Source organism: Oryctolagus cuniculus, chromosome 16 (assembly GCF_964237555.1).
Source record: "Oryctolagus cuniculus chromosome 16, mOryCun1.1, whole genome shotgun sequence".
Lineage (NCBI taxonomy): Eukaryota > Metazoa > Chordata > Mammalia > Lagomorpha > Leporidae > Oryctolagus > Oryctolagus cuniculus.
In genome coordinates, this window is record NC_091447.1 from 17,833,506 (window position 1) to 18,115,986 (window position 282,481).

Sequence of the window (282,481 nt, forward strand, 5' to 3'; positions counted from 1 at the left end):
GGAACTGGAGTGCCACATGAGAGCCTAGAGCGCCACTCTGACCCCACAGTCCCAGCATCCCACCTGCCCCTGCCACAACACCCCAGTCCCAGCATCCCACCTGCCCGAGCCACACTGACCACATACACAGCAATGGGTGTTGTCTTCCTTTTCTAACTTCTTTCTCCTCATTCAGCACAAATACTTATTGAGCACCTACTGAATACCCAGGAACTCGGTTACCAAAGTGAAAGGTTCCTTCGATTCCCAGGGGTCTTCCGTTTTCCGTGTGAGGTCCAGCTTGTTTTTCTGTTTTCATTTTGATAATAATCTTTTTCACATTTATATTCTGCCATATAATTTAGGGTTTACCTCTGTTTTCGTGAATACATTCCCACCATGATGTTATGATGAACGATGAAGGGTCCAAAACAATTTAAATGGATCCCCATTTTGGAATCCAGGTATTCTGATCTCCAAGTTCAAAGGAACCCAGCAGCAGGAAGAACCTCATTCTCTTCCCATTCGGGACCCCATTTTGTGCCTGCCAGCTTGCTGAATTCATTTACTGTGAATGTTGCAATCCACAAACAATGAAGAACTTCTCTGTTCCTCCTTCCAGCGATTAAGCAATTAGACACTCAATGCCGATTTCCAGGATGTGGCAATGCTAACTTCACTTTGAATGAACAAGACAGCCCCACGAGTTATCAAGTGACATTCATTAAAACTGGCATTTCAGGCACTCCCTGTCTCCCTGGTGATGCCCTGCACTGCCTGGGGACCCGGCGGCAGGAGAGCCATCGCCAGACACAGCCCCTCAACTCTGGCCCAGATTCTGAGCCAAAGCAACCTCATTTCTTGGTAACTCTTTAAAAATGGCATTTCAGGCATAAGGAAGCTTTAATGAATGGCGAGGTCTGATTTTTCTGAAATAGCAAACAAAACCAGGAAAGCAGGAGTCCTCTGCAATAGCCATGGCGTCAGACAGAACACAGTAAAGAGAGAACAGAGCTGAGACCACACTGGACCAGCTGGTACTCAGCTGGTACTCAGCTCTGGTACTGCAGCGCCATCCGTCGGTGGAATAACATGGGGGGCTGGGTGTCGAGTGCACAGCGTGACGCCTGCAGCCCTTAGCAGAGCACCTGTTTGAGTCCCGGCGACTTCGCCTCCGATCCAGCTCCCTGTTAATGTGCCTGGGAAGCAGCAGATCGTGGCTCAAACACTTGGATCTCTGGGTGGGGTTTCTGGCTCCTGGCTTTGGCCTGGCCCAGCCCCACCCACTGAGGAAATTTGGAGAGTAAAGCAGTGGATAGAAGATCTCTCTCTGTCTCTGTCTCTCACTCTGCCTTTCAAAATAAGTAAGTAGGCGGTTCCAAGATGGCGAAGTAGGGAGGGTGGTTACTGCTCTAGCCAAGGAGAAGATTGTTTAAAAAAAAGTGGAGCTAGTGTAGTCTCAGGGAAGAGTGAGAAACGGCAGAGGAAACTCTACCGAAATTAGAGGGACACGGTGGACCTACGTGGAGGGCGTGGGTGCCCACGATTTGGGACTCCAACAGCAGAGAGCCTATGCACGAGTGCTGGAAAATGAGGAAATTTTTAAAAGATGTTTGTTTTGATGCAAAATATTTTGAAATCCAGACATAATTTTTTCATAATGCACATTTTTAATAAACTTTAATAAGTAAATCTCCTTAAAAAAACTAATACTCTTCCTTGAATCATACTGGTTTTACAGTTTTATTTGGCTTTGTTCATATATTGGCTTTTTTTTTTTTTTTTTTTTTTTTGACAGGCAGAGTGGATAGTGAGAGAGAGAGAGAAAGGTCTTCCTTTAGTGTTGGTTCACCCTCCAATGGCTGTTGCGGCCAGCACACCGCGCTGATCCGAAGCCAGGAGCCAGGTGCTTCTCCTGATCTCCCATGCGGGTGCAGGGCCCAAGGACCTCCACTGCACTCCCTGGCCACAGCAGAGAGCTGGCCTGGAAGAGGAGCAACCGAACAGGACAGAATCCGGCACTCCGACCGGGACTAGAACCCGGTGTGCCAGCGCCGCAGGTGGAGGATTAGCCTATTGAACCATGGCGCCAGCCCCATATATTGGCTTTTTCAATGATACAATTACTTCTGTTAATTTAGCACTTGCTACATCCCATACACTGTGCTAAGCATTTTTCATGGATTAACTGTCTAACCTTCATGACTGCCCTATAAGTACGTACTGTTAACCTGTGCCTTACAGTAAGGAAACTGAGGGGCACAGAGAGATGAACTTACTTGAGGTGGTGAATCTACGATTTGTTGTTTGTTTTAAGAGTCATTTATTTATTTGAAAGGCAGAGTTACAGAGAGGCAGAGGCAGAAAGAGAGAGGTCTTTCATCCACTGGTTCACACCCCAGATGGCCGCAACGGCCAGAGCTGTGCCAATCCGAAGCCAGGAGCCAGGAGCTTCTTCCTGGTCTCCCAACGAGTGCTGGCGCCCAAGCACTTGAGCCATCTTCTGCTGCTTTCCTAGGCCATAGCAGAGAGCTGGATCTGAAGAGGAGCAGCTGGGACTGGAACCGACGTGCATATGGGATGCCGGCACTGCAGGTGGCGGTCTTATCTACCACGCCACAGCAGCCCCTGATCTAGGATTTGAACACAAGTGGGTCTGGCTCCAGAACCTGGACTCTCAACACAAAACTACTGGTTCTCATGCAGTGACTCTCTGTGAACTCCCTGCTGTTAGGTCAACTCTCCCAGTGTGAACTGAAGCCAGAGTCGCTGCTGACATTGGGGTCTTTGAACCCGGTCCATGGTTCGTCCTAGTCCTGCCACCTGCAGGGCGGGTGAGCTCCGCCACTCTCTCCCAGAGCTAACACCTGCCTGTAGGTTCTCAGCCTGAACCAGCTTCCCCGTGCCCCTCCTCCTCTGCTTCCTGCCTGCCAGAGCCTGTCACTAGGGTTCAGATGCGCCCGTGCGGCTCAGTTGGAGGCCAACAGTGTGCTGACAGCATTGCCAGAGTCTCAGGTTCCCCAGGCCACATCACACACACAAGCACGCCGTTAAAGCTGCACGTCGTGGAGTCCACAAGGTGCAAGCAGCAAACGATTCCATTCTGCCGGAGGCCAGTCCCTCGTCTTCACAGTCACAGAAAACGGGGCGCAGCGCCACAAGCCCGTGAAACTGACCTCTGCACGTGACTGGAGAAGCACGACATTACAGAGCTGGATCAGTCAGCTACAAGTTGCCTCACCTGGTGACAAATGCAAGCACTTTTACAAGTAGCCAGGTTTTCAACCTTGCAAATGGAATCTGCCCACCGCCCCGTCTCCTGCATCTTGTGTTTTCAGCGACAGCCAAGTGCCTTCCTGGACCCTGCTCAGAGCTGGCACTTTGTGTGCTTAGTCCTTCTGATGGCCTACTCATACTCTGCCTTCTTGCAGAGGGGTGGGGGTGGGGGTGGCTCCCAGCAGGTGGGCTAGGGAGGGCCTTCCAGAAGCCATTCCTGCGGCCTGGAACCTGCTTCTCTAACCTGGTGTTGGCCTTAAAAAAAAAAATCTGAGCTTCCCCTAACGTCTTGGGAGAAAGGGTTTATAGAGTAAGCCAGTTGGAGAGTTAATCTGAGATGCTATAGCTGTAGATGAGGGAGAGGAATAAAGAGAAAAATGCCTTCATTTATTTTGCCTTGGAAAAATCTTTAGATAAAGACGTAAAAATATTAAGGCATTTGAAACACTCAGGTACACTCTTGGTCCCTTTTCGGTTACTGTACCAACATCTGAGACAGGGTAATTTACAAGAAGATCTTGGCTCACGGTGTTGTAGGTTGGGAAAGGAAACATCCTGGTGTTGGCATCCCCTTGGCTTCTGGTGAGGGCCTCATGCTGCTTCAACTCATGGTGGAAAGCAGAGGGCCAAGCAGGCAGGTGTCAAGGAGTGACAACACGAGGGGCACCCTTGCTGTGTACCCGTCAGCTCACTCTCACGGAAATGGGTCCAGCATGGCCAGAGCGAGAGCTCCATCTGTCCTGAGATAGGCATTAATCTCTCTTCATGTCATCACCACCGTGGCCACTGAATTTCAGAGTGAGTTTCAGAGTGAGCTTCAGAAGGGACAAATCACATTCAAACCTAGTAGGTTCGTCCTGAAACAAATCCCTGAAATCCAACCACAGATCTCTAGGGCGTGGAGGAATCTACCCGGTGCCCAGAGAGAGCACTGTGGTTTGGGGGCCTGGGCACCAGGGCTCCTGTTCGTCAGAGGAGCAGGCTGGTCCAGGGCATTGGTAAGGCCTTTTCCCTTGTAGACAGCAGGGACCCACGAGTGTGACGTGCACATCACCAGGGCCGGCAGGGCTCAGCCAGGGACCCCCTGCCATCCTCGCTGTGGGGGTGTGGGGTGAGGTGGGCTCACCCTGCACTTGGCCCTGTGGCTCCTCATCTTCTTTCACCCCACCTCCCCGCCAGGCATTCTGAGGCAGTGCATAGGATGTTTTAAATGTTCATGTCTTACATCTTCATGTTTCCTGAGTAGCCATCAGGGTCCATCTGGGCTCTTTCTTTCTTTCGATTTGTTCTATTTATTTGAAAGGCAGGGATACAGAGTGAGAAGGAGAGAGACAGAGAAAGAAAGAGATATCTCCCGGCCGGCGCCGCGGCTCACTAGGCTAATCCTCCGCCTTGCGGCGCTGGCACACCGCCGGTCGGGGTGCCGGATTCTGTCCCGGTTGCCCCTCTTCCAGGCCAGCTCTCTGCTGTGGCCAGGGAGTGCAGTGGAGGATGGCCCAAGTGCTTGGGCCCTGCACCCCATGGGAGACCAGGAGAAGCACCTGGCTCCTGCCATCGGATCAGCGCGGTGCGCCGGCCGCGGAGGCCATTGGAGGGTGAACCAACGGCAAAAGGAAGACCTGTCTCTCTGTCTCTCTCTCTCTCTCTCACTGTCCACTCTGCCTGTCAAAAAAATAAAAAATAAATAAATAAAAATAAAATAAAGAGATATCTCCCATCTGCTAGTTCATTCCCAAATAGTCACAACAGCCAGAACTGGGCCAGAAGCCAGGAACTCCACCCGCGTCGCCCATGTGGGTGACACAGTGGGTTAAGCCACCACTTGGGATGCCCATGTCCATATCAGAGTGTCTGAGTTCAAGTCCCACCTCCACTTCCAATCCAACTTCCTGTTAACGCAAATCCTGGGAGACAACAGATGGCGGCTTGAGTGCCTGCCACCCACATGGAAGACCCAGGGAATTTCTGGCTCCTAGCTTTGGCTTGGCCCAGCCCCAGCTATTGTGGGCATTTGAGGAGTAAACAGTAGATGAAAGATCTCTCTCTCTCTCTCTCCTTGCCCTTCAAATAAATAATTAAAAAAAAAAAAAAAAAACTCTATTGAGACCCGCCTTCCAAGGTCAAACCCCCAGTTACCTAAAGACTTCCCACTGGTCCCACCTCCCAGCTGCCAAAACTAGAACAAGTCTGCCTCATCCATCAACCATTAGCATAAACCCATTGACCATGAAGGAAAGACTCTGGGTTTGAACCGTTGCATGAGTTTGGGCAGCCAAGTCCTACTCAGTCCACAGCAATAAGTAATCTCCCAACTGTCAATAATCTCCCATCTGATCTGAACAAGGTCTAGGCAGACCTCAGCATCCTGTTCTGAAGATGCCCCCTTCCCAAAGGGCGCCGTGCAGGAAGGAAAGGAGGGTGCACCCCAGCAGGGGCCAGCCTCCCAGACGTCAGCAAAGCAGCAAAGTGATTTATCACCAGCCCGGAGGATGCCGGCACCACCTCCACCCGTGCAGATAAAGTCATACCCTGAAAAGAGGCAGACATATAAGAACCCCTGGGCGTTAGTTCTTCTCTTAGAATAGGAAGAAAGGCTTTCGAGAGGGTTGGGTCTTGCCTGATATGCCGGGTAATTAATGAGCAGAGACCAGGGCTGTTTACCATATTAGCCGAGAGAGAAAACACACAGAGGAGTGAAAGGCGCTCCAGCAATGGCGACCAATCAGATTTCTGAGAGTCTAACGTGATCTGGACATGCAGAGGGCGTTTTCTAAAGCTTTCGCCAAGTTGCTGAACAACTGTCTCGTGCAAAAAATAACTTGCAGCAGCCAAGGGAAGAGCTGGGCCTGGCCTCAGGACACGCGGGGCGGCTCGCAGCAGGTGATAAATGAGCAGCAGGACGGGCGCGCTGATATAAACCCTGACGTGGTGGCGGCCACTCACGGGGGGCTGCAGAGCGGGATCCCGCTGTGGTGGATTTCACGCTCCGAGCTGCCCGCAGCTTTGCTGAGGGGAAAGTCCCATTCACGTGCCTGGCAGCACACAGGAGCACTGCTGGATGGTAATTACTGGCCAGTCCTGCTACCTGTGACCTTGAGCTTGGGCACTCACCTTCTCCACACCAGGACATTAAAGGGAAACAAGAAAATGCTTTTCCTCTTTTCCTATCAAAGTCTCAAAAGTGATTTTTTTCTACTGTCCTTTTAAAATCTTTTTTAAATGGGAGAATGTGTTGGCGACATTTAGAAGATATTTGGGGAAACCCATGAACCTCCCAACTGTTCCACCGAGGATGCCTGATCCATCTGTGCCCCTTCTCTTTCTTTCTTTCTTTCTTTCTTTTTTTTTTTTTTTTTTTTTTTTTTTTTTTGACAGGCAGAGTGGACAGTGAGAGAAAGAGAGAGAAAGGTCTTCCTTTGCCGTTGGTTCACCTTCCAATGGCCGCCGCTGCAGCCGGCGCACCGCGCTAATCCGATGGCAGGAGCCAGATGCTTCCTCCTGGTCTCCCATGGGGTGCAGGGCCCAAGCACTTGGGCCATCCTCCACTGCACTCCCTGGGCCACAGCAGAGAGCTGGCCTGGAAGAGGGGCAACCGAGACAGAATCCGGCGCCTCGACCGGGACTGGAATCCGGTGTGCCAGCGCCACAAGGTGGAGGATTAGCCTAATGAGCCGTGGCGCCGGCCACCCCTTCTCTTTCTGAGAAGCCAGGGGCATAACGGATCCGTGATCTGTTTCTTGGCCCTCTCCGTGTAGCACCAGGGCAGGACTTCTCCTGTCACAAGTTTCATAATCACAACTTTTGTAAAGATTTATTTATTTATTTGAAAGCTACAGTAACACAGAGATGGAGAGAGACGGAGAGAGAGATCTTCCATCCCCTGCACATAGGCCCCTGCACCCATGTGGGGGGCCCAGAAGAAACTCCTGGATCCTGGCTTCAGTTTGGCCCAGTTCCAGCCACTGTGGCCATTTGGGGAGTGAACCAGCAAATGGAAGACCTCTCTCTCTCTCTCCCTCTGTCTCTGTCTTTCTGTAACTCTGCCTTTCAAATAAATAAAATAACTTGAATCGTTACATTTTTTGTTGTCATTTTCCTTCAGGAAAAAAAAAAAGAAATGCAAGCATTCAGAAAGGAAGATGGGGGTGGGGGAGCTGGCATTGTGGTGCAGTGGGCTAAAGCCCTGGCCAGCAGTGCCAACATCCCATATGGGCACCAATTCGAGTCCTGGCTGCTCTGCTTCTGATCCAGCTCTGCTATGGCCTGGGAAATCGGTAGAAGAAGACCAATGAGCTTGGGCCCCTGCACCTGCGTGGGAGACCTGGAAGAAACTCCTGGTTCCTGGCTTCGGATCAGCTCAGCTCTGGCCATTGCAGCCATTTGGGAGTGAACCAGCAGATGGAAGACCTCTCTCTATGGCTCTACCTGTCTCTGTAACTCTTTCAAATACATTAAAAAAAAAATCTTAAAAAAAAATCTAGGGACCAGAGTTGTGGTAAAGCTGCTACCTGCAACCCCTATGGGAGATGCCGATGAAGCTCCTGGCTCCTAGCTTTGGCTTGACCCAGCCACCGGGGGAGACGACCAGTGGATGGAAGATCTCTCTCTCTCTCTCTCTCTCTCTCTCTCTCTCTCTCTGTAACTCTTTCAAATAGACAATAAATCTTAAAAAAAAAAAAAAAATCCTACAGAGTAGATTATCTCACGGCCTGGGCCTCAATCCCTCACCAAGATGCAATCACTGGCTACTAGTGGATTACGTGTCCTTCTAGAACTTATTTCTGTATAAACATACATATTTATGTATGCCTGCCGCTTTTTGTTGACCCAAGTGAGAACATGCGCTGTGTTTCACTGGCTGCTCCCCCAGGTCTCAGATGATCTATCGGGGCATGCATAATCTACTTCATTATCTTTTTTTTTTTTTTTTTTTTTTTTTTGACAGGCAGAGTGGACAGTGAGAGAGAGAGACAGAGAGAAAGGTCTTCCTTTTTGCCGTTGGTTCACCCTCCAATGGCCGCCGCAGCCGGTGCACCATGCTGATCCGATGGCAGGAGCCGGGTGCTTCTCCTGGTCTCCCATGGGGTGCAGGGCCCAAGGACTTGAGCCATCCTCCACTGCACTCCCGGGCCACAGCAGAGAGCTGGCCTGGAAGAGGGGCAACCGGGACAGAATCCAGCGCCCCAACTGGGACTAGAACCTGGTGTGCCGGTGCCGCAAGGTGGAGGATTAGCCTATTGAGCCGCGGCGCCGGCCTTCATTATCTTCTAAAGAGCTGCATAGCTTTCCTCTGTGTGGAAGTGGCATAATTTATTTAACCACTCCTGGATGCAGAGAATAGGAAATGAGATTAAAAGACAAATGGAGGGGCCACCATTGTCGTGCAACAGGGTGAGCGGCCACCTGCAATGCTAGCATCCATCTGAGCACCTGTTCGACTCCCGGCTGCTCCACTTCCAATCCAGCTCCCTGCTAATGCACCTGGGAAAGCAGCGGCAGGTGATCCCAGTGTTCATGTCCTGCACCCATGTGGGAGATCCAGATGAAGCTCCCGGCTCTTGGCTTTTACCTGTCCCAGCCCCCGCTGTTCCAGCCATCTGGGGAGTGAACCAGCAGATAGAAGATCTCGCCTTCTCTGTCTCTCCTTCTCTCCCTCTCTCTCTGTAACTCTTCCTTTCAAATAAATAAATAAATCTTTTAAAAAAAATAAAAATCAAGAAATACAAGTGTATTTGGGTGCAAAAAAACTTTGAAAACCATGCACATTTTTTTCATAATTATGCATTCTTCATAAACTTTTTGAAGACCTTTTGTAGAGATATTAAAACTAGAAATAAGGAGACCAAATCATTCTTATCTGTGGACGATTATATAACTTGAAAACATGCAAAGAAAATCAACTTGGAAACAGTAAGAGTGTACGTGGCCCTGGTGTGTGGGGAATCGCACTACCTACCACAATCCACAGATCCAACCATCTCCCGCCCAGAAATCTACCCTTCAGGTAGGGGCCCTCTGAGTTCAAAACACAGGTACCCTTGCAAGTTCAGGTACCATGCGCAGACCCGGGTCTGTTAGCACGTTCTTCATAACAGCGAAAACGCCTGGAACAACTGTTTGTAAGGCGAGCCCCAGCTGCTGTGTGTACAGCCTAGGATATGATACGGGCATGAAACAACCATTTTACAAAGAAACCAGTCTCAGTGAGAACAAGGAGCAAAACTCAGGAAAAAATCAGGAACTTTCCTTTCTGTCAGAAGCCTTTTGTACTTTTAGACTTTTCCAGGCACCCCCAAAATGCATGCCTAAGATATGATTTACTTTATGGGCCACGAGGAAGGCCATGTTTTCTAACAAACAAATTAATTTTCATAAAGTCCTTGATCATACCAGGAGGCTGATTTTTAGTTCAAAATGGATGATTTTTTTTAAAAAAGATTTATTTATTTATTTACTTGAAAGGCAGAGTTACAGAGAAGCAGAGAGAGAGAGAGGTCTTCTATCTGCTGGTTCACTCCCCAGATGGCAGCAACGAACAGCTATGCCAATCTGAAGCCAGAAGCCAGGAGCTTCTTCCCGGTCTCCCATGTGGCCGCAGGGGCCCAAGGATTTGGGCCACCTTCCACTGCTCTCCCAGGCCACAGCAGAGAGCTGGATCAGAAGTGGAGCAGCCAGGCCTCGATCCAACGCCCATATATGGGATTCTGGCACTTGCGGCAGCTTTACCCGCTACACCACAGCGCCGGCCCCTAAAATGGATGATCTTTGTTGAGCAAAGAAAAGCCTTTTCGTTGACATCTAGGGGAAAGAAATAGCACCTTGGGATTTTTACTTTTCTTTCCTGAGATGCCAGTGTCCCAAATGATGGCTTAACCCTCTGTGCCACTCACCGGCCCTTTTCCTTTTGTTTTAGGGGTACCGTTGCGGTTGCCTTTTTTTGTCACCATGCTAGCTTTGCAATGGTACAACCGGGTCTCTACCAATCATTAGTAGGTTAGTGCTTTTCCAGTCCTGTGGTCAGGTACTGATTCCCAATGCCACACATGGGGAATTCTGGGGGGCTCATGGCCTAGGGCCAAGTTACCTGGGGGTCATCAGAGACCCAGTGAAATGGCGTGACCCTGACCCAAGGAGCTCGATCCAGGCCGGGCTGGCAGGAGGTGGAGAGAGAACCTCACCCAGTGGCTGCTCTGCTTGCTCCCCTGGTCAGTATGTTGCTCCAAACCTCCTTCCTCCCGCGTGTTCACGGGAACGAGAGCTTGGGCAATTCCAGTGGGTGCGAGGATGAGAAGCGAGGACATGTGTCCTGGCCACAGAAAATCCTGCATCTAATGGCAACAGCTCTTTCCCTTAAGATTCCCTGAGTCTAAACCGGACTGGTCAGCCACCGACACAGGGGCAGCTGCTTCACCTCATCACTGGCAAGCGTCTTTGAATGAAAGAACCCGAGACTGCACCCCTCGACTTTCTGCTGCATTCACTGGACCGGTGCAGGACCTGGGATCCCTTAGGGTCAGAAAGAGAGAGACAGAGAGAGCTCATGCTCCCATCTGCCAGTCCACCATGTCACCAGTCACCCATGGTGACTGGGTCTGGACTGGGCCAAGGCATGGATGCCAGGTGCCCAGGCTGGGTCGCCCATGTGGGTACCAGGGACACAGTCACTTGAGCCATCCCCACTGCCTCCCAGAGTCTGTTCCAGCTGAGCTGTAATCGGGCGCTGGACCTGGGAGTGGAGCTCAGGCACTCCAGTGTGGGACGCTGGTTTCTTAACTGCTAACCCCACAGCCTGCTGTGATGGGCAACCAGGCTTGACACATACAGGCATAAATTATTCAGTTACACGAAAATTATTGTGAGTCATCTAACAGCCTCATACATTTGGCTGTGACCCTTTGGGGAAAAGACTCCCAGGAAAAAATTGCTATCATAAAGGAATTAAATTAATCCTCAAGGGTGAGTAAATTAATCCCAGTAAACACATTATGGTCACTGCATTAAGTAAAAATTTTGTCTGCCTAATCAATAATGAAATAGGCAGAGAGAGGACATTTTAAAGCTTATAATTCCAGCACTAGCCTAGGTTTGATAAATATTTTATAGACAATCAATTTTATTCCACTCTGCTTGAGAAATGAGTAAAGGCCCACATTGCTATTTGGCAACATTGAGTGTTTTTGAGTTGAACTGGAATCTCGTGGTGTTGATCAGTGTAATTTCTCCCTCAAGGTAAGAGCAAGCGCGTAGCTAACAGACAACAAGTCCTTTCTCTCCTCGGTGTACACGCCTGTGCTTTGGTCTTTTGGCTCTGGCTCTGGAGTCCAGCGTGGTGAGCCGGCCTGAAGGAGCGTGGTCCTACACCATGCACCTGTTGTCTGAGAAGGGCCAGATCTGTGCATCTCTGGCACCCCCAGCTTCCTCCTGCTCAGAACCCGGCAAGTCCCCACTACACAGAGGGAACGAGGAGAAGGGGGTTCTTTCATTTACCAGTTTCTAGGACCCTACTGAAATAAGGATCTGCCAGGCCTGAAGCCCAAAGCTCCATCCAGGTCTCCCGTGTGGATGGCAGAGACCAAAGAACTTGAGCCATCTGCCTCCAGGACGTTTCAGTAAAAAGCTGGATCAGAGACAGAGCAGCCGTGACTTGAACTGCCACGCCACCAATGGGATGTGGGCGTACCAAGCAGTGACTTTACCTGCTGGGCCACAAAACCAGCCCTGGTCATTTGTCTTCTTCTTCTTCTTTTTTTAGTTAATTAATTTATTTGAAAGCCAGAGTTACAAGGGCTAGAGCTGTGTGTTAACGCCCTGGCCTGAAGCGCTGGCATCCCATATGGGCACCAGTTTGAGTCAAGGCTGCTCCACTTCCAATCCAGCTCTTTGCTATGGCCTGGGAAAGCAGTAGAAGATGGCCCAAGTCCTTGGGCCCCTTCACCCATGTGGGAGACCTGGAAGAAGCTCCTGGCTCCTGGCTTCAGATCAGTGCAGCTCCAGCCGTTGTGGCCAATTGGAGAGTGAACCAGTGGATGGAAGACCTCTCTCTCTGTCTCTCTCTCTCTCTCTCTGCCTCTCCTTCTCTCTCTGTGTAACTCTGCCTTTCAAATAAATGAATAAATTAAAAAAAAAGAAGAAGAAGAAGAAAGGAAGGAAGGAAGCCAGAGTTAGAGAGAGAGAGAGATCTTACTTCTGCTGGTTCACTCCCAAGATGGCTGCAACGTCCAGGACTGGGTCAGGCCAAAGCCAGGAGGATCATCCAGGTCTCCCATGAGGGTGGCAGGAGTCCAAGCACTTGGGCCATCTTCCACTGCCTTTCCAAGGCCATTAGCAGGGAGCCAGATAGGAATTGGGGCAGCAGGGACACGAACCCACATGGGATGCCAGCATCACAGGATATGGCTTTACCCACTATGCCTCAATACAAGACTGGTGATTGTTCTTATTAAAGAGCCAAGGCCTTGAATTTTGATACAAGTCTCATGTGAATTCTCACATAATTCTTTAAGAATCATTTGCTCTCTGCCAGATTTAGCCAATCCTATGTCCCTGTGTGTCATAAATACAGAAATAGGAGAAATTCATTGGCAAAGTATACCTACTCTTATCTCCAACACACACCACCACCACGGAGGGACAATGGAGGGCGCAGAAGACTGTAGTAAAGACACAGATGCTGGGTGCTAACGGCAGCCGTTTCCGTAGGCGGCCGGCGCCTGGCTCCTCCTGGGTGCACGCGCGGCGCTGAGGTCATCACCAAGGCTCTGCTTCACGACTGTGGGATCCTCTTGCTTCGAGACCTTGTCTTCCCACCCCAGCGTAGAAAGGCATCCTCTCCCTCTCCCAGCCAGCGCCTCGGCCCGCAGTGCAGGTCCGTGCACAGGCAGGTGCTCAGGGCTTCCCGAAGCCGCAGTGGGCGTGGCCTGACACCCAGTGCAGCAGTCTCCGCCATCCTCTTTGGTATTGGAATAAAGCACACAGCTTTCGCGTTCCCCATAGCGTGGTTTCGTGTCTTCGGGGCCTCTGTCACCAAAAGCGTGGCTTTCAAGGGTCTTCACCTCGTGCTCTGAGGGTTGGCTCCTGCCTTTTCCTCCTGGACGTCCCAGGTCTGTCACACAGCGCAAAATGCAGGCAGCGCCAAATGCAGGCTGCAGTGTACGCCATCGGCTGCAAATCGGGCGAGGGAAGTGGAGAAAGGGTCCTGCCTGCTGTCTGCCTTTGAGACAGTAAAACACTCACGTGACGATTAAAGATCAATATGGGGCAGAACGTAACGGGACCCTAAATGGTGCGGGTGTGGACTGAGGTCAGAACGGTGCTCTAGAGAAAGAAGACGCCATCAGGAGGGGACGTCCGACAGCAGGGAAGGGTCCCATAGCCAAAGCCGGGCTTCGCTGAGTTCTGAAAAGCATCAGGTTAGACGTTTATGGGAATGGGGGCAGCAGACGATTGTCAGAGGAAAATACCAGGGGAAGTACAAAGGTCAGGCAGAGCAGAGCTGCGTGCGGGACAGTGAGACGCCTGCCTGAGCCCTGGGAGAAATTCTCCATCACTTTGCGTAACTCCAGCAATGCCTGGACCTCACTTTCCTAAACCAGCAGGCCAAGGCCATGCGACAGGGCAGTCACATTACCGGATCACAGTCCTCGATCAACCCACCACCAGTGCCTCTCCATCATCACTGTGATCTCGCGGTAAAGAAAACAGATGTCAAGCACCCACATAGGCAGGTTAACCGAGGGACCAAAGACAGACCTCCCCTACAGGGAAACTTGACACCTGGGAGAGGTGCCCCCCAAAAAAGGAAGGTGCCAGAACACCCATGAAGCCACTATGGAGGGGTGAGGCTGGACCACCTGCTGTCCTCCAAGCAAAACTGACCCAACTGAATTGGAGACTCCATGTGAAGAGCAAAACTGTGGAAAGTAAAAAATGATTGAATAATCACAATACTAATTACAGAAATAAAATTAAGGCCTTGATAAGACGGTAATTTTAAAGCCATTAAATTGGCAAAAAATGAGACACCTGATGAGATTTGTTTTGGCAAAGATGTGGCTCAATAGGAACTCTTAACACACTCTTGATAGGTATTTGTATTAGCCAATCACTGTAGAAAGAAGTTTGACAGTAGCTAGTAAATCACGCTATAGTTATACTGCAGAATATCACATGCAGTAAACAATGAATGAACTGGTACAGCCACCATGGAAAACAGTATGATCCTTCCTCAAAAAAATTAAACAAGGAGACTGTGCTGTGGTGCAGCTGGCTAAGTGTCCACCTGTGATGCTGGCATCCCACATGGGCACCGGCTCGAGGCCTGGCTGCTCCACTTCTGATCCAGCTCCCAGCTAGTGTGCCTGGGAGGGCAGTGGAAAGTGGTCCAAGTACTCAGGTCCCCTGTCACCCACGTGGGAGACCTGGATGGTGTTCCTGGTTCCTGGCTTCAGCCTGGCCCAGCCCTGGCTGGTGTGGCCATTTGAGGAGTGAACCAGCAGATGGGAGACCTCTCCCCGTCCTCCCACCATCTGTATCTCTGCTAAATAAATAACTGCTTTTAAAAAAAGTTAAACATAGAATTACCATACAAGGGCCAGTGTTTGTCACTGTGAGTTAAGCCATCACTTGCGGTGTAGCCACCCCAGCTCTAAGCACCAGCTTGAATCCTGGCTGCTCCACTTCTGACCCAGATCCCTGCTAATGTGCCGGGAAAGCTGTGGGCGATGGCCCAGGTGCTTACCTTGTTAGAAACAATGTATGGCAGTGAAAGAATCAGAAAAGGGGGGAGGCAACTCAACAGCTAGGCCAGGTTTATTAGAGACTAAACCTGAGAGGGCTCTTCAGTCACAGAGCTTGGGTGGAGTCCTAGGCTCTGGCCTAACCCAACCCTGGCTATTTCAGCCCTTTGGGAGAAATGAATCAGCTGATGGACGATATCGCTCTCTATGTCACTCTACCTTTCAAATAAATAAATACATACATAAATAAATAAATAATTTTTTTAATTACTATAGAATTATACTTCCAGGTATATAATCCAAAAAAGCAAAAACAGGGATTTGAACAGGTATTTGTACACCTGTATCAAAGCAACACAACTGACAATATTCAAAAGGTGGAAGTGAACCTAGTGTCTATCCAGCAATGAATAGCTGAAGTGTGGTGTGTGTGCACCCGTGCGTGCACGCATGCTGAAATGTTATTCAGTCTTAAAAAGATAAACGGATGAACCTGAGGACCTTATGCCAAGTTGACTAATCCAATCCCAAAAGGGCAAACATCATGATTCCACCCATGGTCCTATAAGAAACTTAGAACAGGCAGAGCTACAGAGACGGGAGCAGAATTGGGTTGCGAGGACGGAGGGAAGAGAAGAAGGGGCGTTGTTATTTAAAGGGTCCAAAGTTTCAGCTGGGGAAGATAAAAACGTTCTGGGGATGGATGATGGTGACAGCTGCCCGACACTGTAAATGTATTTAATGCCGTTGAACGTCACAGTTAATAATCACTAAAATGGTAGATTCTACATTGGGCATATTTTACCACAATAAAAAAAGAAACAGCAAATGAGTGATATATTTACTCATTCTCCTGCCAGTGGGTGTTTGGGCTATTTCCAGTTCTGTTTGTTCATCGGACTGCTTTTGTCACTATTGCTACTGTGACTATTCATTTGCATGTCTCCTGATACTTATTTGCAAGTGAGTCTGCAGAGAAGGTTCCTAAAAATGGAACTGCTGGGTCAATGTTACTATGCCAGACTGCTTTCCAAAGGGACTGCACTGAAGCACAATAATGGAAATCCTAGAAATAATAGTTTGTAAAAGATGCTCAGGAGAAGTTAAAGTACAGCCAAAAGAAGGCAGGTGAACCGCTCAGCTTGCCCACCACCTGCTCTATTTCATTTCTTAGCTGGGCATCCGCTCTCAGGCCGCTGGCTATGGATGCCCACCCCTGTAGGACCCGGGGACGTGAGGAGCGGGTTCACTGTGCAGTGATTTCCGATGCGTCTGTGTCTGCTGAGACAGAACGTCCAGACACGAGTTACATGAAGGGGGCTGTTACCTACAGATAGGCATCGAAGAACAGACGCTCAGGATCCATTGCAAACCGGTCCCCAGGGCTCAGGCAGGCTGCCTGGAGTGATCAGAGTCCTGGCCATGCCTTCCACCTTTGCACCACAGCTGAAAGCAGCCTGTGTTTGCATCTCTGGTAACCTGAATTGCTGGGCTGAAGCTTTGAAGGGACACTCTGTTCTTAGGGACTGGGTGGTCCTAGCCAGTGCCCGCACATTCTACAGTTCTAAAACGTGTACGTAGGGAAGGGAGGAGAACTGAGCAAGTCTCAGGCCACCTAGACAGCTGTCATCCCAGACCATGAAAAAGCTGGGGTCTGTCAGGGAGGAGAGGCCGGAGGAACTGCCGGTGCAGCTCGGGAACCGTGCACCTGAGGGACTTGTGGAGAGTCCAGCTCAGAACCACAGCAGCTGCCATTTCCTTGGCTAAAGCGCTGTTCTCTCTGGGAAGTTCACCCTCTGGGATTGAGTAAGCATCTTTGGAAGGAGCCAGAGTCTCAGAATCAACCAGGGAAGGGAAAAAAGCAAGTTAGGGGACACCGGAGACCCAACTTCAATTATTACAAAAGCTGTCCTATAGAAGTGAGATTCACTCTCTGTGAGAGGTCACAGCAAAACTTCATGAACTTCGAGCTGGGCGATCTGCCTGTGAGGCCTGGGACATGCTCATGCGCACAGATTGGGAAAGAGTCAGCTCCAGGGCTGGAGGTTGGAGACGCTGGACGAGAAGACAGCTGAGGTCCTTGTCCAGTCCGTGATGATGATTCAAATGCATCCAAATGCTAGACACCGCACCTGCCATAAACAGCTCTCAGCCTTAGAACCAGTCAGTGCACACCTATCTTGAACTGGGTCCTCTAATTACAGTCCTGAGTCTCTTGATGGGGACACGTTCTGAAAAACATGTCGTTAGGCGATTTTGTCACTATGCAAACATCACAGAGGGCACTTTCACACACCAAGATGCTATGTTCTTAGCATCACGAGGTGATGTAATCTTTATGGGACCACCCATCTGAGTCATTACATCACTGTGTCGACGTTGATGACGTCATTACATCTCTAGGTGATGTAATCTTATGGGACCACCATCAAATGTACAGTCAGTAGTCTGTCAGTCAAACCCTCGCTGCAAGGCACATCACTGCGCTCTACAACTCATTTTGATCTTCCCATGAACAAAATTATCCCTTTGTGCATGGGTGCGGTCCCTAAAGTGCTAAAAACACTACCTGGGCTTAGCCTTTCCTGTTTATAAAGTAGGGCGTGTGAAGCCGACGCTGTGGCTAGCAGGTAAAGCTGCCACCTACGGAGCCGGCATCCCACATGGCCACCTGTTCGAGTCCTGGCTGTTCCACTTCCGATCCGGATCTCTGCTATGGCCTGGGAAAGCAGCAGATTTTGTTCCAATTACTTGATCTCCTGCACCCACATGGGAGACCCTGAACAAACTCCTGGCTCCTGTCTTCCAATCGGCCCAGTTCTGGCTGTTGCAGCCGTTTGGGGAGTGAACCAGCGGATGAAAGATTCTCTCCCTCTCCCTCTCCCTCTCCCTCTCCCTCTCCCTCTCCCTCTCCCTCTCCCTCTCCCTCTCTCTCTCTCTGCCTCTGCCTCTCTTTAACTGTGTTTCAAATAAATAAATCTTAAAAAAAAGCATGCATCCAACTAATAGAAAGTTGCTGAGAGCAGAAGCACACTTTCTGTTTTTCTGTTTCCCAGACAGATCATAGTTTGCTACCTCTCCCATAAACAGTCCACAGTGTTGCAAGATTCCCTCCCACAAGCACTTAAAAGCCCTTCCATATTCTACAAACCAAAGTTCTTCAATTACTTTTTATGGAAGCCCACAAGATACTGAACTTTAAGATGTTTATAAACCAGCACAGGCGAATCTCTTTTGATACCGTCCAAGTGCATCACCGGGAAGGAGACACCACAAAATAAGTCAGCTAATTACATGCCACTTTAAAACCATCGGGTGTAGACGAAAGTCTGCAGGGACGTTTTGATCCATGCCAACTCCTCCCTGAACACTGGGTGTGATGTGATGTCTTATGCTCCTGCCTTTCCCTCGACACCCAGATCTGGCAACGTCTTTTCTCAGCAGTAATTCCATCCGTGACATTGCACATCATCGTGTGGGAGGCTCAGAACTTTGCAGTGGAAATCGTGATGCCAAAACCCTCTGAAGCGCTTTAGAAATCGGCAAATCTTGAATGTGAGGGAGGTCAGTGCTAATTTAATTTGCAAGCTACTCCAGGGCAGCTGCATGGATGGCAGCCCCAGCCTTCCCTGCCATTAGCAGAAAGCCTTCAGGAAGTCTGATAAGGAATGGCAGGACCCAGCACGGTCTCTCTCCCGTTCTCTGACACCAGTGGGGTTACATCACCACAGGAGATCCTGCTTCTGCGGCCGGCACCCGCATCCTGGCACATATTGGTTGAAGACTTCCATATGTGCCGATGTAGAACAGGTGCAAGAATGGGGCAAACTGCTCGGCAGCTACATTTGAATATTTCAGCTCATGAGCAGGTTGACCCAAGCATACTTCCTCCTTTCTTCAGTCTTTTTTTTTTCCTCCCAATCCAGGAGCAGCTGGCTTCCTTTATGCCTTAATAACTGGTTGCTTCACCAAAAGTGGACAGCACCGTTAAAGTTCTCCTTTCATTCTTTTCTTAAAGATTTACTTATTTAGTTGAAAGGCAGAGTGACAGAGAAAGAGGGAGAGAGTGGGGGAGAGAGAGAGAGAGAGAGAGAGAGAGAGATCTATCTTCCATTCACTGGTTTATTCTACAAATGCCTGCAACAGCCAGGCTGGGCCAGATCAAAGCAGGAGCCAAGAATTCCATCTGGGTCTCCTCGTGTGGGTAGCAGAAACTCCAGTACCTAGGCCACCATCACTGCCTCCCAGGCGCATTAGCGGGAAGCTGGATTGAAAGTGCAGAGTAGCTAGGGCTTGAAAGATCCTTTGGTGAGGGCCACGTGTGGATGGCGACCCAACAGGGCCACGTGGCAAGAATTGGAGGAGCCAGGCCTGCTGTTTCTTGGTAACTAGGTTTGAAACTAACAACTAGTTCTTGGAACTAACCGAGTCCTTTGAGAACCACATTAACCCCCTCTGGGAGTGGTGCTCCCAGGGTCTAATCATCTGTTAAAGGCTCCACATATCAACGTGGTCGCCCTGGGGGCCAAGCTTTTTCCAGCACACAGCACTTTGGGGGAACAAATCAGACTCAAGCGAGAGCTCCTCGCTCAGAGAGCCAAGCCCAGAGAGGCTCACACCTCAGGGAACTGAGTTGGGCGGGGACATAACACGCTGACCCAGAGTCACCAAGGCCTCGGCAACAAGGAGTGAGAACTTCAGCTTCTGCTCCCCAAGGGAGCTGCACCAAGGATGGACCTACTTTCTACAATGCTTTTTCTTCTTGTTACTTATTTTTTGGGGGGAGACACACACACACACACACACACACAGAGAGAGAGAGCTCCCATCCAGTAGTTGGCTCCCCAAATCCTTGCTACAGCTCAGGCTGGGCCAGGATGGAAACCAGAGCTGAGGACTCAGTACCAGATGGGTGGCAGGGACTCAGCTACTTGAGCCATCACTGTTGCCCGTCAGGGTCTGCATGAGCAGGAAGCTGGAGTTAGGAGCAGAGCCGTGTACCAACCCCAGGCACTCGGACGGGGGAGGCTGATGCAGTGTTTATGAACTGGGGGTGGATCTCAGAGCGACACAGTCATTCCCCAGTGACGGCCGATCAGAGTGCAGAAGCAGCCTCTGACTGACGTCATGTAGACTGTAAGACGATTAGGAGAGACGGGAGATGGAAACCCAGATTTTACTACTCACAGGCCCTGAGGTTCACAGCATGCCTGGAGCCCACACACTTGGAGTTCAGGGGCACAGACATTAGGGGGTTGGAGAGGGGTCTCAGTCTACAGGGAGGAGGGTGGGAAGTGGGACTCCATGGGGACAACCGGGGAGGTTAGGGCTACTTTTCCCATAGGTGTGACGTTGGGATCCAGATGGTCCACACTGAGGAGCTGGGGGGAAGTGCAGAACTGGAAATTGTCATGGGTGACAGAGCCCTGATTCTAGTGTAAAAAAAGTTAAACTTAGCTTTAAGGAGGATGCCATGGGGCTGGCACTGTGGCACAGGGAGTTAAAGCACTGGCCTGAAGCGCCGGCATCCCATGTAGGCGCTGGTTCTAGTCCTGGCTGCTCCTCTTCCGATCCAGCTCTCTGCTGTGGCCTGGGATAGCAGTGGAAGATGGCCCAAATCCTTGGGCCCCTTCACCCATGTGGAAGACCCGGAAGAAGCTCCTGGCTCCTGGCTTCGGATCGCCACAGCTCTGGCTGTTGTGGCCATCTGGGAAGTGAACCAATGGATGGAAGACCTCTCACTCTGTCTCTACCTCTCTCTGTAACTCTGCCTTTCAAATAAATAAATAAATCTTTTAAAAAATAAATAAATAAAGTAGATGCCACAGCAACAGGAAATTGTCAAAACCCACTACAATGAGAAACAGAGGTTTGCTTTAAACACACCAAGCTACCTTTAAACACGTCAAGCTGACTTGCCACCTTGCAACAGCCGTCACTGAGCCAGGGGCTGCAACTCATGCCACGCTGGGCCTAGGGGTCCCAAGGTGGCACTGGGGGAAGCCAGGGGGACAGAACCAGAGGCAAGAGGCAGGCACAACCAGACACACAGGGGCCAGGACGTTCGGCAGCACGTAGAGGAGGAACAGCCTGGAGAAGGCACAGCAGAGGTGAGGAAGGAGAAGCAGGAGGGTAGTGTTGGCACAAGGTCGAGAGGAAGGTGAAGGCATTGACCTCAAAAACAACCTAGCAGGAATCAGAAGTATTTCTGGAGCCCAAAGTAGAAAGGACCAGATTCTTCGAAACAAAACTGGCAGCTGGTGAGTTCAGGAAGGGAACAAAAATGACATTAGCCAATTCTATAACAACATAAAGAGGTCCCTGCTGGGGGTGAGCCCTGGACCCTGCAGGCCAGGGCCTGTTTCCTTCCTGGAAAAGCAGGGCACTCAAAGCCATGAGTGGGAAAGGCCATGAGTGGGAACTTTACAATGGGTGGGTTGGGCAGAGCCCCTCACCCCCAGCAATCCTGGAATCACAAAGAGAGAGGCGGGACCCAGGATGTGCCCCCTGATGGGACAGGGCTGGAAGCTTCCGCCCCTCCTGATTCTACCTCCAGGGCTCCCTACAGGATACCTGCAGCAAAACCCCAAAAGAGGGACAATTGACCAGCGTTCATCAACAAGTGAATAACAACAAATCCTCTGAAAAGAAAGGGGGGGGTGTGCTAAAAATCAGATTTTAAGAGTCACAAGATCTACCAGGAGACAACTGGGAAATGTGACTGCTAAATGGACTTTTGGGATAACGAGGAATTCACGTTACATTTCTGGATGTGATGTTGGCGATGCGGTAAGGCAAAAGGGAATATTCTATTTTTAGAGAGACATACTTCAGTATTCATGGATGAAAATATATGTCTGAGATTTTCCTTAAAATAAGTTTGTGCGAGGAAAGGAAAATGAGTGCCAATAAGGAAGAAGTAAGATTGGCCTCAAAGTCCTAATTGCTTGGAGCTGGGTGTTAAGTCTGATTTTGTGTTAACTTTGAAAATGTTTGTAATGAGCATTTTAAAAAAAATACACTGCTCAGCAGGGAAATATGAGGAAGAACCTGAAGTCTTGGACACAGGGACTTAATTTCCTAAGAATCAAATGTCTTCCAGACCTAGGGTGTTTAAATTAGACCTAAAGTTTATAAGATCTAGATTTATATTTTTAAAAATTTTTGTTTTTAATAGATTTGTTTATTTGAAATGCAGAATTTTATATAGAGAGGAAGGTACTGTTCATTCTCCAGATGTCCACAGTGGTGGGGGATGCACTAGGCTGAAGCCGGAGCCTGGAGTTCCGTCCAGGTCTCCATGTGGATGCAGCGGCCCAAGCACTTGGGGCATCTTTTGCTGCTTTCCCAGGCACATTATCAGCGCTGCAATGCTAGCCCCTATTTTTATTTTATTTGAAAGGCAGAAACACAGAGAGAGCCAGACACATAGAGATCTTCCATTTGCTGGTTCACTCCACAAATGCCTTCAACAGCCAGGGCTGGGCCATGCTTAACCAGGAGCCAGGAACTGCACCTCCCACAGGGGTGGCAGGGGAGCAAGCACTGGAGCCATCACCTGCTGTCTGCCAGGGTGTGCGTTAGCAGGAAGATGGATCAGAAGTGGAGCCAGGACTTGAACCCAGGCATTCTGCTATGGAGTGCAGGCATCCCCAGTGTCTCAACCACTGTGTCAAACACCCACCTGGATTTTTATATTTCATCCATCCTCTCTGTCATATTTTAGAAAGGAAAACACCATTTTTACAAAGTAGAATGGAGAGCTCCTTTGGAGTCAGGGAAAGTAAAAATAAAAACTAGGATCTTTTGAGTATTTCCTATGCAATGTATTGTGTTTGCAGGTATTAACTTCTTACTCAAAATTCTCTAGTAGCTCTCCTCCTACTCAGAGTAAAATAAAAATTCTTCACCATGGCCTGTGAAGTCCAGTATGATGTGGTACCTGACACTGCTTTCTTTCTCTCACACTGGCCTCCCCACTGCTCCTCAAACATGGTTGGTGCACTCCTGCCTCAGGGTGTTAGCACTTGCTACTCTCACTGCCTGGATACTCTTTCCCCCAGACAAGTGTGGCTTCCTCCCTGTTCAAGTCAGACGTGCCCTGTCCACCTCCCTGTGTAACACATGTGGGGGCTCCCAAGTACACACTACTACATAACACACCTATGCGCACCCATGAGCATGGCGTCACTATGTACACACATGTGTGTACTATGTACATGTCATCGCTATGTAACACACATGTGGGCTCCCAAGCACACACCACCACTATGTAACACACATATGTGCACCCATGAGCATGTGTGTACTATGCACATGCCCTCACTATGTAACACACGTGAGGGCTCCCAAGCACACACTATCACTAGGTAACACACATATGTGCACCCATGAGCATGTCGTCACTCTGTAACACACATGTGTGTACTACGCACATGCCCTCACTATGTAACACACGTGAGGGCTCCCAAGCACACACTATCACTAGGTAACACATACGGGGGCTGTGTGCACATGCCAGCCCTCTCTCCTTCATCCTTTTCCCATTGCTTTATTTTTCTTTTTAGCACTAATTATCCCCTGACAAATCATTTGCATATTGGCTGTCTCTCCTCTGGAACGCAAGCTCTATAATATCTGGGGCTTTGGTTTCTTCACAGAACAATATTCTCAGAACAATGTCAACATGCAGTAGGTTCTCATAAAACGTCTATTGATGGGGCCAACGCTGTGGCACCAGCATTCCATATGAGTGCTGGTTCTAGTCCCCGCTGCTCCACTTCCGATCCAGCTCTCTGCTGTGGCTTGGGAAAGCAGTAGAGGATGGCCCAAGTCCTTGGGCTCCTGCACCCTTGAGGGAGATCAGAGGAAGCTCCTGGCTCCTGGCTTTGGATCAGGGCAGCTCCGGCCATTGCTGCCATCTGGGGAGTGAACCAGCAGATAGAAGACCTCTCTGTCTCTCTCTCTCTCTGCCACTGCTCCTCTGTAACTCTGCCTTTTGGGTGAATAAATAAATCTTTTTTAAAATGTCTATCAAATAACTTAATTTAACCCATATTAAAAAGCACACATCTGTGGGAACGGAGATGATGATGTGTTTCTGCAGCAGCCAAGATCTTCCTGCATTTGCTGGATCTTGGAAAGAAACTTGGGAGGAATGCCACAGATGGATGGGCGCACCGGGGCTCACAGAACGCCGCAGTCAGGCGCACAGACGGCTCGAGGTTCCCAGATTAATTAACTGTTTTCGGGAGGGAGCTGAAAAATAGACAGCTGGATTAGAACTTTCATGGCAAACACCCCCAGAGCAGCACAGCACAGGAAGAGGACTGGGCCCTGACGGCTGCCGAATATATCCAGAAGAATTTCAGTCTTACCCAAGGTGATCTTTTTTTTTTTTTTTTTTTTTGACAGGCAGAGTTAGACAGTGAGAGAGAGAGACACAGAGAGAAAGGTCTTCCTTTTTCTGTTGGTTCACCCCCAAGATGGCCACTACAGCCGGCACGCTGCGCTGATCCAAAGCCAGGAGCCAGGTGCCTCCCCAGGGTCTCCCATGCGGGTGCAGGACCCAAGGACTTGGGCCATCCTCCATTGAACTCCCAGGCCACAGCAGAGAGCTGGACTGGAAGAGGAACAACTGGGACAGAATCCAGTGCCCCAACTGGGACTAGAACCCAGGGAGTCGGTGCTGTAGGCGGAGGATTAGCCTAGTGAGCCGCAGCGCCGGCCCCAAGGTGATCTCTTTAATCTCTTTTAAGGTTCAAAGGGAACAGTTTTCGTCAAAGGGATCCAGGTAGCCAAGCCCTGCCTCCCTGACCACACTCAATGCCTGTTAGACAAGCTTGCTATTGATGACGAAGATGAGGTGCGAGTGTAGACCTGGGGACTTGGGGACTGCGACCCTGCTGTGCTGCAGTCTGTGTGTCGGGCTTCAACCTAAACCTGCAACAGCACTGAGTTCCCGTTCGTGATGGAGGGGAGCAGTGAGCTCCTCCGCTTCAGAGGCTGCATGGCTGAAACCCTGAGCGGGCCTCGGACCTCCCCTTATCAGCGGCACACTTCCTGCAAAGCTGCAGCCAAGTAATCGTCGTCAGTAATCTGAGTGTTTAAATCAACTAGGCGATGCTGCTGATAAAGAGCTCCAAAGGAAAGAACCCCTAATTTTTATATATATATTTATTTATTTATTTATTTATTTGAGAGGCAGAGTTACTGAAAGAGGGAGAGAGTTCTTCTATCCATTGGTTCACTCCCCAATTGGTGTAACAGCTAGAACTGTGCCGATCTGAAGCCAGGAGCTTCTTCAGGTCTCCCATGTGGGTGCAGGGGTCCAAGGACTTGGGACATTTTCCACTGCTTTCCCAGGCCACAGCAGAGAGCTGGATTGGAAGTGGAGCAGCCGGGACTTTAACCAACACTCATATGGAATGCTGGTGCCACAGGCGGAGGCTTAAACAGTTACACCATAGCACAATCTACAATTTATAGTTTCAAAGACAGTGGTGGGGGGACATTTAGGTGCAAGGAATTAATCCCTGCCTTGGGACACCCACATCCCATATTAGAATGCCTGATTTGGATCCCAGCTTATCCATGCATCTGACCCAGGTTCTTGCTAATGTGCCCAGGAAGCAGCAGATGATGGCTTAGGCAGTGAGGCTCCGGCCATCCATGTAGGAGATCTGGATGGAATTCTCAACTTCCACCTGGCCCAGCACCCCTCATTCTTGCACGCATTTGCAGACTGAACCAGCAGACTGAAGATCTCTCTTTCTCTTTCTCTATTTCCAGTTTTTACTGAGCAAAGCACCTCTTTTCATAGAGCAGTATCTGACCATAAGCTACCTTGCAGGATTGGAATGTCAGCTGTGCCAAGTAATCATCTCTTGTCTCTGAAAAGCTTTTCAGCGGGCCCTCAAAGTCAAAGAGAGATGGCATTCAGCTGGGAGCACTCCCAGCTCTTTGTTTTAACAAGGATTGACACTTTCTTAGGAAACAGATCCAGGTCCTGTTTCTTCCTAACCCATGTTGGCAGTCCTGAAGATTTTAGTGGATACAGTGCAATGGAATCGTGGAAGTGCACTTGGCATTGAATTACAAAAACGCACAAACCAAGAGAGCAATGTTCACGGTTCACTGAAGCTTATAAAGTCACAAAGCCACCCTCCCTTCAGAACTGCAACGGGACAGAAATGGAGAGAAGAAAACTGCTCTCTAGGGGATGACATTGGGCCTAGCAGTTAATGGCTCTGGTCAAGGTGCCCACATCCCCCAGGGGAGTGCCTACAATGCCTGGCCTCCCTTCCTGATCCCAGCTTCCTGCTAATGCAGACCCTGGGAGGTGGCAGGCAATGGCTCAAGAAGTCGCATCTCTGCCATTCACGTAGGAGACCCGGACTGAGTTCTTAGGCCCTGGCCTTGGCCTAGCCCATTCTCCCACTATTGCAGGCGTCTGGGGGAGTGAACCATTAGACCATTGGATGGGAGATCTGTCTTTCTCTCTCTGCCTCTCAAATAAAAAGAAAGGAAGAAGTATGCTCTCCAGAATTATTCAAATTACTATATGCAAAAAAAAATTCAAAGATCCTTTCTGGTTTAGAGATTAATAACAGCAAGGTTAGTTTTACTCAGAAAATTGGAGAATATTACTGTAATTCTGAATTAGGATACACTGGTTTTGTGTGTGTGTGTGTTTTAAGATTTATTTATTTGAGAGGTAGTTTCAGAGAGTAAAAGGGAGACAGAAAGAAAGGTCTTCCATCCACTGGTTCATTTCCCAAATGGCTGCAACGGCTGGAGCTGCGCTGATCTGAAGCCAAAGCAGGGAGCTTCTTCCAGGTCTCCCATGCAGGTGCAGGGGCCCAAGCACCTGAGCACCTGGGCCATCTTCTACTGCTTCCCCAGGCCATAGCAGAGAGCTGGGTCTTAAGTGGAGCAGCCGGGATGCAAACTGGTGCCCATATGAGTTGTCACAGGCAGCGGCTTAACCCACTGTGTGGCAATGCCACCCCCACAGTTTATAATAGTGAAAAAAATGATGATCTAAACGTTTAGCAGTAGCAAACTGTTAACCAAGGTGTAGGCTGGTTACGGGATACTTTGCCATGACAAAAATGAGCGTGGAGCAATATCTTTATACAGAAAGTGATCTTGATGTGTTTTTAAAGCAGTTACCAGGCCGACGCTGCGGCTCACTAGGCTAATCCTCCGCCTTGCGGCGCCAGCACACCGGGTTCTAGTCCCGGTCGGGGCGCCGGTTCTGTCCCGGTTGCCCCTCTTACAGGCCAGCTCTCTGCTGTGGCCAGGGAGTGGGGTGGAGGATGGCCCAAGTACTTGGGCCCTGCACCCCATGGGAGACCAGGATGAGTACCTGGCTCCTGCCATTGGATCAGCGTGGTGCGCCGGCCGCAGCACGCCGGCCACGGCGGCCATTGGAGGGTGAACCAACAGCAAAGGAAGACCTTTCTCTCTGTCTCTCTCTCTCACTGTCCACTCTACCTGTCAAAAAAAAAAAAAAAAAAAAAAAAAAGCAGTTACCAAAAAAACTGTTACAAGAACAAATTACTCTGTTTATAAAATCATATAACATGTAATATAAATTATGATAAAATTATTTTAGAAAGTAATTTTTTAAAGAAAGCTTTTATTTAATGAATACAAATTTCATAGGTACACCTTTAGGAATATAGCGGTCCCCCCATACACACCCTCCCACCCCCTACTCCTTCTCCCCTCCCATTCTTAAGATTTGTTTTTAATTAACTTTATATGTGGAAGACCAACTCTATACTGATCTCAGCAATTTTAACCCTCCCCCCCACAAAGTATAAAGCACTGTTTGAAAACAAGTTTTACGGTTAATTCTCATCGTACAACTCATAAAGGACGGAGGTCTTACATGGGAGCAAGTGCACAGTGACTCCTGTTGTTGATTTAACAATTGACACTCTTATTTATGACATCAGTGATCACCTGAGGCTCTTGACATGAGCTGCCACAGCTATGGAAGCCTTTTGTGTCCACGGACTCTGTCAGTATCTAGACAGGGCCATAAGCAAAGTGGGAGTTCTCTCCTCCCTTCAGAGAAAAGTACCTCTTTCTTTGATGGCCCCTTCTTAGAAAGTAATTTCTATCATATAGAAAAGAGTTATAAGCAGGTAATAGAATTTGAATACCTGTTCATTTTGGCAGATCACTTTAAAAAAAAGATTTATTTATTTATTTGAAAGTCAGAGTTACACAGAGAGAGGAGAGTTCGTGCTTTCCTTGCTGAGATGGGGAGGGGGAGGTGAAAGGTCAGGCAGGGGTGAAGCAGAGGCAGAATCCAGGACCTCTGCCGCCCCTGTGTCCCCCAGGGCTCACCTGGGGGAGAAGAGCTCCCTTTTCTTTCTCCAGCTTTGTGCAGCGTAATTAACAGAGAAAACTGCTACACACTCAAGGCACAGACTGTGAGGATGTGATAAGTACACACAGCCAGTTGCCATTTGTGCAGGGAGGAGAGACTTCTATTGACCCAGTTTGAAAAGTTCAAGTAAACACATAGTATTATATTTTCATGCAGGTTTTTCTCATGTTTATTTTTTTTTAGCTTTTATTCATTGGAGAGATAATGAGAAAGATATGACAGAGAGAGCTCCCATCTGCTGTTCACTCCTCAAATACTCACAATGACCAGAGCTGAGACCGAGGCCAAAGCCAGGAACCAGGAACTCAATCCAGCACTCCCATGGGGGTGGCAGGAACCCAAACACCTCACGGCAGCCTCCTAAGGTCTGTATTAGCAGGAAGCTGGAGTCCAGAGCAGAGCTGGGTATCGAACCCAGGCCCTCTCAAGTGGGACGTGACGTTTTACCCACCGGACTAAGTGGCAGTCAACCCACCCCACCGTCACAGTATTGTTTACTGCAGTCGTCACACTGGAGAGTGGCTCCCCGGAACTAACTCCTCTTGTGACGAAGCTTACACCCTTTGACCAACATCTCCCCATTTTCCACCCACGCACGAGTGAGATCATAGCACAGTGGTCTTTGTGTGCCTGGCTGATTCCACTTGGCATGAAGTCCTCCAGATTCACCCACGTCATGGCAAATGACAGGATTTCATTCGTTTTCATGGCTGAATAATATTACAGGAAAAATCACTGTGGAAGAACAAAATAAAAATGGAAAGAAAATAAAACCATATTGGTATCAGATTCCTAGAAATACCATAATGACCACAAACATGGCAGCTTAGGGCAACAAACAGCAATGTGTTCTTTCACAGTCCAGAAGTGTGAAACCAAGGTGCTGGCAGCTCAGGCTCCCTCAGAAAGCTCTAGAGGAGGGTTCTTCCTGGTTTCTTCTGGTCTCGATGGCTCCTAGCATCCCTCGGCTTGCGGCAGCATCTTTCCAGTCTCTGTCCCCAGCTTCTCATCTTCTCTGCATCGTGCGTGTCCTGCTCCGTCTGTTCTAAGATGTCCTCCCTGCATTCAGCATGCTCGCCCCTCCACCCGTAACTTAGCTACAGCCGCAAAGACCCTCTCGCCAGATCACGTCACCTGCTGAGGTTTGAGTGAACATGAACTTTGGGGGGACACTATTCAACCCATGACACTTTCATACACACCTTTGCTCAGCCAATGAAAGCTGTGGCCAGTACCATCTTTTTAGAAGTAGGCAGGGGGCCAGTGCTGTGGCCCAGTAGGTTAATCCCAGCATCCCATACGGGTGCCAGTTCGAGTCCCAGCTGCTCCACTTCCAATCCAGCTCTCTGCTATGGCCTGGGAAAGCAGTGGAAGATGGTCCAAGTCCTTGGGCCCCTGCACCTGGGTGGGAGACCCAGAAGAAGCTCCTGGCTTCTGGTTTTGGATCGGTTCAGCGCTGGTTGTTGCGGCCATTTGGGGAGTGAACCAGTGGGTGGAAGACCTTTTCCTCTGTCTCTCCCTCTCATTGTCTGTAACTTTACCTCTCAAATAAATAAATAAAATCTTAAAAAAAAAAAAAAAAGTAGGTAGAAGCCATGTAGAGTGGGAGGAAGGAGATTCGGGCATGGACCTTGATGACAGGAATCCCACCTTCTGCTCTGCTGTTACAGGTTGGCAATCAGAGAGCTGCTCTCCAGGATACCGGGATTCAGTTTCCTGCTCTGGCTCCTGACCCCAGCTTCCTGCCAAAGCAGACCCTGGAAGGCCACAGAGATGGCTCAAGCGCCTGGATTCCTGCCACCCACATGGAAGACCGGGGTTGTGTCCCTGGCTCCCAGCTTTAGTCCTGGTCCAGTCCAGCCCTAGCGTTTGCAGACATTTGGGGAGTGAACCAGTGGATGGAATCTCTCCCTCCCCCTCTCCTTCTCCCTCTCAAATAGTAATAATTTTTTTTCAAAAGAAAGCTGCTATCAAGTTAAGAGCAAGTACATATTTTAGAATACAGGACAATAAAACTAGGAATTAGAGAAAAAGACCAAAGACAGAGAAGTAGAAAGAGGAATTGTTTTACTGACTTAATTAGTAAAGGGAGTATTACAACTGCCACAAAGAATACACATGTACTTGAGGAAATGATTACACAAATAAAAGAATTCAAGTACTAAATTAGGGGCGGTGTTGTGGCTTAGTGGGTAAAGCTGCCACCTGCGATGCCAACTTCCCATGTGGGCACCAGTTCATGTGCCGGCTGCTCCACTTCTGATCCAGCTCCTTGCTAATGGCTGGGGAAAAGCACCAGCAGATGGCCCAAGTGTTTTGCCCCTGCCACCCATGTGGAACCCAAATGAAGCTCCTGGCTCCTGGCTTTGGCTTAGTCCATCTCAGGCCATTGTGGCCTTTCAGAAGTAAACCAGCACGTGGAAAATCGCTCTTTCTCTTTTTCTCTCTCAAACTCTTTCAAAATAGATAAATAAATCTTTAAAAAAAAAAAAAAAAGAAAGGCAGAGGGAAAATGCTGTGGTATAGCTTGTAAAGCCACTGTCTGCAGTGCTGGCATCCCATATATTCATTGGTTTTTGTCTCAGCTTATCTACTTCCAATCCAGCTCCTTGCTAATGTGCCTGGGAAGGCAGTGGAGGATGGCCCAAGTGCTTGGGCCCCTGCACACACGTGAGAGACCTGGAAGAAGCTCCTAGCTCGTGCCTTCAGATCAGCCCAGCTCTGGCCTTTGCAGCCATTTAGGGAGTGAACCAATGGATGGAAGATCTCTCTGTCTTTCTCTTTTTCTCTCTGTAACTCTGCCTCTCAAATAAATAAATAAAATCTTTTAAAAATAAAATAGAGGGACAGGCGGTGGCATAGTGGGTAAAGTCGCAGCTTGCAGTGCTGGCATCCCATAAGGGCACCAGTTCGAGTCCCAGCTGCTCCACTTCCGATCCAGCTCTCTGCTGTGGCCTGGGAAAGCAGAAGATGGCCCAAGTCCTTGGGCCCTTACACCGGGGTGGGAGATCCAGAAGCAGCTCCTGGCTCCTGGCTCAGGATTAGCCCAGCTCCAGCTGTCGTGGTCATATGCGGAATGAACCAGCAGATGGAAGACTTTCTCTCTCTCTCTCTCTCTCTGCCTCTGCCTCTCTGTAACTCTGACTTTCAAATAAATAAATAATCTTAAAAAAAAATATATATATATATAAAGCAAGTACTAAATTAATTGTCAGATCAGATAATAAAAACTTTCAACTTTATTGAATAATGACGAAGGTCATTGCCTCAAAACTAATCTTTAAAAATATATATATTTAACATTTTTTAAAATTTATTTGAGAGGTACAGTAACAGACAGAGATATGGAAAAACAGAGAGAAAGCTCTTCTCTCCATTGGTTCACTCCCCAGATGGCTGCAACAGTCTGAGGTGAGCTAATCCAAAGCCAGGAGCCAGGAGCTTCCTCTGAGTCTCCCATGCAGTTACAGGGCCCCAAGGACTAGGGGCATTTTCCATTGCTTTTCCAGGCCATAACAGGAAGCTGGATTGGAAGAGGAGCTCCTGGACGCAAACCTATGTTCATATGGCATGCCTGTGCCACTGGCAGATGTGTGGCCCACTTCACCACAGCACTGACCCCTAAAAATATATTTTTATTTTATTTGAAAGGTAGAGTGATAAAGAGAGAGAAAAAGTCAACGAGACCTTCCATTCACTGGTTCACTCCTCAAATGCCTGCAACAGCCAGGGCTGGGCCAGGCCTAAGCCAGGAGCCCACAATTCCATGAGTCTCCTTCATGGAAGGCAGAGGCCCAAGCAGTTGGGCAATTTTCTGCAGCTTTCCTAGGTGCATTAGCAGGGAGCTGGGTTGAAAGCAGAACAGCTCGGACTCAGACTGGCACTCTGATATGAAACATCAGCATCAGAGGGCATGGCTTGACCCACTGTGCCATAAAAGTGGTCCCTATTTTTATTTGTTTGAAAGGCAGAGAGAAACAGAGAGTGGGGCAAACAAATAGAGGAGAGAGATGTTCCATTGTTGTTTCACTCTGCAGATGTCCACAACAGCCAGGGCTGGGCCAGGCTGAAGCCAGGAGCCAGGAGCACAACTCAGATCTCGCACATAGGTGGTAGGGAGTGCTGGGGTCATCATCTGCTGCCTGCTGGGTGCACATTAGCAGGAAGCTGGAGTTGGGAGCCAAGACTTGAACTCAGGCACTCTGAAGTGGGATGCAGGTGACCTAAGCCATGGCTTCACCTCTGGGTCAACACTCACCTCTGTGGGTTTGAATTGTGATCGCCCTTTACCGAGAGCAGTCCTGGGGTGGAGGGTGAGCCTTGGTGTCTCCATCTAGACTGTGTGTGGAGAGAGCAGGGCAGGCACTGCGGTGCAGCAGGTTAGGCCACTGCTTGTGACACTGGCATTTCACATCAGAGCACTGACTTCGAGTCCAAGCTGCTCAGCTTCTGGTCCGACTCCATGCCAATGTGCCTGGAAAAACAGCAGAAGATGGCCTGAGTGCAGAAGATGGCCTGAGTGCTTGGACTCCCGCCACCCATGTGGGAGACCAGGATGGAGTTCCTGGCTCCTGGCTTCAGCTCCAGACCTGGCTATCATGGCCATTTGGGGAGAGACACAGCAGATAAAAAAAAAAAAAAAACCTCTCTTCTCTCTGTTGCTCTGCCTTTCTAATAAGTAAATCTTTTTAAAAAATAAAATGGCAATAACATCTGCTTCACACAGCTGATGTGAGGAGTAAATGAGATTATGCAAGAAAACAGCCCAGGACAGAGCAGGACTCAGTACATTACAAGTCCTATAAGGAGTCTGCAGAGAGCTCACGGAAGATGTGCATCATGGATTTCAATAATGTTGAACTCAAAATTATCTTTTAATTATATTTTCTACAAACTTGAACATGTTTGTTTATTTGAGGGTCAGAGACAGATAGACAGGATTCCTATCCACTAGTTCCTTCCCCAGATGCCTGGGAGCTGGAGACCCACTCCATGGGAACCCAATCTCATGTGGGTGACATGGACCTGCTGCCTAAGCCTCCACCTGCTGCCTTTCGGGGTCCACCTTAGCAGGAGGCTGGAGTCAAGAGCCAGGTATTGAACCCGTGCCCTCCAATGTGGGATGTGAGTGTCTTGCTCGACATCTTAACCTCTGTGTGGAACACCTGTCCCTGACAAACTTTTTGGAAGTCTTTTCTGATAGTGAATGCTTTGTGTGAGCACACGGCTGGTGATCATCATCATGTCTACCGCAACGTCAAAGTCAAATTTTCAGAAGATCACAGACTAGCAAGAGAAAAAGCATCAACTCTTCCTTCTTAAACATCGGTTGACTCATCATCCCCCAGATGGGTGCTAGATAGCAAATCAGGCCACTCAAAGCCCTTTCTCCTTTGCAAAAGCCTTGGGCAAAATGTCTCAACCACTGTAGTCATTTAAATTCTAGTGACGCTGCCAGTTTTGAACCTAGCCTTGATGAATTCTTCCTCCTAGAGAATACAACTTACATCCTAATTTTATGACTGGGACTTTGGTAGGCTACTTTGCTAGTCCCAAGATTTCTACCACAAATTTAAATTTCCCAAGGACGAGGTTTGGACCTGCCTTCTTTCTTGCTGGTTTTGAAGAGATGCTGTGATATTAGGACATAATAAGAAATACTTCTTTTGTCTTTGTCCCTGCTCCTGGCCAGAGCGCCTAAAACCCTTGTCACTTCCTAAGTGCTGAGTGATGGCAGCGTATTTTGAGATATTTGATTTTTTGACCCTGGCCCCCTCCTGAAATAGCTGTAGGGCAATCAAGGTGAAAGGAACATCTTCTGTCATTCACAATAAGCCCATCCATCACACCTGAACTTGGATCCTGAAGCCCCTAGCCAGAGAGGGTGAACCCAGCCATGAGCAGAGGGTTGAACTTGTAGCCCCAGCCCAGTCTGCTACTCCCACACACCTCCAACTTCCCAGGAGGGGGAAAGGTAGTGCTCAATCACCAGGGCTCATGACCTCAGCCATCCCGCCTACAGAATGACAAGGGGTAGAAAGCTGATGGGTTGGGGAACAGCAGGAGGTGCTGGGCGGGTAGTGCACCTGGGTAGGGCGTGGAGCTTCCACACCTTGTCCCAGGCATCTCTTCTGCTTCCTGTATCCTCGGTACTAAACTTGCAAACAAGAGTAAACATTTTGTGAGCCATTCTAGAAAATTATCACACCTGAGGAGAAGTCAGGACAGTCAGAAGTCTGGCAAGCACAGACTTGAGATTGGCATCTGAAGTGGGGACAGTCTGGTTCAACTGAGCCTTAGCCTCCAGGGGCTGACGCTAACTCCAGCTCCATGGCTCCGTGGAGTCAGACCTGAATAGGCTGGTAGGACAGACAATCTGTGTCCGCAAAGAAGTGGAGAATTGCTTGGTATGGAGAACCCACAACTCTGCTGTAGGAAGAGATGTGTGAGAATGCAGAGGAATTCTTCCAAGTTAGATGTTATTTATAAGAAACCACTACAGGGGCCAGTGCCATGACTCACTTGGCTAATCCTCCGCCTGCGGCACCGGCATCCCATATGGGCACTGGTTCTAGTCCTGGTTGCTCCTCGTCCAGTCCAGCTCTCTGCTGTGGCCCGGGGGGAGGGGGGGAGCAGTGGAGGATGGCCCAAGTGCTTGGGCACCTGCACCTGCGTGGGAGACTGGGGGAGGCACCTGGTTCCTGGCCTCGGATCGGCGCAGCGCGCCAGCCGTGGCAGCCATTTGGGGGTGAACCAATGGAAGGAAGACCTTTCTCTCTGTCTCTCTCTCTCACTGTCTAACTCTACCTGTCAAGTAAATAAAAAAAAAGAAAGAAAGAAAGAAAGAAAAGAAAAGAAAAGAAAAGAAAAGAAAAGAAAAGAAAAGAAAAGAAAAGAAAAGAAACGAAACCACTATAGTGTGCTCACCGGAGGTGGCTGTGCCTCATGCCTATGTCTTAGGTATAACTATCTCTTGTGCCGAGTTATAATTTTACATTTAAAGGGTAAAGCCCAATAATCACATCTAGAGACCAGAGTGGACTGATGTTTTTCTACCGCATCGTGACAAATTATTCATTGAATTGATCAGTTCTGTCTCCTCTGAGGACACTTTAAAAACCTCCCGGAAGATGGATCATCTATCCGTACAAAGGTCTTCAAAAACTTCATGAAAAATGTGTTATGAAAAATTAATCAAGGCTAGGTTCAAATCTAGACATAGATTTCATAGATTTTTGCACCAAAATCAACATGTTTTTTAAAAGTGTTCAGGGACACCAGTGCCCTGCCTCACTCCGTGGCAGCTGCCTTTCCCCACAGGGAGGGCTTCAAGAGGGCATGATCTCTCTTTCATTTCCCCCTCCCCAGAACTCTTTCAAATGAATAAAATAAATCTTAAGAACAACAACAACATGGATCGTGTTGCAATGATGTCTAATTACTATCAAGATTTCTCAACACTCTAAGTTCCATCATAGTCAGCCCTCCACATCCACCAGCTCCACATCTGAGGATTCAACCAACCAGGGACCACGAATGGAGCGAGGTCTACAATGGCTGCACCTGTTCTGAGCTTGTGCAGACTTGTTTTTCTTGACAGTCCCTAAACAACGCAGTATAGCAACTATTTACATAGCACTTATATTGCAGTAGATATTTTTCTCTCGCTTTTTAAAGATTTATTTATTTGAAAGGTAGTTACCGAGAGAAAGAGATCTTCCATTTGCTGGTTCATTCCCCAGACAGGCACAACTGCTGGGGCTGGGCCAGAGCCAGGAACTCCACCTGGGTTTCCCATGTAAGTGACAGGGACTCAAGTACTTAGGCCATTTCTGCTGCTCTCCCAGGCGCGTCAGCAGGGAGCTGAGTCAGAAGTGGAGCTGCAAAGACCAACTGGTGCTTTGGCACGCAATGCTGGTGTTGCAGGTGACAGTTTAACCTGCTGTGCTACAATGCCAGCCCCCTCTCAGAATTGGGACTCAAACCCAGAGTGTCTTGAGCAGCAACTTAGCCATTGTGCCAAACACAGGCCCCTGTGTTAGATATTAGAAGTAATCTAGGGACCAGTGGTGTGGGGTGGCAGGTTAAGCCTCCTGCTGTGGTGCCTGCAGCCTACATGGGTGCCAGTTCAAGTCCTGGCTACTCCACTTCCTATCCTTCCCTGCTAATGTGCCTGGGAAAGCAGTGGAAGATGGACCAGGTCCTTGAGCCCTACATGCAAGTGGGAGACCGGGAAGAAGCTCTGTACGCCTGGCTTCAGATTGGCCCAGCTCTGGCCATTGCAACCACTTGAGGAGTGAACCAATGGATGGAAGACCTCTCTCTCTCTCTCTGCCTCTGTCCCTCTGTAATTCTGCCTTTCAAATAAATAAATAAATAGGAAGAGAAGAGGGAGGAGGAAGAGAAGTATTAGCAGTAGTGTTACCAGAGAATGGCAGGGTTCTTGTCTTCACGAAAGAAAGAATTCAGGGCAGGCGCCACGGCTCACTAGGCTAATCCTCCGCCTTGCAGCGCCGGCACACCGGGTTCTAGTCCCGGTCAGGGCACCGGATTCTGTCCCGGTTGCCCCTCTTCCAGGCCAGCTCTCTGCTGTGGCCAGGGAGTGCAGTGGAGGATGGCCCAAGTCCTTGGGCCCTGCACCCCATGGGAGACCAGGATAAGTACCTGTCTCCTGCCATCGGATCGGTGCGGTGCGCTGGTTGCAGCGCGCCGGCCGCGGCGGCCATTGGAGGGTGAACCAACGGCAAAGGAAGACCTTTCTCTCTGTCTCTCTCTCTCACTGTCCACTCCTGCCTGTCAAAAAAAAAAAAAAAAAAGAATTCAGGCGTGAGACAGAGTAGTGGAAAGTAAAAAGTAGCAAAGTTTATTAGGGGAAAAGGACATCTGTAAGAACAGATGGGCACCTCTCCAGACAGAGCCTGAGACTGAGAGAGTGCCCAGTCGCTTGGACAGGGGGGAAGGAGCGAGGTTACATGGTTGAGTGGAGAGATTACACCTGGCCAGACCAGGCGGGCGGCTCAGCAGAGAGGCAGAGGGCCGAGCGCTCAGTCCAGTTGAGGCTGGGGGTTTTTAAGGAGATTGGTCTCTGTCTTCACACATTTCCTCCTGAAACAAAGGATTTTATGGATGGAAACATTAAGAAGCTCCTACCTGAGTTTTCCGTTGAAGGTATCAGACAGGAAGAAGCCTAGCTGGCGCCATCCTGGGTTTAGAGGAAAGGTGAGCAGGACCCCCTAGAGAATCGGGATCTGGAGCAGGGTGTTTGAAATGCAGATACTGGGCTGCATCTGGGAGATTGTGGAAGGTTTGTCAGGCAGAAGGGGCGGGGACCCCAACCTGGCAGGTTAACAGGTAGAAGGGGGCAGGGCAGGATGCGAATACCAGGCTGCCCCTGAAACATTTTATCAGGATGACTTTGAGATGCAGATTTATAAGCTGGACATAGATGTCTTCTCTTTAGGCCTGTTACATATACATAAGCTCATATCTGACTTCCTACCTAACAGTAGTAGTAATAATCTAGGGGCTTTCACTGTGGCATAGTAGGTAAAGCTGTCGCCTGCAGTGTTGACATCCCTTATGGGTGCCAGATCGAATCCTAGCTGCTCTACTTTTGATCTAGCACCCTGCTAATGCACCTGGAAAAGCATCAGAGGACAGCCTAAGTGCTTGGGGCCCCTGCACCCACCATGGGAGATCCAGAAGGAGCTCCTGGCTTTTGGCTTCGGGTTGGCCCAGCCCTGACCAGTGCAGCCATTTGGGGAGTGAACCAGCAGATGGAAGACCTCTCTCTTTCTCTCTAACTCTACCTTTCAAATAAATAAATAAATCTTTAAAAAAAGTAATCTAGAATATACTGGAGAATACATATTGGTTTGATGCCAATTCTATACTATTTTATATAAGGGACTTGAGCATCCATGGATTTTGGTATCCACAGAGGATCCTGAAACCAATCCTCAAATATTGACAGACAACTGGACCTGCCTCATCTGGCCCAGAAACAGTTTGCAGACTGACAACCATTTCAGAGCACCCTGGAGCAAATGCAGATGCCTTTCCAAGTCCTTTACAAGACAATGGCTCAGACTTCTCACTTGGCTCTTAGGTCATCCTAGGAATGGAACCATTTGGGGTTGGCATTATGGCACAGTGGGTTCAGCCACTACCTGGCATGCCTGCATCCCATATCTGAGTGCCTATTTGGGATGCTAGTGGGTGATAGCCCAAGTACTCGGGTCCCTGCCACCCACATGGGAGACCCAAATGGACTTCCTGGCTGTTGGTTTCAGCTTGGCCCAGCCCCAGCTGTTGTGGTCATCTGGAAAGTGAACAGTAGATGGAAGATCTCTCTCTCTCTTTCTCTCTCTCTCAGTTCTCTTTCTGGCTACCCTCCCCCACACCGTCACTCTGCCTTTCAAATATTTTGCAATAAGGGATCAGCCGGCTGTATAGCTAACATTACCATGGAACATCTTACTTGTTCCTAGTCAAATCTGATCCCTGTAACACATTTCAAGTGTAACCTCTTTAATTGAAAAAAAAAATTTGGGGGTGGGGGGCTGGCGCTATGGCACAGCAGGTTAAAGCCCTGGCCTGGAGCGCCAGCATCCCAAATGGGCACCGGTTGCAGTCCCAGCTGCTCCTCTCCTCTTCCGATCTAGCTCTCTGATAGGGCCTGGAAAAGCAGTAGAAGATGGCCCAAGTCCTTGGACCCCTGCAACCACGTATGAGATCCAGAAGAAGCTCCTGGCTCCTGGCTTTGGATCAGCCCAGCTCTGGCCATTGCGGCCATTTGGGCAGTGAACTAGTGGTTGGAAGACCTTTCTCTCTGTCTCTACCTCTCTCTCCTCTCTCTGTAACTCTTTTTTTTTTTTTTTTTTTTGACAGGCAGAGTGGACAGTGAGAGAGAGAGACAGAGAGAAAGGTCTTCCTTTACCGTTGGTTCACCCTCCAATGACCGCTGCGGCTGGCGCACCACGCTGATCCGAAGCCAGGAGCCAGGTGCTTCTCCTGGTCTCCCATGCGGGTGCAGGGCCCAAGCACTTGGGCCATCCTCCACTGCACTCCCAGGCCACAGCAGAGAGCTGGCCTGGAAGAGGGGCAACCGGGACAGAACCCGGCACCCCGACCAGGGCTAGAACCCGGTGTGCCGGCGCCGCAAGGCGGAGGATTAGTCTATTGAGCCGCGGCACCAGCCGTAACTCTGTCTTTAAAATAAATAAAATAAAATACTAAAAAAAAAAGAAAAGAAAAGAAATTTTGAGTATCAGCTGTGTAGATTCTAGAAGATTCCACCCTGAAGACGGCATCACCTCTGCTCTCACCTGGATTAATGCAATTCACACGCAGATCATGAAGCCATCTACATCACAGGACTCTGGCATTTGAGTACATTCTTTCTCTGCTTTCCAGTGTTTCACAGATTTATATCCAATCTCTCAGAAAAAAAAAAAAAACACCATAAATTTGCTGAACAAAAGTCCTCCCTTTCATGGCCTCCACTGTCTCCAGGCCAGCTTCAGGCAGTTAGCAGCTTCTGGGCAGAAAACTGAATACAGCATTCACTGAGCCAAGACCTTGAATTCCCCATCAAGTGCCAAACAGGGCTTCCCTCCCAAGTCCTGCTAACCTAGTGAGCACCTCTCCTCATCCTCACTCTCACTCCTTACCCATCCTCCAAGGCCCAAAGCTGAAGCAACTCTAAGAAGTCCACTTCTGGCACAGGCATTTGGCTCAACAGTTAAGACTGCACTTAAGACGTGTGCATCCCCTATAGGAGTCTATAGGTTTGAGTGCTGGTCTGTTTCTGATTTCAGCTTCCTGCTAATGCACACCCTGGGAGGCAGCTCCAGGAGCCAAGTCCCTGCCCACTATGTGGGAGACTGGATTGAGTCCTGGGCTCCCAGCTTCAGCCTGTCCCAGCCCTGGCTGTTGCAGGCAGATAGGGAGTGAACCATTGGATGGACTATCTTTCCCTGTCTCTCTCTGCCTTCAAATAAAAAGAAAAAAAAATCTTTGCTTCTCTGCCCCCCACCAGGCAATCTGAAATCTCTTATCACACAAGTCCCAGGGGAGAGAAGAGAAAACCAGGTAGGGGAGGAAGACACCTTTTACAGCAAGTCTTACTCTAGCTCACCCAACTGCCAGCCGGGTGTCCCTCTTTTCCCCCAGGGAAAGGAGTCCGGGTTTGTGAATTTGCACTTGCAAGGTCTGGTCCTGGGGTAGGTGCTGTGTGTGCATAAAGGTGAATCAAACAGGTCCCAGCCCTCCAGACCCTGCGCCGGGAAAAGCAGACCAAGTTTAACTACTGTGCAGCACCAAGAGTGGAAAGGACCCGGTACTTCACGGTTGGTGCACAGAGAAGTCTTGTAAGTGAATGAACACATCGGGGAGAGATTACTTCCCACTGGCCAAAAATCCCAGGGATGGAGCTTTAGTGCTAACACCTTGCAGACGGGAAACACAAAGGAAGGATGAGCCGGTGCTCTAGCCGGCGAGGGGGTCGGCGTTCACAGGAGCTCTTTGGGGCTCACACACGGTCTGTTGGGGAGGTGCTGTTATTGTCTCACTTTACACTGGGGAGATGGGGGCACAATGAGCCAGCGACTTGTCCAAGGTCTAGCCCAGGAAGCGGCGGCGGGGGATCTGGACGCACACGAGTACCGGTACAGCTGGTGTTATGCCCTCACTGCAGGTGCACTGTGCAACACGCAGGCAAGCCCAGGGGCTAGTGAGGGTCTGTGACGCTGGGACCCCTAGGGCAGCTGCAGGGCGTATATATCAGATTCTGGGTCTTAACAACTGTTCATCCAATCTCACCACACCTCACCTGTTCCACAGGTGTGTAAGTAACTCATACAAGATCACCCAACCGGCAGGCGGTGGAGCTAAGATCTCAGTCCAGGGGGTCGGACTTCAGAGCCTCCCCCAGTGTCCCCAGTTACCTTCCAAGACAATGCATCCTGTCCCTTCCCACCCACCTAACCTCCGTGCGGTTCTACCTCCAGCCTTCACCTGGAGCTCTGAGCTAGGTTGGCCCAGTTCACGTCACGGGAATGCCGGGGACCACCCGGTGTCCAGTGCAATTCTGCTCCCAGAAAACTTTGCGCCCCCTCCCCATATAAAGAGCCTCCGAGCTCCGGGAGACCCGCCCTTCGCTCCCCTCCCACGGGCGTGTTCCGGGCGGCGGCGCCCGCGGCCCAGGGCGGAGCCTGGCTGCGGCGCGCAGGTGGCTCCTCCTCCGCCTCTCCCCAGCCCCGGCCGCGCCAGGCAAGGTGCCGGTTGCCGAGGGAGTGCCTTTGTGCCCGGCTCAGGAAACCCGCGACGACCGCTGTGTCCTCGGCTCCGTTGTTTCGGCCCTCGGTGCGCTCGCTGCAGGTGCGGGCGTGCGCGGCGGCGGGAGCGCTGAGGGCCCCGGCGCAGGCGGGAGATGAAGCTCCTGAAGCCGTGGGGAAAGGCTGGCGGCGGCCTCCTGCACCTCACGGTGCTGTTGAGCTTGGCGGGGCTCCGCCTGGACCTGGACCTGGGTCTGGACCTGGATTTGCTCCTGCCGCCGCCCGCCGCGCTCCGGGATGAGCTGCTACTGCTGCTGCTGCTGGGCGGCTCCGGCCGCTCAGCCTACGCACTCAGCCCCTTCCCGGCCTGGGGTAGCTGGGGGCGCGCCCGGCAGCTGCACCCCAAGAGCCGGGAGCACGACCCTGCGGTGCCGCCCGAGGGCCACCTGCTCCGGGAGGTGCGCGCGCTCGGGGCGCCCTTCATCCGCCGCACCCGGGTGGATGCCTGGCTGGTGCACAGCGTGGCGGACGGGGACGCGGACGGGGCCCCGGGGCTGTTCGGCGCCGCCTCGGCGGGAGGGGTCGGCGCCAGTGTGGACGGCGACAGCCATGCCGCGCCCGGGGGTGGCGGGGACCTGCGACTGGCCCGGAGTAGCCCAGTGGCGGCCGGGGAGGAGGAGAAGGCGCCCGCGGAACCGACGGCCCAGGTGCCGGACGCTGGTGGAGGCGCGAGCCAGGTAATCCGAGAACGGGACGCGGGCGCGGTGCGGCGTCTACGCCGCGGTGGGCCAGGGAGGGGGGCGGCCTGGTCGGGAGCCCTGGAGGGTGACGACAGACCTAGGCAGCGTCACACCCGCACGCTCCTTGGGCCCTAAGTCTCTGGGCGGTTGTAGGTTCGCCGCGTGTTTGTAGATCCGAAGTAAAGCTTGTTAGTAGGGTCACTGTGGATTTTAGGTTTTAGCGGGGAGAGAAGGCACCTGTGCTTGTGTTTGATGGTTGTAGAGGGTGCGGGAAAAGGGATCATGTTCGTTTTCTTGCCCACTGACTTTGGCCAGGGTCTCGTGGACGCTGAGGTGTCCTTCCGTGGGCCCCGTGCCCGGCCCGAGGTAGCCTGGGCGGCTGAAGAGCCATGCTCGGCCTGGTTTTATCCCAGCTGCAGTTCTTCACTGCTTGCCCTGCCATAAGGAGCGGTGATCAGTGGCCCCTTGGCTGCCAGCTGGAAGCCGGTCTGTGAACCTCCCCCCACCCATCCCGCAATCTTCCCTCCCTGGACCTGGTGTGAACCCTTCATTAGCATAAAGGAAACAGGTGTGTGAACCTCCAGCGGTGAATACGTTTCCCTCTGGTTTTGGGTGCAGAGCTTTCTGCACTGTGATTTCTTTTGGAAAGGAAGAGCCCAGAGATCAGTGATTTAAGTGCCTTGCGCTCCCCTGGCCGCTTCGAGTTCAAGGATACTTCTAGCTCCTCAAAAACCCAGCTTATCCAAGGCTCCTTGCCAGGGACCTTTGAAATGAATCCCGGCCCACACCTTGGTGTTGACACCTGGTGTCGATCCCCGAGTGCTCCGTGGGTGCTGTTTTGTGAAGTGCCGTCCTCTGCACAACAGCCGCTGGGGCCAAGCTGGTTGGTTTGCTGCTCTGGGTGTGTAGGCAGTTGCCAGACGAGCTGCTCCGCCCTCCGCCGGAGGGGTCATTGTGTCACAGTGCTCAGTGATTCACTGTGATGCCCATGTGATGCCTTCCTCTTCTTGGGGATCGCCACTCCTGGGGTGGGCTACGTGAGATGTTTGGTGGGCTCCTGTTATTTAGAACGAGCCGTGGAAGGCTCTTGTCCGCAGCTGAGTCGTCTTATCCGGACCTGTGGGTCCTCCACCCGCTGCTGAGTGGCACCTGCCACTCTGCTCCCTTTCCTGAGCCTGTGACCTGTGGATTCCGACCCAAAGCCCCCTCTCACAGATGAATGCCAGTCCCCCTGCGAAGTGTGCAGGGTTCTGGAGGGAGCCTGGCTGTTTGCTTTTCAAAGGCCTCTCTCCCCGCCTCAGCTGGGTGATACTTGGGTATCAGGTCATCCTTGGAGGCAGTTCAAGAGGGCCTTGGCCCAGCTCCCCTAAAGGAGAGGGTGAAGTTCATTCGGGGCCAGTCCCCTGGCAGTGCCCTCGCCGGCTGGGCTGGCAGGTGCACAGGTCACACACTTCCATGTCCGGTTTATGTTTTGAAGAACACAGCAGCACAGACAGGTCAAGGGCCTGGTGAAAGCCACACATTGATTAACAGCAGAAGTAGGACTAGAACCCGAGTCGACTCCCAGGTGGCATGTTAATGAAACTCCTGCTCTGTGCCCAGGCTCTCTGGACAGGCTTGCATGTGGGCTGGGGTGACTCAGCCATCTCCTAGTCCCCAGGACGACTGCTCTGTGATGCTGGCTTGACTTTTAAAAGCAAGCAGAGGTTACAATTTGGAGCTCTGCCTTTGGAAGAAAATGGGTCAGGCAAGCAGCAGTGGTGTCTGCAATCAGCTGGACTTGAATCTGGGAACTTCGCTTCCACCTGTGTTGTGCCCGCCCACAGGTTTCTTAAATCCCTTGCAAGCCTTCCTGCCACCCAAACTGTGGGAGAGCAGCGTTTGCCCCAGAGGGTCTCCTGCTGATTCCGTGGGGAAAGCCTTTGTGCAGGGCTGGCAGGGGCCTGGAGGGGGCGCTCTCCTTTGCCCTCCTTCCTCAGCCTACCCTCGGGCACCTGTCCCCACTCTGCTTCTGTGGGCTTGCTTACGTGGCTGGCCGGCTTGGTTGATTGTTGAGTGTGGGATGTGTGGGAGCCAGACTGCCTGGTTTTGAGTCCTAGCTCTGCCGGCTGCAGCTCTGTGACCTTGCACAGCTTTCTTCGCCTTTCTGTGTTTTACTCTGCTGACCTGCACGATGGGACTCAGAAAAGATATAGAAATATCTCATAGGGTTCATGTGGAGATTAAAAAGTTGCTTCCTGGGGCCAGCGCTGTGGCATAGCGGGTAAAGCCATTGCCTGCCTTGCTGGCATCCCATGTGGGCAATGGTTCGAGTCCTTGCTGCTCCACTTCTGATCCAGCTCCCTGCTAATTCCCCTGGAAAAGCAGCAGAGTGCTTGGGTCCCTGGCACCCATGTGGGAGACCCAGAAGGAGCTCCTGGCTTCTGGATTGGCCTAGCTGTGGCCGTTACAGCCATCTGGGGAGTGAACCAGGGGATGGAAGATCCTTCTCTATCTGCCTCTCCCTCCTCCTTTTTCTCTAACTCTGCCTTTCAAATGATTTAAGTTACTTCCATATAAAGGGCCTAGAACTGTGTGTATGAAGTCTCAGTGTTGACTTCAAAGAGGGAGCATAATGTCCTATAGGAAAATCGTCGTTGTTGCTTTTTTTTTGTCTTTTAAAGATTTAGTATTTATTTGAAAGGCAGTCTGACAGGGGAGAGAGGGAGAGACAGTGACAGAAAGAGAGCTTTCATTTGCTGGTTCACAAAATCCAGGAGCCAGGAATTCCATCCCAGTCTCCCACAAGGATGGCAGGGGCCCAAGGACTTGGGCCATCTTCTGCTGCTTTCCCAGGCACATTGCAGGGAGCTGGATCAGAAGTGGAGGAGCCAGGACTCCAACCGATGCCCTTATGGGATGCCGGCGTCACAGGTGGACGTGTAACCTGCTGTGTAACCACCCCTGTTGCTGGCTTTTAATAGATCATTCCTGTGGCTTGCGTTTGTGTCATGGGATATTCTCATTTTACGGTGTACTTTTCCATGCCTTTTATACATGTGCAGAAATACTTTGGAGTAGGGGATTTTCCAGGTGGCTGAAGAAGTGCCGCTGTGGTTTCGCTTCTGAGTGGGACTAATCCCTGTCTGAATGGACTCGGGTTCCCCAGGTGACTGCCTCAGCAGACCACAGCCATTCAGCGTGTTCCCCAAAGTCACACGCGGTCACACCAAGAAGCCAGTATGTGAACGCACCTCGGTGGCTGCCTACTGCCAGCCTCAGGATTTCAGAGCTCTGGTGTTGCACTTTGAAATCCACAGGACCTGTGGGCGTCTGATATGGTTCATGCTCTGCGACCGTGGCCTCTGCTGGCTGAGGGAGCCTGTTCCTCCTGATTTAGTGCCCACTGGGCTGGTTTTGTCAGGTCCCAGAACAAAACCCAGTGCTGTTAATGTGGAATTCTGAATGTAAAGGAAAGAGGTCCTTGTTGACTTGTTAAAGGAATTTTTTTTAAATCAAAGTCCCTTAATGCCTGGGCAATTGGACAGAGATGAAATTTCAGACACCTGCCTGTTTTTAATTCACAGCTATAGTCTTGTAATTACACTTATCACATGATGACCCAAGCTGCCAGCAGGCTTTCTTTTTTTTTTTTTTTTTTAAGATTTTATTTATTTATTTTAAAGTCAGAGTTACATAGGAGAGGCAGAGAAAGAGTCTTCCATCCTCTGGTTCACTCCCCAATTGGCCACAATGGCCGGAGCTGTGCCAATCCGAAGCCAGGAGCTTCCTCCAGGTCTCCCACAAGGGTGCAGGGGCCCAAGGAGGACTTGGGCCATCTTCTACTGCTTTCCCAGGCCATAGCAGAGAGCTGGATAGGGAGTGGAGCAGCCGGGTCTCGAACCGGTGTCCATATGGGATGCTGGCACGGCAAGTGGCAGCTTTACCCGCTATGCCACAGTGCTGGCCCTGGTTGTTTGCTTCTGAGGACTGCGGGAGAGTCTGTCCCACCACTCTGGCCTGCCTTTTGCTTTGCTGGCCGTCTTCCGTCTTCCTTGGCCTCTGCTGTGTTGCCCCCATCTCTGCTGGATCTTCCCATGTCCTTGCCCCTGCCCGTTTCCCCTTTTCGCATCAGCCAAGTCCTATATGGGTGCATGGGCTTCCACCTTAACCCACATCTGCAATGACCATTTCCTAATAAGATTACACTCTGCGTTCCTGGGGGCTAGGACTTCGGATGTGAATTGGAGGGTGGGCAGGCGGGCCCACATTAAATCTGCAATAGTCTCAGTCTTCCTGTCAGTTCTTGGGGGTGCTGAGCAAGTGGGTTCCAGCCATTGAAAGTGGTCAGCTGTTTCGGGAAGTGGCTGGCCTGCGAGTATGATCGTGTAGCCAGGGCTTGGGGTACACTCACGAAAATATCTGGGGTTTTGCTGACTTGCTGTGCAACCCTGGGGAACCTTAGTTCAACCCATCTTTTTCCAGTTAGTGCTTCACTTTGATTGGCAGCTGGCAGGGAAATTATCTCTGCAATATTTCCTTCCTCCTCCTGCTCCCTGCCCCCATCCTGATTTCTTCTCTTTCATTCTCCCTGCTTTTCTTTTCTTTTTTTTTTTTTTTTTAATTATTTATTAATTAAAGGCAGACAGTGTCAGAGAAAGGTAGTGTCAGAGAGAGCGAGCTTCCACCTGCTGGTTCACTCTCCAGATGGCTGCAACAGCCCAGGGCTGGGCCACACTGAAGCAGAAGCTCCATCAGGGTCTCTCACACGGGTGGTAGGGATCAAAGCACCTGGGCCATCCTCTGCTGCCTCCCCAGGCATATCAGCAGGGGGCTAGATTGGAAGTGGAGCAGCCAGGACTCCAACCGGACGCTGAGGGCTCACTCTGCTGCGTCATGGTGCCTGCCTGCTTCTGAGCTCAGGCAGTGGGCTCCTGAGACCCAGGCCCACCCTGGAGGCCGGCACGTAGAAGGCCTGCTGGGCCAATCTCTGCTCCACCGCTGGCTGGCTGTGTGATCTGCGGCACACTTCTTAACTTCTTGGGTAAGCTTGGGTTCCTGGTCTGTAAAACGAGGTGATGGGGCCAGCATTGTGGCACAGTGGCCTGAACCTCCACCTGCAGCACTGGCTTCCCATAGTGCCACCTATTCATGTCCTGGCTGCTCCTCTTCTGATCCAGCTCCCTGCTGATGGCCTGGGAAAGCACTGGAAGATGGCCCAAGTGCTTAGACCCCTGTACCCATGTGGGAGACCTGGAAAAATCTTCCGGCTCCTGGTTTTGGATTAGCACAGCTCTGGCTGTTGCAGCCATTTGGGGAGTGAACCAGCAAATGCAAGAGGTCTCTCTGTCTCTCCTTCTCTCTGTCTGTAACTCTACCTCTCAAATAAATAAATAAATAAAATCTTAAAAACAAACAAAATCCTGAGTGATTAAGCGAGGCTTAGGCAGTTGTTGGGAGAGCACTGGGATCCAGTCCAAGGAAAATTTAGCAGGGGTGGTATAAGGTGAGCCCTGTTAATTGAAATGAGGTTCTGTAACACCCCTCCTCAATTTACTCCTGTCCTTTCTGTTGCTAGAGGCAGGTTTCCAAAGTGTGCCTTGGTTCATGTCTCCACGTTCTTGGAGTCTGCACTAGCTCACCATTTCTTACTAAGTCACTATGTTGTCATCTAAGAGTCTACCTGTGGCCAGTGTGACCGACCCCTGGCTGGGCTTGCTGAGCTGTCACCTGCTTGCTTTCTTATTTTTTTTTTAAGATTTTATTTATTTTAAAGACAGAGTTAGAGAGGTAGAGCCTGAGACAGAGGTCTTCCTTCCACTGGTTCACTCCCCAGATGGCTGCAATGGCCAGAGCTAAGCTGATCAGGAGCCAGGAGTTTCTTCCAGGTCTCTCATGTGGGTGCAGGGGCCCAAGGACTTGGGCCATCTTCTGCTTTCGCAGACCATAGCAGAGAGCTGGATTGGAAGTGGAGCAGCCGGGTCTCAAACCAGCACCCATGTGGGATGCTGGCGCTGCAGGCCATGACTTTAACCTGTTGTGCCACAGCACTGGCCCCATCGCCTACTTTCTAACTAAATCCTCTCTCCCTTCCCACTCCTCTAGGAACCCCATGCTTTTCTGCCCCTTGACTTGGGCACTTTGGCCCGGAACGCCTTGCTTTCAGTCCTGCCCGCTCTCCTACTACTCAGTTCTCAGACACAGCTCCCTTTTCACCTCATCTACAGAACCGTTCCCGCCCTTTCCTCCCAGCCCTGCCTGCCCCCTGCAGCCTCTCTCCTGTAGAACATGGTGGCCTCTGCTGGGAGCTGCAGTGTCTCCAGCATGCACTGGGTCTCAGCTTTGACCTGCGGCAGCACCCAGGGACAGCTCAGCCCATGTCCATTGTGCACGCGCCATCCATACAGGCTTTGCATGGTACACAAGTGTGACTGTGTCTTGGAGCCTTCAAGGCCAGACTCCCAGCTAGCAAGGAGGTCAGACCTGAAGTCCTAAGGGGCCGTCTGACCATTGATGCCAGCTGTTTGAGGAGATGGGGATAGTGGAAAGCCAGCTCTCAGACTGGCACCATCACTAATCAGTGGGGAAACTTGGGTTAGTGACCTTGCCTGGAAAAGAACAGATCACTGTTTTTATTTTTCTTTTAAAGATTTATTTATTTGTTTACTTGAGAGGCAGAGTTACAGAGAAAAGCAGAGACAGAGAGAAAGGTCTTCCATTCGCTGGTTCACTCCCCACATGGCCAGAGCTGTGCTGATCTGAAGCCAGGAGCTTCTTCTGGATCTCCAATGTGGGTGCAGGAGCCCAACCACTTGGGCCATATTCTAGTGTTTCCCAGGCCATCAGCAGGGAGCTGGATCAGAAGTGGAGCAGCTGGGACTCGAACCGGCACCCGGATGGGATGCCGGTGCCACAGGTGGATGCTTAAGTCACTATGCCACAGCACCAGCCCCAAGTCACTTTTTTTTGTTTTGGTTTTGGTTTTTTGGTTTTTTTTAATTTGACAGAGTTAGAGAGAAAGGTCTTCCTTCCGTTGGTTCACCCCACAAATGGCTGCTACAGCTGGTGCTGCACCAATCCGAAGCTAGGAGCCAGGTGCCTCCTCCTGGTCTCCCATGCGGGTGCAGGGCCCAAGCACTTGGGCCATCCTCCACTGCACTCCCGGGCCATAGCAGAGAGCTGGCCTGGAAGAGGAGCAACCGGCACTAGAACCGGCGCCTATATGGGATGCTGGCATGGCAGGCGGAGGATTAACTAAGTGAGCCATGGTGCCGGCCCCAGGTTCTTAAGCACTAAGTAAACCACCCCTCCTGCCCATTGCAAGCCTTCAGCCATAAACACAAAGCCTCGCCATGGATGGCAGCCTGGTGGTAGCAATAGTTTATCCTCAAAATACAGTGCTTGGGGATCTGTGTTCATCTTCGCATACGTGTCTGGGCCGCTAGCACTTGCTGAGGCCTGTGCCTGGGGTTGTTTCTGGTTACATTGTAGGTGGCAGAGGATGGATGTGGCTTAGAGGCCGCACGTGCCCTGTGTAAGCTGGAAAGAACTGGGATCCCATCTGTGTCAGTCAGGCTCCTTCAGGAAAACCGGAAAGGCACAAGGTGAATAAATGCACACGCAGCTTTAACCTGGGAAGCTGGCCAGTCCGCACTGGGGAGAGCAGCCAGGGAGCCGAGCAGGGCACTCAGCAGGGCCTGGGACGTGCAGGCTTGAGGCCGACTCTCCTCTTCCTCTTCCGGGAAACCTCAGCTTTGCTCTTGCAGCCCCTCCGCGGATTGCATGGGCACAGCCCGTTCTTGAAGACAAGCTCCTGGTTGATGGTGGATGCTGCCCACTGCAGCAAAATGCCAGCGCGGCAACCCCAGGGTTAGGGTTTCACTGGACAACTGGGCCCGTAGCCTAGCCTGTTGACCTACGTAAGGAACCGTCGCACCATCCCAACCCTGGAGCTCCCTGGCAGCCTCCGTTAACCGTGGTTTCCCCGTTGGCAACCTTCTGGGAGAACTGCTCAACCTTTCTCTAGTTTCCTCAAAGGCAGGCCAATGACTGCATCCGAGTTGCCTGGAGCAGGGCCAGTGGAGCTTTTTAAGATGCAGATGGCCAGGCCCACCCCAGATTTGCTGAACAAGAACCTCAGGACACCCCCCATACCAACATGCCCCAAGGGGTTCTTGTGCTGGTCCAGGCGTGAGACTCTTGCCATAGCCTCTTGCTCAGGGCTTCCCAGAGTCCCGCAACCCCTGGATGCAGGGAGCGCCTGGCCCAAAGCCCTTCTGTGCATCTAGGCCCAAATAGCTAAAGGCCAGGGACAAAGTGACCTGCTTGGGCCCAGGTGTTTTGAACTGAACCCCGGGGGTCGGGGGTTGGGGGCTAGCGTTGTGGTGTAGCAGGTTAAGCCACTGCTTGCGGCACCAGCATCCCGTATCGGAGCACTGGTTTGAGATCTGGCTGTTCTGCTTCCAATCTGGCTCCCTGCTGATGCGTCTGGGAAAGCACAGAGGATGGCCCCAGTGCTTGACCCCTGCCACCAATGTGGGAGATCCAGATGGAGCTCCCGGCTTCAGCCTGGCCCAGCCCTGGCTGTTGCAGCCATTTGAAGAGTCAGAGGATGAAAAATCAGCCTCTCCCTTCTCTTCCTCCCTCCATCCTTCCCTCTATCTCTCTCTCCTCTCTCTGTCTGCTTTTCAAACAACTAAGTAAATCTTTTAAAAAAAAGTTGAAACCCAATTTCTCTAGCTCTTTTTATCATTTTCTCTGAACGAGGGTGGGGTTGGGTTAGGGGATGTAAAGTAGCTTGCAGAAAAAATCCAGCAGTGAGTGCTCAGCTGGCTTGCAGTTAAATGCAGTTTCAAACTCCTGCTGCAGTCCTGGGGCAGGCAAAGCTATGGTGCAACCGCCCACAGGAGAGAACTTCCTGCAGTGTCCGTGTCATGCTTAGAGCCCGAGTGACTACAGGGCCTCCATGTGAACTAGTGCAGCTGCGGTTTCTGCATTTTTGCGTGTATCTGCCCCAAAACCTGTGACGGGATAATTAAGGGAGGGTTCCAAGGTCCTGGTGATGGAAGAATGCGGAGAGCTGTTGAAACTGGGAGTCACTGTGGTCCTCTATGCATGGGTTGAAATTGAAATTTTCCATAATAAGAAAAATAGAAGAACATCATGCATCTGTCCTGCCTGCTGGGCCACTCTAACATGAAATAAATGAATCATAAAAAAATTTTCCCCCACCCCCTCTGCCTCCCGGGAAGGTTACTTGGTAGCAGGTAGAGTGCTCCATTTAATGGCTGAACCTGTGGGTCAGTGTCCGTGGCCTTGTGTCAGGGTGGCTGAGGCTTCCATTTGGAACCACACTGGTTATTTTGAATTCAATTGGGGTTTCAATCCTTGGAGGACATCTGCCTTTTTTTTTTTTTAAGTTTTATTTATTTATTTATTTGAAAGGCAGAGTTACAGAGAGGTAGAGAGAAAGAGAGAGGTCTTCCATCCACTGGTTGGTTCACTCCTCAGATGGCTGCAACAGCCAGAGCTGGGCCGATCCAAAGCCAGGAGTCTCTTCGGGGTCTCCCAAGTGGGTGCAGGGGCCCAAGGACCTGAGCCATCTTCTGCTGCTTTCCCACGCCATAGCAGAGAGCTGGATTGGAAGTGGAGCAGCCGGGACTCAAACCAGCGTCCATATGAGATGCCGGCGGCAGCATTACCCGCTATACCACAGCGCTGGCCCCTGTGGTTTTTTTTTTTTTTTTTTTTTTTTTTTTGCCTCCTCTGGGGGTCCTCTGGCGAGTTTTGCCTCTATCATGTTTTTCTAGGGAAATGTCAAGCTGGTATGGCAAGTGGGGAGAACGGACACTGGGTAATGAATCCCTGTCCCTGTCCTTCCAGCTCCAGCAATTACCAGCTCCTGCCCAGTCTTGGTTCCTCTGTAGCTCCTGATGCTTTCCCTCTATTATTTTGAAACACCCCAGACATCATTGCTTGTGATTCTCATGCCAGCTCTTCGCAGGGACTTAGCCAGAAGGAAAGAGCCCAGCTTGGTTCCTGTCTGCCTCTTCCCTCTCCTTTGGTGACTTGGAAAGCATGTAACGATTTCCGCATAGACCCCTAAATCCTAAGGACCCCCCTGCACATAACCGCAGTGCCATCAGCGCATGGCTGCAGGTTGTTGGGTCCAGATGTCTTGTGTATGGAGTTGAAGCATTGGTTTGGATCAGAAGCCAAATGAGATCCGAGCCTTGCCACGTATGATCCGGACAGGCGCTGACTCCTGCTGGCAGGCATGTGGCCTGGGGGAATATGGGGGTGCCCGCGTGAACAATGTGGCGGCAGGAAGCAGAATTCAACCTAGATGGCCCAAATGGGCAGATGGACCTGAAAAACTTCTTGCAGCCACGTGGACAGGAGCAGACAGGGTGTTGTCTGGAGACTCCCCCCGCCTCCCCCAGTAGGCAGGGAATTCTGCACAGAGGGGACTGTCATTGTGATTCTGGGGCGAGAAGTGTGAACCCCTCCTTTGCCCACCCTCAGATCCCAGCCAGCATCTGCAGTGGTCAGCTGCGTCTAGGGGCTCGCATATGGACAGTGGCTCACAGGTGGCTGTGAAGTGGCCAGATCCCGCTTCTATCACTCACTCTCACTAGCTGTGTGACTGAAAGCAAGTTGCTTAACCTCTCTGTGGTCTGTAAGAGGGGACAACAGCAGTGTGTGCCTTGCAGGGATGCTGAGCCACTTATACAAGGTACATGGTGGCTGGCCCGACCACGAGCGCCCCATGAGCACCAGCTGTCATTATCAGAAACTGCTAGTACAGCTCCCCAGGGCTCCCCATCTCTCTAGCTTGATGACTGCAGCTTGCCTCCTGCTGGACAGCTCCTCCCCCAGTGCCTCTTCCTGGGAAGTGCGCTCTCTCCCCACCCCCATCCACCGAGTGGGGGTCCTCCTGTCTCACAGACCCCAGGGCTGGGTTTGCTGTAGGGACTTCCCCATTCTATCTAACGGAACCGTTGCTGGAGTTTTCTCTTTCCTACTGGTTGACCAGCTTGCCTCCTGCTCCAAGGCCGCCTCACTGCCCCTCCCCATGACCCCACCCACAGACCCCACGCTATTGTCTTTGAAGCTTCTCCAGCCCTAAAGGTCAGAGCAGGTCTCGGTGCCTCCTCCTGGGGTGAAGACATCAAAGGACCAGCTGAGCTGCTGGCTGCCGGTCTCGGAGCCTGTCTCGGAGCCGTCTTCCCCAGCTGGCTTGGCTCGCTCTCCACTCCGGCCAGGTCCCGGCGTGTGGCTGGCGATGGGGCCTCAGACTTCACCAGGAGGAGAGCCAGGCTTTGTGCCGCCTTTGCCCTTCCCACTGCCATGACTGACTCTGGAAATCTTCCTGCAAGCCCCTGTCCTGCCCTGCTCCCTCCTGGACTGGGGAGGGGTTGTGGCGGAGAGCAGGTGCTGTAAGATGACAACCAGTAGGAAAGAGAAACTCCAGCAACGGTTCCGTTAGATAGAATGGGGAAGTCCCTACAGCAAACCCAGCCCTGGGGTCTGTGAGACAGGAGGACCCCAGCTGCAGAGGATGGGGGTGGGGAGAGCACACTTCCCAGGAGGAGGCAGTGGGGGAGGAGCTGTCCAGCAGGTGCTGGGGCTGTCCGAGTGGCTGGGGTTTCAGTTGTGATCAGGTGTCCAGCTCTGATGGCTTCCTGTGGACACTTCTTAAATTGGTCTCAGCCCTGTGAGGGTAAAAATCACCTACACACAAATCAAAAATGACTTAATGATGGGTTTAGCTTACCCATTCTCTAAATTCAGGGCATGGACCATAAGTCTCCAGTACAGTTTTACAGCAGTGCTTGTAAAACACATGGACTCCATCTTCGCTCCACGCCACTGAGTTGGGAAAAACAGGAAGAGGAGACAGCAGGTGGTAATTACTGGCTACCAGGGCCGGGTCGCCTTCTCTTCAAAGTTAGTCATTAATTGAACTTCAGAATGAAAAAGGAGTGGTAATGAGTGCTTATGGAGCATCTTACAGTGTATGAAGGGGCTTTTTCCAGTGAATGAGCCAAAGTTGTCCTCTCCTTTCACAGGTGGGGAAACCACGGATCAGAGAGGTTTACAACTGGCCTGGGTTACAGAGCCACTGGGATAGGACAGGCCTTTGGCATCAGCCTTTGGAACCTGGCCCTCTGCCTGCTCTGCGTTTGGGGACCCTTTCTGCTCTGAAGATACAAATATCATTGCGAGGCCTCTATCCCTCCATGCCTTGGTTCCAGTCTCTCCTGCCTCCCCAACCCTGCTCAGGCCCCATGACTGTCACACGTGGGTGCTCCGGGGAGCAGGCGGAGAGTGGGTCAGTGCACAGCTTGATCCAGGAGAGCTGGGGGGGGGGGGGGGATGAGGCTGTGGCATGAGACAGAAGTCATGCCGTGACTCAGGCTAATGAGGCCAGGTGCTCTGGCACTGAGCCAGGATGACCAGGGCACGCCCCCGCCCCCATCATCCTCACCAGATCATTCGTGGGATGTGGGTGCCTGGGACTGGCGTGACCTTAGGTGAGGTGGCTCCTGTGGCTGCTTGCACCATCACGCACCCCTCCTCCCCCGGGGGACGTTCTGCCCAAGCCTTGCTGCTTATTGTGTGGGCTTCTGTGAGTTTCCTAATAGGCTACACACGAGAGGAGAGTGAACACGTGAAGGCTTATCTGAGAAGATGCTTGGTAACTACCTAAGGCTGTGCAGGTTAAAGTATTTTTCTATCCGAGTCTGGAACTGGTTAGCGCGCGTCAGCTGGCTGTCAGGATGCAGGCTGGCATGTGGCTCCTCTCTTCCCTGTGGCTCAGACAGTCCTGGTTTGTGCTCGTTATCCAGCTTAATTTTTTTTTTTTTATTTGAAAGCCAGAGACAGCATGTTCCCATCTGCTCATCCACTCCCCGACATGCCTGCAATGACTGGACTTGGGCCTGACCAGGCCAAAGCCGGGAGCTGGAAACTCAATCCAGGTGTCTCACATGGGTGGCAGGGACCCAGTGACTTCAGCCATCACCTGCTGGGTCCTAGGGTGCGCGTCAGCGGGAGCTGGAGTTGGCCACTCCCACGTGGGATGTGGGCGTCTTGAACACTAGGCTAGACGTCTGCTCCCTTCCCGCATCGTTGTTAATAACCCTCCCCCAGGCGTGCTGGCTTGGCAGTGAAGTGTGGCTGCTTGGAGTGTCAACCGCACAGGGCCCTCCCAGGAGACCGGGTTTCCAGCACTGAAGTGACCCCCTTGACATCTGCCCCCTGCCTCTCTCCACCTGGCCAAAGAGGAAGCGAAGCATAAATCCCTCCTGCGGCTGCCACTTTGCACTCTCCCTGGCTCCCGCATGTCCTCATCTTTAAGATGAGAGGGCAGTCAGAGCGGCTGCTTCTATCCTCATCTTCTTGCACAAGTTGACATCTGCAGGATGGTAGCTGCCGACGAACTGAGCCTTTATCCTTTGAGTAGTCAATACTAAGGAAGGAAGGAGGGTGGGCGCTTGGCCTAGTGTTAAGACTCTGGGATGCCTGAGTACAAGGACTGCTTCCACTTTTTATTTTCAGAGGAGAGTGCTTCCACCAGCTGGTTTACTTCCCCAGATGGCCACAGCAGCCTCTGGGCCAGGCCGAAACCAGGAGCCTGGGGCTCCATCCCATGCTGCCATCCAGTCTCCCACAAGGCTGGCAGGGGCCCAAGCACTTGGGCCGTTCTCCACTGCCTGCCCAGGTGCATAAGCGGGGAGCTGGATTCCCAGCCGAGCAGCTGGTGTCACAAGCTGCTTAACCTGCTGGGATGACTTGGCCCCCGTTCCTGCTTCCGAAAAACAGCCTTCAAAATAGGGAGCAGTGGAGCTTCTGACTTGTCTTCAGAATGTATTCGAGGATTTGCTAACAGGAAGATCCATCTGTTCTTATTTTCTGCAGTGTCTTTGCTCTTCTGCTCTTTAGCTTGAAAGTTCGTGGGGACATGGAATTGACGCCTCAGTCGCCCCCTTTCAAAGTCTGCCTGCCGCTGGCCCTTGCCAGGCCGTGCCGCGGTGCCCAGGACGGACCCTGCTCTGCAGCCAGCTCTCCTCCTCAGTCATGGCCTTACAGATGCCCTGGTGCCAGCCTTTATCGAGATGCGCCATCCACGACTTTGCTCGCTCTCACTCTCCAGTTTGTCAGCTCCCACTGCAGTCTTCAACACGGTCTCATTGGCTTCTCGCCTGCACGGACTTTCCCAAGTCCAGCAATGGCTGCCTTTGCCGCCGCAGCAGGGGAACACTTTGTGCCCTCATCCGGTGCAGCTTCGGAGCAGCGGTTCCACACGATGCTCCCTCCTCTTGGAGTCCAAGACACCACTGTCCCCGGGGTCCCAGACCTCACCGCCTGCTCACCTCGGCGGCTTTGCTGGCTTCTCTGCTTGATCGCTGCAATTGCCCCTGGCTGGGAATCTCATCAGTTCCCATGACCTTGATTTTTGTAAATCTTCTGTTTTTAAAGATTGATTTGAAAGAGTTATGGAGAGGGAGAGAAAGATCTTCCGTCCTCTGGTTCGCTCCCCAGATGGCTGCAATGTCCAGGGCTGGGCCGGGCTGAAGGCAGGAGCTTCATCCGGGTCTCCCACATGGGTGGCAGGGGCCCAAGCACTTGGACCATTTTCCTCTGCTTTCCCAGGATATTAGCAGGGAGCTTGATAGGAAGTAGAGCAGCTGGGACTTGAGCTGGTGCCCATGTGGGATCCCAGTGTCACAGGTGGTGGGCTTACCTGCTCTGTCACATGTGATCCCTTTAAAAAAAAGAAAAATTTTTTTTGAAATGTTCCCAGTAAACACCTCCGGTTCAGACCTTGCCTGAAAATTCTGGAATCTGACCTCAGCAGTGTAATTGGTATGTCCACCTGACTTTTCTCATCTTAAACCTAAAATAGCCCATGGCATCCTTATTGTTGAGACATTAAAAGCATTCCCATAGAATTCACAAGCAGACAGGACAGCATTGTGGCACAGTGGGTTAAGCTGCCGCCTGCAGCACCAACACTGGCATCCCATCTGAGCACCTGTTGAAATCCAGCTCTCTGCTAACGCAGGTGGGAAAGCAGCAGCAGATTGTCCAAGTACTTGAGCCCTTGCACCCACGCGGGAGACCCAGATAGAGTTCCGGGCTCTTGGCTTTGGCCTGGCCCAGCCCCAGCTATTTTAGCCATTTGGGGACTGAACCAGTAAATGGAAACTCTCTCTCTCTGTAACTCTGCCTTTCAAATTAATTTTTAAAAAATTCATGAGCAGAAATAATCGTCCCTATTTTTTTTTTTTTTTTGACAGGCAGAGTGGACAGTGAGAGAGAGAGACAGAGAGAAAGGTCTTCCTTTACCGTTGGTTCACCCTCCAATGGCCGCCGCGGCCGGCGCGCTGCGGCCGGCGCACTGCGCTGATCCGATGGCAGGAGCCAGGAGCCAGGTGCTTTTCCTGGTCTCCCATGGGGTGCAGGGCCCAAGCACCTGGGCCATCCTCCACTGCACTCCCTGGCCACAGCAGAGAGCTGGCCTGGAAGAGGGGCAACCGGGACAGAATCCGGCGCCCCGACTGGGACTAGAACCCGGTGTGCCGGCGCCGCTAGGCGGAGGATTAGCCTAGTGAGCCGCGGCGCCGGCCTAATCGTCCCTATTATTTAATGGTATTTTCTAAGTATAACCAAAGCAATCAGAAAAGAAAAAGAAATAGGAAACTTAAATGTTGAATAGAAAGAGATGAAAATAATTCTTAGATTGATATGTCCATACATTTTGGGAGAAAGAATATGATTAATGGGCAATTTAATGGCAGGAATTTCTAGGTTAACTCTGCTGTTGCCTTGGCCACAGTGACTTTGCTATGTAAGGATTTGTAGGGTAACCTTTTAGTTAAAATTAATTTAAAACTTAAAACAAATTGGAAGAATAGCATATATTCTTTAGTAAGATTTACCTGTTATTTACATTTTTCCCATTTTATATTAATAACATTGCAATTAAAATAATTATACCTATCTGGAAGCTGGCCTTTAGCTTAGTGATTAAGAGGCCTGAACCTTGGAGCTGCTGTTATGTATAACAAGTTAAGATGCTGCCTGCAGTGCCAGCATCCTATCTGGGCACTGGTTCATGTCCCAGCTGCTCGACTTCTAATCCATCTCCCTGCCGATGCGCCTGGGAAAGCAGCTTGGGCCCCGTCACCCATGTGTGAGACCTGGATGGAGCACTTGGCTTCTGCCTGGCTCAGCCCTGGCTGTTGCAGCCATTTTGGGAGAGAACCAGCAGATGGAAAACCTCTCTCTGTCTCTCCCTCTCTCTGTAACTGTGCCTTGCAGATAAATAAAGTAAAATATTAAAAAAAGCCTGACTCCCATGTTGGAGTGCCTGGGTTCAATTCCCAACTCTGGCTTCTGCCAGTGTAGACCCTAGGAGGCAGCAGTGATGACTCAAGTAATTGAGCCCCTGCCATCCACATGGAAGCCCTGGGTTGCATTCCTGTCACCAGCCCCGCCAACCTTGGCCGTAGCGGGCATTTTGGGAGTGAACCAGTGGATGAGAGCTTCCTGTTGTGTTCACTCTCTCTGCCAGATAAACTTGAAAATTATACCTATTCTCTCTATATATATAGCTATAGATCATCTTTTTGTTCTGAAACATTTAATGGTGAAGTCACTGCATCAGTATATACAAGACTTTAGTGTCTTATTTCCTAAGAGCAATGGTTTTCTTTTATTTGACCAGTTACCAAAATCAGAAAATTTGACATGAAACAGACTTTTTGAAGTGGTCTTATATGTGTGTCCTGTGTGTTCTATTTACCCACATATTACAGATGAACTAAGAAGGCCTGGCTTCATGGTTCTAAAATCATGAGATTTAAATTTTAAAAGTTCCTCTGACTACCAACAGCGAATTAGCTGCCACAGGAATCCAGCTTTGAACTTGATTATCTTTCTCGCCTAGGCAAGAGATGAGCGGTCATGACTGGTGAGCTGAGAGAGGTCACCTTTTCCCTCCTTCCCACACGTGGATGGGAATCGGCATTGTCACTGCAGGGAAGAACATTCTGTCGGTAGGATCCTCACTGAAGTGTTAGGAGGTGCGGTGCAAGGGTTGAGCCATTCACCAAGTAGCTGCTCAGGATCTGTTATGTGCCAGCCTCTGGGCACACAGCAGGAACCAGGCAGAGTCCCTGCCTTCAAAAGAGTTGCACTCTAGTGCGACAGCAAACAAATATGGTAAGAGATCTGCTGACACTCTATGGAAAAAAACAAAGCCAGCCAAAGCCGATAGGTAGGGAGAGGGGCTCTGCTCCACAGGAGCGATTAGGAGAGAAAAGCAGGGTGGTGATATTTGAAGAGGATGCTGGAGGAAGCCGCAGGGGCAGGAGCAACCAGTCCAGCCACAAGTGGGGAGCTCAGGTGGGGCTGGGGAGCAAGCCCTGGGGCATGGCTGTGTTTAGAGATGGGGGAGGTGAGGGATCGATCGGCAAGGGGAAGTCCACTCTGACCCCAGCCGGAAAAGCTGCAGCCAGGAGGCTGCTGGACCCCATGGGCTGAAGCTGGAGAACCCATGGATCTGAGAGACTTCTGGGCCATGGGCCGTGGAGCGGTGGGAATAAAGTCCACATTGGAGCAAGGTCGAGAGGGGACACCCTGAGTCCTGGCAACTCCTGGGAGGGTTTTGTTCAGAGAGCGAGCGGGAAAATGCAGGGGGATCTAATGAGCATGTGGAGTGGGGAAGCAGGCAGTGGTCTGTGTGGGTAGGCTAGTGGGGACTGTGCGGCAGACAGGAAGCAGCCACTCACACAGGTTGGGGAAGGATCGGGTGGCACAGAGCCACTGAGAGCCACAGGCAAGGCAGAGCCTCCTAGGCTGCTTTTTCCGCTCCTTGCTTCTGACAACTTTTAATTTCTGTTCCTTTAACTTCCACTTTTTTTTTTTTTTTTTTTAAGATGAACATATCTGTGGTTTGGGTGGGGACAGGGTGCTGTCCTTGAGTGAGTCCACGGTGCCACGTTTCTGGAAGTCAGAAATGAAAAATGGACCCTTCAGAAGTTTGCAATGTTGTGAAGTTAGCGGGGAAGAGTAACACACAGACAGCTTTTAAAGCCAGGGCAGGGTGAGGCCCACACACAATCCTGGGGTTGGGCCCTTCCAAGGCGACCTCAGGTGGGCTTCAAATTCAAAAAATTCTATAACAGGCTCCTTTCAAAGCTGATCATTCTGTATAGCCTGCGAATGGTGTTATAAATACCCAGATGACCCTGGGCAGAAAAATGGTTGCCGGTCCTGAAACAGCATGTGCTGAATGGTCATGATTTGCGTGTTTTAATTACTTAAGTCTATTTAATTCAAAAAAGTGGGGGGCCGGCGCTGTGGCACAGTGGGTTAACGCCCTGGCCTGAAGTGCCAGCATCCCATATGGGTTCAAGACCCGGCAGCTCCACTTCCTGTCCAGCTCTGTGCTATGGCCTGGGAAGGCAGTAGAAGATGGTCCAAGTCCTTGGGCCCCTGCACCCATGTGGGAGACCCAGAAGAAGATCCTGGCTCCTGGCTTTGGATCGGCGCAGCTGTGGCTGTTGCGGCCATCTGGGGAGTGAACCATCGGATAGGAAGACCTCTCTCTCTCTGTGTAACTCTGACTTTCAAATAAATAAATAAATCTATTAAAAAAAAGAAAAGTGGAAGGACTCAGCTGGGTACACAAGCAGAGTTGAAGACATCTACTGAGAGGCAAACCTTTGGCCTACCGGTTCAGACACTCATTAAGACACCCATATTCCAGGCGTCTGGCTTCTGTTCTGATTCCAGCTTCCTTTTTTTTTTTTTTAGATTTATTTTATTTATTTGAAAGCATTACAGAGAGAGGTAGAGCCTGAGAGAGAGTAGGTCTTCCATCCACTGGTTCACTCCCCAGATGGCCGCCTTGGCCGGAGCTGCGCCGATCCGAAGCCAAGAGCCGGGAACTTCTTCCGGGTCTTCCACGTGGATTTTCCAGATCTGAGAAGAATGTCTTTGGTATTTTGATTGATATTGCATTGAATCTATAAATTTCTTTTGGGAAAATGGACATTTTGATGATATTGATTCTTCCAACCCATAAACATGTAAGATTTTTCCAATTTTTTGGTATCCTCTTCTATTTAAGATTTTGTAACTATCATAGAGATCTTTGATGTCCTTGGTTTATTCCAAGGTATTTGTTTTTGTAGCTATTGTGAATGGGATTGATCTTAGCAGTTCTTTCTCAGCCGTGGCATTGCCTGTGTATACAAAGGCTGTTGATTTTTGTGCATTGATTTTATATCCTGCTACTTTGCCAAACTCTTCTATGAGTTCCAGTAGTCTCTTAGTAGAGTTCTTTGGATCCCCTAAATAAAGACTCATATCATCTGCAAAGAGGGACTTTTTCCTTCCCAATTTGTATCCCTTTAATTTTTCTTGCCTAATGGCTCTGGCTAAAACTTCCAGTACTATATTGAATAGCCATCTTCTACTGCTATCCCAGGCCATAGCAGAGAGCTGGATCAGAAGAGGAGCAGCCAAGACTAGAACCGGCGCCCATATGGGATGCTGGCGCTTAAGGCCAAGGCGTTAACCCACTGCACCACAGCGCCGGCCCCTCCAGCTTCTTTCTAATGCAGATCCTAGGCGGCAGCAGTGATGGCTGAAGTAGTTCAGTTTCTACCACTCACGTGGGAGATTTGGATTAGTTCTGGCCTACTGGCTCAGGCCTCAGCCAGGCCCCAGCCCCTGCAGGCATTTGGGGGAATTTTATTTAACATTAAATTTTTTAAAAAAGATTAATTCTTTGAAAGGCAGAGATGGGGAGAGAGATCTTCCATCTGCTGGTTTACTCTCCAAATGGCTGCAACAGCCGGGGCTGGGCCAGGCTGAAGCCTGGAGCTTCATCCAGGTCTCCCAAGTGGGCGCAGGGGCCAGAGCACTTGGGCCATCTTCCACCACTTTCTCTCCTCTCACTAGGAGGGAGCTGGATCAGAAGTGGAACATCCAGGACTCAATATGGGATGCTGGCAGCTTAACCTTCTGTGCCACAGTTCTGGCCCCCACGTTAGCCTTCACTTTAGCTGTTTGATCTGTTTTCAACAGAGACAGCATAAATAAAACCTGCCTACTGGTGTCTTGATTTCTAATTCTAATTTGCAAACCTTTTGAATTCTAGAGCTTGGGAAATGCATATGCAGTAGTTTAAATTCTACAGATTAGAACAGCCTGTCTCAGAGTGAGTAGTTAAGCACAGGACAGAAAGCTGACCTTTGTTTCAGAATTAAGTGTGTGTTTGATAGTGAAATGCCAGCCTTGGAGGTTTTCATGACCACAGAATGGTGTTATAAAGCCACTCGGCTTCTCTGTGAAACTGGGGTTTCTCCTAAGCCCATTTTTGGTTACTTTGACAGGAGAACGACTTGCTAAGAGAGAAGGGTGAAGCTGTGGATTGCGGCTCTCAGCACCAGGAAGATGAGGCAAAGGCGTCAGCCCAGGAGAGGCCACGCCAGCAAAAGACTGCAGATGGCAACAGAGCAGCAGCTAAAGCTGCCTGGGAGGCAGAGGCAGGCAGTGGCTCTGGAAGTGAGGTAAGCTCAGAGCATCTCCCAGCCTTGCCGCCTAGGGTCAGGTGCACTTTGTGGTGTCGACGATCGTCTTGAGAATGGAGTTGACACCTAAAACTATTCTATTGGCAGATCTGATAGGTGAAACACAGGATTTTTTTTTTTTTAAGCGCATTAGCCTTTTTTGATTTACAGAAGATGATATTATCAGCCCATGGGTTAAACTCGATTTTGTCTGTGTCCACCCACACCTCGGGGACTTGCCCACGGAGTTTGCTGGTTATGTTTGCCAAGACAAGGGAAGGCGAGATGGCTGGCTTTGTCCTCCTAGGCATGACCCTCCCACGAGGTGGTGTCTGCCTCAGCCCATCCCTGTGGCCTGGGCCACCTAACGTCACATCAAACATCACATCAAACATCACTTGACTTGGAGTGAAATCAGAAACCAGTTTTGTCCTCTGCCTGGCCCACCGCTCCCCTGGCCGCTGCAGGTGCTCAGGGCAGGCCCTCTGGTCATGCAGGTGCAGCAACCGCCAATATTGCTGATGCAATTTAAACGCTGAACTAAGGTCAACTTCTGCCCTCTTCCTGTCTCAGCTGCTGCAGCCACCAGGTCCGGCTGGGGTGGAAAAGGGGGTGTGCGGCTGCTCCAGGGCCCCACTTTGCCCCCTGCTGTCATGGAGGCCGCTCTTCTCGGGTGGGGAAAACCCAGGGAAGGATCACTTTGGGGAGACAGTGCCAGGTCAGTAATGGTCCCCTCAACTCCAGGACACATCTCCAATTTTGCTGTTGGGTGGGCACTGTTGCTTCCCAGAGCCCTTCCCTGGGTAAGGGCAGCTGCAGCTCCATCTTCAGCCCATCCTGCAGGATTCTTTCCATAGGCCCCAGCATCACTCCCAGGTCACCTGGCCTGGGAAGCACACTTCTCATCCCCAGGGTGCAGCCTTCGCTTGGCCCGCTGCCTCCTGTTCCTTGCCGCCTCCAGCCACAGGGCACATGGAGACCAAGTTGCGGGGAGCATCCCCCAGGGGTTCTTCCTGCCACTGTGTAGGAGGCGAGAGCCAGGGGCACAGGACTCCCCACAACGAGCCCTCCCATCTCCACCTCCTGAGCCAGCCTCCACCCCATGACAGCCTTCAGTCACAGCCTAGCAGTCTGTAAATGCACAGGTGTTCCACACCTACCTGGGTCCTCCCAGCTCCACTCTGTGAACCCCTACCCCGGGCAGGACACTGGAAGAACCACATCTGCTTCCAGACGCTCACTTTCTCAGTGCCTCCTGGCCATCTTTTAGGGACAGGATGTCTCCCAGTGCCTCTGCCACCTGTTGAACACCCCATTGCCCATCCCCTTACACTACTGGGTGCTTTTTCTACCTTTGCCCTCACTTGGCCTTCCAGAAAAGCAGTGTGTTCTGCCTCACTGTAGCAACCAGTTCCCCCCCGGACGTGTGGGGCACTCAGAAGCTGCTAACCGAGATGCAGGAGGGAGCACCCTTGGGAGGAGTTAACATGCACTTTGACATAGGACACGCATCAGTTTGGACACAACTTTACAGAAGCACATTAGTCATTCAAAGCAAGGCATGTGTGCCTTAGTTCTTAGCAGGCTTGGCGCCTGTGTACCCCATGTTCCTAGCATTTGCATCCCATCTCTGCTTGGCAGACAGTAGTTGTCAGAGCAGCTCTGGCAGTGTATTTGCTCCTTTCCTGAGATGTTACTTCGCTGCTTTCCCTGGCTGTTGAAGAAAACAAGGGCGTTGGTCAGGGCATTTGCATCCCAGGTGACCACCCTGGAAGAATACTTAGGACATTCGGTGTACGTGCTTAACTCAGACAGTGACTTCTTTCCAGCCCCTCTCCTGGACCCACAGGCTGTTAATGGAGAGAAGCCCTCCTTTCTCTAAAGAGAAGTTGAACTTCATGTTTTAAAAGAGAACTCTTGGAGCCGGCGTTGTGGTATAGCAGGTTAAGCTGCCTCCCACGATGCCGGCATCCCCTCTGGGTGCTGGTTCATGTCGTGGTTGCTCCACTTCTGAGTCAGCTCTTTGCTAATGAAATGTGTGTGAAAGCAGTGATGGCTCAAGTGTTTGGGCCACAGCCACCCACGTGGGAAACCCAGATGAGGCCCTTGGCTTTGACCTGGCCCAGTCATTGTGGCCATTTGAGGAGTGAACCAGCAGATAGAATTACAAGAGAGACAGAGGGAGCTTCTGTCTTTCAAATAAATAAATCTTAGAAAAAGAAACCCTCTTACACATATCCACTATGTTCTTTGAATATCCTAGTTTTCCGAAATGCAAGGAATTCTTGGACTAAAATAAAACTGTCATGTGCACTTAATTAATTTTTAAAATTTATTTGAAAGGCAGTGACAGATCTCCCATCTTCTGGTTCACTCCCCAAATGGCCTCAACAGTATGAATGTTCCAGGCTGAAGCCAGGAGCCAAGAACGCCACCTGGGGTCTCCCACATGGGTGGCAGGGCCCCAAACTCTTGGAACATCAACTGCAGCTTCTCAGGTACATTAGCAGCAAGCTGGACTGGAGAGCAGAGTAGCTGGCACTTGACTGGGCACTCCAGCATGGGATGTGGGTGCCGAGAGCTGTGGTTTAACCAGCTGCATGGAAACAGAGCTCCTCGGTGCTGCTTCGCTCTCCTAATGCCTGTGGCCAGGGCTGGGGCCTAAGCCCGAAGTCAGTGTACATCTCCCATCTGAGTGGCAGAAACCCAATTGCTTGAGCTATCACTTGCTGCCCCCCAAGGCTTGCATTAGCAGAAAGCCTGAGTCAGGAGCCACAGCTGGGACGCAAACCCAGGCACTCTGATGTAGGATGTGGGTGTCCTGTTAGGAAGAATAACAAAAATCTGGCTTAATTTCCTGGGAATTTGGATTAAACTCCCAGCAGAGAATAAAGCTTTGGGATTAATTTTGAGGGATGATTAAAAATAGAGATGAGGGCGTGCTTAAGCAAAAGGCCAAGGAATAGGAAGGCCCCACCAACTACCAACAATCACTGCCACTGAGATAAGGAGTCTTGGGGGTGGGGGAGTCGTGAGAGCTGGGAAGCTCAAGATCAGCAAGAGCTGTTGTCTCTAAGGGAAGCTGTCCTCTCACAGCCTCCCATCTCACCTGTTTGGACCATCACCCAACCTGACGGGGGAGGAGTTAGCCCCTCAGATAATGACATTCATTTTAAGCAGAATGCTCTTCATACCCATGCTTCTATGTTCCAAGTATTAAGGCTTCCTTTCTGCACATAACAGGTTTTACCCACCATTAAGGATTGGTTTTGTAGATCTGTGTTTGTCACCCTTTCTCAGCAAAGCTTGATCCGTGAGGTCATAAATAAGTAATAGAACACTTCTGAAAGCTGACAAGTGAGGAATCATTTTCCAGCTAAAGAACGAGAAACTTACTGACAAATTTAACTAAAAGTCAATAAAGCATCCACAGAAAACTCACACAGAAAGCCTAATGTATTATGGACCCTGAAAGCATGGCTTCACAGAGCCCAAGTACTTGGCAAAAATGGAAACAAAGTATCTGTACACACACACACACACACAATCCAACATAGGGGACGGAAGTGACAGAGTGGGCAAATTTGATAATCAGGCACCGCAGCCCAAGACTCCGAAGAGGAATCAGAACAAGTCAGGAGGGAAACATGGGTTGAGTGGTTGGGAGAATAGGGCAGTAAGGTTCCCATTTAAAGCTCAGAATTCTTGAAGGGTTTTCCAGGAAACAGGGACTGGAACAACTTTATTCATCCTTTAGAAATCAGGACACCGAGAATAATTCCAGGGTCTGAACCCACACTGGTGCCACCACCAGGAAATCCTAGTGTAAAACCGTCTCAATAACTGTTGGTGTGTGGGCTTCCTATAAAAACAGCTCCCAACAAAGCTGAGCTCACCTTTTAAAAATGACAGATGACACGAAGAAACAGCCAGCATGCACGAAAAATGTCAAGATCATGTTATGAAAACAACTCTGTAAAACCAAGACATTTATTCAAGATGGAATCGAAGAACAGACTAGCATAAAGTGTGAAGATGCCAGATGAAGTTCTATATACAAGAAATGTAGTCTTTTTAAAAAATTCAGTAAAGGGGTAAATTGGGAGTAAAAGTAATTAATGTATTACAGAAGGATGCCAAATACAAAAAGTGAGACAATGATAAAGTGAAAGAAATTTTTTTCTAATGGTAGTTCCAGAAGCTAAGAGATATTTAAATGTTTATGGCAAATTATTTCTGGAATTAAAATGGTCCTCACATTAAGAGGATCTGGAGCACTAAGCACTGCAAGACAAACTAAGGCTGGTGCTCTGGCGTAGCGGGTAAAGCTGCTGGTTGCAGTGCCAGCATCCCATATGGGTGCAGGTTCAAGTCCCAGTTGCTCCACTTCCGATCCAGCTCTCTGCTGTGGCCCGGGAAGGCAGTGGAGGATGGTCCAAGTGCTTGGGCCCTGCACCCACATGGGAGACCAGGAAGAAGCTCCTGGCTTTGGATCGGTGCAGCTCCAGCTGTTGTGGCCAAGTGGGGGAGTGAACCAGAGGATGGGAGACCTCTCTCTTGCTTTCAAATAAAATTTTTTTTTTCTTAAAGTTGATAGGCATATATTGCTGTCGATAGATTTGCTAAGACAAAATCCTGAGGGGAAACATTAAGCCTGATATTTTAATCAGTTAATAGTTCTAGGTATAGAAACTTAGCCACTCTAAAAAGAGCAAAAGCACATGAATTCTCAAAAACAATCTAAACCCTGAAGGCAGGAAGGAGAGAGGAAGCAATAGGCTGGTAAAACACTTGGGTATACATGACTATTAAAAAGTACATAACCCTCTAAACAATTGAGGGCTGCCTATGGTAGGACACACTAAGCTGGAACAAAAATATACCAGACAGAAATTATATGGGCAGGAATGGTGAAATGGCTTTGTTTAGCAAAGACATAGACACTAGCTTTTGCCTTTAACTGGAGTAGAGGTGGGCATTGTGGAACAGGAAGGTGCTGTTTGGCTACACCTGCTTTTGCCTTTCATTTCAGTGCCTGGTCTGAGTCCTAGCTATTCTTGGGTTCCTAAGAGCCCAGGGATGTGCCTGGGAAGACAGCAGAAGATGGCCCTAGTACTTGGCTCCATTATCAAGACCTCTCTTTCAAATAAATGATATATTTAAAACAGAAAATATCATAGTAGAAGGACACAGAAAGTTCAACAAACAAGAGATTGACCTGGTTGTCCTTAGGGCCTTAAATACCAGGCAACTTACGTATCTTACCAGAACAATGATGTACATTTTTTGTTTTCTACAGATACAGCTAAATGGAGCAGACACTTCTCTCTCTCTGGAGGACTTATTTCAGTTGCTTTCCTCACAGCCAGAATATTCACTGGAGGTAACTGGAATCTTGGCTTTCCCTTTTCAGGAACATAGGGGCACCGACATCTGAACAACTCTTACTTGGATGACACAGCAATGAAAACTCACTCGCATTTAATTTCAAGTGCATTGTTTTTTGAGATTTTGTTATAGAAATACCTAGAAATTACCTAAATATGTATGCTGTTCTTTTGTTGCAAAAGGATAAACCTATCTAATACTTCACACTGAAACAAAATAGAATATTTGATAAACTTAGGTATAAGCTTAAATTTTTTTTTTTTTTAAGTCATTGTAATGGTAAGATCTTTTGCCTCAAGATAGCTTATTAAGCTATGGACCAGTAGCTGAGAGTTGCATACTATGTAGTGGTTAAGTTACAAGATGAGAATTACTGCTTCTGGGTTTTCAAGTAATTTTCTCCCCAAGTAGAACATATTCTGATTTTGGGCTCCTTTCTCACGCTGTAGGGAATTAACCCACTAGAATATAAAAACTGCCTAAAACGGGAGGTTTTGGAACACATATTCAAGGTGACTTTTCCCCTTCTTTTTCAGGGCACCTCATTAGAGGATATTTCTCTTCAAGATAACATCAGTGATGGCATGAATTCTCCAGCACATATAGACTTCAGCCAGGCTCTGAGTCACGATGTGAATCTTCATGAGGCCATGCTACTGTACCCTAACAGTACATTTCGAAGAGATCCCACGTCAAGGACTTCCCAGGCACAAGAACCATTTCTTCAGTTTTCTCCTCCCACCAATCCTGAGCAAACCTTCCATGGAACTAATCTCACAAGACTTCTACCTGTTGACAATCAGATGAGGAATCTCACAAGCCAAGACCTACTACATGACCTTGATATAACCATGTTTGATGAGATAAACTTAACATCACTGGCCATAGAAGAAGGGTTTAATCCAGTAGAAATTTCCCAGCTTTTTGAAGAACCTGATTCTGATCTTTCCTTAAATTCAAGTCACAACAGCACCTCTGTTAGCAAGTCTAGTTCTTCTCATTCTGTGTGTGAAGGTGCTACAGGTTCTAACAGTGACCTTGAACCTCTTTCTTGTGATTTAGAAGGGGCTGTAGGAGGCTACTACCCAGAACCTAGTAAGTTTCACCACACAGACCACGGGGATCTTGCATTTCAACATGTATTGCACAACCATACTTACCACTTCCAGCCATGTGCACCAGAATCCACTTCTGTGCCTTTTTCATGGTCTGGGACATCACAGAAGATGAGTAAGTGCACTGATGACACAGACAGAAACTTGAGCCGTGATGAACGGTGTGCTAAAGCTCTGCGTATCCCTTTTTCTGTAGATGAAATTGTCCGCATGCCTGTCGATTCCTTCAACAGCATGTTAAGTAGGCACTATCTGACAGATTTACAAGTCTCACTCATCCGTGACATCAGACGAAGAGGAAAAAATAAAGTTGCCGCTCAGAACTGCCGTAAACGCAAATTAGACATAATTTTGAATTTAGAAGATGATGTATGTAACTTACAAGCCAAGAAGGAAACCCTTGAGAGCGAGCGAGCCCAATGTAGCAAAGCCATTAACATGATGAGGCAGAAACTACATGACCTTTATCACGATGTTTTTAGTAGGCTGAGAGATGATCAAGGTAGGCCAGTCAATCCAAACCAGTTTGCTCTTCAGTGTAGCCATGATGGAAGTGTTTTGATTGTACCCAAAGAACTGGCAGCCTCAGGCCACAAAAAGGAAAACCAAAAGGGAAAAAGAAAAAAGTGAAAGAAATCAAAGATGGTCTCCCCTTATTATGTGAATGCACACACAGTAATTTTCAAAAACTGATTACTTTGGTCACAACCCAAAAAGGTTTGGTTCTTGCTTGTAAACTTGGGACTTTATTCAAGTGTGTGAGTTGGTCACTCAACTTGAACCTGATAGAACTGCCCATCAGACTTGCAGGAATTCAGGGGAAGGTACAACTCAAGTCCTCCTGCTGCATATACCTGATTCCAGCTGTATGCAAGAAGCATTAAGACACTACTCACTTTGGCAGCTTTTGGAAGATGACCTTTCTAAAATGCAAAGCAGGCTTAACTTTTTTTAAGTGTTAGCATTATAGTGAGCTCCTCAAAAGCTGATTTTTATGACTTTTCTGTGAAAATAAATTCTTATTTGTTGGAATTTTCAGTTGTTTCCCTATTTCTGTCAGCCATAATATGCACATTCATGAAAACCTAACTTCAAATTTTTATGCAAACTGAACTCTAATTGCAATTACAGTATGCTGATATAAATCCACCCAAACCCAACAGAGACTACCAAAGGAAGGAGAGCTTTGAAGTGCGTTGGTTTAATAAGCTTGGAAAAATACCCAGAGGCTCCTCCTAGCCTGGGGTTCCTGGCATTGGCGAAGTGAGCCTGTAGTTGTGTGCCTCGTAACATCCTGCAACCGAGATGCTTTAACATGGTAAACCACACAGAAAAACAGCAGGGCAGCCATTTTAGGACCAAAGAACTGGAAATGCTGAGGCTACTGAAAGACTAACACTTGCAAATTCCTAAACATGGCTATGGCTCACCCCATAGGGAATATCAATACTACAGTGTAACCATGCTGGCCTCCCACACCAAGTGTCTGATGTTATTTCTGCCATAGGAACCACTGCCTCCCAGTGTAAGGTACTTGAGATCAGATCAGTTGGCAGTTTAGTCCTGAACTTTTGTCACCAAATGACTGAATAATGCATCTTCCTTCCTTCTTTTAAAAACCCTCTTCAAATGGCACTGCTTGTTGGTGGCATTCTAGCCCCACCCCTTCAATTACTATGAACGTGAAGGTACATTGTGGCTGGAGTCAAACATGTTTTGGTGCTGTGCTCTGAAGTTTCCTAATACAAAGTTTACCCCTCCTAAATTCTCAGCAGAGCCTCAACCTCTCACTTCTGTAGCTAGAAATTCATAGTACAGTCCTCTTACAATGCTGGCCATCCATGTCTCTTCCTGTTATAGCTTCTGAGTTAACCAGGCCAAGTTGAATAACAGTGAGAATACATTTTATCCAAGCTGTATGTTTAATGCCATTCTGCTATTGAGGTCCCTTCAAGGTTGGCTTCAGCTCAGCACTATCAGCCTACTGTAGCTACTTAAGCACATTAAATGTTTTTAAAGACATCAAAGTAGCTAAATTTACACAAACACACCATCTTCAACACATTATACTTGTTTTGGTAATTCACTTACCTCAAGAACTTGACAGATTTTTAAGGGGCATATTAACCATGTGAACATGCCTGCATTTTTGATAAATGCCAAGCTCAGGCTGACCAGTTGTATTTTCTCCCTTCAAGAGCCAAACTTCCTTGAGAACCATCAGCAGTGACCCTAGAATTGATTCCTTCACAACTTCCCCTACGTTAAGCTCCCAGTATTTGAAATATACTTTCATGCTCAGATAAAATTGCTTTGTGTAGATGTGCCAAACTGAGCTGCTGAAAATGCCTTGTGTACATGTTTCACTGCATCAGAAGCACTTCTGTTAGCCAGCTTTAAATGTGGTTCCCAAGGACCCTTAACCTCTTATACATCCATGGCACTGCAAACAACCACTCACCACCACCCCCTGTTGCCATGTCAACAGCATGTTAAGAACATATGACTTCTAGGGTGAATTATTTGGCAACTTCTTTCCTTTGTTCTTTAGGACCACCAGTCTGGAGGACGGTTAATAGCGTATCAAGATTTCAGCCCCTGTTGGTAGGCCATTCTGCATGTGAATCTTCTAACTTGTCAGGTTTGTGAGCCAAAAATCATACAGCTAATCACAGATGAGATCAGTTGCTCTAAGTGTCAACATAATGTTATGTAGCAATAAGACTACCTTAATTTAACCTTCAAATGAAACTGCTCCATACACAATATGCATAAAGGAAAAACAGATCAAATATTCAACATTACCTTTTAGGAAACTATCTTTGTAAACTGGTTCACGTCAACATATCATGCATCACCTTCTCCCCTGTTTGACTATTTCCCCTGACTAAATATTTTTAGTTTGCATATTCTGATTTTGTTAACTTCTTCAAAGTACTTTATCTCTGTCGAGTCCAACATTTTTTACAATTCCAAAGTCAATTTTCTAATGCATTTGAAGCCAAGTTTATACTCAAATACCCCATGGTTGAGTATAGCTACTATTTCAGGTATAAGACCACTCATTAATACTTGCTAGCCATCATCAGTTCAACTTACCTGTGACATAAACTCATTCAAAATACAGACTTGGCCATTGCTGGATAAATGTCCAATTATTCTATTTTGTAAACTCAACATTTTAATTATAATCATGGTCACTAAGTAAAAATGCAACAGAACTGACATTTGACAGACTAGTATGACAGAGTTTACATCTCAATTTTTGCCATCAGTCATATGACCACTCTAGCTGGATGAAACCCAAGGTTTCAAAACCACTACCATCAATTAAAAGCCAGAAAACTGTAGCCATATTCAAACGCTGAGTACAGTGGGTAAACAGCATTTTATTAGGGACAGCCAATAATGCCCACAATGCTTTTCTGAAATGTGTCTAATATTGAAAAATAAAATGGAAATATGCATACCTTTGTTTAACTGCTTTAAAAATTTAGGGGATGGTAATCTTTTAGACAACTAAACGTTTATATAACAAGATTCACACATTTTATGTGTAAACATTACACCACGTGTTTGGGTACAAAAGTATTTATTTTATAAACTTTGTATTTAAAATAGAACTTTAATCTCTCTACTCACAAAACCTAATTAAAAACATGACACATTTATCTCTGGCTAATTTGAGAATGTTAGTTTTACAAACAACATTCATTTTTAATTTTTAAAATGAAGAACCTGTACTAAATGAAGATTTTGTTTTTATCAGAAAACATTTCCCTTTTATCTTAAGAGTGCTTCTTAAATGAAGGCACCAACAAGAACTACTTTCAGATGGTACAGAATTTCTTATTTCTTGAAGACTCTGTGGTTGACCACTTCTTCATTAGTTACCTGCAGCAAGACACCTTCCTGCCAAAGGAAAAAAAAAGTATCTGAAGAAGTTTATCATGTTTGTCCAAAGAACCTAAATAACTTCAGTGGTGGTCTTAGATCAAAGAAGCCTCACTGGTGCATATAGAATAGGCTGTGACTATCACAATCCTGAAAAGGCAATAAAGCCAGGCAATCAAACTGATGAATAATTTAAGGCTTGAATTTTAGCAGCCAACCTACATCTTTCTGTAGGGTAGGTCATTGGGAAACAATTACATTTTAACCCAATTACCTTGTACTGGACAGAATTTACCACTATGCAGTCACTTTACACATATGCATAAAACTATTATCTGAAAACAGATTCAATCATTTACCCTACCTTCTCTTTCAGCCTTATCCTGACAAGCATGTAATAAAGCTAGAACCATAAAGTTACAGAAAAAAAAATCCTTTATTTTAACAATAAATTTTAAAAACCCTAGTTCTTTTAAACGCTCGATCCAAGAAATGTGAATACAGAGGGTGTAATGATGGGAAATTTCATGATTTATTGAACTTGCAGCCTAACTTTTACCTACCATTTTACTACCAACACCACTGAAGGAACCAAGAAAAGCTTTATTAATGATCACTTGGCTTGCCTCAGCTGTTGAAATGAAGCACTTTACAGTCTTTGTGGCAGCAGAATATACTTGTCCATGGTTCATATCAATGCTAAAATTCCAGCAGGGAAAAAAATGATATGTTAAGCACCTGAATCTTCATGGAGGGAGAGGGGATGGGAAAGAAGGAAAAAAAAGGGAAAACAACCAAAATAATTTAAGTAAATGACAGATTGGAAAACAGGGTTCATAAAAATTATTCTCTCAAGTTGAGTTTATAAATTGTTAAACTCAATTTATAGCTATGTTACACTACATAAGAACCACTATACTGAAAGACCATTGAAGAGTATTAGTTTATCTTTTAGGGAGGAAAATTAAGAAAGGAAAAGTAAATAAGATCTTACCTAAAGAAGTTTAACTGAAGCTTAGAACTATTTTGCTCTACACCCTCAGCTTTCGTTGGCATCCTTATAAACTACTGTAGTTAAAGCTTTGTAGAAACAGCACAGTTTTTTAAGACTGGCTGAACTTAGTAGCCGTCAAGAGTTCTCTTGTACTAGACCTGTGTCCCTGAAGAGTACCTCGCTGGGGTTATTTCCTTTCCTTGCATTGAAGAAGCAGCATCTAAAAGATCTAAAAAGGTGTTTCTCCTTGCAGAGATATCCCTTAAGTCATCTAGATAATTTAATCCTGATGAATCGCAGACAACACACTTACATCTGACCAGCATTTATCTTACACAAATATAACAACAGCTTTGCAATGGACCTTATTTATACTACCCCCTCCTTAACTTATTTAAAATAAAAAGTCTATAATTACACAATTTCCTTTAGAATTTATTTTATTAAATCATAAATGTACAACAGCTTCTTAACTCTACACACGCACTTAAATTTTTTTAAAGGAAAAACGTTATGTCTTATTACACCATGATCCTGGCTAATAGCTTTTCAAAACTTTGAGAAAAATCTTAAAAAAGGTTTCACATGTCACCTGAAACTTACAAATTTAACATTATCAAAGGAATGCTTCTACACTCTTACAAAGACCACTAGAAAGAAACAACAATTAAAAAGCTAAGAAACTGTCTCAAAGGCATTTTTTTTTTACAATCCTTCCTCCACAGTAAGGTAATGTTATTAAATATCCAATCCATTCACAAAATGGCTCTCTGCATCTGCTCTGGTGTCTTCTGCCATATCACTGCATATTTATGCATGACTGAGATAAGAGTTTCCTTAACATTTGTTATTTCGATAACCTGAAGCTGTTCTGTTACCTCTGGGCTCTCATCCTCTCCTATTTATACAGTGAAGCCTGTTTCAACAGAAGTAAAGAGTAAAAAAAAAATAGGTTATGAAATTATCCATCTACCCAGATTTTAAGGAAAGATAACATGATCCTAAAAAGCTTTTACTCCTGCAGCTAGGTCTCCCAAGATAATAATAATTCTAAAACTCAAAAGCTACTTACCCAAGGCAAAGAGAAGAAGCTCAATATCGGCTCCTCCCACCATAACCCCCACTTCCTCCACTGCCTCCTGGACCATAGTTTCCTAACAAACAGCAAGAGAAAGCAAACTTACTTTGATTTCCCATGATTAGCTACCGTAAGGCTGTGGTTAGTTAACTTTATCTTTTAAAGGGTCTTCTGACACCATCTAGATTGTTTACTACTCACAGGAGACAGGAAATCTCTGTAGCCCCACTAAAAACTTCCTCAATGAGAGGAACACTGGTTCGAATACAGGTTTAGAATTTAATTTTCAAAGGGGCTCTTACAAACCTGTGTCATTTGCCATGTACTCAGTATCTATCTTAAATAATTAAGCAAAGAAAACAGCATCCCCAACCCAAATATCATTCTTTACAGTACTGAACTAGAATTCTACCTCCATTGCCTGAATCACCAATGCTGATGTTATGATTTTCTGAAGTAATTGTGACAATTTCTGCACAATTTCTCAGTAACCTTGCATATGGAAACATTACTCAAATGTAAACATAATTAATGTTATCTTCACTACTGTTATCAAAGACTATATCACTAAAGAATCTATAAACAATCTCAATTTTTAGTTATAAATTACCTCCACCATATGGTCCCCCCATGTTTCTGCTACCACCAAAGTTTCCACTCTTCATTGGACCGTAGTTAGAGGGTTGCTGGTTGTAATTTCCAAAATCATTATAATTTCCACTTCCGTAATTTCCTGTTAACAAAATTGAATACTAACAAACTGGAATACTAACATAGTGGGCTGCAGAACATTAAACCGTTGACACATACTTGATATCTAGGACAAAGCCCTCACAGAAACAAATTAGAATACAAATCACCTATCTAAAACTACAATTTTTAAAGGTATCTATTGACAACATTGAAATATTAAAGGGCATTCATTCCGATCCAAATTCCCATATAAAGGTTGCAGGTGAATTTATTACCTCCTCCATAGTTGTCATAACCACCTCCGTAGCCCCCACCCTGGTTGCCATATCCAGGTCCTCCACCACCATATCCTCCTCTTCCTCCTCCATAACCAGGGCTACCTCCAAAATTGCCACCTATTATAAAATAAGCCTTTAAGTCATTACTTAGTATTTTCAATGCCATTTGAACGGTCTTATCATACCCATTTCCAGCTTTCCAATACACATACTTTGAAGTAAAAAATTAGTTCTGTGGTATCTCCTCTAGAACAGCTTCAAGTGGAAAACAATTTGCAAGAAGCATTAAGGTACTTACCATAGCCAACAGAATGAAGCTATTTATAAAAACGAAAGCTAATAATGATCCCTCCTCTGGAAGGTATGGTAAAATACTGGTTGTGCATTTTGGACAAGAGTTGTGGGGCCAGGTTAGTCATGATATTCTGATTGATGGAAAGAGCCATATCCTTCTACTGGCCCAAAAGATTAAGTTCTCAAGGAAACAGGAACTGAGAACTCCATCTTTGAATTATGAAATGCTATATCACATTCTTAATATGCTCACCACCTTCACTAGAAATGGGAGACGATCAGGAATGAAACACTCATGTTATTCTGAACTCCTTGAAACTGGTCCAAGAAGTCTCCAATTACTGGCATTAAATACAAACTTAGCACTTCTAAACGCAGGAATAAGGTCTACTACTAGAGCTCAGTTTTAAACACCAACCTCTTTCTGTACTCAAAGCAACAAGTGAAATCTAACACTCAACATGTGTCAACCTTATCTGTACCCAGGAACACACTTGTATACTTTGGACAAATTCCCTAAGTGACTCTTGGGAGTTATCATAGGGGACCTATTTTCTACTTGGAAGACTAAACAACCGCTCTTACATAGGTGATTCCTTCAGTGTGGATTACACAAAAACTGCATGGATTTCAACATTTTTACCCCAAAGTACACTAACTAGTTTTAATGACATTTCCCATGAACCTTCATACACTCCCCTTGTATTTAGTCAGGTTCAATGGTCTCCCCATCAGAAAAACACAGTAACTATCAGATCACATTTAGGCTCCCCTTTTTGCTTGAGATACAATGATAGCATCTTCAGATTCTTTTGTAAAATCCACCCATGTTTTCACACTATATTAACCCCTATATGTTTCTGTTAAACTACTAATAGCTGAGATGCAAACCTAGTAATAAGAGAAAAGCCAAACCCACTGTACCACTATGACCTATTAAGTAGAAACAAAAAAAAAAATCAAAAATTGCAATATATACATATCAGGAACATATATAGTGTCATTCGAACTTAGTAACATAAATGAGAAAAAAAATCTCACCTCCAGGTCCTCCTCCATACCCATTATAGCCATCTCCAAATCCACGTCCACTTCCATATCCATCTGTTAGGGGACACAAGAGTTCATGGGTATTACATCTCAGTTCTTATTCAATATTAAGACCCATTTCCCCCACATCCTCACTAATGCCTCAGGATTCAATCAAAAACCTTACAACAAGGAGATAATTTATGCTTCTCAGATAACTGTTTAACTTTTGGGATAGTGCTCAGCAAGCCTGAACTTAAGAAACACACTATTTTTAAGCTTCGGCAATGACATTTTGCTTTTTGTAAGGCACTATGGTTATGCTATATTACAGCAGATTATGCTGTAAGCCGCTAATATGGCTTGCCAGCCACATCAGAACTCACTTATGCCATTGATATTTCTTTTATTTCTACAAACAAGGTTCCAAAACATTAATCTAGGTTTTATGCCCTCCTTCCAATAAGAAGCCAATCATAGTATTTTAAAATTAAACTTATTTCAACACTTACCAGATCCTCTAAAATTACTTCCTGGCCCTGGTCCAAAATTCCCACCACCACCACGTGAATCTCCAAAACCAAAGTTACCTATAATAAATGGCCTTGTTATTAAAGAGCACTTAGATAAATAAAAAGAAATGAGAAAAGGGAATTATGATTACCTCCTCTTCCACTCCTAGAACTCTGGACTTCTTGCATTTCTTGTCTAGACAAAGCCTTTCTTACTTCTGCATTATGACCATTGATGGTGTGGTACTTTTGCACTGTAATAAAAAAAAAAAAACCCAAACTATTAAATCAATACCTTTCAATATTAATCAATTAGAAATTTACCTTTAATGACTGTTTACTCCAAGAACCACACACCTACTGCTTAGATACTTACATACAATTTTATCCACAGGATCATGGTCATCAAAAGTAACAAAGCCAAAGCCTCTTTTCTTCCCAGACTGCCTATCAGTAATTATTTCAATGGTATCAATTTTTCCATATTCTTCAAAGTAATCTCTAAGGTGATGTTCCTCAGTATCTTCTTTAATTCCACCAACAAACAGCTTCTTCACAGTTACATGAGCCCCAGGTTTTCCAGATTCCTACAATGGGGGAAAAACCATACAAGACTGAAGGCGGACTTCACACTATACCTGCTTACGTTCATCCCATGATAAAGCGCCAGGTTAATCAAGAGCTTCATCTTTTCAAAGATCAACCTCAACTTAGCAGGGTGAGATTCTCATGTTCCACACATCAGAGGATCCAAGGTCCAAATTCCAGCTTCCTAAGGCAGACCTTGGGAGGCTTCCATGATTGTTCAAGTAGTTTGTTCCCACCTGGGAGATCTAGACTGTTTTTGGTTCCTAACAAAAAACCCCTACCAAGGGGCTGGTGCTGTGGCACAGTGGGTTAAAGCCCTAGCCTGGGGCACCAACATCCCATATGGGTGCTGGTTCTAGTCCTGGCTGCTCCTCTTCTGATCCAGCTCTCTGCTACGGCCTGGGAAAGCTGTAGAAGATGACTGCCTGAGCCCCTGGGCCCCTGCACCAGCATGGGAGACCTAGAGGAAGCTCCTGGCTCCTGATCGGTGCAACTCTGGTCGTTGCAGCCATCTGGGGAGTGAACCAGGGGATGGAAGAACTCTGTCTCTACCTCTCTAACTCTTTCAAATAAATAAAGTAAATCTCAAAAAACAAAATACTCCTACCATCAACAAAAAAACTTTTTGAGCTTGACTTTAACTCTTTCATAAATCACTTTCTAAACTTTAACAGGATAGTTTTTTTTTTTAATTGCACAATAAAGGGTCATGTTTTGCTTACTTCTCTTGCTACAGCACGCTTTGGCTCAACCACTCTCCCATCAATTGAGTGAGGTCTTGCAGCCATGGCAGCATCAACCTCAGCCATGGATGAGAAAGTAACAAAACCAAATCCTCTTGATCTTTTGCTTGCAGGATCCCTCATCACCTTGAAAACCAAAGGGGAAATATTTGCATTAAACATCATTTTTTATTAAATACCATATTGTAATATTTTTAAGCTTCACAACACTGACAAACTATAGTCTGCGTGATTCACTTAACATTTTGAACAGAATACTGGGCGTCTGAAGTCAGACATCCAGCTAACGTACCACACAATCTGTAAGTTTTCCCCATTGTTCGTAGTAGTTCCTCAAACTTTCTTCTGTGGTTTCAAAGCTTAAGCCCCCAATAAAGAGTTTACGGAACTGTTCCTTTTCTCTCTGTAAAGGAAAACATCATTTCAACTTTTATTTACATTTTCCTCTTTGTATGCAGGAAATTAAATTCTTAAATATGAGGTGACCTGCTGGCAGAGTACCTTTTTCCTCTCCAAAGGAACAGTTTCTAAAGTTTTCTGGGGGGGAAAAAAAAAACTTACATCAAATTTAAACCATATGTTAAACTGCATATTAGTTGTGTTATACCAAAAAACTGCCTAACTGCTATTAAACTATTTGCTTCAAAATCATTAACGCTTAATCTAAATGCACACATTAAATTAACTTAAAAACAAACAGTATTACTTTTTAAAAACATTGAGAAAGGAACAATCTTTTCTGTGGTCCCTGAATGATTACTAAAGGTTTCTTATCAAATTTCCACAAATTACGTAACTTAAACCTACAAGTTATTTACTCAGTTTATATAACATAAAACTTCTGGTTCTTTACTTAAGACCCAATTTCCATAAGCTGCCCCTCACCCCCACCATGGTGATTCTAAGTATCTCCACCAAAAACACTACAAGATGATTCAAATTTCCAAACATTACAATTCTCAATTTAGAAAAAACTTATACATTCAAAATATGCATAAAAGGAACTCTAATCTGTGCTGTAACATGGCAAATTTTATTTTTGAGCAGCATGTAAACCTTACAAGTTTAAAAACAATTTTTGGTTGGCAGCACTATTTCATATCTGAAATTCTCAGCTAACCATCATCTATACATAAAAAGCATTCAACTGAAATAGTTCCACATTTTAGTTATATACATACTCTAACACTAGCCTTTATTCCCCCACAATCCATTAAAGATGGCAAAAGCTCAGCTTATTGAACTTGGTGGCCTATTCGATAAGTAAAACACATTAAATCACAAATTTTACAGGGCAGAAAGAAAAAAATCTGAGCTGTACTCCTACCATCTGCAAACTAGTAAAGAAATGTGTTGTATTAAGCAGCTCTTTATCTTAGCAGTTATCAGAGTGGTTCATTAAACCTGTTTTTTTACAAGTAAAAAAAAAAAAAAAAAGCCTTGTTCTTAGTAAGCTGCATTACGATCTCAATCCCAGTTTTGAGGCTGTCAACGCACTCAAAGAGAACAGACGTGAAAGCCAACTCAGATTTTTCTCCCTACACAGTTAAGAGCTCCCTGGATTCTGCCCAAACTGGGAGGGGAAAACTCTTGAAATTATCAAACTACTCCTAGGAGCCATGCAGATAAGTATCTAGCAAGATCGGCAGTTGCATTTTCCAGCTAATTTTACTCTAAATATCCAGCAAAAAAGGCTTCTCTATGAGATATATATCTATCTACAACAATCCTTACCAATCTCTATAAAAAAGCAAAAACTCATTACTTACCTCATAGTTTTTTCCAACTTACCTGATGTGCACTATCGATTATAAACAAAGTTATTGTACAAACGTGCTTAGGGCCAAACAAAAAACCAGGTAGAACCCCTTCGCTCGAGCCCTTACGCTTATCAATGTAATCATCAACCACGATTGCAAACATAAATGAGAAAGGCAAGTGACAAAGTTCAAATACCCCGCGGCCCAGGCGGTGAATATCGTAGAGCACGCGCTGGGGGACTGAGTCATGTTTTTAACCAAAGCACAGCTACGCATGAAGTCCTTTCCAGTTCACCGGCCTCCCAGCTTCTGCCTTCGCCCCTGGTAAGGGACGAAGCGTGGTCTAGCCCGGGAGAGGTTACACTTCCCAGGAAAAGCATTGAAAACACGGCCGAGTTCTGCCTTTCCAACCACCCTGCTCGACACTCCTTCCTCTGCCCCTCCCGCAGCCGCCACCGTCCGCGCTGCCACGCTCGTACACGGCTCCCGTTTGCTCTCCTCCTAGTTCCCTGCAATTCCACGGCCTTCTCCATCCCTGCAGACCCCGAGGAGGCCGTAATTCCAAGAAACGAGGCTGGAAGGCGCCACAGCTTCTTAAGAGGCGAGCCGGCTCGTGTGAAAACCGGCCCAGGGCTGGGGGCCTGCGCCTCCCCGGACCGGCGCCCGTCGGCCCCGCAGAGCCACCCCCCTGCTCCGCGGCTCCGGGACGCCGTGGCGCCATTTCAGCGAGGGCAAGGCACGGAGCCTGTAATCAAGTGCGCAGGACCTGCAAGAGCCAAGCTCACAAGACACTCGCCACCCACTTCGAGACGACGGCCACCCGGCGCGAGGGCAGAGCCCAGGGGTTCAAGCCCGGATGCGCTTTCCAGGGGGGCCCCGCGCCGCGCGGACCGGGGGTGTTTTAAAAGAAAAACAACGCCGCGAGCAAAGAGAACCACGAAAATGGCGGCCGCCAAATCCGGTTCCCGGGAGAGGGGGAGGGGAGGCTCCGCAACCGCGATCACGAGGGCCCGCCGAAACGCGACGACGCGTGGCCGCCGCCCCCCAACCCCATCCGCGTGCTCCCCGAGGTGGGCGCCAATGCCCGCCCCGGCGCCCACCTTCGCCGAAGCGGGGCGGCGTCCGCCCGCGGGCGCGCCCATCCCCCACCCGCGGCCCAGGGAAATGGCGCCGGGAGGCTGGCGCGGAGGAGGCGCTCGCGCACCCGACCGCCGTGCACCCCGCTCCCGACCACCCGTACCCCCACGCCGCCGCCGCCGCCGCCCGCAGCGGCCCCGGGCCCCGCCGCTCTCCCGCGCACGCAGCGGGCCGACCGCCGCCGAAGGAGCCGATCGCCTGGCCATGCCCTTGCCAAGAACTCATTGATTTCAAACCCGTTACCTCCATCGCGGACTCAGTCGCCTCAGCCCGATTTCCCGCAGCCGAGCGAGATGAGAGAGATCTCCGCGGACGAACGCGAGCCGGACTCGTCCTGGCGCCGGGCTGAGCACTGCCGCAGCTCGAGAAACAACACCGCCTGCGAGCACCTCCGCCCGGGGCCCGGCGCTGCTGCCGCTGCTGCCACTGCCGCTGCTGCTGGAGCCGCTGCCGCCGCTTTTCTAGAACCTTCCCCCGACCAACGCGTCTTCCTCTACGTCAGGCCGCTGCGTAAACGCCCTAACTGGCGCCAATGGCGGGAAGGCTCTCCGCCCCTCTCACGCCAAGTGCGCAGTCCCCGCCCTTGCCGCCTGCGGCCGTGCCCGACGCCAGCGGCGTAGACGGGCTCCGGGAATGGCGGGAGGCTGCAGGCCTGCGCGTTACGCCCTCTCCGGATCGGGGCCAGCCCTCGCGTTAGCGCAGGGCAGGTGAGAAACGGTCACGCAGTTTGAAATGAAGGCTGCCGGGCGGAGCCTACCCCGCGGCGGCGCTCCCTGCGGCTACGCTTCCGACGATGCCATCCCCCTGCGGCCGCCTTGGACCCTTCGTGTCCCCCAGCCCCTTTCCCGGCTCGGAGGACTGGCTCAGCCTCTTCCGGAAACACCTGCCGGGACTTCAACTCGGCAAATTACTGTGAACGCTGTACCCGCCCAGTCCTGGCCCACATCACGCCCGGACCTCAGCAGCGAGCTTTCCTGAAGGGGGTCCTCGGCTCTCCGGCGCCCCCTCCGCCCAGCTCGGAGGCACCCACCCCTAGGGGCACGGAAGTGGGCGGAGCCTCGTTTTGGCGCCAGTCGCTGCAGCCGCGAGGCAGAAACGCTTCCGTCGAGCCCAGTCCAGTGATCCGTCCTAGCCCCTCCTCCCCGCAGGGACCGAGAAGCGCCACGGCACGAACGGTGAGCGCCGCTGCCCCGCGCTCCCGGCGGCCCCTCTGCCGGCGCGCGCGGCCGCAGCTCCGCCCTCTCGGCCGCCCGGCGTGGGCGGGGCCAGCCCCCCTCCGCGGCCCCGCGCGCCGCTCCCCAGCCCCCTCCCCCTCGGATGTGGCTGGAGCTTGAGGCGCGCAGGGCCGGAGACGCTGCAGCCCCGCGACCCGGAGCAGCTCGGAGCGGTGAAGTCGGTGGCTTTCTTTCTCTTTCACGCTCACTGGGTGGCGGTGCTTTAGAGTGCCCCCTGCACCCCGGGGACCCCGTAGTTCCCCGGCTCCCTGCCCGCCGGACCCCGCGTCCGCAGCTGCCGGGAGCAGTGCGAGGCGAGCGGAGGCCCCGCGGCGGGCCCGGCCGTGGGCCCGCGCCTTTAGGCAGTAGGGGCAGCTCAGGACCCGGCGAGGGTGGCGCGTGGGGGCGACGGGCGCCTGGTCTGCAGACAAAGCGTGCCTGTCCCCTCCCCCACCCGGCGGGCTGGGAGAGCGGGGCCTCCGGGGAGGGCGGTGCATTCCCTCGCATCCGCGAGGCCTGGCGGTGCGCGCGGCCCGCGGGCTGCTGCGGGCGCCCCGTTACGCGGCCGCCGCTCGCGGGCCCGGCGTGGGCCTGAGGTGCAGTGCCCTGGAGCCCCCCGCGCCGCGGCCTTTGTTTCTCCCCGCGGATGCGCTGACCACGAGGCCCGCGCTCCCGGGTGGGGGCGGGGGCCTGCGGCGTGGTTTCGCCCTCGAAGCGTCACGGCGCGGGGCCGCGGCCGCCGGGGGCTTTCCTCTCGCTTGTGGAGCGTCTGGGGGAAGGGGGAGGGTCCCTGAGCTGGGCTGCGGGAGAATTTCGTGGTCGCTTCGTGTTAGGTGTTTGTGTCATTGTACCCGGGCGTGAGCCGAGCGGTTTGTCCTTTAAAAATAAAAAGCCGAACGTGGAGGGACGAGTGGGACTTGCAGCGGGGAGCGGGTGCCGGTGTGGCTCGGCGAGGTCTCCCTGGCCTCCGCCGGGTGGAATACTGCTAGACTCAAGCATGCGTCACTAATGGGCGAGGCAGGCGCTCGGATCCGCTGCTCCGAAATGGGTACCACTCCGTGGGGGTTGAAATCCAAGCCCAAGTTGTGTTTAGGTGTCCTTCGTCGTGCAAACTTTAACTGTCATGCATTTTTCTAGTAATAGCTCTTCAAGTCTGCAATAAAAAATGGCCTCCAATAAAACTACATTGGTAAGTTAACGAAAACCTACAGTGTGTAAGCATCTAACTCGTGTGTTTTCCCCCAGAGTTGTAACTTTGCAGTTCTGTGGTTGAGCAATTGACGTCCTCATTTCCCAACTGTCCCAGTGTGGGAGAAAAACGAAATTGGTTCATCGAGGTGTTCGCTGACTTGTCTTAATAGTGCCTGAATTCTTTAAAAAGACACCCAATCTTAGGACAGCACCATATGAATTTTGTTGAGTGTTTTTGTCTTGAAGCAAAGATGAAAAAAATGCAACGTGTGTAGACAAGCAGTAAAGGCACTGTTGGTCCGCATATTCCTTAGTCTACTGAATTCTAGATTTCTGTTAAGAATGCCCAGCCTGAAGAACAGGTACTTTGTGTACCTAGAGAAGAACAAAAGTCACTGGATCTTCCAAATTACTTTCGTCACTCTGTGTTGTTTGTACTTCTTTCTGTAAAATACGAAACCTTAACTCCTTGAACTGTCTTGACGCAAAATGAACAAAATCAAGTATATCCAAGGAGTAGATCTTCTCTCTCTTCTGAGCAGTATTTTCTCTCTAGCAGTCTTAAATCCAAGGTTTGCATTCTTGGGTTTCCTATTGAGCTATACAAAATGTGAAGTTTGAGAAAAGAGAGCATTGCAATATTCACATTAAAGTCATACAAAATTCAGAGTTTTGGTTCCCATGGAATTTAATTCTAGCACGGTGTGTTAATTGTTAATGATAAGCATATGAAGATTGAAGATGAGTGTTAAACTTTTTTTAAAGATTTATTTTTTTATTTATTTGAAAGGCAGAGTTACAGGGAGAGACGGAGAAAGAGGTCTTCCATCCACTGGTTCACTCCCCAAATGGCTGCAACGGCTGGGGCTGGCCAGGCCAAAGCCAGGTGCTTCTTTCCAGTCTCCCATGTAGGTGCAGCCAAGCATTTTGGCTATCCCCTGCTGCTTTCCCAGGCACGTTAGCAGGGGACTAGGATAGGAAGTGGAGCAGGCCCGACATGAACCAGTGCCCTTAATGGGATGCCAGCATTGCAGACTGCTGCTTTACCTGCTACGCCACAATCCCACCCTGCATGTTAACACTTAAGTATTTTGATGCCCTTGAGTTTCACACTTAAAAAGGCCGAGTTGACTTATAACTTGTGCCATCATTAGATTGCACATTGTCGTGTACCTTGGAATACATTTATACACAAAATGTAGACTGTAGATGTAATAGTTCCCATATACAGGTTAAAAGGCATCAGTAATAAAAGCAGGCGGCATCTTGTTTCTCAGGATTAAGCTGACCCTGATCCATAACCAGTAAACACAAAGCATAAATAATTGAATTAGCTTTACCCTTGTCCTTCGCTTATTGGCTGGGGGGAAAAAGCTATGAAGCTTTGAGGATGAATATAGAGGCAGAGGGCAGACAAGCTGATGTTCCCAATAACTGAAATTGCTTTGGGGCAGGCTTTAGTGTCTAGAATTTATTGGCATTTAAGTATTTCCTCCTCTTGTACAGGATCACACATTGACTACCTTGGAAGTTACTGAACTTTATTTTAAAATAATTTAGTTAGTGTTCTAAGATAACACATAATAAAATTTAAGTGGGAAGCTGAGTGGATTTCTTTTAAATAATGAGAAATTTTTTTTGGCTAGAAAATTTACCTCATACATGGAAAACTGGTGACTTGAACCAGCATTTTAAACAAGAAAGGAGCACTTGAATTCATCCTTATGAAAGTCAGAGTAATAAAGATGCTGGGGGGGGGCGGTATGTCTTTAATCATAATGTGTTCCTTTAACATTTCTGAGTTTCTGAGCTCCTCTTGTTGCCTGCTCACTTCATGCACAGTACTGTTTAGATTTTCATTTAGGGTTAGTTTCCTATAAACCCATGTCTATTTCAGTTTCTCTTTTTCCTCCTATCATCATTCTTACCTCCTTTATACTGTACAGAGGCAGAAAGCTGTTTGAGTAGGCCCAGCACTTAACGTATCTTGTTTAATGACAGTAGTAAAGCCTGCCTGGAAAAGGCATCCAACAAAGTCAAATGTTTTAAATCAAGCTGCAGAAATATTTAGAGATATTCCAGTCTTCCATCCTCTGGTTCGCTCCCCAGAAGGCAGCAACGACTGGGGCTGGGCCAGGCCGAAGCCAAGAGCGCCATCCCAGTCTCCCAGTGACCCAACCAATTGGACTCTTCTGCCCATTTTCCCAGGCACATCACCAGGGAAATGGCTCAGAAGTGGAGCAGTCCGGACATGACCCAGCACCCATATGGAATGTTGTCACAGGCAGGAGCTTTACCTGCTGCGCTGCCAGCCCCAGTTTATCTTTCTTATATATAGGAGGGTACTTCAAGAAGTTTGTAGGAGAAAGTGGAATTACAAGTTTGTTTTGGTACAAAAATATGTGGAATCCATACGTAGTGTTTCAGAATGCACATCTTCTGTGACCTTCCTGAAATACCCTCTTTTCTGTGTGTGTGCGCCCCATATGCTTATGGAGCTTTAGTTGTCCTTTTGCAGTTTTGAGGGGTTTATTTTTTTAATTCTTAGGTAGTTGGGTTTTACATCCCTGTATCTGCATAGCTTTAATTCTCCACTTGCAGTTTTTAAGATTATTTATTTATTTGAAAGACACATAAGTGGATAAAGAGGGAGAGAGAGACATCTTCCCATCTGCTTATTCATTGTTCCAGGGTTGGGCCGGACCAAAGCCGGGGCCCAGGTACTTGGGCCATTTAACATTGTCTTCCTGGCACGTTAGCAGGGAGCTGGATCAGAAACGGCCCAGTCAGGATTTGAACCAGCAGCATTTGCTGAGCCACGACTACAGCCGCTGCTATAACTTTTTTTATTTATCTGAAACAGATCTTCAGTCTACTGGGTTCACTCCCAAAATGCGTGCAGCAGCCAGGGCTGGGTCAGGCCAGAATCAGGAACTCTGTACAGACCTTCCATGTTGGTGGCATATCTGAATACTTAGGCTGTCATATGCAGCCTTCCCAAGTGCATTAGCAGGAAGCTGGATCAGAAGCTGAGTGGCTAGAATATGAGACATGGGCATTCTCAGTGGTGGCTTAACCTGCACTACAGCACCTGACCAAGATGGGTTGGTTTTAAAATGCACATTACATTATGGATATTCCCCCTCAACATCTTACTATTTACTATTGCAGTTTTAAATATTGTGGATTTTTTTTAACCTCCCTCTTTAAATTTGGTTGGCCACCAGTTTGGATTTCAAAGAAACCATAAAGGTTTATCATTTTAGAGAATTAAAACCATCTGACATTTTGGCCTCTTGAAGTGGCAGCATTCTAAATTTGTTCCAAGTGTTCAGGAATATTATCTCCAGATAATAGTTAATTTACTCGTGGTCTCCATAGTCAACTCTGCAGTTGATACTAGGGTTCTGAACCATGCTCTCATTCTGCAGTTAACTGTTCTCTGTGTCACTGACACTTTGAATGTTGCTGTTTGGGTTAGTTAAGATCTCTCTACTACTACTCTGCTACTTAGTCTGTTGTCTTTATCATCCTATACTACTTCCTGGTCGATTGTTGCTGTTTTGTGGTTAAAATGAGTGGAAATTCTAATTAAATTGAGTCTTATAGGCTACCTAGAGATAGAACTGGGGGTTTTGATTGTGTCATTTGCAGGATGGTGGGTCAATATAAGCAATTAAGCCTTTAAAGCATACTCAAGAGAATCTTAACTTCCCTTTTGCTTTGTTTTAGCAAAAAATGGGAAAGAAACAGAATGGAAAGAGTAAAAAGGTCGAAGAGGCAGAGCCTGAAGAATTTGTGGTGGAGAAAGTATTGGACCGACGTGTAGTGAATGGGAAGGTGGAGTATTTCCTGAAGTGGAAGGGATTTACAGAGTAAGAAATCTTAGTGCTTCTTTATTGTGCATTTAATTGCACTTAAATGGCTTTAAATTTTATTTTTAGCCTGAGTCTGTTACCAATTTTTCCATAGGTCTCTTTAAACTTAAAGACACCTTAATTCTAGGGTCTCTTATTTGAAGTCTGCTTAGAAAGAGTCCTTAGCCTACTGTTGAAACTCAGCAGATCAGGTGGAGACTGATTTATTACCCTGGAGAGTCAAATTTATAAAATCACAGAGTGTAGTTTACTATGTAATTCATTTTGTTGTAGTTGGATATTGTACTGACTAGCATATCTAATCTACTCCTTTCAAACAAAGGGTACTAAAAATTCTTGAAGCTATTTGGTACAGACTGATACTCAGAATTTGCATCAGGACTGAAGTTTACTGTGTCCTAATCTCTAAGAGCTAGAGCCTGTGTTCCTTGTTAGGAGTTGCTCTCATAATCACTTTGTGAGCTGTTTTCTGAATAACTTAAACATGTAGAAATTACACTCTTCACACATGTTTATTGTACTAATCTACATGGATTCTTCTGCCTTAGACGACAGAAACAAGCTAAAGCTCCATGGGCAATACAGGTAAAAAAGGTAGATAGGTGGAAAGCAATAATTTCCTGAGCATGGTAGAGATGGGGACATGATATTGAGATGGTTAGGCCTCAGTAATTCTCACTACACTTTCTTCCACTGCCCACGTATAAAGCTGCCTCCATAGCAGTTGGGAATTAGGAGTTGAATGGAAGATTTAGGCTTCCCTGTTTTGCTATTCAGTATGCTTAGGTGAGCCTAAGTATATATCACAAATCCAGATTTTCACTAAAAATATTTCCTGCCCATCAGATACCAGAACCAAACAAAACAAGTCTGTGAACTTAAAATTGGATTTAGCCAGTTTGCTAGAATCGATTGCTTTCACAAGATGGACAGTTTTTCTTGGAATCATGTTTTACCCATCAAAACATTAGAAAATGAATGGATCCCTCCCTCCTTTTCTTCCCAAACCTGAGGTCACAGTATGATTGAAAACCTGCATGTGCAGTATATAGGTAATGTAGAAGTTTATGATGAAAATAACACTACAGAATGGAGACTTCCTAGTCAACCTGTGTGCTAATTTTGGAGCCTCAGGATATCAACAGAGCAAGTTAGTAAATGCCAGAGCCAATAGCATCTTTCCTATCAGTTGTAAGATTAATTTCATTCCCTCTAGTTCCTGTGGGGCTTTGTGAACCAGAGCACAAAAAGCTAGCAAGCCTATCGCTAGTGTAGGATGATCTGACTTTTATCTTTGTTAATTGATACTCTTTCTTCACAGCCATTGTGAAAATTATATAGAAATGGTCATCTCAACTTTATGTTAAATTATGAATTGGGATTCTTTAACCCTAACGTGTCATAAAGTAAGCACTGCAGGTCTCTAACATCTCTGGGAGGTAGTACAGAAGCAGCAAAAGATAATATATTAAGCAAATGAGTATGACTGAATTCCAGAAACACTTTGTTTATGGATCCTGAAATTTAAATATTATGTAAATTTTCCCCCAACCATTTGAAAAACTAAAAGACATTCCATACAAAAGGCTGGAATTGACTTGGTTTGTCATTTCCTGCTTTATATTTATTTCCCATTTTGAGTACCCAGCAGAAATTGAAAGTATAGTCTCATATTTGAGAATGCCTCAGAATTTTAAAATACAGTAGGGATCTTCAAAAAGTTAATGGAAAACGGATATTGTGCATGGATTTCAATTTTTCTTTTACCCCAAAATAAACTTTTCAATTTTATGTTCCTGTGAACTTTTTAAAAAAATGTTTATTTTATTTATTTGAAAGGTAGAGTTAGAGAGAGGGAGAAAGAGGTCATCAATCTGCTGGTTCACTCCCCAAATGGCCCCAAAAGCCAGGGCTGAGCCAGGCTGAGGCCAGGAATCAGGAGCTGCTTCTGGGTCTCCCACATGGGTTTGGGGGCCCAAAGACTTGGGCAATCTTCCACTGCTTTCCAACAACACACATTAGCAGAGACTCAAACCAGCGCCCATCTGGGATGCCAGGTGGTGGCTTAACCTGTTATGCCACAATGTCGGCCGCTTTCCCATGAACTTTAGAAACACTCTTGTATTGGAGTACTGGAGATTCCAATCCCAGACGTAATTGGGGGTGGGAATTGGGAGTCTGCCATTTCATTTCATTACCCATTTGAGCGGCAGAGAGAAGAGCTCCCATTGCTGATTTCACTCACCAGATGCTGGCAATGGGTGGGAGAGTGGGGTAAGCCAATATCGGGATACTCACTAGTTCTCCCAAGTGGGCAACAGGAACCCAATTACATGAGCCATCACTGCTGCTTTCTAGGATTTGCATTGGCAGGAAGTTGGAGTTAGAAGCCAGAGGCAGGAATTGAACCCAGACACTCAAGTGTTGGACATGGGTATCTTACCCACTTAGCCAAACATCCACTCTGGAATATACAGTTTTTGAAAGCCCTTATAGAAAAATTCTGATGTAGCTTGTCTGTGAAACTTAGAGAAATATAGGGATGCTTTGCAAAGTTTATTCATGAGAGCAGGCGTTAAGCCTAGCAGTTAAGATATTGGCATCCCACATTGCAGTACCTGGGTTCTTTCCTAGCTCCTACTATTGCAGACCCTGAGAACCAATAATAATGGCTCAAGTAATTGTGTTCCTATTACACAAGTGGGAGACTGAGGTTGAGTTCCCAGCTCTTGTCTTTGGCTCCAGTAACAAACGCCCAGGCTCTTGTGGATATTTGAGAGTGAACCAACAGATGGCAGCTCTCCGTCTCTCATTCTCCGCCTCGCAAATAAAACTTTAACAGAAAAAACGTCTGTTAAAAACAGAATTAAAAGGTTGTTTTTTTTAAATCCATGCTTAGTTTTTTTTTTTTTTTTTTTTTTGTAATATTCATTTTCCATGAACTTTTGAAGACCTTGTGTATTATACTCCATTATGGTACTGGAATCAGGTTCACTTAAGCAGAGGTGAAATAGATGGCTCACTTAGGGCTATGAAAGCAGATCCAAGGAGATATAGGCAGATAACTCTCAAGAATACAGGCAGTAGGGCAGGAATGATTAGTATCTGCAGTACAGAGGACTTTTTTTGCAGATATCTATTAAGTGGATCCAGATGGTGGTGATGAACCATGTTTAATTGAATCAACATTTTTTTGCTGAACACAGTGCTGACAATACTTGGGAACCTGAAGAAAATTTAGATTGTCCAGAGTTAATTGAAGCATTTCTTAATTCTCAAAAAGCTGGTAAAGAAAAAGATGGTACAAAAAGAAAATCTTTATCTGACAGTGAATCTGATGATAGCAAATCAAAGAAGAAGAGAGATGCTGTAAGTATAAAACATGGCCCACCAGACTGGCTTTTAAATTAGAAGGTTGATGGCTTGACTTTTAAATATTCTTTCTTTAAAGCTCAAGGTACTTTTGAAATGCCATTAAGAAGACATTTATAGATGCTTAATACTTAGAACAAAAAAAGGATAGGCATTGTTGAACCTACATTGTACAAATTTGCAGTCAGTGCTTATGCCACTTAAGATGTTATGCTAGTACTGTTTTTGGTGGACTCAGATCTGATCCCTGATCTAAGGTTGGATCATTGGAAGTCTTCCCATGGCAGCAGCAACAGTCCAGATAGCATATCTAGTAGCTGTAGTCCATTAGTGGCATCAACCACCAGAACATATTTTGGATATGGTCTTTGTGTTGCAAAGCAGTCCTTTTATTTAGAAATATATAGTCTTTGATAATAAACATTTCTTCATGTTTTACTGGTGTGGATTTAGACATTGAGTTGAATAACTATACATGTGATTTGATCCAGTCTTCTTTCACTTACGTCTCTGACTTTGGCCACATCAGGAAACCACTTCTGCACTTGACTCGAAAACATTATTCTTGCCCTGCCTAGTGGCCTAGCATGGCACTTGGGGGAAAGATCTGAGCACCTGGTTAATTTCTAGGCTCAGGTACTAAGTGTGTAGTACAGATTAAATTGGTAAAGGGACTTTGGATTTGGAATTAGATCGTGCAGATATTAGATGGCAAGAACATCAGACAAATCTAAATGGCAGACCTAGTAAGGTTATCGGTATTAGGCTATTTTACAGATCAGAAGCAAGAGGTTGGGTACAAATTGGGTTCTGAAAATGTCACATGCTCAAGAGAAGCATAGTTTAATAATACTTAGCCTATACTGAGCTCTTAACTTGTGCCAAGCAGTGTTCTAAATAGTTCAGTTTGCATTTTATATAGTAAAAGTGTCTAAAATATCTGTATCACAAAAAGGCTAATTAATTTGCCCAAGGTCACATAGTTTATGGGGGTAGAGCCATCATTCTAATGTAAGCAGTCTAGCCCCAGAGTCTGGGACTTTGTTATAAAAGGTGGTAGGAATAAAAGGTTTATTGATATCATCAGTTCTCAAACTTTGGGCCGTGAGGAGTCCTTTACACTATAGAAAATTACAGGGGGTCCCAAAATTTATATATAACTCAAGTATTTACTAGAAATTAAAACAAATCTTAAAATATTTGTTAAGAATAATAAATGCCAGTTGCATTTTAAACTTAATTTTAATATGAAAAATAACTTCTACAACAAAATTGAGTAGAGTGGTATTTCTGAGGATTCCTGGAAGTGATTTAAAATGTTGACTTACATGTGTTTATAATTGTTATTATTACCACAAATAAAAGAATTAGTTTTTCACTATACTTCTACACAGTCTGCCCTGGATGTCTTTTTTTTTTAATGACGGCAGAGAGATATCTTCCGTCTGCTGGTGCACTCCCCATATGCCCACAATAGATAGGGCTGGGCCAGACTGAAGGCAGGAATCAGGAACTCCATCCAGACCTCCCATGTGGGTGGCAGGAACTTAGGTATTTGGACTTTCTAGGCAGGTTAGCAGAGAGCTGAATTGAAAACAGAGTAGCCATTGTACCCCAGCGTAGGGTGGGGTACCCCAAGCGGCAGTTTAACTCTTTGCAACATAATGTGCACTCCTCCCTGATGTCTTTGCATGAAGTGTGTTTTCTTGACTTGATTCAGAATGGTTTTTAGAAATTTAAATTTTATATATATATATATTTGAAAGGCAAGGAGAGAGAGAGAGCTTTCATGCACTGGTTTGCTCTCCAAATGGCTGCAACCGCCAGGGCTGGGCTAGGTCACAGCTGGAGCCTGGAACGCAAACAGGGTATCCCAGGTGGGTTATAGAGATCCAAGTATGTCAGCCATCAACTGCTGCTTCCAGGGTGCTCATTAGCAGAAAACAAGGGCTGGACTCAATAAGGAATGTGATAGGCACTCTCATAGGGAATGTGGGCATCCCAAGTGGAGTCTTGACTGCTGTGCCAAATGCCCATACTGGAAGGTGATTATTTAAAAGTTACATTATCAGGAAGACAAGTTAGAAGTTGATATTCTTTGTTTGCTCTGAGGAAACATTTATGTGAATAATCATTTAACCTCTTCCAAACAGGCTGACAAACCAAGAGGCTTTGCCAGAGGTCTTGATCCTGAACGAATAATTGGTGCCACAGACAGCAGTGGAGAATTGATGTTTCTCATGAAATGGTAAGTGTGCAGGTGATTGCTAAATTTTAAAGTCAGGGTAAGTGGGCATGTTTTTTAAAAGTTTGTGATACTGTATCTGAGGAAGGTTTTATAGTTTCTGTCATCATTTTTTGAAAGGGTGATTCTAGTTGTTTCTGCTAACAGAAATTATTTTGGCAAAAATTTCTTTTGTGACAAAATAAATTTCTTTTAAAAATGTTTATTTTGGGGCTGGCGCTGTGGCGCAGTGGGTTAAAGCCCTGGCCTGAAGCGCCAGCATCCCATATGGGCGCTGGTTCTAGTCCCAGCTGCTCCTCTTCCGATCCAGCTCTCTGCTATGGCCTGGGAAAGCAGTGGAAGATGGCCCAAGTCCTTGGACCCCTGTGAGACCTGGAAGAAGCTCCTGGTTCTGGCTTCGTATCAGTGCAGCTCCAGCCATTGCTGCCATCCGGGGAATGAACCAGCAGATGGAGGACTCTCTCTCTCTCTCTGTCACTCTGTAACTCCGCCTTTCAAATAAATAAAATCTTTTTATAAAAAAATGTTTATTTTTATTTGAAAGGCAGAGTGGCATCACCCATCTGCTGGTTCACTCCTTTAATGCCCAAAAGAGCTTGGGTTGGGCCAAGGTGCACAGTAACAGGAAGCTGGAATCAGGAGCTGAGCTGAGACTTGAATCCGGGCACTAGATAAGTGGATTGGGAATGCCCGCCCCCTAAATTTATCTTCTGATTCCATTTTCCATGAACTATTCCAAGTATCCTTCTGGAGCACTTAATACCTTTTGAGTAACTACTGAATTATTTCTTAAATGAACAGTTAAAATATGAGCTTTTAACTGAATTTTTTTCCCTTACAACAGGAAAGATTCAGATGAGGCTGACTTGGTGCTGGCAAAAGAGGCAAATATGAAATGTCCTCAGATTGTGATTGCTTTTTATGAAGAGAGATTAACTTGGCATTCTTGTCCAGAAGATGAAGCTCAGTAATTGTTTGCATTGTTTTTTTATATATATTTATATATATATATAAAATCTGGGTCTTGGTTTTCGATTTACTAGTGTGAAGAAATAACTACATTCTAATGAAAATCAAGTTTGATACATTGGTTTTGAAAGTAGTATTGGGGGAGTTGTTGTGATTTTTTTATTTTTATTTTTTGCATCTATAGCACTGGTTACTTCTAACAGATAAAAGCTTTCTGTAGTTGCTTCCTTTATCAGAAAAGAACGTTTGCTTTTCTGAATATTGGGGAAAGTTGTCATAGTCAGTTCTTCAATCAGAACTTGATTTTAACTGATACTAAAGGACCATTCTGGGTTGTTGTATGTGTATACTTTTATAAATGGTTTTCTTTTTTTGTTTTTGTTTTTAAATTTTACCAAAAGAAAAACCATGGGAAGACACATGTTTCTGAGGTTCCATCATTCTGAGCAACCTAAGAAATAAGTCCCTTCAAGTTAAACTGAAGATTTTCATGAAGCCATAACCTTTTAAATTAAATAGTTTGTAAGTCATTTGGACAAGTTAAATTAGATAATTTAAAAGAAGCCATATCAGAACCTGTATCTAAATCTATAGTCATAAATGCAATGGCTTATAAAAACTTTATTGGTACTAGTAGTCATCCCTCCCGAGATCAGAAAATAGACATCCTGGTGTGCTGTAATAAACTAAATAAGCAAGGTAAATGGACATTTGAATATTTGTTCTAGCGAGCCATTACTTTACAAACGCCAAAATCCCTATGCTGTATCTACTAAAAGGCCATGATTCATGGAATGACTAAGACTTGGCTCCTGAAAACCTGATCAGATTGTTAGACATTGGCATTTTAGGACCTGCTGGCATAAGTGGGTAAACAAGTGGTTGTAATCTAAATTATTGACCTGCATGTTTTGTCTTTGTCCCGTCTCATTCCTTACATGTAGGCTCAATCTTCGCGGTGTTTGGGTTACTGGTTCAGCAGATGCCAGGAAAAATAACTTTGTAGTAATCAGAATGTTATCCAACTGTATATTGTTTACTTTATTGTAAATACTGGTGAACAGTGGTCAATAAATAGTTTTATATTCCTTTATGTGATTTTTCTCTTTATCTGATTACTTTCACAATGGGCATAGAAACAGCTACATACACTTATTATTTCATTTTTATGAATTAGATGAAACCACTAGAGCATTAGAGTACATATCCCAGATCTTTGAGCTTGTGAGGTTTAGACTTTCCACAGAAACTAAAAGCGGGGAGATAAAAATCAGGTTAATGTGGTCCCTAAAAGTAATTCCTCATTGAAGTGAAAATTGGGTACTTAGAATCTAGCTCTCTGATGGGACTGGTTCAGAAGTGCAGTCCCATCTGCTGCATGTTGTGTCTCCTGACAGATCCAGCTCTGCTTTCAGCAGCGGAGTCACAGAAGAGAATACAGAACTTCTATTCATAGCAGTTGGTAGCCCTATGTGAAATTTTCTGAAGGACTTTTCTGGAAAGTGTTGTCCTTGTACATTCTCTCAGATACTCTGATTAATTTCTATTGGTACTGTAAACAAACGACTATAATGGCTTCAAACATTCATTGGTGCCTTTACAGTTCAGCATGTCTTATGGAGGCTCCCATGGCAGATTTGGTTTCTTGTCTTCTTTCCATTTATAGGGTCCAACTGCATCCTTTGGCTCCTGGCCCCCTCCATCTTCAGAACTGGCAGTCACTGTAGCATCTTCCATCTCATGTCTACCTTGGATGTGTGGTGGAAAGATGAAGTTATACTGTTCTTAAAAATTCTCCAGTTCCCAAATCATTCATGAAACCTATTTATATCATTACTATCCTGGTCTATAATTCTATAACAAAAAAAAATTGTGGCTGGCGCCGCGGCTCACTAGGCTAATCCTCCGCCTAGCGGCGCCGGCACACCAGGTTCTAGTCCCGGTCGGGGTGCCGGATTCTGTCCCGGTTGCCCCTCTTCCAGGCCAGCTCTCTGCTGTGGCCAGGGAGTGCAGTGGAGGATGGCCCAAGTGCTTGGGCCCTGCACCCCATGGGAGACCAGGAAAAGCACCTGGCTCCTGGCTCCTGCCATCGGATCAGCGCGGTGCTCTGGCCATTGGAGGGTGAACCAATGGCAAAGGAAGACCTTCTCTCTGTCTCTCTCTCTCACTGTCCACTCTGCCTGTCAAAAAAAAAATTGTAAAACCTACCTCATTCATCTGTCCCTCCCACCTCCATCCCAAAGTACAGTTCTGTATCCATTTTCATACTTTATACATTTAAATACTATTTAACAGAAACAAGTAGTTATGTTGGATTTTTTCACTGAAGTCTTGTCCGTCTTACCTGGTGAACACATTAAAATCTACCTATTTCAGCTCTGCCTCTAACCACTGCAGACGTTGCCTGGGTCAGAGTGCCACCTGCTCTGCAGTGTTGAACAGTTTTCTCCTATGCCTCAATTTCCTCATCTATAAAACATTCTTCGGGGGCTGCTGTAATGATGAAACATTACAGCAAGTTTTGAGACATTTAGAACAGTGCCTTGCGTCTGGTAAACGAGATGTGATAGGGCCATAGCAGATTCTTTGGAGACTGCTCAGTTGCTGAATACGAGGGCTGTTAGTAGCTTTTGCTGTTGATGGCAGCGCTACTGTTTATAGTGATACTGAATGATGTAGATGGATTCACCTTGTGCCAGTTTACTCAGATAGCCATTATTATCCTTTATCCTCACTAGAATAATGATTCAACATTGATCTTATCGTTAGCCACTCTGATATTTCTGGAGAACATTTCTTCCCATGGTTAGTGACCCTGCATGTTTCATAGGAAAGATTCTTTTGTACCAAAGATACTGTACAAGTCTTTGGTGTTGTACATTTTCTCGCGATGTTTGTATTCTGTTGTTTTTTAAAAAAGATTTATTTATTTGAAAGAGAGAGAGGTAGGGACAGAGAGAGATATTCCATCTGCTGGTTCACTCCCCAAATGGCCACAACAGCCAGGGCTGGGCCAGGCTGAAGCCAGGAGCCAGGCAGTCCATCCTAGTCTCCCACTTGGGTAGCTGGGACCCAAGTGCTTGGGGCCATCTGCGCCACTTCCCCAGGTGCATTAGCAGGGAGCTAATTGGAAACAGGTGACCACATTGCAGACTCCAGAAATTTTCTCGAGAGGCCTCACATGCTCAGAGAACAGACTATTGTACTATATTAGCAAACTAAATCTTAGATGGAAAAAAAAAATGTAGTTGTCACAGTGCTCTGATTTGTAGCATAGATGATACTAAAATAAATAACGGCAAGTTGCATTTGCAAATTTAGCAGAGTGACTATGTGAGGGTACTTAAAAAAAAAAGTTAATGGAAAATGAAATTACAAGGTAGGTTTATAATGGTGCGGGAAAATTTACAATGCCTACAGGGATCTTAAAGAAGTTACAAAAATACCTATTATGAATAAATGCAGAGGTTTCAAAAAATTTTTACCCCAATATAATCTTTTTATTCCACTTTTTTTTTTTCACAAACTTTTTGAAGTACCCTCATACATCCAGCAAGTGAACAGATAATTCCAGTTAGGAAGGAGGGTTAAGGAAAGGTGGGTTAAGGTACAATGATACCTTAATTTCTGTACCCCTTATTTTCTCCCTATACATTAAATAACACATCATGAGGTTGGCATTGTGGTGCAGCAGGTTAAGCCTCTGCTTGGGAAGCCCACATCCCATATTAGAGTGCCTGGTTCAAGTCCGTGCTTTTCTGCTTCTGATCCAGCTCCCTGTTAATGCATCCTGGGAAAGCAGCAGACAGTGGCCCAAGTACTTGGGCTCCTGACACCCATGGGAAAGACCTGGATAGGGTTCCTGGTTCCTGGCTTCAGCATTGCCAACCATGGCTATTGCAGGCATTTGAGGAGTGCACCCATGTATGGAAGGTCTCTGTTTTCCTGTCACTCTGCCTTGCAAATAAATCTTTAAAAGTAAATAAATATCACCCTCGATTAATCGTTCATATGTGGACTTATTACATATTTTTTTAAGATTTATTTTTATTTATTTGAAAGAGTTACAGAGAAAAGTAGAGGCAGAAAGGTCTTTCATCCGCTGGTTCGCTCTCTAGATGGCCGGAACTGCGCCAATCCACAGCCAAGAGCCAGGAGCTTCTTCCAGGTCTCTCACATGGGTGCAGGGGCCCAAGCACTTGGGCCATCTGCTGCTGCTTTCCCCAGCACATTAGCAGGGAGCTGGATTGAAGTGGAGCAGCTAGGGTTTGAACCGGTGCTTATGTGGGATGCCAGCATTGCAGGCAGCGGCTGAACCTCTTATGCCACACGCCAGCCTCTCCCATGAGCTTCTTGTCTACTCCATCTTGCCTCTTACCTCATGGTATTATAATTGCTAGCTAATTTGCCCATCTTCCCCTGACAAGATCCTAGGTTGCTGGGACTGTTTTTCACAGCTTCACCACAGCTGATTCAGAGTAACCATTTGATGAAACTATGAATGAAAAGTCAGCACACCACACACCTCCAGGAGCTCCTTGAGCCTACAGGCTATTTCCACCTCAATTCACAGCTTCATTCTTTGCAATGTCTTGACCTGCCACTGGCCAAGAAGTCTCACTTCCCCAAACTAGACGCTGCCAACCCCAGACAGATTGCAGTTCATGTATGTATTGACATCTTGTGAAATTCTAAATATTCCTAATATGGTACTTCATCCATATCATACTGTGCTGCTGTATCATAGCAACAGAAGAGGCACTAGTCTGATTATTTATTGATTCCTTATCAATAATTCATAGCCCTTTGCTCCTACATACAGAATCTATTGTTAAGGAAGACTCATCATCTATAAACATGGGAGGGACTCCCAAAAGCCAAGAAAAACAAATCCATTCTTTGATAAAACAAATTGAGAGGATGGATAAACTGAATCTACACTCTTCAACCAGAGGGGTGAGATCTCCATGAACCGTCATTTTCCATGACAGTTCTGGAGCATCTTAGCAGCGTTTGTTTAAAAGATTTATTTATTTGTTTGATTAAAAAATTTATTTATTTGAAAGGCAGGGTGAGAGAGAGAGATGGATCTTCCATTTGCTGGTTCACCCCAAAGTGGCCACAACAGGGCTGTACCAGACCGAAGCCAGTAGCTTCATCCGGGTCTCCCACGTGGGTGCTGGGGCCCAAGCACTTAAGCTGTCTTCCACTGCTTTCCCAGGCGCACTAGCAGGGAGCTGGATCAGAAAGGGAGCAGCTGGGACTCAATCCGGCACCCAGGCACCCATATGTGATGCCCGCACTGCAGGATGTAGCTTTAATCCGCTAAACCACAGCACCAGCCCCCTTGATGGTATTTTAAAACTGATAAATAGTAGAGTTCCAATCACTCATTCCTAGCACTCTTTTTTTTTTTTTTTTCCTTTGCTTAAATTCTGCGGGGGCTGAGGTTGGTCTTTGTGTTGATTCTGGAGGGAGGTTTGCATTGGAATAGGAACGTGTGTGGGAGGACAGACTGAGATGCTGGTGGGGGCGGGGGAGGGGTGTGCCCCCGCAGGCAGTAGCCCTGAACAGGGTCTCCATTAGGCTGATAATTCCTGCTCCGCATCTGCTGGCCTACTTGCGTGCCTGTCCCTGCCAGGCTGGGAGCTCCATTAGAGCTGCACCGAGTTGGTCTCCTGTGTGGCTTTAGTGCCTAGAATAGACCCAGGTAGAGCAGATGCTTGGTAAATATTTGATGAGCAGAAGATTACTGGGGAGATAGTGTCTGCAGTCCATAATTAACCCCATTTCACCCCTTCTTCCTGTCTCCCATGGGTTGAATCAAAGTGGCTTCAGGGTGCACAAAATCATCTCTCCCCAGGGATGATGGCCAAGGCTTTCATAATGGATTATACCCTCAACTCAGCAACCGTGCAGAGCAAGTCTCTCAAATATTTTGATGGCAGATCTTTTTAAAAAAATTTATTTATTTATTTGAAAGAGTCACACAGAGAGGAGAGGTAGAGATAGAGAGATATCTTCCACCTGTTGGTTCACTCCTCAGTTGGCTGCAACAGCCAGAGCTGCACCGATCTGAAGCCAGGAGCTTCTTCCAGGTCTCCCACGCGGGTACAGGGGCCCAAGGACTTGGGCCATCTTGTACTGTTTTCCCAGGCCATAGCAGAGAGCTGGATCAGAAGTGGAGCAGCTGGGACTTGAACTGGTGCCCATATGGGATGGCGGTTCTGCAGGCGGTGGCTTTACCTGCTATGCCACAGCAAGCTGGCAGGTCTTAATAAGAAATAAATTCCACATTAGGAAACAGCATACACCATCACCCATCACACACACCCCCCCAAAAAAAACTAGCTGTAACTAAGGGTTCACTAAACAATACCCTGACACAGTTTCTAGACTTTTAGTCTTTGATGCTTGTTGCTGCTGCTGTTGGGCTTTTGCTGGTCCCAGCCCACCACTGATTCCCAAACAGAGCCTGCAGCAACCCCAGGGCTGCACATTCCCGCCTGCCAGCTCTTAGAGGCCTCTGCCGGCGGCAGGGGCGTGGGAAGAGCCCAAATGCTAGGCATAGAGCTTTGAGTGCAAATTCTAGTTCCAAAAGGGTGAATCATTTATCCCAGTCTCAGTTTCCTGGAAACAGGAGGACTAGCTGCCTTTGAACCTGAGAAAGGAAGTCTATTGTGGTGAGACCAGCCTTCCTCCACAGTGGCCCTGCTGACACTTCGAACCTGGTAGTTCTTGGCTGTAGGAGCTGTCCTGTGTGTTGCAGGGTGTGTAGCAGCACCCCTGGCCTCCACCCACCTCCAGACCTAGCCAGATCTCCCCTGGTGGGCTCCCCTCGTTAAACATCACAGTGCACATAAACTGTTTGCAGCGTTCCCCAGCCACTGCCATTCCTCTGACGTTTCTCGATGTGAACAGACTTCAGTTTGGTCCCTGGGAGAGGACATGCAGGAACAGGGGCCATCTTAAATGAGGGCACGCGCCCCGCGGTGGCACGAAGACTGGCAGGACCTGCGGCAGCCGTGACGTCCTAACAGCATGGATTGCAGGTTACTGAATCCCAGGGGCAGCTGTGGGGAGAGGAGAGGAAGAGGCGGTTTAGACTCTGTTGGAGACAAAGAGGGTACGGCTGCGTGGGCTGGCTGAGGACAGGATGTGGGGAGCTGAGGGGACAGATGGGAGGCCCAGTGGGCGTGCCCTCCTGGATGCTGGGCAATGCAGGGCAATGGCGCTGTCCATAAGAATGGAGAGAGTGGAAAGGGGGCCACAGAGGGAACGCTGAGGGCGGGCAGGCTTTGGAGTGCAGCATGGGGAACCTACACCAGCATCCTGTATCGCAGGCCTGGCCGCTGCAGCCATCTGGGGAGTGAACCAGTGCAATGGAATATCTCTTTCTCTATATGCCTGTGCTTTTCAGATACAGTGAAAATTCATTCATTCATAATATATTTTAAAAAACAAAGGCTTGATTTAAGCTGCTGCTGGCATCCCACATCCAAGTGCTGGTAAAGTCCTGGCTGCTCCACTTATGCTTGGAAAAGCAGCGGAAGATGGCCCAAGTGTGTGGGCCCCCACCACTCATGTGGGAGACCCAGATGGAGTTCCAGCCTCTGCCCTTGTGGCCATTTGGGGAGTGAACCAGCAGATGGGAGATTCTCTCTCTCTCTCTCTGCCTTTCAAATATATCTTTAAACAAAAAAATGAGAAAGGCTAAAGGATAAGCATGGCCAGTGTTCAGAGCAGCATTTCCCTGTAGAAGACAGAACTCCCGAGCTGGGACCCAGCTCACTGTTTCAAAAGCAATCAGAGGTCATCTCTATCTGCACGAAAGCAGAGGAAGGCCTCCCGCGAGGCCTGCAAGGGTGGGTGTATTTCCCTGGGCAAATGCAACGATACGAGAATTCTAGCAACATCTTGGTGAGGAAGAGAGAATGTTCAACCATTAATCCAATAAAACATTGTCATCTATCTACAGTTCTCTAATTGTATGGAGCATTTACCCAGGATTGTATTCCTGCCATCATAGTCAGTGTCCCTTACGGGGCATTTGTGTCCTTGACTGAGAAACAGAATGGCCAGGACCACGTGACACAACGTGCAAACAGAAGTGCTCAGTTTTCCAAGAAATGCTGTCACTTTCATAGAGCATTGGTTGGAAGCACTTTTCATCCACAGATTTTTAAGTAAAATTGCAGTTTGAGGAATAGAGCTTTTATAGTTAGGCAAATTTAAGGCTGAAACCAGGACTGCTTTCTCACAGTCATTCAAATGCCCAAACAGTACATGTGTTTCTCTTCTGAGACATGCTGGGATGTACGAATTTAAGCCCATAGTAAAACAAAGACTCTATAAAAATGTGTCATAATTATTTTAAGATTTATTTATGGGCTGACACTGTGGTGCAGCAGGTTAACACCCTGGCCTGAAGCGCCAGCATCCCATATGGGTGCTGGATCGAGACTCAACTGCTCCACTTCCAATCCAGCTCCCTGCTATGGCCTGGGAAAGCAGTAGAAGATGGCCCAAGTCCTTGGGCCCCTGCACCCACATGGGAGACCCAGAAGAAGCTCCTGGCTCCCAGCTTCGGATCGGCACAGCTCTGGCTGTTGTGGTCAATTGGGGAGTGAACCAACAGATGGAAGATCTCTTTCTCTCTGCATAACTCTGACTCTGTAACTCTGAGTTACAGAGGGGCAAAGGCAGAGAAAAAGAGAGAGAGAGAGAGGGAGAGAGAGAGAGAGAGATCTTCCATCTGCTGGTTCACTCCCCAGATGGCCACAACGACCAGAGCTGCGCGTATCTGAAGCCAGGAGCCAGGAGCTTCTTCTGGATCTCCCACACAGGTGCAGGGGCCCAAGGACTTGGGCCATCCTCTACTGCTTTCCCAGGCCATAGCAGAGAGCTGGATCGGAAGTGCAGCAGCAGGTACTCAAACCGGCGCCCACTTGGGATGCCAGCACTGTGGGTGGCAGCTTTACCTGCTGTGCAGCAGCGCAAGTCTCACATAATTATTATTTTTTTAAAACGTTTATTGGGGCCGGCACTGTGGCACAGTGGGTTAAAGCCCTGGCCTAAAGCGCCGGCATCCCATATGGGCGCTGGTTTGTATCCCAGCTGCTCCCCTTCTGATCCAGATCTCTGCTATGGCCTGTGCCAGAGCCAAGAGCTCCCACATGGGTGCAGGAGCCCAAAGAATTGGCTGTCTTCTGCTGCTTTCCCAGGCCATAGCAGAGAGCTGGATCAGAAGTGGAGCAGCCAGATCTTCAACTGGTGCCCATATTGTAGGCCAGCACTGCAGGTGGCAGCTTAACCTGGAGTCACCCTGTCACCTGTCACACATGGGCAAGGAGTGATGGGGCAGCCTGTGGGAAGAGTCCCCAACCCGCACTGCTCTGACCTCACCCTGACCACCCCCACACTGATGGGTGCCCCCACCCTGAAGCAGCTGCTTCCTGGCCTCAGTGAGTCTCCCCCTACTTAGGGCAGGGGTGCTTGGGATCCACAACCCTAAAGTGGCCCCACATGCACCCTCTGTCCTGCCTGGGGTAGAAGGAGCCCCTCGTGGGTCCAGCGCCTCCCTCTCTGGCCCTCTCCTCACTGACTGGACACAAAGGGCTCCAGCAGGACTTCCTGACTCTGCCGGCCCCTGGGCTCCCTTGGGTGGACTCCCCGGGGGTCTGCAGGGCAGGAAACCCCGGCCTCCTCCTGCTTCTCCGTGGGCGGTGCCACAGGACAGTGGGCAACACAGTGACCCTGGCTATTTTCCCAGGGTCTTCCCCCAGTGAAGTCCAGGCTCCAGGTAGGGGGAGCCATGGGGAGTTGGTGTGAGGACGAGAGGGTGGGCTCTAGCCCAGTGGTGGGAACCTGGCAGTTTTTTCTAAAGACCACTGACCATTAACCAGGCGGCCACCCTGCTGGGTGCCTGGCAGGGGTGACACTAGTAAAGCGGCTCGGCCTGCCGCCACGGGCCCTGGAGCTGCCTGTTGGTTAGATTTTAGGCTGGCCTGCTAAGGCTCACCCCACCGTGCACTCTGGGGCCAGAGTGAAGGATATCAAACCCACAGGTGCAGGATGGCCAGGTCTACCTCAGTTAACAAGGGACGGAGACCTCTGCCCTTCCCACCAGGTCAGGCTGAGAAAACACCTGGGAACTTGCCTTTCCCTGCTGAGCAGCACAGACGTCACCCCAGCCCCTACAGTGCGGCCCCGGCACCCCCAGAGCCTGGCTACCGCCGCTGCTCTCCCTTAGCGCACCAGTGTCCCGAGAGCATTGCCATCTCTGGGCCCTACATCCTGAGCTACCTCTTCGCCATGGGTTAACCCCAAATGACTGCCCAGCTAACTCCTGCTCCTATTATAGCCTGGTGAAGCCAGGAGAACTCCATAAAGGGTGACCTGGGACACAGGCAGGACAAGCAGACAAGGAGGTGCCGGAGTGCCCCAAGGACTCGTGAGTGAGTCCCGTCCCTATCTCTTCTGCGTGTCACCGCAGAACTACCAAGGGCTGAATGACGAGGCCTGCGGCATGAGGAGCTCAGCTCAGTGGTATACCAGGGGCACCAGGAGGCTGAGGAACAGTCAACAACATCAAGGAGCAGAAAAGTCAGTGCGTGATGGGGAGACTCCAGGCTGCTCACTGACCTCAGAGAGCCTGGCCCTGTCCCCAACTCCCTGGGGATCCGGCTGTGGCTCAGCGGCCACGCCACACTGGTCAACCCCTGGATCCTGCAGGACCACCAGGGCCACCCCAGGGCTTCCCCCGGAGTGCACATCAGAGCTGTGACACGGGCACTCGGGTGTCAGCCACCTTCAGCCACACAGAGCAGTCAGCCCCAGGTGCACATGGGCCCCTGAGCCTGGCAGCTCATCTCAGCTTTGGGCTCTACGTGGAACCACTCTCCAGGTGCGGGTGGGTGCAGTTGGCCCTCGGGGCGGGTGGTGGCTCACCCTTGCGCACCTTAGAGAGCAGGGGCGCCCTGTCCCAGGGAGTGATGGGGGCTCCCGCTCCTCAGCTTCCACCTCAGGACAGGGGAGGGCGCCAGCCTTACTGGCAAATGGTCCAGGGACCAGATGGGAGGCTGGGATGTCCTGAGAGGGACAGTGGCCTGTGTGTGGTCAACTTGTGCCAAGGAGGAGGGTGCAGGTCTGAGCCCAGCTCTGTCTCCTCCCAGCTGTGGCACTGGCTGCCCCCAGCCCTGCACTGGGGCAGGAGTGTGTTATGCTGGTGCAACTGTGGACAGTGGGGCACAAGGCGTGGGGGTGCAGGGGAAGCACAAAGCCTTTGGGGGAGACATTGTGTGAGGAGGGGCTCGGTACAGGGGCTTCAGGAAGTGACCTCACGTGACTGGTGATGACCTCACAGTGCTGGGTGCCCCGGCAACCAGCCCCACATTCCAGAGCTGGGCCTGAGCCAGTACACTTGGTGGGGACTCGCTCAGGAAGATGTTCCTCTGCTGTATCCCGCGATGCCGAGGCCCAGGCCCCAGGAACCCCTGCTGTGGGCGCCTTGCCCAGTGGAGGGGACGCTGGACCAGCATTCACCCCCGATGCACCTGGTGCTCCTACCAGAGCAAGGCCAGGGTGAGCCTGGCAGCCAGGGCAGGGCTCTGTGGGATCTGCCACTCCCCAGGCCCCCCTGGGGAGCCCACAGTCCCCTAGGAGTTGGGGAAGAATCAAGGGGCCACTTCACCCGCCTGGGGAGGAGGTGGGGTTTGGAGGATGGGGAACCTGAGGCCCAGAGCTGGGGAGGAGGGGGGGAGCCTGAGGCTCAGAGCCACCAGGGTGTGGAGGGTCCCCGGGACTGTGTCTTTCCTGCCACGTGCAAAGAGTCCCTGTTCTTCTCTCCTAGGGCCAGGACGAGTCAGCCCCAGCCCTGGTGCAGCACAGCGGGCTGGGCATTGCCAGCATCCTGCACATGCACCGGCCGCCTACGCCGGATTACCTGTGTGTGGTGGAGCAGTGGACAAACTTGTCCACAGCCCAGGAGCCCCCGTCAGCGGCGTTCCCCAGCACGCACAAACCACGTGAGGTGGCGCTCAGTCCCTCAGTGCTGGTGACAGCACAGGTGGAGGCCTGCGGGCCCCCAGAGGCCCACCTCCCAGTGGGGGCAGTGGGGCCCAATGGCTCTGCCTGTGCCGGAGCTGAGACAAGACCAGAGTCAGCCCTGGTCCCAGACCTCGGAGCTGGGGCGCCACCGCAGAGCCCTGACCTGCCCCCAGAAGCCCCGCTGGAGCTGTGTCTGCCCCTGGCAGATGAGCAGGTGGTCCAGGAGGCCCTGGGCACAGCCACGCCCTTGGTCACCGAGCTGCTTCCAGTGGTGGCCCTGGCCGGAGAGGATGCTGCAAAGGAGGCCCTGGAGCCATGGGTGTGGGGGGCAGCTGAGCCGGAGCCCAGTGTGTCCCCAGCTGCCGCCAGGGATGCTGCAGGGGCAGCAGAGGCAGCTCTGGCCCCGCCCCCAGCCCCAGCTCCTGAAGTCCCCCCTGCCCCACCCCCAATGCAAGACCCGTCCCTCCCCTCCCCCATGATCGTTTACTATTCCGTACTCATTCCCGTTTTCCTCATGTTCTGCTCCATGTTTACTGCGCTGCTCAATAAAAAGTAGCCTGCTGCTGAGGGCCAAGTGTGCAGGCAGTGCAGCACCAGCTCCCCGGGCCGGGGCTCCCCTCCCAGCTCTCTGCAGAATGGGCCCAGTCGGGAGGTGGGCACGAGGGAGGACACTGGTAACGCCGGGGGCACAGAAAGAGCAGCACTCGCAGACAGGGAACCACTGCTGGGACGGCTGAGAAAGGCAGGGGACCGGGGACAACTCAGGACCCGTGAGCTCCCGGGACGGGCCCTCCCCACCCAACTCTGCAGAACGGGGCCAACGCCAAGGACTGGGATCCTCTGGAGGGGACATTGACACCTCCCAGGGCACAGACACTGCTGTCTGTCTTGGACAGGGAGTAGTGACTGCTGGGAAGGCCGAGGAAGACAACCAGCAGGGAGACACTGTCATGGCTGGGGCAGCGCCTCCTCATGGTCAGGGACGCGGGCTCTGGGGTCAGATGGAACTGACCTGCAGTGGGACTGCCCATGCAGCCTCAGTGTCCCCATCTGTGAAATGGGATGGAGCCCCGCCCCCAGACATCACAGGGACAGGGAATGGGACGGCCTGCCCCTCCCTGCACACACTGGGAGCCCCCAGCTCCCAGGATGAGGAGTGCACAGTGGGGACAAGGAAGCGGGGGTTGGGGGCTTTCTCCCACTGAGGACAGAGCCTCCGGTTGGGGGCCATGCTCACACAAAAGCCAGCACAGTCCCTGTTCCTGTGCTCAGCAGGGGGAGGCTGGCAGAAGCACAGCAGGGATTCGCCCAGCTGTGGGAGCCCTGATGTCCACAGCACAGGACAGGAAGTGGGCTGGGTCCATGACCCCCACGTGACCTCAGATAGGCCGCTGTGCAGGTGGATCCTGGACAACCCTAACGACGGTAACCAGCCCTGTCTCTGACCTCCTGGGATGTGCAGGGCCCAGGCCAGGCCCTGGGCACCACGTGTCACCCATGGGAAAGCCACTGCTGTCACCCTGGGTTTGTAGATGGGGAACAGCTCTGAGAGGGAAGCCCCTGCCCAGGTCTCGGCTGTGGTGGTGCCGAGGTGCAGTCTCCCCTCCTCATGCTGAGCCCCAACTGTGGGGAGCATGGTGGGGGCAGGACCCTAAGGGCAAACACGGAGGTCAGAGTGCACCTCAGCCGGGTGGGAGGGGGCAGGAAGGGTGTGAGCTTATCTGAGAGGCTACAGCCCAGGCATTTTCTTTCTTTTCTTTCTTTTCTTTTTTTTTCTTTTTTTTTTTTTTGACAGGCAGAGTTAGATAGTGAGAGAAAGACAGAGAGAAAGGTCTTCCTTCTGTTGGTTCACCCCCCAAATGGCTACTGCACGGATCCGAAGCCAGGAGCCAGGTGCTTCTCCTGGTCTCCCATGCAGGTGCAGGGCCCAAGCACTTGGACCATCCTCCACTGCACTCCCGGGCCACAGCAGAGAGCTGGCCTGGAAGAGCAGCAACTGGGACAGAATCTGGCCCCCGGACCAGGACTTGAACCTGGAGTGCCGGCGCCGCAGGTGGAGGATTAGCCTAGTGAGCCGCGGCGCCGGCCCCAGGGATTTTCTTAATGGGCTTCTCAGCTGGCCCACTAGGCTGGGGCTGGGCTGTGAGGAGGAAGCCGGGGCACTGGGAAGCTGGCAGGTGTGTTCCTGGGAATGGCCTGGATCAGACCCAGAGACGTCACCATCCACAGGAGAGCCCCCATCCGGAAAATGCCCAGATCACCACCAGACCCACCCTGGGCACCTGTCAGCCTGGAGCCCCAGTGCAGTCCACCTGGAGGGAGTGGGTGGGGTGGGTGCGCCTGACTAGGGGAGCCCAGGTGTAGTGCATTTTGGCAGGGAGGAGCCCCAGGTGACCGTGCACCCCAGCACCATCCCGGGCTACAGGTGACAGGTGGGAGGATGCCAGAGTGGAGAGGTCAACACTCAGGACAGCCGAGTCCACAGCTTCACGGACAGGAGCTGGGGGTCACTGCAGTTCCCAATGGCAGGGGCTGCTGGCAGGACCCCTACCACACCACCCTTGGAGCTCAGTCGGAGGTCATCCCACCCAGACTCTGCATGGAACCAGACGTCCTGGTGGGACAGGGCACTCTAGAGGGGCAGGACAGAGTGGGCAGTGGCCAGAGCAAGGTGGCCGCCATGGCTGCCTTGGCGACATGGATACAAACAGCTGAGGGTGACTGAGCCCTGCAGGGCCCCTGTCCTCACACGGGTCTCTCTGCATCTCACCCCTCGGTGACAGAGGAGCATGAGGTCCCACTGCCCTGATCAGGAAACGAAGCTCATAGGTCTTTTCTCTGTGTGCTACTGATTGACGGAGCCGAGGGTGAACCCAGACCCTGCCAGAACCCGTGGGGCCTGCCTGACAAGCATACTGTGCCCAGATGTCGTGGGAGAGACCTATTGACCGTGCTTTTCCTGACCCTCGGTTCCTGGTGCCAGAGAGAGGGCGCTTTATTTATTATGATTTATTTATTTATTTGAAAGGATTAGAGAGAGAGGAGTAACACAGAGAGGCCTTCCATTCTCTGCTTCACTCTCCAACATGGTCTTATTGACCAGGGCACTGGCCCCCAGAGACTCAGCTCTGAGCCGGCTGGGCCTCAGCTTGCAGAAGGTGCCCCAACAGGCGCACACTGCTCCCGTCTGTGACACCGCATGGACGTCTCTTCCTCAGTCCTCCTAGGATCTTCCTGGACAGTGCCCTTCCTGGAACACAGTGTGGGGTCACAGTGACGGGACCGGTTCCACCCCGGCTCATGCATCCCCAGGAGGACTGCAGGGCTCAGGGCTGAGTGAGCCCCCTCTCTCCACTGCTCTAATCCCAAATTGGCCACCCTGACACACTGACTAGTGCCCCCCCTCACCCTCAAGCAAACGCCTCCCACCCTCCCCTCCTTCCTGGTGCAGAGGACACCAAGGACCCAAGTCAGCACCAGGTGGCCCCACCTGCACCCTCTGTGCTCCCTGCCATGGAAGGAGCTCCTCCTGGGGCCCAGCATCTCGCTCTCTGCCCCCTCCTCCCTGCTCTACCTAGAGAACTTAAGCATTCCCTCGAGATGCTGCCTGTCCCTGGGCTCCCTGGAGTGGGCTTCCCTGGACTCCCTGAGGTCTGTGGGGCAGGGACAAAGGGAGAATGACAAGGAACCCAGAAGGACCAGGGATTCCATTTTTTGGGAACCAGGGCAGCAGCTGGCCCAGCTGCCTGGGCCCCCAGGACTCACTCCTGCACCTCCCAAGCCCCAGGCTGTGGTCCCGGGTGGGGTCACCTGACATCCTGGCATCCCCAGGCCTCTCCTGGCCTCAGCAGGTCCCAAACCAGACTGCCGGTGCCCGGCAGCCAGGGGGTCCTTTCTGCTCAGGCTGTTCGGTGTCTCCATGCAGGACATGGCCCGCCAGGCTCAGAGGGGCCTTGAGGCCTTCTTTTCTGTAATGACAATGGTTTGCTACCTGGGAGATCACCACACCTGATGCCTACACAGCTAACCAGGCACAGCTGCCTGGCCTGCTGGTACCTGCCCTGGCACTGCCCTGGCCATCAGCAGCGGGGTTCTGCTCTGCTCTGCCCTGGGGGAGGGGGCAGAGAAGGTGCTGCATGAGCCAGCCCAGGCTCTGGGGTCCTGCATGGGGTGAAGAGCTCTGGGTATTAGGGTTCTGATGAGTCTGGCTGGCTGGGGGAGGCTGTGTGTGCAGGGTACACCTACAGTGGGTGACCGACCATGGGCCAATCTAGGGAAATGCCCTTGGGCAAGAGGGGTAGGCACCCTTCAGAGTCTAAAAATCTCCTGCTATGCCAATTCCCACTGGACAGGTCCCCAGGGGGCTTCCAGAGACCACAGATTGTGGGAAATAAGCCCACCAGGGACCACCTCACGCATCAAAGGATGGAGCCGGACACACAAAGAGGGTGAACAGTGAGGCTTTATTCATGGCCTCGCAAGCAGGGGTGTCAGGTGCACAGGCACACCCAGGACAGCAAGAACAAAGCACGTGTACCCTAGTGCGCAAGTCCCTCCCCTCTTCTCCTCATTGGCTGAGTACTCAGAAGGTCACAATCTTCCCGGATATTGTCTAAAATGGTCCCGCCCTCCGTGTTTGCACCCAGGGGACAGCAAGCTGTTTGGGTTTCAAGGGCACCGACACAAAAAGCCCTTTAGTATCTTGTTCCTCCCCCTCCCTTGTAAAGTTTCCATTTCCCACGAATGGCGAAAGCCTTCTGCCAGCAGAGGGGCTGGCTTTCACAGCTACAGCCGAGGGGGCTTGGCTGCGCAGGTGCTACTGGGCACCGGCCCCGCGATCAGGGCTGCACCAGGAGCACACGTGCTCAGACCGAGCCTCTCCACTCCCACATCCAATTTTTTTTTTCTCAGTCCAGGGCTGTTGATTCTGCAGAGTCAGCCCCTGTCCCGTCTGAACACACAGACCAGTTTTCTGCCACTTTGCCTCCCATCGTACAGTAGCTGTGTGGTGTTGCCATGTTTACAGGCAAGGGTCGTTTTTCACTCAGTTAAGCATTTTATTCTTTAAGACGGAAGGGAAAAGTTAAAACTACTAAATACTAGTTGTTTAACAATGCTGGTTTAAATTAATTAGCTCAAAAACAGCCTACTGGCACGCATGAGATAAAGACGAATCCAGGCCCAACCCAGGGAGAGAGGCAGGTACAGCTAATGTGGAGATGCCGACTCCGCGGGGCCTGCTTGGCATTGACTCCCAGTCCCTTCTCCGTATCCGTCACCTTTGACAATGAGCACACACTTACACTTCTTACAGGTTCTCAGAGAAGCAGCTCTGAAGCTGTAGGCCACACTCATAAGGTGACAGGTGAGCGCCTCCATGTGCCACCAGCACTCAGCCCGTGCCCCACTGCCACTGGACGGGGACAGGACTGGCCCTAGCACCTGCTGTTCCCGTCTGCCCGGAATCGCCTTCATGAGCCTCCAGAACTGCTTTCCAGGTTCAGGATAGTTCTGCCATGTCTGTCCCCTCCCTCCTTGTCTGTTTCTAAAGGTGACAGTGACAATCCTCCCCAGCCTGCATCACAAGGTTTCTGGAGTGTCTTGGGGCAGGTCTGCCAAGGCCTTGTGACCCAGCTAAACAGGCTGCAGTGACTAAGTGTCTCTGCGGAGATGTACCACTCCCAACCATGGTCCTCTGGGTCAGAGAGAGGGCCCCATCCCACAGGTACATGCTGCCCACGCAGGTCCACCTGAGCCAGGGAAAGACACTGACCTCTGCTTTCACTCAAGGTCAGGTCCAGAAGCTCCGAGGGACCTCATGTTTCACTGTGAGAGCTCAGCCTCACCCCTGCACCCAGACCCCCGCTGCATGGATGCTGCCACTTCCCTCCCTTCTCAGTGCCTCACGCCTCCGAGTGCGTGTTCCCTTCTGGGCCAGGGCTGAGCTGCTCCGGGACCTGACCCACCACCCTCAGAAGCCCAGTCCTCCACACAGCCTCAGTCTGAACAAGAGGTCTTGTTCCCTTCTGGAAAGTTCTCCACCCTTCCCACAGGGAATAGTGCACCTGCTCTTCCACCTCCCCAGTCCCACCAGATGAGCCTGTCCGTAACCATGCATGGAAGGAGGATTCCCACAACAGGGAATTAGCCACGCGGTAACACGTACGACACTCACAGCATGTGTCACCACCCCTAACATCTACTCCCCAAACACTCATCACTTAAACCACACCCCACAACACTCCCGGTCTCTCCCCATGCCCATGCCCACTACCCACCCCGCCCCAGCACTGACCATCCCCTGTGTCTGCAGCACTGCCTGCTCCCACGCTGGGTGGAAATGAAATCTCGCACTCGTGACTTTGTGCATCTGACCTCACTGGCAGTGTTCATGGTTCCTCCGGGCAGCTGCGGTGCCAGACCCCACTCCTGTTCATGGCTGAGCGCTGCTCCACTGCACCGACCCACCTGCTGGCGCCTGCCTCTTCCTCTGCTGGGGGCGTCAGGGCTGGGCCCCTCCTGCCGTGCTGAGCAGTGCTGCTGGGCACACGCGGGGACGGGACTCGAGTCCCTGTGTTCAGTTCTTTGCTCAGATGGCTCCTGCAGGCTCTCCTGCTGCCTGCTCTGGCCTTCCCTCTGTGCACAGTGAGGCTCTGTGCCCCTCCCTTGGCAGCTGCTCTGACTGACAGCTGGAGGGCACTGGGAGGCTGCTCACCCACAGCACTGCTGGGGCAGGCTCCAGAGGGAAGGCTGTTTTATTCACAAAGACAAAAAAGAACCAAGAGAGCAGTCAGGCAGCGCAATGCCCCAGGCCACGGAGCTATTTGAGGAGGGGGCTCCCTGCTCAGCTCTCAGGTGTCTGTAGTTGACCCCACCTCCTGGCCTACCTCTTCTCCCATGGGTGACCCCACCTTACTGCCTACCATCACCCCAGCCCCAGCCCCTCCCCCTGAAGCCAGGCAGTCCCTAGAAGGAACAGAGCTGCAGACTCCACAGGGGTCAGCCCACTGGGACACAGGGCAGGACAAGCAGACAGTGGGAGGCCCGGAGTGCCCCAAGACTCATGGGTGGAGTCCTGTCCCTTGGTCACTCTGCATGTCACCACCATCGTAGCAAAGGCTGAATGACGTGACCAATGGCATGGGGGGCTCAGTCAGTGGTGCCACAGAATACGTGCGGCACCAGGAGTCTAGGGAACAATCAACACAGGCAGGGGGTGAAAGAGTCACCGCCCTGATGAGGAGACTCCAGGCTGCTCACTGACCTCAGAGAGCACAGCCCTGTCCCCAGCTCCCCGGGAGGCAGGTGGTGGCTCTGCAGACACTCCGCACTGGTCCAGCCCTGGATCCTGCACGCCACCAGGGCCACCCCAGGGCTTCCTCCGGAGTGCACATCAGAGCTGTGACACGGGCATTCAGTGTCAGCCACCATCAGCCACACAGAGCAGACAGCCCCAGATGCACACAAGCCCCTGAGCCTGGCAGCTCATCTCAGCTTTGGGCTCTAAGTGGAACCACTCTGCAGGTGCGGGTGGGTGCAGCTGGCCCTCGGGGCGGGTGGTGGCTCACCTTGCGCAATGTAGAGAGCAGGGGCTCCCTGTCCCAGGGTGTGATGGGGGCTCCCGCTCCTCAGCTTCCACCTCAGGACAGGGGAGGGCGCCAGCCTTACTGGCAAATGATCCAGGGACCAGATGGGAGGCTGGGATGTGCTGAGAGGGACAGTGGCCTGTGTGTGGTCACACTTGTGCCAAGGAGGAGGGTGCAGGTCTGAGCCCAGCTCTGTCTCCTCCCAGCTGTGGCACTGGCTGCCCCCAGCCCTGCACTGGGGCAGATGTGTGTTATGCTGGTGCAACTGTGGACAGTGGGGACAAAGCGTGGGGTTTGTGGGACATGGTTAGCAGCTATCAGATCTTCGGAAGAAGTGTTTGCTAACCTTGTCTTTGGTGACCACCTATCAAAACTGGGTATTCTGGCAACTAGCACCCACATTTCAAAGCTGGTCAGAGCCAGCACATTAGGTTGAGATCTTCAATGGAAGATATTCTCCTGTAGTCTCCAACAATGCTGAGCTGCAGGCTCCAGCAAACCAGGATCTGGGCACCTTGTCCAGTGGTACAGATGCTGGGTCAGCCCCCAGCCATCACGCTGCTTGGTGCTTTCCTAGAAGGTGGCCAGGTTATCCAGGGCAGCCAGGTCAGGTCCCTGTAAGCCAAGCAAGCCTCTGGCCCTACTGGGCAGCCCACTAGCCCCTTGGTGTGTGGGGAGAATGAGGGGCCATTGCACCCTGGGCAAGGGAAGGGACCAGGGTTAAGGGTCTGTTGGGATTCTGAGCCCAGAGCCTGATGGGTGGGACAAGTTCAAAGGGACCCTGTATGTATCCACAAGGTTCAAGATGAGTCAGCCCAGTACCAGGAGGAGCACAGCAGCGTAGGGATTGTCAGTGAATCCACCCTGGACAAGCACTGGCCGCCAACCCTGAAATTTGAGTGTTGAAGCAGCAGAGAGCCCTGCCCAGGCCCTGCGCCTAAGCCAGGTTCGTTCTGGAGCCTGTTACCCACCTGAGAGCCCACGGAGGCCTGCTGCCTTGGTAGCAGAAGTAGAGCTGGGGTGGTTGCAGATGCCCGTCCCCTATGTGGGGCATGGGGCAAAATGGCTCTGCTTGTGCCACAGTGGAAGCAAGGTCAGGGCATTCCCAACCCCAGACCTTGCCGCTGGCCTGGGGCTGAGCCCTGAGTTTCCAGCAACAGCCACGCTGGAGCTGTATTAGCTCCCTGGACGGGGACGTGCTGGGGACCGCCGTGACGCGGGCTACTGACCAGGGGACAGCAATGCTGACAGCACTGGATGCAGGGATGGAGGTACCTTGGCCATGCATTTGTGAGGAAACTGAGCTGGAGATAAACTGACCCGAGCTGCAGCCAATGAAGTTGCAGTCAGTAGACCCAGCTCTGGACCCACCCACAGGCCCCGCCCCTGGACACGCCCCCTTCACCATCCCTGGTGCCAGACAGGTCCCTCGCCTGTCTCATGATTTTTTATGTTCTTCGATAATTCTCATTTTCTCTGCCTTGTTTGCCATATTCATTAATAAAATGTAGTTTGCTGCCCAGTGTGAAGTGCACAATTCGGCACAGTGTGAGCTCCCCAGGCTGATCTCCCAACCCGGCTTCGCTGCAGAATGGGGCCAACGTCTACATCTTAGATCCTCTGAAAGGGACACTGACACCTCCCAGGGCACAGACACTACTGTCTGTCTTGGACAGGGAGCAGTGACTGCTGGGAAGGCCGAGGAAGACAACCAGCAGGGAGACACTGTCATGGTTGGGGCAGCGCCTCCTCATGGACAGGGAGGTGGGCTCTGGGGTCAGATGGAACTGACCTGCAATGGGACTGCCCATGCAGCCTCAGTGTCCCCATCTGTGAAATGGGATGGAGCCCCGCCCCCAGACACCACAGGGACAGGGAATGGGACGGCCTGCCCCTCCCTGCACACACTGGGAGCCCCCAGCTCCCGGGATGAGGAGTGCACAGTGGGAACAAGGAAGCAGGGGTGGGGCTTTCTCCCACTGAGGGCAGAGCCTCGGGTCGGGGCCATATGCACACAAGAGCCAGCACAGTCCCTGTTCCCGTGCTCAGCAGGGGGGCTGGCAGAAGCACAGCAGGGATTCGCCCAGCTGTGGGAGCCCTGATGTCCACAGCACAGGACAGGAAGTGGGCTGGGTCCATGACCCCCACGTGACCCCCGACAGGCCACCGTGCAAGTGGATCCTGGACAACCCCAGTGACAGTGACCAGTCCCGTCTCTGACCTCCTGGGATGTGCAGGGCCCAGGCCAGGCCCTGGGCACCACGTGTCACCCATGGGAAAGCCACTGCTGTCACCCTGGGTTTGTAGATGGGGAACAGCTCTGAGAGGGAAGCCCCTGCCCAGGTCTCAGCTGTGGTGGGGCCAAGGTGTGGCCTCCCCTCCTCATGCTGAGCCCCAACTTTGGGGTCGGAGGGGGAACACGACCCTAAGGGCAAACACGGAGGCGAGAGTGCACCACAGCATGGCAGGAGGGGCAGGAAGGGTGTGAGCTTCTTTGAGAGGCTACAGCCCCAGGGATTTTCTTAATGGGTTTCTCAGCTGTTCTACTAGCGCTGGGGCTGGGCTGTGAGGAGGAAGCCGGGGCACTGGGAAGCTGGCAGGTGTGTTCCTGGGAATGGCCTGGATCAGACCCAGAGACGTCACCATCCACAGGAGAGCCCCCATCCAGAAAATGCCCAGATCACCACCAGACCCACCCTGGGCACCTGTCAGCCTGGAGCCCCAGTGCAGTCCACCTGGAGGGAGTGGGGGGGGGGGGTGGAAGAGCCTGAGCAGGGGAGCCCACAGTAGCTTAGTTTGGCTGCCTTGGGAGGGAGGAGCCCCAGGCAACTGTGCACCCAGCACTGGCCCCAGCTACAGTTTGCATGTCAGTGGACACCTAGAGTATAGGGGAAACCGTTCAGGTCAGTCAATGTTCAGAACACAAGGTCAGGAGCTCATGATCATCTCAAGTTGCAGATCCTGGGGGTCCGATGGCTACAGCCCACCCCCCAGGAAGCCGAGCTGCAAGTCATCTCAGCATGACTAGGGTTGCAGCCTGATTTCTAGAGAAACTGTGGGGTCTAAGAGAGGTGGGCCGGCCCGGCCCAAGGGACAGGGTGGGCACAAGCCAGAGAGATGTGAGCCCCAGGCTGCTGTGGGGCGATCTGAGCATGACCAGCGGAAGGGGCTGAGCCCCTACAGGCCTCTGACCTTACGTGGGTCTGTCCTTCCCCCCAGCATGGGTGGGGGAGGTCCCACTGCGCTGATCAGGCCACTGAGGCCAGAGGTCTCACTCTCTGCAGTGTGCTCAGCAACAGATTCAGGATTCAGACCAGAAGCTGCCAGAAGCCCTGGGACTCCCCCTCAAAAGGAGGCTACGCTCAGTTGTCTGGGGAGGGACCTCCAGGCCCTGCAGTTCCCTGGTCCTGGTGCCAGAGAGAAGCCACGTACCTGTGACCGCGAGAGCAGAGGGCCAGTACAGGAAGCACACGGGCAGCCCAGGATGCGGTGACACCAACCTTGACTTCCACAAAGGCTGCAGGAGGCCAGGAATCTCCCCATGGAGACCACAGCTGGCTCAGTGGACAGGATGGAGCTCAGGGTGCAGAGTCACAGAAACAGGTGTCCTGTCCACCATCTTTCTAGTTGCCGTCCCTGACAACTGGGCCTCCGTTTCCCCAAGAGTGAAATGGGAAACAGCCAGGCCTTCCCGATAAGGTGTGGACAGAATTCCCCGAGAAGAGACTTGTGGGGATTGTGCCCTGTGCCCTTTGCCCATGAAGGGCCACTTGGCAGCAGGTGTCCCCTCCTTCTGCCTGGCCCAGGAATGCTCCGCGTGATTGGAGGGGAGTGGAACAGGTGCAGGGAGGGACAGCCCTCCCACGAGAAGGGGCTCGGTGTGGGAGGGACAGATAGGGGTCCTACCCTGTGCCCAGTATGACCCACCCCAAGGCTGCTTCTCCTGTTCATTCATTCATTCATGTACTCATTCTTTGAGCAAACATTCACTGCCCCTGCTGTGTGCCCACGGTTGTGGTTTCCTCAGTGAGCATGACCAGCAGTGGTCCCTGCCCGGTGGCTCCCCTGTCCACTCTTATATGTGGACGGGGTGCTCCCTGGAGTCAGACGGGCTGACAGGTTCCAGAAATCACTCACTGTACTGAAGGAGTGACTTGAACTACAATCAAATAAAAAGGCCCACATGCCATGTCATCACGAAGAATGACATTAAGCTATGAATGCACATTGCATACCCAGTGAAACACAGTTCCTCACTACAGCTAGGATCTGATTCTGGGAACTAAGAACCATGAAGGCAGTGTCGACCGGGTGGATATTACTGACACAACTTCTCTGACAAATTACAGAATTGCAGCATAAATCTTTGGTCTAGTGCGTTTCCTTGAGGACTCTTTTTTTGCTGATGCATGCAATTTTCTCTCTGGAAACCTCTCTGGTGTCATCCTTTTTTGACTGTCACCAACCTTCCCTGTCACGTGGGTAGGTTGCTGCCTCCCTGCCTCTGCGGGTTGAACCCCTGACCTTGGACTGGTTCCTGTTGCACCATCACCATCCTGTCACATCTCCTTTCACAACCTTATGAGTCAGCCTTTAGTCCCCAGTAGACAGGAGAGGACACTCACGGTCAGAGGCTGGGATGACCTGCTCCAGTCACCCGGCTAGGATGGAGCCTGGAGGAGTTACATCCCTGAAACTAGACAAGGCTTCAGGGCCAGGTCCTTTGTTAGAGATGAACCCAGGTGCAAGCAGAAGGGAAAGGGGCAACGCCAGGGAAGGGTGTGACCAGGGAGACCTGCAGCAGGCACATGGGGTGAAGACCATGTTCCACCGGAACAGGCTCCGTCTCCACTGGGGAAGGGCACCCCAGGGCTTCATGTTCTTGTACTGCTGGCCGGCTCTGGCTTACAGACGAAGAACCTCACAGTCCCTGGGAGCCCACAGGTGGAGAGGAGTGATGCACGTGTCCTGGTGCACACTGTTGGCCTCTGGGGACCAGCTGCCCTGCCAACAGGTAGACTCAGGGCAGTCCAACAGACATGTGTGCACCAGCAAGAGCTCTGCCACCCAGGACTTCCCCAATCCACAGTGCACTAGCCACAAGTTTACACAGCAGAATCAAGCAGACATACGAACCCTGAAAATCTCCCACATTTCCCTGGTGATCTAGAAGTTTCTGTGCATGGGGGAGCCTGTGCTACTTTAGCAAAGACAAGAGCAGGTGCTTTCTGTCTACTCACCCTGAGCAGGTGTGAAGGCTTGCGCATCTGCAGAGGAGACATGAGTAGGCCCAGAGAAGGGAGCATCCTGGGCAGACTTGCAAACACGGCGAATGAGGCTATAAACACCAAATGGCCCCTGGCAGGAAAAGCTTCCACGCCTCTCGTTTAGATCTTCACCTCATAAATTCTAAAATGTAACTCAAGATGGAGCATCTGACCTTGAGTCAAAAACGTAAATCACTTAGAAGAAAACAGAAAATCTTCCTAATTTTGAGTGATCCACAGACTTTGGGTACATTATCATCTAAGTATGAGCCATTAAATATATATATATATATACAAATGGTAACTTTTCCAAATCTAAAACAGTTGTGATTCAAGAAACACATTATCAAAGCAAAAAGAGAAGGCACAGAATAGGACAAAATACTTCGAAATCATGTATCTGATAAAGGACGTTTGTCCAGAATATGTAAGAGGAAAATGAACAGCTCAACCAGTCAGTGAGTAAGGGATCTGAACGACCATCTCTCCCAAGAAGATGAACACAACCAAACACTCTCTACATCATCTGGCCCCAGGGAAAAGCAAATGGAAGCCAGAGAGTGACCCCACCTCCAGCCTACTTGAGTGGCAGGAGTTAAAACAATGGGGGAAGAACAAGTGTTGTCCAGGATGTGGACAAACGGAGACGCTCACCTACCCCTCCCCATGGTGGGAGTGGGAAATGGAGCAGCCGCTGTAACCATCAAGCAGTTGTCCTAGTGGTGAAATATGGAGTTGCTGTAGGACTCAGCAACTCCGCTCCCAGGCACAGATGCACACCTGAGACAACTGGAAATGTCTGTCTCCATAAAGAAGAGCCTAGGAATGTTCATAACCGCATCACTCACAACCGGCAAGCAGAAGTCATCAGACGGCCATCAGCTGCTGCACAACTCGACGTCCAGTCTCTCCACACAACGGGCACTCTCCATTCCGCAGAAGGGCACGCTGGGTGACACTACCCAACAGGAAAGCCCTGAAGATGCGGGGCTCCGGGTAGTCAGAGGCAAGGGCCTCTGAAAGCGAGACGCCACTAACACGTGTGGGGACCTCTGTGACCAGTCTCTGTGATGTGTCCCAGGTTGGGGTGTGACAGGGAACAGTGCAAGAGGCAGGAGATCCTGCAGGTGCTCCGGGATTGTTCTGCAGCTCCACCGTGCTGATGGCTGCACAGCCCTGGATCTGTATCAGAGTCACCGACATGGACACAAACGGACACAGATCTGCAAATCACATGCCAAGAAAGCTGGGAACAGAAAGTGCTCAGAGCGACCCGTGGTGACTCTCTGCTCCTTCATGTGTGCGGGCACCGTGGAGGAAGCGGAGGCCACGGTTTTCTTGGAGACTGGAAGGGGGTTTCCACACCCAGCTGGCAGGGGGAGACATGCAGCATCTTTGCAATGGAGGGCAGGCAGTACGAGGCCTGGACTCAGTCACAGTCTTTGAGTCACGACACAGGGGTCAAAACCTGCTTGGGGACGCGACTTCTAACTGCTCAACCCCTCTGTACCTCGGTATCCTCACTATGAGACAGCGGTTAACCACAGAAGCTAACTCTGCATCGCTGCTGGCAGGAACAAACTAATCAATGAAGGCACCTGGGAGACAGCCCGGTCATGTCGAGCACGCACTACGCTACTTGCTGCTGCGGATGATTAATATCGGGTTAAAAAGGAAATCAAAACGGAAGAAAGGCCTAAGTGTAAGCCCTGGACCCTCGGAATGACTGGAAGTAAGCAGGGGCGACTGCTTCAGGCACTGGAGTGGGCAAGGATGTCTTAGATGAGACCCCAGGAGCACAGGAGACAAAGCCAAAGACAGATCAACAGGAGTTCACCAAATTACAGGGTTTCTGCACAGCAAAGGAAAAATCAAGAATATTTGCAAGCTACACAGCTGACAAAGGGGTTAATCAAGCAAATATAAAATGAACTCAGCACAACTAAAACAAAAAGCAAAAAACAAATAATTCAGATTAAAAAAGGGCAGTGAACATAAAGAAACCACTTCTCAAAGGAAGACATACAAATGGCCAATGAGTACAGGAGAAAAATGCTCATCACTAATCACAGAGACATGCAAATCAAAACCGTGATGGGCTGTCACTGCAGCTCGCGGGCCGTTGCTGAGGACAAAAGATAACCCGTGCTGGTGAGGACATGTGGAGGAAAGGGGACCCTGCACTCCGTGGGTGGGGGTGTGAGCAGTAACGCCGCTGGCAGAGTTGGGAAGTTGCTCAAAAACGGGAAATAAGGGCCTGTATTATGGCATAGCCGGTAAGGCCGCTGCTTATAGTGCCAGCATCCCATCTAGGCGTTGGTTCGAGTCCTGGGTGCGCCACTTCTAACCCAGATCCCTGCAAATGTACCTGGGAAAGCAGCGGAGGACAGCCCACGTGCCTGGGCTCTGCACTCACTTGTGAGACCTGGAAGAAGCTCCTGGCTGGGAGCTGATCCAGCCCCAGCCATTGTAGCCATGTAGGGAGTGAATCAGTGGATGGAAGATCTCTTTCTCTCTCTCTCTCGTCTCTCTATCTCTCCCTAACTCTGCCTTTCCAATAAGTAAAATGCATCAAAAAAAAAAAAAAAAAAAAAACCCCAGAAACTAGGGTGAAAGGACAGGCGACCACACCACGGACGCGCCCAGGCCTGACCCTGCGATTCCCCACAGCTCAGGCGGTGCCCAGGTCTGAAACTACCAGATTCTAAGCCAACCTGCTTCCATTAAAACAAAATGGAAAGTGGGAGTGCAGGCAGTGTGGGAAGAACCACTGTTCCCAGATTTGTACTTACGAAATGCATGAAGTTTGGATACCTTAAATAAAAGGTTTCTGGGGAAAAAAGAAAAAAAAGGAAAAAGAAAATTCAAAAAAAACCATTCTTAAAAAAAAAGAAAAAGTCAGGGGCCGGAAGTGTGGCACATTAGGTTAAGCCTCTGCCTGCAGTGCCAGCATCCCATATGGGCGCTGGTTCATGTCCCAGTTGCCCCACTTCTGATCCAGCTCTCTGATATGGCCTGGGAAAGCAGTAGAAGATGGCCCAAGCACCCATGTGGGAGCCCCGGAAGAATCTCCTGACTCATGGTATTGGATCTGCCCAGCTTCAGCCATTGTAGCCATTTGGGGAGTGAACCAGCAGACGGAAGACCTCTCTCTCTCTCTCTCTCTCTCTCTCTCTCTCTCTTTCTCCCTCTCCCTCTCCCCGTCTGTAATGCTGCCTCTTAAATAAGTAAGATTAAAAAGAAATGTCAGACCAAGTACCTGGATAAGATGACCCAGGTGAAGTTCCAGGAAGGCTAGGAAGGGAGACCCTGCCCGGACTGCCTCTCCTCACACATTAATATGCAAACAATGGCAGCAGCAGCTATGGGGGTGCAGGTGCAGAGGCTCAGCTTTCTGGACTTGACAAGGACCGCCTCCTGTAATCTTTTTGATGATGCTGGAGGAGGAGACTACTGTGCCCATCTTCTAGCCAGGGAAACTGAAGCATGGGGTATGCAACCAACGTAAGCCAAGGCACCGCGGCGTGGCAGAGTCAGGACCTGCGACTTTGCCTCCTGGGTGGCCCTGTCTCTCCAGCTTCTTACTGTTTTCTGCTCCTGCTCCCCTGAACCTGGGTCTCTCCACTGAGCCCTTGGACACTGGAGCTGGATCATTCTCTGGGGCCAGACAGCCCTGGGCACTATAGGGTGTGGAGCAGCGTCCCTGGCCTCCATCTGCCCCTAGTCAGGAGCACCCTCAGCTGTGCCAACCAGCGACGCAGACATCACGCAGCGTCCCCTAGGGGGCGCAGTCTCCATGCCTGGGAGTCACTTGCCCTCGGGTCAACCTCCACGCAGCGGCCAAAGCAACACTTTTAAAAATTTTTTCATCAATTTCCATTTTACTTGAAAAGCAGAAAGAGACAGATCTCCCACCCAGTGGCAAGGACCCAAGTACCTGAGCTATCACCTGCTGTCCCCAGGTGCACATAGGTGGGAAGCTGAAAGCACCCAGACTCAAACTCAAGCACCCCAATGTTGGACTGTGGGCATTCCACGTGGTGCTTGACTGCATGTGCCACAAACCCCTCCCCCCAGTAAAACTTTTTTTTTTAATTTATTTATTTGAAAGTCAGAGTTACAGAGATAGAGAAGAGGCAAAGAGAGAGAGAGAGAGGTCTTCTACCTGCTGATTCACTCCCCAGATGGCCGCAACGGCCGGAGCTGTGCCGATTCGAAACCAGGAGCCAGGAGTTTCTTCCAGGACTCCCATGTGGGTGCAGGGGCCTAAGGACTTGAGCCATCTTCTACTGCTTTCCCAGGCCACAGCAGAGAGCTGGATCGGAAGAGGAGCGGCCAGGTCTCGAACTGGTGCTCATATGGTATGCCAGTGCTTCAGGCAACAGCGCCGCCCCCCCCCCCCCCCAGTAAAACTTTTAAAAACAAATCCAGGAGCCAAGGTTGTGGCGTGGTGGGTTAGGCTACCACCTGCCACGTTGGCATCCCATCTGGGTGCCAGTTCTGAGTCCTGAATGCTCCACTTCTGGTGCAGCTCCCTGATGATGTGCCTGGGAAAGCAGCGGAAGATGGCCCAAGTGCTTGAACGCTTGTACATGCATGGGAGACCCAGATGGGGTTTCAGGCTCCTTACTTTGGCCCGGTTGCTCCTTGGCCATTGCGGCCATTTGGAGAGTGAACCAGCAGATGAAAGATCTTACTCTCTCCTTCTCTCTCTCTCTCTTTGCCTTTCAAATGAACAACATCTTGAAAAAACAGAATCTGTTTGCTGAGAACTTCGGTGGCTCCTCCCGGCTCCATATTAAAGCCCAAACCCTTTCCCTCTGAGGAAGGCCTGGAGCTCTTGACCGTCCCAGGGCTGCCTGGCGCCTGTCCCCCCACGCCCGCGATGCTCCTTCCAGGGGTCTCCCAGAGGCACGTGCTTCCCTGGGCCTCTGCCCAGCTGGGGCTCCTTTATCATGAAGTCCCCTGGAGCTCCTAGCAGTTTGCGGTGCTCATTAAGGAGAGGTGGGAACCAAGTCAAGTGCTGCTGTGCGCAGGTCTGGTGCTAAGAGCCTGGCTTTCGTTCCGACCATCTTGGGTTACAGCTCCCTCTCTTCCACTCACTGGGCAGGTGACATTGGGCAAGCAGCACCCGCTCTGAGCCTCTGTTTGCTCACTTGTCAAAGGGGCTTGCCCCACCCCCTTCACCACGCACAGGATGCTGGTTTACTCAGCAACCTATTTGATCTCCAGTTTCTTTTTTGTCCTACGATGGGCAGAAAACGCTGTACACAGCGCGTGGCATCAGAATCACTGAGAGCACAGCGCTTGGAAGCCTGCGTGCCTGGCAGAAGCAGGAACACGTGACGCTTGCTGCTCCCACATCCTGGAGGTGCCCACGTGTCAGAACGCTGGCCATCTGGCCCTGAGCAGAGGACTTCAGCTATCACCATGCCCTTCCCGGGCCCTCCCTAGTCCCCTCTCCATCCCTGGGGGTCCCCAGGCTGGGTCCCAACAGCTCAGCACAGGTGCTGACCTCACGCCTTCCCCTCCCTCTCCACCAGGTGGATCCTGAAGGGCTTGGGCTTGCTGCTTAACCTCGTGGTGGTTGGTGCCATTGCCCACGCATGAGGGGAACGGGGCGTCCTATGCTCTGCCCCGCCCTGCCCCCACAGCCCACCACTCTCAGGTCATCCGGACCAGATGGAGGCAGTTAGGGGACACCAAGCCAGGACGGAGGGTGTCCCGCCACACCTATGTCACTGCAACAACTGGACAGGACAGTTCTTGGGTCCTGGCAGGAAGGCAGTGAGGGAGCCCTGCTGGTGCCTCTGCCCACACTGCTTGCTCCCTTCCCACCTTCCAACTGGGGCTCTCCAGAGGCCACCAGCTGGCCCTCCTGTCTTCAAAGGGACACGCCCCACAGCCGGGGCAGATGGGAAGGTGGAGGGAGGTGGGTCCCAGGCACCTTCAGCCCCGGAGTGGGGGCTGCTGCTGCACCCTCTTCAGCAGAGCTCAGTCCCTAAGGAACCGCACAGGGAGGAGAGGATGCTGAGCTGACAGCAGTTGGGCCCTAGGACCTAGGAGCAGGTTCCCACATGGCGGCTGCTTCCTTCCGCCTGCCCAGGCCAGCCAGGTGACAACAGCAGCCTCAAAAGAGCTCCCTGGTGCTTGCTGCCCTTTCCTGGGGTCCCTTCCCCCACAGCCTCCCCTCCCCCCAGCTGCAGGGTGAGCACTGCCCTGTGACAGTGGCCTGTGTCTCTGGTCAGCGGCAGGTCGGTCCAGCTGTATTCTTGTTTGGCTCCACTGTTTGGGCGTGTGGTCTCTGCCGCATCTGAGGAAGGCTGCAGGGAGGGTGCAAGAAGTAAGGAGGGCAGGCTTTAGGCTGGGGTCCTTGCCTGTCCTCTCTGGGCCTGTGCGCCCCTCTGCCCACTGCCTGCCCCCTCACCCAGGTCCTGACGATCTGTACACGCTGACAAAGGACAGGTGGCAGCTGGGCCCGGATGCCAGGGGCACACACGTGGTGCCTGTCTGCCTGTAGGACGGCAATGGAGGCCGTCCCCAGCCCCTTCCTGCAGCTCAGGATGCCGAGAGCACTTGGGCGCCACTGGAACGGAAGTGCTCCTTTGTTGTTTCGGTTGCCTTCTTGTTTTAATAAAAACTGCAATCCTCCAATACAATAAAATAAAAATCTATTGTCATATATTTGAAAGGCAGAGAAAGAGACAGAGAAAGAAATCTACTACTAAAGGTACACTTCCCAGGGCTGGCACTGTGGTGTAGTGGGTAAGGCCGCTACCTGTGATGCCAGCATCCCATATGGGCACTGATTCAAGTGCTGGTTGCTCCACTTCTGACCCAGCTTCCTGCTAATGTGCCTACGAAAGCAGAGGAAGATGGTCCAAGTGATTGGGCACCTGTTCCCATGCGGGAGACCCAGATGAAGCTGTTGGCTAATGGCTGAGGCCTCGCATAGCCCTGGCTGTTGTGGCCATTTGGGGAGTAAACCAGAGGATGGAAGATCTCTCTCTGTAACTCTACCTTTCCAACAATGACTGGTACACTTCCCAAATGCCCACAACAGCCAAGGCAGGACCAGATAGAACCAAGAGGCAGAAACTCCATGCAGATCTTGGGTGTCAGAGACCCAAGGACTTGGGCCACCATTTGCTGCCTCTCAACGTTATTATCGGGGAGCTGGGTCAGAAGCAGAGTAGCCAGGCCTTTAACTGGTGCTCTGATATGGAATGCGGGCATCCCAATATAGTGGTTTACTCGGTGCCTTGACGACAGCCCCTGATTTACTTCTTAAATTGGACCAGGAATGCGAAAGTGTCATCTGCACAGATGAACTGGGATCCCATTTATCTTTTATTCTAGAGATAATATTAAGCACAAAATCACAACAGATATATTTTAAATACGAATCAAATACAAATATCCAAACCTCAAATTAGGCAGCTTCAATTCTATTTATATACATGCTCCATTTATACAAGGTTTTCACATCAAAGAGGTAGAAACTCACTTGCTTTTTGTATTATATTAGCTAACTTACAGTTCAGGAATACTGTCAAATATTTTGTGATTTTTTTTCCCAAAAATGTTATAAAGATATCCTTGGAACAAATGAGGATTCATCCCATGCCTGAATGACTTAACCCTTTGTGCACCTGTGCACTGTACACGGTTCGGATCTCCCTGAGTAACCCTTTCAGAGCCCCAGCGGCAATGCAGCCTCCCCTGCTGGCAGAACAATGGCAAAGAGCCCAGTGGAGCAAACTCTGCCAGGGGCAGGGAGGCAGTGGCCTTGGGCAGCAAAGACTTCCTTACATGACCCAGCACGAGCAGGTGCCTGTGGGATGAAGAAGTTCCAGAGACACTGAGAAGCCTGAGACGGCAGATCTCGCATTCACTGTTCTCAGCACAGCATTGGAAAATGTAAAAATAATAGAGGACCAGGATCCGGGCAGCAGTGTTCCTATCAGTCCTTCGGGGAGACCTCCAGGGAGACAGCCAGGCATCCCTCACACACCAGCACCCGGCACTCGCCCCCGTGCCCCTTCTGCACGCCCAGCCCTGCCTCCTCGGCCAGCTCACCCCACGTCTATGGCTCTAGGTCAGGGGAGCAGAAGCTTTCTTCTGCCAAGGGCTATTTGGGCATTTATAACATCGTTCGCAGACCACGCAAAATTATCAAACTAAAAATTAGGCTGCTATAGGTTTATTTTTTGAGTCCCATTTGTGGTTGCCTTGGCAGGACCAGACCAATCGATTTCGCGCCTGTGAGCCAGACGTTCCAAACACCTGTCAGGTGCAATCAGCATTTTTTTTTAAAAAGATTTATTTGAAAGGCAGTTACAGAGAGGGAGGGAGGCAAAGAGAAGGGAAGAGATAGAGAGAAAGAGAGATAAACAGGTTTTCCATCCAATGGTTCAGACCACAAATGACCAATCTGAAGCTAGGAGCCAGGAGCTTCTTTGGGGGTCTCCCACTCAGGTGCAGGAGCCCAAGCACTTGGTCCAACTTCCACTGCTTTCCAGGCCATAGCAGAGAGCTGGATTGGAAATGGGGCAGCCAGGACTCAAACCAGAGCCCACATGGGATGCCAGCACTGCAGGCAGCGGCTGCACCTTGCACTTTTATTTTTATTTTTTTTTATATTTTGACAGGCAGAGTGGACAGTGAGAGAGAGAGACAGAGAGAAAGGTCTTCCTTTTTTGCTGTTGGTTCACCCTTCAATGGCCGCTGTGGCCGGCGCACCTCGCTGATCCGATGGCAGGAGCCAGGTACTTATCCTGGTCTCCCATGGGGTGCAGGGCCCAAGTACTCGGGCCATCCTCCACTGCACTCCCTGGACACAGCAGAGAGCTGGCCTGGAAGAGGGGCAACCAGGAAGAATCCGGCGCCTTACTGGGACTAGAACCTGGTATGCCAGTGCAGCAAGGAGGAGGATTAGCCTAGTGAGCTGCGGCGCCGGCCTGCACCTTGCACTTTAAGGTCAACATCTGCCCTGCCCTAAGAGACACAGCAGGCACACAAAGGATGAAAACCCAGGTCTGTTCCTCAAATCATCTCTCCATGAACCCGGAAGATTCTGCTAACTCCTGGGTCTCCACGCTGAGGCCACTGATGCCACTGGACCACATCGACAACGAGAGACTCCGGAGGCAGCAGCCGTGAGCACCCACACCTGAGAGGCAGATCTGGATCCCTGGGGGCTGGCTCCCTCTCTACAGGAACTGAGCCTGGCGATCCAGGACTCACCACTAGTTAGGTGGTGGCCCCCGAATCCACCCACTGTGGGCAGAGGACACAGCGGGGGCTGGGGAGTGACCGTCCACGTGCAGGTCAGGCTGCGCAGTGAGGGGTGGGAGCGAGGAGAGGACTCTGGAGTGGAGCCTCAGAAGTGAGGCCCGGCTCCCCCCCACACACCCCTGACGAGCGTCCTCACCACACGCACTGCCATCCCCGCCCTGCTAGGGCTCCCAGCACGCTGGGTGGACCCACTCCAGCCCAGCTCCCAAGACCACCATCACGGCCCCACACTCCCACCCAGCCTGACGGCCTGCTTCCTCCTCGAGTGCTCCCACCCCTCCATACAGATCCCTCTTCTGCCTCTCCCCAGCACCGGGCTTGCTGTCCCCAGAGGCCCTGCTACCCCCTCCCGCCTCACTCACCCACTCAGGCAACACATCCACAGCAAACACCTGCACGGCCCTGAGGACGGCCCAGACCTGACCACGTCACACCGGGAGCTCCTGTGAGCCTGCAGCGGCCCTGTGCCGAGGCCTTGAGACGGCCCTCGCCCCACTCAGCCACACAGACTGCTCCTCCTCACGTTCTGTGCAGAGCACCCGCGGTGCAGGTGCAGGTGCACCCAGGATTCCCTACAGTGGCCCCCTGGTGGGCACTGCTGTGCTCTTCCACACGGTGCCCAGCGCAGAGCTGTGGGTGGCACTGAAGGGCGCACTCTGCACGTGGGAATCTGGGAGGGCGGGACCCTGGGGGTCATGAACTCCCAGACCATGGCAAGGTGCCCCCTGCAGGGAACGGACACCCACTCCCCAAGCTGCCCTTCCCCCGCCTCCCTGCCAGCACCCAGCACCAGCCCAGACAGGTGACTGCAGTGACACACTTAGGCACCACAGCACACACCGCTCAGGGGCTTAGGAGCCACCCGCTTCTCTTCCAGGAACTGTTTGCTCCTTACCCTCGACCATCTAACCTCAGAGTTCTTGCTCTTTTCCTATTGACTTAGAGTTTTCGTATTAGGGAAATTGTTCATCTTTAACACAAAGTACAAATGTTCTTTCTGGTTGGAAAGCTGTCTTTCATGAGCAGTGGTTTTGCTACGCCAATTTTATTTCTAGTGAATTTGATCCATCCTTTCCCAAGGCCTCCTAGTTTTGGTACCGTACTCAGAAAGACCGTTCCACTGTAAATTATAGAAATATTCTGTTTTAGACTCTTTCGGAGCCCGGACATCTGTGTAAGGGCAGAAATTCTGTTCCGTGGCCACGAGTCACACCCTGGCCAGAAAGTGCAGGAATTAAATTAATTTCTAACGGAAGCTTTGTGACATCTGTAGTTTATCAAGCTCCTCCCACAGCAGTGAGTGAAGCAGTATTGACACAATTCTGGATGACACAGTCATGAGGGCACTGTCATTGCCTATTTGTCAGCACCCACAGAACAGACAGCACCAGGACTCATGCCCAAGGCAGCGCTGGATGTGGTGTGGCTGGGAGGTATCAAAGCAGGTGCATGGACTGTAACAACTGCACCACTGTGGTGCTGACGGTGATCCTGGCCAAGGCCTTACCTGTGCTGGGGCGGGGGTATAAGCCTATGACACTCAGCCCAATTTTGGAAGAACCTGAAACTGCTCTTTAAAAAAAAAAAAAAAAAAAAATCAAAGGCTGGCGCCGCATCTCACTTGGCTAATCCTCTGCCTATGGCGCCGGCACCCCAGTTCTAGTCCCAGTTGGGGTGCCAGATTCTGTCCCAGTTGCTCCTCTTCCAGTCCAGCTCTCTGCAGTGGCCCGGGAGTGCAGTGGAGGATGGCCCAAGTCTTTGGGCCCTGCACCCCATGGGAGACCAGGAGAAGCACCTGGCTCCTGGCTTCAGATTGGTGCAGCGTGCCAGAGGTAGTGGCCATTTTGGGGGTGAACCAATGGAAGGAAGACCTTTCTCTCTGTCTTTCTCTCTCTCACTGTCTAACACTGCCTGTCAAAAAAAAAATTTAAAAAAACTACTTCAAAAAATAAAGCAGCAGCACTTGGACCCAGGCCATACCCAGATACTGCCTGGGGGAGTGAGGTGGTGGAGACTGGAAGACTCAGTCACCAATAGGGGGAACTAGGTAGGGACCCCGTGAGGACCAGGGGACATCCATGATGGGAGGGACGCTGGGGCTGAGGAAGAAAGGGCCAGGTGTGGGTGCAGGAGAACTCCACAACACAGGTCTGCTTCCTTTAAAATGCTCCTTTAAACAGCAGGGGCCCTGCAGCACCTGTAAGGAACCATCTTCCTGCCACACTCCCCATCTCTGTCCTGAGACCCTGCACCTGGAGTCAGCTCCCTTTCCACGACAACAGGAAGAACCAGGCAAATGCAGGAGCCAGGGCAGGTTCAAGTCTACCCAGGGGATGTAATCCACATCTGCAGACAGCAAAGTGAGGGACAAAAATGATCACAGATTTCACTTAGGTTGGGGATTGCTCCCTAACATGGGCAGGAAAGGGGCAAAGAATGGGGGAGGCGGGGCTGACGTCCAGGCCACAGCTGCCTGCACAGTCTCAGGGTCACTCACTCATGTCCCTGAGCCTCAGCGTCCTCATCTGTAAAAGGAGGTGACCGCTGCTCCATGGGCCTGCAGTGAAGTTCAAGGGAGCAGTAGAGAGGCAGGTGCCTCGCACCCACTGTGCCGGCTGCTGTCACTCCTCACCATCTGCTCTATATGTAGTGTTTAAAAGGCTTTTTTTGAGAAGCAGAGAAAGAGTGACAGAGGGGGATAGAGAACAAGAGAGAGAGAGAGAGGGAGAGAGAGAGAGAGATCCCATCCACCTGTTCACCCCTAAACGCCCTCAATGCCGTGGCTGGGGCTGCAGCCAGGAGCCAGAAACTCAATGAGGTCTTCCAGGTGAGTGACAGGAACTCGATTATTTCATCCATCACTATCCTTCCCGGGTCTGCATTAGCAGGAAGCTGGAATCACGAATGGAGCTGGGAACTGAGCCCAGGTGCCCCAGTGTGGGACATGGGAGAGTCACTTGCCCTCGACCCATGAGGCCAATGCTCACCCATTCTGCATTTCCTATCTCAGACTCTCCAGGTCTTTGTAGTGAAAAATGCTAATTCACCTTTCCCAGGAATAAAGAGTATCTGTTCCTTTAAGTTAATGTTTTCTCCAGGGCTGGTGCTTTGGCACAGTGTGTTAAGTCTCCGTCCACAGCACTGGCATCCCATATGGGCGTCGGTTCAAGTCCTGGCTGCTCTCCTTCCAGTCCAGCTCCCTGCTAATGTGCCTAGGAAAGTAGGGAAGGAAGGCCCAAGTTTCAGCCCCTGCACCCACGTGTGAGACCTGGAAGCATCTCCTGGCTCCTGTCTTCAGAGTGGCCCAGATTCCCCCGTTTTGGCCATTTGGGGAGTGTACTAGTGGATGCAAGATATCTCTCTCTCTCTCTCTCTTTCTCTCTCTCTCCTCCTCTTTGTGTAATTCTGTGTTATAAAAAAAATAAATTAATTTTTTAAAAATAAATATTTTCTTCAAGTATCCTCCTTGTCAGTCAGGACAAAAATACTTAGGGAGCAGAATGTGGTACACCCCCATGCTCTGAGACAGGGCCCGCACCTCTGAAATGCACAGCACGGCTCCCTCCTGGGAACCCGAGAGCATTCACCCCTGGACGTCCACCCCTGGCCTGGACCCCACAGCCTAAGATGACACGCACAGTCCTTTACGACGTGGGGAAGACCCTCAAGTCGCTCTCAAACTCGATTTCCCAGAAGGAAAGAGCATTTGACACGAGTCCGTCTGAGCTCTACTGGGCAAAGTTCTCAAAGCAGACAGGACACTTTCCAAGGTTTCCCAGCCATCAGGGAAAGGAGCCAAGCGGAAAACCCTGGCTTGCGATCTGCAGTCGCCCTAAACCATGAGGTGGATTTCCTGGCTGGGGAGCTTCCTGTGTCTGAGCTGTGTTTCTCAGTGGGCCACTGCCCTCCCCACACACCTGCTACAGCCCAGGGCCCTGCCTTGGGAGGAGGCGGCTGCATCAGGTCACCCCACCCCTCCCTGCCCCTGAGGGGCGCTGGGGCCTGAGCAAGACCCACTGTCCACACCAGGCCCTCCCCAGGCCCCAGGGGAGCCAGCAGGAGAAGGCAGTGGCCTGACTGCTGCCCAGGGCACTCAGCTCCGGGCTCCGGGCTCACAGGAGACCTTAGTGCCTCACCTCTACTTCAAGAGCATTGAATTCCCTCTTTCTTCAAAACAGCCTCCAGTCACTGTCAAGTCTGCCATGGCTTTCAGAAACAGGAAGACCCAGCTGCACTCACCTCCCCTCACCCCCATCCTCCTGGCCAGGAGCCCCAGTCCACCTGGGCCTCACAGGGTCTGTTCTGGCCTCTCCCCAAGCACAGCCCACTGCCCAGGGAAGAGGGGGGAACCCTCCCACCCCGCCCCTCACCCCAGCTCTGCAGTGGGGGCAGAGCTTGCACCTGCGCTGGGCACCTCCCTCCCCGCACCTCGGTTTCCCCGGTGATGGACACCACGCGGGAGCCTCCTTGTCGCTCTGAACGTCTGCGCCCATTTTCCTGCGCGTCCCCGCGTCTGGGGAGCAGCCGCTCCTCCCTTCCAGCAGACACGTGGCTGTGCAGTGCGCCCACCCTCGGCGACCCCCGTGCCTCTGGGAGAGTCTGCCGTCACCACAGCTCAGCGGCCGCCTGTGCCTCCTCCTGTCACTGGCCCTGCAGCTCTGTCCCTGTGGATTTTACCCAGGCCGCTTCCCTCATCCCACAGCCCCGAAAAGACCCTGCCTGCCGCTCCCCACTCCCAGTGTCCATGCCGGCTGCCAGGAATTTCCAGTGCCCACCCAACCCCGCTGCTGCTGCGAGGGGCCAGCACTTTTTCTGAAACCCAGCTTTGGCCTCTGCCTCACCCTCTCCCGGGGGTCATTCCAGGCAAACCGCAAGATCAACAGGGCCCAGCCCCTTCCCCAGCGATCAAGCCCAGCCCCCTCCCCAGCGAAGGAGCCCCGCATCACCTCCTCCCCCGCCGCGCCCGCACCCGCGCCCCGCCCCGCACACCTCGGCCAGAGGAAGCAAGGCTCAACATCAAAATCGGGGAGCCCGCGCCTCTCTCAGCCGGCAGGGCCGACACCTGCTCGCAGGGAGGGTCCCGCGAACTCGGAAGGGAACGGGAGGCCGGCTTGGGCCAGGGCGCCGTCCCCACCGCGACCGTGCGGGTAGAGCTGGGCAGGTCGGCCGTCACTTACCCGCTGTCCTGGAGCAGCGCAGGCCGGGGGCGGACAGCGTTGGCGGCGTTGGCGGCGTTGGCGGCGCTGGCGTTGGCTTCGACGGAGTCCGCGGGCAACGCCCAGGAGCGCACGCGAGCGCAGCCCGGTGTACCCCGCGCACCTAACGGCCCCACGCCCGCACGCACCCGCCAGGCCTCGGTCTTTGGCCGCTCGCGTCGCCCTCCCTGACCGTTAGGCGGAGTCAGGCGGGCTGCGGCGGCCTTCCTCTGCACAGCCGGTCTGGGGCGCAAGGACCCCCTCCACATCCCCCTCTGGCGCTGTGTGAGCAGCAGTCGTGGGACTGGGCTCTGTAGCCATCTGGAACCGGAACCCGGGCCCCTCAGCTGTGGACGCGGTGCGGGGAGAGGCGTGTGTGTGCGGGCTGCAAATCCGACTTTTCCATTTGAAATTTCTAATAATAAAGTATTTAGGAGAAAAGCTATGGAGTGTGCCAAAGGGCCTGATTCAGGAACGTGTTTCAGAAATGACACCTTGGGCGGGGTCTCCCCACCTGTTTGCGCCCCACAATTACTGCTCCTGTGTGTGTGTGGGGGGGGGGAGACACTGTGGTCAGCACCCCCAGCAGCTACTGACCACTGTGGCCCCGCATGGCCTGCTGGGGAGTCCGCACGTGTGTCTGCAGTCAGTGTCCACTCGCTCATGGTGTCCCCAGGTGAACTCACAGCTCTAAAAGATTTATAACCGAAATTCCAAGAAGAATGACAAAGCAAAAAAGGATTTGAGCGACTTCCCTATTCTGTCTACATAAATAGATGACATCTCCTGTGTACCCACTTTGGGAAGTCCCAGTTGGCTTTGTTGATGTCCCTCTTGCACGTACTGGGGTCAGTAACTTTAAGGAAGAAATGAGGCTACTTCTAGAAGACCCACTTGGTCTGGACAATCAGACCAATTCCTGGGTCCCAGCTGCTGTACCTGGGTTGAAACGATGTCCACAGTGAACATACTGTTCACAGGAGATGCAGGGCGTCTGATCAGCAGGGCGGCTAGGGCCATTTGGGAAAGAGAACACTCCCCTGGGCTGGGAGTCTCCTCAGCTGAGGACAAGTTCCCAAAGGAAGATCCCCAATGGGACAACAGCAAAAATGCAAGATCTAAGGGGATTAGCACGTCAACCCCAAGATTGCAGAAGGTCTCCAAGGCATTTGAAGTTCAATGAGAAAAAGAGAACACCCTCTTTGCCTTCTTACCAAGGCTCAAAGATAAGAGGCAGAAGTGCTCTGGACTGGATGGACCCTGAGAGTCAGCTGGGACAAGAGTTGTTGAAAGGCAACTTTGTCCTTTCTCTCTGTCTCTCTGTCTCTCTCTCACTGTCTAACTCTGCCTGTCCAAAAAAAAAAAAAAAAAAAAAAAAAAAAAAAAGAGAGAGAGAGAGAGAGACAGCTTTGTAACTAAAAGCTGGCCACATAAGAATTTTTAGGAAAAGCTCAAAGTCTTCCCAAGAGAGGAAGAGAAACAAAAGCCTAAAGTCGGGAGATTAAAATATTTGCTTGTCACTATACACCATTTCCCAAGTGGGTGGAGGCTTATCCTCTTACCATGGCCACTGCTGGAAATGTTATTAAAATACTCTTCAAATAGATCATACTTAGATTTGATCTGGTAAAAAGAAAATACTGATTCAGATAACCCAAGTCATTTTACATGGACAGTGTTAAAAGATATCATGAAGGGCTTGGAAGTTAAGTGGAGCTATCTCCTTATGAATTACTCACGCAGGACCACAATCTCCCCACCACGGGGACCAAAGATCAATTTTTCAAAATAATATATTCTGACCATATCCTCGGTTTGTCTCAAATTCTCAGTTCATCTCTTCCAACCTGGTGACCTGGTGCTGGTTAAGACGTGAAAAGAAGACAAACTCCAGCCATACTGGGAGGGGTCCTACCAAGCGTTCCTGGCCGCCCAGACCACTGACTGCTGACTGCTGTGAGGAGTGCTGAAAAGGCCGGGACTCATTGTGCCCAAGTCAAGGGACCAATAACCGAGACTCCAGAGAAAGGAGACACGCAGTGGGAGGTCCACCAGTTCCCTGCCAACCCTTTAAAAGTGAGTTTTAAAAGACTATAATTACGTGTAGGATCTTAATACGGGTCTTATTTAATGATCTTCTACCCCTAGGGCTCTGTTGGTAAAAACGGTCCTGAGCCTAGCTTTGGAGTTGTGACTGCTCCCCCCGATTTACTGAAGTAGCTTTTTTTTTTTTTTTTTTTTTTTGACAGATAGAGTTAGACAGTGAGAGAGAGAGACAGAGAGAAAGGCCTTCCTTCCGTTGGTTCACCCCCAAAATGGCTGCTACCACCGGTGTGCTGCGCCGATCCGAAGCCAGGAGCCAGGTGCTTCTCCTGGTCTCCCATGCGGGTGCAGGGCCCAAGCACTTGGGCCATCCTCCAATGCACTCCTGGGCCACAGCAGAGAGCTGGACTGGAAGAGGAGCAATCGGGACAGAATTGGCGCCCCAACCGGGACTAGAACTCAGAGTGCCGGTGCCGCAAGCGGAGGATTAGCCTAGTGAGCCGCGGCGCCGGCCTGAAGTAGCTTTTACAGTATTATATTTTCTGTGTTTAGAGGGAATACTTTTTCTTCTCATCATATATTCAAGGCTTGATGAATATGCTTCTTGTACCGAGCCTTTTAATTATGCTCAAAGTCTCCACTAGCAAGGTTATACAATTAGATCATCTCTATAGTAGATCCAAAATGAAAAAATTAGGACAAACTCTATAAATAGAGATGAGATATGGGGAAATAAATGCCTGGGTTGAATGGGTACAATTCTTAATACAGGCCACTGACAAAGGCAGCTGTTACACATGTCCGGCCGGATGGCCACAGGCACAACTGGTCCCTTTCGCTCTCAGATGGGACTCTGCTGCGGCTGGAGTGAGTTGTACGCTGGCTCCACACCAAGACAAGGATGCATGAGGAAACGAGACCTACAGGGGCTTGTCGCTGCTGTGCCCAGCAAGGTCCTGCTCCGGGGCACTTGTTCCTTCCCTCTCCATGCTCTTCCTGTCTCTCCACGCAGGGGATGGAGCTCAGTCAGCCTGTGGCAGAGCTCTCAACCCGTGCCGGATCCCAGATGTCTCGGCTGAGTCGAATAGCAACAACTCTTACATCTTAAGCACACCAAGGGCTGATGTCTGGTGGTTTGTGGCCGGTCGCCGTCAAGTTGGACAGGGACTTGTGTCCTGGTGCACTTGGTGCCGCCTTTCACCTGGTGTTCAGAACCTATCCCACACTGTTGACCATCGTCCATCCCGGAGGTCACCAGTACCAGATTATCTTAACCTACATGCATACCCAGACTCACTAGGGGTCTCCTGAGAGGTCCTTAGTGAATTCAAGGCTCAAAACTAAATAGCAGTGGGACTTGAGTCTTCTCTCTTCTCGTGGTCAACCATTAACACAAATATTCATTGGATTAATTATATTTACTATAATCAACAGGTTTATTAATTATACCTTTGATGCCCTCCAGGAAATAGACAAATTAGTGCCACCAGCAGGATGACTTGGGAACGTATGTGTAAAGTTGAGAGGGCAAAGTTGCACTTTTATTCCTAATGATGCTGTACCTAGTGGATCCATTAGTAGAGCCTTACAAGGCCTAAGGGCCCTGGCTAATGAATTAGTTCAAAATTCAGGGAGTAGTGAGTCTTCTGCAGGATGGTTGGAGGACTGGCTTGGAGAATGGCAGCCTCAATTCTAACCAGGACTGTGACCAGGGTCCCTAACTGCCATAGGATATTGTACTGCCCCTTGTATAAAAGGATTTGCCCAAAGACTAATACAAGTGACAATTAATAAACAAATGCCATTAACATAGCAACAGAACCATGTACTGCTGTTACAAATGGATGCAGAGTAGAAAGAAGAAAGTCAGGCACTCTTAAACCAGTTTAATGCCAGAGTATAAATGAAAATACCAAATACTATAAAGAAAAGGAGGGGCTGTGTGAGAAATAACCCACGGCGTAGTTTTGTACGAGACTCAGCCTAGCCTCAGCGCAGCCATGATACTAGGCCTCAGTAGCACGTGAGACAGAGGGTCACAAGAACCCCAAAGCAGGTCAAGTGCTCAGCTTGCTTTACAAACCACGTTCCCTTTGTAGCCTTCAGCAGCTCTGGAACCACCGATGCCTGGTCCACAGTGCTCCCCCGTCTCAGGTCCTGGAAGGCTGGCTGTTGTCACAACGGCACTGCCTCTCCCCTGTCCTAAATCTGCCCAACAGCACTCATCCTCATCACCCCACTCTTTAGACGCCATGTGGAGTTCGGCTATTGCCTGCCAAGTTGCTAAGCCAATGAGGAAGAGAGAGAAGGGACCATTCCCTGATAGAGATAAAAGGAGCTGAGTCAGGGTGATGCCTGCTTCCAGCCCCTGGTCACTGCTCTCCCGCGGGGAGACCCGCCCAGGGCGCTCTTTACAAAAACACGTTCCTGATCCCGGCCCTTGGCAAACTCCATAGCTTTTCTCATAAACACTTTATTATTAGGCACTGTCAAAAGTTAAAGTCGCATTTGCAGCCCACACGCACGCTCCCCAACCCCGAGGCCCCCTGCCAGCACCCGCCCGCCCCTCCCCGGAGAGCGTACACAGCTGAGGGGCCTGGGTCCCGGCTCCAGCGGGCTTCCAGGGCCCAGTCCCGCGGCTGCTGCTCCCACAGTATCAGCTCCAGCGCGTGGTGGGTGGGGGCGGATGAGCAGCCGCTGTGGGGACGAAGGTCGCGGGCTCTGGGCTCCGGGCGTCGCCTTAGCCCGCCGGGGTCCGCCTACCGGTCAGGGGCTGCCTACCCGCCGAAGGGACCCCGGGGCGGGCGGCGCGGGAAGATGGAGGCCAGGCAGCCGCACGCGGGCGCGGGGCCGTTACGTGCGCGGGGTGCGCGGGGCCGCGCCGGCGTGCTTTCCAGGATGCCGGCTGCCTATGCAGACAGCCACGCCGCTGCAACAACTTTGAGCCAATGGAGTCCGCGCCGCCTCCTGCCGCCCGCCCCCCGCCCGCCTTGCCCCTGGGGCCTGGAGAGGGCCTGGTGTGGACAGCGGGTCTTGCTCAGGCCCCAGCACCCCTCAGGGGCAGGGAGGGGTGGGGTGACCTGATGCAGCTGCCTCCTCCCAAGGCAGGGCCCTGGGCTGTAGCAGGTGTGTGGGGAGGGCAGCAGTGACCCACTGAGAAACACAGCTCAGACACAGGAAGCTCCCCTGCCAGGAAATCCACCTCGTGGTTTACGGTGATTGGAACACAAGCCGGGGTTTTCCGCTTGGCTCCTTTCCCTGATGGCTGGGAAACCTTGGAAAGTGTCCTGTCTGCTTTGAGAACTTTGCCCAGTAGAGCTGCAGACGGACTCATGTCAAATGCTCTTTCCTTCTGGGAAATCGAGTTTGAGAGAGACCTGAGCGTCTCCCCCATGTCGTAAAGGACTGTGCGTGTCATCTTAGGCTGTGGGGTCCAGGCCAGGGGTGAATGCTCTGGGTTCCCAGGATGGAGCCGTGCTGTGCATTTCAGAGGTGCAGGCCCTGTCTCAGAGCATGGGGGTGTACCACATTCTGCTCCCTAAGGATTTTTATCCTGGCTGACAAGGAAGATACTTGAAGAAAAGGTTTATATATATTTTTTTAATTTAGTTATTTATTGATTTGTAAGTAGGAATTACAGAGAAAGAGGGAGAGGAAGAGAGAGAGAAAGACAGAAAGATAGAGAGAGAGAGTGTCTTCCATCTGCTGGTTCAGTGCCCGAGTAGCTGCAACGGCCAGAGCTAGGCCAAACTGAGGCAAGGAACCACCAGCTTCTTCCAGGTCTCCCAGTGGGTACAGGGGCTCAAGCACTATGGCCTTCCTACCCTGAATTCCAGGGAACATTAGCAGGGAGCTGGACTGGAAGGAGAGCAGCCAGGACTTGAACCAATGCCAATATGGGATGCCGGTGCAGCAGATGGAGGCTTAACCCACCGTGCCAAAGCGCCAGCCCCGCGAAAAAGGTTACTTAAAGGAACAGATGCGCTGTAATCCTGAGGAAGGCGCCCCAGCATTTTTCACTACAAAGACCTGGAGAGTCTGAGATAGGAAATGCAGGTGGGTGGGCGTTGGCCTAGTGGGTCAGAGGGCAGGTGAGGCTCCCATATCCCACACTGGGGCACCTGGGCTCAGTTCCCAGCTCCATTCATGACTCCAGCTTCCTGCTAATACAGACCCTGTGAAGTAGCAGTAATGGCTGAAATAATCGGGTACCTGTCACTCACCTGGGAGACCTCACTGAATTCCTGGCTCCTGGCTGCAGCCCCAGCCACGGCCATTGAGAGCGTTTAGTGGATGGGAGCTTGCGTGATCTCTGTCTTTTCTGCTGTCTCTGTCTCTCTTTCTCTGTTTCTCAAATAAAGACATTTTAAACACAACATATAGGGCAGATGGTGAGGAGTGACAGCAGCCGGCACAGTGGGTGCGAGGCACCTGCCTCTCTACTGCTCCCTTGAACTTCACTGCAGGTCCATGGAGCAGCGGTCACCTCCTTCTACAGGTGAGGACACTGAGGCTCAGGGACATGAGTGAGTGACCCTGAGACTGTGCAGGCAGCTGTGGCCTGGACATCAGCCTGCCTCCCCCATTGTCTGCCCATTTCCTGCCCATGTTAGGGAGCAATCCCCAAACTAAGTGAAATCTGTGGTCATTTTTGTCCCTCACTTTGCTGTCTGCAGATATGGATTACGTCCCCTGGGTAGACTCGAACCTGCCCTGGCTCCTACCTGATGCCTGATTTTTTCTGTTGTCATGGAAAAGGAGCTGACTCCGGATGCAGGGTCTCCACAGAGGCGGGTAGTGTGGCAGGAAGATGGTGCTGCAGGGCCCTTTTTGTTTAAAGGAGCATTTCTCACCTAGTTCACAACCAGAACCTGTGCTGTGTGGTTCTTCTCCTGCGCCCACACCTGGCGCTTTCTTCCTCAGCCCCTGTGTTCCTCCCATCATGGATGTCCCCCTGGTCCTCACGGGGTCCCTACCTAGTTCCCCCTGTTGGTGACTGAGTCTTCCAGTCTCCACCACCTCCCCTCCCCCAGGCAGCATCGGGATATGGCCTGGGTCCACATGCTGCTGCTTTATTTTTTGAAGTAGTTTTTTCTTTCTTTCTTTTTTTTTTTTAAAGAGCAGTTTCAGGTTCATCCAAAATTGGGCTGAGTGTCATAGGCTTATACCCCCAACCCAGCACAGGTAAGGCCTTGGCCAGGATCACCGTCAGCACCACAGTGGTGCAGTTGTTACAGTCCATGCACCTGCTTTGATACCTCCCAGCCACCCCACATTCAGCGCTGCCTTGGGCATGAGTCCTGGTGCTGTCTGTTCTGTGGGTGCTGACAAATAGGCAATGACAGTACCCCCATGACTGCGTCATCCAGAATTGTGTCAATACTGCTTCACTCACTGCTGTGGGAGGAGCTTGATAAACTGCAGATGTCACAAAGCTTCCGTTAGAAATTAATTTAATTCCTGCACTTTCTGGCCAGGGTGTGACTCGTGGCCACGGAACAGAATTTCTGCCCTTACACAGATGTCTGGGCTGGAAGACTCTAAAGCAGAATATTTCTATAATTTACAGTGGAATGGTCTTTCTGAGTACAGTACCAAAACTAGGGGGCTGCGGGAAAGGATGGATCAAATTCACTAGAAATAAAATTGGTGTAGCAAAACCACTGCTCACGAAAGACAGCTTTCCAACCAGAAAGAACATTTGTACTTTGTGTTAAAGATTAACAATTTCCCTAATACGAAAACTCTAAGTCAGTAGGAAAAGAGCAAGAACTCTGAGGTTAGATGGTCGAGGGTAAGGAGCAAACAGTTCCTGGAAGAGAAGTGGGTGGTTCCTAAGCCCCTGAGCGGTGTGTGCTGTGGTGCCTCAGTGGGTCAGTGCAGTCACCTGTCTGGGCTGGTGATAGGTGCTGGCAGGGAGGCGGGGGAAGGGCAGCTTGGGGAGTGGGTGTCAATTTCCCGCAGGGGGCACCTTGCCAGGGTCTGGGAGTTCATGACCCCCAGGGTCTCTCCCTCCCAGATTCCCACGTGCAGAGTGCGCCCTTCAGTGCCACCCACAGCTCTGCACTGGGCAGCGTGTGGAAGAGCACAGCAGTGCCCACTAGGGGGCCGCTGAAGGGAATCCTGGGTGCACCTGCACCTGCACCGCGGGTGCTCTGCACAGAACGTGAGGAGGAGTGGTCTGTGTGGCTGAGTGGGGCGAGGGCCGTCTCAAGGCCTCGGCACAGGGCCGCTGCGGGCAGCACAAAGCTCCCGTGTGACGTGGTCAGGTCTGGGCCGTCCTCAGGGCCGTGCAGGTGTTTGCTGTGGATGTGTTGCCTGAGTGGGTGAGTGAGGCGGGAGGGGGCAGCAGGGCCTCTGGGGACAGCAAGCCTGGTGCTGGGGAGAGGCAGAAGAGGGATCTGTATGGAGGGGTGGGAGCACTCGAGGGGGAAGCAGGCCGTCAGGCTGGGTGGGAGTGTGGGGCCGTGATGGTGGTCTTGGGAGCTGGGCTGGAGAGGGTCCACCCAGCGTGCTGGGAGCCCTAGCAGGGCGGGATGGCAGTGCGTGTGGTGAGGACACTCGTCAGGGGTGCGTGAGGGGGAGCTGGGCTTCACTTCTGAGCCTCCACTCCAGAGTCCTCTCATTGCTCCCCCCCCTCACTGTGCAGCCTGACCTGCACGTGGACGGTCACTCCCCAGCCCCCGCTGTGTCCCCTGCCCCCAGTGGGTGGATTCGGGGGCCACCACCTAACTAGTGGTGAGTCCTGGATCGCCAGGCTCAGTTCCTGTAGAGAGGGAGCCCCCAGGGATCCAGATCTGCCTCTCAGGTGTGGGTGTTCATGGCTGCTGCCTCCGGAGTCTCTCGTTGTCGATGTGGGCCAGTGGCATCGGTGGCCTCAGTGTAGAGACCCAGGAGTTAGCAGGATCTGCCATTTCATGGAGAGATGATTTGAGGAACAGACCTGGGTTTTCATCCTTTGTGTGCCTGCTGTGTCTCTTAGGGCAGGACAGGTGTTGACATTAAACAAATGTGAGCAAATATCTGGTGGTCCATTTTCTATACAGAATGGACAATTACACCTCACTGACTTGCAGATGTATCATAATTCACTAGGCAAACTGGATTTTTATGGAGTAGTCAATCCACACGTGGATATGAAATACACAGCAGGAAGGTTGAAGGTAACTTAGGTGATGTGTGGGAATATTGTCACCCCAGAGAACTCAGGGGATGAGGGCTGGGGAGGGGCCTGTGTGATAGGATGTAAATTTCTTGTTAATTGCTCCAGCTGTGCTTGCTCAGCAGCCTCTGATCTTGCAAGGCCAACAATAAAGTCTGACTTTCAGTGCATTTCCTGAGTTCAGCTCCTCAGGGGACCGCTGAGGACATTTCCACAAGCCTCCAGGCTTGTCCTGGGTGAGGACTCCAGCAGACGTGTCCTACCTGATTTCGTACGGCCTGCTCTGTCCAGGTGCCCTGGGTCCCCACAGAAGCTGCAGAAAAACTTGAGAGTGTTATTCAACAGACAGCAGAGGTGACGCAGGAAAGAAAAAGCCGGCACCAGGGCCACCAGGCAGTCTAGTGCACCAGTCAAGTCAGGGAAAATGGACTGTAAGTACTGCCCTGGTGGTTGGGTATTTTGGGAGGTCAGGTATGTGTGAGACTGAGCCAGTCCCACATACAAAGCGAGTGTGGAGTCCTGACCCATGCCTCCGTTCTTCCATGAAGGAAACGGTCAGAGATAGATGACACGGGTCCTGGGGTGTATATGAAACGTTTGCATCGGGAGGGGGGTTGAGGTTACAGGAAATTTCAGGGTGCTGTGCAGGAGATCTCCATGACCAGAGACTGAGCACGGGGAGACAGACACAGAGACTGGGCCAACATGGGAACTAGGAATCCTAGGCCTTGGGAAGGGTGGCCAGAGAGACTCCCTCCAACAGTCTCCCTGATAGTCCATTTGTGAGAACGTTGGGGTCCTGGAGTTTGTTCCTCGGACCGAGAGCCAAAACAATGATTCAGGATTGCTGTGTTATTTGGCCCAAAGACCCAGTTCATGAGCTCTTGGTCTTTTGGCCCAAGTTTGGCTCAGATGCTTGGATGTGAACAGAAACCATCCTTGCAAGAAGTAGATCCTGCTCTCTGCTGGATGAAGGTGTTGACCACTATGTTACCCTTCAAAAGGGAAGAGGAGGGCCCCAGTGTAAAGCCTTGGGACCCCTTATCATGTCTTCCCCCTCCCTGTCTCCCTCAGGCTGCAGGAAAAGAAAACCAAGGGGTGACAGCAGAAGAGTCAGGAGCAATAGGATCTAGGGATCATGAGAAAGTCAAACCAACAGCCTCCTTAAATCCTTATCCTAATTTAAGAAAGGAATTAGGACAGTGTAAGAACCACCAAGAAAACTTCCCTCTCCCCTCCAGACAGCAGGCATCTAGGATGTTCCCTCTTTGGGAAGTTCCTGTAGGACAAGGAAGATGAAGGTCCCGTTCACAGGGTAGGAGAGGGGAATGGTTAGCAGAGCAGCCACGGCCATCGGGAAAAAGAGCATCCTCCTGGGCAGGGGGTTTTATCGTAGAACAGAAGTTTCCGAATGCTGCTCCTGAGTGAAAGAATGATGGTCCCCAGCATGGAGCAGAGATGCAGGATCCTGGGGAGCTAATAATGAAAGGAATCAAAGAGTCTGCGCCCAGGTCACAGAATGTCGCTAAGGCATTGGAAATTCAACAGGAAAGAGGAGACCAGCTCTGCTTTTCTACAGAGACTTAGATGTCCAATGAAGAAATACTCCAGACTGGATTCAGAGGACCCAGTGGGACTGGATTTTTTTTTTTTTAAGATTTATTTTATTTATTTGAAAGTTAGAGTTACAGAGAAAGGGAAAGGTAGAGACAAAGAGGTCTTCCATCCGCTGGTTCACTCCCCAATTGACCACAACAGCCGGAGCTGCGCCATTCTGAAGCCAGGAGCCAGGAACTTCTTGCAGGTCTTCTACATGGGTGCAGGGGCCCAAGGACTTGGGCCATCCTCTACTGCTTTCCCAGGCCACAGCAGAGAGCTGGATCAGAAGTGGAGCAGCCGGGTCTCAAACTGGCGCCCATATGGGATGCCAGCGCTGCAGGCTGGGGCTTTAACCCACTGTGCTACAGTGATAATCCTGGGACAAGAACTTTTAAAAGTTGATTTTATAATTAATAGTCAGCCTGATACCACAAAGAAATTGCAAAATATTGGTGGGTGGAATGAGAAATCAATTGAGGAACCACTTAGAAAGTACTGAAAGTTTTCATGAGACGAGAAGGGGAGGGGGACAAAAATGATGGTTTCCACTGCAGAAGAGGTAGTTAAAAAGAGATTGGATCAGAATCCCCCTTGCAAAAGGTGGGGGAATCCCAAATGTCAACAGCTAGGCAGGAAATACAGAGGGGAGCTCCCACAACTCAGTGTGTGTTACAGGGTAGAAAGGTAGGACAGGACGCCCAGAATGGAAGATAGAAGAGGAGGGAATCCCCTCATGACTGCTGACGAGGATTAGGGGGCTCAGGGGTTCCCTCTGAGTGGGTCCTTCCAGGAAACCCTCGATAACGTAATGGCGGAACCAGAGGGGAAGAGGCAGCGCTTTTTCTTGACAGGGGAGCCACTCATTCCTCCCTACCCATCAACCAAAGGGCCCAGAATTCTCCAGGGGAAAAGTGACGGGGTTGGGGTAAAGGGGGAAGGATCCCATGTTCTGATATTTTAAAAAATGCTCATCAGACCGGGATGAGAACAAGCCGAGAATTCATTTTTATGTGTACCCGAGGGAGGACTTAATCTCCTGGGCTGAGACCTGATTGTGAGATTAGGAGCAGACCAGCGGCCAACAAAAGTTCTGACAGGTATCCCGACTGAGGAGGAGGAGGGAAAGACCGATCCCCCAGTGTGGGTAGGAGAGGGTACTGCAGAATTAAACATTGTACCCCAGTTCTTTCTGTTAAGAAACCTGACGTGTCCTATGGCACAGGACTCAAGAGCTGCAAGTCAGGCTGTCCACCTGCCACCCATCTGAGGACCTGGACAAAATGCCTGCCCATTATGCTCCTTAGGATTAGGTTGGCTCCGAGAAGTTTGGTGGCATTGTCTCCCGGTGCAGGAAGGCAGAGTTACAGAGAGGCAGAGGCAGAGAGAGAGAGAGGTCTTCCATTTGCTGTTTCACTCCCCAGATGGTTACAACGGCCAGAGCTGGGCCAATCCAAAGCCAGGAGCCAGGAGCTTCTTCCGGGTCTCCCACGAGGATGCAGGGGCCCAAAGACTTGTGCCATCTTCTACTGCTTTTCCAGGCCATAGCAGAGAGCTGGATTGGAAGTGGAGCAGCCGAGACTTGAACCAGTGCCTATATGGGATGCCGGCGCTTCAGGTGGTAGCTTTACCCGTTGTGCCACAGCGCTGGCCCCCCACCCCATTCATTGTTAAATGGGCTCCCTTGCCTAGGTAGGACTGCATGCCTCCCTACCTTGGAAACCAAAGATGGGTTTCTAAGGAACTCTGTACTGACCCAAGACCTTCCCCAGTGGAAACCAGCGTGACGCAGGCTGGGGAGGATCGTGGCTGTCACCTTCCTGAACAGACAGGGAACGAGAGTGGGCATTGCAGAGCTGCCTCCAGAGCCCTGCCTGTGAGCTAGGAAGGAAGCCTAGGGGTTCATGCTGGGGAGTCTGGGGGAGGCAGGGGAGGAGCAGGTGTGCAGGGCCCAACCTGTCTGAGTCCAGCTGCAGTGAGGCAGTGGCTGTAGCCTGACCATCACCCTCTCTCTTGGCACTGGCAGCACACGAAAAACCTTTCAGCAGCTCTGGACAATTTTCCAAGTGTCATCACTTTGCCCATTGCTTCCCTATGTTCCATCCGGTGTGTTATACCCCTGGTAGGGATTTTAGACTCTGAATTTATTACCCACGTCTCTCCTGTATCTCTGTGATACACCCTGGGCAAATGCTACAACTGTGTTTTCCATTTTAGTAATTCTTCCTTCACCCATGTCCAACCTAGAGTTTATGCTATGTATTACGTTTATTTTTTTAAAAATATTTATTTTTTATTTTTTGAAAGAGTTACAGAGAGAGGTAAAGACAGAGAGAGATCTTCCATCCACTGGTTCACTCCCCAGATGGCCGCAACGGCCAGAGCTGCGCCGATCTGAAGCCAGGAGGCAGGAGTTTATTCTGGGTCTCCCACGAGGGTTCAGGGGCCCAAGGACTTGGGCATCTTCTACTAGCTATCCCAGGCCATAGCAGAGAACTGGATTGGAAGAGGAGGCAGCCAGGACTAGAACTGCTGCCCACATGGGATGCTGGCGCTTCAGGCCAGGGCTTTAACCCGCTGCGCCACAGTGCCAGGCAGGGAAGGAAGCTTTCTGGTGCTGGAGGCTGAGCCTTGACTGGTGCACTCTACTGCCTCCACATGGCTGTGGACTGTAATGCACTCGTGATCCAGGGCAGGTGGCCTGGGCAGGTCCTGAGGCTTCACCTGTGTGTGCAGAGGGCGCATTCTCAGCTGCTCCTTCTGGGGAGATGGTCTCTGCTCTTCGGTTCCCAATCATTCGTAACTACCCCCCTGCAATCTATAGCAAAGGCCCAGAGACTCGGTAACTGGGGACTGGATTCATGCCCAGAATGTGGTCAGGTACACTGTGCTTCCTTTTGTCTTTCTCAGTTTTAACCAACCAGTTTATCATTTTAGTTTGTAGCAAAATAAAATTTGCCATTTAAGTCAATACTTATAAAAATGTAGTATTTAAAAATTAGGTATTTGAGAAGCAAACAGACAGAGGGCTCCCATCCACTGGTTCACTTCTTGCAAATGCCCACAATGGCTGCGACTGGACTGGGGTGAAGCTGGAAGCCAGGAACTCAATCCACATTTGCCTCACGGGTAGCAGGGAGCCAATTGCTTGAGCCATCACCTGCTGCCTCCCTGGGTGTGCATAGTAGGAAGCTGGAATCCAGAGTGGAAACCAGGCCTCCAACCCAGGCGTTCCAAGGAGGATCTTATCTGGTTAGTCAGGGGCCAGCACTGTGGCACAGCGGGTTAAAGCCCTGGCCTGAGACGCTGGCATCCCATATGGGCATTGGTTCTAGACCCGGCTGCTCCTCTTCCAATCTGGCTCTCTGCTACAGCCTGGGAAAGCAGTAGAGGATGGCCCAATTCCTTGGGCTCCTGCACCTGCATGAGAGACTTGGAGGAAGTTCCTGGCTCCTGGCTTCGGATCAGTGCAGCTGGCCATTGCGGGCAATTGGGGAGTGAACCAGCGGATGGAAGACCTCACTCTCTGTCTCTACCTCTCTCTGTAACTCTTTCAAATAAATAAAATTAATATTTCTAAAAACCTGGTTAGCCAAACACCTCTTACTTATTTATGTGAGGTAGGGAGATAGACCTACAAATACCCACAATGACTGGAGCCTGGGGCCAGGAACTCAAAACCCAGGTCTCCCCCATGGGTGGCAGGAACTCCCTTGAGCCATCGCTGCCGCCACCCCTGCAGGGTCTGTACTAGCAGGCAGCTGGGAATTCTGATATGTCTGCATCAAAGCGGGGATGACCTCAGCGCTGGGCAGGGTTTTTTTTTTTTTTTTTTTTTCCCACCACCATAGAGGACATTTTACCCCACCCCACGGTCAGTGGAATAAAATCCTCACAGCCTAAGTTATGCTGTCGCATCAGTCCCCCGGACTCTGGATTCAGTCTCAAGTTAGAATTCTTAAACCAAAAACCACGATCCAGCCACTGTGCTGCCGGGTTGGATTCAAATAGTACCTCATTGCTTCGTCCCTTTCCTTTCCGGGGTATTTTCATGTTCTTCCCTTCTGTTAGGGCCGCAGTTCCCACAGACCTTGAATGAGCTCCTGCAGACCCTGCACGGGTGTTTACTCCATGCTTGTTAAAGTCATAGTTTGGAAAGACTCTAGTTTTGAATGAACTCTTAGGTCTTAGTGACCTTGCTGGGTTTGTTTTCCTGGCGATGCTTTGCTCTGTGCAGCACAGGGACAAGGATCTGAAAAACGCACGTGAATTTGATTTTCCCAAGCGATCATGGTTGCCCTCGCTTGTGTGCTATGACCTGGGTGCAGTTTTAGGAAACTGAATGCCGGTGACTCGGGATTCGCCAGGGTCGAATATGTTAAGAGGCAATATTGTGTATTTAGCAGTTGGTTGTGGAAGCTCAATGCAGGTGTGGGATATATACAAAGAAGGATGCGGGATTTAGACAGAAAGCAGCAGCGGGCACTGGGGCACAGGAAAAGAAGCTGAACTCCCTTGAGCTTGTTTTGCAGAAAACATTCCAGGACTTACCTTGCCTGCAGGGAGCCAGACGAGCGCAAGTGAGGAGCAGCTAGAGCTGCGAGAAGTGTTAGAGTGCGATCTTCGTGGCTGCAGCTGATCGTTCCTCACCACAATTCTAAATTCTCCACCTAGGAGAGGACTGTGCCACCCCTTCTGAGGATGCAATGTATGAAGATGTGTGTTGCTTATATGTACGAGCCAGGGGTGGGAGGGCATCCCCCTCCCCTTTCCTACATCTTGGATGTCCCTAACCCTCACTAAGAAAGCCCTGGCAAACTGCTTCTTAGAGAGGCAGTTTGTTCGGGGAGCTAAACTTTCCCACAGTCTCCTTTGTTTGTTACAGTAGATAAAGCTCCCCCACCCCAAGCAGCTCCCCTGGAGACTGATTATTGGGTGACACCAAGCAAATGGAGCCCTTGAGTCCATTAACAAAATTGGTGACCCATGCGGAGCCATCCCCAGCCTAGGATCCAGAGAACCAGGAACTGGGAGCAAAGCAGTTGACGCAGTGTTTGTCAAGGCTTGCAGTTGTCATATCTGTCCGTGTAGGAGCTGTCACTCAGTCCTGCCAGCCAGTGTTGCTGACTGAGCCACCCAAGGGATGGAGAGCAGCCGGCCTCCTCTCTGTCCACAACTTGCCAGAAACAAAGGCTGAGTGATTGGGGATCGCTGCTTTGTTAGTGTCTCAGAGTTGCTGCGAGCCTAGCCAGGACAGGAAGTGCCTGAAGCCAGGACAGGAAGTGGCCAAAGCCAGGACAGGAAGTGGCCAAAGCCAGGACAGGAAGTGCCCGAAGCCAGGACAGGAAGTGCCCTATCAGGAGGACCAGGATCTGAATGCTGGGCTTCGCTCTGGGAGATGGAGCAGCACAAAAGGAGCGGTCCCAGCAGTCCCCAAGCCCTGTTTCTGGGCTACTTGACCCCATCCTGCCCTGATTGACAGGTGAAGGCCTAGAGACCTCCCCAGGAACCGGTAGGAACGAGAGGGGATTTCCTGTCCCAGAGCCACTAAAAACCCGCGCGGTCAGAGCTCCTCCCTCCAGTGCCTGGGGATGTCGCATCTGGCCCCTCCTTCCCTGTTCACACGTTCCCTGGTGGTCAGGGGGTTTTTCAGCGTTCTGTACCTGCCCACGTGGAAAAACCACCTTGCCCTCGCCTGTCGTGCGGCACTGTGGCCGGGCTTGGGCAGACGTCCTCTGTGGGGTGCCGACCTCCCTTTTGTCATCTGTGTCTTTGTGTCCTGCGAAGGACAGAAAATCAAACAAGAAATGAAGTCTGTCCCTCTGACACCATAACAGAGATGAAGAACAGCTTGGAAGAGGACAGCGCCAGCCCACGTGACTCCCCTGCTTCCGACCGCGGGGCTGGCTTGGCTGGCACTGCTTCCTCGCCTTCCCCATGGGCCTGATGGGAGTTACCTTGTCCGACCCAGCTGGAGGCCTGGGGATGTGGCTCCAGGGGGAAGGAGAGCTGATAATGTGCACATGTCATTCCCCACCTGTGACTTGTGTACGTGGAAGACACAGGTTCAAGGCCTGAGTGCCAAGCCTGAGGAGTTCCTCTGACTGAGAAGGGGGATTTTAGAACTCACGACCCCACCTGGGCCATATTGAAACCTCAGGACAGCAGAGGAAAAGGCAACGGTGATAGCAAAAGCCGAGGAGGAAATGGGCCAGCGACTGCCAAGTGACCCTGCTGGGGAGGAGTCTCAGGGATGGGAGCACATTACAGCAAAGGCTTTGAGAGATGAGAGCATGGGTGTGTGTGTGTGTGTGTGTGTGTGTGTGTGAAAGCCCTGCAGAAGCCAGCAGGTGCCCTGCAACTTGGAGTCAGCAGAGACCCACAGCAGGAGCCCAGACGGCCTGGGGTGAGGCGGTTTTCTTCTTTCGTGTACACCTTGCTTCCCACCAGTGTGCAGAAATGGACCTGGTTGTTACCCGCAGCCTTTGGGAACCTGTGTCCTAGATTGCGTGGGTGTCTGTTGTCCGTGAGTCCATGGGATTTTCAAAATACAGGATTGTGTTTTCTGTGAATAAATACCACTTCTTCCTCAGGAAGGGTGAACATTCATCTCTGATTTTTCTTTTCTGTGTTTTGAGTTTTTATTGTTTTTATTTGTGCCAAATTGCACTGTCTCCAACAGTCACACATTTGGGAAAACTCTCTTGTTAAATTCAGAGACCTTCATTATTATCTGTCTTCCTGAGTGATTGATGTTCTATTGATCACAAAATATCCCTTGTGAGGCCGGGGCTGTGGTATAGTAGGGTAAGCCGCTGCCTACTGCACCAGCATCCCATATGGGTGCCGGTTCATGTCCTGGCTGCTCCACTTCTGATCCAGCTCCCTGCTAATGGCCTGGGACAGGAGTGGAGGATGGGCCAAGTCCTTGGGCCCCTGCACCCACATGGGGGAACCAGGAAGAAGCTCCTGGCTCCTGGCTTTGGATCGGCCCAGCTCTGGCCATTGTGGCCATTTGAGGAATGAACCAGTACATGGAAGACCTCTCTCTGCCTCATTTGTCTGTATCTCTGGCTCACAAATAAATAAATAAATTTTTATTTTTATTTTTAAAGAACTGTCCCTTGGTGTCTGCAGAAGTAGTTTTGTCTGAGGTGGATTTTGTCCGACATTAGCAGAGGGACGCCTGCGTTCATAGGCAGGGTTTGCCTGGTGTCTCCTTTTCCATACATTTACTTTCAACCCACGTGTGTCTGTGAATCCGACGCATTTCTTCTCTGGACAGCACAAGTGGATCTGCTGCTCTCTCAGTGCTGGCCCCAGAAGACTTCGATCCACATACATTTAATGTGGTTATTGTTATGGTTGAATTTACGTCTGCCGCGTTGCTATGTGTTTTTGACACGTCAAATGTCTTTTTGGTTTCTACCACTTTCCACATCAGCATTTATATCAAGTATATGACTTCTAAAGTTTTCAGCCCCCATCTCTCTCTCTTTTCCTAGGTCGACTCCAGTGACGGGGTGTTGAATGACTCCGTGTTGGCCACAGTGTAAGTCTTTGTTCCCTATCCCTCCTTAGTTTCCGTGGGGGTTGACCATTTGTTGGTTCACCTCTACTGATCGCCGACACTGTTTGCAGCCTCATCATTCACATCTGCACTCTGTCACTTGTGATGGATTTTTATTTTGGGTCCATTAATAATCAGCTGTCTTCTTTTCTCTGTTAATGAGTCAGCAGCATCGTATCGTAGCTCACTACCCATGGTTTACTATAATTCAGTGTTATTTTGAGTCCGGGCTCAACAGTTGTGTTCCAGCATAGCTTAGGGTCAGACAATTCCTGGCGAGAGGCTACACACTACAGTCCTCGGACCATAAACTTTGTGCTTCTGCCCCTGGGTGTGTGGGTGGGAGGGGCACACACTCCATGGCCTGGCAATTTTTAAGTCTGCCAGGGGTGCTCCTTTCTCTGGGCCTGCTCATGTTTGCTGTGCAGATGTGCAAGTCTTCACACCTCATCAGGGGTGAGTAGACAGAAAGGACCTTCTCTTGTCTTGCTGTGGTAGCATAGGCTCCGACGTGCACAGAACACCAGAGAAATATAGGAGTTTATCCAAGCTCATTTCACAGATGGGGACACTGAGGCTGCCGTGGGAAGTCCCACTGCAGGTCAGTTCCTTCTGACCCCAGAGCCCGCGTCCCTGACCATGAGGAGGCGCTGCCCCAGCCATGACAGTGTCTCCCTGCTGGTTGTCTTCCTCAGCCTTCCCAGCAGTCACTGCTCCCTGTCCAAGACAGACAGCAGTGTCTGTGCCCCGGGGATGTGTCAGTATCCCCTCCAGAGGATCCCAGTCCTTGGCGTTGGCCCCGTTCTGCAGAGCTGGGTAGGGAGGGCCCGTCCAGGGAGCTCACGGGTCCTGAGTTGTCCCCGGTCCCCTGCCTTTCTCAGCCATCCCAGCAGTGGTTCCCTGTCTGCGAGTGCTGCTCTCACTGTGCCCCCGGCGTTACCAGTGTCCTCCCGCGTGCCCACCTCCCGGCTGGGCCCATTCTGCAGAGAGCTGGGAGGGGAGCCCCGGCCCGGGGAGCTGGCGCTGCACTGCCCGCACACTTGGCCCTCAGCAGCAGGCTACTTTTTATTGAGCAGCGCAGTAAACATGGAGCAGAACATGAGGAAAACGGGAATGAGTACGGAATAGTAAACGATCATGGGGGAGGGGAGGGACGGGTCTTGCACTGGGGGTGGGGCAGGGGGGACTTCAGGAGCTGGGGCTGGGGGCGGGGCCAGAGCTGCCTCTGCTGCCCCTGCAGCGTCCCTGGCGGCAGCTGGGGACACACTGGGCTCCGGCTCAGCTGCCCCCCACACCCATGGCTCCAGGGCCTCCTTCCCAGCATCCTCTCCTGCCAGGGCCACCACTGGAAGCAGCTCAGTGACCGGGGGCGTGGCTGTGCCCAGGGCTTCCTCGACCACCTGCTCATCTGCCAGGGGCAGACACAGCTCCAGCGGGGCTTCTGGGGGCAGGTCAGGGCTCTGCGGTGGCACCCCAGCTCTGAGGTCTGGGGCCAGGGCCGGCTCTGGTCTTGTCTCAGCTCCGGCACAGGCAGAGCCATCGGGCCCCACTGCCCCCACTGGGAGGTGGGCCTCTGGGGGCCCCCAGGCCTCCACCTGTGCTGTCACCAGCACTGAGGGACTGAGCTCCACCTCACGTGGTTTGTGCGTGCTGGGGAACGCCCCTGACGGGGGCTCCTGGGCTGTGGACAAGTTTGTCCACTGCTCCACCACACACAGGTAACCCGGCGTAGGCGGCCGGTGCATGTGCAGGATGCTGGCAATGCCCAGCCCGCTGTGCTGCGCCAGGGCTGGGGCTGACTTGTCCTGGCCCTAGGAGAGAAGAACAGGGACCCTTTGCACGTGGCAGGAAAAACACGATCCCGGGGACCCTCCACACCCTCCCGGCCTGGGCCTCAGGCTCCCCCAACCTCCTCCCCAGCTCTGGGGTCAGGTTCCCCCATCCTCCAAACCCCACCTCCTCCCCAGGCGGGTGAAGTGGCCCCCTGATTCTTCCCCAACTCCTAGGGGGCTGTGGGCTCCCCAGGAGGGCTCGGGGAGTGGCCTGGACCACAGAGCCCTTCCCTGGCTGCCAGGCTCACCCTGGCCTTGCTCTGGTAGGAGCACCAGGTGCGTCGGGGGTGAGGGCTGGCCCAGCGTCCCCTCCACTGGGCAAGGCGCCCACAGCAGGGGTTCCTGGGGCCTGGGCCTCGGCATCGCGGGATACAGCAGAGGAACATCTTCCTGAGCGAGTCCCCACCAAGTGTACTGGCTCAGACCCAGCTCTGGAATGTGGGGCTGGTTGCCGGGGCACCCAGCACTGTGAGGTCATCACCAGTCACGTGAGGTCACTTCCGGAAGCCCCTGTGCCGAGCCCCCTCCTCACACAATGTCTCCCCCAAAGGCTTTGTGCTTCCCCTGCACCCCCACGCCTTGTCCCTACTGTCCACAGTTGCACCAGCATAACACACTCCTGCCCCAGTGCAGGGCTGGGGGCAGCCAGTGCCACAGCTGGGAGGAGACAGAGCTGGGCTCAGACCTGCACCCTCCTCCTTGGCACAAGTGTGACCACACACAGGCCACTGTCCCTCTCAGCACATCCCAGCCTCCCATCTGGTCCCTGGACCATTTGCCAGTAAGGCTGGCGCCCTCCCCTGTCCTGAGGTGGAAGCTGAGGAGCAGGAGCCCCCATCACTCCCTGGGACAGGGCGCCTGTGCTCTCTACAGGTGCGCAAGGGTGAGCCACCACCCGCCCGGAGGGCCAGCTGCACCCACCCGCACCTGGAAAGTGGTTCCACTTAGAGCCCAAAGCTGAGATGAGCTGCCAGGCTCAGGGGCCCGTGTGCACCTGGGGCTGTCTGCTCTGTGTGGCTGATGGTGGCTGACACCCGAGTGCTCGTGTCACAGCTCTGCTGTGTCCTCATCAGGGCGGTGACTCTTTCACCCCCTGCCTGTGTTGATTGTTCCCTAGACTCCTGGTGCCACACGTGTTCTGTGGCACCACTGACTGAGCCCCCCATGCCATTGGTCACGTCATTCAGCCTTTGCTACGACAGTGGTGACATGCAGAGTGACCGAGGGACAGGACTCCACCCATGAGTCTTGGGGCACTCCGGGCCTCCCACTGTCTGCTTGTCCTGCCCTGTGTCCCAGTGGGCTGACCCCTCTGGAGTCTGCAGCTCTGTTCCTTCTAGGGACTGCCTGGCTTCAGGGGGAGGGGCTGGGGCTGGGGTGATGGTAGGCAGTAAGGTGGGGTCACCCATTGGAGAAGATATAGGCCAGGAGGTGGGGTCAACTACAGACATCTGAGAGCTGAGCAGGGAGCCCCCTCCTCAAATAGCTCCATGGCCTGGGGCATTGCGCTGCCTGACTGCTCTCTTGGTTCTTTTTTGTCTTTGTGAATAAAACAGCCTTCCCTCTGGAGCCTGCCCCAGCAGTGCTGTGGGTGAGCAGCCTCCCAGTGCCCTCCAGCTGTCAGTGAGAGCAGCTGCCAAGGGAGGGGCACAGAGCCTCACTGTGCACAGAGGGGAAGGCCAGAGCAGGCAGCAGGAGCCATCTGAGCAAAGAACTGAACACAGAGACTCGAGTCCCGTCCCCGCGTGTACCCAGCAGCACTGCTCAGCACGGCAGGAGGGGCCCAGCCCTGACGCCCCCAGCAGAGGAAGAGGCAGGCGCCAGCAGGTGGGTCGGTGCAGTGGAGCAGCGCTCAGCCATGAACAGGAGTGGGGTCTGGCACCGCAGCTGCCCGGAGGAACCATGAACACTGCCAGTGAGGTCAGATGCACGAAGTCACGAGTGCGAGATTTCATTTCCACCCAGCGTCCCGAGCAGGCAGTGCTGTAGACACAGGGGATGGTCAGTGCTGGGGCAGGGGCGTGTAGTGTGCATGGGCATGGGGAGAGACTGGGAGTAGTGTGGGGTGTGGTTTAAGTGATGAGTGTTTGGGGAGTAGATGTTAGGGGTGGTGACACATGCTGTGAGTGTCATATGTGTTACCAAGTGGCTAATTCCCTGTTGTGGGAATCCTCCTTCCATGCATGGTTAGGGACAGGCTCATCTGGTGGGACTGGGGAGGTGGAAGAGCAGGTGCACTATTCCCTGTGGGAAGGGTGGAGAACTTTCGAGAAGGGAACAAGACCTCTTGTTCAGACTGAGGCTGTGTGGAGGACTGGGCTTCTGAGGGTGGTGGGTCAGGTCCCAGAGCAGCTCATTCCTGGCCCAGACAGGAATACGCGTTTGGAGGCATGGGGCACTGAGAAGGGAGGGAAGTCGCAGCATCCATGCAGCGGAGGTCTGGGTGCAGGGGTGAGGCTGAGCCAAGGGAAGCCCACTCCCGGGAGCCCAGCGACAGGCAGCGTCTCAAGGGAGTGCTTAATTCTCAATGTAGACCAGGGAGGGGGGGCAGAGAGCGAGATGCTGGGCCCCAGGAGGGGCTCCTTCCACCACAGGGAGGACAGAGGGTGCAGGAGGTGCCACCTGGTGCTGCCGTGGGTCCCTGGTGTCCCCTGCACCGGGAAGCTGGGGAAGGTGGGAGGCATTTGCTTGAGGGTGGGGGCACTAGTCAGTGTCTCAGGGTGGCCAATGTGGGATCAGAGCAGTGGAGAGAGGGGGCTCTAACAGCTCTGAGCCGAGTGGTCCTCCTGGGGATGCATGAGCCAGGGGTGGAACCGGTCCCGTCGCTGTGACCCCACCCCGTGTTCCAGGAAGGGCACTGTCCAGGAAGATCCTAGGAGGACTGAGGAAGAGACGTCCCTGCGGTGTCACGGATGGGAGCGGTGTGTGCACCTCCTGGAAGCTGAGGCCTAGCAGCTCAGAGCTGAGTCCCTGGGGCCAGTGCTGTGATGCAGCAGGTCAACCTGACATCTGCAGGGTTGGCATCCAGCATGGGCGCTGGTTGGATTTCTGGCTGCTCCACTCCTGATCCAGCTCATTGCTAATGCACCTGCGAAAGCCGCAGAATATGGCCCAAGTGCTTGAGACCCTGCACTCACGTGGGAGACCCAGAAGAAGCTCCTGGCTCCTGGCATCGCCCTGGCACAGCCCTGGTCAATGAGACCATTTTGGAGAGTGAACCAGAGAATGGAAGGCCTCTCTGTAATCCTTTCAAATAAATAAATAAATCTTTTTTTCTTTTTGAGAGGCAGAGTGAACAGTGAGAGAGACAGAGAGAAAGATCTACCTTTTTTCCGTTGTTTCACCCCCTAATCGCCGCTGTGGCCTGCACACCGCGCTGATATGCAGCCAGGATCCAGGTGCTTCTCCAAGTCTCCCAGGTGAGTGCAGGGCCCAAGCACTTGGGCCATCCTCCACTGCACTCCCAGGCCACAGCAGAGAGCTGGACTGGAAGAGGAGCAACCAGGACAGAATCCGGCGCCCCGACGGGGACAGGGTTCTGGCACTGCAGGCGCAGGATTAGCCAATTGATCTGAGGCGCCGACCATAAATAAATAAATCATAATAAATAAAGCGCCCTCTCTCTAGCACCAGGAACCGAGGGTCAGGAAAAGCATGATCAAGAGGTCCCTCCCACGGCATCTGGGCACAGTTTCCTTGTCAGGCAGGCCTCACGGGTTCTGGCACGTCTGGGTTCACCCTCGGCTCTGTCAATCAGTAGAACACAGAGAAAAGAGCTCTGGGCTGGTGCTGCGGCTCACTAGGCTAATCCTCCACCTTGCAGCGCCAGCAAACCGGGTTCTAGTCCTGGTCGGGGTGCCAGATTCTGTCAAAGGTTGCCCCTCTTCCAGGCCAGCTCTCTGCTGTGGCCCGGGAGTGCAGTGGAGGGTGGCCCAAGTGCTTGGGTCCTGCAACCCGTGGGAGACCAGGATAAGTAACTGGCTCCTGCCATTGGATCAGCGCAGTGTGCCGGCCGCAGCGCGCCGGCCGCGGCGGCCATTGGAGGGTGAACCAACGGCAAAGGAAGACCTTTCTGTCTGTCTCTGTCTCTCACTGTACACTCTGCCTGTGAAAAAAGAAAAGAAAAGAGCTCTGAGCCTTGTTTCCTGATCAGGGCAGTGGGACCTCATGCTCCTCTGTCACTGAGGGGTGAGATGCAGAGAGACCCGTGTGAGGACAGGGGCCCTGCAGGGCTCAGTCACCCTCAGCTGTTTGTATCCATGTCGCCAAGGCAGCCATGGCGGCCACCTTGCTCTGGCCACTGCCCACCGTGTCCTGCCCCTCTGGAGTGCCCTGTCCCACCAGGACGTCTGGTTCCATGCAGAGTCTGGGTGGGATGACCTCCGACTGAGCTCCAAGGGTGGTGTGGTAGGGGTCCTGCCAGCAGCCCCTGCCATTGGGAACTGCAGTGACCCCCAGCTCCTGTCCGTGAAGCTGTGGACTCGGCTGTCCTGAGTGTTGACCTCTCCACTCTGGCGTCCTCCCACCTGTCACCTGCAGACCGGGCTGGTGCTGGGGTGCACGGTCGCCTGGGGCTCCTCCCTCCCAAGGCAGCCAAACCGCAATACACCTGGGCTCCCCTGGTCAGGTGCACCCACCCCACCCACTCCCTCCAGGTGGACTGCACTGGGGCTCCAGGCTGACAGGTGCCCAGGGTGGGTCTGGTGGTGATCTGGGCATTTTCCGGATGGGGGCTCTCCTGTGGATGGTGACATCTCTGGGTCTGATCCAGGCCATTCCCAGGAACACACCTGTCAGCTTCCCAGTGCCCCAGCTTCCTCCTCACAGCCCAGCCCCAGCCTAGTGGACCAGCTGAGAAGCCCATTAAGAAAATGCCTGGGGCTGTAGCCTCTCAGAGAAGTTCACACCCTTCCTGCCCCCTCCGCCCTGCTGCTGTGCACTCTGGCCTCCCTGTTTGCCCTTAGGGTCATGTCCTCCCACCCCCCTCTACACCCCTGCCCTCCACAGTTGAAGCTCACAGCATGAGGAAGGGAAGCCACACCTCAGCGCCACCACAGCCGAGACCTGGGCAGGGGCTTCCCTCTCAGAGCTGTTCCCCATCTACAAACCCAGGGTGACAGCAGTGGCTTTCCTATGGGTGACACGTGGTGCCCAGGGCCTGGCCTGGGCCCTGCACATCCCAGGAGGTCAGAGACAGGGCTGGTCACCGTCGTTAGGGTTGTCCAGGATCCACCTGCACAGCAGGCTGTCTGAGGTCACGTGGGGGTCATGGACCCAGCCCACTTCCTGTCCTGTGCTGTGGACATCAGGGCTCCCACAGCTGGGCGAATCCCTGCTGTGCTTCTGCCAGCCCCCCTATTGAGCACAGGAACAGGGACTGTGCTGGCTCTTGTGTGAGCATGGCCCCCGACCCGAGGCTCTGTCCTCAGTGGGAGAAAGCCCCCACCCCTGCTTCCTTGTTCCCACTATGCACTCCTCATCCCGGGAGCTGGGGGCTCCCAGTGTGTGCAGGGAGGGGCAGGCCGTCCCATTCCCTGTCCCTGTGATGTCTGGGGGCGGGGCTCCATCCCATTTCACAGATGAGGACACTGAGGCTGCATGGGCAGTCCCACTGCAGGTCAGTTCCATCTAACCCCAGAGCCCGCGTCCCTGACCATGAGGAGGCGCTGCCCCAGCCATGACAGTGTCTCCCTGCTGGCTGTCTTCCTCGGCCTTCCCAGCAGTCACTGCTCCCTGTCCAAGACAGACAGCAGTGTCTGTGCCCCTGGGATGTGTCAGTGTCCCCTCCAGAGGATCTCAGTCCTTGGCGTTGGCCCCGTTCTGCAGAGAGCTGGGTGGGGAGGGCCCAGCCCGGGAGCTCACGGGTCCGGAGTTGTCCCTGGTCCCCTGCCTTTCTCAGCCGTCCCAGCAGTGGTTCCCTGTCTGCGAGTGCTGCTCTCACTGTGCCCCCTGCGTTACCAGTGTCCTCCCACGTGCCCACCTCCCGGCTGGGCCCATTCTGCAGAGAGCTGGGAGGGGAGCCCCGGCCCGGGGAGCTGGCGCTGCACTGCCCGCACACTTGGCCCTCAGCAGCAGGCTACTTTTTATTGAGCAGCGCAGTAAACATGGAGCAGAACATGAGGAAAACGGGAATGAGTACGGAATAGTAAACGATCATGGGGGAGGGGAGGGACGGGTCTTGCACTGGGGGTGGGGCAGGGGGGACTTCAGGAGCTGGGGCTGGGGGCGGGGCCAGAGCTGCCTCTGCTGCCCCTGCAGCGTCCCTGGCGGCAGCTGGGGACACACTGGGCTCCGGCTCAGCTGCCCCCCACACCCATGGCTCCAGGGCCTCCTTCCCAGCATCCTCTCCTGCCAGGGCCACCACTGGAAGCAGTTCGGTGACTGGGGGCGTGGCTGTGCCCAGGGCCTTCTCGACCACCTGCTCATCTGCCAGGGGCAGACACAGCTCCAGCGGGGCTTCTGGGGGCAGGTCAGGGCTCTGCGGTGGCACCCCAGCTCCGAGGTCTGGGGCCAGGGCTGGCTCTGGTCTTGTCTCAGCTCTGGCACAGGCAGAGCCATCGGGCCCCACTGCCCCCACTGGGAGGTGGGCCTCTGGGGGCCCCCAGGCCTCCACCTGTGCTGTCACCAGCACTGAGGGACTGAGCGCCACCTCACGTGGTTTGTGCGTGCTGGGGAACGCCGCTGACGGGGGCTCCTGGGCTGTGGACAAGTTTGTCCACTGCTCCACCACACACAGGTAACCCGGCGTAGGCGGCCGGTGCATGTGCAGGATGCTGGCAATGCCCAGCCCGCTGTGCTGTGCCAGGGCTGGGGCTGACTCGTCCTGGCCCTAGGAGAGAAGAACAGGGACCCTTTGCACGTGGCAGGAAAGACACAGTCCCGGGGACCCCTCCACACCCTGGTGGCTGTGAGCCTCATGCTCCCTCAACCTCCTCCCCAGCTCTGGGCCTCAGATTCCCCCCACCTCCAAACTCCACCTGCTCCCCAGGCGGGTGAAGTGGCCCCCTGATTCTTCCCCAACTCCTAGGGGCTGTGGGCTCCCCAGGTGGGGTCCAAGGATGGCCTGGCCCACAGATCCCTGTCCTGGCTACCAGTCTCACCCTGCCCTTGCTCTGGTAGGAGCACCAGGTGCGTCGGGGGTGAGGGCTGGCCCAGCGTCCCCTCCACTGGGCAAGGCGCCCACAGCAGGGGTTCCTGGGGCCTGGGCCTCGGCATCGCGGGATACAGCAGAGGAACATCTTCCTGAGTGAGTCCCCACCAAGTGTACTGGCTCAGACCCAGCTCTGGAATGTGGGGCTGGTTGCCGGGGCACCCAGCGCTGTGAGGTCGTCACCAGTCACGTGAGGTCACTTCCTGAAGCCCCTGTGCCGAGCCCCTCCTCACACAATGTCTCCCCCAAAGGCTTTGTGCTTCCCCTACACCCCCACGCCTTGTCCCTACTGTCCACTGTTGCACCAGCATTACCCACTCCTGCCCCAGTGCAGGGCTGGGGGCAGCCAGTGCCACAGCTGGGAGGAGACAGAGCTGGGCTCAGACCTGCACCCTCCTCCTTGGCACAAGTTGACCACACACAGGCCACTGTCCCTCTCAGCACATCCCAGCCTCCCATCTGGTCCCTGGACCATTTGCCAGTAAGGCTGGCACCCTCCCCTGTCCTGAGGTGGAAGCTGAGGAGCAGGAGCCCCCATCACTCCCTGGGACAGGGCGCCCCTGCTCTCTACATTGCGCAAGCTGAGCCCACCGCCCACCCCGAGGGCCAGCTGCACCCACCCGCACCTGGAGAGTGGTTCCACTTAGAGCCCAAAGCTGAGATGAGCTGCCAGGCTCAGGGGCCCGTGTGCACCTGGGGCTGACTGCTCTGTGTGGCTGATGGTGGCTGACACCCGAGTGCCCGTGTCACAGCTCTGATGTGCACTCCGGAGGAAGCCCTGGGGTGGCCCTGGTCAGGATCCAGGGCTTGACCAGTGTGGAGCGGCCGCTGAGCCACAGCCAGGCTTCCCGGGAGCTGGGGACAGGGCTGTGCTCTCTGAGGTCAGTGAGCAGCCTGGAGTGTCCCCATCAGGGCGATCGGACTCTTTCACCCCCTGCCTGTGTTGATTGTTCCCTAGACTCCTGGTGCCGCACGTGTTTTGTGGCACCACTGACTGAGCCCCCCATGCCACTGGTCACTTCATTCAGCATGACATGCAGAGTGACTCCACCCATGAGTCTTGGGGCACTCCAGGTCTCCCACTGTCTGCTTGTCCTGCCCTGTGTCCCAGTGGGCTGACCCCTGTGGAGTCTGCAGCTCTGTTCCTTCTAGGGACTGCCTGGCTTCAGGGGGTGTAGAAACAGGGGGCAGGGCTGGGGCGGGGCTGGGGGTGAGGGTGATGGTAGGAAGTAGGGTGGGATCACTCATGGGAGAAGAGGCAGGCCAGGAGGTGGGGTCAACTACAGACACCTGAGAGCTGAGCAGGGAGCCCCCCTCTCCTCAAATAGCTCCGTGGCCTGGGGCATTTCGCTGCCTGACTGCTCTCTTGGTTCTTTTTTGTCTTTGTGAATAAAACAGCCTTCCCTCTGGAGCCTGCCCCAGGAGTGCTGTGGGTGAGCAGCCTCCCAGTGCCCTCCAGCTGTCAGTCAGAGCAGCTGCCAAGGGAGGGGCACTGAGCCTCACTGTGCACAGAGGGAAGGCCAGAGCAGGCAGCAGGAGAGCCTGCAGGAGCCATCTGAGCAAAGAACTGAACACAGGGACTCGAGTCCCGTCCCCGCGTGTGCCCAGCAGCACTGCTCAGCACGGCAGGAGGGGCCCAGCCCTGACGCCCCCAGCAGAGGAAGAGGCAGGCGCCAGCAGGTGGGTCGGTGCAGTGGAGCAGCGCTCAGCCATGAACAGGAGTGGGGTCTGGCACCGCAGCTGCCCGGAGGAACCATGAACACTGCCAGTGAGGTCAGATGCACGAAGTCACGAGTGCCAGATTTCATTTCCATCCAGCGTGGGAGCAGGCAGTGCTGTAGACACAGGGGATGGTCAGTGCTGGGGCGGTGTGGGTAGTGGGCATGGGCATGGGGAGAGACCGGGAGTCTTGTGGGGTGTGGTTTAAGTGATGAGTGTTTGGGGAGTAGATGTTAGGGGTGGTGACACATGTTGTGAGTGTCATACGTGTTACCGAGTGGCTAATTCCCTGTTGTGGGAATCCTCCTTCCATGCATGGTTAGGGACAGTCTCATCTGGTGGGACTGGAGAGGTGGAAGAGCAGGTGCACTATTCCCTGTGGGAAGGGTGGAGAACTTTCCAGAAGGGAACAAGACCTCTTGTTCAGACTGAGGCTGTGTGGAGGACTGGGCTTCTGAGGGTGGCGGGTCAGGTCCCGGAGCAGCTCATTCCTGGCCCAGAAGGGAACACACACTCGGAGGCGTGGGGTGCTGAGGGCGGGAAGTGGCACCAGCTCTCTGTGGGTGCGGGGTCGGTAAGCTAGAGACATTGTGGGGCTCCATGAGAACAGGCGGGGTCCTGGGGACTTTTCAGTCTAATCTGGAGAGAAGGGCAGAGGCCAGTGTCCCTCATGGGTATCGTGCGTCTGTGGGGTGGACCCTCCAATCTGACCCCAGATGACAGTCGGGTGAGTTCCTGCAGAGCCACTCAGTCCTTGCTATCCCTGGTCCTAGGGTCCTTGGGGGCCTGTCAGACCTGACCTGAGACCCTCCTCAGAGGACACGGTATGATGCAGGGTGGGGAGGATCGTCACCGTCACCTTCCTATACAGGGAGGGATGGTGCGCCTAGCAGGACTGTGCCCTGAGCCCGGCCTGTGACCTGGAAGCTATATTGGGGAGCATATTTTCAAAGTAATAGTTCGGGATCTTGTCTCAAGTTTAGAGAGGCATTCTAAACTTAGACATAAACAGACAGGCAGTACAGTAAAAGTTCAGAATTTTGGGGGACAGTGAGAGAATAAGGGAGAAGCGTTCAGAAAGGTGAACTGGGAGTTCCATGCCAGGCAGAGAGCAGATCAGGGGCCACGTGCGCGTGTTCACAGGCTGGAGCCGCGTGGGAGAAGAACCGTGCTGACAGCACAGACCACGAATAGCATGGTGTCACGTGGGCATCAACAGGGAGAAATGGCCAAAAGGCCGCAGCCCGAGAGGTGTGCTGGGAACAGGGGCGGTGCCAGGGTGCCCCACGCCTCTTATTGGCTTCCTAAAGATGAGTGGTTATGTAGCCTGACTGGTAGGTGAGTGGATGCAGATGAGATCACGTAGGGGCAGTGTGGTTTTCAGCTCATGAATCTAATTAATTTCACCCTATCTGCCTGCCAAAATCAGAAAGGGGTTCAGTGGATTCATAATGTGGAGCCCAGGGATGTACAGGGGAGCAGCGGGTGCTCAGGGCCCACCTGCCCAGGGCCAGCTGCAGTGGGGCGGGGCCTGTGGCCTAAACAACGCCTCCCTCTGAGTGCTGGCTGCACACAGATGCGGTCACTGTCACCTGATGAGTGTTGTTTCCAAGGGCACTGCTAATTACCCCTTAGCAGCTGCTTCTCTGAGAAAAGTCTGAGTTCCTGGGGGCCTTAGGGGCCCTGTCCTATGGAACTGCGGTTGGCAGGAGTTTCTGAAGAACTGTCTCTGCTTCCTGCCCCTTCAGTCCAAGGTCACCTCTCTGGGTTGGCCCAGGGTCCAGTACCCTCCTGAAGGGACGTTCAGCACAGGGCTTGGCACCCACCCAGCCATCCTGGGCACAGCCAGGCTCATCAGAACCCCATGGCTAGAGCCCTTCCCCCACGAAGGACCTCAGAGCCCTGGCTGACCCGTGCAGTACCTGCTCTGTCCCCTCCCCCAGGGCAGAGCACAGCAGAGGCTCCACTGCTGATGGCCAGCTCAGCACCACGTAGACGCACCCCTCAGGTCCCTGGGCAGTTGTCTGTAGACAGAGCAGCTGTCCCTGGTCACTCTGAGGGGCCCAGTGTGGTGGCCTCCAGGGGTGGGATCAGTTATCTACAGAAGGCCACAACACAGGGCCCTCTGAGCATCCTGATCAGGGAGGGGCCCCGGGCTGCCTGGGTACCAGCGGTCTGGATTTGGGACCTACTGTGACCAGGAGAGTCCTGGGGATGCCAGGATGCCAGCTGACCCCTCCCGGGACCATGGCCTGGGACTTGGGAGGTGCAGGGCAGGAGCCTTGGGGTCTGGGAAGCTGGGCTGGCTGCTCTCCTTGTTCTAAGGAAACAGAGTCCCTGGCCCTGCTTGGCTTCTTTTTGCTAACAGGGAGGCAGCCCTGGAGTAATTTTGGAAAACTGCCTCATGGCTTGAGAGCACCCAAGCAAGGCCAGAGCTGAGGGGAGGGGTCCCTCTCTGGGGGGCCTGGGGAGAGAAACAGGAGCAGAGCCACACTCGCTGTGCTTGTCAGGGTCCCCCATGTCCGCCCTGCTTGGCTGGGATCCTGACCCACACCTGTGTCCTCCACAAGGCTCCCCTCCCCACTCCTGCCCCGGCCTCCAGTCTGTGGGGATCTGGGAGCCAGGTGATCCCCACCTGGTCAGCAGACTGGCCAGGTGCCCACATCCAGGCTGGAGCCCACCCTTTGTCACAGCGGCTCCCAGCACAGTTTAGGGCTTTGTCAGGGGCAGCAGCCAGGACAGCCACCCTGACACCAGCCCCACACCAGCTGCCTACATGTTGGCTTACAGCACACACACCCAGAACCTGCAAGGGGCTGGGTTTCCGGTCATTCCCCCTCAGTCCCTGCCCCACAGTCCTCAAAAGCCCCGGGAAGTCCACTCCAGGGAGCCCAGGGACAGGCAGCGTCTCAAGGGAGTGCTTAAGCTCTCTCTGTAGAGAAGGGAGGAGGGGGCAGAGAGCGAGATGCTGGGCCCCAGGAGGGGCTCCTTCCATGGCAGGGAGGTCAGAGGGTGCAGGTGGGGCCACTTGGTGCTGTCGTGGGTCCCTGGCATCCCCTGCCCTTGGAAGGAGGAGAGGGCAAGAGTGGGTTACTTGAGGGTAGGGGGCAGTAGTCAGTGTCTCGGGGTAGCCAATGTGGGATCAGAGCAGTGCGTGTGGGGGCTCTTCCCACAGGCTGCCCCATCACTCCTTGCTCATGTGTGACAGGTGACAGGGTGACTTCAGACGGCAGGAGGACAAGGGAAGGAGAGTAATGCTGCTTGGAGTCTGGCTCTGCCCACACCTGGACATGTGGCACTGGGAAGTCCTGAGCTCCAGACCCAAATGCCAGGCAGCAGGGAGACCAAGGATACCTGAGCGTGGAGGCTGTGCTGGAGAATTTGTGAGTGTTTTAAATGTATGATTCTTTGTTTGTTGGTTTACTTAAAGAGACAGAGAGACCTCCTGTCATCATATATACTCCTCCAAATGCCCACTACAGCAGGGGTGGAGCCAGGCCAAAGCAGGGGAGCCTGGAACTCCATCCAGTGCAGACAGCAAATGCGGAGCCCTTAACCTGCTGCCCTCCAGGCTGCGCACTGGCAGGAGGCTACAACAGGGGGCGGAGCAGGGAGTGGAACCCGGGCACTGCAGGGGGGATTGCAGTGTGGGATTCCAGATCTCAAGCAGCACCTCACTCACACCGCCTGTGCCCAGCCCAGATTTCTGATCCTTCAACGCAGAAAGCAGAGTGCTGAGGATGTTGAGGGCTGGGGAGGAGACGAGAGGAACCCGCTCCCGCTGGAGCGCACTGGGGCTCGGGGTGGGGGGGGGACACTGTGTCCAGAGGCACCCCAACACAGGAGCCTTCCCCGGGGAAGGATGCCCTCACTGCCCTGGCGTGACAGCCAAGGCGGGATCTGAAGCCAGGCCATGTGCTGGGGTGGCGCCAGCAGCGGGGCTCCCAGCTGCCTACCCAGGTGGGTCTCCCTGCCAGGCTGATGGGAGGCAGGGAATACACCACTGGCTGATTTAAGCTCCATGGCCCCCAACACATGGAATTTCCCGAGTGTCCTCAACTGGGTCACTTGGCCCACCTGTTCCTGAGAGCAGGATTCTGTGAGAGGAAACGCAGAATTCAGAAGACCCCGGGGAATCAGGCAGGACCCCTGCAAGCATAAACCTCAGGGTCAGTGGGAGTCAGTGGCTCCAGGAGGGTCCCTTCTGAGACGCAGAGCGCAGGCCCCGCCAGGCAACCCAGGTGGGAGCCACTGAAGAGGGAGTCCCAAGGGTGGGAGTCACAGAGGTGGGGGTTCCACAGGTGAGGCTGCCCTGCATTTCTAGGGGTCCCTGCATTGGCTGCCAAGCCTCCTCTCTGGCGTCCTCTGTCCCCACTGGGCATTCTGCAAACCTTGTCCCTGCACATCTCCAGAGCAACTTACAAAGAGAGTTACAAGTCTAAGGGCTTTGGGCCCAGACCCTGTTCTGCCTCTGCTCTGAGAGGAAATGGGCTTTTCCCCATGGGCCTGCCTGGCACAGGTGCCCCAGTGCCCAGCACCACCCTCTGTACCCTCCTTCTGATCAGAGCCCTGCCCTCCTGCCCAGTGGTTCCTCCTGTGCCCGTGGGTGTCTCCCTCCCAGGAGCTGCAGATCCCCTGCCCCAGGACACCTCAGCAAGGCGGGGTCCCAGGGACTATGTCCTACTGGGCCAAGCAAGGTCAAGCCTTCAGCCCCTTCCTGACCACACTGAGACCAGGACAGAGCATGTGTGTGGCTGTGGTCCATGAATAGCCCTGGACCCCGTTCCCAGGAGGCCAGTGATTAAACACCTTCTGCTAAGGCAGACTGAGCTGCCAGGGTCAAGTGGCGCTAGCAGCAGTCCCTAAGCTGAACTCAGTGCCTATTTCCAGGATGACCAAGTTCCCAAAGGAGCAGCAGCCTGCGTCATTGCCCCCTGCGCATCCGACGTGCTGAGCCGCGTGTAGCGGCCCTGGGGGCTCTGACCTGTTTTTTTTTTTTTTTTTTTTTTTTTTTTAAGATTTATTTATTTACTCAAAAGTCAGAGTCACGCAGAGAGAGGAGAGGCAGAGAGAGAGGTCTTCTATCTGCTGGTTCACTCCCCAGATGGCTGCAATGGCCAAAGCTGTGCCGCTCTGAAGCCAGGAGCCAGGAGCTTCTTCCAGGTCTCCCAGTCGCATGCAGGGGCCCAAGGACTTGGGCCATCTTGTACTGCTTTCCAAGGCCATAGCAGAGAACTAGATGGGAAGAGGAGCAGCCAAGACTTGAACCGGTGCCCATATGGGATTCCAGCGCCTCAAGCCAGGGCGTTAACCCACTGTGTCACATTGCTGGCCCCTGACCTATTTTTCTTGTTGCCTGCATGTCCCAGGCATGCAGGGCTGGCCATGCCCCTCCCCTGTGCCCACATGCCCCCGCCTTCATTCAGAGCCCAGCAGAGTGGATGCCTTGTTGGGGAAGAAGGGTGTGTTCACCCGGCTACAGCTGACCTTCCTCATGCCTGACCTAGGAGGGAGGACCCTGTGGACATGGACACCTCAGGCCCTAAGCAAACACAGTGGGATTCGTTCCACTGCAGAGAGCTGCAGGTGTTGAGGTGAGTGGATCCCCTTTGTGCGGGTGCCCATGTGTGGTCTGGAGGCTTGAGGACACCTGTGACTGAGGGGCTGCCCCAGGGACAGGGTGGGCTCTGTGGGTTCCTGCTCCATCTTCTCTGGAGTGCATCCCAAGCCCTCGTCCCTGCACACAGAACACGGGGTACCCAGACTGTGGCTGAAATGCAGTGAATGTCACAGGAACCAGGACTTTCCTGGAGCCCACCTGGCCTGTGTCCTCCTGAGCTAGTTGCCATCTGATGCCGTGGACCTGGCCTCGCAGGTGAGCACTGCCATCCTCACACACACACACACACACACACACACACGCCACCCTGCCTGCTCCCCTCAGCCTCCTGGCAGCCCTCATGGTCAGCGTGGCAGGAATGGGATGCTCGGGGTCCAGAAGCCTCCAGGCCCCCAGAAGCACTCAGCCGTGTGCCCTGGGTGGGGGTGGGCTCCAGGAGGCCCTCCTGGGGAGGGGACCTCACTCAGCTCTGAACCCAGCAGTCCTCCTGGGGATGCATGAGCAAGGGGTGGAACCGGTCCTGTCACTGTGATCCCACACTGCGTTCCAGGAAGGGCACTGTCCAGGAAGATCCTAGGAGGACTGAGGAAGAGACGTCCCTGCGGTGTCACGGACCGGAGCAGTGTGCGCCTGTTGGGGCACCTCCTGGAAGCTGAGGCCCAGCCAGCTCAGAGCTGGGTCTGCTGTCCTGCTGACAAGGACGTTAGGCTGTGACCAGGACAAGGCCCCTGAGGAGGGCAGATGTCCTAATCTCTGTTTACTGTAACCCCCGTTCCAGTTCCCCAAAGGTACTGGCATGTCTGGGTGGTCATTCAAATCTCTGTTCTCCATAGGTGTTGACCTGTCTGCGCAGGTATCCTCATCTCAGTTTTCTGTAAACCTGCCCCCCCTTCTCAAGTTCCCTGTACGTGTGGTCTCAGGTTCCTCTCGGGTGGTCCTGAGTCCCGCAGGCTGCAGCTAAACCCACTATGCAATAACTGGGAAGGCATGATGCTGATGAACCTGTACATGTTGTAAGACACCTGGATCGGACGCCCAGCCTTGGGAGGTGATTCCGCTGGGCCTGTCAGTGTTAATAAACTGCTTCTGCTGATCCTCCACCCAGCCTCTTGTGCCTGTTTGAACTAAGGGGATTTCTCCAATCCAGCGTTCTATACGCTGCAGCTCCTCCCACTGTGCGCCTACAGGCAGCTGCTCCCGGGGAGGCTGGAGATGGAGGGGGCCCTCCTGGGGTGGGGTCACAGGGCTTCCCAGCACAGGGTCAACTACTGGGCACAGAGTCCCCCTTCTGTCCCACACTGAGCCCCTTCTCCTGGGAGGGCTGTCACCCTGCACCTGCTCCACTCCCCCTCCAATCACGAGGAACATCCCTGAGCCAGGTAGGAGGGGCGGCCCTTCATGGGCAAAGAACACGGCACAATTCCAAGTCTGTTCTCAGGGAATTCTGTCCACTGCCTGTGAAGACGGCCTGGCCATTTTCCACTCCACAGATGGGGAAAGAGAGGCTCAAGCCTCGTCAGGGTCAGCAGCTAGAACGAGGATGGACGGGACAGTGACCCCCGTCTCTGACTATGCACTGTGAGCTCCTTCCTATCCACGGTCCCCCAGTGAGGCCTCCGTGGGCCTCAGGGTCTGGAGGTTCAGGAACGGCACCCCCTCCCCCCATCCTGGAGCCCTCAGGGAACTGGGAGGTCACAGCCACCACTATCCTGGGCTGGGTGTGTCCTACACTTGCCCTCAGCTCTCCAGGTCACAGGAACAGCCCACCTGTGAGAGGACACAGCTTCTCTCTGGTACCAGGATCTGAGGGTCAGGGAATGCAGGGTCCAGAGGTCCCCCCCAGGTGCAGCCTCCTTGTCAGGGGAGCCCCACGGGTTCTGGCAGCGTCTGGATTCAGACTCTGCCGCTCAGTAGAGCACAGGGTGCCAGAGCTCCGAGCCTCCGCTGCCTGATGCGTGCGGTGGGGCCATCGTGCACCTCGGTCACCGAGTGAGCAGGAGGGTGAAATGAGACCCGCACGTGAGGACGGAGGCTCTGCAGGGGCTCAGACACTCTCAGCTGCTCAGACTCAGTCTCCCATGCAGCCGTGGCTTCCACCCTGTTCTTGCCTCTGCCCACTCCTGCTCTGCCAGGGAGCTCCCCTATCTCGGACCTCACTGTTGCTCTGAGAAGTCTGGCTCTCCATAGGTTCCATGGTTCCCAGGCTTCTGCAGTCAGATCCCCTGGTGTCTGGGGCTTGAAATGACCCTGAGACTCAGGACCTTGGACTGGTGGTCGTTGGCTGTCCTTAGTGGTGTGCCACGTACTGTGGGTGCCCTTCCATGTGTCACCTGCTGCCTGGCCCAATACTGGGGTGCATAGTTGCCTGGGGCTCCTCCCTCCCAAGGCAGCCAAACTGAGCTTCCCTGGGCTCCCCTGGTCAGGCGCACCCACCCCACCCACTCCCTCCAGGTGGACTGCACCCGGGGCTCCAGGCTGACAGGTGCCCAGGGTGGGTCTGGTGGTGATCTGGGCATTTTCCGGATGGGGGCTCTCCTGTGGATGGTGACATCTCTGGGTCTGATCCAGGCCATTCCCAGGAACACACCTGCCAGCTTCCTAGTGCCCCGGCTTCCTCCTCACAGCCCAGCCCCAGCCTAGTGGACCAGCTGAGAAGCCCATTAAGAAAATGCCTGGGGCTGTAGCCTCTCAGAGAAGCTCACACCCTTCCTGCCCCCTCAACCCTGCTGCTGTGCACTCTGGCCTCCGTGTTTGCCCTTAGGGTCATGTCCTCCCACCCCCCTCTACACCCCTGCCCTCCACAGTTGAGGCTCACAGCATGAGGAAGGGAAGCCACACCTCAGCGCCACCATAGCCGAGACCTGGGCAGGGGCTTCCCTCTCAGAGCTGTTCCCCATCTACAAACGCAGGGTGACAGCAGTGGCTTTCCCATGGGTGACACGTGGTGCCCAGGGCCTGGCCTGGGCCCTGCACATCCCAGGAGGTCAGAGACAGGACCGGTCACTGTCGTTGGGGTTGTCCAGGATCCCCCTGCACAGTGGCCTGTCTGGGGTCACGTGGGGGTCATGGACCCAGCCCACTTCCTGTCCTGTGCTGTGGACATCAGGGCTCCCACAGCTGGGCGAATCCCTGCTGTGCTTCTGCCAGCCTCCCCCTGCTGAGCACGGGAACAGGGACTGTGCTGGCTCTTGTGTGAGCATGGCCCCGACCCGAGGCTCTGCCCTCAGTGGGAGAAAGCCCCCACCCCTGCTTCCTTGTTCCCACTATGCACTCCTCATCCTGGAAGTTGGGGGCTCCCAGTGTGTGCAGGGAGGGGCAGGCCATCCCATTCCCTGTCCCTGTGATGTCTGGGGGCGGGGCTCCATCCTATTTCACAGATGAGGACACTAAGGCTGCATGGGCAGTCCCACTGCAGGTCAGTTCCATCTGACCCCAGAGCCCACGTCCCTGACCATGAGGAGGCGCTGCCCCAGCCATGACAGTGTCTCCCTGCTGGTTGTCTTCCTCGGCCTTCCCAGCAGTCACTGTCCCCTGTCCAAGACAGACAGCAGTGTCTGTGCCCCGGGGATGTGTCAGTATCCCCTCCAGAGGATCTCAGTCCTTGGCGTTGGCCCCGTTCTGCAGTGAGAGGTGGGTGGGGAAGGAATGGCCTGGGAATCTCACACTGTGCTGAATTGTACACTTCACACTGGGTGACAAACTACATTTTATTAAGGAACATGACAAACAGGGCCGAGGCAGTGAGAAAAATTGGCAGAGTATGGAGAAGCAAATTATCCCAGGAAAATGAAGGACAGGTCTGGCCTTGGAGGTGGAGCGAGGGGACTTCAGGAGTTGGGGCTGGGGGCGGGGCCAGAGCTGCCTCTGCTGCCCCTGCAGCGTCCCTGGTGGCAGCTGGGGACACACTGGGCCCTGGCTCAGCTGCCCCACACATCATGGCTCCAAGGCCACCACTGGGCCCTGCACTGTGACCAGGAGTATGGCTGTCCCCCAGGGCATCCTCAACTTCGTGCTCATCAGCTGGGGGCAAATCAGGTACCGGCATGGCTATTTCTGGAAGGTCAGGGTTCTGCTCTGCCCCAGCTGTGAGGTCAGGTGCTGGGGACAGCCCTGACCTCGTCAGCTACTGCACGGGCAGAGCCATTGGGTCCCACTTCCCCCCGCCGGGAGACGGGCCTCTACCACCTCCCTGCTCCACTTCTGCTGTTACCAATGCAGCAGCTCTCCTGGGGCCTCGGGTGGGTGACAGGCTCTTGGGGATGAACCTGACATAGGCTCAGGGGCTCTGGGCAGGACTCTCCCTCCCTTTTGGTGTTGGTGGCTGATGCGTGTTCAGGATGGACACTGAAAACCCCATGATCTCTGCTCTCCGGAAGGGGTGTGGGCACCCATGTGGAATCTGTTGGAGACAAGCAAGGACCCTTCGCAATGCCCCAGTCACCTGGGTCTGGGTCTCAGGTTCCTACCGGAGTGCTAACTCCCACCCCTCCCTCATCCCCCACACCCAGGGTGAAATGGCCCCTTATTCCCCCCACACATCCAGGGGGCTATGGGCTCCCCAGTGGGGTCCTGGCCTGGCTGTTCTCTGTCACCTTCACCTTCCTTGGTTGAAAGCACAAGGGGTATTGGGGGTGAGCGAGGGCAGACACAGTGTCTCCATCACCGGACAAGGTACCCACAGTTGGGGCCTGGGCCTCGGCCTGGTCAGGGACAACAGGAGAACATTCCTTTGAGAGTCTGGAACCTGGTGTGCTGGCTAAACCCTGCTCTGGCGTGTGGGTGCTGATTCCCAGGTTACCCAGTTTTGTTAAGTCATCACCAAGGAAGTGATATTGTTTCCTATGGCCCCTAAGCTGAGCTCCTTCTTCACACAAGATTTCTCCGATGTCCCTGTGGGCTGTTATCTGCCCCCCCACCCCCCAACATGCCCCACTGTCCAGAGTTGCACCAACACAACCAACACCTGCCACAGGGCAGGCCGGGGGGCAGCCGGTGCCACAGCGAGAGCAGACACAGACCAGCACCCTCCTTGTACAAGTGACTCTGCCCAGGTTATTGTCTTTCTCTGGACATCCCGTCTCCCATCTGCTTCCTAGGTGTAGACTGAACAGACTCTCTAGGGCTGGTGCCACCTGTAGCTGATGCACGACCTCAGATGAGAGAGATCCAAGGTGAGTTGGAACTAAGAATGACTTTGGACTTCTAGGAAAAGGAGGGGTCTTCCCTGGCCTCTCTGACCACACCTTAGCCACTCCCATACCCGTTATAACCGGAAATCTGCTGCTCAGGCCCATGCTTTGCTCTTCTTTTCTCAAGTAAGATTTATTTATTTGAAAGGCAGAATGACAGAAAGAGGGAGAGACACAGAGAGTTGTCTTCCACCTGCTGATTCACTCCCCAAATGGCTACCCTGTCCAGAAATAGGCCAGGCAAAAGCCAGGAGGCTAAAACTCCATCTGGATCTCCCACATGGGTGGCAGGGGTCCAAGTACTTGGGCTAGTTTTCGCTGCTTTCCCAGTCGTATTAGCAGGGAGCTGGATTGGAAGTGGAACAGTCAGGACTTGAACCTGCTGTGTGGGATACCAGAGTCGTAGGTGGCGGCCCACCCTGCTGCACCACAGTGCAGGCCCCAGGGAGGCGGTTTTACCTTCCCCTGTTTCTCCTTTACTCCTCACAAGTTTGTAACTCTCCTTTGAACACTGTCTGCCTGAAGCTGAGAAACTGCCAACACTCCAGGCAAATGGACCTTTCACGTCCAGCAACTACACTGGTGACCCACATGGGAGGGTTCCTAGCCCAGGATGGGGGCAACTGGGAACTGGGAGCAAAGTAATCAGCAAAGTCTGATTGAACAGGGCCGGTCAGCTTGCTCCATCCTGGGTCAAGTTGTCCATCACCAAGATCTTAGCAATGGTGGCAGCAGCTCATGCAGGGCCCACTTACCCTTGGGGACCCTTGTTCCACCTGGTGTCATTCAGATGTGGCCTGGGGCCTGGCTGTCCTGAGCTCCTGATGCAGAGACCCAAGAGGTGCATGGTCACCTGGATGCCTGTGTGTCCAGCACCGCACGGGACCCAGGGCTGAATCATTCAGACTCGCAGCTCTAAGAAGTGACTAAGGGTTCCTAAGAGTGCATGCTCACCAGCAGGGCAGAATTGGGGATGAGAAGGAGACAGCCTTTTCCAGGATGCCACAACGCAAGTGCCGGGTTTTGTGCTGGGAGACAGAGTAGTGGAAAATGTGAGGTCTGAGAAATCCCAGAGCCAGGTTTCTGGGTTGCTGGTCCCTGGGCTTCCCTGCCTCACAGGTGTGGGACCATTTTATTCGGGGTTAGAGACCTCTGCCTTCCATAGGTGAAAAATGAGAGGGAATTTCACGTTTCATGGCTGATCACATCTCTCCTCTGCTTGCTGATGTTATGTCTGGGGTTTTATTCTTCTTGCTCCTGCGGTCCCTAGTAGTTTTCGTGGGTCACCTGTTTGTACACCTGCCCACGCGGAAGCTGGAATCTGGACTCCCAAACTCTACAGGGGCCTCTACATCCCAAAGAGGCTATGAGGGTTTGGGAGACAGCAGCCTTCCTGGGACCCTGACACCCAGGGAAGTCGGGTGGTTCTAACAGCTACGTTCTATCACAGAGTGTCCAGAAATGGGCTCGCGGCCCTGAGGCAAATCCTCTTGACTGGTAGATACTGCCTTGAATGTTCCCTGAGCTAAAACACGGAGACAGCCTGGGAGCAGGAAGGGCGTGCTCATTGTTCTCCGGGCTCCTCCAGGGAACTAAGGACTAGGAGGGAAACTGACAGAGGCGAGTAACCCCGGCCCCCAGGGTGAGCCCATCCAAAGGCCAGCAGCTAAGTCAGGGCCTTGCCAGTGCGCCAAAGCAAGCAAGAGGGCACTGGCGCTCACAGTGTCCAAGCTGTCCCCAGATGAAAAGGGCTCCGGGCAAACCCACTCTTCTCAGCTCCCCTGGACAGAAGAAGGCTGATGGGTCCCGGGTTCCCCAGAAGACCCCTGGAGAGAAATTCCAAGTCCCCGAGGAGGCCCTGCTTACCCTAGAGACAGAAGGGCACATGCTGGAGTGTTTGCTGCACCCTGGAGTCACCAAATGCACTGTTACCTGAGTGTGAGCGACTGGAGACACCGAGATGGCTGGGGCCTCGGCCCTCCCTGTGGCCTGGTTCTAAAGTTCCGACCATGGCTGGTGCCACGGCTCCCTAGGCTAATCCTCCGCCTGTGGCGCCGGCACCCTAGGCTCTAGTTCCGGTTGGGGTGCCGGATTCTGTCCTGGTTGCCCCTCTTCCAGTCCAGCTCTCTGCTGTGGCCCGGGAGTGCAGTGGAGGATGGTCCAAGTGCTTGGGCCCTACACCCCATGGGAGACCAGGAGAAGCACCTGGCTCCTGGCTTCGGATCGGCGCAGCGCACCGGTGGTAGTAGCCATTTGGGGGGTGAACCAACGGCAAAGGAAGACCTTTCTCTCTGTCTTTTTCTGTCTAACTCTGCCTGTCCAAAAAATAAATAAATAAATAAATAAAGTTCCGACTGGTTTCCCTGAGCTCCGCATCCCACATTTGGGAAGAGACCAGCCACGATATCAGACGCTTCTGTGCATTTCAGTCAAGATAGAGCAGTGCACATCCGGGTCAGTAAAAGCCTTCTAAGGGGTGGGTTTGGAGCAGTTCAGACACAACTGGGGATACCCACATCCCACACAGGGGTGCTTAGGTTCCAGTCCTAGCTCTCCATTCCTGATTCCAGCTTCTCGTGTGTGTACTCCTGGGGGGGGGGGGGGGGCAGCACATCATGGCTCAAGTCCTTGGGTCCCTGCCATCCATGTGTCGGACCTGGACTGAGTGCCCAGCCCCAGGAGTGGGCATTTCAGGAGTGAATCAGCAGATGGGTGCTACCTGTCTTTCTTAAATAAATTTTAAAAAGTTTTTTTTTTTTTAAAAGCCTGAAAAGAGAAATTTCTCTGGTCTGCTTATGACTGAACAAAGTGATAATGGGTAGGTTTGGTTTCAAAGATGGTGGCTGGAGTTCCCCAAGCTGTAGACATAAGGTGGAAATGACTCTTTGCCTAGAGGTCCCAATCAGACCCTAAATATAACCTTAGCTAACCTTTGCCACGAAATTCAGGTGCTTTACCTGTGTTACAGTAGCCACAGAAAGGAATTAGGCTTTAGCACAGATGAGTTTCTCTCCGACAGACCCTATCCAGGTTGGGCTGGCCCCTTGACTTGCCCAGATGAAGAAACTGGGAACAAGAAAATATATTAGGGCAGGTTGGGACTGCTCTCCTCTGATGTGCAAATAAGACCCCACCCTCACCTGCACAGGTAGAAAACCCCACCCCCATTTCCTGGGAGATGGCCTCCACTCAAAGGTTGCAAACTGAGCTGTGGGGAGCAGACAGCCCCATCTGGCAGCAGCACTCCCGGCTCCTAACCACTCATTCTTCTCCTGAATTACAACATGGAACTTTACAACATGGAACTCCTGAGAGCAGAGCGCGCCTCACTTCACCTGAACCCTCTGATGGCTACCTGGAGAGCCCAGGTCAGACCCCAAACTGTTCCCCCAAAGGACCCCACACTGAATGTCAGCTAAGGATGCTTCTAAACGCCTGGCCGCCACTGCGGGCCACCAGGGCTACTCCCCACGACACAAGCCCTTGCTTCATCTTGAGGGAGTCTCACTTCTCCAGCCTGGGCCGTGGCCAGCTTCAGCAGGAAGTAGTTACAAAAGCACCACTTCCTGCCTTTCCCCTCCCTCCAGAATGGGAGTGAAAGGTCTCAGGGAGCATTTTGTGGCCAAGAATGTAGGATTTAGGGGAGGAGGGCAGAACTGGGACTGGGGCAGAGAGCACCAGCCGCCTTGAGCCTGTTTTCCCAAGCTACCAGGGGAGCTTAGTTTGTTACAGTGAACTGGGAGGGCAGGGCCGCCACGAACAAGGAGCCACAAAACTGCAAGATGCTGCTCTGAGTCCGAGTCTGCAGACCCGAGCTGAGCTTTGCTTCCAGGATTAAATTCTCCACCCGGGGAGAGACTGCGCCATTTCCCGACATGGGGACGCCCGTGAGGAGAAGCCCGGGAATCTGCCCCTCACGGGGGTCGGTTATTTCGGGGGCTCCTGCTGTCTCCTTCACTTCTCCCAGGGGAAATAAAGTTTTCCTCTGCGCACCGCTGACCTCAGACTGATCATCTGGGGACACCCTGAGCGAATGGACGCTCACTGTGGACACACAGACGGCGCGGACTTTCCAGCGGACTGTGCGGGGCCCCCAAGGTGTGCACAGCCAGGGCCACTGGGGAACTTAAAGATGAGGCGGCGCTGACCATGGTGTCCTTTCCTCCCCCACCTCAGGGGCAGGGATTGGGGGAGACCCCGCCCAAGGTGTCATTTCTGAAATACGTTCCTGATTCAGGCCCTTTGGCACTCTCCATAGCCCGTCTCTTAAATATCAGACATTTTAAACGTTAAAGTCGGCATTTGCAGCCCACACGCACGCCCCCCCAACCCCGAGGCCCCCTGCCAGCACCCGCCCGCCCCTCCCCGCAGCGCGCACACAGCTGAGGGGCCTGGGTCCCGGCTCCAGCTGGCTTCCAGGGCCCAGTCCCGCGCTGCTGCTCCCACAGCGTCAGCTCCAGCGCTTGGGGGGTGGGGGCGGATGAGCAGCGGCTGTGGGGACGAAGGTCGCGGGCTCCGGGCTCCCGGCGCCGCCGCAGCCCGCCGGGGTCCGCCTACGGGTCAGAAGCCGGCGGGCTGAGACGGCCCCTGGGCGGGCGGCGCGGGAGGCGGAAGCAGGAGGCCGAGCGGCCGCACACGGGCGGCGGGCGCTGGGCGCGGGCGCGGGGCCGTTACGTGCGCGGGGAGCGCGGGGCTGCGCTCGCGTGCGTTCCTGGGCGCTCGCCGCCACGCCTTTGAGTCAGCAAAGTCGGCGCCCGCCGTCCGCCCCCGGCCTGCGCTGCTCCAGGACAGCGGGTAAGTGACGGCCGACCTGCCCAGCTCTACCCGCACGGTCGCGGTGGGGACGGCGCCCTGGCCCAAGCCGGCCTCCCGTTCCCTTCCGAGTTCGCGGGACCCTCCCTGCGAGCAGGTGTCGGCCCTGCCGGCTGAGAGAGGCGCGGGCTCCCCGATTTTGATTTTGAGCGTTGCCTCCTCTGGCCGAGGTGTGCGGGGCGGGGCGCGGGTGCGGGCGCGGCGGGGGAGGAGGTGATGCGGGGCTCCTTCGCTGGGGAGGGGGCTGGGCCCTGTTGATCTTGCGGTTTGCCTGGAATGACCCCCGGGAGAGGGTGAGGCAGAGGCCAAAGCTGGGTTTCAGAAAAAGTGCTGGCCCCTCGCAGCAGCAGCGGGGTTGGGTGGGCACTGGAAATTCCTGGCAGCCGGCATGGACACTGGGAGTGGGGAGCGGCAGGCAGGGTCTTTTCGGGGCTGTGGGATGAGGGAAGCGGCCTCGGGGAAAATCCACAGGGACAGAGCTGCAGGGCCAGTGACAGGAGGAGGCACAGGCGGCCGCTGAGCTGTGGTGGCGGCAGACTCTCCCAGAGGCACGGGGGTCGCCGAGGGTGGGCGCACTGCACAGCCACGTGTCTGCTGGAAGGGAGGAGCGGCTGCTCCCCAGACGCGGGGACGCGCAGGAAAATGGGCGCAGACGTTCAGAGCGACAAGGAGGCTCCCGCGTGGTGTCCATCACCGGGGAAACCGAGGTGCGGGGAGGGAGGTGCCCAGCGCAGGTGCAAGCTCTGCCCCCACTGCAGAGCTGGGGTGAGGGTGGGGTGGGAGGGTTCCCCCCCCTCCCTGGGCAGTGGGCTGTGCTTGGGGAGGCCCAGGTGGGCTGGGGCTCCTGGCCAGGAGGATGGGGGTGAGGGGAGGTGAGTGCAGCTGGGTCTTCCTGTTTCTGAAAGCCATGGCAGACTTGACAGTGACTGGAGGCTGTTTTGAAGAAAGAGGGAATTCAATGCTCTTGAAGTAGAGGTGAGGCACTAAGGTCTCCTGTGAGCCTGGAGCCCGGAGCTGAGTGCCCTGGGCAGCAGTCAGGCCACTGCCTTCTCCTGCTGGCTCCCCTGGGGCCTGGGGAGGGCCTGGTGTGGACAGTGGGTCTTGCTCAGGCCCCAGCACCCCTCAGGGGCGGGGAGGGGTAGGGGTGACCCGATGCAGCTGCCTCCTCCCCAGGGCCCTGGGCCGAGCCTCATCTGGCCCCTCGGTCATGAGGTGTGGTCTGCTCCATTAGGTTCATAAAAGCAGAAATGCACACCTCCTTCTGCAGGCAGCCTGTAGGGCAGCAGCATAGGGCACCGTGGGCCACAGCAGTGAGCTTGACTGTGGAGCCCCTTGCTGATCTTTCCCAGCCCTGGCCTAGCCCTGCTCTCCCTCTGGGGATTCCTTTGCTGCTTAAGCCATGGGGGAGGGAGGAGCTTCTTTCCCTCTGGTGTCCGGGCTGAGGTGGAGCAGCTGGGGAAAGGCTGAGAACTGGCTACAGACAGGGCCCAGTCTACTCAGGCTTTGGTTTCCAAGAGTGGCCAAGGAGGGCTTTTGGCTGGGTTCGCGGTGCACTCCGTGGTAATTCCCCAGATTTTCGGTTGTTGTCTCCAAACATCTTTCTCTTGGTCATCGGGGAGGTGTGAGTTAGCTCTAGGTTCTCCAAGGCCTGTTCAACAAGCGGGTGTCCTCATGCAGAGACCAGATACGACTTCTGGTGTCAGACCGTCCCAGTGGAAGCCTTAGCACAGTCGTTTGCTAGCTGAGGTGTTGTTGGCAGCTTCCAGTTTCCGTTGTCTTTTATTCAGAAGTAAAAGGGAGGTGGGGTAGGCACGTGTTTAGTGAATTCAAACGAGTTCCTGAAGCCTGAGGTTCTGTGCTGCCTATGTCTCATGGAACACAAGGCCGCCTCCTGGCCAAAGCTTGATATTCCAAGGGAAAAAAGAGGCCTGATAGGTCATGAGACCTTTATTAGTTTAGGCCTCGTGGCTGGGTGTTGGAGCGCCTGGGTGTTGGAGCGCCTGGGTTCCGAGCCTGTCACCTTCCCTCTCATAGACACTGGAAGGTAGCAGTGATGGCTCATGGGACCGGGTTCCTGCCGCCCGTGTGGAAGAACCAGTTCTTGTCTTTTTCCTGGAGCTGTAGCAGGTTTTGGGGAGTAGGCCAGCAGATTGGAGCTCCGTCTAAAAAAAATGTTTTTTAAAAATTGATAACAATCGGCTGGCACCACAGCTCACCAGGCTAATCCTCCGTCTGCGGCACCAGTACCCCGGGTTCTAGTCCTGCTCAGGGCACCGGATTCTGTCCCGGTTGCCCCTCTTCCAGTCCAGCTCTCTGCTGTGGCCCGGGAAGGCAGTGGAGGACGGCCCAAGTGCTTGGGCCCTGCACGCCATGGGAGACCAGGAGAAGCACCTGGCTCCTGGCTTCGGATCAGCGCAGCACACCAGCCGTAGCAGCCATTTGGGGCTGAACCAACGGAAGGAAGACCTTTCTGTTTCTCTCTCTCTAACTCTGCCTGTAAAAAAACAAAAACAAAAACAATATATGACAACCCCTCTCCTCCTTAATTGTTAACTCCAACAGCCTACCTTAATGAGGACTTACTGTGTGCCAGGCACTGTGAAGGGATTTTATGTGTCTGGTTCCCTAAGCCTCAAACAAGCTTGTGGTGCAGATCCTATCATGTCTGCTTTTTACATCTGGGGATAGCAAGCCATCCAGCCATTTGTGACTTTTTAAATCTCAGCTCACAGTTTTAACCACCCTGCAAATTTGTCCCAACATACTCTAGTAGTCAGTAGTTTTTTAAGGCTTAGTGTGTGGCTCAGATGGAGCTCTAGGCTCCTGATTTTGATGTGGCCCAGCCCTGGCCATTGCAGCCATTTGGGGAGTAAACCAGTGGATGGAGAGCTCGCTCTCTCACTTAGTGTGTGGGCCAGGACCCCCAGTAATCGCATTTTGCAAACATGCAGTTGAGGCCCTAGGAAAGGCAGAATAATGGAACGGGAACACCACAGCTGACTGGAGGTAGGCAAGGGACTCAAACAGGTCTCCTCACTTCCAGTCTCGCTTTTTTCCACTTGGCCCTGATGCTTCCCTGAGGAATAAGTGGTGCCAGGCAGATGAATTAGGGAGCGGCAGAGACTCCCGCCCTCCCTCCAGGCTGCCGCTACCTGTGCGAGCCAAGCAGAGCTTGCTGGCAGCGCCTGTGCTTCAGCCTGCTGTCTTGGGAGCTCAGCCACCTGACTGTGATTCAGGACAGAAAATCTGCAACTCTGAGAGACTCCACCAGCAGAACCAAAGCCTACTAGGGAGAAGAGGAAAGTTCCAGAACATGCCTTGGTTGGGGCACAGGCTGGCCATTTAGACTCCTTGGTAGGACGGTGATGTTGGAACATTTTTGCAGAGAGGTTTAGTGAATTCAAACGAGTCCCTGAAGCCTGAGATTCTGTGCTGCCTATGTCTCATGGAACGCAAGGCCGTCTCCTAGCCAAAGTTTGACATTCCAAGGGAAAAAAGAGGCCTGATAGATTGTGAGACCTTTATTAGTTTAGTCCAACCTTGTGAAGAAAAGAATTGTTTATTTGAAAGGCAGAGAGACAGAGAGCTCCCATCTACTGGGTCACTCCTCAAGTGCCCACACTGTCCAGGGTTAGGCCTGGCTGAAGCTGGGAGCTTGAAAAGGAATCCAGGTTTCCCATGTGGCTGATAGAGACCCAACTGTTTGTACCACACACACTGCTTCCCAGGGTCTGCAGCCACAAGATACAGGAGTCAGAAGTCAGAGGCAGACATCAAACACACTCTGATATGGGATGTAGGCACCTTAGCCAGCATCTTCAACTGCTAGGCCACTTGGCCTCCCATAGGCCAGCCTTTTAAAGATTTATTTGTTTGGGGGGGTGGGGGAGAATCTTCCATCCATTGGTTTACTCCTCAAATGGCTGCAATGGCCAGGGTTGGGCCAGATCAAAATCAGGAGCCTAGAGCTCCATCTGGGTCTTCAACATGAGTGGCAGGGGCCTAAGGACTTGAGCCACCTTCCTCTGCTTTCCCAGATGGTAGTAGCAGGGAGCCGGAAGCAAAGTGGAGCAGCAGGGACTTAAATGCATGCTCATAAGGGATGCTGGCATTATTAGGAGGTGGGTTAACCTACTGAGCCACAAGCCAGCCCCAAGAAATACATTTTCTATGATTCAGAGACATTTCTTTTTTCTTTTCTTTTCTTTTCTTTTCTTTTCTTTTCTTTTCTTTTCTTTTTTAATTTATTTATTTGCAAGGCAGAGTTACAGACAGGCAGAGGCAGAGAGAGAGAGAGAGAGAGAGAGGCCTTCCATCTACTGGTTCACTCCCCAGATAGCTGCAATAGCCGGAGCTGCACTGATCTGAAGCCAGGAGCCAGGAGCTTCTTCTGGGTCTCCCATATGGGTGCAGGGGCCCAAGGACTTGGGCCATCTTCTACTGCTTTCCCAGGCTATTAGTAGACAGCTGGATTGGAAATGGAGCAGCCAGGACTCTAACCAGCACCTGTATGGGATGCTGGCACTGCAGCTGGAGGTTTAACCTACTACACCACAGCGCCGGCCCCATTTCAGAGACATTTCATGACTTGAGCAGGTGTAGGAAGCAGAATTTGAACCCATAGCTGTTCTCATGGCTGTTTTCCCTCAGCGAGTCCCAGCATCGTGTTTGGTTTTAGGGCCAACATGACGTTCTCTCAGACAGAACTGTCGAGGGCAAAGTTTGAAAGCCATGCTGGCGCATTGTTAGATGTAGGACCCTGAGGCTGGCTCCTCCAGCGTGTTCTGTGTGGGCTCTGAGAGGCTGTGCTTTTGGGGCTGGGTTATGCATTTTCTCACTGACACCATGGACAACCAGGGCTTTGTCCTAGTTAATTTACAAAACCATAAAGTAGGTGAAAACTTGTGAGCGTTTTAACTTTGAGATGAGTGGTACAAGGTCATGGTCATCTCCTTTTCCCAATCCACTCTCTCATTTTCCCATCTCAAGTATACGCTTCCGTTTTGGATCACCTTGATACTTCCCTGCTTCTGTTAAGGCCCCCACAGCATTTGGCAAGAGTTCCCTAGGAATCAGAGAAAACGTGTAAGGATACCCTAGTGTGCCCAGGCCCTCGTGCAAAGGGATTTCAGAAAGTCCATGGAGGGGCTGGCATTGTGGCACAGTGGGTTAAGCCGCCACTGGAGGCGTTGGCATCTGTATCCGAGTGTGGGTTCATGGCCTGGTTCTCCACTTAGAACCCAGATCCCTGCTTATGCACCTGGGAAGTCAGTAGATGATGACACAGGTCATCCCTGCTTTCCACGTAGGAGACATGGGTGCAGATCCTGGTTCCTGGCTATAGCCTCACCCAGCCCCAGCCATTGTGGCTATTAGGAGAGTGAACCAGCAGATGAAAGATATTTCTGTTTTTTCCTCTTCTCTGTGAAACTCTGCCTGTCAAATCAATAGTCTTTTTTTTTTTTTTTTTTAAGATTTTATCTATTTGTTTGAGAGGCAGAGTTATAGTCGGAGAGAGGGAAAGACAGAGAAAGGTCTCCCATCTGCTTGTTCACTCCCCAAATGGCTGCAATGGCCAGAGCTGAGCCTATCCAAAGCTAGGAGCCAGGAGATTCTTCTGCATCTCCCACATGGGTGCAGGGGCCCAAGCACTTGGGCCATCTTTCACCACTTTCCCAGGCCATCCTCTTCTGGATCAGAAGAGGAGCAACTGAGACTTGAACTGCACCCATATGGAATGCCGGTGCTGCAGGCAGAGGCTTAACCTAGTGCGCCACAGCGCTGGCCTCTAAATAGTCTTGTTTTTAAATAAAAGTTCATGGAAAAATGGAACTAAAAGGTGTGGTACAAAATTTTATTTTAGGGATTTATTTTATTTACTTGAAACACAGAGTTAGAGAGAGAGAGAGAGAGTTGTTCCATCTGCTGGCTCACTCCCCAAGTGACCACAAGGGCTGAAGCTGAGCTGACCCCAAGCCAGGAGCCAGGAGCCTCCTCCAGGTCCCCCACATGGGTGCAGGGGCCCAAGGACCTGGGCTATCGTCTGCTGCCTTCCCAGACACTCCAGCAGAGGGCTGGACAGAAGTGGCGCGCTGGGACTCGAGCCGGTGCTCATATGGGATGCTGGCGCCACAGGCCAGGGCTTCAACCCATCACAGTGTTGGCCCTGGTACAAAAGTGTTTTAAGTCCACAAGTATTACTTTCATAATGCCCATTTCATGTGAACTTTCTGGAGGCCTCTCCTGCGGATTGGGGTGCTCGCCCTGATGTGGCCTTCCGAGGTGCCTGCTCTGCACATGGCAATGACCGTGGGAGCCTGGAGGTGGACCCACCGGAGCACAGTGTTCCCCGCTCGGATGGCCTCCCTTGGCCTGCAGCCTCCCCTTCCCAGCCTGGCACAGCTTCTCCCATGAGCACAGGACCCCCAGCCTGGCCTGACTGCTCACCACGGCCGGAGCACCTGATCCCCGCCCCGTGCTCCACCGGCTCCTTTCCACGCCCTGTACCCGTGTTTGCTGCTACTCCCTGCTTCCTAGGGCCACTTGGGTTGCACTCTCACAGGGGCTGTTTTGCCATCTCGAGACAGAACCTATTTGTGAGGGTCTCCAAGCTGAGGGACCCCAGAGGAAAGGGAGGTTAGAGGGAGCATTTGGATTTCTCTCAGCAGCTGGGCAGTGGGAATGCAGAATGTGTCAGCCTCAGCTGCATGGGTTGCAGGTCACCCAGAGGCCTTATGGGTATTTATCTCATCATTAACAGTATTCTTGCCGGTTTGCCCCTTTGTGCTTTAGCTGTGGCTGGGTTATCAGGAAGAGGGACCACCTAAAGTTCCATCAGCTGTGGGGGAGCTCCCTGTAAGGACCCACAGGCAGCCAGAGGCAGCTGTTCAGAACTGGCAAGTCACAACCCCAGGGTTGCAGGCCTCTCACTCCCGTTCCCTGGGCCTCCCACGGGGTGCCTCTGCTTGCACGTGGCCCCGTGAGGTGGGCCTGTCCCTGAAGGCACATGATTTTCCGCTCAGTTGCTCATGGGCCCAGATGCAACCTCTCAGGGCCTCCTCCCACGCTCCTGGTAAACCCGTCTGGTGGTGATGCCGCCAGCTCCTCAACTTCCCTTCTCTGTCCCCTGCCTGGTCCTCCATTGCTCCAGAACCTGCAGTTGGCAGCTCCCCAGGGCCTGTCCTGGGCCCTTTTCCTGGCCTGAACCCTCTCTCCCTAGATCTGTTTCTGTTTCTGTTTTTTTTTTTTTTTTCCTTTTGTGTACAACAGAGTTATCTGGATTTTTCTTCAAGCAGAGTACTGGGCCTCAGGATTCTTAATTCTGCAGGCCCAGGATGCAAGCTGGTCATCTGCCTCTTACTCCCGGGTGGTCTGGAGGCTGGTCATTTCCTTGGCTGTAAGTGTCACCCTAATGCGGATGTCTCACAGTTTCTTGGGAGCACCAGGCTTTGACACCGGACATTAAATTTGACTACAATCCCTGGGATGTGTCACAGACATCCCAAATGGACTCGCCCGATACTGTGGCTCCTCTGCTCCCCAGTGTTGTAGGGCCTTACTCTTGGATATCTTGGGGGCTCTGTATAGAAAATGCAGCCGGCACTGTGGCCTGCACTGTTTGCATCCCTTATGGGCATGAGACCCCAGCCCCGGTCCCCGTCTCGGGGGATGACCTGGAGCCTTAGCCTTCTTTTCGGGCAGCTTATCTACAGGTGATCGGGCTGAGAAGCTGAGCTCAACACATGGGAAATCCACCTCGTGGTTTACAGTGACTGGAACACAAGCCGGGGTTTTCCGCTTGGCTCCTTTCCCTGATGGCTGGGAAACCTTGGAAAGTGTCCTGTCTGCTTTGAGAACTTTGCCCAGTAGAGCTCAGACGGACTCGTGTCAAATGCTCTTTCCTTCTGGGAAATCGAGTTTGAGAGCGACTTGAGGGTCTTCCCCACGTCGTAAAGGACTGTGTGTGTCATCTTAGGCTGTGGGGTCCAGGCCAGGGGTGGACGTCCAGGGGTGAATGCTCTGGGTTCCCAGGAGGGAGCCGTGCTGTGCATTTCAGAGGTGCGGGCCCTGTCTCAGAGCATGGGGGTGTACCACATTCTGCTCCTAAGGATTTTTATCCTGGCTTACAAGGAAGATACTTGAAGAAAAGGTTACTTAAAGGAATAGATGCCCTGTAATCCTGGGGAAGGCGCCCCAGCATTTTTCACTACAAAGACCTGGAGAGTCTGAGATAGGAAATGCAGGGTGGGTGAGCGTTGGGCCTAGTGGGTCAGAGGGCAGGTGAGGCTCCCATGTCCCACACTGGGGCACCTGGGCTCAGTTCCCAGCTCCATTCGTGACTCCAGCTTCCTGCTAATGCAGACCCTGGGAGAGGATAGTGATGGCTGAAATAATCGGGTACCTGTCACTCACCTGGGAGACCTCATTGAGTTCCTGGCTCCTGGCTGCAGCCCCAGCCATGGCCATTGAGGATGTTTAGGGGTGAACAGGTAGTTGGGAGCTCTTTCTCTCTCTCTCTCTCTCCTCTCTCCCCCTCCTTCTCCTTCTGTCTCTCTTTCTCTGCTTCTCAAATAAAAATCTTTTAAACACTACATATAAAGCAGATGGTAAGGAGTGACAGCAGCCAGCACAGTGAATGCAAGGCACCTGCCTCTCTCCCTGCTCCCTTGAACTTCACTGCAGGCCCATGGAGCAGCGGTCACCTCCTTCTACAGGTGAGGACACTGAGGCTCAGGGACATGCGTGAGTGACCCTGAGACTGTGCAGGCGGCTATGGCCTGGACATCGGCCCCGCCTCCTCCATGCTCCTGCCCATGTTAGGGAGCACTCCCCGACCAAAGGTGGAATCTGTGGTCATTTTTGTGCAGATGTGGTGATGTCCCCTGAGTAGACTTGAACCTGCCATGGCTCCTGCACAATGCCTGGTTTTCCTGTTGTCATGGAGAGGGAGCTGACCCCAGCCGCAGGGTTTCAGGTCTCAGGCAGATGGGGTTGCTCCTCTCACTCAGTGTGAAAGTGGGCGTCTCTAGTCTGTGCACCTGTGCCCATTGGTTACATCATTCCCCAGTGACTCCATGTGTGCACGTCCTGCGTCGGCCCGCGTGGTCCCAGCTTGACTCACTGTGCTCCTGCCTCACCTCTGCAGCCTGGCCTCCCTTCCAGCTTCCTCCTTCTGCTGGTAACACCGTCTCCTTCCCGTCACCACTCTGTGAGTCATCCCAGACGCCCTTTTCTCTTTTTTCAACAAAGCTCGGGCCAAGTTCTTCTTGTGTTTTGTTTTGTTTTAAAATAGGTTCGCAGCCAGGTTGAACAGGTCACCTGGAGGTCGCTTGTCTCCTGTGCCTCACTGCACACAGAGCGACATCTCTGGGCACGGTCAGTACCCGGTGGTGCACTGTTACAGTCACGTACCTGTACTGCCACTTCCTCCTCACCCCAAGTCCAGGGTGTGCGTTAGGGGTCATTCCTGCTGCTGTGTGTTCTGCGGGGTTGTTCTTTTGTTTCTTCTCCCTCCTCTCTTTAAGACTTATTCCTGTACTTGAAAGGCTAAGTCACAGAAACCTTTCAGTAGTTGGTTCACTCCCCAGATGGCTGCAATGCAGAATGGGGCCAGGCTGAAGCCAAGAGCCAGGAGCTTCATCTGGGTCTCCCATGTGGGAGGCAGGGACCCAAACACTTGGCCATCTTCTGCTGCTTTCCCAGGCCACAGCAGGGAGCTAGATTGGAAGAGGAGTAGCTGGGACTCGAACTTGGACTCTTATAGGCAGCTTAACCTGCTGGGCCATCAGCTGCAGCCCCTGTCCTGTGGGGTTTTGACAAATGTTCAGTGATGCGTGCCCACCGTTGTGGTATCATCCACTCCCCGCCGACTCCTCAGGACTCCGCTTCTTTGTTTTTCCCAAGAGTTCTGTTCCATCCCTGCCCACCCTGAGCCCGTGAGGCTGCCCTCTCACTGTATTCTGGCAGTTTCTAGTAAGGCTCATGGCCAGTGACCTGGCTCCCCCAACCTGTCCTCTGACGCAGTGACCCTGTGTCTGGCCTGTGCTTGGGGTCAGCCCTCACTTCCCGTGGGTTCCACACCTGTGGGTTTGACTAACCACGGCCTGAAGCTGTTCAGGGAAGAAAAAAGTACCTGCAGGTTCCAAAAAGCGGAAGGTGTCTGTGCACAGAGCACGGCGCTGGGTCCACTTGAGTGGAGCGATGGCGTGCAAAGTACCCTCAGGTATCTGAGCCACAGTGCTTGCATGAGCCTGTTTCCATGAGGGCTGGGGCGTCTGCAGGCGTCAGCAGCCACAACGCAGTGGCCTGCTGTCCTCGCCATCCCCAGATGCCCACTACAGCCCTTCCCGACACCTCCTGGCCGCATTCTGCCAGCGTGGGCTCTGCACTCCCGGAGCCACACAGCGTCCCTGTTCTCAGTGTCCCTGTTCTTACACCCATTCTCTGTGCCAGCTCGTTGGGCTGCTTAGAGACTTGATGGTGTTGCAGACAAGGAGAAAATATGCCGGAAGGAACTCAGTCCAATTTAATCTACCCAAAAGCAACTGGGCACTGACTGCTGCTGGCACTGTGTTAAGGCCAGGGTTGTAGAGTGTGAGTGACTGGGACAAGATCCCTGTCCTCAGGGGACTTTCGAGAGGACAGAGAATAAAGAAGAAGCAACACTGATGGTAGTAAAACCTAGGGAGACCACAGAAGGGGCAGTCTGCTTCTGTGGTGGTCAGCTAAGGCCTCTTGGAGGAGGTAGCATTGAGACAAAGCCCTGAGGAGTGGGAGGAGTCGCCTGGGTGAGCTGGTGGGGAAGGGGAGAAGCAGGCCATGTCCAAGGGAGAAAGACGTGGGAGGGGCCTGCTGTATGAAGTTGAGGGTCTGACTTGGCTGGGGCCATCCAAATATGCTCCCTGTCCCCTGGCACAGTGCTTTTATTTATTTATTTCAAATGTTTACTTACGTATTTTATTTGAAAGGCAGATAGTCGGAGAGAAATGTTCCATTTGCTGGTTCACTCTCCAAATGTCCATGATGGTCAGGGCTGGGCCAGGCTGAGGGCAGGAGCCAGCAATTCCATCTGGGTTTCCCGTGTGTAGCAGGAGCCCAAGCACCTGAGCCATCACCTGTTGCCTCCCTGGGTGTGCAGCAGCAGGAAGTGGGATTGGAACACCGGGATCCAGGCCTCAAAGCAGACACTCTGATATGGGATGTGGGCATCCCACGGGACAACTCAACCTCTGTGCCAAACCCATGGCCCTAGAACAGTGGCTGTGATGTTTTCCCCATGGTCGGCACCCTGAGGGCCATGAGGGGCACGTATGGGGAGACTGTTGCGGGGTGGGGGTGTTGGGTGTGCATGGCGTGACTGTCCCTCGCCTTCCCCACCTGCTCCAGGTGAGGAAAACTGTCCCCAGTCTGTGGGGCTGTGTGCGTCTCTTCCTTTCCAATTAAGTGTTGCAGAGTTCCTAAGACACAGTCCAGGACACGGGCTTCTGTCAGCTGCTAACACTGGCTCTGAGATCCAAGGATGAGTCACTGCTTAATTGGATCACCGTGTGGCCCACTTGAAAAATACTGATTTGGCCCAGAAAAGTGATTATTTGCAGTCTTAGGAGGTTAGTCAGAGATGACGTTGGAGAAGCCCTTGGCTTGGTGCAGCATGGACGTCGTCCTTTTGTGAAGAGAGGCAGTGCAGGGAGACAGCCTCCTGGAGCCCAGTGAGTCTGCCCCGAGTGGGGTGGCGGCTTAACCTCTCTGCTACGACAGGACAAGGGGGGCCTCCCGGCCGGCTTCACCGAGTGCTGCGGGATGACCTTGTAAGCCGTCGGAAGCGCACTTTACGGAGTTAAGTGTGGTTCTTGCACGTTTGGCCAGGGCATAAGTCCTGACCGCAGAGCAGAACTTCTCACTGGCCACAGGTGTCGGGGTCTAGCAGCATCTGAAGGAGGTTATTTTTGTGCCTTTGGAGTAGATATCTCTTTCTGAGAGTGATGCGGAATCCAGAAGCCCTCAAGAAAGGATGGATCGAATTCATTTAAAGTGAGATTGGCATAGTAAAACCACTGTACACATAGACAGCTTGCAAACCAGAGAAATATATTTTATGTTGCAGACTAGAGGTTACTTTCCCTAGTACAAAAAGAGCTAGAAGTCAATAAGAAAAGAGCCAGAACTTGGAAAAGTAGCCCAATCCCTATAAAATAACTCTGTGTCTCCTAAGTCCCTGAGCGGTGTGTGCTGTGGTGCCTCAGTGGGTCAGTGCAGTCACCTGTCTGGGCTGGTGCTGGGTGCTGGCAGGGAGGCGGGGGAAGGGCAGCTTGGGGAGTGGGTGTCCGTTCCCCGCAGGGGGCACCTTGCCAGGGTCTGGGGAGTTCATAACCCCCAGGGTCCCGCCCTCCCAGATTCCCACGTGCAGAGTGTGCCCTTCAGTGCCACCCACAGCTCTGCGCTGGGCACCGTGTGGAAGAGCACAGCAGTGCCCACCAGGGGGCCGCTGAAGGGAATCCTGGGTGCACCTGCACCTGCACCGTGGGTGCTCTGCACAGAACGTGAGGAGGAGCGGTCTGTGTGGCTGAGTGGGGCGAGGGTCGTCTCAAGGCCTCGGCACAGGGCCGCTGCGGGCTCACAGGAGCTCCCGGTGTGACATGGTCAGGTCTGGGCCATCCTCAGGGCCGTGCAGGTGTTTGCTGTGGATCTGTTGCCTGAGTGGGTGAGTGAGGCGGGAGGGGGCAGCAGGGCCTCTGGGGACAGCAAGCCCGGTGCTGGGGAGAGGCAGAAGAGGGATCTGTATGGAGGGGTGGGAGCACTCGAGGGGAAAGCAGGCCGTCAGGCTGGGTGGGAGTGTGGGGCCGTGATGGTGGTCTTGGGAGCTGGGCTGGAGAGGGTCCACCCAGCGTGCTGGGAGCCCTAGCAGGGCGGAGATGGCAGTGCGTGTGGTGAGGATGCTCGTCAGGGGTGCGTGAGGGGGAGCCGGGCCTCACTTCTGAGCCTCCACTCCAGAGTCCTCTCCTCGCTCCCACCCCTCACTGTGCAGCCTGACCTGCACGTGGACGGTCACTCCCCAGCCCCCGCTGTGTCCCCTGCCCACAGTGGGTGGATTCGGGGGCCACCACCTAACTAGTGGTGAGTCCTGGATCGCCAGGCTCAGTTCCTGTAGAGAGGGAGCCCCCAGGGATCCAGATCTGCCTCTCAGGTGTGGGTGCTCACGGCTGCTGCCTCCGGAGTCTCTCGCTGTTGACTGTGGGCCAGTGGCATCGGTGGCCTCAGCGTGGAGACCCAGGAGTTAGCAGGATCTACCGGTTCATGGTGAGATGATTTGAGGAACAGACCTGCGTTTTCATCCTTTGTGTGACTGCTGTGTCTCTTAGGGCAGGACAGGTGTTGACATTAAAGTGCAGATTGCACCTAGCCGGGGTGGGGAACCTCTGGCTCACAGGCACAAAATCGATTGGTCTGGTCCTGCCAAGGCAACCACAAATGGGACTCAAAAAATAAACCTATAGCAGCCTAATTTTTAGTTTGATAATTTTGTGTGGCCTGCGAACGATGTTATAAATGCCCAAATAGCCCTTGGCAGAAGAAAGCTTCTGCTCCCCTGACCTAGAGCCATAGACGTGGGGTGAGCTGGCCGAGGAGGCAGGGCTGGGCATGCAGAAGGGGCACGGGGGCGAGTGCCGGGTGCTGGTGTGTGAGGGATGCCTGGCTGTCTCCCTGGAGGTCTCCCCAAAGGACTGATAGGAACACTGCTGCCCGGATCCTGGTCCTCTATCATTTTTACATTTTCCAATGCTGTGCTGAGAACAGTGAATGTGAGATCTGCCGTCTCAGGCTTCTCAGCGTCTCTGGAACTTCTTCATCCCACAGGCACCTGCTCGTGCTGGGTCACGTAAGGAAGTCTTTGCTGCCCAAGGCCACTGCCTCCCTGCCCCTGGCAGAGTTTGCTCCACTGGGCTCTTTGCCATTGTTCTGCCAGCAGGGGAGGCTGCATTGCCGCTGGGGCTCTGAAAGGGTTACGCAGGGAGATCCGAACCGTGTACAGTGCACAGGTGCACAAAGGGTTAAGTCATTCAGGCATGGAGTGAGTTTGGGGCTGTGTGCAGACCAGGCAGCCAAGTTGGACACTGAATTACGGAACCCAGCATACCCACCTGAAACCCCGCCCAGCCATGCCCCACCCCATTTGTCTCCACCCCTTCCTTCCTGTTAAGGGCATTGTTCACTAGTGCCGGAAAACATTTTCAAAAGTTGTGAAATGCAGCGCGTGGTCAGACTGACGGCGGCTCCGAGCCCGAAGGACCTGGGTTCCTGACAGGTAGCAGATGGGGTTTCTTTTACAAAGCGTTGCTGCTTTTTGGTGGTGTTGGATTGACTGCTTGTGTGTGGCTGTGTTTTTAAAGCGTTGTCCCTTCTCTTAGGAAATCAGAACTTGCTGCTGATGATTTTACTACGGTGATTGAGGGCGCTTGCGCAGGTCCCGGGGCCTTAAAAGGGACTGCTCGGGACCCCTGGGCTGCCCCCGCGGCTCTGACTTTTCCAGAGGAGCCAAGGTGTGGGAACTCTGGGGTTTATACAGCTTTTCTCATGCCAGTCGCTTTCACTTTCGGAGCAGAGGGTCAAAGGGAGAGCCCGTGTCCTGCCTGTGACTCTGCTTACGGTATTTGAAGCAAAAAGATACGGGAGGAAGGGAATAGAAAGCGGTGAGCCTGAGCAGGAAGGAGACCCAACACAGAAGCCATACAGAGGGAGGACAGGCAACCAAATGGATTCCAAACACCGAGTCCAACAGAGCGGTGTGGGTTGGACCGAAGAGCACGGAGTGAATGTGCGGGTTTGAGAGAACAGCGAGGCCTCTGGTGTGCCTTGGGAGCGTTATTTACCCGACGCACGCCCCAGGAACAAAAGCCTTCCGCTGGAAACCATCACGTATCACGCCCAGGATATTTAACTTCATTCACTAGTTAATAAACAGGCCCACGGGAGAATAACCTCATTTGTCCCACAATGCCCATCTGACTGTTTTACTGTTTTTTTTTTTTTTTAAATCACCAAATACTTGATTGTGTTTTTTAACTGCAAGACAGCTAACGTAATACAAAGTCAAGTGAATTTGTATTTTTCTATTAAGAAAACAGTTTTAAAGGGGCACTTTGATATAAATACATAGATTTGAAGCTTCCAAGTTTGAGGTTTGGGTTTTTGTATCACGTTTAGGTTTTCAATAAGCCTGTTGCAAATTCTGTGCTTACTACTATCCCTAGGGAAAAACCAGTGGATGAGCCTTTCCTCACAGCAGGTGCCAGTTCTTCAGCCTTGGTCTAGCTTAAGAAGTCAGTTAGGGGCAGGTGTGTTCAGCTGCTGCTCTGAGTGCCTGGTTCTAGTCCCCTCTCTTCTGCTTTCACTCCAGTGTTCTGGTCATGAGCCTGGGAGGCAGCAAGTGATGGATGGGAAACCAGGATGGAGTTTCTGCCTGTTGGCTGCTGACTCCTGCCTTTGACCTGGCCCCAAACCTGTCTGTCGTGGGCACCTGGAAAGTGAAACTTTGGGTGGAAGATTTCTCTCTCTCTCTCTCTCTCTCTCTCTCTCTTAGTTGCTCACTCATTCTGTTGCTGTGCTTTTCAAGCAGATGAAAATATATAAAGTTTTTTTTTAATTTTTATTTTTTTTGACAGGCAGAGTGGACAGTGAGAGAGAGAGACAGAGAGAAAGGTCTTCCTTTTTCTGTCCTTGGTTCACTCCCCAATGGCCACTGCGGCCGGCACACCGCGCTGATCCAAAGCCAAGAGCCAGGTGCCTCTCTTGGTCTCCCATGCAGGTGCAGGGCCCAAGCACTTCAGCCATCCTCCTCTGTACTCCTGGGCCACAGCAGAGAGCTGGACTGGAAGAAGAGCAACCGGGACAGAATCCGGCGCCCAGACCAGGACTAGAACCCAGGTGCCGGCGCCACAGGCGGAGGATTAGCCTAGTGAGCCGCGGCGCCGGCCAAATTTTTTCTTTTTTAAATGGAAGTCGGTTGGTTTAGATTCTTGTGATTTCTGACCTGGGCGTAGCCTGAGCTGTAGGGAATCGCAGGGTCAGGGCTGGGTGCGTCCATGGTATGGTCGCCTGTCCTTTTTCACCCTGGTGAGTTGGCCCTGCAGGAAGTGAGCAGAGGGGCAGAAAGCCCTTACTCCTCCCCGCCACCTCCTCTGTCATCCGTGTTCACTGGCATTGTTCCGGTGGGCAAGCAGACGCCACGGAGCAGGCCCGGGTCTGTTTCCACAGGGAGTCGCAGGGTGCAGCAGCCCTGTGTGCGGCCCCGTCCTGTGCAGCAGATCCACAGCGCCTCTTACTCCGCCCGCTGTGACTTAACTCATGAGTCCGCCTCCGCCTGCTGCCCCGTCCCTGCTCTCCTGGCCGCCGGTAACCGCCAGGAGATGCGCGCTTCTCAGGTTCCAGCGTGAGTGAGATCATGTGGTGTTTGTATGTGCCTGGCGTATTTCACATAGCACAGTCACCTCCAGTTCCCTCCATGCTGGCCGAGATGACAGGATTTCATCTCTTTGTGGCTGAGTAGTAGTCCATGTGTGTCTGTAGCACATTTTGTTTATGCATGCATTGGTGGATGGACCCGTTGGTTGTTTGCATTTCTTGGCTATGGGAACAGGATTGCAGTAAACTGGGGTGTGGTTGGCTCTCCCACAGAGTGCCTGCCTGCCCCTGGGATGTGGGATTGCGGGTCCAGGGGGGTGGGGTCTAGTTTCTGGTTGTTTTTTTTTTTCCCCTTAAGATGTATTTTACTTATTTGAAAGGCAGAATTAGGGAGAGACAGAGAAAGAGCTCTTCACCCTGCTGGCTTACTTCCCAAGTGGCCGCAACGGCCGGAGCTGGGCATATCCGAAGCCAGGAGCCAGGAGCTTCACCCGGGCCTCCTACGTAGGTGCAGGGGCCCAAGCACTTGGGCCATCTTCTGCTGCTTCCCCCAGGGACATTAGCAGGGAGCTGGATTGGAGTGGAGCAGCCAGGACACATCTGGGATGTTGGCGCTGCAGGTGTGGCCTTACCCACTACACAACAACACAGGCCCCGTTTCTGTTTCTTGAGCAACTTCCCAACTCTGCCAGCGGTGTTACTGCTCACACCCCCACCCATGGAGTGCAGGGTCCCCTTTCCTCCGCAGGTCCTCACCAGCACAGGTTATCTTTTGTCTTCAGTAACAGCCCACCAGCTGCAGTGAGTGACAGCCCATCTCGGTTTTGATTTGCATGTCTCTGTGATTAGTGATGAGTGTTTTTCTCCTGTACTCATTGGTCATTTGTATGTCTTCCTTTGAGAAATATCTCTTTAGATCTGCTGCGTATTTTGAAATTGGATTGCTTAGATTTTTTTTCTAAAATGCTATAGAGTGGTGCGATGCTGTGCTCCTATGACGTTCTGTTTATTCTCCTCTGACAGATGTGTGGCATTTTTTCCCACTGTGTAGGTTGTCCCTTCACTCCATTTCCTTTGCTGTGCAGAAACCCTGTAATTTGGTGACCTCCCGTTGATCTGTCTTTGCCTTTGTCTCCTGTGCTCCTGGGGTCTCATCTAAGACATCCTTGCCCACTCCAGTGCCTGAAGCAGTCGCCCCTGTTTTCTTCCAGTCATTCCGAGGGTCCAGGGCTTACACTTAGGCCTTTCTTCCGTTTTGATTTCCTTTTTAACCCGATATTAATCATCCGCAGCAGCAAGCAGCGTAGTGCGTGCTCGACATGACTGGGCTGTCTCCCAGGTGCCTTCATTGATTAGTTTGTTTGTTCCTGCCAGCAGCGATGCAGAGTTAGCTTCTGTGGTTAACCGCTGTCTCATAGTGAGGATACCGAGGTACAGAGGGGTTGAGCAGTTAAGAGACCCAGTGTCACTGAGCCAAACTGGGCCCCGGGTGACCCAGCTCCAAGGATGATGGCTTGAGTCCAGACCTCGTACTGCCGCCCTTGACGGTGAGGATGCTGCTGTGTCCCCCCAACCCCGCCCCGCCAGGCTCCGAGATGACCTCGGCCCCCGCCTTCTCCTGGCCCTCAGGATGCTCAGCCGGCCCGGTGGTGCCCACATGGGTGAACCCTGGGTGGGATGTGCTTCATTCTGGCAGTGCCCAACACCCCCGGGTGACTTCTGAACACAGTTTTTCTCCATTCATTCACCCATTCTAAATGTGTATGGAAAACTCCGTGTGTGCCTGGTACTGCAGAGCCCAGGAACCCTAAATAGACCAGGGCTAGGAGGAGCTTTGTTGTGCAGAACTCACGGTTTAGTGAGGACACAGACAATGCAATATATTTTTTAAAAGATTTTTATTGATTGATTGAAAGGCAGAGTTACAGAGATGGAGATCTTCCATCTGCTGGTTCACTTCCCAAATGGACACAATGGCCAGGGCTGGGCAGGGCCGAAGCCAGGAGCCAGGAACTCCATCTGGGTCTCTCACACGGGTGGCAGGGGCCCAAGCACTCGGGCCATCAGCTGCTGCTTTCCCAGGAACATTAGCATGGAGCTGGATCAGAAGTGGAGTAGCTGGGACTCGAACTGGCAGTCATGTGGAATGCCGGCATCACAGGTGACAGCTTACCCTGGTGCGCCACCACACCGGTGCCATTAATTCAGGATTTACCTGAGGGAGCTACTCTTTAGCCTAGTGGTTAACACAGCCAGGTCTCACCTTGCAGTGCCTGCGTTTGAGCCCCGACTGTGGCTTCCTACAGAGGTGGTGGTGTGGCTCATGTAATGGGGTTCCTGCCACCCACGTGGAAGACCTGGATTGAGTTTTTGGCTCTGAGCTTCATCCGCAGCCCAGCTCTGGCTGTTGCAGGTAAAGGGGAGCAAACCAGCAAATGGGTTCTCATTGTCTATCTTTCTGTTTCTCTGCCTCCCATATATATATATATATATATATATATATATATATATATATATATAGTGGTGTCAATGTGTGTGTATATATATATATGTAAAGATTGCCTGAATAAGGTAGAAATATTGTTGTGCTCAGAGGGAGACAATGGTACAAGGGAAATGTATGGTGTGTGTGTGTGTGTGTGTGTGATGGTATCAGAGGGAGGCAGGGCAGGTTCCCCTGGGTTAGTGAGACTGTAACCAAGATCTGAGAAGGGAGTGGTGTCACTTGGTGACAGCTGGGATTGAATTCCAGCCCTGCTCTGGAACAAGTCGATGGTGTGTGGTGATGAGCTATTTCTCTTCCCAACGTCTCAGTATCTTCATCTGTAAAATGGGCGGCTGTGAGACTCGAGCAAGTCTGTGTGCATGACACACTCAGCATGGGGCTGGCGCGTGGCCGTGATTCAGAGCTGTTTTTATCCCTGTCTGTCTTCCTTTCACTGTAACCTTAAAAAGACTTGTGTTGAACTCAATTCTGTGGCAAGAGCCGCTGAGTACCTTGGAGTAGTGAACTCGGCACATGGAGGGAGGTTTCATGGCGGTCTTCAAATGATCTGGGTATGCTCGGCCGCTGGGACGTGGGCAGCAGGTGGCACTCCGAGTGGGGGGCACACGCGTGTTTTCTGGACCGACGTCGGACTCCCTTTGCCCGGGGCTTTTTGCTGCTGTGTTTGTAGGTGTGCGTGGATCCCTGCGTGTCCTTTAAGAAAGGCAAGTCTGATCTGTGGAGATGGACATGAGGACGCAAGTGTCCAGCCTGGCTTCATGTTGGAATACTGCGGCCTCTTCCAGCTCCCACTGTTCTCCCGTTTTGATGAAAAGGGCAGCTAGAATTCAGCCGATGGCCATTCGTAGGGTTTTTTTTTTTTTTAATGTTTATTTATTTTATTTTTATCTAATTGAAAGGCAGAGCTATAGAGAGAGACAGATCTTATGTCTGCTAATTCACTTCCCAGATGCCTGCAACAGCCAGGGCCGGGCAGGAGCCAGGAACTCTCACCTGGACTGCAGGGGCCCACGCACGCGAGCCGTCGTCCACTGCCTCGCAGGGTGTGTTATCAGGAAGTTGGATCCGAAGCAAAGGAGCTGGGACTTGAACTGTTGGTGCGTGGATATGTGACGTGGGTGTTGCCAATGGTGGCTTCATAGTTAATTTTTACTGAGTCCTTGCTAAGTGTCTTAAGTTTATTATTGAGGTTAATCTGTATAGCAATCCTATGAAATAAGATCCCTTTTTCTTCCCATGAGATGAGGCTTGTGTTGAGGAACTTGCCACAGAGCTGTGAGCGCCATCGCTGGGGTTTAAACTCAGAGGGGAGTGACCCGTGACTTGAGCTCTAAACACTTCGCTGCTGCCTTTCCCGCTTACTAACTGAAGGTGTCCAACTGCTGTGTCCGGAGGCTGACTGCAGGTACACGGGCACCGGGTGGCATAGGGCAGGTATCCGGGCCTCTACAGAGCTGGGGGCACCTGAGTGTGTGGGGAGTCCTCCCCTGGCCTGGCAGGGGTGTCCACGGAGTAGCGGTTCTGGATTGTTACTTTCCTGGTCGTTGTAAGCTTTGGTCTCGCAGTGTAGACCCTAAGGACTGAGCTCTCAGTGTAGACCCTAAGGACCGAGCTCTCGTACGTGTCAACTGAAAATTAAGTGCATTTATGAAGCGTGAGGAGTTCATGTTTAGCAGCAGGTTCCCCCAACCCCAGCCATTGTTCATGGCCTTCAGTGCCTTTGGGAACTGCTTGAGGTGCATTTGGAAGGCAGGGGAGACAAACAGTAAGTGAGGCATCCGGGGGCCTGGTCGGGGTAGGGGCGGTTTGGCCAGAGTCAGGGGACGTTCCTGTGCAGGGGGGGCATTCTCATGGGGGAGGATGTTCCTGTGTCGGGGGGGCCGTGGCCCAGAGTGTGCGGCTGCTGTGCCCGATGGGCAGCGCGCTGGCCGCCTGCTGGGCAGGGCCCTGCATTCGCCCAGCTGTGCTTGTTTTGCTTTTGTTCTAATGCAAACTCTGCTTCAAAAACTAAGTGTGGTTTTTTGATCAGAACTGAATAAAAATACACCCTGCAGTGCTGGGCTGGCTGGGGAGAGGAAGGCAGCCATCCGATCCCGATCCCCGGGCCATTCCTTTTCTTAGTTACTGGTTTTTCCTGATTCAGCAAGGGAGGACCACAGGCGCTGTGGGACCCTTACTTACTGTGTGTGCTCTTTGTATTTTTATATTCATTTATACTTTTAAACACACTAAAGGAATCCTTTTTCTTAAGTTTTTATTTACTTATTGTGTTTGAAAGATAGACAAAGAGCTCTCATCCACTGGTTCACTCCCTGAATGTCCACAACAGCCAGGCCTGGGCCAGGCTGAACTAGGAGCTGGGGGCTCAGTCTGGCTCTCCTGTGTGGATGGTAGGGTCCCAGTTCCTTGAGCCTCCACTTGCCGCCTCCATTGTGTGCTAGCAGGAAGCTGACACCAGGTGCAGAGGTGGGACCCAGGCGCTCCAGTCCGGGAGGGGGGCGTCCCAAGTAACATCTTAGTGGTCGTCCCAAATACCTGCCCCAGAAATATATTTCAAAAAACAATAAAGCCCCATTTACCATTACAGATGCAAGAGAAATGTGTCCTCGTGCTTCCTTTCTGTCTGATTGTGAGATACTGAATAGAGCGTTACAAGGGCAAGCCAAATTAAAGCAGAAACAGGAGGTTGGCTGACGCCCTCCTGATATGTCACTGTGGCACTGTGGCACACTTCTGGATTGTTTTCTCTTCTGTATCAGAGTGTGAACGAACAGACACAGGATACGTCGACTCCCACCTCCCCCATCCTTCGACTCCCACCTCCCCAATCCTTTCCGAGGGAATAGAGGTCTCGGGTTCTTGCTCCAATCCAGAGAGCGCTGGTAGGCCGTCTGCTCTGAAATGGAGCCGGTCTCCAGCCTCCCACCTTGTCCCCGGGCTCTCGGTTTCCTTCTCGTCTTGTTAGCCTTTGGACCTCCCCTTGCTGACAAGATCACAGGCCGAGCTTTCTCTGGAAAAAACTCCGCTTCCCACAGAGCCCGTTCCTGGCCAGCTCTCTTGGCCCAGCGTGCTGTTCCAGGTGGCTACAGCCCCTTGAAGTGGTGGGCTAGTGCCGACCATTTGCCAGGGTCTTCTCCCCGGGGCAGGGCGTGAGTGGCCGCCAGGAGGGAGAGAGTGAGCCCTGCTGACCACTCGCCCTGACTTCGCTGTGCTGCCTCCTGTGTCCAACAAGGGCTGCACAGTTCACTGGCTGTTTCCAGTTGTGCTTTACTAAATGGTTTTACTATTAGGCTCTGGCATGTGTTAGGCCGGGGGTGGTCCTTGTCAGACGTGTCACTCCCATCACATCACTCCGTGGCATACATCACTCATTGGTCACTCATATGCCCCTGGGTCCTTCCTGTCCTCCCAACCAGAGCAGACATCACTAATAGATCCCTAAGCCAGGCGAGCCCTGAGGATCCTTCCTCATTCTCCCAGCAGCGCGACTGCCAGAGGGGAGTTGGAGCAGCATGGTCCCAGGAGAACCCCGACAGGGCCCAGACTTGAGATGCGGTGCAGGAAATGCTGAAAGGCGTGGTGCCCAGATTTGTAGAATTCTAGGATTTTACCAAAGTTTGAAAAAGAAGGGTGAAGGTCTTGTGCACAATTGCTAATTTTTTGCTATTTTTATAAAAGACATAAAAATCTCCCCAAATCCTGTCAGCCAGAGTCCTTGTCATTTTGTAAGAGGAAGAATGTTTTGGTGCCTCTGCAGTCTCAGAATGAAGGCGAGCTCTCACACTGAGGGGCTGCGGCCTTAGAGCAAGGTCAGTACCTGGCTCCTCTGTTTCCCACTTTTCTGTGGCCCCGTGTGAACTTGGTCATGGGCCTCAGTGCCATTTGGGACCCCTTGTTGTAAGTCTCAGACAGCTGGAGTTTTCCTTTATATGCTGGGCTCCTACAAAGCCAACATTTGACAGGTAATTCTGCTTGCTGGTGGTGATGATGTGTAGTCAGAACATTTCATGATTCACACATAATAGTTCTCAGGTCATTGTGAAGAATAAACATAAATTAAAAAATGAGGCAAAGCCTCTCTAACCATTCTCATTGAGTTTTCTTTTTAAAAAATTTATGTATTTGAAAGAACAACAGAGGGAGGGAGGGAGGGAAGAGAGAGAGAGAGAGAGAGAGAGAGAGAGAGTTGTCCATCTGCTGGTTCACTCCCCAAATGGCCACAACAGCCAGGTTTGGCTGAGGTGGGAGCCTGCAGGAATTGGGAGCTCCGTCCGGGTCTCCCACGTGGGTGCAGGGGCCCAAGCACTTGGATCATCTTGTTCCGCTTTCCCAGGCCATCAGCAGGTAGCTGGATCGGAAGCTGTTGTGTCTGAGGAGCACCACACACTGATAAATTGTAGAGTCCTTTATTGCCAGCGGCCAAGAGTAGGCTCATGTCCCAAAGAACTCTCGACCCTGAAGCCCAAAACAACAGGGTTTATAAAGGCAAAAACCACAAAATCGGGAGGGGGAATACATGGTTACTGGGGTCAAGCTGACCTAAAGCCTATGTGAAACTAATATCAATTATAATCTTGACAATACCAGTTGCAATCTTAACAATTTCAATTGTAATCTTGACATTAATCCAGGTATTGGCTTAAATCATATGTAGGACATAGACAAATTACATTTTTATCATTAACCCGGATACAACCTATCCACTTCCAAGCTTAAGCAATCATGCTAAGGGGTTTCTATGCTTTGCCAAGTGTGGTGTAGGGGACTGCTATTGTCCGAGAGTTTTAGATCATAGTTTCAGACCAGAGTCTCATGGTGTGGGGGGTGCCTTCCCAGAATGGAGTCTCAGGTACTCCAAAATGGAGTCCCTACTGTCAGGGTGTTAACTTCAAAGTGATGCAGCCAGGGCTCGAACCTGCACTCTGATCCTGGTGGCTTAAATCATTGTGCCACAACTACAACCCAGATCCAGAGTTTTATACGGTACCTGGTGGACTCAATGAGGCTCTGACCTCACGGTGACTTTTGCCGGCTGTTGGCTCATTCGCTCCCGTGTTACTCACTGCTGGCCATGTTACCCTCTAAATATGCGCTGGGCAGTGGGTGTGGCAGTGAATGAGCCCTTGTGGGACTCACAGGGCAGGGGGAGAAAAGTCACCAAAGCAAAGTAATAACACAGGGATTCAGACTGGGTTAGGGGCTCTAGAGAAAACCAAGTCGTGTAGCTGACACCGAGTGACCTGGGCTGCGTGTGTTACAGTGCAGGCAGCTTTGGAGAGGACACAGCCAGAAGACAGATACAGAGGGAAAGCATTCCCGGGAGAGGGGATGTGGAGGCCTGGAGTGAGCTTGGGGTGGGGGTGAAGCAGGAGGACAGGCAGGGCCAGGGCATGCAGGGCTGGTGGCTCCAGGCAGGGGACTGGAGTGTGTGCCTACTGCGGTGGGGAGTGACTGGAAGACTTCCTGCAGGAGAGGGTGTTGGCCTGCAGTTTGCATGGAGAAGGTCGCTGAATGCATGGACTTCATGAGGCGAGACAGGCAAGTCAGTCCACTGAGAGACGGGGGTGACCGGGACCAGGGTTTAGCCGCAGTGCTGGCACAGAGGTTCCGGATACATCTGGAAGAGGTGCCCGGTGCTCTCCAGGCTCTCCAGGCGTGAGCTGGTGGAGAGGGTTCAGGGCACTGCCCCACTGTTCATGGGAAGGAACTGGCCAGCATCGCTCCTAGTAACTGTGACTGTTTGCCTCCCCCTCAGTTAGGTTGGAATTTCTCTCCCTCTCTCTCTCTCTCTCTCTCTCTTTTTTTTTTTTTTAATTTTTTGACAGGCAGAGTGGACAGTGAGAGAGAGAGACAGAGAGAAAGGTCTTCCCTTGCCGTTGGTTCACCCTCCAATGGCCGCCGTGGCCGGCGCGCTGCAGCCGGTGCACCTCACTGATCCGATGGCAGGAGCCAGGTACTTATCCTGGTCTCCCATGGGGTGCAGGGCCCAAGCACTTGGGCCATCCTCCTTTGCACTCCCTGGCCACAGCAGAGAGCTGGCCTGGAAGAGGGGCAACCGGGACAGAATCCGGCGCCCCAACCGGGACTAGAACCCGGTGTGCCGGTGCCGCAAGGCAGAGGATTAGCCTAGTGAGCCGCGGCGCCGGCCCTGGAATTTCTCTTGAGGTTCATGCACTGATGCTCTGAGCACCCCGCAAATGCCTCTCCTTTAAGTGATCTTGAAGCACCTGAAATGTTCAGCCGCAGAGGAGACGTGACATAGAATGCAGGAGAATGTGGCGACTGATGGCCCAGAAACACAGAACTAAAGAAAACACGTCAGCTTCCAAAAACACTTATGACTATGATGATTTAAAAAAAAAAAAAAAGCATGTACGTGAGAAAAAGACGAATGTATGAAAATCATGATAATGATGGTTTACAGTGGAGGATGATGGGTGGGGGAAGCGAAAACAGTTTGTAATCTAAACCCTGCCGGTCTTGAGTACCTTTCAGGGGTTCGTGTCCGGGAATGGGGGAGCTATTAATACTTACGCTGAGATTGCAGGTGCAAGCCGCTGCTGTCCTGGGCAGCCCGGGCTCCGTGTGTGGTCACGCGGTCTAGGGTTTTGTTACTTCTCTGTTTTTCAAACTTCCTGAATTATATTTTAGATTTAATTAAAGTTAGGAATATATGTGAAAAGAATTATTTTACTTTAAAATATTTACTTTCTGAGATCAGAGAATTATTTGGGGGGGGGGGGTCCTCTTTTACTTAGCACTTAAGTTTCCCCTGTTCTTTAAAAAAAAAAAGGCAATCCAACCAACAAACAAAAAAGCCTCCCTGTTGTTTATTTATTTATTTGAAAGTGAGAGCATGTGAGAGCAGGCTCCTATCTGCTGGTTCACTCCCCCCAGTGCCCACAATGGCCTGGAACTCAGTCCAGGTCTCCCACATGGCGGTAGGGACCCAACCACTTGAGCCATCACCTGTTGCCAGGGTATACAGTTAGCAGGGAACTGGAGTTGGAAGCCAAGCCAGGGCTCCAGTGCAGGCACCACTATACATGGGTGTCCCAATTCGTGTCTTAACCACCAGACCAGGCGCCTGCTCCCCCAGCTCCTCTTACTGTGCTGGAGATGACAATGGGGGTCTCAGAGGCTGTAGTCAGCCTGGGAGGCCCTGGGGCTGTGGTCATTTCCCAGGTTCCCATTGAGGGAGGAAGGCCCTGGAGTAGCCCTCAGGGGCTCCCAGGTGCCCTTCTCTTACCCTGATGAGATTGAGGGTCCTTACAGTTTCAGAGTGACCCAGGAGCCTGTTCCCTTTTGTCTTTCCCAAAACTAGGTTAAAGTTAAAGGTTACTTTTGGGGAATTGCAATGCTTGCCTACTGAAGTTTCCCAGAGCAAGTTTATATTTGGCTGACTTCTGTAGATTCATCAGAGTGAAGCAGACATATGACAGTTTTATTGGCTCGCATTTGAAGTACCATGAAACAGAATTAGACATTGAAAATATGAATAGCCTTTTTCAACTGAAACTGCATTAAGGATAAATGCTAAGAGGTCAAGGTGCCAATCCTTATCTGCATGAATGGGAGGGAGGGGCACCGTCTAATTCCTGGTAGCCTTCAGCAAAGCAGCTATCCCTCTGCTTTTTAGTTTTTCTACATTCACTACATTCACCCGTGAGAGAACGAAATGCTTTGGTTAAGAAAAGAGAGTGAACGCCTCCATCCCTGGACCCGAGATCAGGGAGTTGAGAGCTGAGCCCATCATCTCCTTGCAGCCTCCGTGTCCACCACCCCCGGATCCCAGGCACAGTGAATCCGTTCCCTAACAGGACTGTACCATCTTATCTCCCTGTGTAAGGTTGCGTCATACCCTGAGCCTGGAACCCCCACCCCCCTGTGTCTCCATCACGAAGGCAGTGAAACATAGGCTAAAGCATAAGTGGGGAGCATCTGGCTTGTGGGCTGCATAAAGCTTGTGAGATCCTTTGGTCCGGCCCTGCCAAGGCAACCAGAGGCAGGACCCGAAATCCAGTAAGTCTACAGCAGGCTAGTGTCTAAATGGATGATTTTGTATGGCCTGTGAACGGTGTCTTAAGTGTCCAAGTGGCCCTGGGCAGAACAAAGGCTCCCCAGCCCTGGGTTAAAGGAACAGACAGCAGGGACCCTGGAACAGACCCCAATTCTGTGTGGCTTTTAACAGGTTACTTGCTCACTCCGTGGTGCACCTGTCTCCTTAGCTGTGAAGAGGAGACTGTGTTCGTACCTGTCATTTTTATAAGGACAGATGTCTGAGCACTCACAACAGTTCCTGTTGAGATGTGGGTACCAGTACAGCCCCCCAACCTGGGCAAGTCTGTGTCTACTGCCCAGCACGAGGCTTGGGGCCAACCAACCTGCCCCTTGGGGCCAAGTGACTTTAGTCAGCTCCCCCTGCAGAGTGTGGTCTCTGACGTGGCTGCCGGGTGAGGTTGTGCAGTTTGTGCCGTGTGGTGGTTTAGTACCCGCCAGCTGGAAGACCTTCGCCAGGCCCTGGTTTCCATCCCCTGCACGTAAAGCTGCGTGTGCCATGTGATGCCCGCGTCTCCTCCATCAGGCTATGTGTTCCAAGTTCTCCCTGTCTCCACAGGGCCTACGTTTATTTATTTATTTTGTGTGTTGATTGCTTCCCTCTCTCATTTATCCGCTTAGTCACTTTGTGCATTCATGCACTCTTCCTCTGGTTGATTAAAGAATCATTTACGGCAGGAAGACACTTAGCACAGTGGTTAAGGCACTGCTTGGGACACCCGTATTCCACGTCAGAGTGCCTGGGTTTGATACCTGGCCCTGCTTCTGATTCCAGTTTTCTGGTCATGTGCACTTTGGGAAGCACAAGGTTCTGCTCAAGTGATTGGGTCCCTGCCACCCATGTGGGAGACACGGATGTGGAAACCTGGCTCCTGGTTTCCACCTGGCCCAGCCTGGCTGTTGTGGGCATTTGAGAACTGAACTGGAAGATGGGAGATGTGTCTGCAGGAATGTTTTTCTGACTATCTCTGTCTCTTGAATAAAAAAAAATTTTTTTAAATCACTGACTGTGCAGCTGCTAAGTATGTCTGGGCTCTGGGACTCTACCATTATTGCCAGGAGAGTGCAGAAGAGAAGCAATGAGAGCTTGAACTTGGCCAGTGACCTTGGAGGCAGAGAGAAGGAAGTGAACTGAGGAGACGTGTAGGGAGAGGATTGTCAGGGCTTACTGAGTAAATGGGATTTGGAAGAGAGAAGAAGCAATCCAAGTGTCTGGAATTCTTGTTGGAGCCGCTGTGTGGATGCTGGTCCCATGAACTACAGTGGACAGCCTGGGCGCACAAGTCCAGGGCAGGGTGTAGTGGGGCAGCCAGCCTGGTTTGGATGCAGTAAGTCTGGGGCACCTGCAGGATGCCTGGATGGAGATGTCCACAGGAGGTAGCTGGTGTGGCAGCGATTTAGCACATTTGTGCCCATGATGTGGGCATGGCAGCCAAAGGGAACGAGGGTGAGTTAGAGCGGAAGAGGCTGGCAGGGTCCTGATGGTTAAAGTGGGAGGTGACCATGAGTCTGTGGCTTCTGGGGGTCCCCACGTGGTGCCCCTCCGCTGACACGGTGACCCTGCTCACACCCCTGTGAAGAACCTGCTGTCATTTGTGCACTGGGAGGCAGTGCCTTCCCCCCACGCTGGGCTGCCCTGTGTCTGCTGCAGGCCCCGACGGCATCAGGTGTCTGCCTCCTTCCTTCCCCTTCTGCCTGTCTCCCAGATTCCTTCCTGAGGAGGTGCTGTGGTCCTTTTCTACTGAAAGTCATCCATGGTCATTCTTTCCTCCATCGGATATGCACAGGTGCTTCCTCTGTCTGAACCACCCGCACCCCAGTTTCCCCAAACGCCTTGCACCTGCTACCTCTTCCCTGTCTGGCTTCACCTCAAATGGTTGCTCTCTCCACCCACCAAGGCCCCAGCATCAGGCACCCTCACAGCAGCCTGTTCTGTTTTCATGGTCTTGTTCAAGTATTTGTTCATATGTTTTTTTTTTAAAGATTTATTTATTTATTTGAAAGTCAGAGTTACACAGAGAGAAGGAAAGGCAGAGAGAGAGAGAGAGGTCTTCCATCCATTGGTTAACTACCCAATTGGCCGCAATGGCTGAAGCTGTGCCAATCTGAAGCCAGGAGCCAGGAGCTTCTTCCAGGTCTCCCACGCAGGTGCAGGGGCCCAAGGACTTGGGCCATCCTCTACTGCTTTCCCAGGCCATAGCAGAGAGCTGGATTGGAAGTGGAGCAGCTGAGTCTTGAACCAGCCCCATATGGAATGCTGGCACTTCAGGCCAGGGCTTTAACCCGCTGTGCCACAGCACTGGCCCCTGTTCATATGTTTACTCTGTCTCCTTCCTACCTTGACAACTGGGTCATCTTTCTCACTGCCTTATATCTGGTGCTGCAGCAGTGCCTGAGACTTAATCAGCCTCAGCAAGTATCTCTGGGGTGAATTAGTCAGGGCTGCCCATCTACCCTGGATGACAGGAGCTGGAGCGTATTGGGGGAGGGCCTGGAGTAACTGATGGGTTAAATTCTTGGAAGAGGTAGGTGATCAGTCACAAAGATGGGAGCATTTGGGGCTTTTTGTCTTTCCATTTGTTTTATGTATTTGAGAGTGACACACAGACAGTTCTCCCATGTGCAGGTTCATTCCCCAAGTGGCTGCAAGATCCAGGACTGGGCCAGGACAAAGCTGGGAGCCAGGACCTCAGCCCAAAACATCACCTGCCTCCCAGGGTGCGTACTGGCAGGAAGCTGGAATTGGGAGCAGATCCAAGACTGGAACCCAGGCACTGTGATATGGGATGCGAGTGTCCCAAGCAGTGTCTTAACCATTGTCCCAGATGCCCACCCTGGTGCTGTTATGTGGGACCAAGGGAGTATGGGTGAATATTTGGGTAGATTTCAGGGAGGCAGAGAAGCCAGATGAAGAATGGTCTTCCTGTATGTTGAAGTGGGAGGGCTGGCTGTCAGCTGGCCATGGCGGGGGCAGGGAGCAGTGGGTGGTGTGTGTGGGGTGGGGGTGGGGTTTAGAGTTGGGGGACACTGCAGGTGGGAGGTGGGGTCTGAAGTTCCCTGGGGAGAGTGGGAGGATTCCTGAGTGCTGGGAGAGGGTCTCAGGGGGTTGGGCCTGGACAGAGGAAGGAATTCAGGAGACAGAGAGGTCCTCCATCCGCTGGTTCACTCCCCAGGGCAATGCAGCTGGTGGGTCGGTGGGGCAGACCCCAGGGATGCTGGAGACGGTAGAAGGAGGGAAGTGCGGAGTCCAGAGGAAGGGTGGGGCCAGAGCTCCGGTGCTTCCTCCCAAGCTGGAAGAGCAGGCTGGAGAGAATGAAGAGCCCGGACCTGGAGAGGAGGTCTCTGGGAGTCAGAGGGGGCTTCAGTTTGGCATCTCAGTGATTAGTTCCTGGCTGGCTCTGGCACATCTGGGGTGGTGAACAGAGGGTGAGGCGGCAGGTGTGACCCACGGGAGCTGAGGCGTGCCATTCCTCCCCTGGGGAGAGGTAAGAGAGAAGTGGGGACAAGCAGGTGACAGGGTTGGCGGGTGGTGACTGCGAACAAGGAGAAGCAAGGGAGGAGGAGGGCAAGGGCTGCCTTCTCAGGCTGTGGTCCTTGGTAGGCTGCTGTGTGGAGATAGTAGTGACCAGGGACCTGGGTTTTCTCCTGGCCCCGAGACTCAGGACCGAGTCCCTGAGACATCGGGCAGCTGGCACCTGGGAGGCTGTAGGGGCTGTCCTGGCCCAGGGCTCCTCCAGGTCCTGTGGAAAATACAGCATGCCTGTTGCAGGCTTGAACCACAGCTGGGGCTGGACCATTCCCTAGGCACTGATAAAGGCATCCTACCCAGGGAAGAGACTGGCCCTTGCCCCCAGCCAAATTCCTTACATTTCCTGTCAGTTCCACACCTGTGCCCCTGGCCCACCCTGCTGTCCAGTCCCTGGCCTGGCTCAGCAGCCGTCATCTGCGTGAGTTCCCCGACCCCAGCCAGTGCGCTGATCACCCTGAACTCTGTGACTCTGCCTTGGGAATTCCCCAGCTCTGTCTCCGGAGGGTTTGGGGCCTTCCCTTGGGGGAACTCCCCTGCAGCTGCCTTTGGGGGTCCTCCAGCTGCATGTTCAGAGAGGGAAGGGGTGGGAGGGGAGAAGCCCGACCAGCTGAGAGGAACGGGTGTGAATGTGGGGCGCCTGCTGGCTCCAGGCTCAGCGGCAGCAGCCGTTAGAAGGGACAGTGGGGAAAGGAGCCGAGAGCCCTGGGGGCTGGCCGCGGCCCGGCGAGGTTTCAGTGTGGGCCACACTGTGACTGCCCTGTCGGGAAGACGCCCTGACCCAGTGCCAGGAGGGAGGTGGGTCGGGCTCTAGGTTTCAGGTCGTGCCCCCACCCGTTTTTATAGCTTTATTGAGGTCCATTCACACCCTGCGCACTTGACCCAGCGACAGCTTCACCGTGCGATTCAGTGGGTTTTAGTTCACAGATTCACCCCGCCACAGTCAGTGCTGGAACATTTTCTTTTTCTTTCTTTCTTTCTTTCTCTCTCTCTTTCTCTCTCTCTTTCTCTCTCTCTTTCTCTCTCTCTCTCTTTCTCTCTCTCTTTCTCTCTCTCTTTCTCTCTCTCTCTCTCTTTCTCTCTCTCTTTCTCTCTCTCTTTCTCTCCTTCCTTCCTTCCTTCCTTCCTTCCTTCCTTCCTTCCTTCCTTCCTTCCTTCCTTCCTTCCTTCCTTCCTTTCTTTCTTTCTTTCTTTCAAGATTTATTTTATTTGTTTGAAAGAGTTACAGAGAGAGGTAAAGACAGAGAGGTCCTCCATCTGTGGGTTCACTCCCCAGATGGCCGCAATAGCTGGAGCTGCACCGATCCAAAGCCAGGAGCCAGGAGCTTCTTCCAGGTCTCCCATGTGGGTGCAGGGGCTCAAGCACTAGGGTCATTTTCTATTGCTTTCCCAGGCCATAGCAGAAAGCTGGATCAGAAGTGAAGCAGCCGGGACTTGAACTAGTGCCCATGGGATGCCGGCGCTGCAGGCTGGGGCTTTAACCCACTGCACATAGCACTGGCCCTAGAACATTTTCATCTCAGACTCTGCATCCTTTAGTGACTAGATTACTCCTCCTCCCCAGTTCCCTTCAACCCAGCCCCAGGCCACCAGCATCGGTGGGCACAGTGCTGTCTTGGACCCTGTGGGAGTGGGGCTGCGATGTACTTGTACTTCTGCCTTCTTTCACCTCGGGCCGTGTTGTCAAGGTCCATTCAGGTTGTAGTGTGTATCATCAGAATGCCATTCCTATTTTGTTACCGCAAAATATTCTACTGTGTAGCTCTGCCACGTGAGTTACCTGTCTGTTGATGGCTGTTTGGTTTGGTTTGGCCATGAGGAATCCCACTGCTATGAGTATTCACGAAGAAGTTGTGTGGGGAATCGCATTCCCTTGTCTCTCTTTCTCTCTCTCTCTTTTTTTTTATTTGACAGGTAGAGTTATAGACAGTGTGAGAGAGAGACAGAGAGAAAGGTCTTCCTTCCGTTGGTTCACTCCCCAAATGGCCGCAACAGCTGGCGCTGCGCCGATCCAAAGCAGGAGCCAGGTGCTTCCTCCTGGTCTCCCATGTGGGTGCAGGGCCCAAGCACTTGGGCCACCCTCTGCTGCCCTCCCGGGCCACAGCAGAGAGCTGGAGTGGAAGCGGAGCAACCGGGACTAGAACCCAGGGCCCGTATGGGGTGCCGGCACTCCTTTTCTCTTGGATATGAACCTGGGGTGCAGTGGCAGAGTGGAATGGTGACTGTTCAGTTGGAGAAACTGCCAGACTGCTGAGCACAGCGGCTATACCGTTCCATGTGCCCACCAGCAGTGAGCCAGGCGTCCAGTCTCCATGTCCTTGCCAAGCCTTGATTGTAGCCAGCCCAGTGGTGGGGGGGTGGGGGCACTGTCTCTGTGATTCTGATCATCCTTTCTCCCATGACGCCCGGTGTCAAGCATCTGTTCGTGTGCTTATTGGCGTTCTCCATCTTTCTGGGAGAAATGTCTATTCAGGATCCTTTGTCTATTTTTGAAGCCGGTTGTCTTTATTACTGAGTTGTAGAATTTATATATTTTAGAAGCAAGCCTTACAAAGTTTATGATTTGCAAATATCCTCTCATTCTGTAGGTTGTCTGCTTAGCTTTCTTGATGGTGTCCTTTGAGACACCAAAGGTTTTTGTTTTCATGAAATCTTACTTATCTATATTTTTGTTGCTTACAATTGGGATGCTGTTGCTAAGAATCCTTTGCTAAATCCAAGACCATGGAGAGTTACTGCTGTGTTTTCTTTAAGACTTTTGTAGTTCTTGCTTTTATATTTAAGTGTTTGATTTGTTTTGAGTTAATTTTTTATATATGGTAGAAGGTAGCAGTCCAGCTTCAGACTTTGGCACGTGGCTTGTGCTAGCACCAGGTACTGAAGAAACTGACTTTTCCCTTGAGTGCTTTTAGCACCCTTGTCTTGATTCAGTTAACTATAGAGGTTTGGGTTTATTTCTAGATTTTCAATTCTGTTCCATTGATCCATGTGTTTATCCTTGCCCAGTGTCATACCTTTTCTTCTTCTTCTTCTTCTTTTTTTTTTTTTTTAAAGATTTATTTGAAAGACACAGAGGAGAGGCAGAGAGAGAAAGAGAGGTCTTCTATCCGCTGGTTCACTTCCCAAATGACCACAACAGCCAGAGCGGCACCAATCCAAAGCCAGGAGCCAGGAGCTTCTTCTGGGTCTTCCACATGGGTTCAGAGGCCCAAGTGTCTGGAAAATCTTCTACTGCTTTCCCAGACCATAGCAGAGAGCTGGGTCAGAAGTGGAGCAGCTGGGACTCGAACTGGTGCCCATACGGGATGCTGGCACTGCAAGCAGCAGCTTTACCTGCTGCGCCACAACGCTGGCCTCTGTCATACCGGTAGTCTTGAGCCCTGTTGTGGTGTAGTAAATTTTGGAATCAGAAAGTGGAAGGCCTCCTACGGGTGATTCTGGTCCTCTGTGGGCCTTGCTATTCCATATGCTGGTGTTATTTCTCCCCGCAAAACATCACAGCAGCTCCCCGAATCTCGTTCGTTCTATGCTCTTTTGAAAACATAAAGAAGCCACTGCCTTCTTCCTCTGATGTCTTCAGGGTATTCTATAGCAAGGCAGTGCCAGTCAGGTCTGTGGTGCCGCGGCTGCCCTCGGAGTCAGTCCTCTGGATCCAGCGCCTCCTGTTGAGATCTGACTCCTGCAAAGGTTCTTTCCTTAGAGGCCACGCCCCTCTCCCACAGTCTCAGGAGGGCTGTCCCTGCAGCGGTCAGCCACGGAGCAACTCACAGCTTCCTCTAGGTGCACCAGCGGTTTCTCGTGGCTTCTGTGTTGGAAACGCAGAGCACCTTGTCTGTTTGGTCTGCGAACTTGGGATGACCGTGGGACAGTGACTAAATCTGCAGGAAAACCTCTTTCTTATCTGTCAGGCTGTCTGTGACTTTGATACAAGTTCAAATCTAGCTTGAGGGTCAGCAAGTGTTTTGGGTTATTCAGTGTTTAACTTGGAGTGGCGAGTCTCGTGTCCATTTTCTGTTGCCACGACAATACCAGAGGCTGGAGAATTCTAAAGAGGATGGATTGTCCTGGCTCCTGCGCGTGGAGGTGGCCAAGTTCTGGAGCATGGGGCCAGCATCTGCTCGACGTGAGATGAGGGCCCCCTGCTGCTCTCAGGGTGGGAAGCAGATGGGCAAACAGGTGCAGAACCCACGGGGAGGATCTGCTTGTTGCTGGCCCTGTCTCCTGGCAGCCGCTCTGCGCTGCGAGAGCGAGGGCTCGCTCACAGAGAAAGGCAGGAACATGTCGGTGAGGGCTGTGCCCCAGCAATCCACGCTGGGCAGCCTTAGCCCCAAACTGTGCTCACTGAACCCTGGGGCTCCCCCCAGCCTTTTCACTTTATAGAAAGGAATAGGCCCTATTTGTTCATTGCCATTCACCATCTCAAAAGTCTCCCCTACTCTGCTCACACCCGATTAGCAAGCATTGGGTCAGAGCGGAGGCTGCCTGTGGGCGTGTAGACCAAGCTCTGCCCTGCACATGTTTTTTTCTTGTTGATTGCAGAAAGGGCTTTATTAAGGTATAGGACAGAAGGCACAATACTTTAAAAAAAAATTTTTTTTGAGAGACAGAGAGAGGGGTAGGGAACTCCTATCTGCTGGTTCATTCCCCAAATGCCCCAAATGGCCGAGGCAGGGCCAGGCAAAGCTGGGAGCTGGGAACTCCATCTAGGTTTCCCACGCAGATGGCATGAACCCAGTTACCTGAGCCATGACTACTGCCTCCCAGGGTTTGCATCAGCAGGGAACTGGAGTCAGGAGTTGGAGCTGGGAATGGAACCCAGGTTCTGTGGTGTGGGACGTGGCATCATAGCCACCAGGCTGGACGCCTGCCCCTGAAGGCACAGGACCAATTGCTCTATGGCAGGTGGCAGGGGTCTGCAGACCAAGCCACCAGTTGTCATACAGAAGGGTTTCCTGGAGCCCAGTCGGGTTCATCTCTCTGGCCTTCTGTTCTCCTACCTGGAGAGTGAACGGGCCCGAATCTGGCTCTCAACATGGGTGTGAAGTTTAATCAAATGCAGGAGACAGAACATGCACTCTCAGGAGGCAGACAACGCCCGGGCAGGAGAAGGGAGCGATTTCTGTGCAGAAGCCTGGGACATTGCTGGGGGTTCCCAGGGTATCTGGAAAGGGTGAAGGTGCTGGCAGAGGGTCCCCGCGGGCAGAGAATCGGCGGTGTGGAGCGCGGTGCTTGTGCAGGGAGCAGGGCCAGATCCTGGCACGCCAGAAGCCGCTGTCTGACGTTCACCAGTGCAGGAATCCCCGGGAGCTGGAACTCCTGTGAGCCCCGCCCCTTGGCTCCCGCCGGCCTGTCTGCCTTTCTCCCCTCGCTTTCCTGGCTAACTCTCGCTCTCCATTCAGCTTGCTTGCCGCCTTAACATTATCTTAGTGCTCAGCTCAGTAGCTGTGTCTTCATGCTGTTTTGCACTCAGTCCCAAACAGGTCATCTTCCCAAACTGACAGTCCGGAGCCACTCGTCAGCTCCCTGCCCCGCCTCCCTGCGTGCTGCTCTCTGACTGCTGGCTCCTTCCTGTGGTGGAATCCTGAGTCAGGTACACGGTGGCTTCAGGGTCCTTTCCTGTTGTGTGTGGCCTCCTTGTCACAGGGCACCCAGTCCTTGGCTTGCACACCATCTCCACCTTGCAATCACGAAGTCATCTCCAAATCAAAGCCGCGGATTGAAGTCAAGGCCGCTGTGTGCCTTGCTTCTAGCTCAGCATGGGGCACATAGTCGTGATGTGGGATAAATACGCAGCTAGGTAGGTCAGCTTGAGCTGGAAGTACTTGTGAGCCGCCCTTTCTCCCTGCCCCCATATAATTCCATCCTCCTGTCAGTTAAAATGCCCCCTTTCCCAGGATGCACCTGCGTCATCCAGGACCTGTGCAGGGATGCCGTGAAAATACGGATATTAGGCTATACCTGGAAACTTGTGACGGCATCATAAAATTCCCATGTGGCTTCACACCTGTAGAGGCACCATCCCTGTCTCATAAAGGGGGCTGGCATCGTGGGAGGAGCCCTGTCTCTGTGCCGCATAGGTGCCCTCTCTCTCTTCCCCCACCCTCCTCCCTTGGCCCACTGCCTGCTCCTGATGGGTACTTTTCCATGTGGGGCAGCCCATGCTCATGTGTGTCCACTTTCTCACTTTTTGAATACATCTTGTAACTATTTTGCACCTTACACACATGTCTGCACTTCAAATGTTTGTCTTTGTGCCAGGCAAGGACTTGAAGTAAAAATTCAAACACCCGTTCCCACATCAGTAGGAGCTCCATCAATATTTGTTGCATTAATGCATAGGTGAATGAATGAGTGTGTGTCCCCCACCCCCGCTGCCATCATGACCTCAGACAACTTTCCAGCCCAATCCCCACAGACACCCCCCGGGTTAGTTTGCTGCGGCTGCCGTACCTGGTTATCAGGCCCTTGGTACTCGAGACGACAGAAACCCATGCCCTCGCAGTTCTGGAGGCCGCGTGTCCATCATCGGGGTCAGCGGAGCCGTGGTCTCTGGAGGGTCCAGGGGAGAAGCCTCCTGGCCTCTTCCAGCTTCCGGCGGCTCCACGGGTCTCTTTGCTTGCGGCTCCATCTCCTCGTCAGCCTCCATCTTCATGGCCTTCTCTGCGCGTGTGTCTGTCTCCTCCTCCCTCTTGTCCAAGGACACCTGACCTTGAGGATCCACCCCGGTAATCTGTGATGGGACCTTAAGACACTTGACTAGATCGCCAAAGGCCATTTTTCCAAATAACATCACATTCACGGGTTCCGAGGGTTGGGACGGGGACGAGTGTTCTTGGCTGCCACGGTGCAGTCCCCTAGACCTCCAGGAAGCCTGCCCCTCAGCTGCTCTGGGCTGGTCTCCGTCCCTTGGCTGTATGGCACGTGCAGCGTCATCCTCTGTGTGCGTCATTGTCACTTTTGCTGCCTTAAATCCCCTTTTTTCCCCTTAAACATTGAGATTCCCCCCATTCTCCTGGATGCTCCTGACTGCCCCCGGGAAACCCGTGCACCTGCTGCTTTTACTGACCCCCACTCCCACCCGGCTTCCCGCGCATGTCCTGTCATCTGCCTGCTGGGGTTGGCCAGGACTGTAGGCTGGCGCTTGTGTTCTAGCTCCCCTCCAGGGACAGTAGCGAGCCCGGAAGCCTTTGTGGACGATAACCAGGATCTAGAAAATGAGTTCATGCTTACATAATCTTTGTAGAGGTACAAGGTACAAGGTGAGCCAGCCGCCTTCCAGTGCAGGTGGGCAGACACGGGCAGGGTGCAGGTGTTCACTCCAGCCAGCTCATGTGATGACAGAGCTGTAGGAACGCAGACAGCCCTGGGAGACATACAGGCCCTTCCCTGGAGGGCCTGGCTTTCACCACTCTGGGCCACACCTGTGCCATCTCCTCTGACTTCTCCTGTAGTTTAAATGTCCCAGGAGTGACCAGGTCCTCAAGGGGCTGAGTTGCTTTGCCCAGGGCTGGATCTCTCTGGGCATTTTCCCCCCTCTTCTCTGTCTCATCCCCACCAAGCAATGTCCCCGTCTGCTCCCCAACATCTCCAGCCTCCTCTGATTCCCCGGGACGCCCGACTGCAGCCTGACCCCCCCCCCCCCCCCGTCCCGGCCTTGTCGTTTGTGCAAGGTGTCCGGCGCGTAACAGATCTTCCCAGGCAGATGAATCAATTAATTCACAGGCTTTTATTGGGGGTCCGCTCCCGGGAGAGGCTCACCGGTCCCAACAGAGCAACAGAGCCGGGGCCGGGGAAGTCGCACGTCAGAGATTGGGAGAGCTCCTTTTATAGATTCAGGGCATGGGGGTTAAAGGTTCAGGCGGGTCTGATCCTCATTGGTTGACCTTTAGGCACCCGCAGGGACCTTGACAAGGACTTTTCTTCCCCGCAAGTACAGGTAGAGACTTCTCCATTCCTGGAAGTATAGGCCTTCCTTCCATGCAGATCCCAAAGCTACCAGTTTGAGGGCCTCTTTATCGTCCCACTGCCCTGGACTTGCCGTGGTCCAGGTGCCCAGTGTGGGCTGACGTTCACTGTGGTCCAGTCGGCAGTGGCCAGGAGTGAGGGAGGAGCAGGACGGAGAGTGGGCAGACCCTCTGAAGGGACACATGGCCGGGAGGCCATGCACATTCAGTCCAGGGTGAAGACCCCAGATCACACGGAGATGATACCCTTTTTCTTTTTTTCCAGGTTGATTGTGTTCTGTGCTGAAGATGTTTCCAGAACAGCAGAAAGAGGTATGTCATCACAGACTTGAGAATCAATAGCCCATGTGTTTGAGTCACCGCAGGTTAGTTCTGCATTCCTTACCCATAAGTGCACGGCCACCTATAGCAGGGTTAATACCAGCGCTCTCACAGCCAAGCGCACCTGCTGGTGTGGCAGTGGCCTTCATCTCTTGGTATCAGGGACCGAGCTGCTCATGGTCCTCCCTGGCTCTGGCTCCCACCCCTGCCTGCTTTCTTGGATTTCTGCTTCATCGTTTCACCCCTGATGCTGCCGCCTTTGGGTGGTGTCCCACGGGAGCTGTCAGCCGTGGGTTCCATTCTTTCCTGTTGCTGCCTCTTGGACCTCTGGACTCGGTGTCACAGAAATCCAGGCAAGGCCTGGCCTCCAGGCCTGCAGCTCCAGCTTCCCGAGCTTCTGTCTGGCTGGAAGGAGCGTTAGGACACCCACTTTACCAACCTGTTACCACGAGTCCCATTGGCCCACCCAGCCCACCGTGGTACAACACACATCATCACTTGGTGAGCTTGAGAAACAGAATGGCAGCCCATGGGACTATCTAGGCCAGGCCATGTGCACGTATGTTTACACAGGTGCACAGGAGCATGTGTGCACATACGGGAGACACATGTACACACAGGCGCACACGAGCATGTGTGCACAGACATGAGTCACGTGATCACTAAATCCATTTCAGAGGCTTTCCAGAAACCCCTTTGCTACACCTCACATCCTTCCTTTCAGCCCTGCCTTTGGGCTCAGGTTCTGCTCAGTAGCCCAGCCCATCCGTTCCCACCTTCATTCCCAGGTTGGGTTCTCCCATTTTCCAAGAATCTTTCTCTCCCCCTCTCTCTCTCCCTCTCCCCCTCACTCCCTCCCTCCCTACCTCTGTCTCTATCTCTGTACCTTTCTCTCTGTATGTGCAGATAAAGCTTTCTAAAATAGGGTTACCCCATTGTCTGGATGCCAGCATGGCATGTAATACGTTATCCTATTGTCTGGATGCCAGTGTAGCGTGTAATATGCCCTGAACTGAGGAGGAATTCCGAGACCGAGAAATGAAGCAAGAGCTCCACATAAGAACAAAAGGGGTTATTATAGCAACTTGCACGTGCGCTTCTCAACGGGATGGACAGGTGACCTGGTTGCATTGTAGCAAGGCTTTTTCCACACAGACCAGCTAAGGGACCAGCTCCTAAGGAAATGCTGTGGGGCTGGTGCTGTGGTGTAGAGGGCTAAGCCTCCACCTGTGGTGGCGGCATCCCATAAAGGCACTGGTTCGACACCTGGCTGCTCCTCTTCCAATCCAGCTCCCTGTTAATGTGCCTGGGCATAAGAAGAGGCAAAATGTTAGGTATTTACAAGTTAATGCAGAGCTGGCTAGGAGCTGGTGCCACAGCATTTCTTTTTTTCTTGTTTTAAGACTCGTTTATTTATTTGACAGGCAGAGTTAGAGAGAGAGAGGGATTGGGGGAGGGAAGGAAAGAGAGAGAGAGAGATCTTCCATCTGCTGGTTCACTCCCCAAATGGCCACAATGACCAGATCTGGGCTCATCCGAAGTCAGGAGCCAGGAGCTTCTTCCAGGTCTCCCACATGGGGGCAGGAGCCCAAGGACTTGGACCATCCTCCGCTGCTTTCCCAGGTGCTGGCCCAGGCATTTAGGGAGTAAGCTAGCCGATGGAAGATCTTCGTCTGTCTCTATGCCTTTCAAATAAATAAAAATAAATTTAAAACATTTATGGCTGTGGAGTAGTGCCAGTTAGGCTGACAGGTGGTTAGTGTCCTTCTGAGAAAGGGGGCAAAATGGAGGAGCGAGACTTAAGATGTCATTAATGTGATTTGCTGTCACATAAACATATGCACAGCAAGATGCTTAAAATGCCCTCATGTTTTGTGTGCAGCTCATGAGGTTGTTTCTTGTCTGTCCACCTACATAACCCATACTCAGAGAAAGATCGAGATCCCAGCCCCACAGAAGGTACTTTGTCCCCGTTGGTGACCTGCACAGTCTCAAGTCCAGGCATCCTTTGTCCCCATCCTGTGTTAAGCAGAGCTGGGACTGAACTGCTTGCCCCCCCTTCACCTGCTCTGCGATGTCAGCCAAGTTGCAAGGTGAGGGGCACAGCCCCCACAGCCCCCACCCTCCCTTCCCACACTCAGAGCAAGTTTTTGGGGCTCCTGGAAACCACCCTCAAGTCTGGTGATTCACAAGGAAACTCGCAGAATTCCCTGGGAGCTGTTGCAGACACAGGTCCAGTTGACCACAGGGAAAGAATACAAAACAGCAGCAGCCGAAGGAAGAGACAGAGGCAGGAGCAGGCGGGGGGCCACCACGCGCGGAGCTTCCGCTCACCCTCTCCCACGCTGCCATGGATGCATCGCCCGCCCAGCCTCGCTGTGTGACAGTGGTGTAGGGGGCTGCTGACCAGGACACTCCCTCATGCCTCTAGTGTCCAGACATTTCGGATTCTGTCGCATCCTGCCTTCCCTGTAGACTGAGCTAATGCAGTGCACCGTCAGTGTCTCAGAGGGTTCGGTGTCAGGACCCGCTACGGATAAGACTGTGCAGTGCTGCCCATACCCGGTGGGCATCCTCCTGTGTACTGCAGTCATCCCTAGGTCACTTGGATACTGCTGTGTAATACTTGGTAACTGCTGTGTAAGTAGTTGCACTCTGTTGTGCAGGGAATAATGATGCAGGAAAAAAATCTGTGCATGTTAAGTACAGGAACAACTTTTAAATTTTTTTCAAAAGTTTTTAATTGTTGTTTATTTGAGAAGCAGAACTCAACCCAGGTCTCCTGTGCGAGTGGCCGGAACATGGTTGCTTGAGCCGTCACTGCTGCCTCCCAAGGTGTGCTGGGGTCAGGAGGCAGAGCCAGGTTTCATACGCACACAGGTGCTCTGCTCTGTGGTGCATGCGAGTCTTAACCCAGTTCCTGACAGCTGGGCCCAATGTGTACCTGCAGACACAGTGTTTTCTTAGTATTGTCTGTGCACAGGTGGATGTACCTCTAGGCTCTGTTTTCCTGTGGAAGTCAGAATTGATACAATGTGGCCCAGTGTTCCCATCACGAGCCCAGGCAAACAGTGGTAGGACGTCCTGGGGGTCGAGGGGTGCTTTCTAGGAGCAGGGGGCACCCCAGCCACGCTGTCCATTGGCTCATGTGACTACTCAGTGCAGGCATTTCTCTCATTATAAAGAGGAACCTCTTTTTCTTTTTTTGGTGCTGGTTGGTTGGTTTAATCATTTGATTTTTATTATAAACTCATTTCAGTAAACTAGACACAAATTGTAAGCAACTGCATATAGCATGTCAGTGACCTTGAGAAAGTCCTTTCTCTTAAGTAATTCTAGAATACTACCGTCACAGGAAGGGGTTTTATCCTGGATAGCGTTCCATGGAAAAGGGGCGGTGGGGGAAATGCCCTGCTGCAGTAGAAAGCTACGCAGTGTTCAACACTGGCACGGTAGCCTGTGCCAGCGAGAAGCAGACGTGCCCACAGGGTTCCCGGGGGGCCGCAGGCATTCATGCTCGTCCCCCACTCGGTCCATGTTCACGGAGCCCGGGTGGTCATCTGGCTTCTAATCCTCTGCCCTCAGAGCAAGGTCAGAGCCCCTGCCTGTGGTTTCTAGGGCCCTGCAGGGTCCCAACCCGCCCCTCTCTGCAGACCCGCCTCCCGCCCCGGTGCACTGCTCTTCGCTTGGCTCCCCCAGACACCCACGAGCTCTGTGCACCATCACCCCCCGGACTTTGAGGATGTATTTCCCGCTGCCCGTGACCCTCTCCTGCCCCGCGTTCCCGCCGTGACTGGCTTACACCTCCTTAGAGGCTGAGGGGGGCAAGGCGGGGCTTCTGTGAGAGGCCCCACGTCTCCTCACCTGCCCCGGCACCAGCCGCTGGCCAGTGCCCGCTGAGCAGCTTTCGGGTGCGCTTTCTGTGGCCTCGTGGCTGGACAGTGATTCCAGTCCCACCTTGTGGTGTACGTGAGGGTCAAGTGCGTGCAGTGTCCCGACTGCTCCGGAATCCACGCCCGGAGTGTGCCTACAGCAGAGGCTGCTGATCAATCCTGAGGTTGGCATTGACTTCTCCTAGTGACCATCCTTGCTCAAAATTCAGATGGCTGAGAGTGACATCTTGGTTCTGCCTAACTGGCCGTGCCGAGCCTGCAGGTTTGGTAAATTTTTTTTGTTTGTTTTAGGATTTGGTGGCTTTGAAATCAAATACAGTCTCTCTTGTTAAAACAGCTTTATTACTGTAATAAATCTAGAGAGAGGAGAAGAGAGAGCAAGCGTCTCCCTTGTTAGTTAAACATGTTCCATTTGCACATTGGTTTGAATTCCCCGGAGAGCAGTATCCGTGTTGATGGATCTTCCCCATAAAAAGGCCTTGGCATTGAGCCATTGTAAAATTAAAATGAATTCAGATTCATTCATGCATGCAACTTTAATTTACAATTAAAATATTATGGTTACATATTTTAATAAGAGTAATTAGATGGACTCCACTGAATCGACTCTGCTGTTTAATGAGACAGAACCCCAGACCCAAATGGAAAGGCAAGTGGCTGTGCCAGGGAACACGTTTCAGATGGCGTCTTCTGTGGAGTCCGGTGTTTTTGTTCTTTTTATATTCTGATGTCCAGAATGGGCAGCCTGACCTTTCTGCGCTTCTAAGGACCCTCCCTCTGGCCATGTGGCACCCGACTGGCAGGTTCCTCCTGCAGGAACACGTCGGATGTTAATGACATGGGCCGCCGGGGCGGGAGCTAGAGGAACTCTCTCTTCCATCTTTACAGTTTTCCTCTCTGTCTTCAACTTGTCAGTGACAGAGTTTATTGTAAGACAAGTGACACGGAATCATGTATATTCACATACAAAGATTTCTAAGAGATTATGGATTATGGATTATGTTTTGTTTAAAGAATTGCATATATTACCATAGTGGTTAAAGACACCACTTAATATGGCTGTTTCCCACGTTGGAGTGACTGGCTCGGCTCCTGACTCCGGCTTCCTGCCAGTGCAGAGCCTGGAAGGGAGCGGCTGGGGCTCTGACACCCACGGGGGAGACCTGGATTCAGCCTGGCCCAGCCCTGGCTGGTTGTGGGCATTTGGGGAGTGAAGTAGATGAGAGCTTTTTTCTCTGTATGACTCTGTCTGTGCCCCTCAAATAGATAGCTGTTTTTAAAAAAGTTGCATATATAGAAAACATACAAAAATGCTGGGCAGGTGGACAAGAAACTGGTATACTCATCTGTGTTTGACACTTTCTCTCCCTTTAAACCCATCTGTGTTAAAATTTTTATATTTTTATTTTATATTTAGGCAGTTTCTTCCTTCCTTCCTTCTTTCCTTCCTTCTTTCCTTCCTTCCTTCCTTCCTTCCTTCCTTCCTTCCTTCCTTCCTTCCTTTCTTTAAAGAAGATTGGTTTATTTATTTGAAAGGCAGTTACGGAGAGAGAGGGAGCCATCCGCTGGTTCATTCCCCAAATGGCTGCACCTGCTGTGGCTGGGCCAGGCAAAAGCCAGGAGACTGAAACCCCATCTGGATCTCCCACGTGGGTGGGTGCAGGGACCCAAGCACTTGGGCCATCTTCTGCTGCCTTTCCAGGGGCATTAGCAGGGAGCTGGATCAGAAGCAGCGCACCCAGGGCTCAAACCGGTGCACATATGGGACACTGGTGGTGTAGGTGCCGGCTTAACGTGCCTGCTGTGCCACACTGGCTGTTTTTACTTCTTTAGGGTAAAGGAGTACTAGGAGATGGTTATGTTCATGGTGTCCATCAGTGTTGAACAAAGGGTTAACATTTTCCAATCCATGTTTCTTTCTTTTTTCTGACTTTCTTTGTTCTTTTTCATAGAGCAGTCGGCTTGGGATGACCTCCCCTCAACCCCCCACCTCCCTTTCTTTTAGTTTTCATGATTTTGACGTTCTGTCATGGAATTTTAACGTAGACAAAATAGAGAGAAGGATGTAATGAGTCCCCGTGTTGCCATTCCCCAGCCTCACAGACCGACCATGGCCTACCTGTCCTCAGCCCACCCAGACCCCTCCTCGTGGGCACGGATTTCAGGAACTTCCTGACTCCACCATAAACTGATCTTTCCACTCGTTTCTGCAGCCTCTCAGATAGTGACGGTTCTAATCGCAGCACAAGTAAGGGCCCCACACTGCGCTGGGCTCAGCAGTTGCTTGAGGTCTTTAATTCTCCCTTTCTCTCCTTCTGCACTGCATTGTTGAAGAAGCTGTCTTTTGTCCTTGTAGAGGTTTTCCCATTCTGAAATCTGCTGGTTGCGTCTTTGCAGTGGAGTTTAGCACCGGAGATGCATTTTTTTTCCTCATTGTACTTTCCTTAGTGGGTTAAGAGAGAAAAAGAGGTAACTCCTGCGAAGTTTTGGATACTGTGTGTGTATAGAAATTTGCTGCCTCCTGGCTGGCACCGCGGCTCACTAGGCTAATCCTCCACCTGCAGCGCCGGCACCCCGGGTTCTAGTCCTGGTTGGGGTGCTGGATTCTGTCCCGGTTGCTCCTCTTCCGGTCCAGCTCTCGCTGTGGCCCGGGAAGGCAGTGGAGGATGGCCCAAGTGCTTGGGCCCTGCACCCGCATGGGAGACCAGGAGAAGCACCTGGCTCCTGGCTTCGGATCAGCGCGATGCGCCGGCCGTGGCAGCCGTTTGTGGGGTGAACCAACGGAAGGAAGACCTTTCTCTCTGTCTCTCTCTCTAACTCTGCCTGTCAAAAAAAAAAAAAAAAAAAAAAAAAGGAAAGAAAGAAAGAAAGAAAAATTAATTTGCCGCCTCCTGAGCTGTGATGTCATGTAAATGCAGGTGTCGCCCGTGCATAGTTGCTTATCCTGAAGAGTCACCATTCACAGCCACTGGAGAACTGCCTTGAACACAGTGCAGGCTGCAGCAGCCCCTGCCCCGTGTCTTCCTCTGTTGTCAGGAAATGAAGGAGGGTTTTGGGACATGTTCCTTCTGCCTTTCAAGTCTGTAACTTAAAGAAGGCCCTGTGTGGAGTGGGCTCCATATGAATTCTGAGATTGTTCTGTGGGGGTCCTGGGCAGACCCTTGGTGAGTAAGACATTGCATCATCAGTTGCATACAAAATTGCCTGGCACAGTCCGTGTTCTAGACATTGTAACTGAAGGAAGGAAGGAAGAAAGGAAGGAAGGAAGGAAGGAAGGAAGGATCTCCAATTAAGGAAAAAAATGTCCTGAGAAACTGAGACATTGAAGCAAGGTTTTTTTTTGTTTTGTTTTGTTTTGGTTTTTTTTGCAATAAAAATTCTTGTTAAGGCTATGAAAAATTAATGTTCACTTCATATCTAGAGGTTCTGCTTGAATGGGCTTTTTTCTCTACTTATTTATTTATTTATGAACGAGGCAGAGACAGAAAGTGCGCCCATCTACTGGTTCACTTCCCAAATGCTCCGGGCTGGGCCAAGACTAAAGCTAGGAGCAGGGATCTCAACCCTGTCTCCGTGGTGGGTGGCAGGGACCTAATTACTTGGCACGCATCCGCTGCCTCCCAGGGCCCGCAATCGCAGGAAGCTGGAGTCAGAATCGGAGCTGGGAGTCACTGCTATGGGAACTCTCCACCCTCACCATCGTTTTGTAGCCTGAGTAAATATTTTTATGATGAGTACATGCTTCATCAGAAATCAGTTGGGAGTGTCTGTGTGGGGCCTTTTCTGGGGTTTCTGTTCTGTTTTGTTGGTCTCGAGTCTGTTCCCTGCCACTCCCCTGCTGTTTGGATGGGTGCAGCCTCGTCACTGGGCAGAGGAAGTCCTTCCCCTTTGTTCTGTCAGAGTGGTTTTGGCTGCTGTAGGTTCTTTCCCTTTTAATATAAATTTTAGAACAAACCCATCTTTGTCTTCAAAATACAGGCTGGGTAGGATTTTTGTAGCAATTGTGTTGAACCTATAGGTTCATTCGGGAAGAATTTCTCTCTTTATTATACATTGGGTCTTCCAGTTCCTGAACTTGATTTCTCCCAGCAATATCTTATAATATTCAGCATAAAGATCCTGTACACCTTAGTTTTTCAGTCTTCTTTGTAATCAGTTGATTAATTCTGAAATGTTTAATAAACATTTAATACATGCTAGTAGTGTGATTGGCACTAGCAATGCAAAACTTGGAGAGGCTAGCAGGACACAATTTCAGAAGAGCATAGTGTTTGAATTGCTGTTCCTGCTAAGAGGAAAGCAGATAATTCCCTCAACCGCACCCTGCAAAGCACTGCCATGGCAGGAGTTGGAAAGTGCCTGGTATTTACTGTTGCTGTAAGAACCACTGGATAGGGGACAGCGCTGTGGTGTAGCCGGTAAAGCCGCTGCCTGCAGTGCCGGCATCCCACATAGGCGCTGGTCCGTGTCCCGGCTGCTCCACTTCCAATCCAGCTCACTGCTATGGCCTGGGAAAGCAGCAGAGGATGGCCCAAGTCCTTGGGCCCCTGCACCCGTGTGGGAGTCCTGGAAGAAGCTTCTGGCTCCTGGCTTCAGATCGGCGCAGCTCCAGCCATTGTGGCCAGTTGGGGAGTGAACCAACAGATGGAAGACCTCTCCTTCTCTCTGTGTGTAACTCTGACTTTCAAATAAGTAAATAAATCTTTTTTAAAAAACTGTATTAAAGTAGGATCAGTGCAGCTCTGGCCATTGCGGCCATCTGGGGAGTGAACCAGTGGATGGAAGAGCCCTCGCTCCCTCTTTCTCTGTCTCTGTCTCTCTCTCTCTCTCTCTCTCTCTCGTTGCCTCTGCCTCTCTGTAACTGTGCCTTTCAAATAAATAAATAAATCTTAAAATAAAAAAAAAAAAACACTGGATAGAGCATGTTTGAGAGCATCGGTTTTGGAACAAGGGATGCCTAGCCCACCTTGGACCTTGGCCAGTGATTTCAGCTGGAGAAGCCTCATTTTCTCCTCTGTAAAATGGGGTGATACCGCCGAGCTCTTAGGACTGTTGTAAAGATGAAAGGAAACTGTCCAGCGGTGCGGCACCCTCATACGTGCTGATTCTGTTGTTAGTTTCATGTCGTGTCGGGGCTGAGGAAAGACAAGGAAGAGGCAGGTAAAGGTTGAACCTGGGGTGGTGGTGAGAGGGAAGCGGGCTCCATGGACATCACAGAGTGATGATGCTGAGACAACACAGGCGTTGGTTTCCAGAGAGCCCAGCAGTCCATCTTTGTTCCAAAAGCCCGTTTGCACATTACGGACAGGAAGGACCAGAGTCAACTTAAACTCATAATTCTACCCTGCCCAGCCTTCTCCTTCTGTGAGCTGCGGGCATTAGGCCCCCGGAGCCATCGTGGTATTTAAGGAGGCTGTTAAGTTGGCGCGCTGCTGCCGCGGGGGTTGTTTCGATAGGAGACCCAGGTGACGGTAGGACGGAGTTCCCGGCCTTCCTCGTCAGGTGTCCCCTGAAGGGTGGCGGCAGGTGGCGAGGGGTGCGTCTGATCCAGAGCTGATGGAGTGCCGTGGCTGCCACGTGTCCTCCTGGAGCTGGGAGTGTGGCGAAACCTCGCTAATGCCTACTAACTGCAGTGGGCCAGAGGAGGCTTGTCGGAACTGTAGAATATTTCAAAATAAACGGGCTTTTATTACACTCCGGGACGTAGTTTAACTCCATCTAGGCTACCAGGTCGTTTCCTGGTGTGCTTCTTAGGGGACTAAGGTGTAGACGCCAGGAGCATGATTTTCCGTTATCTGTATGGAAATAGGTGCTTCGTGAGGTTAGGGTGCCCGAAAACAGTTTGTTCTCAGCGATCTTAAGCATTGCCCTGGGTCCTTATGCTGCTAATTGGCACACCCTTAGAGGAAGACAAACTTTGGCTGCTAAATACCTTGTCATTTATTCATGGAGCACAGGTACCCGAGCGGGTGAAGGTTTTTATTTCAGCTGATGGTTGAGCTCATTTGTTTCCTAGAGACGATTTGGCCATTCCTGCAGGCATTCGTTTAATCATTACATGATATTAACGGAACGCACGGGGTGTGCCAGGCGCTGTCTTACGAGACAGCCAGGGCTGTGCTGCGGGAGCTTCCCTTGTGCTGGACGGGGCCCACAGGTGATTGCAGTAGCATTCGTGAGCTATGGTGCCCAAGCCGGAGCTCAGACAAGGCGCAGAGAAACCAGATCAGGAGAATCGGAGAGGGGTTTCCAGGAGCACTGGTGACTATGTTGCATTTGAAATGTGACTTAGAATTGGCAAAAAATATATAGTAAAAGAGAAGAAAGAAGAAGACAGGAAGGCAGGCAGCAGTGGAGAAGAGACAGCCGCCCAGGAAGGAAGGAGCCTGTGCAAAGGCCTGGAGGCACGGAACGGCACCTCGTGTCTGGAGGCTTAAGTGCGGCCTTTGAAAATCATGAAAGGGGTGCCTGGCGCCGGCTAAGGAGCTGGAACTTGATCTTGAAGGTTGTGGGGTGGCCTTTGAAGTATGTCTGTCACGGAGGCAGCTCATCAGATGTGTTTCCTGTGTGTGTGTGTGTGTGTGTGTGTGTGTGGCGAGGCGCCTAGGCTTTGGGCCTGGAGGGATATCCGTTAGCAGCCCTCACGTTGATGTTGGGTGTGAGTGAGGACCTTAAACCTGGGCAGTAGCAGAGGCCATCAGTTGCGGTGCTTCCAAGGAGGGTGAATCTGAAGTTCTGGGCCGTGTGGATTTAGCAGGTGGGGCCATCAAAGAGAGAGAAGCCTCGGGGAAGTGGGCTCTGAGAGACGTGGGATTCGTCTCTCCATGGAGACCTGCAGGAGATGCCGGGCTGGAGCCGTGGGACTCACGGGCTCCCTCAGTTCCTTGACTGCATGAGGTCATCCCAGAGTGGCCGCAGCTGTAAAGAAACAGCAGCCTGGGTGCCCTCGGGGGCACACCAGTGTTCCCCACCCAGCCACCCACACTCTTGCACGGTGTTACAGACTCCAGCGTTGACATATATGCTCGGGGGTCTTCGCACTGCTGTGAATTTTGTGTGTGCCTTTAAAATACACTACTGGGTTCTTAGAAGACTTTTTGTTTTTTCTACAGTAGTTTTAGAATGTGCTTTCAGCACACACTTCCTTAGAAAAGACAGATTTGGGGCCAGCGCTGTGGCATAGCAGGTTAAGCTGCAGCCTGCAACGCTGGTGTCCTGTATGCAGGCCGGTTCAAGTCCCAGCTGCCCCACTTTGCAGCTCCCTGCTCATGGCCTGGGAAAGCAGTGGAAGATGACCCTGGTGCTTGGGCCCCTGTACCCACATGAGAGACCCAGATGAAGCTCCTGACTCCTGGCTTCAGCCTGGCCCAGCCCTGGCTGTTGTGGCCATGTAGGGAGTGAACCAACAGATGAAAGACCTCTCTCTCTGCCTCTGCCTCTCTCTCTGTAACTCCACCTTTTAAATAAATCAATAAATCTTTTTTTAAAGACTTCTTTATTTGAAAGGGAGAATTAGAGGAAGAGAGAGATGATGAGACAGAGAGAAAGAGAGGAGAGGAGAGGAGAGAGATCTTCCATCTGCTGGTTCACTCCCCAGATGACTGAAATGGCCAGGGCTGGCCTAGGCTGAAGCCAGGAGCCTGGAACTCCATTTGAGTCTCCCATGCGGGTACAGGGGCCCAAGGACTAGGGCCATCTTCCCCTGTTTTCCTGGGTGTATTAGCAGGGAGCTGGATTGCAAATGGAGCAGCCAGATCTCAAACTGGCGCTCACGTAGTAAGCTGGTGCCATAGGTCATGGCTTGACCTGCGGTACCACAACTCCACCCCGCCACTACCACTTCTACCCCACTCACCCCTGTGTTGCAAGGGCTGCATGATTGATTTAGCTTTCTGTAGTTTCTCCGCCAGTGTCTGTGGGAAGGCCTCAGTGCTGTGAGTTAATCAGCATTTTCCCTCCTATGTCTGGGTATTTGACATTCATGTGGCACGTAAGGAAAATTTTCAGCGCTTTCACTAGTATTTTATTGTTTGCTCCACTTACCAAACAGCTGAAATGGGTTGCACAGGCATTACTCCCATTTTCCAGATATGGACACTGAGGCTCAGCAAGTACATAGACTGGGAAATGGATGGGCTAGAATTTACCCCCAGTCTTGTGACCATGAAGTCAGTGCTCTTTCCAGGAAAAGGGATACTCTGTTCAAAGCTTTTGTGCAATAGGAAAAGCAAGGTTTTTTATTTTCAGAACTATTTGTCATCATTGCCATCATCAGTTAGTAATGTATCAAGTGGTTGGGTTATGTGACATCACATAAGGGGTTTTACTGTTTTGGTTGAGAAATTTTTTTTTTTTTTGAACCATGAGTTTGTAGCCTCTTGAGAAGTGTGTGTGCTGGTCTTATTGTTGTTTCCTCCGTGGAGCCCAGCACTTTGGGAACAGGTGCCTTTAGTGCTGTGGGGGGGGAGCACTGAGCTTTGGAGATAGCTTATTTTGTTCCATTTTTGCTACAGCCAGGAACCTGGGCCCAGTCAGTGGAAAAATGGAGCTGCAGTGGAGCGTGGCTTCCACATGAGCTGGTGGTGCCAGTCCCTCCACCCCGCACAGAGCCCAGAAGCCACGCTGGTTTTTGAGAGCCCATGAAAATGTTTTAATTCTTTTAAAAATCATAAGAATAAAATTAACTTTTTTAGGGCAAACAAAAGGTTTCGATATATAACATTAATGTGTTCATCTGTAGTGCATTTGTGGAGTAAGCTTTTTAGTGTGTTTTTGCTCATGGACGGAAAAGTACCCAGGGCTCCTGAAAGTCAGGGTGCAGCCTCCTGAGTGCACACGTGTGCGTTTGTGCATGTGTGTGTGCGCGCGTGTGTGTGTGTGTGTGTGTGTCTGCCTGATTAGGGGGTGGGGGAGAAGGAGGGAGATGGGGAGGCAGACAGTGATCTAATCTGGACTTCCCTTGCTGACTGATTTGTGTTTCTGTTCATTGATTTCATTGATGGTTGATTCATTCATTCTAAGAACTGGGGGTGTGGGAAAAGTACTACACACACACACACACACACACACACCCCACAACCCCAGGGAACCAAGGTGAGAGGCAGATAAGCAGAGAACCTGGGCTTGGCTTCTGTTTGCATCGCTGGGCAAGGTCTACTTCCTCCCTGCCCCAATCTCGCTGTTTGGTTAGAGGGTATTACGCATACCTTGCTTCAAATGCTGTTTTTAGAGTCATTTGTGTAATTTAGAATATGTTTTTATAGAATCGTGGCCAATGCCATTGGAGCATCACTATGTTGTTATTTTTAATTTGTCTCTGTCTCCTAAATGATTTAAAAAATACACAGTCAGAGGTTTACAGTAAGACCTTTGGAAGTGTCTGGAAGGACACACCCATCATGCCTCTCTCCTGAGGGCCCGGGGAGGCTTACAGGGGTGGGGAATGGAAGGCCCAAGGCACCCACAGGCTGGACTCGAAATTCAGTGACTCGACAGCAGGCTAATTTTTAAGTTGATAAAGTTGTATTGCCTAGAATGATGTCATCAATCTTCAACTGACTCTTCGCAGAAAACAAGGTTCCTCTCTCACCCCTGGAAACTTGACAGGTGGCGAAAGTTATTTTTGCAGAGTGTGGACTTCTAAAAGAAAAACCCTCTGTGCTGAAAACTCTCGCTTTGTGATCTGCAAAATAAGGTGGAGACGCTCTTCCTGGAAAGCCCGGGCCCTTCTCACTTCTCTGCGCAGAGCCCTGGGTGAGCCCCCCAGGGGCCAGAGCAGGAAGAGGTGTCTGTGTTTCAGACTTGACGCCCAGTATTAGCACAAAGTTAAGCCATTTAAAATTAAATTTGATTAGCAAATTTACGATCATCAAGTGAACACATTACACTTTAAAATCGGTTATGCTGGCCAGCGCCCCGGCTCACTAGGCTAATCCTCCGCCTGTGGTGCCGGCACCCCGGGTTCTAGTCCCAGTTTGGGTGCCGGATTCTGGCCCGGTTGCTCCTCTTCCGGCCCAGCTCTCTGCTGTGGCCCGGGAAGGCAGTGGAGGATGGCCCAAGTGTTTGGGCCCTGCACCCACAGGGGAGACCAGGAGAAGCACCTGGCTCCTGGCTTTGGATTGGCGCAGCGCCGGCCATAAGGGGAGTGAACCAACGGAAGGAAGACCTTTCTCTCTCTTTCTCTCTCTCACTGTCTATAACTATCCTCTGTCTCTCTCACACTATCTAATTCTGCCTGTAAAAAAAAAAAAATCGGTTATGCCAAGCATAGTATCTTTTTGCTGTACATGTTTTCATATTTTAAGAGTAAACCTGCTGGGGCCTGCATGGTGGTACAGCGGGCTAAAGCCCCAGCCTGCAGCACTGGTATCCCATATGGGCACTGATTCAAGTCCAGGCTGCTCTACTTCCGATCCAGCTCCCTGCTAATGCTCCTGGAAAAGCAGCAGAAGATGGTCCAAGTCCTTACGCTCCTGCATCCATGTGGGAGACCCGGAAGAAGCTCTAGGCTCCTTGCTTCAGCTCAGCTCAGCTCTGGCCATTGGGGCATGAACCAGCAGGTGGAAGACCTCGCTCTCTGTCTCCCGCTCTCTGTAACTCTTTCTTTCAAACAAATAAAATAAATCTTTTTTTTTTTTAAAGTAAACCTACTTAGAAAAGAGAACTTTCTGGAAGGTATTGTGTTTTCAGTTTTACCCTGTATTTCCTATTCTCGTTATTTTTACAAAGGAATAAAAGCTATTCCTGTTCACATTTCTTTCCGATGTCTCTGACTTTTACCTATAACACAAGGATTTATGAAGAGGAATTTATACTTTAAAATTAGGAAAGTATTGCGTCAAAGATGGTGTCCATCTTTCTGTTAATGCGTTTTACTGCTTACTCTCATGAGGCTGGGTGCATGCACCACCTCAGTTCAACTCCGATTGTAACTTTTCACAAAACGTTCCTTATTTGAGTTTTAGGAAGCAGTTTACCAACAAGCCTTGTCCCTCTAATGTACAGAGATACAGTAGGAAGTGGCTGTGCCACAGCACTCACCCCATGCTTTTAATATTTGAGAAAAATGGGAAGCTATTTTTCATAGCTAAAAATTAAAAAGCAAAAAGCAGTTTTCCAGTATGGTTTCTTCTTTGTCCTCAGATCATCTATAAAACTGCCCAAAAAGCACCCTCAGTTTTGTTTTGCATTGTTTTAAAAATTCCATTTGTGGCAACAGTGTTTTCTGGACTTGCTCGTGGTGCCTGATTCATCGTCACTACTTCTGGTTTTTGGAGGAGTTGCAGCCACGCTGGCTGAAGCGCCTCTGAGCTCTGCTCTGAAACGGTCACTCCTCTCGGCGCACAGTTGGGAAACCCTTGTCTTTGTCGTGATGCCCTTACAGGAGTTCGTGAGCGTCTGGGTCCGCGACCCCAGGATCCAGAAGGAGGACTTCTGGCATTCCTACATCGACTATGAGATCTGCATTCACGTGAGTACCCACCGATCACAGAAACCCTCCAGGTGGACTGCACTCCGTGGGGCACTGGTGATTACCTAGCGCAGGGATTTGTGAAAGTTTTCCTGATTCAAAGAGCTGAATTTGAGTAATTAAAACTACTGCCTGTATCTTAAATGAAGCAGTAAGGTGCTTCCTGAGGTTGAAATGTTACTTTCTTGAATTCCCAATTGTACCTTTGTTACTATTACTGTTTTGACCTCTGTTGCCTGTTGTCCCACCCATGGCTAGAAAGTGTTTATAGCTCATTAGCTGTCTCTCTGTAATCTGTTACATTCCTGATCTGTTACATTCCTGTGATCTGTTACATCGCCTGATAAGTGCGAAGTTCGGAGAGAATGCAGATGGAGTTCTCTGGATGGAAGGTTTGTCCTGTTCTATGGAATCAGAGAGTAGGGCGTGAGAATAAGCACATTCTGTTTGCCCCAGTCTAGATTCAGAGTAATTCACACCATGGGTCAACAGCTAGGAAAGCATACACCATACACGGAAACAATGCTGTGTCACAGTCTCCTGCACAGCGAGTGTGACCTGTGGCCACCTGTGATGGTTTTGAACACGAATCAGCAGACTTTTTCTGCAGAGGGCCACCAGGTAGTCAGTATTTTCAGCTCTGAGGCCCCCACAGTCTCTGTTGCAAGCGACTCATTTCAGCAGCCGTAGGTCAAAATCAGCCATGGACGATCCAAAGCTGAACGAGCACAGTCACGTTCGGATAAAGCTGCCTTTGCACAGACAGGTCCCAGCCTTGATTTGCCCCACGGCAGCAAGAGTTGGTTGACCTTGATCTGGAAGACGGCAACTGTCTTCATTTTATTTCACCCCGATTCCTCGTGGGGGCGCAGACGCAGGCGGACTCCACCTGTGGATGCCCAGCACCGGTGAAGTCACGTGCAGCCTTCGTGTCACCTGCCTGCTAGCTTGGCGTTTCTGACACGCAGACACCAGCCGTACACTCTGGCTTTTTTCTTCTTTGACCAACCCCCACCCCCAACTTTTAAAAATTTTCCTGTCTAGATTCTCCAGTTTAGGAAGCAAATCAGGAAAATCAGATCTGCTTGTTTCGGTGGCTGTGGTGTAGGCCACTGCCAGGACCGACTGTGTGTTTAGGTTTCGTTTCAGTTTAACTTTCAAGTTCACACCAGAAGACACATGTGAGGCTGTAAGAGTCAGCACTGGAAGTAAAATGAAATTCTTCAGTTGCCTTTTAACTTCCTCTTAAAAAAAAAAAAACCTGGAGAGTCTTTATCACACACTTTATGGTAGGCATGAAACTTAATTACCCTCAGGAGATAATGAAAGTGTAGATTCCGCTCTGCTTCTTAAGTCCACGGTACTGCAGAAAGTTTATGGGAAATGGAATGAAAAGGGAAGTTAAAAGCCGGCGCCGTGGCTCAATAGGCTAATCCTCCGCCTAGCAGCGCCGGCACACCGGGTTCTAGTCCCGGTTGGGGCGCCGGATTCTGTCCCGGTTGCCCCTCTTCCAGGCCAGCTCTCTGCTATGGCCAGGGAGTGCAGTGGAGGATGGCCCAGGTGCTTGGGCCCTGCACCCCATGGGAGACCAGGAAAAGCACCTGGATCCTGGCTCCTGCCATCGGATCAGCGCGGTGCGCCGGCTGCAGCGGCGGCCATTGGAGGGTGAACCAACGGCAAGTGAAGACCTTTCTCTCTCTGTCTCTCTATCTCACTGTCCACTCTGCCTGTCAAAAAAATTAAAAAAAAAATAAAAAATAAAAAAAAAGGGAAGTTAATTTTGCTGCAGAGATGTGTGACACCCATGCCTCGTTTCTGGTAATATTTATGGTCTATGCACTTCCTGAGCTACCCTCGCAGGGAGCCGTGGACCGAGAACTGCCCCCGGAAGCCAGACATGACAGGTTCCACAAATACTGAGTGGCGCTGTTGCGCTGGCACTTCTCTGGTGTGCTAAGACAGTGACACCGAAGAGATCTGCCTGCCTGTCTGGGTGGATAGCGGGTTCTGAGGAACTGGATCCATTGGTGACCTCAGTACCGGCTGATCCGGGAGCCAGGCTCCAGCCAGAGCTCCAGCTGCACTTCCGTGCGTGCCCACGGAGCTCTGCAGGCAGAGAGAGGAGCTGCTGTTCACTCGTCCCGGGTTAGCCTCCGCTGGCAGCTCCTGGGCCCCAACATCCTGGTGCACAGAGGGCGGGGCCAGCTGTCACAGCCACTGTCTGGAGCCCATGTTGCTGATGGAGGGTTAGAGGAGGACCCCAGCCCCTGGGGGCCATCCAGCTGTTGACGCCCACAGTGATGGGGAGTGGAGAGAACACCCACCCACAGCCCTCGCTGGGGCGCTCATTCTGCGGTAGCACAGTCTGCCCGCTCTGTCCCCGGGAGCTGGGGAGAGTGAGACCCTGGGGGGCCCTGACATCCATCCTCAGGGCGTTGTCCGGCCACAAGCTCCTGTGTCCCCACACCCTGGGGTTTGGGGAGCTTTGTGAAGTTCAGGGGCACCGGGGGCTGTGCCGTGCACCTCGGGGACAGGTGAAGAACTAAGCACGGGATCACCTCGGTTCCCAGGGAAACCACGTGGGGCTTATGGAGAGGTAGGAAGGTCGTTTTTGAAATAGCACACATCTTAGGAGCTCCAACATTTGTTTGTCTTATGGTAATGGAGATCCTGACATAGAACTTGCCAAAAATAAATAGAAGAATATTCTCATTGCTCGAAACCAGCAAACACAGATGCTTGCCAGTGTCTGGTCTCCCGGGAGGAGGGTGCTGGGTACTCTGGGGGGGGGGGGTTCCTAGGGCTGCCCTCGTGGCTGGGTCATGCCCCACGCCCGGGGCCACGTGGCTAGCTCTCGCCAGCCTGGCCCCACTCAGGCCTGGGCTGTGGGTGAGTTAGCTGCAGGATTCCGAGCGCTGGCCGAGCTGTATACAGATCTCCGGTGGCTTAAATTCCGGCCGGAGTGACTACTGGGACCCTGGCGTGGGCTCCGGGCACTTTGGAAAGGCCCCGTTCCTGTGTTTCTCTGCGCAGACCAACAGCATGTGCTTCACGATGAAGACGTCGTGCGTGCGCAGGAGGTACCGGGAGTTCGTGTGGCTGAGGCAGAGGCTGCAGAGCAACGCGCTGCTCGTGTAAGTGGCTGCCGCCCGGCCGAGACCCCGAGGGCTTCCTGGGCTCGCTTCCTCGTGGGTCTGGGTTTCTCGCCACCTTTCGTGGGCATTGGCCGTGAAAGACCCTGGCAGCTTCTAAAGACGGGCTGCCTTGTGTTCTTATCGTATAGCGATAACATTTATCAGATAACCCTGCAACAGCTGGGGGATAAGAATCCCCACGCAAAATTTGCCTTTCTGTAAGCCCACCTTGATTCGATCCTTTAAAAAAAAAAAAAAAATTCTGTTCTTCTTCTTTCTCTCTAAAGACAAGTGCCGGAACTTCCATCTAAAAACCTGTTCTTCAACATGAACAATCGGCAGCACGTGGATCAGCGTCGCCAAGGGCTGGAGGATTTCCTCCGAAAGTAAGTGCTCAGAAGAGCCCCCCCCCTCGCACACTGCGGCTCGCGGGCTCATTTCCTGTGTCAGCGCGCCCTCTCGTGGCCCACATCGCACGGTGTCTGTGTGGGAGCAGGTCCTTCTGCGCAGAAAGCAGTGAGCGAGTGGAGTCAGATGACAAACACGTGGGCCCTGAAGCTAGACCCACAGTGCTGATTTGCCAGGAAATGGACGCGCCCTCTTAGAAAAGGGCGCTTCTTAGGCACCGTCGTCACTGACGAGGGGGAGGCTTGGCAGGTGCACGTCAGGTGCAGTGGGCTGTGCCGTGTTTGCCTGGTGGCGTTGGAGCCCTTGCTGCAGCTGCAGCCCCCGGACCTCACGCTGCTGTGAACCTCCCTCCCCCACTGTGGTCTTCATAAACAAAATTATTTTATCAGGTTTTTAAAAGCACTTGTACATTTTCATTTCTCCACTCTTGAATGCTAGAATACCCATCCATGGCAGGCAGACTCTGTGGCTACCTGGGCTCAAATCCTGGGCTCTGCCACTTCCTAGCTGGGGACATGGACAAGTCTTTTCCCTTCTCCTCTGCCTTTATTTTTCCATCTCTAAAATGGGGTAGTAACCTCATAAGGTTGTTGAGGGGCTTCACTGAGAGTGCACGTGAGGCACGTCCAGCGGGGCCTGGCCTATGACGTGTTCTGTCTGCGGGCTGGTGGCCATTACTATTTTAAACTGCCTAGACAGGAAGTAGCTCTGAGGGTATTTGTCTAACTTCCCACTTTATAGAAAAGGAAATAAACCGACCCACATAGAAGTGGCAGGGTCCAGTCTCCTGAACTCTCATCCATGTTCTAGTAGCTTCAGGTTTGAGATCATTTTTTTTAATATTTATTTATTTGCAAAGCAGTTTGAGAGACCTTTCATTTACTGGTTTACTCTCTCAATGGCTTGGGCTGGGCCAGGCTAAAGCCAGGAGTCTGGAACCCCATCCCGGTTTCTCACATGGGTGTGTAGGGGCCCTAGCACTTGGGCCATCTCCCGTTGCTTTCCCAGGTGCATCAGCAGGGAGCTAGATAGGAAGTGGAACAGCTGGGACTCAAACTGGGGCTCCTATGGGATGCTGGTGTCGTAGGCGGCAGGCTAGCCCACTGCACCACGGCGCTGGCCCCTGAAATCATCTTTTGAGTCCACTAAACAGGACCTTAGAGCCAGCCTGGGAGAACATCCTGCCCTCTTCCTGTCTGGCTTAGGTATTAAGGATGCACATGAATATTAATATTCGTCTCTGTTAGGTTGACATAGTGCCTTTTCTTTGAAGGGGTCAAACCAAGAGATCCAAGGTGACACACCGAGGGAGTCAGGGAAGGGACACAGAGCCAGAGGAATGGAAATGAGGCGGAGACCGGAAGGTTGGGTAGTGGAGGGCAGTCCTGTGTCCCAGGGCGGAGTCCTCTGGGTAGCACAGGTGGAAAGCACCAGGACCTGGCCGGGCGTTTCCCGCCCTCTCCCTCTGGGGACCGCGCTGGGGGGAGCTGTCATCTCCAGGTGGCTGGCGGCTGGCGTTGGCAGGGTGGCCTCTTGCTCCAGCAGCTGCCTGGGCCCACCCCCGCCGGGGAGCTGCCTGTCTGCCAGAGAGGTCTTGGATTCTGTGTATTGTGTTCCTGTGGAGACCTGCATTCAGCAGACCTCATCAGGCGGCTAGCTTGGCCTGGGCGGTGTGCAGCGATCCAGCACTGCCCAGAACAGCCCCGGATCCCTGTGCTCTTGAAGCTAGCATTCTCGTCAGGAAGCACGCCGTGCGTAGCAGGGGCTATGGCTGCGTCCTAAGTATTGGGACAAGACGCACAGAACGCCCGGCAGGTGACTCACATTCCGTCCACCACACCTGCATCACAGAGCAGACCGGGCGTTCTCCCCCGGCCTGACCCGTCCCGCTGTAGCAAGTGAACGCCTGTCTCCGAGCTGAGTCCTGACCCCAGCCTGCTGTCCCAGGGGGCTCTGCTGGTTCCCTGTGGGGGCAGGACCACCTTTCAGTCGCCTGCACCTTGTCTGTAGAGGAACTTTTAGGAATCATACTGTCAAAATGTGAAACACGCTTCTGTCATAGCTTTTTAGTAGTATGTGTTTTTAAAATCTGGTTTTTTATATAAGTTGTGAGCCACAGGAACTACATGCATGCACTTGAACCCTCTGAAACCAAAATGTCCCTTTGCGTGTGTGTGCATGTGTGTATTTTTTTTATTTTTAGGACATATATGAAATAGTACATAGTTAATTGCAAAGTACACATTCAGGTTGAATTTCATAGAGGAATTATCCAGTTGTTTGACCAGGTGTCACTGATTGAATACTTGTCACATGTTTGGCATTTTGTTTTTGTCCCGGTACTTAGTGTAGTCTTAGAAGTTGGATATTCTGTTTTATGGAGACAGGATCATGTGAAAGGTAGAGGCACGACACAGGGTGGGAATTTATAATTAGAACTCTGTAACGCTGACTGTAAGCAGGATGACAGTGAGGTTTTTCAATATAGTCATGTTTTCCTTCCGTCTTAACTGTACTCTTCCCTTTCTATTCTTTCTCCTGAATAATTACCAAATGCAAGTCCCTTCCCATAGCTCTGGAGGAAGAAGGCTGCACACGGAACTCCGTCTCAGACTGTGCATGAGGGAATCCCGGCTGACTGGTTAAAGAGTCTCAATGATCGGCATGGAAGCCGGCTTTCCTGTGCAGAATTTAGCCCCTCAATATCACAGTGACATTCGCCCCACAGTTGAGACTCTTACATGGCGGCTTTGTGGTCCTTAAAGTTTTTAGGGATATTAAAGTCACTTTGGAACACTACAGGTAGACACACACACACACACACACACCCTACACCCCCCCCACATACACATACCCCTCAACCACTCACATAACACCCACCCACACCTATACCTACACACATATATACACCTACACCCCCACACTCTATACCCCCACATACACATGCATATATGCCCCACACATGCCCACATACACCCCCATACACATGCCCTATATCCCCATACACATATACCCGCCCACACATACATAACACATACACACATCCCCTCCCCCCCAAACCCCGACACCCTCTTTATGTCTTTGCATTCAATAGAGGGCACCACAGCCCAGACCATGGATGTCTTCAATGAAGACTGCTAGGTTTTATTTCAGTTTTCTCATGGTTAAGGTACAAACGGGTGGAGTTAAATGTTGTTTCTGTATGTCCAACTGCTAACTTCCCACACACTATACAAATGTGTGTATATATCACTATATGTGTTCAGTGGACCAAGGTCATCCTTGGTTAGGATTAAATAATTTAATTCTGCCTACCATACATTGTCCTCAACTGAACTAGTACATAATATACCCAATAAAATCATGTTGAGGAAAACCAGATTTTCAGCTGTGTCCAATTCAGAGAAAAACACAAAGATTTTGCTTTGTTTAGTTTAAAGTTGTTATGGGGAAGGGAAGCACTTGTGACTGATGTTGTAAATACCTTTTCAGAAATTCCTTTAAAATTCTAGAGACTATTTTGTTCCTTTTAAAAAGGGCTGGAAACCTTTTTTTTTGAAGCTCCTAAAAGTGACATTTTATTGACTAGTCTACAAAGCAGTTTTTATGTTAAATTTGAAACTGATGTTCTATTAGATTTGTGGAAAACTGGGGCACAAGATGACAAAGGGAAAAAAATCAAATTTAACCTCACCAAGGTGGCAGTCGCACGCTCTCTAATGGACAGGGCACCCAGGAGCGCTCAAGACTTTGTACTTTACGTTTCAGAATGAAATACCTGACCGCAAAATAAATAGCATAGTACATTTAAAAATCATTTTGGTTTATATTTTGGTTTATGCCGTATGGTGGCATAAACTGAGCCAGTGACACAGAGAGATGGAAAGACAAGGGTGCGGGCAGACACAGCGCCCCTGACCTTGAGCCTGGGCCAGGGTGTGGCCTGCCAGCCTCAGGCACCCCTGTCCCCTCTGCTCAGCTGGGAGCTGGGAGAGCCTGGCTCCCGCGCGCTTCACCTCTGTGTCCTGCAGATGGCAGTGTTCAGCAGAAGAGATCGCACCGGGAAATAATGAGTCTAATGTACAGTAAAATTGGAAATTGAATTATAGCTGGAGAAAAAGGACAGTCGCCTTGAGGTCCCGCTCAGCCCGGACGCCGATCACTCGTGTTCGCTGTGCCCGTGTGTTAGGTTACCAGCAAGTTAATAACCGCACGCGAGCCGTTCAAGGCTTCGCAGAATTGCTTTAGACATGAAATAAAGCTAAAATGAATTTGTGTCCAATATCATTGGCATTAGTGCTCATTACTTTTGTGGTGCAATGCCTCAAACCATCTAAAATCAATTGTAAAGATTACCCATTATTTTATAAAGAAAATAAGACACGTCTGCAACAGGAACAAAGCAGGGAGGGTCCTGAAGCCCCCTGAGGGCTGCACAGGAGCCCCAGCTCCGGGCTCTGTGAACTGGGCCACTGCCATAACTCTGGGGTTAATCCGAAGTGTTTAGAACAATGGTAGGAGTGGTACGAGGGATTCACCCCTGGCCGCATCCCTATCACGTGACTGGGTCATCTCTGGAGAAGGCAGGGGACGGGGCCATGTGTCAGCCGCTTTGCCAGGCCCTTGCCTTAGAGAAAGCACGGAGGTTTGAGCCGTCCCCTCTCGGGCCGCGCGGGCAGGCCTCGGGCTTTGGTACCGGGCATTTTTAGACCTCTGCCTCCTTGAGGGAGTAATTCTGTTTTGTCTTAGAGAAAAGGGCTTGGTCTCCTCATGACCTTGGAGTTGGACTAGCTTGGTCTGAGTGGCCAGCAGAGACGCACTTTTCCACTCGCTTATTTAAATATGCAGAATAGAAGGTGAGGCTCATTGAGCTGAAGTACCTGACCTGATTTTCAGAGCTCTCCCGTGGGGGCATAAAAATGCCACGCGGGGTAACACAGAGTCGTGGTGCTGTGGTGTTGCCCCCACGGCACTGTCTTCGTGTCTGGGTCACATCACTACTGGAGCGTTAGCACAGACTGATGGGCCGATGGTTTTTATTTAAACACGGGGGTGCTGACTGGATTCCCTATGTGTGAGAAGAAACCCAGGCACCGGCCACGGGCATTTCAGCCCACAGGTGGGGCTGAGTCCTCCAAGTGCCTGTGCTGCTCTTGTTGGAATCAAGTTGTTTTTTTTTTTTTTTTTAAGATTTATTTATTTATTTGAAAGAGTTGCACAGAGATAGAAGGAGAGGCTGAGAAAGAGAGAGCGAGAGCGAGAGAGGTCTTCCATCCGCTGGTTCCCTCCCCAATTGGCCGCAATGGCCGGAGCTGAAACCAGGAGCCAGGCGCTTCTTCCAGGTCTCCCACGTGGGTGCAGGGGTCCAAGGACTTAGGCCATCTTCTACTGATTTCCCAGGCCATAGCAGAGAGCTGGATCGGAAGTGGAGCAGCCAGGACTCAAACCGGCACCCATATGAGATGTCAGCACTGCAGGTGGCGGCCCCAGGAATCAAGTTTGTAAACCTTGATCCTGAACGTGGGAAGACCAGTATGGACTTCCTACTGAGTGAGGTTTTAAGGATCTGTGCTCGAACGGGCTGGGATTAGTTTGATTTGGTTGCCATTTGTGACAACACAGAGATTCAGTGTCTTACTAAAGGTTTCAGAGAATTTCCAGCCAACTTTAGGTATTCAAAAAAAAAAAAAAAGTTAAGACCTCTCAAAATGAGCTCTTGGGAACATGAACCGGTGCAGGTCTGCACACTTGTCACCGTCCTGAGATGTAAGACGTGCTGAGAAATGTGTCGGCTTTTTTATATGATTTTTAAAATCAGCTGGAAGCTGTGCTGTTTCGTGACAGGCCATACAATAAAGATCACCGAACTGGCATGCTGTTGGCAGAAGTTTAAGGTTTTTTTTTTTTTTTTTAAGTAGAATAAATTTCTGTGAGTACCTAAGCAAAATATTTCCATAATGAATGCACACGGTCATAACAGATGGTTACATGGAAGCGATGGCCTTGAAGTTCTCCCAGGTGTTCCTAACTCAGCGTCAGGGCATCACGCACTCACCTGCGGTTCCAAAGCTAGCAGGGGCCTCCGTCCCCTTTCCTGGGCAGTGGCGGGGGTGGTGGGGGTCTCGAGGCCCGCGCCCCCACCCCAACTCCCTGTCCTCGTTTCTCTCGCGCACAGAGTCCTGCAGAACGCGCTGCTGCTGTCCGACAGCAGCCTGCACCTCTTCCTGCAGAGCCACCTGGCCGCCGCCGACATCGACGCCTGCGTGTCCGGGCAGACCAAGTACTCGGTGGAGGAGGCCATCCACAAGTTCGCGCTCATGAACCGACGCTTCCCCGAGGAGGACGAGGAAGGGAAAAAGGACCACGACGCAGACTACGACTCGGAGAGGTAGGGCCGCGCACACGTGCGTGCGTGTGCAGCTCGGGCCCGCACACTTCCCTCTCGTGTTGATGCAATCCTAAGATAATGAAAAAATTAATTGACTGAGATTTTATTGAGCTGTGACAGCTCATCATCGTAGTCTTCACACACACCTCCACGCGGAATTAATGAATGCAGTCGAAATTCAATTATCTGCATTCTGATTATGTGACTTTCATTTAGTCAGACTTGAATTATTCGCGTTTAAATTATCTAGCTAAAAAAATATCCAACTGCACTCCAAATGGCTAATTAAAAGTCCAAATTTCCTGTCTCTCTTTGTGACTGGAGATAATTAAAGTTCTCCTCTGTTACTCAGGCTTTGACTGTGTTGTGAAACCAATTTCCTCTTTTTATTATTTTTTCCCCCCTCTCTTCTCTTCCAGTTCATCCTCTGGGCTGGGACACAGCAGTGATGACAGCAGCTCACACGGATGTAAAATCAGTCCAGATCCCCAGGGGTCCTGAGCAGACGGCCACGCTCCTGTCTGAGGGACAGAGGAGGCGGCGTGCTGAGTCCGCTCTTACCCAAAGCTCACCGTCGCGACCCTAGGTGGCCGGGCTGTGTCTTAGCGGTACGCGTTTTTATGTTGTCTCATTCCAGCCAAGCTTTCTGTGTCAAGCTACAAGCCTGTGAATGTCGAATTATCCTTTCCGGCCAAACCTCACCTGGTAAACAGGATGCTGTCCAGAAACGCAATGAGTTCTGTGTTTGAAACAACCCAGTGGGTTTCACTGAATTTTAACACGGGTAAAGCAGAGACAGGGGCTGCTTCCTACAGCCGCGGGGCAGGGCTGATGTCACCACGGTGACCAGCGGCTGCGAGGACCCCAGGGCCCCAGAGACGCAGGCTGTGCCCATGGGGAGGCCCCCTCACCCAGCTCAGCACTTTGCTTGTGGGCGTTTGAGAGAAATATTCACGAGTATTTAACCCTTCCAGTACCCTGTTTCCCTCTTAGATGGAAAATGTATCATATGAATAGAGACATATTACAATAATGTTTACATGGTAGAACAACAACCAGAAACAGTGCTAGTAATTGTTCTTCCCTGTGCAGGCTACACTTTCAGAAGTCCATTCTCATTGTCCCCAATCAGCTTAAATAAATGGCGTCTGAAACAAATCACTTGTTTTTATGGTCATTGTGTAATTAGGATTACAGGTTAATGACTAATTTTCTGACTAAATGTGCAATTTCTTATCACTAGATAACTTTTAGTATCAGTAGTGGTTACTTACTACTTAAAATCGGAAGGATCTTATAAAATTAATAAATTTCACCAATAAGTAATCTAAAAGAATACCAACGTGTTAATTTCAAAAGTATTCATTTTTAAAAACCCCCTTCTTTTTAAGCATGTACCTGAAGACTGATATAATTTTAACAAAAATGTCCTTTTTTCCTTTTTTTTTTTTTAGTAGTCCAAAGCTAAGGTGTCTTAGATAAACTACCTTGAACTTCAAATTTTAGATGAGGCAGCATCTTCTGGGATAATTCCTGAAGTTCCTTCCTTGTTCCATGGTATAAAATCCTCTGGGAAGCTCGCAAGAAGGAATTTTCACAAAACTGGGGTGACAGGCTTTAATCAAGTGTTCTCCAGCCTAATTGGAGGGTAGCAGAGGCTGCTACAGAAAACAGCTGTTTTATTTAACCTGGAGTTTAAAAGCCATTGCATTATTAAAGTCTTCGAAATGCATTTTTTGAAAAACCAATAGAAATACAACAGAAAAAATGTAAGTTTAGAATGACATCTTTAATTTTTCTTTTTTTTTTTTTTGTTTGATGGAAGGCATTAAACTTTTTGCTACTGTTTTGGTTCAATGTGCTATTTTACGATCCAAGGCTCATTATTTTAACACAGAAAAAAAGATTTTGCAGTTTCTTGTCTTGCTCGTGCGTAGCAGGAGGTGATGGTGGTGGGGGGCTCTGAGAGCAGTCCCGGCCCTCCACAGTGCGTGTTTGCATTCCTACCGTCTCTGCTTCACAGCAGTTTTGAAAATCGTGCACTGGGCCGCCCTTTCAGTATCATCAGATACTGTAATGTGGCCATCGAAATTAATACTAAGTGATGCCTAGTAATTGATGGGTATGCAAACGTCACAAGATTACTGTTTACACACAAAACAACAGCAACAACAAATCACAAACAAACCGATGTGGCTGGATGACTTATTTTATGCAAGAAAATGCATTTCTTGTAACTTAGACCTAAGTTGGCAGTGTGTTTCTGGGTTACCGGTCACCTTCCGTGAAGAACTTTGGTTCAACTCGGGTGCTGTTCGCCACACGGCACCCACATGAGGCCTTCAGCCTCAGTCCAGCTGTCTTGATGCCTAAGCCTTGGCCGCTTTTAAAGCCAGTTTCCTGCGGCTGGGATATTTAGAACTTCAGCTCCCAGTGGTTTTCTGGCTTTGTCTCTTATTTTTTTCTGGCTTTTTTTTTTTTTTTTTTTTTTTTTACATAAAGCTTTCTTTAGGAAAAGAAAACAATGTAATGACACGAAAACAACAGATGTTTATTTAAACATACAGGTGTTTAGACATAAACATAAACAATAGATGTTTACTTTTAAGGTGACACAAATTTGAAAAATGGTAATCCCCGGTGCTTTCTTACAGCAAACCCAAATCTCTCAGGCTCATCCCGAGAGAGCAGAGGTCAAAGCCAGCCTGTGTGCTTTGTTTACAACCAGATTTCTCTAGGACTCAAAGTTGTCAACAGTGAAAGTCAGCAACCTGTTACTTGAGGCTCCTTTTAAAGTCTCCTTTGCAACAAAGGGATTTATTCTAGATAAAATTTCAGGTTTTAAACTTTACTAGGGCAGATTAAGTGGTGATCGTCTCTGAAGACACGGAGTATCATGCCAGAGCCTAGTTCACATTTTATTGAACAATCCCAGAAAAGTGATACGCAGTGACGTAAAATAAAATTTCTTTTGTGTAACTCGTAAGAATTTGAACAAAGCCATTTAGCATAACCAACCGCAGGTACTGTTATGGCCAACAATACATTGGATATGGCTTTGAGCTCCTCTTACGGGTTTCCGGTGCCTTAGGAATGTATCTGTACGGAGTGAGACTGCAATGGAGGCCCCCATTGCCAAAGTTTAAGACAAAAGTACCAACAGCGTGTTCTGTCCTAAACAGTCTGGCTCGGACCAGTTCCCCCGCCAGCGGGTGCCCCGGGAGCGCAGTGCAGCATCTCTGCACGACACGAAGCAACCAACTCCAATCCCAGTCTGTGCTTTTTGTCTGGAGTGGGTCAGAAAACACGTTCACATACAGAATGCTGCCTGGACCAAGCTGCACGACCCGGCATTCAGAGCATGGACACCACTTGTCTTTGCAGATCAAAATCATTAGAAATGCACACGTTTCTACGTGGCGTTCGGAATTTTAGGAGGCTGTGGACAAGCACCAGTGTCTTCAGCATTTGCTACACTTGCAAAGCACTGGGCTCCCCCTGCCACACGCACGGTGCAAACGCGTCACCGCTGTCCCTTTAAGTCAGCCAGGACCCAGTCAGTCCCTCGTGCTGGACACTTCCGGATCGCTGTTCGCAGCAGCGCAGGGGACACTAATTTACTCTAGCTGCGCCAACTCTGGGACTTAATGATCCTCTCTCTGCAAAATTCCAAAGGCTTCTAACAAGAGCAAATATGAACCACGAGACAGCCTTCTGCGGAATGTAAACGCTGGTCACAGACTGCGCGGCTGCGGCTCCGGCCCTGGCTAGCGCGCAGAGAGAGCCCCCTTCGCCGCCGCGCGGGAGCGCCGACGCCAGCGGACCCCGGCCCCGCACGTCCGGCCGCCGAGGGGCTCCGCGCGCGGCTCTGTTTCGGCTCATCGCTTACCTCGGCCTTCTGTAGAGCCTCGCCCCCCACCCCGCCGGCGGCGGCGGCCCCCTCGGCCGCCTGTTGGCTGCGGCGCCTCCGCGGCTCGCGCGCTCTCCCCCGCGCCGCGTCCCGCACACGCGCACGCCCGCCCCTCCCGCCCGCGGCGGCGGCGGCGGCGGCGACTGGGTGGCAGGTAGCGAGCCGGCGGCCTCGGTCCGGTAACCCATGGCAACCGCCTGGTAACCCATAGCAACAGCGCTTCGGAAAGGGAAAGGGAAAAAAAAAAAAAAGAACCCGGGGGAGGGGGCGGCGGGCGCCGAGCAGGAGCGACCCGCACAAAAAGACGGCGACTCGCGGCGCCCCGCAGCGCCCGGCCGGCGGCACGGCGACAACTCCGGCTGCTCGGGAAAAAGAATAATAAAATAATGATCACGCACAGGGGCCTCGGGTGGTGGGGCTTGGTGTGCGCGCCCGGCTTGGGAGCGCGCGCGTGGAGCAGGGGGCCTCGCTGCGCCAGGACTGCGTGGCGGTCGCCCGACTCGGTCCCGCGGTGGCGCTGTCCCCAGGCCGAGCCCGGACCCCGCGCTTTGTTCTGCAGATGCCCGCGCGGCGCTGCGGCCGGACGGAGGCCGGGTGGGGCCGAGGCCTGCACGGTCCCCGCGGACGCCTGGGGCCGCTGCCCGGCGGCCGGTGTTCCTCTGCCCACGCCCCGCGCGCTGTTGGCTCACCCCATTCCCTCCCGGCCCCGCGGGGGTCTTATCCCTTGCCTAGCAGGGGCGCCTGGAGGGGGAGGCGACGTCCGCGCCGGATGCGCCCTGGGTCGGGGTGTGCGCGCGGGCGTGGGGAGGCGCATCCCGTGAGGCTGGGGGTCCAGATCCTTGTGTGCGCGAGTGCCCCACCCTGTCAGTCTGCGGGCGCAGAAGCCGAGCTGTGGCCGCTGGCTGACGGAGGGGGGCGCCGCCGGGCCGGCGCGGTCCTGCGTGATGTTGCGGCATCAGGTCCCGGGGCGCGAGAACCGGCTGCCTGCGCCCGGGGGCGCGGTCTGCCCGCTCGTGGGGTCGCCGAGCCCGCAGCCCTCAGTAAGGAGATGCAGGAAGCACGGCTGGCGCTGGCTGCTTTAGGTACCGGAGAAGCCGCGGCGTGGAAGCCCGCAGAGAAAAGGCTGCGGTCGGAAACCACAGACGACAGTGCGAGGCACGCTCAGCCAGCCGGGATCCCAATGCATCTCCACGCTTCGAGAGGAAGAGGCTTGGGTCGGAAGATTTGGGGACCCAGTTCGGCCCCAGTCGGGTGCACCAGTCACAAATGCAAATAGCAAAGCCGTCAGGAAGGGCCCCGACCGCACGGGGATGCGGCCCGCGCCGGGGATAACGCTCACTCCCACGAAGGCGCTTAGGCCGGCCGTGTTTTATATCTAGGACTTTGGCGGGCCGACCAGGGCCCCTGGCTGTGTAGGGAAGCCTATTTTAAGCCCTTTAAAAAGAAAAGCACCCCCCTGGGTGTGTATCCCTGCTGCCACGGATCTCAGGAGGGAACATGGTTGTTCACAAGTGGACAGCTGTTGGGTTCCGCTCCCTGCAGGGCCCAGGCACTGCGGGGCCGTGGGACGTGATCAGAGATGGAGCTCAGGTACCCCCCGCCCTGGCATCCAGGCGGCCCGACCCCAGCCCTCAGCATAGCCCTGTGCCGGGAGCCTGTGCTTTAATTTAATTTTTTTTAACAAAAGCAATTACAGAAAAGTGCCAATTTAACGTGTGACATTTCACATTGTGCTGCGGCAGGCGGACTCCCCGTAAATGGGGCTTTTCTGCGGGACAACAGGAGCCAAAAGGCCTTGTGTCGTGGAGTAATGTAAGACACGATCTGGGCTGCACGCGCACAATGGATCGGGAAGGATTTATGTAATTAATTGACCAGTCTTAACCTGTTATCGTGATGTAAGGAATTTGGAACTCATTAATTTGGGCCCTGACAGATTTCATATTAGAGCTGGCAAATATGGATTGAGCCTCTTATTCTTGTAGCAGCTGGAATTTCCATGACAGTGAGGATTAGTGAAGAAGACCTATTGCCGAAGTCAAGCTGCCTTTTTGTAATCAGTAGCCCTGCTCTGCATTAAAGGGATAATGAAAAAAAAAGGGGAGAAGGCGTATTACCTGGTTGAGCGCGCCGGAGGGCTGTGCTCACCCTGCCACTGCTACCCGGGTTGAGCTCCAGCGTTTGCAGCTGAATAAAAACATTCATTTCAATCATAAAGTTTGGTGATTCCTGAGCAGCTGGAGAGAGGAGCAGGAGGAAGGGCCCCAGGGTCAGGTTTGGCATTGTTGTCCAAGTTAAAAAGAGGACTCAGAGACGGAGCCTTGGAGTTGCTGCTCTGTGCACCCAGAAGCTGGCGGAGGAGGCAAACAGAGGGGTCAGTGGGATCTGACATCGCTAAGGGAACACAGAGACCTGGAGGACAGCTTGGCTTGCTCAGGAGCTGCTTCCTGTCTGGTCACAGCTGCTTAGTGGATGCGGGTAAAACCCAGGACTCACACCGTGAGCGTTTAGTCCACAGTCTGTGTCCTCTTCCCGTTGTGTGATGGTTAATGCACTGCGAATACCTGGTTTCTTCTTTGAACTCTTAAAGAAAGCCCAGTAAAAATCTAACTTCCACTCCCCTTCTTGACGATCAGAAAACTGCTCATTTGAGAAAAAGATGAAATTTCAGAGATGAAATGATGTTTTTTTTTGTTTGTTTGTTTTTTGTTTTGTCTCTTTCCACAATGATAAGGTTAATACAGCAACTGCCCTCAGGCTCTAAGGAGGAAGATAAGCAGAGTTGCTTGTTTAAAACACTGGCTGGTACTGCTGCCTCCCCTACTGATGAACAGCCTTGGGCAGTGAATGCTGGGGAGCACAGGTACTGAGCACACAGAAGGTGCAGCTGTCCGTGCCTAATACGTCATTAATTCACAAATACTCTGCAAAGTGGGGAACTCACTGCTCTTGAGATTTCTTTCTAAAATTTTATTTGAAAGGCAGCGTGTCATGGAGGTGGGGGGTCTTCCATCCATTGATTTACTCCCTGATTTACCCACAACTGCCAAGTTTGGGCCAGGCTGAACCCAGGAGCCGGGAACTCCTCCCAGGTCTCCCACCAGCTGAGAACCCAAATACTTGGGGGCTATCACCTGCTCCTTCCCAGGTGCACTAACTGGAAGCTGGGTGGGCCGCGGAGGCAGGACTCAATCCCAGGCACTCATGGAAGACACATGTCCCAAGGATAGGGGGAGCTTAACCCACCGTGCCACATCACCTGCTCCTTGAATTCTGTTTTTAATTTCTCTATCTCCTTCAAAATTTTCCAGTCAAATATAACTCGCATTTGAATATAACAAATGCTGCTATAAATCTTTGCAAACACACACAAAAAAATTCTATCACCTCTCCCCTTGCCCCTCTTTTTGCTGTGTTGATTCCAAAGAATTTTTTTAATTAATGATGAGATTTATCATTGAAGCACTAGGTACCAAGATTTGTTTGTGATTATCTTGCTAATGAGTGATTTATTTAGCTTTGGTTCCCTTTACATGAATGCATAAAGATAAACACTAGAAATTTGCACCAATATATTGCTATCCTTCACAGAGGAAAAAGAGGGCTTGTGGTTGTACTGGCATTATCACTTCAGTGGGATGGCAATGAAGATAAACAGTTGATAGCAGCAAGACTTGGAGAACCATTATAAACCTTGACAAGGACGATTAACAGTGTATATAAGCACACTTCAAGTTTGTATACACGATCTCAGCTCTCACCTAGGGTTTTCTTTGTGTTTTTTAAAAAGGGTGATTTGTAAGCTGACAGCTACAAGGTTATCACTCCTGGGATGCTGTGCTGTTTCAGTGTCAGAGGTAGGGAACGGCCGGAGGTACTGAAGGGTGCTTTGCCACAAAGTGTTGGTCTGCAAGGAAGTCTGGCCGCTCCCACTCTGGCTCTGCTGCAGGTGTGTAACCAAGGCAGCTCCCAGCCTCTGCAGGCCTCAGGTTCCTCATCAGTAGAGAAGAGGTCTGGGTGCAGAATGCCCTAGAGCTGCTTCCTAGACACTCACCTGGAGGGATGTTAGCGTTACTTTAAAAAGGAGAGGGGCTGGAAGTGGTCTTGGTCAATCGTGTTTCAGACATATGCGCATACTTCGAAAAGTTCATGAGCCGTAGAAGGAGAATTTTATTTTGGTGTAAGAAACTGCAATCCATAGAGAGTTGCGTAGTATGCATGTATGTATTTCTCATGAACCTTTTGAAAGTCTATCTTGAGTAATGGGAACTGTTTTGAAATACAATAGACGTTTGTAAGGGGCTAGGGTTGCCTGGATAACAGAAGAACTCCAAATTGTGGGGGTCCCTATGAGTGCGGAGTCAGTGGGAGTTCAGGTAATCCCCCAAGGGAGATGGGCAAGCCCAGCTCCAGGAGTTCATTCAGGGCCCCAGGCTGGGGGAGTAGCTCCACCGCCTGTGAGCTGCACTGGCCCAGGCAGCTCCCTTTGCAGCCAGTAAGGAGAGAAAAGAACACCAGTGTGACAAGCATCTTTTAATTGCTTTCTCAGTAAGACTTTTCAAACACGCACAAATGTAGGGCTAACGTGGTGTCATCCATCGCCATACGGCTGTCACTTGGCTTTTCTTTTATTTTTTATCTTTTTTAAGTTTTTTTAAAGATTTTTTTAAATTTATTTGACAGGTAAAGTTACAGACAATGAGAGAGACAGAGAGAAAGGTCTTCCTTCCGTTGGCTCACCCCACAAATGGCCACTGCGGTCGGCGCTGTGCCAATCCGAAGCGAGGAGCCAGGTGCTTCTCCTGGTCTCCCATGCGGGTACAGGGCCCAAGCACTTGGGCCATCCTCCACTGCACTCCCGGGCCACAGCAGAGAGCTGGCCTGGAAGAGGAGCAACCAGGACTAGAACCCGGCGCCCATATGGGATGCCGGCGCCACAGGCGGAGGATTAGCCAAGTGAGCCACGGCGCCGGGCCCCGTCACTTGGCTTGAACATTTATCTTCATATGGTTGAACTTTCATCGTTCGTCCCCTCCCTGTGCTATATGATGTGAAATCAAATCCCAGATAGCTTTAAGAAGATGATCTGGAAGTTGTGCACATCCCTGCATCGCGTGATAAGAGCTGAGTCACATGGCCACATCCAGCCACACGCAAGCCTGGAAAATGTCTCAAGCTGGGCAGCTGTGTGTCCAGGAAGCAGAGGATGCCACACTCAAGAGCATTTTATTATATTTTTTAAAAGATTTATTTCTTTATTTTGAAAGAGTTACAGAGAGAGAGAGAGAGAGAGAGAGAGAGATCTTCCATTTGCTCATTCACTCCTCAGATGGTCACAACAGCCAGCCCTGGACCAGGCTGAAGCCAGGAGCCACGAGCTTCATCCAGGTCTCCCACATGGTTGGCCAGGACCCAAATACTTGGTCCACCTTCCGCTTTTTTTCCCAGGCCATCAGCAGGGAGCTGGATTGGAAGTGGAGCAGCCAAGACACCAACTGTACCACACGGGATGCCAGCATTGCATGGGGGGGGGGGTGGTTTATCTGCTACACTGCAATGCTGCCCCAAGAGCATAGCATTTTAAGATAGAATTTATTATTGATGTTAGTTGAGAGGGAGAGAGAGAGAGAGAGAGAGAGCAAGAACTTTCTCTCATGTTCCTAATGAGGGGGGCTGAGCATGTCTCCCATGAGGGTGACAGGAACCCAACCTCTTGAGCAATCGCCACAGCTTCCCAGGATATGCATTAGCAAGAGGCTGGAGTCCGGAGTCAGAACCCAGGAGTTCTAATAGGGGCTGCAGAAATCTTGTCTTTAAAAAAAAGATGTATTTTGTTTATTTGAAAGAGTTACAGAGAGAGGTAGACACACACACACACACACACACAGAGGTAGAGAGAGGGGTCTTTCACCCCCTGGTTCACTCCTCAAAGGGCCACAGTGGCCAGAGCTGAGCTGAGCCATGAGCCAGGAGCTTCTTCTGGGTCTTCCACCTGGGTACAGGGGACCAAGGACTTGGGCCATCTTCTACTGCTTTCTCAGGCCATAGCAGAGAGCTGGATTGGAAGTGGAGCAGCTGGGGTTTGAGCTGGAGCCCATATTGGATGCCAATGCTGCAGGCCGCGGCTTTAACTTACTCTGCCACAGTGCCGGCCCCATGGGGCTGCGGGAATCTTAAATCACTAAGCTAAATGCCCATCCCAAGGTTATAGGATTTAAGAGAGAGTCATTGCAAAAAGCCTTAGAAATTAAATTACTGAAGGAAAGACCGAGGATATCTCTACGCTGTACTAGAATCTAAATGATGACAGTTGCTTACTTATACCTTGTGAAAAGGTACAGGATTTAGATTTCGGCGAATGCAACATCTGATGGACGAAAATGGAGCAGCAAAATGAAACGTCTCAGAAAGACCCCACAGAATCTTGCTCTTTTGTTTCTCACATGTGTAAAATGAGCTGAGATTAGGATCTTGGGGGAAAGAAATCAATATCCGTGCAAGTGGAGAAGATGCCTCATTTGCGTTTGTTGTTGGAATCCTATGTCTTTTAGGGTGTTACAAGGCGTGTATGTGTGTGTGTGTCTGAGATCTTACACTCTCTGTGTAGTAAAAGGAGAACAAGACTCCACAGAACTTACAATTAACAAAAGAACTAGTCCAGACTAATTTAAGGATCCATTCATGTTTGAAAGATTTGTAGAGCGTGTTCCATATTCGGAGGATCGGTGTGGATCCCAGGGTGGAATGTGAAACATACAGTCCTTGTTCCTGGGGCAGCTGCACGTGGAAGCATCTAACTGTTATACAAAACAGAATGAATCAGGCGTCACAGTTGAGGGCAGTGGACAGCCAGTGTCTTGCCTGCTACTATCCATTCTTATCCTTCAAGTCACCTGCTCTTCCGCTCTTGGTCCTGTGCTTTGCTGATTCAGCCTTCATCCCCAAGAGGGGGCTGTAACCCAAGACTAGCTGATCCGAGCAACAGTACCTTCCCGGCGCCAGTGATTGGCCCAGAAGTGGGCACGTGTCCCTATCAAAACCAGTGACTTCTGTGCAACTCTTGAGAAAAGAAGCTGGCTTCCATCATCTGGGGCAGGCGGCTAGGATGTGAGCGGAGACTCTGAGCCGCCATCCGGCCGCTGCGCAAACTAGCGGGGGCACAAAAGATGATAAGGCTGAGGGATGGAGCGTGACCTGCGTGACATCATTTACGTAGCTTGAGTACTTCCCGTGTCAGGGCTGCCGTAGCATGCCACTCGCTGATACATTCAGTTAGCCACTTACTCGCTGCACCTGTGCTGTTGACTTCAGTCCTCTAACATGAATATGAGGGGGGTTCCAGTCTTCTCACTGTGTCCCTACCTACTGCGGAAGAGTCGGGTTGATGTGTTAACTAATTCCCTGGACATGGCTAGTTCCCTGGACATAACTTCTTAGAGCAAAAGTAGCTCTTTTTGGACTGGTGTGTTCTCTCAGTAGCTGGAACGGTCATTTGCTCTTTCAGATTCTTTACTGAGAGCATATTCGTGGTGCAAAGGATGGCGGCATTGGAACTGCTCATCTGAGTGGGCAACAGGGCACGAGGGGCTGGCAGCCGTGGGTGCAGGAAGTGGGTTGGAATCAGGAGAGTTCACAGATGCAAATTTGGAAGTCCTCTAAGAGGAGAATGAACAAAGAACATCCTGACACACATGCGGGCTCAGTGAGACCAGCCTTGATTTAACATCACAGTCTCCTTCTCAACTCGCCTGCCCCCTCCTCCCACCCCTCTTCCCCACCTTGTAGTCTCCATAGCGCTCATCACCAGCATCTGAACAGATAGCTGTTTTTGTCTGTTACCTCTGCACCTGCACTGCGATAGAAGCTCCATTTGTGCAAGGAGATGGGCTGTTGCTCCCTGTAGTACCCTATGTGCCTAGACTAGTGCTTGGCACATAGGAGGTGCCCAAAGGATGTTGGCAGAGTCCATCGGTGAAGGGTTGAAGTGGGTGAAGGTTGCTCACTGATGGCAGAGATTTAAAGTGAGGTGGACAAAAGGCCAAGGAAAGGAGACAGAAAATCTAAAAGGCGAAAGGCAGATGAGTGCAAGCACAGGGCTCAAGGAGGCAGCAGTGGGAAGCAGAGCCAAACTCGGCTGGGAGGTGCAAATGGCCAGGATCACGACATTTGAAGTGTGTTCCTCCTGGTGACCCTGCACAGCTCCACGTGTGTGTCTTAATCCATTCTTTGATGCTATGACAGAATATCAAAGACTGGCTAAATCATAAGCAAAGAAGATTACTTGCCAACATAAGTGCTAGAGGCGGGGAACTTGAAGATGGCAGGGCTGCCTCTGGTGGAGCCCTTACTGTGTCAGAGAGGGCGGAAGGTCAAGGAGCAAGCATGAGACAGAAAAATAAAATCATCCTCTTGTGAGGCGCTGACTTCTACCCTCCCTGCTCCCATGGGTTAGCACACTGGCTTCAGTGACAACAGCTGTAATCGGTTTCTGAGGGTGGTGCCCTCGTGACCTAATCACCTCTTCCAAGTCCCACCTCTCACTCCTGTTACAAGGCGGTTCAATTCCCGCATGAGCTTCAGAGGGGACATTCAACCAGAGCTGTGTCTGTGCTCGGGACTCAGAGTCAATCCTGAGAGTTTGGGTTCAGCTGTGAAAGTTGGGTAGCGCTCTGAATTTCTGAGCCTAGAATTTCTAACCTGTAAAATGGGTCCAACACTGACCCTACCGCAAAGCATAATTTTTTGGATGAACTGAGCTATTGTATGTGAAAAATATATACACTTGTGAATTATTGTCATTATTATTGATTTGCAGTGTGCAGAATACAAATATTTGCAGCAGATAGAATAAAGGAAGTCATGGAAATGTCTGTAACTATTATTATTTGGGAATAATTGATTTCAAGATAAAATACGTGATGATTCTTACTGTCATTTTCAACCATCACATATATTTACATGAAGGTAAGCACTTAATATTTATGAACTTGAGCTTGGGGCATTTTCTTGACCTTGTTTGTTTCTGGTTTCTTATTCATGCAAATGCAGATCCCGGAAGATAAGAGACACAAATTTCAGTTCTCAGTCAACTAGGCGGAGAGCCGATTAAGGCCATTTTCCTCTCCCCACCCCCTCCCAGGGCATCTTGCTTTTTCATCCTCTGTGGCAGGGGGTTGCATTATCTCCAGTCTCTCTAGGAAATCACTGATTTTACTTATGCATTATCCTTCGATGTCTTAGGTTTTGAGCTAGATTTCGTCCTGGTGGTTGAAAGCTCAACATTTTTCTGAGGATTTTCCCCCCAGACCACAAGCACGTTTGGCTGCAAAGAGTCTGGAGGGAAGAATAGGCTTCCATGTTGCCTGGTTATAAATAGGGGGTGCTGGCAGACATTTGCAAGCATTTGCATATATACAATTGTCTGTCTGATGTTTGCTTCCATGCTTGCTCTCCTCCTCTGCCCCCTGTTCTCTTTGTGCAGTGAATTACTAATACAAACACAGATAATGAAATTCCTGATTCCAGCCCGCAGCACAGACATGCATTTTGGAGGGTATCTGGGGAAAATGGATAGGTTCCCTTGATCTTGCTGCTCTATCCAGACAGGGAAAGGAGGAGGAGAAAGTAATTACAAAGACTTGTCTTTGAAGGTGGGATGAGTGGCACTGACAGGATTTCTTTTCAGGGAATCTTGTAGAGATGCTATTTGCTTGCTAATACCAATAGGTGCTATCCCTGGAAATAGAGCTTATGCATTACAATGGGGGCTCAGCAGATGGGACACCGTCCACAGGAAGCTGAACAAGTCCGGGCCTTGTGGCTTCTGAACAGAATGGGTCTGGGGCGGGTGAAATTTACCCTTAGGCTTGAAGCATTCTCTGGGGCAGCCAGGGCAGTGCAAATCCTAGAGGTAGGAGGGAAGCAAATTTGCCCAGGAAAGTGTCTTTTGGTCAATCACCGCTCCTGCAGATTCAAGAATCTCCAGTTTCTTAAGCAAAGTGTGACTTTGTTGGGCAGCCGAATGTGATAGCTTGGTGGCCCTAATTAGGTGGCAGTGACATAAGAAATGCTCAGGGTGTTCCCATCAGCCATGAGGAGTTCCCCGGAGAGAAGAGCTTGAAAAAGAACTTTAATTGGGAGAGTTTTAGGGTGACCAGCAAATTTTCTCCTATTTATTGCTTGGGGTGGACCTCAAGTGAATCCTCTGGTAAGTGAGCGTCTAACGTTAGTATAACTAAACCTGTGCTTTCTTTTAAAAACATTTTGTTTCTTTTTTTTTTTTTTTAAGATTTATTTGAAAGTCAGAGTTACACAGAGAGAGGAGAGGCAGAGAGAGAGAGAGGGAGAGAGAGAGGTCTTCCATCCTATGGTTCACTCCCCAATTGGCTGCAACTGCCGGAGCTATGCCGATCCTAAGCCAGGAGCCAGGTGCTTCTTCCTGGTCTCCCACGTGGGCGCAGGGGACCAAGGACTTGGACCATCCTCTACTGCTTTCCCAGGTCATAGCAGAGAGCTGGATCGGAAGAGGAGCAGCTGGGACTAGAACCGGCGCCCATATGGGATGCTGGCACTTCAGGCCAGGGCGTTAACTCGCTGTGCCACAGCGCCGGCCCCTAAAAACATTTTCAAATTAAATAATTTATTCTAGAGGCATGGAGAGAAAGAGACAGAGACGGAGAGACAGAATAGAAATGGTTGGATAGATGATAGACAGGTAGAAAGACAGAGCCTGCGCCCATCTGCTGATTCGTTCCCCATGTGCCTGCAATGGCTGGGGCTGGGCCAGGTTGACCCTGGAAGCTAGGAACTCAATCTAGGTTTCCCACGTGGGTGGCAGGAGCCCAAATACTTGGGTCATCACCATCAATGCTTTTTTAAACTAATAGAGAAGATTTTTCAATGTATTATATTATTTATGGCATAATAAGATCACCTTTGGTTCCAAAAATGTATGTCAATGCTACTTTCCTTTTTAAGTAATCTTTGATATATTATTGGCTTTTGTCTTATATTGTGTAGGAATACCAATTCTGTTGTGCTAAACAGGTTTCTAAACAACCCACGTTTGTGCTGACAGCTTGTATGAAAAGAACAAATATTTGCTTTTTATTTCATGTAAATATTGCATGCTGTCAAACAAGACAGGCTTAAAGAGGCTAAGATTTTGTCTTTCATAGCTCACTAAGGGACAGCTAATCTATAGCAGAAATAATTTTAAATGTAGAACTGCCGTGTGGAAAATATAGGCCTCCCACTGGTTGAAATGACATTAGTAGAAAAAAATTTTCACTGAAAAAGGTTATGAAATGTTTATTTTGTCACACAGCTTAAAATATGTTGGGAATAGAATAAAAAAAAAAGGAGAGAAATGGCTTAGATGATTGTTCTAACAGCTATTACTCTATTGGAAATTACTTTAGTGGCATTATAACACTTTAAATAGACATATATGAAATGATATAACTACATAAGAAGAGGGTTAAGTAATAAACAGTAATAACATTATTCTGGGTAGAAATTCAGTCCTTGAAATTACGGATGCCGGGGAGCTCCGTGGGCAGTAGCGGGTTCTTTGCTCCAGGTTCTGTGGCTTTGGTGGCCCATCGCCAGGTAGGCGGAGGTATGCTGTGCACCTGCAGTTTTGGGGCAGGGAGCAGCAAATGAAAGAGAATTTCTGTGAAACACGCAAACAGTGTTCATGCTAACGATGCCAGCGGCCTACCCACCATGGAGATGTAAGCTTAGTATAGGAAATTCATTTGCAGATATAATGGATACCAATCTGAATATGAAATATTCATTACATCCCATATTGCTTCTGGTTGGATTCGTGCTGTCTGCCATTTTCGGGGGGCTTGGGGACTGATTTCCCCTCTGACTCATTTCCTGTTTCTCGACGCCTCCCGTGCGATACTGCTGGGATGTCAGCCACAGAGCTCCCTTACCGGCGTGACTGCTGTCCCCACTTCCCCTATCCGATGAAGGATGCACGGTTCAGGTGCTGTCATCTGCCGTACACAGCGCACTTTATAACACAGAAGGGGGATTTTAATAAGACCTCCAAGGGGTCTGCTGCCATTTTTAAAAGGCAGGTTCTCGACAAAGGACGTGCGCGCAAACTCCCAAGAGAAAGCCGTGGAGAACGCCCCCACCGAGAGGAGCCGTGTCATCCCATTTCATTGTCTACCTGTCACCGCGGCCCTCGCCGGATTCTGACAGCCTGCTCTTTTCTCTCGTAGCCACTGCTGCTTAACGTCATTTTCTTGTTTGAACATCTTTATTTCTGACTTGTTACAAACCATTAACTAGTTTCCAGGTTTCAACGTCCTGGCTACTTTTGACTAGTAAGTCATTCGGCATAACAAGATTTCCTGTATCTTCTTGCTAAAGAAAATCTCTACACGAAATGATCAATGTCCCAATTTTTATGAATCCTCGCAGATAGGAAGTCCCTGTCATCAGATGCAAGGCGTCTGTTCTGGAAGCATATTCAAGTTGGTATAATAGAACCTGACAGACACAGTAGGTAAGCATTGCGCTGCAGAAGGCTTCAAACGCCACAGGCAGAGAGCAGGGGCTTCTACAGAGGGGCTTGCTTACGACGCTTTCAAAGGAACACAGCCTTGTCTCCAGTTAGATTTCCTGGACGCCGTGTTTTCAAATATAAAATGCTTTGAAAAGCATTCATAGCTGAGCAGTTGTCAATCTCCATAAACACACCTCCCAAGCCTTCCTTATAGGTAGCATTGCTACAATGAAGACTGGCTGCTTTGGACACTGATGTTAAAACCAATATAAACAGGCACGCAGCTTGATGACATATTGCTACAGGGTTAAAAAAAAACTTAGACTTAAATTTCTGTGTGCATGAAGCTACTCTCACATGGAATTGATGTAACTAAAACTTCAATTTTTTTCTTTAAATGACTCTATATTATTATAATTTTAAAAGTACTTTAAGAATGCACTTAAGTGTTGTAAGAGTGTCTATTAATGAACTGTGACATTACTTAAATCCTGAGTAGAAATATTTATTTATTCTTGCCTAATTAATGGGTTAAGGAGATTTTAAAAAAATCAGTTACTGATATAGCAATTCCACTTCTAGAACATGCCAAGGGTACATCAAAAGTTCATATAAAATAGAACTAAAAGATAAGTTTATTTTGGTGCAAACATTTTTTGAAATTCAAGTATAGTTTTTTCATGAAAAGAGTTCATGGAAATTGCATATTATACAAAAGCTATGCATGCTTTTCTACTTTTTTCTACCCCCAATAAACTTATTTTTAAATTCTATTTTTCCACATTTTTTAAATCCCCTTATATCTTAGTGAACTGGTTAAGCAAGTTCATGTGCATGCATGTCCAGTGGATATGGCATTTTTTAATCGTGAAAAATCTGAGCTTTCCATCTATTAATAAGGGCCTAGATCCATGAGCTGGGCACATCTTTAGAACAGAACATCGTGTTTTGTTTAAAAAATGAGCTACAATGTATGTGCCGATATGGAGGATTTCTTTGACATACTGTTTAGTGGAAACAGCAGGCTGCAGTGTAGTATAGAAAGTGTGACTGCAGCTTTGGAAGTAGCGGGGAACTTTCTCCCACTTCCCCTGCGTTTCTGTGAGCATAGAAACGGCCTGGAAGGTTGCGCACCGACAACCTCCGGGTGTACAGGCATGGGAAGAATAAGACGGAGCTCATCTTTGGTTTTCTGTACCTCCGTATGATCTGAATTTCCATTCTCCAGTGTTTTGATAGACACTCCCAGTTAATTTAACAACCTAGTTAAATAATTTAAAAAGGAAATCTCGTGTCATAGAAAAGATCAGATGAAAAGAGATAAATGTAGCTACTTGAAAGGGCTAACAAAGAGGCCTGGCTTCTCCCGTTCAGCTGATTCCAGCTTAGAGCATCCGCATCTCTAAATGTTGCAACAACAAGAACCTCAAAATCCGGGTGCAAATGCTGTCAGCCCCGCGGCTCTGTGGTTCCAGGCAGCAGCAGTGGTCCTCGGTTGATTTCTTGGTGCTGTATTTCCAATCAGCTTATAAATTATTAATAGTATGTGTGCAGGTCAGAGACACACTAACCCTGACAATCATCCTGTAATATTCTCTCCTTAGCATGAGAAGAGAGGAGAAGAGACTAATCAATATGTATCATCAGAGGTACATTTCACGTAGATATGGTATATGCACTTAGAGAAAAAGAGTCAGATCCTCACAAAAACCTGTCAGCCTGGCATTAATCTTGTATTATGAATAATGTGGCTATCTATGAATCTTTAATATTTGTTAAATGATGAAATTGTGTGGTGTGCTCTACCAAAGCAAATTTGATAAAATGTGTGAATAGTTTGATCAATGAAGATGTTGATCTACATGAAGAAAAAAATTAAAACATAGTTCATTAAAGCAGAAAAAAACCACAGCTGCACTTTGACCTGAGGGTGCATTTTCAGTCCAAAGAATTGAGTTCTGTTATGCATAATGTCGAGAAATTAGTCTTTCAATAAGTTATAAAATATTTTTTGGTTAAAACCATTATCCCCCAAGACAAGGCATCTTTGGTAATATACTCCTGGCAACCAACACAATGCTGGCTTCTAGCTCATAATAAAAGCTGTATTTGAAAATTCCTAACAAACACATAGATTAATGTTTCATATATAAGATACAGTGATTCTTGTGAGAGATTATGAATCCAATGGCTTGTTATAAATCCTGTTGTGTTCATTTCTTTCCTTGAAGAAATTCTGGAATAATTTGTTCCAGACTTAATTTCCAGAGAAAGCCCGAAAAGTAGATCAAGAACTTTGCTTATGAAATTTGCCTAATGAAGAAATTTTAACCAGTGCTTGTTGAGCTGAAGATAAAAATATAGTTTATTTGTACATATTTGAGGAGAATTAACATGTATCTGATTGTTAATATTTGATTCTTGTTTAATTATTTATGATATCAAGGAATGAATCTGTCAAGTAAATAATGAAATGTGTACATGCAGCATATGTAATTAGGTTAGGTGCATAAATCCAAAGTGTTCACTTTATAGTTGTCAGTGCAAAATTTATTAATAATGAGAGGCGTTAAGTGAAGAAAATTCTTAACACAGTCTGTCTCATTAGTGTGGCTTACAGCAATTGTTGGTCAAAAAAAGATGAAGAAAAAGGGGGGGGGTAGGCTTCATTATCTTAGTTATGAATTAATTGCTTAAAAATATCAGTGAACTGGAGTGCATTTACACTCTCCTATTTGGAAATGTATGATGTGAACAACGGAGCTGGGAGTTTGATTGAATGCTGCAAGTGGAATAATTCCATCTTGAAAACACAAACAATTATTTAAGGAAGAACCATTCAGTTTGACATTTGAGAAGTGAAAACCTCCTTTTATGATTGAACTGTCAGAATCCCATCTTGGGGGCAGCATTGCGGTGTCGTGGGCTAAGCTGCTGCCCGCAGCACCAGCAGACCACGTGGGCACTGGTCCAAGTCTCAGCTGTTCCATTTCTGATCCAGCTCCTGCTAATGCACCTGGGAAAGCAGTGGAAGATGGCCCAAGTGTTTGGGTCCCTTCTACCCACGTGGGAGACCCGGATGAAGCTCCCGGCTCCTTGCTTTGGCCTGGCCCAACTCCAGCCATTGAGGTCACCTGGAGTGTGAACCCAGGTGGGGAGCCAACGAAGGATCGCTGTCTCTGTCTCTCCCTCTCTCTCATTCTCTGTACTCCACCTTTCTAATAAATAACAAATCTTTAAAATATATATATATATAAGGAGTCTTGGGGCCAGCGCTGTGGCAAAGCAGGTAAACCTGACATCTACGGCGCCAGCATCCCATATGGGCACTGGTTTAAGTTTCGCCTGTTCCACTTTCAATCCAGCTCCCTGTTAATGGCCTGGAAAAGCAGTAGAAGATGGCCCAAGAACTTGGCCCTCTGTACCCACATGGGTGCCTTTCAAATAAACAATAAATCTTAAAAAAAAAGTCTCATGTTGAGATTTGGACTTAATTCATTTTGAAGGTGACAAGATGGCCAGCAATGTATACATGGCTGTGTCCCTCCCTTCCTTCACTGCGTGAATGGCATTGGGACAGACCCATCTTGTCCAGCATGGTCCTCGAGCCCCAGGTTGGCCTGGGCTGCAGAGATGCAATGCAGTGGGATACAAGGAGCCCCTGGGTACCCGTGAACGGGCTTGGTGGGGGTACCAGTGGGGACTCTGGGTGTGACTGGCTGGAGGGTAGGTGACATTGTGCTCATCCTGTCCATGCAGGGGCCTGGCTGAATGAGTGCCACTAACTTTGTATTAAAGAATCTGACTTGGGGCGGGCATTTAGCAGAGAAGTTAAGATACCCACAGCCCATATTCAGGTGTCTGGGCTTGATTTCTGCCTGCAGCTCCTGACTCTGGCTTCCTGCCAATGCAGACCATGGGGAGCAGCAGTGGTGGTTCAAGTCATTGGAGGCCTCGATTGAGTTCCTGGCTTCCAGTATCAGCCCAGCCCAGCCCAGCCCTAGTTATTGTGAGCATTTGGGGTGAATCAGTGGATGGAAGATGTCTGTTTCTCTCTACCCCTCAAATAACTAAATTTTTAAAAGTTTAAGAATCCGACCTGATGATCTGTCAGAGGTAGATCTGTCCTTAATGTCGATCGTTAGGAGCACTCTGGTGGAAAGGACCATCGACCTGGAAACAAGATACTGATACCCCACTGTGTCATTAGCTAGCCTGGCAACTTCCAGAAAGTTCTCTAAACTCCGGGGTCAGTCTGTTCACCTATCAGAGGGCTGTAATTCTGTCTCAAACGGTCTGTGACTCACAGATATGGTGTTGGAATACATCAGATTTTTGCAAGTAGTTCCGTGAGTATCTGGGGAAGCAGAGGAGGGAGGCGTGTTGCTTCACAAACACTCATCGCTGAACCAGGTGTTGTTACAGAGACAGCTATGCACTTGTTAAAAGATGGAAGTCCAGGGGCTATCTTAGCAATTACACGAGTCTACTGCCACCACTCAAGAATGTTCCTGCCTTACATATACAAAAATTAACAGAGAACTAGAAGCGGGGCAAGGAGGTGACATTGTGAAACCAAGACTATACACTGCAGTTTTTCTATCTGCCCCATGAAAAAAAAGAATGGTTATTAAATAACTTTATTTTAAAATGCTTTTGTAATGGTGTATTTTGATGGCGAATAATCCAGGTACAAAGTTATTTGCTAAATCTAAAGAACAACTTGCTATCCTCCTGACTTAATTTTCAGATGTCTACAAACTAAAGAACTTTGAGGCTGGCGCCGCGGCTCACTAGGCTAATCCTCCGCCTAGCGGCGCCAGCACACCGGGTTCTAGTCCCGGTCGGGGCGCCGGACTCTGTCCCGGTTGCCCCTCTTCCAGGCCAGCTCTCTGCTGTGGCCAGGGAGTGCAGTGGAGGATGGCCCAGGTGCTTGGGCCCTGCACCCCATGGGAGACCAGGAGAAGCACCTGGCTCCTGGCTCCTGCCATCGGATCAGCGCGGTGCGCCGGCCGCAGCGCGCCGGCTGCGGCGGCCATTGGAGGGTGAACCAACGGCAAAAGGAAGACCTTTCTCTCTGTCTCTCTCTCTCACTGTCCACTCTGCCTGTCAAAAAATAAAAATAAATAAATAAAAAAAAGAACTTTGGACACAAATGACTTAATGCAGTCACGTTTTAATATAATTAAAGAACCACATGCGGAGTCTGCAATGTGGCTAGTTATTTGGGAGCACGGGCAGTAAAGCAAAAGAGCAGACATCATTTTACCATTGCCTAAGAAAATTAGGCAGTGAATTCAGCCAACCAGTTTATTTGCTAAATTATTATACATCATTTTTCCAAACACATTTTTTTTGTAAGAAGAACCAATACATGAAAAGTCAAAATGTAATCAATTTGACTTTCAAGTGATAAACCATCAACTCCCAGGAGATTAGTTCAGTGCCCGCCCATTAGCAATACCCCCTTGTTCCAGTGCTCAGCCTAGACTCCTGAGAAAATGATACATTTCTAAAGTCACTTAGCTTTGGCATGGTTTGTACGCAGGGAGACCACTGGGAGACTGGCAACAGCTCAGCTTCTGTTTGGGCCTTGCTTGTCTCTTCCCTGCTCTCCCACCCTACTCCTCACACCCCCAGTGTAATTCAGAGGTAAATCCTCATTAGACATCAGTTATGATGACCTCATTTTTCTTGGCAGTGGTAGTTTAGAGATAGTCATGTTGATCTAGTCGGGCCAGTGAGATAGGACTAAAGATCTTCTGAAGGGTTTTCCTGCATAATTTCCATTGTTAAAAAATGTTAAGATAAGAACAATATCTTTTGGAGATGGGCTTTGCCATGTGCTCAATGCCTGGAACTATGGCAGCCACTCTGAGACCCCAAGGGAAACCAGCTCAGGACAAGGTCAACAAGCTGAGGATGGCGGAGTGCAAAGTTCCTTGACAACACACATTTTTGAGCCACTGAATAAACCAACTTAGCATCTGATACCTCAGAACGGTCTGAACAAGATACCTTTTCCTTCTTGTTGAGCTAGTATAGAAGTAAGTTTTCTATTACTTAAAAGTTACCCTAACAGAAACAAGATGTGTAAGAAACCCAAGTTCAAGCCGGCGCTGCGGCTCACTAGGCTAATCCTCCGCCTAGCGGTGCCAGCACACCGGGTTCTAGTCCCAGTCGGGGTGCCAGATTCTGTCCCGGTTGCCCCTCTTCCAGGCCAGCTCTCTGCTGTGGCCCGGGAGTGCAGTGGAGGATGGCCCAAGTCCTTGGGCCCTGCACCCCATGGGAGACCAGGAAAAGCACCTGGCTCCTGCCATCGGATCAGCGCGGTGCGCTGGCTGTGGTGGCCATTGGAGGGTGAACCAACGGCAAAGGAAGACCTTTCTCTCTGTCTCTCTCTCTCACTGTCCACTCTGCCTGTCAAAAAAAAAAAAAAAAAAAAAAGCCGGCGCCGCGGCTCACTAGGCTAATCCTCCGCCTAGCGGCGCCGGCACACCGGGTTCTAGTCCCGGTTGGGGCGCCGGATTCTGTCCCGGTTGCCCCTCTTCCAGGCCAGCCCTCTGCTGTGGCCAGGGAGTGCAGTGGAGGATGGCCCAAGTCCTTGGGCCCTGCACCCCATGGGAGACCAGGAAAAGCACCTGGCTCCTGGCTCCTGCCATTGGATCAGCGCGGTGCGCCGGCCGCAGCGCGCCAGCCGCGGCGGCCATTGGAGGGTGAACCAACGGCAAAGGAAGACCTTTCTCTCTGTCTCTCTCTCTCACTGTCCACTCTGCCTGTCAAAAAAAAAAAAAAAAAAAAAAGCCCAAGTTCTCTTCAGGCTACTTTGGAGTAACTAGAGAGCCCAGCACTCCTTTCCTTGAGAGCCAAACACGGAAGAGGTGTCACTAGACTGCTGTGGACTCACCAGAAAAGCGTGGCCCAACCTGGTCCACAGAATCTTTTGGATTTCCATGGGAGAAAGTTCTCAGGATTCAGAAGTGTTAACAAAGGACCTTAGTAAGTTGATGCTCAACCCTTCTACCACATTCCCTTCCCCCGCACCGGAAGAGCCACCTCAACAGTCTGGCAGAGTTGTCAAGATGGTATTCCAGAGGCCCCAGAGGAGCAGAGGCGTAAGGACACTGTTATTTGATGGAGAGAGCGACTGGCCAAGCTGAGATACCTAACATACCAATATCCACAGCTTAAAAAACATCGCAGAGAAGGTGATCCTAAGGGAGTTAAGAGTGAATCAAGCAGTGAGCCATTCAGATGTTGCTGCAGTTACTGCCTAGCTCATGGATGGGACCCATCGGAGAATGCTAGGGTAGGAATGGATTATGACAAAAAGTCAATTTAAGCATAATCTCTATTTTGCTGTTCTTGCTAGTAATTTTATACAGTAGAACACTATGCTAAGATAGACCTGTATAGCAATAATTTTGATGACCTATGATATTAGTTGTAATTGTCTTTCTCTTCCTACTTTGGTACCAGTGATTTATATGGAATCTGTAGTTTGAATGTATTTGAATGACTTTCAATATCAGTTAGTTCTTTTCGTCTTTCTGGTTTGACCCAGAGAAATACCAATAAGTTTCACATATTCCCATGTGTTTCAGAAAACTAAAGGTAGTGAGATGAAACTCAGCACCAACAGCTGTGCAAAGTGGCTTGTGGGAAAGGAATGTAAAGAAAACATTGGATGCTTTGTCTAGAGCATTATAATTAGGACAGATAATTAGATGTTCTGGTTTTCAAATGTTTGGATTGCAATAAAAGGAAATTTAGAAAAAAAAAAAAAGAAGCCCAGCTGGATCACTTCTAAGAGAAGGTCTCACCCTTAAGTTGGAGAGAGGGCCATACGATCCCTGGGTAATATTTATCACTCATTTTACTTATTTGCATGATAATATTTAATTCCTCCACCTATTTGGAAATGTGTGTTATTTTAAGAATACTGGATGTGAATAAACAGAATGCATGCTAAATATTGCTGGGAGTAAATACTCAGGAACTCCATAGCAGGTGTCACTTTATGCCAGGAGTAGGAAAGTCTACTTGGAAGAGATGGTATTTACTGTGGACCTGGAAGGATCAATGGTATTTAAAAAGTTGGAGATGGAGTTCAAGGGTATTCTAGGTGAGGGAATGCATATCATAGGTGCAATACGGCTGGAGCTGGATTGGGCACAGGTTCTGGAGGGTCTTAGTTGTCTTGCTCTGGAGTTCGGGCATCCTTTCCTTGGCGGTGGGAACTAGTGATATATCTGAATTCGTCACTGCCTAGGGACTCTGGATGAGCTAACAAAGGCTCAGTGTATGTTTTATAGTTTTTTGCATATTTAAAAGGAAAATATGCATGACATTAGCAAAACAATAAAAACCCATGTTCCATGCTAGTTTGGATTCTGTTTTAAAATATTTGGCCAAGGAAAGTAGGAAGTAACTGGTGAAACAGTCATTGTTTTCCAAAAATTTCAAGATTATGTGCAAGAGGGCTGGTGATGTGGGGCAGAGGGCTAAACTAGTGCCTGATGGTGACACCTCATATCCATCCTAGCACCAGCGTGAGTCTCCACTGCTCTGCTTCCGATCCAGCTCCTTGCCAATGGGTCTGGGAAGGCAGAGGAAGATGGTCCAAGGGCTTGGACTCCTGCCACAGATGTGGGAGACTGGGAACCTGGAGTTCCATGTGGGACTCCCACATGGGTGGCATAAGCCAATGCTGCGTTCCCAGGCGCATTGGTAGGGAGCTGGAGAGGAAGTGGAGCAGTCCGGACTTGAACTGGTGTTTCTAATAGGGGCTGCAAGCAGAGGCTTAACCTGCTGGGCCACAGTTCCATTTGAGAGCCAGGGGAACTCACACTCTGATGGAGAGACAAAACGTGGAGTAGGGAAGACACAGGGCCAAGTTTTCACTTGCTTACTTCTTTTTATCGTATCATATCTTGATCCAAAAAGAAATTAACTTCAATATCTCCCTGAAAAAACAGGCGGCAGCCCAATGTCATCGTGGAGAGAGGACTAGAGCTCTCCTGATAAATCCCCTCTGACATTTTTGTCGCCAGGCCCCACCATGGGTGCCAGGGGCAGACACACATCACCCAGTAGAAGGCAGGCAAGAGCAAGGAAGCATTTCCCAGAATTCCCAGCAGATGGACCGGGTGCGGGATTAGCCAGTACAGATCACATGCTCTGTTTCTAAACCAATCCCTGGACAAACGAAGGGGTGGGGCTTAACAGACTTAGACAACCTGGGGTTTGTCCCTGGGAGCTGTGAGAAGGGCCCAGAACCGAAAGAAAGCTCACTACCTGGCTGGGCTCCCGCGGGCCCTTTGCCAGGCTTAGCGACAAAAGCAAGGTGGCTAAAGCAGGTGACAGTGTTCTGTGCATGACACATCCTGAAACCGTGTTTCCTATTATTACTGCTGCTGTTTCATTATTGAAAATGACTTAACTGGCGGGGGACTCGGGGGAGCCGGTGGGGCTACTGGAGCTGTTACAAAGCAATGGGCTGACTTCTTGTCCAGGCCTGTGACCTGCCCTACTTGTGCATGCTTTTCCTTCTGCAGCTTTGCCTCAGTTTCCCTAGGAGGGATTCAGGAACTCGGGAGTGGGGTCCTGCGCCTGGCCTCCCCTGCAGGCCCAACAGAAGGAAATGGGGCTCTCAGATGCTGGCGCCCAGTTGAAGCCCCATGGGCGCGGCTCGGCCACAGCGGGGTCCAGCCCTCCTAGCAGGGTTCCAGGTTAAGAGTGGCAACGCCGCCGCCGCCTAGGGCTGAGCGTCTGCGCTGGACCCCAGAGCCCTTGCTGAGCCCGGCGGGGTTCCTGTTCCCACAGCCGCCCCCTGGCGCCGTCCGGCGGGCGCGGCGGCGTCTGCCTTCCCGCAGTCCTCGTGCTCCGCCGAGGTAATGAAGTTGTCAGCGGCGCCCCGAGTGCGGCGGAGCCTGATATTCAAATCGCCTTGCCCGTCTCGCCTGCCGCCCCGCTCGCGCCCCGGGCCCCTGACTCCCCGAGCGCCGGCCCCTTCCCTGTTCCTCCCCCGCCCCGCGTCTTTGTCTCCGCCTCGCTGTCTCCTCCCTTTTGTGTCTCTGGTCAGACTCAGCCTCAGCTCCCAGCGCCCGGGCTCCGGCCTTGGGACTGAGGGGACCCTGCTCACCCCCGGGGCGCGAGGCCCGTCTGGGCAAGAGGTCGGCTCCGTGCCACGCCCGCGCTTCTGCCCCTTCCCTGGCCGCCGGCCCCTCTCCCCTGCGTCCTGCTCCAAGAACCATGAGCTAATCGCGGCGCTAGCCTTTGCACCTCGAGTCGTTCCTTCCTTCTTTCTGAATGTATAATTTGTGGTCGTTTTTGTGATGACAAAAACCAAGGCCTGCTCCGCCCTCTGCCCCCCAGGCTGCTAAGAGAAGGCCGCTGGGCACTCAGAGCGAGGAAAGCAAATGAAGTGGAAAGACACACACCTGCCTCGACACTGGCTGCTGGAGGGAGCCAGTGCACACGGCCCATGCCAGGCCGGTCACCCAGGGCCCATGGGGGTTACCCAGGGCGCGCCAGGCTCCTGAGCACCTGGAACGTGGCCTCTCCTTGGAGGTGTCCTCAAGAAGATTTGTTTGCAAAGAAAAGTCAGCTGTCTCATTCCTCAGTAATTTAAACAGTCATTTGTTATAGGGACATAGAGCTCCCCTCTGCTGGTTCACTGCCCGGATGCTCTCAGTGACATGGGCTGGGCCAGGCCAAAGCCAAGAGCTGGGGAGCATCCCAGGTGTCTCCTGCGGGTGGCAGGTGCAACTACCTGAGCTATCACCTGCTGCCTCCCAGCCGGCATTAGCAGCAAGCTGGAGTTAGGAGCCAGAGGCAGGTACTCAGGCACAGGGCAGGTGGGTAGGGTCTTATTTAGCACATGGGTGTCCTAAATGCTGGGCAGAATGCCCTCCCTGTTAATTATTCTAAGTATCGTATATTGATCGGGTAGTGAATTTATTCAGTTTTTTTAATAAGTAGAATATTCTTTTTTTAAAAAAATATTTATTTATTTATTTGAAAGGCAGAGCTACAGAGAGGCAGAGGTAGAGAGAGAAAGAGGCTGGTTCACTCCCCAGATGGCCACAATGGCAGGATATGAGCTGATCTGAAGCCAGGAGCCAGGGGCTTCCTCCAGGTCTCCCACGTGAGTACAGGGACCCAAGGACTTGGGTCGTCTTCTGTTACTTTCCCAGGCCATAGCAGAGAGCTGGATCGGAAGTGGAGCAGCCAAGACTTGGACCGGTGCCCATAAGAGATGCCAGCACTGCAAGTGGGGGCTTTACCTGCTATGCCACAGCACCAGCCCCATGATACAGTTTTTAAAGGTTTATTTATTTATTTACTTGAAAGACAGAAAAGAGAGAGACATCTTCCACCTGCTAGTTTATTTCCAAAATTGCTGCAAAGGCCAGGGCTGGGCCAGGCTGAAACCAGGAGCCAAGAACTCCTCCTGGCTCTCTCCTGGGGGTGGCAGGGGTTAGAGCACTTGGGATGTCATCTGCTGCTTTCCCAGGCACATTAGCAGGAAGCTGGATTGGAAATGGAGCAGCCAGGATTGAACTGCGCTCATATGGGAGGCGGGCACTGCAGATCGCAGCTTAACCCACTGTGGCACAACACCGGCCCCCGAAATGATAATGCTTTTTATATGCTGGATAAAAGGACATATTATAATCAATTAAGTGTCTCTTTTAACTTTTTTTTAAACGTGACTACAAAGAGCATTTAAAATAACCCATGTGGCTCACGTTCTGTTTCTATCAGACAGCTTGTCTGGAGGCTGATGATCCAAGGAGCCCTGTCCTAGCCCTGGGCTCTCACCACATCTGCAGATGCTTTGGAACTTGGCAGAGGTGGAGGAGAGGGTGTGGAGCTGGAGCATCAAACACCCAGGAAAATAATTAGGAAGTATTTGGGATTGCATTTAACACTGAGTAGAAGCAGTGACTTTGACTGAAAGCGTACCTGTCCCTTTCCCCTTTGTTCTGTGTAAGACAAACTCATACCCTCCATCCCCCAACCCGCCACAGCCATGCCACATGTCATTGGCCAACCGTCCGTGTTGAAGTTGGGCCTCTAGGAGTGTTTTGTGCCTTTTAGGAGTTATTTGTGGTGCACTAAACTTGCTGACACGCCATTTGGAAAAGTGAGTACTGTGTACGCACTGCGACGGCTATTTCGTGTCTCTAGTGTGTGTCGATCCTCGGCACGCACAAGCCTCAGAGTGAGGGCTCCCGGAGTACGCATTGACACGATGCGCTGTAAATGATCCAAGCCTAGGGGAGTCCCCAAGTGTGCTCTGATTCCATCCATGGCCATGGCTCCTACAGGGCTTTTATGGCGCCGCTCGCCAATGATCCGTGCGTTAAAAGGCTCCCCGAATACACATTGACACGAAAGACTGCAGTTGTTTGGGTCTATCATGGCAATGATCCGCGGATAACGACGGTGTCTTATGCACTGCCACTGAGACAGAGTGTTCCCGGTCCTGATGGCGGAACCAGAGCTGCCCCAGGTAGGTCCCCATGACTTCCAGGGCAGGGTGTACCGGCCCCTGACCACCTGCATTGTGGTGCTGGCATTGTTGGTGTTTGTTGATGTTTTAGCTGACCCAGTTGAGTTGGCTTACCCCCCACCCGCCGCCCCGTGTGTTTTTTACTAATTTAGTACCCAAGTTGAGGGTTCATGTACTAGTGGTTGCATCTGCTTAGTCATAAGCTGATGATCTTGGAAAGGTCAAATTTAAGGAAAAAGTGGCTGGGGAAGAACAAGCCTGGGAGATGCATATGAGTTTGAGAGAAAATTAAGTTAGAATTAATAACCCCAGTCCTGAGAAAACCAAGTTGGCTAAACGGAGATAGATACAATGAGAGGAAGGTGAGAGGAAGATGGGAGGCACTTTAGAATATCATAAAAGTAATACATTCAACAGTCGAATAATTCCAACGCCGTCAAAGTGTATGAAATCAAAAATAAAATTCTCCTACCTTTCTCTCTTCCTTACCATCTCTTGTCACTACTGCTATTGTAACTTAAACTATCAGTAATTTTTACACATACACAAGTTTATGCATCGCCTCTTTTTACACAAGTAGGTTAATGTCAGACATTACTTCTCAATTATTTGTGTTTTAAGTTGACCATACAAGGGGAATTTTAAAAGCTCATGGAAAATGGAATTAAAAAAATAAGTTTGGGACAAGTGTTTGGCCTTGTCATTAAGGTGTGGGGTGGGGTGCCTGTGTCCCATATCAAAGTGCTTGGTTCAAATCTTGGCTACTTCATGTTTCTGCTTCCTGCTAATGCGCCTGGGATGCAGTGAATGATGGCCCAAGGATCTGGATCCCTGCCACCCATGTGGGAGACCTGGCTAGAGTTTCTGGTTCTCAGATTTGGCCAGGCCTAGCCAAGGCTGTTGTGCATATCTGGGGAATAAACCAATGAATGGAAGATGTGTCCATCTGTCTGTCTATGACTCTATCTTTCTTTTAACAAATCCTTAAAGAAAATAGAATGTTGGCACATATGACCAAGTTCCTTGTCACATGCTCCACCTAACAGTGTGTGTGTCTGCTTTCCTGCCCCAGACCAGCAAGGGATTTTATCACAAAGGATACTGCTAATGTGTGAGGGTGAATTTTCCCACCAAGTTCTTTGTACAGGTTCATGGGAAAGGGCCGGTGCTGGTGGCCGTGATGAATGTAAAATGCAGAAGTGAGAATGCAAAGTAGGAAGTGCTGTTAGTCAAGATAAAAAAAAATGATTGAGCCACAAATCACACTGAGGTCAGCTGGATTTGGTAATAGCCTATCAACATGGGAGAATTGGAATTAGATCGTGTTAATTCATCCTTCAGCAAATATTTGTTGAGGAGTTATAAGCAGTAAGAGTTTTCTATCTTCATACCATCCAACCTTGTGCTAAAACTTATTCTCACCAGCCTGGCCATGCTGGATGCCAATGAAGATATGACAGCTGGGTGAGGCTGTGCCCGCGGAGGTCTTTGCCATGCATTCCGTAGACAAGCTGATCTCCTAGGAAGTGGTTTTGGAAGTTCCCAGTATCAGCCTGGGGGATGGCCGTTGACCCTGTGCTTTCAGGACAGCCCCCAAGACCTCTCGCTTTGCTTTGGGAAATTCAAGACTGCCAGCAGCGACCAGTAGGGCTAGGGAGCCATTCTTCTTCAGCCATTCAGTATTCTCACCAAACTGCCCATTGTAGGTGACTCACTGGTCACAAGAGATATGCCATGGCTTGCCTGTGGTGCCCTGGGCTGTCTGCTTCTTGTGTTTCCTTCTAGAAGGGCTTAACTACAACATGGAAAATCCTGGGTGTAAAAATGGAATTACATAAAGTTCATCTGGAGGTCAGTTTTGACTTTAAACAAGTCTCTCATTCTTCTGGGCAAGAGGGGCCTGCAGTGTTTGTTCAGAGAGCAGAGTCCTTCATCAGCGACCCACTCCCAGATTACTCTCAGAGTAAAGGTTGCTTTGGAGGAAGGGTGATCATGAAAGAATGTGTCCCAAGTGGAGAAAAAGCAGAGTGTGTCGCACCTACCATCAGGGTCAGGAGCCCGAAGGATTTTTTTTTTAGAGGCAGAGTGAACAGTGAGAGAGAGAGACAGAGAGAAAGGTCTTCCTTTTGCCGTTGGTTCACCCTCCAATGGCCGCCACGGCCGGCGCGCTGCGGCCAGTGCACCGCGCTGATCCGAAGCCAGGAGCCAGGTGCTTCTCCTGGTCTCCCATGGGGTGCAGGGCCCAAGCACCTGGGCCATCCTCCACTGCACTCCCAGGCCACAGCAGAGAGCTGGCCTGGAAGAGGGGCAACCGGGACAGAATCTGGTGCCCCGACTGGGACTAGAACCTGGTGTGCTGGCGCCGCTAGGCGGAGGATTAGCCTAGTGAGCCGCAGAGCGGGCCCGAAGGATTTCTATACCAGTGAGGACAGGAGGTCCACCTGGGGCTATGAGCACAGATCAGAGAATTCTAGCTGTTGGTCCCCAGTTGGGAAGATATCACTAACTCTAAGATTTTTTTCATGGCCATTGACCAAGATTCTTGAGCTTGACATCGCAGTAGTTGTAGAGCTGACATTCCTGGAGCTGTGTTGTGATTATGGAGTTTGGTTTCTTCTTGAAGAAATTTGGACAAGGAGGAAGTTACATCACTCAGAATTGGTGTTCCATAAAAGTGTATATAATTTCTGATCTAATAGAGTAGCTGGACCCTCTCCAGGTGCTCAGTGGATTCAGCAAATGGATGCGTGGAGAAAGAATGACTTAATGCTAGGCAAATAAAACTGCTTCTGAACTGCTTTTTTTTTAAGATTTATTTTATTTATTTGAAAGACAGAGTTACAGAGAGAGGTCGAGACAGAGAGAGAGGTCTTCCATCCGCTGGTTCACTCCCCAGATGGCCGCAATAGAGCTGCGCCAATCTGAAGCCAGGAGCCATGAGCTTCTTCAGGGTCTCCCACGTAGGTGCAGGGGCCCAAGGACTTGAGCCATCTTCTACTGCTTTCCCAGGCCATAGCAGAGAGCTGGATCAGAAGAGGAGTAGCCAGGACTTGAACCGGCGCCCATATGGGATGCTGGTGTTTCAGGCCAGGTCTTTAACCCACTGCGCCACCACCATGCCGGCCCCCATCTACTGAACTACTGCTTTTATCTAATATGGTAATACATATGCATGAAGACAGAAATGATTGCAAACTTAAGCATGAAGGTGATAGGACCTCACTATTCATCACTGAAATTTGAAACAAGAGTTAGGGAAAGCGATCAATTTCTAAAGCCTGTATGTCCTTTGAAAAACCCCTTGTAGGAAGATCTCTCAAAGCAGACCACATTTAAATCTAGGCATGTCACTAGTTAAAAATCCTAAGATTCTGGGGCCGGTGCTGTGGCGCACTGGGTTAACGCCCTGGCCTGAAGCACCGGCATCCCATATGGGCGCTGGTTCGAGTCCCGACTGCTCCACTTCCGATCCAGCTCTCTGCTAAGGCATGGGAGAGCAGTAGAAGATGGCCCAAGTCCATAGGCTCCTGTACCCACGTGGGAGACCAGGAAGAAGCTCTTGACTCCTGGCTCCTGGCTTTGGATCGGCGCAGTCCTGGCTGTGTGGCCAACTGGGGAGTGAACCATCCGATGGAAGACCTCTCTCTCTCTCTCCCCGCCTCTCCTCTCTCTCTGTGTAACTCTGACTTTCAAATAAATAAATCTTTAAAAAAAAAATCCTAAGATTCTAATCTAATGAGTTAGCTTAGAATAAGTCATATCTGCCTAATGAGCTGTACTAATGTCTCAGAGCTTGAAGCCTGTGAGGTCTCCACACTGAGGCCCAAACTGAGGAAGAGCCCAGTAGAAATCAGCACCTGTCGTTCAAGTTTACGAAAATATCAGATTGTCAAGGCGAAGCAGGAGAATTCTGAGAAAGAATCAGAGGGTTTTTTTCCCCACCATAGAAAACGTGTGGCATCTTCAGTAGATGAAATCTGAACTGCACCCAGAGATTGAGTTGCTGTGAGAACAACTTAACGGAGGAAGATGCGGCCACCACACTTCATGCCAGGGAGCTATGGGGAATTCAGCTTGGTGTCTCAGAATTGTTTTCCTGGCACAAAATGTAAGAGCCCTTGAAGGTAAAACCTGGACAATCAATCTGTTTTTTGAGTTAATTCATTATTTTTATCTTTGAAAGCAGAAGAACAGGGAAAGACAGAGAGATCTTCCATATACTGCTTCACTCCCCCAAATATCCACAACAGCCAGGGCTGGTGCTGGGCGCTGGGGACTCAATCCATGTGGGTGGTAGTGCTTGAGCCATTACCTGCTGCCTCCCAGGGTGCACACTAGCAGGACGCTGGCCTTAGAAGTGGAACCAGGACTTGAACCCAGGCACTGTGAGGTGGATGTCCCTACTGGGATCTTAACTGCCAGGTGCCTGGCCCCGTTTTCAGTATTTGAACATCAGATCTTACGGGGCCACCAAAGCTATGGGCAAGACTTCAATGGCTCATGCAGCTGCTTTAGGAAGTACTGAGTATTTCTACATCACCTGATAAATTCAGATACTCCTATTTTGCAGGTTAAGGTGTTCCATCCGCTGGTTCACTCCCCAGATGGCCGCAACAGAGCTGCGCCAATCTGAAGCCAGGAGCCAGGAGCTTCTTCAGGGTCTCCCACATAGGTGCAGGGGCCCAAGGACTTGAGCCATCTTCTACTGCTTTCCCAGGCCATACTACTATTACAGTTCCAAAGTGAGGTTAGAAGACTTGATATACGAAGATGTTTGTTAAATTTTAAAGCAAATTCATCTACCCCTAAAATCATCAAAAAAAAAAAAAAACCTCCTCTGGGTTATTCTTAAATATGTTCAACCTTGAGAACCTCTGCGTGGAGGGGTGTGATTAAGTGATCTAAAGTTATTGATTGGTTCCTTTAAATATTACATGTAATATACTGCAGGAAGTAGTTATGTTAAACAAGTATTTATTTTTCAAAATAAAAAGTTTTATTTTCTCAATGCAAAAATGGTATATAGTCATTGTAAAAAATCAATGTTGTAATATAGAGAAGAAAGTATTTTGTATACTCTTTTTTTTTTTGACAGGCAGAGTGGACAGTGAGAGAGAGATACAGAGAGAAAGGTCTTCCTTTGCCATTGGTTCACCCTCCAATGGCCGCCGTGGCTGGCGTGCTTGCGGCTTGCGCACCGCGCTGATCCGAAGGCAGGAGCCAGGTGCTTATCCTAGTCTCCCATGGGATGCAGGGCCCAAGCACTTGGGCCATCCTCCACTGCACTCCCTGGCCACAGCAGAGAGCTGGCCTGGAAGAGGGGCAACGGGGACAGAATCCGGCGCCGGACCGGGACTAGAACCCGGTGTGCCAGTGCCGCAAGGTGGAGGACTAGCCTATTGAGCCGCGCCGCAGGCCTTGTATACTCTCTTTTTAAGATTAGTGTTATTAACCTTTTAAAAATCATATTTCACAGCCGGTGCTGTGGCATTTAGCTGCCGTCTATGGCACTGGCATCCCATGTGAGTGCTGGTTGGAGTCCTGGCTGCTCCACTTCTGATCCAGCTCCCTGCTGGTGCACCTGGGAAGGCAGCAGATGATGGCCCAAGTGCTGGAGCCCCTGCCACCAACATGGGAGACTCAGACGGAGCTCCAGACTCCTGGCTTTGGCCTGGCCCATCGTCAGCCATTGTGGCCATTCGGGGAGTGAATCAGCAGATGGAAGATATCTCTCTCTCTCTGTAACTCTGCCTTTCAAAATAAATAAAATAAATCTTTAAAATCTAAAAATCTTCATATTTCTTGCAGATATTTTTCTCAGATTGTCATTTATTATAGAGGTTTTACATCTGTTATGAAATAAAATTTATCAGTTCCTCCCCCCCCCCCCCTTTATTTCTGGTCTTTGGTTCATGGAAAGACTGCTATTTTCCCTGGAAAATGAAAATCTGTTTTCCCCCAATTACTTGTTCAGTTGTAATTTTTACATTGAAACAGTTGATCCTTCTGGAAATTTAACTCAGTGTAAATAATAAGGCTGGGATCTAGCTCTATTGCTTATTTCCAAATGGCTAGTTAGTTTTTTCAAGGCCATGTCTTGAATAATTTATCTTCTTAGTGCTGATGTAAAATGCTATTTTGATAGGCACTAAATGTCCATACAGGGGCAGGTGCTGTGGTGCAGTGGGTTGAGCTACCACTTGGGATCCCCGATCAGAGTGCAGGTTTGAGTCCCAGGTATTCTGCTTCTGAGCCAGCTCCTTATAAAGAAGGAGCAGACGATGGCCCAGGTACTTGAGTCCCTGCCACCCACGAAGGAGACCCAAATGGAGCTCCTGGCTCCTAACTTTGGACTGGTCCAGCCCCAGATATTGTGGGCATTTGGGGAGTGAACTAATAGGTATGATCTCTCTTTCTCATCCTGCCTTTGAAAGAAAGAAAACTTTAAAAGACAGTCCCATGCAAGGATGGCAGGAACCAATATCTTGAGCCAGACTGCTGCATCCCTTGGTGGCATTGGCAGAGAGCTGGAGACGGGTATTGAACACAGTTACTCAGACATGGCACACGGGCTTCTTAGCCACTAAGCTAAACACCCACCCTTTTCATGAACCTTCTGAAGACCTCTTGTGTGTGAGCTATTTGAAGGCCATATTGGTGGGTTTGTCTCAATGTTGAGAATCCTTATTATTTTTTTTTTTTTTATTTGACAGGCAGAGTTAGACAGTGAGAGAGAGAGACAGAGAGAAAGGTCTTCCTTCCGCTGGTTCACCCCACCAAATGGCTGCTACGGCCGGCACGCTGCGCTGATCCAAAGCCAGGAGCCAGGTGCTTCCTCCTGGTCTCCCATGGGGTGCAGGGCCCAAGCACTTGGGCCATCCTCCACTGCCTTCTTGGGCCACAGCAGAGAGCTGGCCTGGAAGAGGAGCAACCGGGACAGAATCCGGCGCCCCGACTGGGACTAGAACCTGGAGTGCCGGCGCCGCAGGCGGAGAAGTAGCCTAGTGAGCCGCGGCGCCGGCTGAGAATCCTTAAATCTTACAAAAAAGTATCCATTCCAGCAGATTAGAAAGAATACTGTTAACAAAAGCAGTGAGTGCTCTGCTCACCGGCTCCTCTTCACGTCCCACGAGGGCACGCGGATGTGGATGAGAGCGCTCACGGGATGTCCTGTTCCGAGCACAGTTGCCCCAGGGCTCAGTCCAGTTCCATCACCCTGCGAGACCCGGTCCTTTCTTCCTACACCGCTAATGCATGGTCCCCTGGGGAATTGGAGGATGGGCTTCAGTGTGTTAATGGCTTAGCAAAATACCTTGGAGGGACACAGGCCGTTTGGAGAGCCCAGTTACGAATGATTTGCCACATACTGCAGGGCTTCAAGAAGTCATTCACAGGCATGGCATTCAGGCGCACGGAGAGTCAGCACCCCCCTCTTCATGGCGTAATCACCAACATGACGGATCCCACGTAATAGCCTTTTAATACAGAAACAATTACTTTGGATAATAAAATAACACTTTAATTTGCTTGACACCGCATCTGACCTATGTGGATCACCTGCAGGCGGGGTGCGGGAGGGGTGCGGGTGCTCTAAATGCATCCGGGAGCCCCAGCCCAGGACGCCCTTCGGACCCGCCTGGCTCCAGACGACGCGCTGGCAAAATGAGATGATGGCAGAGCAAGCTATGGCTTTGGAATCTGCAAAATCCTTCCTGATTTCGCTCTCGATCTCTTCCGGTTTCCTCAGGGAGAGCCAGCTAACCCTTCAAGTTGCTGCACTTTGATTAAATTTGTTCCTTTTGGACACCCACTGTGGGAAGTGCTAATCAGCAAGTCGTTACTGTGTGAGACATGCGCAGTGTCCTGGGAGGGAAAGGCAGACGAACTTCATTGCTCCACGAGCAATCACTTTTTATCTATCAGCTATTGTCAACTATTTCTGTTCCCTTGTAATTGAATTGCTTTAATTTTCTGAAGTGTTTTCCAATTCTTCAGGGAAGTAATGACTTTTCATTTCTGAGTAGTTACAAACTTCCCCGTAGATCCGTGGATGAGCAAGGCAGCCATCTACAGTCTTGGTCTCAAGTACCGAGTGATTCCAAAAAGCCTGTCAGATGCCCGGTTTCAAAGCACTGCTATTCCTCACAGCAAGTTGATAGCTAAAAACTGAGGATTCCTGTCAGCTAACTTTGTCTCCTACCAAAGGCAAATGTTCCCTCGGACATAATAGAGAGTTTCAGTCATTTACACGTTAGTAAGAATGAATTTATAACAACTTTCTTAAAGTCTCTTTTAATAAGAATATTAAGGGAAAAATTAATGCAAGCTGGTAGCTAAAATTACTACTAATTTATTATTAAGGATAAGATGGTTTATCAAGTTTTCTTAATAATAGGTTTTGGTATGTTAGAGATAGGCTCATAGTGAATGAGTAATTTTTTTTGTTAATCTTCCTATTTTATTATAGATATTTTCATATTAAAATTCTTTGATTTTATCCCTTTATTATAGACTAAATAAGTGTATACAAAATTCATATAGTGATGCCCTAACCTCCAATGTGACTGTATTTGGATATAGTTAGTGCCTTTATATACTTTTTTTTAAAGATTTTATTTATTTATTTGAGAGGTAGAGTCACAAACAGTGAGAGGGAGAGACAGAGAGAAAGGTCTTCCATCTGCAGGTTCACTACCCAAATGGCCACAACAGCCAGAGCTGCACTGATCCAAAGCCATGAGTCAGGAGCTTCTTCCAGGTCTTCCACATGGGTGCAGGGGCCCAAGGACTTGGGACATCCTCTACTGCTTTCCCAGGCCATAGCAGAGAGCTGGACTGGAAGAGGAGCAGCTGGGACTAGAACTGCCACCCATATGGGATGCCGGCACTTCAGGAGACAGGTTTACCTGCTATGCCACAGTGCAGGCCCCCCATAATATACATTATTAAGTCTACATAAGTGGGGCGGGGCCTTGATTCACTATAATTAGTGTACTTTTTGTAAAAAAAAAATTTTATATACGAGATAGGCAGAGAGACAGAGACTGAGACAGACAGAGGTCTTCCATTTGCTGGTTTACTCCCCAAATACCTGAAACAGCCAGGATGGAACCAGGCCAAAGCCAGGAGCTTAGAACTCAACGTGAGTCTCCCACGTGGGAGCAGGTATCCTAGTACATAGGCTGCCACCTGCTGCCACCGGGAGTGCACATTAACAAGAAGCTGGAATTGGAAACAGAACGGGGACTTGAAGCCAGGCACCCTGCTGTGGGACGTGGGAGGCCCAAGTGGCATCTCAACCACTGGCCCACTGGACCAAACACCCACTCCAGGATCGGCGTCCTCTTAGGAAGAGCCCTGGAGAGCTTCTGCCTCACTCCTGTCTTGGGTCGCTGGGAGAAGGGATGTCTGTGTCCTGACCCACAGGCGCTCTGTGGGACCTCGAGCTGAGACCCGCAGCCTCCAGAGGAAACCAGCTCCTGCTGTTGCAGCTGCTCTTGGTGGTGCTGTCCTGGCAGCCGGAGCTGGGAGGCACATCCATCTCAACGACTGCCGGCACCCGGAGTATTGTCTTACTCTTCTCTGGTTGAGCAATTGGGTCGTACTGGTTTCTAAGGTGAAAGATGAGTTTGGATCTGTGAACAGCCATTTCAGAAAAGTCTTTGCTGGAGAGGGCACCTGGTGAGACATTTAAGATGCTATTTGAAAAACTGACTTTGCATATTGGTGTGCCTGGATTCAAGTCCCAGCTCTGCTCCCGATTCCAGCTTCCTGCTAATATGCACTCTGGGAGATAGCAGGTGATGGTTCGAGCAGTTGGGTCCTCGCCTCCCACATGGGGGACACAGACTGAGTTCTTGGCTCCTGGCTTGGGCCTGGTCCAGCCTCAGCTGGCTGTTGTAGGCATTTGGGGAGTGAACCATCAGAGGGGAGATTTCTCTCTCTCTCTGTCCTGTTCTCTCCATCCCTCCCTCGCAAATAAAATGGACTATTTTAATGTTTTGCTTCTTTTTTTCTCT

The 282,481-nt window shown here is 51.4% G+C and overlaps 4 protein-coding genes, 3 long non-coding RNA genes and 1 other non-coding gene across 48 annotated transcripts; 5 read left to right on the forward strand and 3 right to left on the reverse strand.

The window, feature by feature from the left end:
* The first annotated feature begins 41,637 nt into the window (after positions 1-41,637).
* On the forward strand, positions 41,638-73,398 carry NFE2L3 (NFE2 like bZIP transcription factor 3). The gene is made up of 4 exons (XM_008261554.4): positions 41,638-42,409; positions 62,806-62,982; positions 68,282-68,365; positions 68,907-73,398. Exons 1-4 carry the CDS (start codon positions 41,828-41,830, stop codon positions 70,113-70,115), a joined length of 2,052 nt encoding a protein of 683 aa, XP_008259776.3. The 5' UTR covers positions 41,638-41,827; the 3' UTR covers positions 70,116-73,398.
* HNRNPA2B1 (heterogeneous nuclear ribonucleoprotein A2/B1) lies at positions 72,855-83,695 on the reverse strand. Of its 29 annotated transcripts, none has more exons than XR_011383105.1 (14): positions 82,729-83,695; positions 80,090-80,125; positions 79,881-79,991; positions 79,568-79,714; positions 78,634-78,844; positions 78,410-78,511; positions 78,258-78,335; positions 77,758-77,820; positions 76,420-76,539; positions 76,062-76,184; positions 75,446-75,527; positions 74,374-74,602; positions 73,943-74,078; positions 72,855-73,397 (listed from the first exon to the last, which is right to left on the reverse strand). XR_011383105.1 is itself a non-coding variant. In XM_070059678.1 (12 exons), the coding sequence occupies exons 1-11, from the start codon at positions 82,732-82,734 to the stop codon at positions 75,466-75,468; spliced, it is 1,059 nt and encodes a 352-aa protein (XP_069915779.1). In that variant the 5' UTR covers positions 82,735-83,695; the 3' UTR covers positions 72,855-73,397; positions 75,446-75,465. The 29 variants fall into 29 exon arrangements, 4 of the variants coding, with proteins under 4 accessions (XP_069915779.1, XP_017199883.2, XP_069915780.1 ...); XR_011383096.1 differs by lacking the exon at positions 82,729-83,695 and adding an exon at positions 82,152-82,722; XR_011383106.1 differs by lacking the exon at positions 74,374-74,602 and having other exon boundaries at positions 74,006-74,078.
* Positions 83,104-96,447, forward strand: CBX3 (chromobox 3). 7 transcript variants are annotated; one of them, XM_008261549.4, is made up of 6 exons: positions 83,104-83,660; positions 84,837-84,888; positions 88,623-88,765; positions 91,975-92,137; positions 94,294-94,388; positions 95,230-96,447. In XM_008261549.4, the coding sequence occupies exons 2-6, from the start codon at positions 84,865-84,867 to the stop codon at positions 95,354-95,356; spliced, it is 552 nt and encodes a 183-aa protein (XP_008259771.1). In that variant the 5' UTR covers positions 83,104-83,660; positions 84,837-84,864; the 3' UTR covers positions 95,357-96,447. The 7 variants fall into 7 exon arrangements, with proteins under 7 accessions (XP_008259771.1, XP_051708815.1, XP_069915781.1 ...); XM_002713725.5 differs by lacking the exon at positions 83,104-83,660 and adding an exon at positions 83,729-83,877; XM_051852854.2 differs by lacking the exon at positions 83,104-83,660 and adding an exon at positions 83,759-84,747.
* An 11,638-nt stretch (positions 96,448-108,085) lies between these two features.
* LOC138845862 (uncharacterized) lies at positions 108,086-134,844 on the reverse strand. The gene is made up of 3 exons (XR_011383113.1): positions 134,730-134,844; positions 126,683-126,903; positions 108,086-126,578 (listed from the first exon to the last, which is right to left on the reverse strand). It is a non-coding gene; the product is annotated as an uncharacterized lncRNA (long non-coding RNA).
* Positions 134,845-134,924: 80 nt separating this feature from the next.
* Positions 134,925-153,341, forward strand: LOC127492604 (uncharacterized). 2 transcript variants are annotated; one of them, XR_007922120.2, is made up of 3 exons: positions 134,925-135,105; positions 136,580-136,823; positions 153,054-153,341. It is a non-coding gene; the product is annotated as an uncharacterized lncRNA (long non-coding RNA). The 2 variants fall into 2 exon arrangements; XR_011383114.1 differs by lacking the exon at positions 153,054-153,341 and adding an exon at positions 137,562-139,235.
* An 829-nt stretch (positions 153,342-154,170) lies between these two features.
* On the reverse strand, positions 154,171-155,446 carry LOC103349429 (uncharacterized). Its single transcript, XR_011383116.1, has 2 exons — positions 155,199-155,446; positions 154,171-154,929 (listed from the first exon to the last, which is right to left on the reverse strand). It is a non-coding gene; the product is annotated as an uncharacterized protein (transcript).
* Positions 155,447-168,870: 13,424 nt separating this feature from the next.
* On the forward strand, positions 168,871-170,539 carry LOC103349427 (uncharacterized). Of its 2 annotated transcripts, none has more exons than XR_011383117.1 (3): positions 168,871-169,413; positions 169,567-169,694; positions 169,990-170,539. It is a non-coding gene; the product is annotated as an uncharacterized lncRNA (long non-coding RNA). The 2 variants fall into 2 exon arrangements; XR_011383118.1 differs by having other exon boundaries at positions 168,873-169,413; positions 170,273-170,539.
* Positions 170,540-179,255: 8,716 nt separating this feature from the next.
* On the forward strand, positions 179,256-244,664 carry SNX10 (sorting nexin 10). Of its 5 annotated transcripts, none has more exons than XM_051852863.2 (8): positions 179,277-179,422; positions 215,399-215,518; positions 218,158-218,204; positions 233,490-233,576; positions 236,610-236,710; positions 236,998-237,096; positions 243,294-243,506; positions 243,926-244,664. In XM_051852863.2, the coding sequence occupies exons 3-8, from the start codon at positions 218,181-218,183 to the stop codon at positions 244,005-244,007; spliced, it is 606 nt and encodes a 201-aa protein (XP_051708823.1). In that variant the 5' UTR covers positions 179,277-179,422; positions 215,399-215,518; positions 218,158-218,180; the 3' UTR covers positions 244,008-244,664. The 5 variants fall into 5 exon arrangements, with proteins under 5 accessions (XP_051708820.1, XP_051708823.1, XP_069915785.1 ...); XM_070059684.1 differs by lacking the exon at positions 215,399-215,518 and adding an exon at positions 188,508-188,648 and having other exon boundaries at positions 179,296-179,422; XM_070059683.1 differs by lacking the exon at positions 179,277-179,422 and adding an exon at positions 193,678-193,742.
* The last annotated feature ends 37,817 nt before the right edge of the window (positions 244,665-282,481 follow it).

Excerpts from the sequence above, each read along its gene's own strand:
- CBX3 (XM_070059680.1), top strand. The coding sequence starts at position 83,803 with ATGTGGCTGGAGCTTGAGGCGCGCAGGGCCGGAGACGCTGCAGCCCCG. Across the intron at positions 83,878-88,622 it reads GAGCAGCTCGGAGCGGTGAA|CAAAAAATGGGAAAGAAACA; the intron begins GTCGGTGGCTTT and ends GCTTTGTTTTAG. Across the intron at positions 92,138-94,293 it reads CAAAGAAGAAGAGAGATGCT|GCTGACAAACCAAGAGGCTT; the intron begins GTAAGTATAAAA and ends TCTTCCAAACAG.
- HNRNPA2B1 (XM_017344394.3), bottom strand. The coding sequence starts at position 82,691 with ATGGCCAGGCGATCGGCTCCTTCGGCGGCGGTCGGCCCGCTGCGTGCG. Across the intron at positions 79,992-80,089 it reads TTCCTTTGGAGAGGAAAAAG|AGAGAAAAGGAACAGTTCCG; the intron begins GTACTCTGCCAG and ends TTTCCTTTACAG. Across the intron at positions 78,845-79,567 it reads AGCGTGCTGTAGCAAGAGAA|GAATCTGGAAAACCTGGGGC; the intron begins GTAAGCAAAACA and ends CCCCCATTGTAG.
- SNX10 (XM_051852860.2), top strand. The coding sequence starts at position 218,181 with ATGTTTCCAGAACAGCAGAAAGAG. Across the intron at positions 236,711-236,997 it reads CAGAGCAACGCGCTGCTCGT|ACAAGTGCCGGAACTTCCAT; the intron begins GTAAGTGGCTGC and ends TTCTCTCTAAAG. Across the intron at positions 237,097-243,293 it reads CTGGAGGATTTCCTCCGAAA|AGTCCTGCAGAACGCGCTGC; the intron begins GTAAGTGCTCAG and ends TCTCGCGCACAG.
- NFE2L3 (XM_008261554.4), top strand. The coding sequence starts at position 41,828 with ATGAAGCTCCTGAAGCCGTGGGGAAAGGCTGGCGGCGGCCTCCTGCAC. Across the intron at positions 62,983-68,281 it reads GCAGTGGCTCTGGAAGTGAG|ATACAGCTAAATGGAGCAGA; the intron begins GTAAGCTCAGAG and ends TGTTTTCTACAG. Across the intron at positions 68,366-68,906 it reads AGCCAGAATATTCACTGGAG|GGCACCTCATTAGAGGATAT; the intron begins GTAACTGGAATC and ends CTTCTTTTTCAG.